At 41.1% G+C, this 272,564-nt stretch overlaps 11 protein-coding genes, 1 long non-coding RNA gene and 1 other non-coding gene across 23 annotated transcripts; 6 read left to right on the top strand and 7 right to left on the bottom strand.

Annotated features, from left to right (window-relative positions):
* Positions 1-44,354: 44,354 nt before the first annotated feature.
* tmem129 (transmembrane protein 129, E3 ubiquitin protein ligase) lies at positions 44,355-51,815 on the top strand. The gene is made up of 7 exons (XM_037780889.1): positions 44,355-44,787; positions 45,615-45,673; positions 48,643-48,900; positions 49,231-49,391; positions 49,497-49,656; positions 49,773-49,845; positions 51,035-51,815. Exons 1-7 carry the CDS (start codon positions 44,583-44,585, stop codon positions 51,217-51,219), a joined length of 1,101 nt encoding a protein of 366 aa, XP_037636817.1. The 5' UTR covers positions 44,355-44,582; the 3' UTR covers positions 51,220-51,815.
* Positions 51,816-56,682: 4,867 nt separating this feature from the next.
* On the bottom strand, positions 56,683-68,966 carry atoh8 (atonal bHLH transcription factor 8). The gene is made up of 4 exons (XM_037780653.1): positions 66,980-68,966; positions 64,565-64,714; positions 62,672-62,863; positions 56,683-57,087 (listed from the first exon to the last, which is right to left on the bottom strand). The coding sequence occupies exons 1-4, from the start codon at positions 67,610-67,612 to the stop codon at positions 57,082-57,084; spliced, it is 981 nt and encodes a 326-aa protein (XP_037636581.1). The 5' UTR covers positions 67,613-68,966; the 3' UTR covers positions 56,683-57,081.
* An 11,143-nt stretch (positions 68,967-80,109) lies between these two features.
* rnf103 (ring finger protein 103) lies at positions 80,110-93,431 on the bottom strand. Of its 3 annotated transcripts, none has more exons than XM_037780940.1 (7): positions 92,775-93,431; positions 88,586-88,734; positions 88,187-88,302; positions 84,883-85,305; positions 83,962-84,094; positions 82,880-82,966; positions 80,110-81,424 (listed from the first exon to the last, which is right to left on the bottom strand). In XM_037780940.1, the coding sequence occupies exons 2-7, from the start codon at positions 88,637-88,639 to the stop codon at positions 80,453-80,455; spliced, it is 1,785 nt and encodes a 594-aa protein (XP_037636868.1). In that variant the 5' UTR covers positions 88,640-88,734; positions 92,775-93,431; the 3' UTR covers positions 80,110-80,452. The 3 variants fall into 3 exon arrangements, with proteins under 3 accessions (XP_037636868.1, XP_037636867.1, XP_037636866.1); XM_037780939.1 differs by having other exon boundaries at positions 92,875-93,431; XM_037780938.1 differs by lacking the exon at positions 92,775-93,431 and adding an exon at positions 91,438-92,192.
* Positions 93,432-96,246: 2,815 nt separating this feature from the next.
* Positions 96,247-110,332, bottom strand: abhd18 (abhydrolase domain containing 18). Of its 3 annotated transcripts, none has more exons than XM_037780217.1 (14): positions 110,308-110,332; positions 107,661-107,769; positions 106,933-107,017; positions 106,740-106,840; positions 104,862-104,937; positions 104,297-104,381; positions 103,132-103,159; positions 102,670-102,808; positions 102,298-102,387; positions 101,066-101,167; positions 100,270-100,487; positions 100,021-100,157; positions 98,709-98,871; positions 96,247-96,896 (listed from the first exon to the last, which is right to left on the bottom strand). In XM_037780217.1, exons 2-14 carry the CDS (start codon positions 107,750-107,752, stop codon positions 96,839-96,841), a joined length of 1,374 nt encoding a protein of 457 aa, XP_037636145.1. In that variant the 5' UTR covers positions 107,753-107,769; positions 110,308-110,332; the 3' UTR covers positions 96,247-96,838. The 3 variants fall into 3 exon arrangements, with proteins under 3 accessions (XP_037636145.1, XP_037636143.1, XP_037636142.1); XM_037780215.1 differs by lacking the exon at positions 110,308-110,332 and adding an exon at positions 109,572-109,731; XM_037780214.1 differs by lacking the exon at positions 110,308-110,332 and adding an exon at positions 109,567-109,730.
* A 516-nt stretch (positions 110,333-110,848) lies between these two features.
* Positions 110,849-117,976, bottom strand: igbp1 (immunoglobulin (CD79A) binding protein 1). Its single transcript, XM_037780218.1, has 3 exons — positions 117,470-117,976; positions 113,838-114,170; positions 110,849-111,499 (listed from the first exon to the last, which is right to left on the bottom strand). Exons 1-3 carry the CDS (start codon positions 117,932-117,934, stop codon positions 111,227-111,229), a joined length of 1,071 nt encoding a protein of 356 aa, XP_037636146.1. The 5' UTR covers positions 117,935-117,976; the 3' UTR covers positions 110,849-111,226.
* Positions 117,977-121,155: 3,179 nt separating this feature from the next.
* On the bottom strand, positions 121,156-132,073 carry LOC119494452 (magnesium transporter protein 1-like). Its single transcript, XM_037780329.1, has 10 exons — positions 131,907-132,073; positions 129,894-130,063; positions 129,694-129,811; positions 128,048-128,188; positions 127,412-127,552; positions 126,288-126,377; positions 126,106-126,169; positions 125,670-125,744; positions 124,551-124,641; positions 121,156-124,450 (listed from the first exon to the last, which is right to left on the bottom strand). The coding sequence occupies exons 1-10, from the start codon at positions 131,985-131,987 to the stop codon at positions 124,435-124,437; spliced, it is 987 nt and encodes a 328-aa protein (XP_037636257.1). The 5' UTR covers positions 131,988-132,073; the 3' UTR covers positions 121,156-124,434.
* A 1,690-nt stretch (positions 132,074-133,763) lies between these two features.
* Positions 133,764-158,748, top strand: fbxo38 (F-box protein 38). 2 transcript variants are annotated; one of them, XM_037780667.1, is made up of 21 exons: positions 133,764-133,952; positions 137,058-137,278; positions 137,782-137,915; positions 138,395-138,558; positions 138,867-139,032; positions 139,160-139,435; positions 141,314-141,407; positions 141,766-141,896; positions 142,563-142,733; positions 142,934-143,076; positions 145,867-146,083; positions 147,453-147,656; positions 147,808-147,888; positions 149,149-149,886; positions 150,712-150,812; positions 151,163-151,265; positions 152,352-152,518; positions 154,021-154,166; positions 155,577-155,680; positions 156,881-156,994; positions 157,165-158,748. In XM_037780667.1, exons 2-21 carry the CDS (start codon positions 137,145-137,147, stop codon positions 157,341-157,343), a joined length of 3,567 nt encoding a protein of 1,188 aa, XP_037636595.1. In that variant the 5' UTR covers positions 133,764-133,952; positions 137,058-137,144; the 3' UTR covers positions 157,344-158,748. The 2 variants fall into 2 exon arrangements, with proteins under 2 accessions (XP_037636595.1, XP_037636594.1); XM_037780666.1 differs by having other exon boundaries at positions 133,765-133,952; positions 147,808-147,963.
* On the bottom strand, positions 135,905-136,011 carry LOC119494992. Its single transcript, XR_005208334.1, has one exon. It is a non-coding gene; the product is annotated as a U6 spliceosomal RNA (small nuclear RNA).
* A 9,440-nt stretch (positions 158,749-168,188) lies between the features above and the next one.
* On the top strand, positions 168,189-198,695 carry LOC119494281. Its single transcript, XR_005208163.1, has 4 exons — positions 168,189-168,445; positions 170,051-170,114; positions 177,265-178,191; positions 198,589-198,695. It is a non-coding gene; the product is annotated as an uncharacterized LOC119494281 (long non-coding RNA).
* On the bottom strand, positions 198,080-232,436 carry csnk1a1 (casein kinase 1, alpha 1). Of its 5 annotated transcripts, none has more exons than XM_037780034.1 (11): positions 232,348-232,434; positions 230,192-230,298; positions 221,779-221,905; positions 221,027-221,125; positions 215,116-215,199; positions 211,131-211,270; positions 210,290-210,368; positions 209,341-209,415; positions 209,149-209,255; positions 207,610-207,758; positions 198,080-198,937 (listed from the first exon to the last, which is right to left on the bottom strand). In XM_037780034.1, the coding sequence occupies exons 3-11, from the start codon at positions 221,866-221,868 to the stop codon at positions 198,930-198,932; spliced, it is 831 nt and encodes a 276-aa protein (XP_037635962.1). In that variant the 5' UTR covers positions 221,869-221,905; positions 230,192-230,298; positions 232,348-232,434; the 3' UTR covers positions 198,080-198,929. The 5 variants fall into 5 exon arrangements, with proteins under 5 accessions (XP_037635962.1, XP_037635964.1, XP_037635966.1 ...); XM_037780036.1 differs by lacking the exon at positions 232,348-232,434 and adding an exon at positions 230,550-231,329; XM_037780038.1 differs by lacking the exons at positions 215,116-215,199; positions 232,348-232,434 and adding an exon at positions 230,550-231,324.
* A 7,734-nt stretch (positions 232,437-240,170) lies between these two features.
* Positions 240,171-255,526, top strand: LOC119494278 (serine protease inhibitor Kazal-type 6-like). 2 transcript variants are annotated; one of them, XM_037780041.1, is made up of 5 exons: positions 240,171-240,336; positions 241,253-241,324; positions 252,321-252,370; positions 253,623-253,735; positions 255,381-255,526. In XM_037780041.1, exons 1-5 carry the CDS (start codon positions 240,288-240,290, stop codon positions 255,424-255,426), a joined length of 330 nt encoding a protein of 109 aa, XP_037635969.1. In that variant the 5' UTR covers positions 240,171-240,287; the 3' UTR covers positions 255,427-255,526. The 2 variants fall into 2 exon arrangements, with proteins under 2 accessions (XP_037635969.1, XP_037635970.1); XM_037780042.1 differs by lacking the exons at positions 252,321-252,370; positions 253,623-253,735; positions 255,381-255,526 and adding exons at positions 243,719-243,831; positions 244,174-244,343 and having other exon boundaries at positions 241,253-241,353.
* LOC119494280 (trypsin inhibitor ClTI-1-like) lies at positions 247,126-261,077 on the top strand. Its single transcript, XM_037780045.1, has 5 exons — positions 247,126-247,208; positions 257,183-257,320; positions 258,972-259,044; positions 260,023-260,132; positions 260,884-261,077. The coding sequence occupies exons 2-5, from the start codon at positions 257,262-257,264 to the stop codon at positions 260,927-260,929; spliced, it is 288 nt and encodes a 95-aa protein (XP_037635973.1). The 5' UTR covers positions 247,126-247,208; positions 257,183-257,261; the 3' UTR covers positions 260,930-261,077.
* Positions 256,379-268,821, top strand: LOC119494279 (trypsin inhibitor ClTI-1-like). Its single transcript, XM_037780044.1, has 6 exons — positions 256,379-256,816; positions 257,116-257,182; positions 263,922-264,057; positions 265,470-265,552; positions 267,733-267,845; positions 268,632-268,821. The coding sequence occupies exons 3-6, from the start codon at positions 264,009-264,011 to the stop codon at positions 268,687-268,689; spliced, it is 303 nt and encodes a 100-aa protein (XP_037635972.1). The 5' UTR covers positions 256,379-256,816; positions 257,116-257,182; positions 263,922-264,008; the 3' UTR covers positions 268,690-268,821.
* Positions 268,822-272,564: the final 3,743 nt, after the last annotated feature.

Below are 272,564 nucleotides of genomic sequence, written 5' to 3'. Positions count from 1 at the left end.
GACTCATAACCATTCGCCTTGCTCTCTTGCTAAACTTGAAATTTCCCTTCATGATTGATAAAATGTTCTCTTTCATCAATCTTGTGAGAAGAGTGCCAAGAAAGCTGTTTTTCATAGCTCACTGTCCTCCTCATTGTTCTCTCTTTTTTTGCTGTTCCCTCCACCTGTCAACGTATCAAGGTTAGAGAATGCAGTGCATCCTATGTCACGTTCTCCAACACAGAGCCAGCTGCTGGCATAAGCACTACATGCAAATGATAGAGGCAATGGGGTACTGTGGGGGCCACAAGATAAGGGGGGAAATAAATACCTCTATAAATAAATACATAAAACAACGTAGTGATAGGTACAGATTGCTGAGGCAAAGCTGTCCGCCGGTGGATTATGTTAAGTAGGCTGGTCGTTGAATGACGAAGTATCTAAACCTAAAATCCTAACACTGATCTGTGTAAATTTCCACTCAGTGTGGAATGTGTGGTCATGTCTAGGCCGTGGTGTTATTAACAGCACAGCTTGGGCTGCATGATGTATGAATGATAATTGCGAATATAACAATTCCAAATTTGAAATGGGTCATGTAAACAGCATATTCCATTTAGATATTCCAATTTAGGCTTTATTATGAATGGAGCATTTTCCGTTTAAGACGTGGGATATGTACCTGTTATTCGAGTTTTAGGAGCATTTTTTGCAGTGCTCAAAGTGGGCCTCTACTCACTGGTACACAGTACCGACACTTTCATTTAAACCCTCGGGGTACCGTGACTTTTCCTTGCGCACCGGCACCTCTCACAAGCTGCCCTTTTCTGCCCTCTCCATATCAGGTTCTCTGGGAGATTCATAATTGCGATTCAATTTGCTTGGATGCTGACCATCCTCCTGTTGGTGTTTACATTCTGCAACATTAGTTTATAGCCTGTGGGGTGTTCTGCAGGTAAAACATGACTTCTACGCAGACCCAACAGTTTAAACATGTTTGTTTTCCAGTCCTACGCATTGCCACTCGGGGACCATCACTCTGTATATCGACGCAATTCTTGGTTTTACATTTTGCATGAGAGCATGTACCGTGAATGCTGCATTATCCTCTCTCGTTATTTCCACATTGCTGTTCCATACCGTGATGAATGAATTCTGTATGGACGCTTTGGCTTCTATGTCCAAGCATTCAATCATCAGTTTATTTGCAAGCCAATCTCTGGCATTTATAAGGGTCAGGGAAGGTGAATTCATCCTTGCACAAAACTAATTTAGTGCCATATGTAAGCGATATCAATTGTTTTCAGGCACCATGGAGTTGTAAAGTGAAGAGTGCACACCAGTGTCAGCCAAAGGTGATGAGCTTGTCCAACCATGTCAATAACCTCAGATGGAGTTCCTATCATTAGCTTGGGAGCTGAGCTGAAATAGTCTGAGTCTTAAGGCCCTGACACACCTAGCCGACGGGCAGCCAGTGAGCGTCCGTCGGCCTAGTTTTTGCGGTGTGGTGTGTCCCGCATTGTCGGCTCTAGTCTGCCTGTGTCTGAGGTTTTTCAGCCGATTCAGGATGTTCAATCAGTGGCGCCGCCGTCGGTGAGTAAAAACACTCTGATTGGCTGTTCAGCTTAAACGAATCAGTGCACGAGAAGAGAAACGGATGTGAGGAAAGCAAGCCAACGAGTAAAGTCAAGCGGAAAAATACAGAAGGCTCTTCTCATTTTTCATCTTCATCTCATCATTCCAATAAACGGATATTTTCAAAGCGACATGGCCATCTAGAGTGAGGCTAAGTGGTGAGTGAGAGTGGTGTGAAAATGGTCGGCAAACGCCCCTTTATTTCATGTACGTATCATTACAACGGGCTGTATATCCACAGTCCTAGGTCTTCCGGTTTCCCTTTTGTGAATGACGAATATAGACTACCACCGCCTGCTGGTAGGGAGATTTATTTCATCTCACGCAGGCGGAGAACTTACGTGGTAGTTGGCCGTCGTAGTTGGCCGTCGGCTGCGGTGTGTTCCAGTGCAACTTTTTGGCCAAGACGAAGGCGACGTGAGGCGCCCCAACTGGTGGCCTTCATCGCCGCTAGTTCTTTGATTTCAGGTTGGTGTGTCTGGGCTTTTAGCCTGTGTGAGCTGCAATTGCTCCTTCTACAGAGGCTGCAGTGTGCTGCTGTGTGTCTGTGTGCCTAAAGACCTCCTCAAGCGCTGCAACATAAACCCTTCCCATCTAGAACATCTGGCACTCGATAGGTCAGCATGGCAGGTCAACTGTGCCAGAGCGGCCGAACAAATACATCACATCCGAGGACCGAAAGGCGCGCCCAACGACACCAGTGGGCAGCCGGCATTACCCCAACATCTGGGCTCCCTTGCCCCATCTGCGGGCGAGTGTGTGGCTCACGTATCGGCCTCCACAGCCACATGAAGTGGCACCAGGGCCAATGGCGCTGAACCCCCCCCAACCCCCTGGACCAACCGTCATCATCGGACACGATGTACAGCTAAGAAGTAGGCCCTTCACCTCTGGTCCAGGTCTACAGTGAAATTTGAGCCAGACGCTTCGTCGCCTCCGTCTGGAGCAGCTGACAGCAATTTAACTGTCTCATCATCTGCCCCTGAAAGCATATTTGGAGCAATGTATGATTAATTCAATGTGATGTAAGCTATATCATCTTTAAGGTACAGGGGGCCTATATTTAAATTTGGGGTGGCGTGCGGGGGGTACCATGAAGAACGGATTTTCCCAGAAAAGTCTGGTGTTTCTCATTAAAGCTCACGATGTCTGCTGCATTTAAAGGGTTAAATTAAATGCAATATTTTATAGTTTAATTTATTTTTTTGAAGAGGGTGGCACACTTTCAGATGATACTTTCCTTTAATGCATTGCTGTTGTTCTCTTTAGTCCAAACTTTAAAGACGACAATCTTGACCCAACAACAGTTCACCTTTGCGCTCACCTCCAGGGCTCACGAAACCTCTCGCTGTGAGAGAAAATTAGTTTACCTTCTATTAGCATATTACTCCAATTAGCACGTTACCCTTCGCCCCATTATCGCTGGAGTCTAATGAACAAAAGCTAATTAGAAATTAATCTGCTTTTTTTTTCTTTTCTTGTTTTTCTTTTTTTTTTAATACAAATGACCTTCGAACACTAACACAGGATAAGACGAGGTTCTGTTTAGGGAAAATTGACAATTAATTGTTTCAAAGTAAGAGAGCGTTATCACCCGAGCAAGGAGAAAATCCACAACAAAGCTAAATTTGTTATTAAAACATGAACATTATCAGGTTGAGAGGAACAAAATTGTTCGATCAGAATTTCACTATATTTTATGAGTGTATAAACCTTATAGGGCTTAGAAGTGAACTCCAGACTGATACATGTTTAAACGCATATATTCTAAATAGCTTTAATTAGCGTTAAAGTGCTATGAGACATTTCTTCCTCTCAGAAGACCCAATAAACTATAAAATGCAATTGAATTAATCTCAGTTTAGTCGAACAGTATGAAATCATCTTCCCCAAATAAGAGAATCAAGTGTTTGTGAACAAAACCATGAGTAGAGAACTCCTGCAGGTGCTCCACTGAACAGAAATAAGGACAGCAGATTTTATGGAGTCTGGTTTATGAAGCCGTTAGGTCTTGTTTATTTTATAGCTGACAGGAAGGAAATTGCTTTTCGTTGACCTGACCGTGTAATTAAATGCTAATTAGAAAATGGCACATAAAAAGCCTCTGTATGAAAAGGTGCTGACACACTTTGGAGGGATAATTATTGTTGGTGATGTAGTCAAGAAGAGTTTGGTGGAGACCAAAGACATGGAAGGCTGCCGCAGAAGTAAAGAGATAACTGTCTGTGTGTGCCACATAAGACATAACGAGACAACTTCAGCCTTTAAGTCTCAGAAGATGGAGATTCAAACGGCATTTGAATGCATTACAGCGCAACAAATGATATAGGCCACACAATCACAGAGAATCCAGCAGCAGACTTTCCTGATCAAATTTAGCAAATGAACTAAAGCTTGCAAAAACACCAGTATGACCCTTGAACATTATCTTTAAAGGCACCGTATGTAAGTTTTCACAAGTATAAATGTTCTTTTATTGGCAATATGTGAACAGGTTGTAACCTAACTTAAAAAATGAAACCTTACGCAACTTTCTGGGTTTCCTATTTCAGCCTGTAGACTGCTTTTAATGTGAAGAACCCAGGCTGGGTTTTTTTCGGGTAAATCCAACGGATGTGACGTAATGCACGCTCACGAGTGCCTTTACTCTCTTCAGCTACGCTTCACAGCTTACAGTGTACAACCATAGCTAACATTCATTTAGAAATGGTGTCCGCTAACGCCAACAAACGGCCAGCTCCCACCACAACTCAGACTCCAACACAAACTACACGGAAACGCAACAAAACCAAAGTTATATCGAGTGAAGCCCGTCTTGCAAAACAGGAATGTGACCGATGTCGAGGCGAAAACTTGCGTAAACATTGTAAACATTTTACAAGTTTTTGGTCTCAATCGCTAGTTTCAAGTCGTCTTCAATACAGCATGATGTTCATTTAGTAAATTATGGTCCCATTTAGAGTCAAATAGACCATAAAGCAGGGGATGCTTTAGGGCGTGGCTACCTTGTGATTGAAAGGTCGCTACCACGGCGCTGTCCGGTCTGGGAGTTTATCCCTTTCACAGTGTGTTTTCAGTTCATGGAAGTTAAGTGTAGCCTTTTTGGCTGCCTAAAAATGCCTTAAAAAGTACGCAGCTCCACCCTCTCATGTCACTCACACTGGCTGCAAAAACCAAGATGGCGACGGCCAAAACGTCGAACTCAAGACTTCAAAACGGTAGTCCACAAACCAATGGGTGACGCCACAGTGACTAGGTCCATTTCTTATATACGGTCTATATGTAAAGGAAGTGGGAGGTGTTTGAACCTACAACATCAAGAGTACAGTAGTACTGTACCATTGACCGCCACTTCAACCCCACCAGAAGAGGATGTTGCTCAGTAACCTCAGTAACCTCGCTCCCCCTGTAGCCATCTTTCTTCTTACCTGCCTGCCTATCTTTCTGTCTCTATTCATCTCTGAAATGTGTTGTCACTGTGTGCTCAGTCTCTTCTCCCCTTTCTCCAATCCAAAAATCAGTTTAAGTGCTCTCTAACCTCCCGCCCTTTTTGATCTTCCTCTGTCTGTCCCAAAAGACAAACTGACATCATTTCTACTTTTTTCCAGGCTTAGCCTACTTTTTCTCTGTCTCCCTCTCCTAAAAGTTAGTCCGTCATCGCTGCTGGATGGATAGGGCTTGTCACAGATTAGATTTACAAGCATGCCAAAGGATAGGAACATGCCTCTGTATCTATCTACCCCAATATCCATCCATCCATTCATGCATCTCCTCTGTCCCTTCTTCGCAAATAGCAGAGTTGTATTTCAAACCCAGGTCTCTCTACCTGTCTATCTAATCTAATCTGTATCTCCCTCAAGTCCCGTCCACGCATACATTCATCCATCCACGAGTGCTTTCTGTCATCTTTTCATTTTGTAGAAAATGTTTTATGTGGTTCCCCTGACCCAAAGCTATTCATCTACCAGACTCCTGTTCATACTTGCAGACAGTCGCGTTTTTCATCGCCCTCTCTCGGTTTCCTCCCGGGGTCACAAATGTCCCGTATTTCTCCCGATTAATGATAAATCTTAACACTTTTTTTCTTTTTCGTTATCTTAGCCTGTTTCTGGAACTGAGCAGTGTGTATAATCCCTACTGTTTCCAACCGGACAACAATAGAGCTACACCAACTGTTAACTTCATTGACTCAACGACTCACATGACTAGCGACTCACGGGAGTGACGATACTAATGAGTCACCTGACTAACGACAGACGTGACAAAAGAAATTGTTACTTTTAGTGTCACACGAGCCTCGAACAGTGGCCTCTTGGTTGAAAGTCCTGTGTTTGTTTACAGGTGATGCTAACAGTTAACATTAGGCTATATACAGAATAAACAGCTGGAGGTATGATGTGAACATGGTGTATACACTGTAGATACGATATGTACAATATAGATAGTAGTATAAGGGATGCATTCTATGTTTCCCTCATCATTGATGGCAACATATTGAAACTTAAACTTCATTGAAAGGAAATCACAGTAATAGACACAAAACTGGAGCACAGATTGTGTAGCTCATGACCTCCTTTAAACATCACCCAGCCTTACTTTTCTCTGTGTATATGTATCTTATCAGTCCATCCATTTTTATCTCTCATCCAACCATCTATTTAGCTATCTATACTTTTCCCTCCTGCTGGTCCTCCCCCAATCAATCCATCTATGTATCTCTCCATCCCTACATCTATTCATCCCCTCCCTCTGGCCGTCCATTTCTCTCCATCATCCCTCTGTCCTTTTAGAGAAAGCTGCATGTATTGCCCTCCCCTCTAGACAGAGATTACTCTCAAACTTTTGTAAAACATAGTGCTTGTAATCATCGTATGCTAACATGAATAATATGTAGGGTTTGTTAGAGCTTCTGCATGAGCTTGACAGACCCAACCTCCATCTTATTTCTCATCACCTTCCAGCCCTTCTGTCGATCCATCTACTCTACACTGCTCCATAAGTCCCATCTTATCCGTCACAGCAATCGGCAAATAAAATCACAAGTAATTGGCCACCCAATACTCATCATCATAATTAAAGTAATCAACAATATCGAGAAAAGATCCTTTTCACTCAGTTTTCACACAATCGATATTCACATCGCTAGAAGAGGTAAGAAAAATGTGAAAACACAGACCAACGTACCATTCAGAGAAGATTAGAGCTTTTGCATCTCGTCCTTTCTGTCCTTGGGTATAAAACAGCGGTCCAGAATGGCAAACCTTACGCTTCATCCACACTGGTGGCGCGGCGCGGCGCGTGACGGCTGCGTGATTCACGCGTTGGGTGTTCACACCAGCTGCATTTCAGCTGCTGCTGTCAGCCCTTTCTTTCTACATAGAGTTGGCCTTTCATAATGGCCATTTAATTTCATTATAAATATCATTCATATTTATTTTAGACAGAGAAAGGTTAAGAAACGTGTGGTAATTTGTAAATAATAGTAATAATCCACAATTAAAACCAATACTATATTCATTCATGGAGCTCTCCAAGTCACTGCATGTGCTATAACACTGTCCTGCAAATATTTCAGAATAAAAGCCTTGTGTTAACAAATGAAGGAATTCTGTTCACAGCAAAAGTGCTTGAGGGCTTTTATTTTGAAATGAAAGCAGGGAGTGTTGATTTAAAAATAAATCTTTTCTTTTTTTCACATCCTTAACATTTTCTATAGATAGACATAGAAACGGTAGTAATGTTGCTGGTATGATGTCAATATACAGTCAATAGATCACTTCCAGTGTCTGGTGCTGTTGTGAACCACACACGGCTCGCATCAAAAATAGGCGAGACCTAAAATTAGAAGAGGCGCAGCTGACACGCAGCCGAGCCACGTCTCATGCGTGCAGTATGGCTGCTCTAACCTGTTAACACGGACGTCGAAATAAAAAACAACAGGTAACGCAGCCGCCACGCTCTCCTGACGTTCCCAGTGTGGATGAGGCTTTAGCATGTTGTGCAGTTTCTAATGCCACTTTACAGAATCTGTGGTTACTGGAAAAGACAGGATTTGTGGATTCAAACACTCTTCACCTTCAACACCCAGTGGCTCTCTCTGTGCCATTAAAGGACATTTACGGCCACCAAAGTATCAAGTGGCCTGAGGCGTGTTTAATTCTGCTATACAGACTACCAGTTAATTTCTAGATCAGAGCTCTTTAACTACTTTACCCAAGCATGACATGATTGAAAGGGGTCTCGTTAGGAGAGGCCACAAAACCCAAAAGTTTGTGGTATGTTCTTATAAGCCCCTAGGTCTTAATCCTGACTGACATTTTGTTATACTTTCAAAGGCATCAGTGGAAATCGCTGCAGTTAGAAACCACTTTACTGGATCAGAGCTTTCAAAAGGCTATTTACTAGTATCTGCTATCTCTCTGCTTTCTCCTTCTGTTTTTCTTTTTTGCTTTCTTTAGTCTTTCCCCTCTTTTTAGTCCATCACTCCTCTCTGAATTAATTTATCTCATTTTGATCTGCTTTTGCTTCTCCCTAATTTTACTCACTTTTTTACTAATTCTTTCCTGGATTGGATCCATGTGTTTCACTCCAGTCTAATCCTCTGTTTCAAGATGATCTTTTCTTCTTTCTTCCGTCTGTCTGTCTTATCAGTCACTCTCTTCTCACCTTTCCAATGCTACCCAATGTTGGCACATGTCAAGGGTGTGACTGATCCTCATCTCTATAAACAGAAATCTGCATTTGAATGCACAATGTGTAGGCAACAGGACAAGATTTTGGTATCAGAAGTGTTCTCGGTTCCGTTTGCAGTCCGAGTAGTATTGACCAATCACGTTTGAGTGGATCATGTTTGAGTGGGCTTTGGTTGTATGCAGGTAAACAGTTTGTGTGTGTAGATAAAAAGAGGCAGAACGCATTGGCCGAAATGTAATCTCGGAACCCATTGACTATCGTCTGACGACAATTTAGCTTTTTATTATCTAAAAAATAAACAGTTAAAGTGAAACAATCCGGTTGTAGACGTCATCTCTCAACTCCATTCTTATGTATGAAGTTGCTAATCGGACTGTGAGGAAGTCTTGGCCCAGATATCTGTTATCCATTATCAGGATATCTAGCTGGCTACGCCCGGAACTCCAGAAATATTGTCCCCTGCCCCCAGCGGCTGAATAGTCATCAGACCGATAGCAGATTGGTTCCATAAGCACTTCATGACTGCTGCAATAGTAGTTTACTGAGCTGGTACATCTACCTTTTCCCAGTTTTTACTAGTACAAACATTTATTAAGAATGCAATACAGTTACAGAGGTTTGCATATTTGCATTTTCTTTCTTTATTTTTTTTTTTTAAAGGAAAACTCACTTCTTTTTTTAACCTCATTCCTAAAATAGTGGACATTCTGACTATGGGCAATTCTAACTTTCCACCTCCACATTAGAGATTTGGGAAAGCCTGTTAAAGATTTCTTCATAAAATTTAATTTCACAAAATAATTTCAAACACTTTTCCCCAAGCCCAACTGAAAGTAAATATAATTGGATATCTGTATCTATATCTGTATAATGACATCATACCAGCTACATTACTACAGTTTTGATGTCTAGATATCTGTAGAATATGTCACGGACATGAAAAAAAGTAAAGATTTATTTTGAAATCAACACTTACTGCCTTCATTTCAAAATAAAAGCCCTCAAGCGTTTTTTTTCTGTGGACAGAATTACGTCTTTTGTTAACACAAATTCTGAAATGTATTCTGAAATAGGTCAAGGACAGTGTCGTAGAACATGCAGTGACTCGCAGGGCTCCATGAATGAATAATGTACGGGGGTTTTAATGGTGGATTATTACTATTATTTACAAATTACCACACCTTTCTTAACCTTTCTCGGTCTAAAATAAATATAAATTACATTTATAATGAAATGAAATGGTCATTATGAAAGGCAAACTATATGGAAAGAAAGGGCTGACAGCAGCAGAAAAGCAGCTAGTGTGAACACCCGACGCGGTAATCACAGCAGCCGTCAGGCGCTACTCATGCAAGCGGTGTCGACACAGAGGCACATGATTTCTTTCAGATTACCTGTCTCATGCACTACTCTCAGGATATAGTGACCGTTTTATAAAAATAACTTTTAATAACTTTTTAATCATATTTGCTCCGTTTCTACCCACTGCAGCTTTGATGAAATGATTTAACGGACATTTGGTTTTCTTATTTGGACTCAGGATTTGAGTTCTGTTTCTCTTGATTTAATGGGCATTTTGTATGTAAAATTGTTTTGAGTATGAACCATACACTTTTGATTTGATTACTGCTATTTGGGTTAAATACAGCAAGATTTAATTTGACAAAAAATGAATTGATGGATTGTGTTTTGTTTATCTTGTGCATTTTGTAGCAGGCTATCCGGGCTAACTCTCTAAGTGGTTTCCAGTAACCTTTTTAAAGTGACGGTAGAATTTTGATTATTTTCCTTTCTGGTGCCTTACTACTCTTATTTTGAATGTCTAGGGATAAACCTATGCTACAAACTATGGTAGTTTCTATGGTAGAGCAGGATAAGGAATCAATAGTAAGAGTAAACATTCATGCATGATTTCATCTCTGATCTGATTAAATGTAAACATCTGATGTGAGATTAATATGTCCATATACAGCTTTGAAGATGTGAGATGAATAAGACTTTAAATATGGAATGCACACCAGAGAAATCAGATTGGGCCCACACATGCACACGTATACTAATATTTGAAAGTCATGCTGCAGAATGAAAAATATATGCCCATACAGTGCGCAGACCCGAAAGCATCAGAGAAGCTATCGCCCCGAAACTCACCTGTAATGAATTCATAAATGAAATCAGCATTGACTGGACACAGATGGTGGGGGAATAGCATCAAGTCTTAGTTTGAGAGGAAGTGATTGTGTATGTGTGTGCACGTATGCACGTCTAGTGTGGCCTTGAGAGGCAGAGATGAACATTGAACCGGCTTGTGTTTAATTGGATGTACCTCAGCTTGCCGTGCTGGCCGGATCCTCTCAGAAATGTATTAGCATTGGTAAGAATCAATACCCTGTGCTAGTTGAAATGCAGACTTTCTTTGCTCAGCAAGCATGCAGAAGCATCACTCAGAAGCACTTAAATGTTAGCTATGGTAGTCCAGACACCTACCCTGTAATGGTACTCCAGCGGGCACTAATTTATTCACTAATGATACCAGTGGAAAGCAAAATGTGACTGTTCACTCTAAATTTCCTGTTCACTGTGGTGACGATGCTGCAATAGTTCAAAAACACCAACAACGTCTACGACCTACAGTATGTCACACCCAGCGCAAATGTTGTAAACCCCACAAGGAGAACATACAGCACAGACTAATGTAACACATGTATTGTCATTGGGTATGAAAGCATGTTTCTATTGCAACGTGTTGCATATAAAGCTGTGATATCTCTACCAGCTGCCTTTCTAATCTCTGCTGGAAACTGGAATACAACATATAGTTATAGCTATATGTTGCAACATGACCTTTTACTCTACCACGTAAGATTCATCACAAGCAACCATTTGTTTCCGCATTGGCTTCACTTTTCAGACCCGGAGGTTGCCACCTGGTGTTTCTACGGTGAACCTGATAGCACCCAGCCGTGTAGCTGTGGGTGCCACCGAATCAGAATGCTAATTAAAATGTGCATTAAAGCATGTTAGCGGACCATCCCCCACTAAAAGTGTAGATTCAGCTGGAACATATTGGGAGAAAGTTGGCAACGCATAACGTTGACATTAACCACGAACAGCTGTTGAGAGACACTGAACCCTAAGTTGCTCCCTGGGCACTTCACAGCAGCCCACTGCTCCTAAAAATGCTAAGGATGGGTTAAATGCAGAGGTCAAATTTCATGTATGTACCTGTATGTATATGATGATTGTAATACATTTCATCCCTACAAAGCCACTTTGCAATAGGAAGCATCCTTGACTGTCTACACACAGCGAAGGAGACATCCCCAAACGGCTAATAAGTCTTTTAAAATGCTTCACAGGGCCTGACCAATGGAGCCAGCAGTGCCTTACTGGTCTGTTTTCTTAAACAGTTTGGTGTGCCCATAATTTAGATGTGTCAATTAATAATGATAATGTTTTGATGATGTTGAATTGGTACAGTGGGCTCAGAGTCGCTAGATGAGTGAGGTTTATTAATAAGAGGACTTGGCCATGCAGAATATATAAGAAAATAATCCCTCAATTTGTGTCAAACTATAAATCAGAACATATAATAAACTGTGAACAAGGAACTCCTTTTCACCTCAATCTGTACGAGCTGCAACTTTTTAGGAAACATAATAAAGATGACTAAAATTGATGGTTTCTGGTCAGACTCTGCTCTGCTCTGCTCTGCTCTGCTTAGGTTTCTTACTGCATACCAACCCCGCTGTCCTGATATATAAAATCCAGTGATATTGATTGAAGCATGAAAAGAGAATCTTCTACTGGAGGCACATTATTATACCTGCACTGACTTGTAAAAAGTCAGCATGATTCATTAAATGAACCGGTTGTAAGATTCCCAGTGACGTTTGAAACCACGCAAGTGTACACTCAGCCACATTTCAGACGTTCCATTTAAAAAGGTTTGACAAATGGAAAGGAGCAACCACGAGAAAAGTTGACCCGTTCACTTCTGAAACAGTAACGGCGCTGGGTAATTGGATGGACCACTGTCAGCGAGAAAGATCCTATGAGATATATCACTATAATGGAGTCAGTAGCCTGCAGCTGAACCTGCTGAGCTGTCCTGTGTAAATGCTGCATTCAAACCTGCACTTATTAAGCGATGTGTTGGCTTCATTCAAGCATGTTGCTCCAGGTAGCAGGCCCCTTTTCTCAACTCATTACTCTACGTTTTTCCTTTGTAGATTGCAATTGGAAATGTATAGCTTTTAATGCCTTTTAATGTACAGATACATTTTGAGAACACATAGTGTCTGCTAGTTAACAGCCACCTCATCATGCATGTTTTGAGCAGTTAATGTTGAACACCCTCTCATCTCATTTATACGGATGCAGAAACACCACGTTAGCATCCTTTTACAAGCCATCACTTGCTTGTAATTGCAGCATTTAAAATGTAAAACATAACTTTCAAAATGCAAAAACATCAACTCTTCCACTCTGGCACGGACTGTAGAAAATGTGTAGCATGATGTAAGTCCTCAGGCGATTCTTCCTTCAGTCTGGATTCCTTGCAGTGAAAGCCTGATTATCTTTGGTTCAGTGCATACAGTGCTGGACGCCCAGGAGGACGCAGCCTGAGGATATGTGGGGAAGGAGACTGATTTCTTGGAGGAATCGCTGCTGGCAACAAGAAGATCCCATCAAAAAACATCAGCATGAGGAGTATTGATAATACATCAAAGTTGTGCTTCTTCCTCTTAAAGATAAGTACATCTCTGCACACAGATTACTTAAATTCAGCTTCAGTGGGTTAGTATGTAGAGCAGTTACCCGACCCTAACACCAGAAACACACTTCATATGTTGATTTGGGATTTTAATAATCCTTTAATTTCTTCAAGAAGAATGAAGGACCCTCAAAGATGGTACCAATCATCATTCCAATCAATTCGTTCAGAAATTGAGTCCCATTGAAATCAGAAATCAATCCCACAGACTTCCTCCCCACATCCACAAACATTGTTGGATAAATTCTGATATATGTTGTTTTTAATTTTTTCTGCTTGTTGGAGAATTCCTCTCTATTCCTAGTGGTCAAAACAAACCCTGTCGGTTAATGAGGGTGTTTTTATATTAGGTACGATTGATCCGTACCGTGCCCACTCCTCTGCTGCTCAGCTTTCACATTTCTAAAGTTGTTTTGTACCCGTGTACACTCACGTCATCATCCACGTGTATTTGTTTATGTTGAGATCGGTTGTTCCAGTGAAAGAGCATCGTAAAAACACTTCATTCAGGTGGCAGCCTCCGGGTCTGAAAAGTGAAGCCAATGCGGAAACAAATGGTTGCTTGTGATGAATCTTACATGGTAGAGTAAAAGTCACGTTGCAACATATATAGCTATAGCTATACAGTGTGTTGGAACATGACTTTATAGGCCTACATTAGGTTTGTGTGTACGTGCACACCCCCTCCCCCGGGAAATCAGCACATGCAGAGCATCATAAAACACAGTTGCTTCAAACTAGACAGAAACAAAATTAAACTGTCGTCGTTAATCTTTCCAACAATAACAAACTCTGATTTGATCGAAATAAACTCTTATTTCACAGAGTTTGAAGTGAAAATACAGTTTGCCGACTCTACAAGCTGTCTCCCCCTCGCCCCACGACGAACCATGCCCGATACAGAGCGTTCACAATGATTGAACTAACTGGACTTTGGGGATAAGTGTACTCGGATCTGGGCCCTGGTCCCTGATTTAAAAGCACCCTGAGAATCACAACTGCTAGTGAGGGGATTCCACTGAAACCTTTGAGCGGATGATTATTATAACCAAATTTTTGTTGTTGTGCAGAATTTCTCATGCAGATTTATTACATGAATACAGCATAATGAAACGAACCACTTCGCTATTTACTGGCTGACAATTCTTCTGCCTTTTCCCTCACCAAGGGCGAGGCATTGCATGCATGCATGCAGAACGGAGCCCCTTTGCCGGAGTTCCTTGGTTGCTCCAGCGGCACAGAAGAAGACGTGTGCCGGTCTGCATGTGTGCCGCAGAGCCGGTCGATGATTGGCAAAGTTTCACTTTGGGGGCATTACGAGGCTTTATCAGTCCACTTGACGAGGGCGGCTTCGACCACAGGTGCTATCCCCGTGTACATTCATTTTTCATTCAGCGAAAATTACTTTCTTTTCCTTGTCATATCAATGTGCACGCAGCACAGGTATCCAGAAGGAAAGCAGGTGGTCGCAAGGCAAAGCATCAAGGGAGTAAAGTAAAAAACTAAACAAAAATTTAATTAACGTTAATCGAACGTAGTTTTAAAATGTTTTTCCATATGTTTTCATGTATGAAAAGACCCCAAATGAACACTGTAAGCGGACTACTTGATTACTATAAGCAAATTATTTAAACAGCATTTGTACAGGAATGATTCTGTCCCAAGTTTTTTTATCCATATAAGCGGCTGATCACTGTAACTATGATCACTATAAGCAGTTTCCACTGTAACAGGTTAAACAAATTTACACACTACACACTGATTTACCAAGAAAATGGCACTGCGCTAATGTGCGATTTCAGCTGAGACTTTTGCAGCCGTAATCTGATATTCTAATCATTGATAAAAGTCTAATTATGGGCTCCTCGCAGGCTCACCTGGTGGTGGAGCTGGTGCCCATGTGCCAGGGCTGGGTCCTTGCTGCAGCGGTCCGGAGTTCCAATCCAACCTGCTGCACGTTGTCCCCAGTCCTCCCCCTTTCATAACTGTCACTGTTGCTGTCAAATAAAGGCAAAAAGGCCAAAAAATAAATAAAACTCTTTTTTTGCTATTCAACCCAGACAAAAAAGTATGAGAAGAGTTGAGAGGCCACTCTCCCTAAAGAAACCTCTGCATACAGTCAAACACCAAATACTGTAGTCTTTGAAAACAAGAATGATCCTCTGTCTGGCCTGAAGTGCTCTTTGTGCAAATGTCCTTGAATGACTAAGCCATTCATGACTTACTTGACCCTTAACAATTGCCATATGCCACTTAATAAAAGAACACATCAAACAACCTAACCGATCGAGGCAGCGGTAGACCAGCAACTCTCGTATTTTGCGAGGTAAAATTATGCTTGTTTTTTTGTCTGGACCGCAGAGGGCCAGCCTTACAAACGCAGAAGTCTGTCACTGAGTGAGTGACTGAGTGAGTGGTCGCCGAGTGTTGGAGTTTCCTCATTGGCCGTCTTTCAAGGGGGCGTGTCAGTGGTTCAGGTGGTGTAACATTACATAGTGCTGTTGTTACATCGGAAAAACAAACGCGTGTCGCGTCATGTCTGAATTCATAACATCACCCGGCGGCGGGCTGCATTCACACACAGTGACGTGAGTTAATTGTTATAAACGGATCAAAATGATGCCGAAATAACAACATCATGTTGTTGATTTGTAAAAAGACCAAATTCATGCTTTGTCAAATCTGTCCGCAACACGACAAGCAAGCAACTTTTAAAATGCTTGTTTTCTGTATGGAGTTCGGATCAATCAGTGCCAGGCGATGCAGCTGCTCCTTCAACACAGAGCAGGGTTTGACAAGTGTTATATAAAGTATTATTATTATTACTACACTAGTTGCCTAGGTTACTTATCGCTACTGTCTTATGTAAAACGAAAAACTAAGCAGTAAATCAATGGCTTATACGATTTGTTAAAAGCAGGCTCAGGGTGGGAATAAACCTTGTGTGTGTAATGTGTCACTAGAAGCCTGTCTGTAAACTGCCCATACAGCAGTCCGTTGCCCACACCAGGATCCAGAGCAGCACGTCGGGCCGCCACATGTCTCCGTAGCTCCGCTGTGGGTCCAGCCTGGACAGCTGACGGCGAGCCCCGAGCCCTGTGCGGATCTCTCACCATCGGGGTCACTTTCAATCCAAGGAAAACACTGAATTACCCTTATGGTTTTTTTGCATGCTTCTCTGTTTCCCCCATTCTGATTATTTCATTCAAAGTGTCGTAGACAGCTTCGTAATGATCAAGCAGGGCATTTATTGCACTGGTTCTGGCTGTCCAGGGCGGTTTGAGGCCACTGATGGGTGTGGCAGGAGAGGCAGCGCTGATGGTGTTCAAGATGGCAAGTCGTTTTGGTGAGTTATTGATTATTTCATGTATGTCATGAACTAAACTGAAGGCACCACGTATAATGTCGCACTTTGAAGCAGCTTCTTGAAGTATTAGGTTTAAACTGTGATCGGTGCAATGTATTGAGAGTGCTTTAATACGTTTAGCCACTCCTGACATCTCCCCCTGTAGAACAGAAGCGCCATCGTAGGTTTGCCCTCTCATGTCACTGATGTCAAGGCTGCACCGAAGTAATACGTCTTTGATCGTACGGGTTATTGATTCAGCGTCAGTATTAAGACAGTCATACATTCCTATGAAGCCTTCGTGGACACCATAGTCTGTCGATACCCATCGTACAGGCAGAGACAACTGTTTCATCCACAGTAATTGCATAGTGTTTTGTGTTGTTTTTTATGTCAGTTAAGAGAGTGGTGAGAGACTCCCGATACATCTCTTGTATTAGTTCTGTCCAAACTAAATTGAGGAGTTTACGCAGACTACATTCCAGTGGTGAAATTTGCACAAATGTACACCTTTATACTTTCCCCATCACCCCACAATGACTGCCAAGATATCCTTCAGTAAGTTGCTGAACTGCCAACTCTCTTCTCCTCTTGTTGTCCTTTCTTATCTATCCCTTGGTTTTAGATTCCCCCCATTCTTTGTATCTCATCCTCTGCATCTTTGTCTCTCTCTCTCTCTTTCTAAGTGTTTAAATTGGATTTTCTTCTTTTTACCCCCTGTGTTATTTGCCCTGCATCTTTTTCCTTTCATCCCTCTGTTTAGCTCTTTGTCTTTCCACTGCTCTGTTTTACCCCCTCCCTCTGCCACTCACCCAATCCCTTTCGTCCTCCTCTCCTTTGCTCTCTATCCATTAACCTCTGACCGGTCCCATCTACCAACACCAGCTGGATCCTCTCTGATTTCTACAGCACTGAGTTGCACGGTTGTGTGTGTGTTGGCGTGTGTGTGTGTGTGTGTGCGCGCGTGCGTGCGTGCGTGCACGTGCACGTGCACGTGCGCGTGCGTGTTTCTAACCCCTACCTGTTGGGCAGTGATGCGTGTGCAGCCAGTAACAACAAGGGGACACAGCAGAGCTTTACTCCATTACATTCTATCACCACAAGTCTTCTCAGAGAGAGAAAGAGATGGGGGATAGAGAGAGCAAGTAAACACAAGAGAGCAGGAAAAACCTTTGTTCAGGTTTTGTAAGGTATGCCATTGCCCCCTGGAGAGTGAACACAAGATGCATGAAAATAATACCTTAAAAGCCGACAACTTAAGTAAAACAAGTTAGTCTGACTCAACTGAACAGTTGTCTTTGCTCAGTAGAATTTAGGAAACCGACAACAAAGCACAACAAAGAGTGATTAGTTCCCAGGATTCTTTTTTATTTTAACAAAATGCCATTACGCACGATCATTTCAGCAACTCAAACCAATTTAGCACAACATTTCAAATTTATATTCCTCACAAAGACAGAAAAGTGTTGCATCTATACCATGACTTAACTGGTGGTGCTGGTTGATTTCTTCTTGAAAGTAATAACCAATAAGGCTTACTGGCACTCTAGTATTTAGAGCCTTTCTCCATGGCAAAACAAAGACAAAAATGATCTCTTAATTATAAACAACCAATAATATAATAATATACCACTAATACTATTCAGTTACCCATGAAATCTGTTTTTTAGTTTACTGTTGACGGAGACAGATCCTCCTACTTTTCTACTTTCATGTTGACTGCCATCAAATCATTTCTATAACATCTGTAACATTTCAGGGTGATGTGTCCCACATGTCAAAACAAGAACAAATAGGAACAAAATAGCAACATTTTCAAAACTGTCATTTTGAAAAAATATTCTTTGCAAACATTTGTCTTATTCTCTGACTTGACATCTCAAAAGGACTCTGCTCTATTTACATAAGACTGCTGATGTCAATTACACTCGATCAAGCTTTTATTTACTAAACTTCACAAACTAAAGTAGTTTAGATTATTCAAGATGGGATTAAACCCTTAACAATATCCCACAAATTGGGACACTATGCAGGCTGAAATATGACAGGTGACCAAAATCCTCCATCTGTGACTGACTGTAACTGTCTAAGGAGTTTGCAGTGGGTAGTTGGAAATATTTGAGTTGAACAGTCAATAAAGTATCTATGCTTCAGGATCCTTTACGATTATCCGAATCTGCTCGCACCTACTGCAAAAGTGCATTTTTTAAAGCCCTGATGTTTTGGCCTTAGGTTACCTACACCCAGGTTGAGCATCACCGTCTGAATGAAGTCAAAGGTGTTTGTTGTTTTTTTGGGTTTTTTTGGATAATCCATATGAAGATCATATATTAGTCCAAATATAAGGCAAAAAGCCTAGGCATGGCTTTCAATGTCATCCATGACGATGTTGCCTTCCGGTATGATACCAATACTGGATGGTTCTATAGGTGCAGGGCATTTGGACCTGGCTGCTGGGTGTCTTCAGATATTACAGTCAATAATACCCCAACAGGAACCTGTGTGAACTCTGCGATGGCACCCGATTCCTATGGATATAAAGAAAAGTTAAAAACTGATGAGAAAATTCTGGCTTCACAGTGCAAAACCTTCAACATATGGAGGATGGAACCTGACAAAATCAAAGATAAATGAATAAATAAATGACTCAAAAAATAAATAAATGTGTCATTAAGACCAGTATGAGACCAAGTCCAAGATAATAGGAAAAACTGTTTCAAAACTGGACTCGAGGACTACAGCTCTGTTTGTTTCAGCCGAACAACCTGGGTTCAAATCCCATGTTGTTCTCACCCCAATGGTCGTGAGGAAAACACAGAATTTCAACCAGCTGTTAAAGCTTCAGTAGTCAGTATATTTTTGGCATCATTGGGCAAAAATTCGATAATAACCTTCAGCATATTGTAATTCAAGTGTTCTGAGAGAAAACTAGACTTCTGCACCTCCTCATGGATCTGTTTTCAGGCTTTAGAAAATCCAGCCCGCAACAGGAGACTTTGACCAATTACAGATCATTTCATTGAGAGAGCGTTCCTATTGGCTGTGCTCTGTTCATGTGACCGGAACTTGGCGTTCCTTCACCAGATTTCAAAATCGCGGCAGCATCACAAACTTTCTCATTTTACAGCTAAACCGAACACTACAAGATGATTCTGATAAAATTTGAAGAGAGAAATAGGCATTAACATTACAGAATATTGATTCATATTTGATCAGCGCTGCCTAGTTTGACCGTTTGATCGGAATTCGCGAGTGATTGACAGCCGGCTCTCATAGACAGCAGCTGGACGGCAGACCTCAGATCAGCTCTGATTGGTTGTTTTCCTCCAGTCTGTGCAATCTTGCAGATGCCGTTAGGAGCACCGGAGGACACAGAGGCACATGAATTTTTCCAGGTTACCTGTCTCATTTACTACTGTCAGGATATAGGGATAGTTTTATAGAAATAACTTTTTTAAATCATATTTGCTTCAGTCTCGCCTACTTTAGCTTTAAGGTGCTGCTGTCTCCGATCTCCCGGTACAATGTGGTTAAGTAAAAATCTCCCACATGGATCAATTCAGTGTCACATTATTGTCACACACACAAGACTGGACTGCTCACAGTGCTTATCTGCACAGTGTGGTCACAAAACCCATTACCGGCAGCAGGAGTAAAAAAGAAAACACTCTTCCATCGTGACAACTTAGCAAGACATTAAATGCATTTCAGGTCCGCTAGCGCACTCAAAGAGTGTTTGCTAATTTACATGGCAGAAAAACAAATCAGGTGAATGGTGGTTGGGATTGTACTTAAAGCTGGACTCTGTGTGGGTGCGTGTTTGCCGTGTCGTTCATCTGGCGCCACGGCAGTCTAGAGTTCAACGGAGAGAGAGGCGGAGGGGGGGAGTGCAAGGCAATCAAGAAGGAAAGATAGATAAATGGTTTACAGCTCTTACTCTGGTCATGGAGACACAGTGAGAGACGAAGAGGGGAATATGGAGACAGAGAGGGAAAGAGAGCGTGATTGAGACACAGCGAGGGGAAAGAAAGATAGAAATGGTAAATAGCTCTTGTTCCGTCTCCCCCCGGAGAGAAACAAGGAGGAAACAGTATATCAAGTTGCCCACGGTAATGGAGCTCCCATTTTCTGTCATTAATTCATGCCCCTTGTTTGTGACTCACCACTTGTCTTATTGGCCTATTTTAGCGGCTTTGGTCTTGGTTCCCCTGTAATAAAAGGCAGGAAATTACTTTTTTAAAATGCAGCAGGCAGATGACGGTTGCAGTTGAGAACACAGTCAAGACTTGTATCAAAAAAGAGTTTATGAGACGAACAGTTAAGTGAGTCATCTGCCAGTCATCTTTACTCTGAAGCAAGAAGTACGTTTCCAACTCTTCCGCAGCCCATTAAAACGTGCCTTTTAGCGAAAAAGGTGAGTTCATGTGCATTGTGGTTTACTTATGTTTCCTTTTTTTGTACCATCTGTTGTATACTGAGTCCTTTAGTTCCCTATATTTTCACAGTAGTTAGTTAAATTGTGACCATAATTGCTTGCATCTTATTTCACTGGTTTGTACACATTCACCCAGGAAGAAGGAAGCAGTCAGTAAAATTATCTGCAGCATTGGTTTGATTAAAAACCTTCAGACTCTTAGATGGCAGATGTTGGGTTGCAGATTTTTTCTCATTCTACAGGCTTCAATTTTGTAAAAAAAAAGTACAACATAAGGTCCTATTGACAAGTGCATTATCTTAACAACTTTTTGTATTTGAAGAAACCAAAGAGGCATGTTTTAGTTTTGCCTGATGAAGATCTAAGGACATAAATACTTGTAATAAAGTGAGTTCAAATGATCAAAAAGTACGTAGAATTATTTTATCCCTTCTTCTTCTTCTTCTTCTTCTTCATCATCTTAAAAGCACAAGACGTCTGTCACTCTCCTGTCTGTCTGAAGATACACTTCCATTTTATCAAAATGATCAATCCACACAGTGTTATAGAGACACACTCGAGTGACACGCATCACCTCTCATTTTTTTACGCTCCAAGTCTAATTTTTCTCTTGGGCACTTAGTGAAGTGTAATCTCCACAGACGGCTGTTTAAATCACACAAATCTCCTGCTGTTTTTACGTTGTGTATGTAAAGCAGCATTGGGTAGAAATGGGGCAAATATGATTAAAAAAAAAGGGTCACTATATCCTGACAGTAGTACATGTAATCTGAAAAATCATGTGCCTCTGTGTCCTCTGGTGCTCCTAACGGCATCTGCAGGATTTCACAGCCCGGAGGAAAACAATCAGTCAGAGCTGATCTGAAGTCTGCCGTCCAGCTGCCGTCTATGAGAGCCGGCTGTCAATCACTCGGTCAAACTCGGCAGCGCTGATCAAATGTGAATCAATATTCTGTTACTGTAATGACTATTTCTCGCCTCAGATGTTTTCAGAATCATCTTGTAGTGTACTGTTTAGCTGTAAAATGAGAAAGTTTGTGACCCAGCAGCCATGTTGAGATCAGCTGAGGAAATACTAAGCACCGCCCACCAGCCGGAGCAAGACCAATAGGAACGCTCTCTCTCTCTGAAATGACCTGTGATTGGCCAAAGTCTCCCGTCACGGGCTAGATTTTTTGAAAGTCTGAAAACAGAGCCATGAGGAGGAGCAGAAGTCTCTCAGAACACTTGAATTACAGTATGCTGAAAGGTTATTATGGAATTTTTGCCCAATGGTGCCAAAAATATACTGCCCACTGCCACTTTAAGTGTAATAAGTGGCTAAATGAAAACTCCCAAAAGTTATAACTATTCACCCTGAGGGGAACTTTGATCGCTGTACCAACTTATGACAGTTCATCCAATAGTTGTTATAAACCCTGAAGCCAAACGTATCTGAGCTAAAACATTTCAACCTGCTGGTGGTGCTGAAAAAGGGGATCACCGAAGTCAGAAGGGTAAACTGTTTGGTAACATGTACTGTATGTATCAAAGATTGTGGCAATTCATTCAATAGTTAAACTGATGGACCAACCGACTGAATGACTGACATTGCCATTCACAGAGCTATACATACTATTGATAATAATGATTGATCCATTTCTTTTCCATGTTCTGTATATTTCTGTTCTGCCTTTGTGTGCTTCAGGGAGAGTGTTTTGGTTCTTCCAGAGCATAGTGAAAGGGATGAGACTACTGCTCTGTGTATAATGCTGTTCAGGTTGCTTTCATTCAGCTGACCTTTGGCAATACACTCACAAACATGGCAGCCGCACAAGGACCTTGACATATAAGGGCCCTGTTACATGGAGCGAGCCGTTGTTTTGTAGGAAGAATAGAGGGCATGCTTGGTGGCCAATGGAGTATTTGCTATTTAGGATGCAGTTAAGGCATATGATGAATTAAATAAGTTTTATTTGGGCCCAATGAAATGATTTGACAGGCTTATTACAGTTCTGCGACAGCCACAGATACCGGATTTTTTAGTTTTTTTGTCATTTGATTTATTAATTGCTATTAATAAAAAGGTCCAATTCCAATCCGGCCCCTAAACCCTCTCTCTATCCACTTCCACTCCATTTGTGCGTTTGCGTGGAGAGTCCTCCATATTAAGTGCCACCCCAAACCAACTGCATCGATGCTGACTCAACCAGCTGCCCTCACTGACGACATGCAACGCCATTTTGTGTTCGTCATGGAACACGATCCAATGTAAGTTCCATGTGTCTACCAGTACAAACATTTTCTCTTAACTGCTCAAACTACAATAGACATTTAATGTATTCTACTTTATTGTCATACAGACGTTAACAAGTTAAAGTAAATAGATTGTATTTAGGACCATGTCTAGTCTAGAAAATGGTATGTTTATCTGATTGTAATTTGTTGTATATTTATACATATACATACAGCATATATATTATTTTTTACCCCTATTAGCAGTTTTAACTCTATAATTTATTATATCTTCAACTCTGCAATACCTCCCTAACAGTACAATAATTCAGCTGTGCAATAATCTGCTTTACTCTGGCATTAACACTGCATTTAATTATACTGTACATTTAAAGTAATATTCTTATTTATTTACACTATTCTTGCATTTTTATTTAAGCATGCATTTATATTATTTGCATAGATCCTACTTTAACAGCATTATGATTTGCACTGTTGTTATACATATTTCTTATTTATATTTTTTTGATTTCTCTATTTTTATGTATATATATTTCTATTCAAGAATGAGAGCAAAACGTAACTCAATTCCCCCCAGGGGATCAATAAAATATTTCTAATTCTATATATTTTATTTATAGTTCCCTTGCCGGAGAGAGGGAAGTTTGTCCCGAAGCTTGCTGCTGTATTTATACCCTCCACCTTAAAGAAGGGTGCTTCATTCAGCTGTGAGTGTGACTACAAACGGAGTTCACTCCACTACGGAGAGGGAGGGTGGAGGGACCGGATTGGAATTGGGCTTAAGTGTTTTTGAAGAAGTTTACCAAACCTAGCTTTAATGCTTCGTCCACACTGGGAACATCAGGAGCGCGTGGCGGCTGCGTGATTCATGCGTCGGGTGTTCACACCAGCTGTGTTTCTGCTGCTGCAGCTGCTGCTGTCAGCCCTTTCTTTCCACACAGAGTGTGCCTTTCATAATGGACAATATCATTTATATTTATTTTAGACAGAGAAAGGTTGAGAAACATATGGTAATTTGTAAATAGTAGTAATAATCCACAATTAAAACCCTGTACTATATTCATTCATGGAGCTCTGCAAGTCACTGCATGTTCTACAACACTGTCCGGCACATATTTCAGAATAAAAGCCTTCTGGAATGAATGAATGAAGGAATTCTGTCAACAGAAAAAAACGCTTGAGGGCTTTTATTTTGAAATGAAAGCAGAAAGTGTTGATTTAAAAACAAGTCTTTACTTTTTTCCTCTCCGTGACATATTCTACAGATGTCTCGACATTGAAACTGTAGTAATGTTGCTGATATGATGTCAATATACAGTCAATAAATCACCTTCACTGTCTGTTGGTGCTGTGAACCGCGCGTGGCTCGCGTCAAAGCGGCTCTGTGGCTGCTCTAACCAGTTAACACGGACGCCGAAATAAGAAACAACAGGCAACACAACCGCCACGCACTCCTGACGTTCCCAGTGTGGATGAGACTTAAGAGAAACATGATTTTTAAGGCACAACTTTTTAGCACCTGCTCTGTGCTTTTTGTCTTAATTTGATCTCAAAGAATTTCCACTGTGACAGGTGGTTTGTTCAAATTTCATATTAATAAGTAATCTGTTTGCACACTTTTCACCCATTCCACGCCTAACTGTGTTAGAGGGGGATTGCACAAGGTTTGTCCTCCTGAATGACTTTTTGTAGAAGTTCTGACAATGAAGATCTGTGATTAGTTCGTAATGTTTGTTTAATTCATTGCTGAATAATGTGGGTGTTATTGAGCTCTTTCCAGACTGCGACTGGGATTAAGAGCTTTGTAAATAAAGATTTAACTGATATTAACTGCGGTGCTGTTAATGGAGACAGCCATTTTTAAAGATATATAAGACTGTGAGTTAGAATAAACTGCCTGAGGAGCATTATGGAGGGAATAATGCTCTCAAGCAGTACAGTCATGCTGGGGCAGAAGCTAAACAATCTAAGTGTAAATGAATCACTATAATAAAAATAATTTAAAAGCTCTTAAGTCAGTAGAGTTCAAGACTTCTGCCAGCAACCAACAAGACAACATTGATAGGTCTGTCCTGCAACTCTTCCAGCCCTCGGAGCTGTGGTGGGTGAAGAGTTTTGAAAACAAACCTCTTCACCCACCACAGCTGGAGTGACTCCAGCAGGTTGCTCGGTACACAGCAGAGTGTGCTGCCTTCATGACTTCTAGCCTGCTGCCACTACATTTTCCAGGAGCCCCCAGAACCTGTGGTATTTCCCGGCTACAAGTGGCTCCTTGTACATCCTCAACAGGCTGGAGGACATCAAGGCTAGCATGACTTCAGCATACGACTCCATTTTAAAAATGGATTCCACTAAAAAGGCGAGAAAAACTGTCTCAATAGCTATATTGTCACCTATAATATAGTCAATCCTCAAAAAATATTCTGATTACTGGCTTTTGTATTTTCCGATCACCAAGAAGCTGACTGGACTTGCCAAGGGCACTGCGCAGTGGCTCACTTATGTCGGCAATGAAGTGGGTCAGGTGCTTATAAGCATCCTTACTGCCGGTGAGGGTCCAGCGTCGGATCTTACAGCTGCAGGCCTGGTGAACAGGTAATCATAATAATAATAATAATACATTTTATTTGTATAGCACTTTTTAAAAGATACAGACGCTCTGGTGCGGCATGGGATTTGGAGAAAATACTACCCCTAAAGAGCCTGGCGGTCCTAGTGTTTAAAGGTCCCATATCGTATTAATTTTCAGGTTCATACTTGTATTTTGGGTTTCTACTAGAACATGTTTACATGCTGTAATGTTCAAAAAACACATTGTTTTCCTCATACTGTCTGCCTGAATATACCTGTATTTACCCTCTTGTCTGAAACGATCCGTTTTAGTGCATTTCAACGGAATTGCAACGGAATTGCGTTGCTAGGCAACAACTTGGGTCCATGTGTACTTCCGGTCAGCTGATTCTATTCACATACACTGCAACAGGAAATAAACTTGGACACATTTAGAATGCTTATGTTTAAAACCTTGTAATGATCTATATACTGTATATATATTGTATATTTGTGACATCACAAACGGATAAAAAAACGTCTTGTTTCAAACGCACAATTTCTCTCTATATATTGAGCGTTTTGATAGTTTAACAGTATTTATATATCATTTAAACCTGCTTTATAATATAAAAGACATGAAAATCTCACATTTTACAATATGGGACCTTTAAGTAAAAAACATGAATGTCGCAGTATCCCTGCTGCACTCTCTCTCCCATGCTCACTCGTTGAGCCACGGAGGAGAGGGCAAGCTGTGAATGCTGTGTGTTTACAAACAGCAACTGTTACATATTATACCTTTAATAAACACGCACAACCATTACAACATGGCAAAATATATATTAAAAAATAGGAATAAATATAAACTAAGGAATTGGCTCCTACACTTGCATTTGCATCTTTTGGCATCCTTGTTTTGTTTTTTTTAAATATAGCTCCATGGTGGTATGACAGCAGGGTAATGTCTTTCACTCTTTTTCACAAAACAAATAAAGGCAGAAAGAGAGAGAGTCAGACAGGGATGATGAGTAGAAAGCAGATGTATCTGTGCAGCGTTCTCTCCAACCTCATAGGTCTGAGCAATAGGAGGGCAATAAAGGATTTGACCAGAAGTGGTCTCGGCTTTTATTGCACCCTGAAGTGGGCAACTTCTGCAAAGCATGACCTCTGCTGGGGGTACTTAAGACAGAGATATAACCCATTAGTGTACGGTGACTTCTGCTGGAGACTATTTACAGGTGAAATACAGCTCTCTTTGGTGAGATATATGGCGCTTATTCCTTGGGCCAACACCTCTGGGGACAAACGTCACCATCTGCTTTTAGTCACATGTGCAGACTGCTGACAAATCTCTGACGTGCAGTAAAGAAGCACTCTCTGCGCATACAGACGTAGGCAAAATCGTTGGTACCCTTCCGTTAAAGAAAGAAAAACCAACAATGGTCACTGAAATAACTTGAAACTGACAAAAGTAATAATAAATAAAAAATCACTGAAAATTAACTAATGAAAATCAGATATTGTTTTTGAATTATGGTTCAGCAGAATCATTTAAAAAAACAAACTAATGAAACTGGCCTGGACAAAAATGATGGTACCCGTAACTTAATATTTTGTTGCACAACCTTTTGAGGCAATCACTGCAATCAAGTGATTTCTGTAACTCTCAATGAGACTTCTGCACCTGTCGACAGGTATGTTGGCCCACTCCTCGTGAGCAAACTGCTCCAACTGTCTCAGGTTTGAAGGGTGCCTTCTCCAGACTGCATGTTTCAGCTCCTTCCACAGATGTTCAATAGGATTTAGATCAGGGCTCATAGAAGGCCACTTCAGAATAGTCCAATGTTTTGTTCTTAGCCATTCTTGGGTGTTTTTAGCTGTGTTTTGGGTCATTATCCTGTTTGAGGACCCATGACCTGCAACTGAGACCAAGCTTTCTGACACTGGGCAGCACATTTCGCTCCAGAATGCCTTGATAGTCTTGAGATTTCATTGCACCCTGCACAGATTCAAGACACCCTGTGCCAGATGCAACAAAGCAGCCCCATAACATAACCGAGCCTCCTCCATGTTTCACATTAGGTACAGTGTTCTTTTCTTTGGATGCTTCATTTTTGCGTCTGTGAACATAGAGCTGATGTGACTTGCCAAAAAGCTCCAGTTTTGTCTCATCTGTCCAAAGGACATTCTCCCAGAAGCTTTGTGGCTTGTCAATATGCATTTTGGAAAATTCCAGTCTCGCTTTTTTATGATTTGGTGTCCTCCTCGGTTGTCTTCCATTAAGTCCACTTTGGCTCAAACAGTGATGGATGGTGCGATCTGACACTGATGTACCTTGACCTTGGAGTTCACCTCTAATCTCTTTGGAAGTTGTTCTAGGCTCTTTGGTAACCATTCGTATTATCCGTCTCTTCAATATGTCATCAATTTTCCTCTTGCGGCCACGTCCAGGGAGGTTGGCTACAGTCCCATGGACCTTAAACTTCTGAATAATATGTGCAGCTGTAGTCACAGGAACATCAAGCTGCTTGGAGATGGTCGTATAGCCTTTACCTTTAACATGAAGGTCTATAATGTTCTTTCTGATCTCCTGAGACAACTCTCTCCTTAGCTTTCTGTGGTCCATGTTCAGTGTGGTACACACCATGATACCAAACAGCACAGTGACTACTTTTCACCCTTTAAATAGGCAGACTGACTGATTACAAGTTTGAAGATACCTGTGATGCTATTTACAGGACACACCTTAGTTTAACATGTCCCTATGGTCACATTATTTTACATCTTTTCTAGGGGTACCATCATTTTTTGTCCAGATCAGTTTCATTAGTTTGTTTTTTAAAATGATTCTGTTGAACCACAATTCAAAAACAATGTCTGATTTTCATTAGTTCATTTTCAGTAAATTTGTATTTATTATTACTTTTGTCAGTTTCAAGTTATTTCAGTGACCATTGTGGGTTTTTCTCTCTTTAACGGAAGGGTACCAACAACTTTGCCTACGTCTGTATGTACAATCTGTGTACAGAAGGTGTCCAAGAACTTATGGATTCTATATTAAAACAAACCAACATAAAATATTGATTTGATGCCTACCAGAGGACTATCAGGATTTATAATCTAGTATTTGTTCTATCCACTCAGGCTTCTCTTCTGTCTACGACAAGATATCTCATGAATCTCACACACACATACTGACACACACACACTCTCTTTCTCAGCTCATAATTGAATATGAAATAGTTGACCTTGCTTCAAATGGAAATTTGGAGAAGTAAAGTGCTGTGACAGATTCATATTGGCCAACAGCAAAGACTAGAGTCAGGAAGACCAAGGCTAAGTGTTTGAGACTGTGTGGCTCAAAGAGAGAGAAAAGAACTGTAAGTGAAGCTGTTTATTATGGAGTCAGATCAGTCTCTATATTAATGAAGGATTCACAAATGTATTTTGTGATTTAGATTTAGAATTTTAGATTTAGACTCTATAGTTGTATATAAATGTAAAAGAAATCCATATATACTGTATACATATATATAAATAAGGTTCACAAATATATTTGTGATGCACACACAAATATATCTTGTTTTAAATAAATGTAATTGAGATCCACAAATATATGTATTTAAAAAATATTTGCAATTTTCATCAAAAACATATTTGGATGTTGTTACATTTATATACAAACTGATGAACCTGCATTTACAAACTGCTGGTCATGTATGAACTTCCCTGCACTTGTGTGTGGGTTTTTTTTTTTAGACTCCCCTGACATATAGCCCAATCCACAATAGCCTTTATATCATTTACAAATTTGTATTTACATGTCTTTGACATGTTCCCGGGCTGCAATGATGAATCACAAACAGTGAGGAGATCAGAGTGCAAAGTCTAATTTCAGTCTACTCTTCTGCTAGATGTGACCACAAGTTTGATACAAGAGAGCCAGAGCCTGCCAGCCATTAAAAGCAAGAAGCAACTAAAACCTCAAAAAGGACTGGTGTTGTTGTAAATAGTGATTAAACAACCCATCAAATGCGTAAAATTAATATTATTTTAATTGAATTATTCTTAAAAACTAAAGTGATGTCACCTAACCTGGGGTCATATTTTTATGGCCTGTACACTTCATTGTTAAAGAGTAGACGGGGTCTTGGACTTCCTTGTAACTACCGCCCGCATGCGTAAACCAGCCAATCACAAGGAAGCCCGCCAAATTCGACCGTATGTATTGAAAATGTGTGTGAAACTGCAACACAGTGACCAGCCAGAGGTTGCGCTGTTCGGGATGCACTGAAAATCAGGTCAAGTGGTACATAAGGACTTTCAACGAAAAAGAGAAAACATGTTATTAAGACACTATCAACTGTGGTTACATGGCAAAGTCCGTGTATTACTCTTACTGTCGGTGCGTAGTCAGGTGAAATGTCCGTCTATACCACACACACCAACACTCTCACACACACACACACACACACACACGCTGTGCTCCCCATGCATCGACAGACGTCAAGTGGAACAGAGCCGAATCCTTACTATCTTTACACACACGCACACATATACACTTTATGGACATGCTAGGCAAAGCAACGTAGCAGTTTGGGAACACACGCACACACACACACACACACACACACACACCAAACAAAGCAGCACGCGGGGACAGAGGTAACCAAGCTGAGAGAGCAGCCAATTAGCCCGACCATCTGTTATGGACTCTAGTGCCAGCACGTGTGTGCGTGCGATAGAACAATGCAACAGTCAAATGTCCAGCTAAGCCTTCCTGCTAACAGGGTCATCGATGTTGAAAGACATAAAGGTTGAAAGAGAGGAGGTGAAAGGCAAAAGTGCTACGAGGAGAGAGGAGAAAAGTATGAATGGATGACAGAAGTCAAAGAAACTAGGGGGGGGGGGGACAGGAGGAAGCCTGACAGTTTTAACTTCACAAGCACATAATATGATGAGTGTCATTTTCGGACCTGCAATATCTGTCATTGAATTATGCAGATGACTAAATAGAGAGCCTGTGACAGTGTTTTGTGTATACTGTCTTTTGCAGCAGTAGCAGTTGGGGATAGACAGTTTATGTTTTCAAGGGTTCCTGCTGTGATTCTACTGCATGTTGTACCACAAGTGTGAACCAACCATATATGCTTCTTTCCTGTATGTTTATTCTTCATTAGAAAGTTAGCGGAAGCAATCATGGGGACAAGCAGGAAAGTTAATCAAGTAAATCATGTAGGTCATCCACATGTGTTACCATGTGTCCTATTCCAGTGGTGGAAGTATTCAGATATTTCACTTTAAAGGTCCCATATTATAAAAAAGTGAGATTTTCATGTTTTTGTTTATTATAAAGCAGGCTTAAGTCCTGTATAAATACTGTGAAAGTATCGAAACACTCGATCCTCAGGGAAATACACACAGCTCGTATTCAGAAACTCTGCATTTGAAACAAGTTGTCAGGATTTCTGCCCATTCGTGATGTCACAAATATACAATATTTAGACCCTTTACACAATTTTAACGTAAATATTCGAAATGTGTCCCAGTTTATTGCTGGTTGTAGTGTATATGAATGTCATCAGCTGACAGGAAGTACACATGGACCCAAACTGTTGCCTAGCAACACAATTCCGTTGCAATTTTGTCACAATTCCGTCAAAATAAGCTAAAACGGAGCATTTCAGACAGAGGGTGAATACACGCATATTCAGGCTGACAGTATGAGGAAAATAAAGTTTTTTTTTAACATTACAGCATGTAAACATGTTCTAATAGAAACACAAAATACAAGTATGAACCTGAAAATGAGCATGATATGGGACCTTTAAAGCTTAAAAGGTTTTTTTTACTTAAAGAGGAACTATGCCCATTTTCAAAATTCATACATGTTCTTCCTATGGTCTAAGACAGTGGTTCTCAAACTACGGTACACGTACCACTGGTGGTACGCATGATCTCTCTAGTGGTACGCGGAGGAATCTCTGACTATCGATTCCTCTGTATTGATGCTTTCCCACAGTTACGCATGCACAATGACGCATACGCACGCTGTATCATGTTTTAGTTTGTTTTGGACCGGAGCCACGGTGAGGAGAAAAAAAAAAACGTTCAACAGCATGGCGCTACTGCTACTGAGAGAAAAACAAAAATCTACTTTGACGAAAATTTTAATGTTGGGATTTGAATACATAAGGAACACCACTGGGAAGAAAAACAACGGACCCGCCCTTTAACTTTTTCTTTGTCGAAGAGTGCGTTGTCACTACTTCACTTGCCAGATAGGTGCTCAAGCAACAAACGACCAGATGTGAAAGAATAACTTTGGAACACTAGCGGGTGATTCTGCAGATATAAATCAAGCTTTATTTTTATGTCCTTGCTTTGATCAATCAACCTCAAGAGAAAGAGTTTTAGTACCATAAGCTCTCCTCTGGCTTCAGCCACTAGATCACATCTTAGAAGGGCATCAATTTCCGTGATAGATAGGTATTTCCATATAGCATTGATTCTGCATCATTATTCTTCTACCATAAATATTGACATGGAGGTCAATTTGGCTGTTGCCTGTAATCCATTCTTTTTGCTCCTCTCACAGTGAGCTGCTGCTTTCTCCTTATGTTCTTATATCTTATCAGACATCGGAATGAAAGGTTGAAAAAGTTTTCACATGATTATATTATTTTCTGCAAGTTTTCAAATAGATTTCTGTTACAATTGAGCCAAAAGCCTAAATTCAATGGTATCCCCTTTACTTAAGGCAATATTGGAAATGATTTGTTCTTGAGAAAGCTCGTCAGGTTCGAAACTGATTAAAACAAATTGTTGAAATTGCAAATGGACGCATCAATTAGAGTCAAATATATTTCAATTACAAAGTGCAAACCGTTCAATAGTAGTTTTTCCTTTTTCCTCCTGGCAAATACCAGCAGCGAACGATTTACAAAATAAGTAATTCAAATCTGGATTTTCTTGTTTAGAGATCAAATTACATTGTGAAATCCAATCTGAGCCTTGAACAATTTCACTGTTTGGCCGGGGTAAAACACATCCCTGTGGGACAACCAATTTGGCGCTGTGTAATGAGTCAAGTCCAACTGCTTATTTGTTTGAACGAGGCTTAATTTAAATGCACAATAACAATGCGCTTAAGAAGGGCATTGTGTGTGTGTGTGTTAAGGAGGGAGGTGGATCTGGGGAGCAACAGAAGCAGAAAGGGAAAGTTGTAATATTCAGGATTCAATGTGAGAGTGTGTTTAATTGGTGTCAGTGATGAATAAACAGAGCTGGATTAAGGTAGTAATGAATTTGGCTCTTGGAGGCAGGACAGCTGTGAATAAAACCTGTTACTGGGAAAGCAATTCAAGATTTATTGTGTTATTGCAAATGGACAAATGCAGAATCACATGTGCACACAGTTTAACAAAATCTGTCGGTATCTCTTTGTGTTTTTCATTAAATTTTGACATAAAAAGAGTATTGTGTTCATCCAAAGCCTGATGTATCGTATTCCTCTGTGCTGTAGAGCTCCATTGTTGTCCAAAAACTATTAAGACACTGTTCCACTGGGTGACATGTTTTTTCATGACCACACATTGTAGTAGTTATTTTTGACTCAGTCCCATTCACATGAATACTCACTAGTGCACCAAAATGTTTATTAATCATAGACTGTATATAAAGATGGACAACATGACAGCTCCCCAAAAGTGAAGCCAAAACATCTCGATCGCCCCCTGGTGGCTGGCTCCAGTATAGTTCATAAGTCCCGCCCCCTCTTTGTTAGCGGATGGGACATGGGCCAAATTAAAAAGTCAAAGTAACACGTCAAATACATTTTTCCCAAGGATGGTTTCTGTCATTTTAGGTAGTTCTTATCACGCTGATGTATGTTCAAGTGTTTATCTTTCTGATAAGTTTTGTTTTAAATATTTATTTGATACAATAAAAAAGGGGTGAGACGTCATGATTGACAGCTGCTCTAAGAGAAGCAGTCGCGGAGTCAGAGGCTCGGGGAATCGTAACTTTAAATGTTCATAACTGTCACAAGTCTGTGTAATAGAAACATGTGTCAGTTTGATCATTAATGTAGTTATAGAGATTATGGTTAGTTGTTGTGTCTTACTGGCCAAACAGCTAGCATGGTGCTAACGTAGCAGCTAGGTGGCTCACGCTAGCAAGCTGTGTCCATACCATGGATATATTAAGAGAACTGGATACAGCGTCGGAGGAGGGGCCCCGTTCATTCCTATGAAAGTTGCTCAGTGGCGCATGATGCCAAAATGGCTCAAACACGCGGAACACGCGCAGTAGCGTCCGCTCGGTCACATAACTCGGTCACGGGGTCACAGCCGTCACGCCGTCATCACGGCTTGCACTCCAGCCTCGCTCTGGGTCTCACTCACATGAACGGAGGAAGGGAAATAACACTGGATTCAGCAATTAGTGCATTTTACAACTTTTAAAACCTAATGATTTAAATAAGGGCTATTAGAGTGTTCGTACTGGGGAGTTGATTTACCCAATGTAAGTCTATGGGAAAAAAGTCTTTTTGGGCCCAATGCATCACCTGACGTGCCAATAGATCCCCCTAAATGCTACACACCGTTCCTTTAAGGAGAAACAACAAAAGATCTTTAACAAGCAACAACAATAAAGTTAGACTTTTATTATTGACGACGTGCTGAAAGTCTAGAGCAATAGCTATCTGGGAAGTGAAGTCCCATGGGAAGTGTATTGTCAAGGGTTGCTTGTTTTCAATGGCAAACAGGAGGGTGTCCCCAGGATTGTCTTCCACTGCTTTGCATCTTTTCCTGCTTTCCACAGTAATTCATAGTCTTTACTCTCACCACAGAAACAATATATTCTACAAGGGATAAAAAGTTTGGAATAAGCACTTGTCTCATTATTAAGTACCTGACAAAGATCTGCAACCCCAGCCACCCCAATCTGTCCAACTTCTGTCACCATTTCCGCTGAAATCTCAAGTGGATTGTAAACTCCCGGCAGTAGAACATTAAACCTGATGACATTGGTGACTCCAGAGTCTCTGGCGGCCCCAGTGCACTGTTTGACTCTGGGCTGTCCCAAAGGAAAGTTGGAAGAGACATTTGTTTGTTAATCCAAAAGGATGGTCCAAGATCGCTATGTGATACACGTCCACTGATAGTCCATCTAGAGCTTTGGCAACCAAAGAAAGCCCGTGTCAAAATTCTATCAGTGTCTTCAGAATCATCTTGTAGTGTACGGTTTGCTGTAAAATGAGAAATTTTGTGATGCGGCAGCCATTGTGAAATGACCAAAGCACAGCCAATAGGAACGCTCTCTCTCTCTGAAATGACCTGTGATTGGTCAAAGTCACGGGCTTAGATTTTTTAAAGCCTGAAAACAGAGCCATGAGGAGGTGCAGAAGTCTAGTTATCTCTCAGAACACTTGAATTACAATATGTTGAAAGGTTATTATGGAATTTTTGCCCAATGATCCCAAAAATATACTGCCTACTGACGGCGTGTCCAGGCTGCCCACATGAGCAGTGCGTGGCGGCTGCCTCGCTGAACTGCTGCGTGCGTGTCCCTCGCGTCGGTTGTGCACACCGGCAGTTTGTCTTCATAATGGGCATTTCATTTCATTATAAATGTCATTTAATGAAGGAATTCTGTCCACAGAAAAAGCACTTGAGGGCTTTTATTTTGAAATGTAAGCAGGAAGTGTTGATTTAAAAATAAATCTTTACTTTTTTATGTCTGTGACATATTCTACAGATACAGACATTTAAAGTGTAGTAATGTTGCTTATATGATGTCAATATACAGTCAAACGATCACTTTGTCTGTCGTTGCTGTGAACCGCGCATGGCTCTCGGTAAAAATAGACGAGACCTTGAATCTCTAGAAGAGACGCAGCTGACACAGCTGCGCTGCTCATGCCGGCATTGTGGCTGCTCCAACCTCTTAACATGGACGGCGAAAAAATAAAAAACAACAGGTTCCGCAGCTGCCACGCGCTGCTGACATTCTCTGTGTGGACGGGCCGTCACACTGTCTTCTGCTCCACTAGCTCTCTCTCTTGCTTCACCACTCACTTCCCATATACACACATACACTCTGGCTCTGCTATTCTCCAAAAGAGATCCACTCATACATACATAGGCACACTTTGGACTTTAAGGTTGGGGGTTCACAAAAATAAATCTAGAGGGAATGTAATGTGTACAACACAGAGAGGTCTAATGTATTGGGATGCGTGTAGCCTACATATTACACCCTCCTAACAGAATGTGACGCGAGCAAGCGTCAGTGACAAAATTAGTTTGATTGCATTGTTTTCTATTGGAAAGATCTAACTGGCCGCGAGCGACTAATTTATTCCTCATTCCAACGGATGAGGAACGGCTGATTGGTGAAGTTATCTGCTACGATACCTCCTCATTTCACTACGAACACCTAAATAAGGGGACAGCAGGCTGGAGGGAGATCACCTGAAAGTTTACTGAGGCTACTGTTGGCTGTATTGTATGTCATTTTCAGTAAATATCACAGTATAAAACCTGTGTTTTCTGTTTGAAAACACAAACGTCGGAAGGGAGCAAGAAGCCTACTACTCACCCATCTTTTAAGTGGTTACGTCTCCAGTCTGATCTTGACCGCACAGCTGATAGGTACGTGGTTTGTGTACATGGCGTAACAGAAGTATATATTTAATGGTGTGTGGAAAGAGAGTGTCAAATGTTATTAAGGTATAAGTAAATAAAAATACCACAAACCTATCTTCTTATCTTGTTTTGGTTTCTTATTCTGTCAATTTTAAGACACATTGATATTATTCATCAATAAATTATTAGTTCTACATTATTATTAAAAAATAAAGAGGCATTTCTGGGGGGTTCAGTGAGCCCCCTGAACCAACGAAAACTGCGCCTGTGTCTAGATAGGATCATTCCAAGCCCCCAGGAAGAGCGCTGGTTGTCGATCCCAACTTTCTTAGTGGCCAAACAGCGGTATTGCAACTTCTGTGTCCGTCACGTGATGCCATTTGGCCCAAAAACACTTTTTCTCATAGATTTACATTTGGAAAGCGACGTCTGTAAATCAGCGGATTATTTTTTTTTGAGGTGAATCAACTTCCCAGTAGGAACACCTAAATAGCCCTTATTTAAAAAATTAAGCTTTTAAAGTTGTAAAATACACTAATACCCGAATCCAGGGTTATTTCCCTTCCTCCATTCATGTGAATGAGACCCAGACCGAGGCTGGAACGCAAGACGTGACGACGGCGTGATGTTGGGACCCCGTGACCGAGTCATGTGACCAAGCGGACCTACTGTGCGTTTTCCATATGCCCAAGATCCGGGTACTTTTCCAGACGGAAGTCGAGCCGTTTAGGCTTCATGCTCCACTGAGCAACTTTCATAGGAATGAACGGGCCCCGCCTCCAACGCTGGATCCAGTTCTCTTAATACATCCATGGACCATTCGCGTTTTCACGTCGGCCCCCGCAGTTCTCCTACACGCTGCAACGGGAGGTTTCAATCTGCAAACCTCACAACCAGATGTCGCAAAATCCTACACACTGTTCCTTTAATGTGGAATGGAAAATTCACGTCACAGTTCAGTTATTAAAAGGTAAAGCGCTAAATAATGCAGTAAATGCATACATAAAAATCTAATTCAAATGATGTGTATTTCACTCTCCTTGTTTGATTTGTTTTCATCCGTTTCATTGTCCACAGACTGCAGAGAGAGAGACGTGTACACAAAAGGCACGGTTGTGAACTTCACACACAATAAACTGACACAAACTTGTTCAAGCTCAAAGCTCTTATTAGTCAAGAAAATAACACAAGACTCTCAGAAATGTACTTCACATGCAATTCGCATTTTGATTGAAATTAGCGACCTTTGACTTGCAATGTCTTGCAAATTAGTCTAACTGGAAAGCAAACTCTATGTGCAACCCGAGGCAGAACCTTATCTGTAGTGAAAGCCCTCGAAAACTACAGCGATCAATCAAACCAGTGAGAGACAGAGAGGGTGGGGGTAAGAAAGGAGGGGAGGTTTAGAGGGAAATATTATTCTAAGGAGTGTGCCAGAGAAAACAGAGGGACAGAAAGCAGAAGATGACTAATACTTACTGGAGCTGTGACATTCTGCAAAGTGCAACACCCACTCCTCCTCTACCATCTCCCCCACCGCCCTCATCCATCCATCCTTCCATGACACTTTCCTGTCTAAGCTTTGACATTCAAATACTCTATTCTCCGCCCTCCCTGTCATCCATCCATCCATCCATCCAAACCACCATTCCTCTCTGTCTTCCTTATTTGTGCCTTCTCTCCTTGCACAGCATTTCCTCATGTCCAGTGAGAAATCATCACCAAGCACCATATGTAGGCATGTGAGATAGGGTGGAGCAAAGTCCAGCTATCTGCTCCTCCATCCAGCCATCCCCTCCCATGAGAAAGCACTGTTTGCTCTTAGACCATATCCTATCGGTGCGTGCGTGTGCATGTGAACAAGGCCAAGGTGAGGTGATAGGGAAGAAGGTAATGAAGTCCCAAAAATGTCTGAAAGCTAGACTTAAGCATGGAGGGATGTAGGGAAAGAGAAAGAAGGGGGGGAGGATTCAGGACATGATGGACAACCTGAGAGATGAGGGGAGGGGTATTACATCTTGTTCAGTCTTGGTGCAGTGTGTTTTAGTATTTTAATCATAGAGCAACAGTGCCATCATGTGTCTTAACGTGGTTTAGGATGAAGGCTTTTTTTTTCAGGTGGGCAAAGGGATTGTTGTACTGAGCTGTACTTGTGCTGAGGTTGCATAAAATTCAAGGATTTATATACATGTATGCTTGTGCAGATTATGTATTCAAGACAAGCAAGGAAATGGGAGGTTTCCAAGGGACAGCACTGTTGCCCGAGTGTGATTTGAATGCATCACAAATTCATATATAACTCAACCAATCCAGGAAGTGACAGTTAAATAATGCTCAATGCCGAAGGCTGGATTAGCAACCAGGAAAAGAAGGCAACTGTGGCCCCAAAAGTCCCAGATCAGCTCAGGTGCCTATAAACAACTCAAAATAATTTTCATTAGTTAATCAAAGTAACGTTTAACATAAATCCAACATCAAAAGTGGTTTATTTTTGTTCATAAATTTATAATTTATCCCAAACGTAAACTAACGCGTTTCAGCTATAAGACGCTGATGACGGCTTATAGCTGAAACATGTTCGTTTACGTTTGATTGGCCAGAGTAAACCAAAAAAGACTCTTTATCTGTGAGTGTCGGTGATTTGTTTCAACAGGTTAGAGCTGCCACACTGCCCGCGTGAGTGGCACAGCTCGGCTGCGTCTCTTCTAGAGATTCCAAGTCTCCCCTATCTTTACGTGTGCCGTGCGTGATTCAGAGACACTGAAAATGTTCTTTTGACAGTATATTGACATCATACCAGCAACATTACTACACTTTTAGTGTCTATATCTGTAGAATATGTTACAGACAAAAAATATTTTACACTTCCTGTCTTCATTTCAAAGGAAAAGCCCCTTAGCATTTTTTTGGTGGAAAGAATCAATTAATTCGTTAACACAATGCTTTTATTCTGAAATATTCGCAGAAAAGGGTTGTAAAAAAAGCAGGTATTTGCAGGTCTTAAATAAGTTATAAGTTAAAAAGTAAGCTAAGAAAAAAAAACAAAGGTTAAAACATTAAAAACGTGTGATTCCGCTGTGTTGGTTTATAATGTGTGCTGCCATCTACTGGTCAGAGGCATGCCTGCAGTCAGGCACACTTCAATTAAAGCTGAAGTAGGCGAAATTGAAGCAAATATGATTAAAAAAGTTATTTTCATAAAACGGTCACTATATCCTGACAGTAGTACATAAAAAATCATGTGCCTCTGGTGTCCTCCGGTGCTCCTAACAGCATCTGCAAGATTTCACAGATCGGAGGAAAAAAAACAATCAGAGCTGATCTGGAGTCTGCTGTCCAGCTGCCGACGATGAGAGCCAGCTGTCAATCGCTCATAAACTCCAACCAAACGGTCAAACTAGGCAGCGCTGATCAAATATGAATCAATATTATGTTATGTTAATGCTTATTTCGCTCCTCAAATGTTTTCAGAATCATCTTGTAGTGCACGGTTTAGCTGTAAAATGAGAAAGTTTGTGACGCAGCAGCCATTGTGAAATCTGTTGAAGGAACGCCAAGTTCAATACTATTTAAAAAGTGTTATTATAGTTACATTATGGTGAAATTATAAATTATATAATTAAATTAACTGAAAAAATGAGATGAAGAATCAACCTCATACTTTTTTATGATGAATTAAGGCACGACAGTTTTAAATAAAAACAATGAGCCTTATATATATATATATGAAAAACTCTGAAATAATTAGTGATGGGTTTATAATTAATGATAGACCTTCTAATAATGACTAGCGACGTACCACTCATCTCAACATAAACAAAAACACAGTAGTACATCATATCTGTACAGAGACCGGACCAAACTCTGTGTATAAACCACAGACTGTCTACGGTAGAAACAACAACGTCGCTGCCGTATTTATGCTTAGATGATGTTATGTTGAGTGTTGATGGAGCAGCTGCATAGCCTGGCACTGATCCATCCAAACTCCATTCAGAAAACAAGCATTTTAAAAGTTGTTTTCTTGTCGTCTTGCAGACAGACCTGACAAAGCATGAATTCAGACTTTTTACAAATCAGCATCATTATGTTGTTATTTCAGCATCACTTTGATCCGTTTACTGCAATTAAATCACAGCACAGTCTGTATATTTTGTGTTCATACCGCAGTAGCGACGTGTGGCTGGCTAGATACAGTCAGTGCAATGGCACTGTATGTCAATATAACTCGACGCCGGGTGATGTCGTGACTCCCAGACACGACGGCGTTTGGTTTTCTGACATATCTGGGACTTACACAACATGTATAAAACAGTGGTTATTTCTTCCATGGTTGATGGAGGAAAGAAAAGTTGTTGGTATCTATGGAGACAAGCTCCTCCTCCTCTCCTGAGCGTCTAGAGCGAATGAACACAAATGAGACTCTCCGTAGACCTGAACCCGTATGAGACTCTGAACCCCTCTGAGACTCTGAAGTCCTGAACCCGTCCGAGAGTCTGTGGTCCCGAACCCGTCTGAGACTCTGAAGTCCTGAACCCGTCTGAGACTCTGAAGTCCTGAACCTGTCTGAGACTCAGAACCTGTCTGAGCCTCGGAAGCCGTCTGAGACTCTCCATAGACCTGAACCCGTCTGAGACTCTCCGTAGAGCTGAAGCCCTCTAAGACTCTGTAGTCCTGAACCCGTCTGAGACTCTGAACCTGTCTGAGACTCTCCATAGTCCTGAATCCGTCTGAGACTATGAACCCATCTGAGGAGACTGACAGAAACTCCAGCAGCAGCTGAACTCTTACACACAGAACAGCCAATCAGAGAGCAGGGAGACGTGATGTCAATCAGTGTCCAGGTAGGGGCCGGCTGCTGCTGCTACTCACATGAACTTTACTTTACAGACATGATGACATCTGGACACGGACCCAATCAATAATCAATACTGTATTTATAGAGGCTTTTCAAAATAAAGTTTATTGTTGGACAGTTAAATTTAAAACGTTTTTAGAATAGAGTTTTCAAACTAAAGTCTTTAAAATAAAAATGTTGCTGTCTAGCTAAGGAAAAATTCTGTTTCATTCTACAACATTTTAGATTTGACTGGATGACACTTTTTTAAATAAATGAAGACCACAACGATGTAGATAAAAAAACAATTTATCATTTACAAAGTCAAACAGATGTGAAATAAAATCACTTGTACTTTAAATCAGCGTTGGCGCCAGAGCTTTTTTAACCTCACAAAGGCTTTACTAAGAGTATAATTAACTAATTAACTGATGACATCATTCTGCATAATAAGTAGCCATGTGCTTCTGTTTGTCTGAGAAACAATGGAAGATTCAGTTTGAACAATGAACAGATGAGAAAGATAAATCTGCTTTAGAGTAGATTCACTTCATTCCAATTATTATTGTCAACGTTTGTTGAAATGATAGTTAACCTAATTTGTTAACTTGTTTCACATAATAATGATCTGAGGACAAATGATGGGATTTATTTCATTTTTATTAGTTTAGGATATTTCCTTGTTATTCATTTACTTTCTCTGTTTATCTCCAGCACATCAGAATGAATAGAGGGCATGACTGTCGGCCCTGTCCGTGGTGTTGAATCAAACTGTTATATGTATAGCTAAAAAAATAAAAGAATAAATAAAACTTGACTCATGATGCTTGTTATTGTGCGTTTTGTGCCTGGTAGCCTGGAATCTATCAACATTTCCATCAGTGTATTCAGTATTATATTTAGATCAGCCTACATCTAACAACTCGGGTGATGGGAGTTCGCACCAACTGAGGTGAAACTCTCATGACTTTATTCAGAAATTGGAATTTTTTTCTGCGATAGTAAATTGCTTGAAATGTTGTTTATTGTAAGGCCCCTGTTGATTCAGCATCAAGGAAAGGGCCGGCAGTCATGTCCTATTTATTTACAATTCAGACTAAGAATTGGGCGCTGCCAATTGAACAGCTCACTGAATGTTATTGGAAAACACCCTACTGGTCACTGTAGCGAGTGTCAGGTCATGGAGACAGTTGAACATGTACTTACTTCATGCAAAAAAATATGAGATAAATAGACGGAGTATGATAGCAGGTTTGCAGAGGTTGGCACCAGTGGAGAATATGGATGAGGATTTGCTTGGATGCGGGGACACGGTGGAGGGGAGAAAGGTGATTTTTAGGTTTCTGATCAACACTGGATTAGTTAAGAGACTGTAGTAGAGTAGGGGCAGTGGACGGGTAAAACCTGAAGGAGGCAGCAATGCAACACAAAGGATCCCAGCTGCCGTAAAACCCCAAAGAAGAAGAAGAAGAAGGGGACGTGTAGAAGAAGAAATTTATAAATGCTTGCAATACTGTTAGCAGTGCAGTGGATAGAGGAGGTCATGGAGAGCAATCATTTGCTCAGACTCAAGTTCATCACTAGTTAGTTTACAGTTCAGTCATTCAGACAGCAGACCAGACATCTGGATTGAAATACAACAAACATTATACAGAATTCAAATGATGGGGCTTACAGTAATAGTTTTATGGATACCAGCACACATAGGGGTCAACGGAAATTAAATGGTAGATAAGATTGCAAAGGAGGCTACAAAAAAAATGACATCGATTTGACGGTTAGCTTCAGCAAAACAGAAATGAAGAGCATTATTAAACAGAGACTGATGGAAAGGTGGCAGAAGCAATGGGAGGAAGAGAGTAAAGGACGGTGGTTTCACAGAGTTCAAAGGAAAGTTGGAGAAATGAGGTGTGTAGGAAGGAACAGGAGAGATGAGACAATCATATCAAGACTTAGATTTGGACACACTGGACTAAACAGACACTATTTAAAATAGGTAAACATGACACAGGTAAATGCAATTACTGTGGACAAGAGGAAACGGTGGAGCATGTCATGTTGCATTGTGAGAGGATAGCCCTCACACTATCTGGACCAACCAAATTATAGCTAAAGAAAAAGAAAATGACATTAGCTATTGGACATCTACCACAAAAACTCAACACAAACTTCAATGCTATTTGGCTCTAAACAGACAATACACATTGGCAGACTATCTGACCACCGTGACTGACAGGAAACAGAGAAAGACATTGACTATGTACAGACTCAGTGATCACAGCCTGGCCATAGAGACTGGTCAACACAGGCAGACCTGGCTGCCTATAGAAGACAGGCTGTGTCAGTTCTGTCCACAGAGACAGGTGGAGACAAAGCATCATTTCCTGCTACAATGTAGCACATATGAAGAAATTAGGAAAAAGTTCTTTACAAAACTTAAATGTAAACTTCCAGATTTCGATTCCCTCTCTGACCAAACTGAAATGCAACATCTTCTTGGAGAAAATAGTGTCATCGCCATAGAAGCTGCAGGATATGTCAGTGCATGTCACGGCCTGAGAGACAACCACAACAACACATAATAGATGTAACTCACACTCTGCCTTTTATTTACTCCTCTACTTCATGTTCTTATTTCTATTTTTTTATTTTTTTTATTTTATATATATACATTTGATATATGATATTGCAATATATTGTTGTTAATTGTTTTTTATTTGTTTGTTTGTTTTATTGACACAACAAACATAAATTATTTCTCTATTGTTTTCTACCATTTCCATGTTCTTTTTAAATATCTATATATTGTAATTCGCTTAATGAATTGAATATGTGAATATATGAATATGTGTATATATATATATATATGTTTTTGTTTTTATTTTGTTCTTTTTTATTATTACTACTATTATTGAATTGACGCTTTGGCAATATCGTTCACCTAACAGTCATGCCAATAAAGCATATTGAATTGAATTGAATTGAATTGATATGAGGAAGAAAGAAGGCATTTGAGTCAAGGCCTCAAAGAGATTAAAGTACACTTTGATTTAATAAATATTCTACAAAATAACTCACTAAATGAGTTTTATAGAACATTATTTCAGTATCTTAAACTAATTAATATGATTGGAAAAATATGAGGTTGTTTGTTTTCCTTTTCTTTTTCTTTTTCTTTTTCTTGTTGTTTTTTGAATCTAGTAAATATGATCCAGACTGATCCACCAGCTGGTGGCGGTGATGCGCCAACACAGTGTTTGCAAACCCGCCAATAAACCTCAGAGAAGAAGAAGAAGCTTGGGACGTGTAGAAGAAGAAGAAGAAGAAGAAGAGGGGGACGTGTAGACGTGTAGGAGAAGAGCTGTATGAGGAAGCAGAGCAGCTGAGACATCTGTCGGTCTCACCACGGTAGCAGACAGCAGCAGTAAACTAGATCAACTATGGAGAGTCCTGAGTTGTCCTTCACTCTGGCCTACATCGTCTTCTCTCTCTGCTTCGTCTTCACGCCCAACGAGTTCCGGTCTGCCGGTCTGACCGTCCAGAACCTGTTCTCCTCCTGGCTGGGCAGCGAGGAGGTGGGCTTCATCCAGTACCACATCAGGAGGACCAGCATCACCCTGCTGCTGCACTCCGCTCTGCCTCTAGGTACAAACCTCACAGCAGGACAGGGACAGAGAACCAGGACAACATTAGTCCCACATTACTGAGATTTAGACTGAAGAAGTTAGTTAGTGCACACAGTTCACCAGCAGCAGCAGCTGACTTTACTAACGTTATGTTGGATCATATTAATAAAGGCATTTGTTTGAAGGTGTAGTTTTAGTTAAGTCCCATTTTACATTTTGACAACAGTTATTAACACACTTTATTTAACACACATCCTACTAGATTGTGTTATCATGTCAAACATAATAAATACACACGATGAGCCGGACACTTGACACCTTCATGTGAAGGTGGACTTTAAATGCCACTGTGGTCTAACTATTTATGGAAGGTGAGGGACATTCACAGAGCTACACTTCCTACACTCTTCACCCTCCAATGTGCTGCACTACAGACAACAACAACAACAACAACAACAACCAGTGAATGTCCTCGCACAGTTTTGCTTTCATGTTTGTGTGTATGGTGCAGGATGGTGCAGGTACTGTAATAATAATAATAATACATATTATTGATATAGCGCTTTTCTAAAAACTCAAAGACACTTTACATAGATAAAAAGATTATAAAACAAGGACATCAGAAAAAATATATAAAACACACAATATTAATTACACATTAAAAGCAGTTCTAAAAAGGTGAGTTTTGATTGTGAGTGTTTGGGGAGTGAGTTCCAGAGGGAGGGGGCGGCTATGGAGAATGCTCTGTCAACACTGTAGGTGTTGTGGATGTGTCTGTTTCTGATGGGGTCATTTTGGAGCAGTTGTTCATATCATGTGTGTGTTTTGCTTCTGTGATCTCTCCAGGTTACTACATGGGGATGTGTATCGCTGCTCCAGAAAAAAACCTGGGATACATTCACGAGGTCAGCCTGTCTGTCCCTCTCTATCTATCTGTCCGTCTGTCTGTCTGTCTGTCTGCAGATTTGTCTGTGAACACGCTTGGTGTCAGTATATACACATGCATTACAAGTGGTTCATTTGTTTATTTATTTTTGCACAATTTAAGACTACACAACATAACAATAAATAAATAAATAATAGAGGTGCAGGAAGAGGCAAAAAAACACTGGGCTAATCGGAAGCCTCATAGAGACAAGATTAATATAAATAAATAAATAATATGACTACATAATGGTGATACCAAACAATTAGAACAAGATATATATAACAACAATAAATATATCAAAAAAGACAAGTGTGTGTGTGGTTAGGGTTTGTGAGGGGGATATTGATTCAAATATCTACAAAGACTAAATAATCAGAATCTTGTTTATTGCCAGGTGTAAGGTATACACTAGGAATTTAATTTGGTTTTGTTGGTGCGAATAAGCAGTAAAAATAACAATAGAATAGATAAAAAACGTTAGAGTAAAATAAGAATAAAAATATTGAAATTCTACCAATACACAATATACACTATAAACAGAAAATAAACATAATATAAACAGATAATAGCAAATATTGCCGGTGTGCAACTTCTGGGCAATGGTAACCAAACATAACACTGAGTGAGTGGAAATAAATAAATATAAATAAGATAAAAACAGATACATGGGCAGCAATTACAAAACATCAATTGAATGCCCCTTTAAGCAACTTTTGAAACATTTGATAGATGAATAGTTTATTGATAGATGTGAAAAGCTACTCCATAATTTGGTTCCCCTAAATCTTATCGAAAAATGACCTCTACTAGTGAGACATTTAGGAGGATGAAGATCTAGAGATTAACGGGTTGAGTAAGAATGGATCTGAGAATTTGTTTTAAAATAGGATTTGAACTGCTCAGGAATATTCCCTTCACCTTACCTTTTATTTATCTTATAAATAAAAACACATATTTGAGAAATGTTGATATCATAAATAGTAAGAATGTGGAGTTTCTGAAATAGAGGAGCAGAGGAGATGTGTGACTCTGATCGAGTTGCAATCCTCACAAAACGTTTTTAGAGGACTAAAATTTGAACCCCTGTTGAAATAACCAAGTTTAACTTAACATATTTTCACCAGATTTTGTGTTCAGTTGAGACTGAAATAAAAAAAAAAGCTCAGTAATGCACTGAGTGCAACGCCTCAGTGTCTTCTGCTAAGTAAATACCAGCAATACTGTATTTAAATAATCGTTAAGAAATATGTTTTATTTCTTGATATTGTTTATCGATATCGTTTATTGATATCGTTCGTCACACAGAGCCATCTGAGAAGCCGTCATTGTTTGAGAAAGGGCAGGCACTTTAAAAAAAGTACTTAGCAGGTGATTGGATGAACCATCTGTCAATCAAACTCTTGCCAAAGCCAGTCGGTAGAGAGGAGCGAAAATATCTTTCCCATCAAAAAAAGCCTTCAGTGCCGTACTGTGCTCTTCTTTCAATGAAGAAGTACTCTCCAGTTCTGATAGAACTGATGCTATTGCAGCAGCTACGCTAACCTCTTCCTTTATGGGCAGGTGTCTTTCCGTTATAAGGAGATGTTCAAATGTTTTACCTTCAAATGTAAGGGGAAACGTCATTAAAACACTTGTTTTATCTCATCTGGACTATTGCTCAGAGGTTTGGTCTAGTGCTGCCGTGTCACACATAAAGAAGTTGCAAATTGCCCAGAATAAGGCAGCGCGTTGTTTACTACTTTGTTCATACAGAACTAATGTCAATGAAGTGCATAACAGTCTATCGTGGTTAAAAGTAAAAGACAGATTTACTGCCTCGTTGCTTAATCTAATTAGTAATATATCGGTAATTAAATTGCCGCGGGTATTATATAAACAGTTATGCTTCAGTTCTGATGAACATGATTATAGTACCAGGCATGCCACTGAAGGTAGATTCACACTTCCTTAGGTGAAAACAAACATGTTGAAAAGTATACTGTAGTGTACAGAGCCATGGTGACATGGAACACTCTGCCTGGCAATAGCAAAAATTGATTTAAATTATTATCATTGAAAAAACATCTCCTAGCTGAACAGCTCTCTGTGTCGGCTGATAATTAGCTCACATCAAATCCTAAAAGGTTTAATGTTGGATAAATACAAAGTCCTGTTAATATTTATGGTAAAAGAAGTTGTTGCTTGTTCTGTTTTTGTATTCTGACATATAATATGCTATGGTCCAACCATTAATAAATCAGCTCTATACTCTGTGAATAGTATCAACTTGAACTAGTATATTTCGAGTTTTACTAGAATAGTATTAACTAAGGAACCTAGGTCATGTGTTGTGTGTCGGGTTGTGTCTTGAATATTGTTGTGTTTTGTTGCTGTCGCTTTTGTTGTTGTGGTCATTGTTGGTAAAGATTGTAATGTGATAATGTTGTTTAAGAGTTCACAGTGCTTTGATTGGACTCCAGGAAGAAAAGCTGGGCTTCAGCCGCAGCTAATGGAGATCCAAATAAAAGATAAAGATTAAGAAAAAGAAGCCGCCATTGTTGTTTAGTACGTACAGTCACCTCTCCGTGTCGTCTTACAGTGTGTTAACACACAACTAAGCCACACCTGTAGCTGCCAGTAGTTCCTCTTGGGACACTAATCGGTCCGTGCTCCGGCTCGCCGGACACAAACACATTACTTGAAGCCTGACAAGATGGATTTTCACGTGATCCTGTGAATCTTGTGTGATCTCGTGATATCGCAAGAATCCAGCTGCCATGAAGGGGAAATTCCTTTCTGCTAATACGTTGATTTGTCAAAGTTCTATCTCATTCCAATCCAAACAAAAAGTTCAGGGATTTTGTGATACAACTGCTTTGAAAGATTATTTTTTTCCATTTCTGCCTCAGTAATTAAATGTACAATCTTTGTCGGTCTAAGCTGTGTTGTCATGTTGTGTTTCACCAGGTGAGCGACGGCTGGAGAGCGTTTCTCCTCCTCTCCCTCTGCCTCCAGTTGACCAGCTGGACGTTCGTCATCTACTGGTCCCATCATCACTGGCACAAGCATCCGATCAGCCGATCCCTGCGGGCCCACGTACGGCCTCCTCACTCCGGCTGGGGCTCCGTGGCAACCAGCATCAACGATGAGTTCAGACGCATAGATAAGTTTGCCACAGGGGTGCCTGGAGCCAGAGTTATTGTTACTGACAGCTGGGTGTTAAAGGTGAGTAAAAAAAAAACTTTCACATGTGTTCACATTGTTGTTTTGGTGCAAATTTGAGGGCTCCAAACTACGGCCCGTGGGCCATGTGCTGGCTGACACCTTGATTTATATGGTCCGTGAGTTATTCTAGAATGAGACCTATATTTGGGCTGCTGGGTATATTGAAATGCAGTTCTTTCTGTGAAAGCTAGGTGTCATCATCACCATATGTGTAGATTGCCAGATGCTATCAAGGAAGCCAATCTATATTTATATATAGGTATTTAGGTATTTAAAATCAGCAACAACAACATTCATCCACATGCCTGACCGATCTTTGTCCTTCTCTAGGTGACCACCTATCACGTCTACATGGCCTTACAGAGTGAATGTGACGTGACGGTGACAGAGTCCAGACAGCACCAGCTGAGTCCAGACTCGGCCTCCCCCTCGCAGATCTTGACCCTGAGAGTGGACAGCGTCAACCCCGCCGTCAAAGCATTTAATATCGGGTACGAGTGTGTGTGTGTGTGTGTGTCAGTGTGGTCTTGAGCTGTCGGGACAAAACGGCACATGCCGTGTCCAAAAAAGCCATGTCACCTTTCCACTGTTTCCAGGCTCAACTCTACGGAGTACGCAGAGCTCAGGGAGAAGCTCCACGTTCCCATCAGAAACTCTGCCAATGTAGTGATCCACCAAACCATCAGTGAACTCTTCCTGGATACATTTAGAGCTCAGGTGGACCTCAATCAAGCATACACACTCCCCAGTGGACAGGTACACTATACTGTTTGTGTGTGTTTATGCAACTGCTGTGCTAAAATCCATGTCCATATGATCACAATAACAATGCAAAAATGATTCTGAAGAATATTCTCTCTCTATACACACAGGAGGTGGAACCCTGTATAGGCTGTATGCAGGTTCAAGCAAACACCAAACTGGTCAGACTCTGCCACGCAGAAGGTAAGCGTGTGCATGTTTGTGTGTTAGTTAATGTAGTCCTATCCAGGGTCTGAAATTAGCACCCGCCAAATGCGGGTAAATTGTTGGCATTGGCGGGTGAAATCACCAGGACACCCCGCCCCTTTGGCAGGCAGGGAAAACGCTAATGATGGGAATAGAGAACCGTAGTTGTCCGCTTTCTTGGCATCTCAGGCCTCCGTGACTATCAATTCCTCTTCAATGTTTTCCAGTTTACCAGTTACGTGTGCACAATGACGCATACGAACGGCTGTATCATGTTTCAGTTTGCTTGACCGGAGACACGGCGGAGAGAAAATAAAGCGCTCAAAAGCATGGCGCTACTAAACCTGAGGGGGTGCACCCTATTTCTCCCTGATAATGCGACACTGTGAACAACAAATCTGTGTTTAAATCAGCAGGAGGAGAGTTAGTAACGTTAGCTGTTAGCAGCAGGTGGGCAGCACAGTCCTGCTTGGTTAAATAGCGGAGCTACTAACATTAACGGAGGTGCCATTGAGTTATTATTATGAGGCGTTCAAAGTCTACTCAGGGAAAAGGACTATGGGGCGAAGGTAAATTACAACATTATCATGATGTGTTCGAATGTAATCTCGTAAAATGTCGTTTTTGGCGAGGAGCTTGAATAAATCCAGTTGTTTGAAGGAGATGTTTTCACATCAATATAAAATAAATATTAGAGAGAATTATGACTTGTTTAACGTCATAACAACTTTCCAAGATTTTTTTTAATCAAAGCAAATATTTAAATAATCCTAATCATTTGGATTGTGTGTTTTTATGCAAATAACCACTATAGATGACAATAACAAAGTACAGTACAGTACTGTGTACAGTAACCTCCCTCTACGGTGTAATTCCAACACTGCAATCTACCATGTATATGATATTTTTTGTGTAAAATATATCGAACATTGAATGACATCAGATCTAAAATGTTATTCCTTTATTTAGCGCAGATTTCAAAAGTGGCAGATCAAATTTCTGAGTGGCAGATAAAAAAAAAATACTTGCCTGCCACAATGGCAGGAAGTGAGAAAAGTTCATTTCAGACCCTGGTCCTATCTATTCCTTACCTTTTTATTTGTCTAGCATTGTTGTCCTTGTTCTTAGCTGTTATGTCTATCTCTGTGTGATTCTGACCCCATGACTGCCGCTGTGTGTTTTATAGGAGCCGACAACGAGCCAGAGTGCCAGCAGTGTTTCTGCAGACCCATGTGGTGTCTGTCCTGTCTGGGTCGATGGTTCGCCAGCCGCCAAGACCAGCAAAGACCCGAAACCTGGTTGTCCAGCAGAGTCCCCTGCCCCACCTGTAGAGCCAAGTTCTGTATACTGGACATCTGTGTGGTCCACTGACAAAAGACACGCATAACAGATCAAAACAGACTTTTCCCTCTCAAAATAATGTGGAGGTGTGTTTTTTAAGCGTTGTTCAGCAACAAACTTAATGACAGTATGTACCTGCTCATTCTGTACTTTCAATAAGGAGGGATCATTACTCTGTTCTGATAAAACATTTGTTTCGAACCCCAGCATAGTGTAAAATGGCACGATCAATGTGCCATTTAGTGAGATATGCTTGTTTGGTGTCAAATAAGAGGGATGAAATCAGTCTGCCTGATCTCTGTGCAGTCATTGAGGAGACATCCAGAATGTGTTTAGGTTGGCATGAAGACTGACTGCAAGGAGAAAATCCAAGCAAAAAGAAATGCCTATGACCACTGTACCTGGCCTGTATCACTTAACATCCACTTCAGAATGCTCTACAGAGCCAACGTATAACTGACTTGCTCCTACTTACATCAAAACCATCATCAGAGCAACTCTCAAGTGTTCACATGGTCATTCAGGAACAGCCCAGCAGACACAAGGATTTAATCTACATCTGCCTCGTTGTTTATTCTTTCAAAACCTTTACATGTTCTCAGTTATAAAGTTATTCTGTAAAAGCACAATTGATTTTTATTTAAAGAGCAACTTGCAGGTTGGAGACCCCGGTGAGTCAATGCATAGGAAAATGATGTAGAAACTACATTTTCGGGGGGGGAAAACATCTATATACACTATAGTGACATCTGGGGCCTGTACTACGGAGCAGGATTTGGGGTTAGCGAGGTAACTTCAGGGTTTTCATTCCTACGAAGGTGGTTCACTTCTTACCGGGGTAGATCGCCATGGTAACTGATGCTGAACCGCTTACCTGCTCGTGAGCAGGTTATGTTCCAGATAAGAGATCAGCTCGTATGAAAGCACCGCCTACTGACCAATCAGAGCTCGGTGCGGTGATTGTATGATAATATTACACACATATGAAGAAGTTTCAGTCATAATCCAGACTAAAAACAACACAGTTTAAACTGAAAAATGCAGGAAGGACAGCTGGCGGTATGCTTCGGGTGTTTACCGCTTTGAATCCGTTTCATACCACCGGACACGGGGACGCAGCTGAAAGAAGGCGGAAATAGTTATACACGCCAAATCGTTGCTAAAGGCCGTAATGAAGTGTAATCCATTCATCAAATACACTTCCAAAAGCTATTTATACATCACTGCACCATCTTGACATTTAAGTGTTCCGTTAAATTAATTTAGTCTGTTAATTTACACATTTACACATCAGGAGTTTTTTCTTTTGCCAGCTGTTCTTCCTGCATTTGGCAGCTTCAACTGTGTTAATTATAGTCTGGATTAAGTGTTTTACTTCTTCGTATTTGTCTAATATTATAGTTTGCTCTTCCTTTGTAAAATGTGCCGCTCTGCTGACAGTAGACTTGTCCATGTCTGTGATTGGTCAGATACTGCAGACACCTCCCATTTCATGTGAATACGCTCACAGCCAGATTGAGAAACCCTGGGTTGATTTACAGAGTTGATAACCACCATCGTAGGACCGCTTAGCGTGATCTCGTTTGTTAGGGTTACTGAAGCCAGATAACAAGAAGATCAAATCAAATCAATTTATTTTTGTATAGCGTCAAATCACAACAGAAGTAAGAGCGGCCAAGCTAGGTCAAGTTTACCAGTAAGAAATATGGATCCCAATGCTAGTTTTGACACTGAAGAGATTGTAAATGTATATTCATACAAATGTGCTGGACCACAGCCGTATAATCATGAGCCTGCTACATGTAGGTGTCCGAGAGACCAGGAACAGACAGACAAGGATTAGAAGAAATAATGCCCATCAGCGAGAAATGGAGTTGTGGTGTGAGGAGAACCAGTGAACAGCTGGGCAGCTGTTTCGGTGAGTGACCGGCATTAGCTAATGATAGCTAATGCTGTGTTAACATCACAGCATTGTACATTTTGCTATCACATATCAGGCTCTAGCAAAACTAGTATTTTGTAGTCTAGTACTGGCATAAGTATTGAGTATTCACCCATAACAGACACTAATGCACTAGAATCAGCTTGACTATCTCGTTGCCATGGCACCTGGCAGGTGGGGGGGATATATTAGACAGCAAGTGAACATTTTTATTTTTGAACTTTGTGTTGGAAGCAGAAAAAATGGCCGAGCGTAAGATGTGAGCGACTTTGACAAGGGCCAAATAGTGCCGGCTAGACGACTGGATCAGAGCATCTCCAGAACTGCAGCTCTTGTGGAATGTTCCCGGTCTGCAGTGGTCAGGACCTACCAAAAGTGGTCCAAGGAAGGAGAACCGGTGAACCGGCGACAGGGTCAGACCCGAGGCTCATTGATGCACGTGGGGAGTGAAGGCTGGCCCGTGTTGTCCGATCCAATAGAAGAGCTACTGGAGCTCAAACTGCTGAAAAAGTTCATGCTGGTTCTGATAGAAAGGTATCAGAACACACAGTGAGGAGCAGTTTGTTGCGTATGGGGCTGCGTAGCCGCAGACCGGTCAGGGTGCCCCTGCTGACCCGTGTCCACCGCCAACAGCGCCTACAATGGGAACGTGAGCATCAGAACTGGACCACGGAGCAATGGAAGAAGGTGGCCCGGTCTGATGGATCACGTTTTCTTTTACATCATGTGGATGGCAACGAGTTCGAGATGTCGAATCGGCCTCCAAATTCTCCAGATCTCGATCCAATGGAGCATCTGTGGGATGTGCTGGACAAACAAGTCCGATCCACAGAGGCCCCACCTCGCAACTTCCAGGACTTAAAGGATCTGCTACTGACAGCTTGGTGCCAGATACCACAGCAGACCTTCAGAGGTCTAGTGGAGTCCATGCCTCGATGGGTCAGGGCTGTTTTGGCGGTAGAAGGGACCTACTCAGTATTAGGCAGGTGGTCATAATGTTATGGCTGATCGGTGTATAGGCTACTGTATATGTATACTATAAGAAATGTCTTGATAAAATCATCAAAAGGCTTTGAAGAGGTGAATTGTATGTGTGGAGAATTTTCCTTTGTTTTCTATGAGCAAACAAACAATAATAAAGGTTTGACGAGGTTCCAGCTGTCTCAGTCAGCGTACTGACCTACTGTGTGTTTTCTTTTGGATGCTGTTTTGCAGATGAACTCTTTTTGGTTCAGGTAGCCCAATTTTATTACCGAATATTTGGCAGACATCTCCTCCCAGACAGCCACAGCGTCTACTCCTGTGTTGTGTCCAAGTGTTTTCAATGCCGAATTTTATTTTCGATGCCAAAATTCAATGTCACTGTCCCAGCTCTATAACTATCAGGCAGGGAGCTTCTAATGAAAGATGCCCTTCATGGGAAATCCAGTGGATCCAGTGTTTTTGGACTTTAACTTCAGATTATGGACTAAAAGTCAGGATATCTCACTTTCTGCTGCACATATGTTGAACATTCTTTTTAAATAATTTCTCTCACAAGTCCCCCCACCTTTATAGAGGTGCAATGTTAAATGTCCCATATTGTAAAAAGTGAGATTTTCCTGCATTTTATATCATAAAGCAGGTTTAAGTGATATATAAATACTGTAAAAGTATCAAAACACTCAATCCATAGAGAAATATACACAGCCCGTATTCAGAAACTGTGCGTTGGAAACAAGCTGATTTCTGTCCATTTGTGATGTCACAAATCTACAATATTTAGACCATTTCACAGTTTTAAACATAAACATACTAAATGTGTCCCAGTTTATTTCCTGTTGCAGTGTATGTGAATAACATCAGCCAACAGGAAGTAAACATGGACCCAAGCTGTTTCCTAGCAACGCAATTCCGTTGCCATTCCATTGAAATGGAATGTTTGGAGTGTTTCAGACAGAGCATGAATACAGGTATATTCAGACAGACAGAATGAGAAAAAATAATGTGTTTTTTTTAACATTAAATCATGTAAACATGTTTTAATAGAAACCCAAAATACAAACATGAACCTAAAATGAGCATGATATGTCCCCTTTAAATCACTGTAGTGGCCCTTTAATATTTGTGTTGATCGTAACAGCGTATTGTGGCCTTTACTATTAAAGCACATAGAGAGAAATACAATGTATAGTACGTATATTGTTTCACTGTATTGTTTGAGGAAAAATCACAGTGGAGGTAATATGTTTGCAAATATTTTTATTTGTATTGAAAAATCATAATTGGCATATTTTGAAATATAACAGACTTATAAACTATAAAACATCTACTATTAGAAACTGCTTAACAATTGAGCTGCTTGAACCGCAGTGAATATTCTAAATATAATATCTGCTGTTTGAGTTCAAATGTTTCATCCTTATTAAACTGTTTCAGAGCATTTTCACCTGCGACTAGACGGGCCTCATGCTCATGATGACGAAGTTAACCAGGAAATACATCGGGGAGAGCGGTAGGAAAGTAACACTTTTCAGATAAACGTCATTTTAAAAGATAACGTTACAGACAGAAACTCATTTTTGTTGTGATGGACAGCTCACATACACTATGTGTCCTATCAATACCAGGTGTTATCTTGTAAAATGTGTAACGACTTCAGTATAATGTGACTTTCGACCCCGTCAGTTGGGACGAAAGTAACATAACGGTATAAACTTTAATTATTTATATTTTTCTTGTTTTTATTAAACATGTCTGACAATGTCCTTGTTAATATGTGATTGCAAACATATTATGTCCTTTAATCTTAATAAAAAAAAATTATAAAAGTTAATTTTCAATTTCAATTTTTAATTTCATCGAACGTTTTACAACTGTTAAAGAAAATGTAACAGTGATTCAGATTCAGACAACTTCAGTAAGGGATAATGTACAGCGAGCCGGTCATTGTTGTGAAAGAATCCCCTCAGAAGGAGATTCTTAAGCAACAATAACCCATTAGTTGTACATTATCCCGCTTATTACACGACTTCTTACTTAAGAAATCAATATTTTGACACAAAAACGGTCCGCCAGAGTCCGACATCTGAACTGCGCCCATAGCAACAGTCTGTTATACATAGCAACGGTCTGTTATACAAAGCAACGGTCTGCTATACATAGCAACGGTCTGTTATACAGAAATTACAGACCGCAGAACGCCATGAATGATCAATCAGAATCGAGTATTCAACACAGCCGTGTAATAATTGATATTAACACATTTCATTCTGTTGTTAGACTCTACAGTAACGAAGGTGTGGACAAAAGAAACATCTGTTATTTTGTCCTGACAATGACCCCTGACAGTTAAACCTGACTTGCAGCTGTACTGAAGAACTCTGTCATGTCAAACTTCAGGATGTGTTTAAGTACTAAATTAATCTGTCAAATGATCATGACTATGACTCATGAAAAAATAAACACAAAAAGATGACCGCTTGAGTGATCCAAAAACACATGATTCTTCACATTCCTGGTGCGTGCTGTACGTAGTTTGGCCTATCAGACTTGTATGGGCTGCCGTGTTACTTTCGTACCGGCTCTCCCCTACTTAACAAGCCAGTAGTTTCTCCAATACATGTGTGTAGCTCATAGTTGAGTGGAGGTTATTGCTGATGGATTCCGCGGGCTGATCCTTTAAAGTCCCTACGTCACTTTGCATCTCTGTCTTTTTTCGTTGTTGTTGCTGTTGTTGTTGGTCGTGGGCCTTAAACTTTCACAATTCCACCTCAGGTAAGTATTGATGCTAGATACTAATGAGTGGTGAGAGCAACTCATGACAAAAAAAAAAAGTATAATTCATCTAGTTCACGCTTCCAATTATCCACTTCATCTTCATCTTTTCTCTGATCCTCATCTCGTCATTTGTCCTCCCAGTATACTGCATCCTCGTAGCTTCATCAGAGGTTCATGTGTCGGACCCAGCTTCACTCCTGAAACACAAAGAGGAACGAGTCCATCAAAACAATCTCAGCTGACAGTTGTGAGATTGGCTGCTTTGAACTCAGTTCCTACAGCTCCTGATTTGAACGTCTATATACTGTATACTGTATATATATATACAGTATATATATACGTATATATATATACTGTATATATATATATAACTTCATACAGCATCCACAATATTAAGGTCAAGGTCAAGGAAAACTTTATTACCCCCTAGGGCAGGGGTCAGCAACCTTTACTATCAAAAGAGCCATCTTAGGCAAAAATAAATACATAAATAAATCGGTCTGGAAATGCAAAACATTTGAGCATTGTGATGAAGGTAACACAGTTTATAGTCTAAGTATATAGCATATAAGTCTAATACAGTGAGGGCCAAAGTGCAAATGTACTGTATTAGGGCCACATTGAGGGAAAAAACATTTGAGATTTACAGAATATTACGACCTTTTTTTCTCGTTAAGTTATGACTTTATAACTTAACGAGAAAAAAAGGTCGTAATATTATGAGAATAAAGTCATAACTTTACAAGAAAAAAAGTTGTAATATTAAGAGAATAAAGTCATAACTTAAGGAGAAAAAAAAGTAATATTATGACTTTATTCCCGATATCTCCGATTTATTTTTTTTCCTCAATGTGGCCCTAATACTCCGTCGTACCATAGACCTACAACAATGATAAATTAAAATTAAAATGTAAACAAAAAACAGTCATTCATTTACATTTTGACCTTCTTCAAGGTCCTGCTTTGGAACAAAGGAGTCAAGTCATTCAGGGTGGTGCCTGCAATTTTGCTGCATACTTTGACTATGTCCTGCAACCTGTTCCTGTTTTTGGGGGTGAGCAACCCATACCAGCTGATAAAAGAGAAAGGTCGAGACAGATTTGATAAAACAAGAGTAAAACATTTTCATAAAAGGGTTGTCCACCTTAAAACTACAAAGTTTACGGTAAAAATACATCCGCTGATGAGCTTTTTTTGTCGTCAAGCTGCATCCACCTGAGTCTCCAAGGTTAGCCTGTCATCCAGTACCGTGCCAAGGTATTTGTACTGCTGCACCACCTCAACAGCCTGATCATTAATCCTTACAGGAGAGAAGACCGTAGGATTCTTCTTGAAATCTACTATCATCTCTTTTGTTTTGGACACATGTATATTTAAAAAGGACGTCCTACACCATCCATCCATCCATCTTCAACCGCTTATCTGGGATCGGGTCGCGGGGCAACAGCTCCAGCAGGGGACCCCACACTTCCCTTTCCCGGGCCACATTAACCAGCTCTGACTGGGGGACCCCGAGGCGTTCCCAGGCCAGTGTGGAGATATAATCTCTCCACCTAGTCCTGGGTCTTCCCCGTGGTCGCCTCCCAGCTGGTCGTGCCTGGAACACCTCCCAAGGGAGGCGCCCACGGGGCATCCGTACTAGATGCCCGAACCATCTCAACTGGCTCCTTTCGACGCAATGGAGCAGCGGCTCTACTCCGAGTCCCTCACGGATGACTGAGCTTCTCACCATATCTCTAAGGGAGACGCCAGCCACCCTTCTGAGGAAACCCATTTCGGCCGCTTGTACCCGCAATCTCGTTCTTTCGGTCATGACCCAACCCTCATGACTATAGGTGAGAGTAGGAACGAAGATTGACCGGTAGATCGAGAGCTTTGCCTTCCAGTTCAGCTCTCTTTTCGTCACAACGGTGCGGTAAAGCGAATGCAATACCGCCCCCGCTGCTCCGATTCTCCGACCAATCTCACGTTCCATAGTCCCCTCACTCGCGAACAAGACCCCGAGGTACTTGAACTCCTTCACTTGGGGTACGTCCTACACCAGTCAGTGAATTCTGACACTACAATCAGCCACGATCAGGGTCGTCATTACTGAGGAGAGACACGATCACCGAATCATCAGCGAACTTAAGGACATGTCGCCTCGAGTATTGAGTTTGGCTTCAATTTGTATATGAAACAAATAAAAGAGGTATATCAGTTGCAGTATACATATTTGCAGTGAAATCGAAATGATAAAAGCATATCTTCCAAAATTGACAGCGCATCCAAACGGCGAATCAAGCAGTACAACAGTAAGTTGAGGAGAACAGGTATGTGTATTAAACTGTGTAGGAAATGGCACATTATGTCAACCAGTAAAATTGTGTAAAGTAGTCTGCTTATGATTAATTGTCAAACGTACAGCGTGCATTCATGCGTACGCTGTTCTCAGTCCTTGCCGAGTGGTCCTGGCTAATGTCTGTCTATTTGGGGGGATGTCTGTTTTCCCTCAGTTACCTGGCCAAGACTACCATCTTTTCAATACAATGCTCATTGTCTTCCCACATTCTGCCACAACAGCTCAGCATGCATTTTATTTAGCTACTTAGTCTTATTTAACAGCAAAGTGCCAAGTAATTAATCCACTAATCTACTATTTTGGTTGTATGTGGTATGGTCAGCAGAGTAATTGGGTACCTACAAGTACCTCGGGGCTCCAGCTGGACGACAAACTGGACTGGACAATAAACACTGACTATATGAAGCAAATCTTTGCTGGGACGGTGGAGTGAGTGAAATATACAATTCAGTCTTCAGAAATGTCTAATCCTTCAGTAAATGTTGCCTATATTATCATATTAGATGGCACAATGTATAATATAAAGTCTAATATATGATAAATGGGTGCTGTAGATAGACAGAGGGAAAAAAGGTTCATGTTGATGAATAGATATTGTAAATCTGTATGTTGTGTTTATGTTTTTGCATACATTACAGCTCCATACATACAACATAGTTAACATTTTATAAAGCTAAAAATGCTGTGTGTACTATATTTACACTGTATCCCAAAAATATGCATCATTCTGTGACATTTTATGTTTTTGCACACATTGTTGATGTCACTATCATCACCTCTCTCTGTAATCCTCCAGAGGTGTAAGGTGTCAGATAACCCTGGTTCAACCCTGGTCATTGGTGTGAAAGGGGTTATATGAGAGGCTCTCCACTGTGTGCGTGTGTGTGTGTGTCTGTGGAGTAGTGTCACTACGTGGCTGCAGCCATGCTGTTTTAATCACAGTTAACATTACTGCTTGTAAGTCCTTAATATCTTGTTAAGCTGTGAATATATCACAGTAATTGGCCGGCCCAAGCAGACACATACAAGCTCATTTTGAGCAGAAAAGAAGCAGTTATTGTTGGAATGTATTAACATCACGTGCCAACAACAATCTATGAGACTACGTGTGCAGCTCAGGAAATAATAAAGTGTGAAGTTCCTCTTTAATTAAGTTTGTTTGTTGTCCATGTCAAGTTCCAGTTCTGATACTTGTGTATCAGACCTACAGTATGGTGGTGCAAAAATAAAAAATCACAATGGAGTAAAAACAAAAAAAATATTTTTTTCCTGCTAACTGTGCACACAGACTCAGTGGCTCTGAGGAAAATAAAAAAAGTATCCCCCCCTCCCCATGAAACACACACACACACATAGAGGCCCCCCCCCCCCCCCCCCCCCCCCCCCCTTCTCTCTCTCTTCTCTCTCTCTCTCTGTCTTTCCACCAGCTGCTGATGTCTGACAGGCTGATGATGACTGTGTTTTTTCCCCTCCTTGTTTCAAAGTATGTTGGAGCAGATGGCCTGGAGAGGCAGAGTGGGGGAATGTGTTGGAGAGACTGCTGGGGAATGTGCCAAGTGTGTGTGTGTGTGTGTGCACGCGTTTGTGTGGTTTCAGTTCGCGTGCCTTCTCGCTGCCCTCTGCCCTTCATGGCGCCAGCTCCACTTCCCCTCCACTCTAAACATCTGGTGTCTGGAACTTTGAGAACACATACATGCACGCACATAGCACATACACGCACACACACACACACACACACACACACACACACACACACACACACACACACACACACACGCAGGCATGCACACAGAGAGAAACAGCCAGGCAGCAAGCAGGGAAAAAGCCCTCCGCTAGTTAACATCTGAAAGAGCAACATGAGTGCATTAGTGTGAAGCTGGAGGAGAAAGCTGTATACTATGACTGTGTTTCATGAATGAAAACCTTTCCATCCAAGCATACTCAATTTGATATATATGTATTTATTTTATAGCCACAAGGGTATTGAATGTGTGTGAAATCACATTTACTCATCCCCTTTTTGTAGTAAAAAAAAATGATGTGGACGTGTTTTTTACAATTGTATTGTTAATAATTTTATACTATCAAAGAAAAAAGGTCTTCATGGGAAATTCAGAAAAACACAGCAGCCACACTGCCCGCGTGAAACGTGGACAGAAATCCTTCATTTGTCAACACGAGGCTTTTATTTTGAAATATGTGCCGGACAGTGTTGTAGAACATGCAGTGACTTGGAGAGCTCCATGAGTGAATATAGTACGGAGTTTTAATGGTGGATTATTACTATTATTTACAAATTACCACACGGTTAAAACGGTTAAAAGAAATGTTAATAATTAATTAAAAAGCTGAGCGGCTCGTCACTTTAAGGAGAAAAGCTGGTCCACCTTAACAGCCCACCTTAAGAGGCGGAGCGAGCCGGAGACTCCGGTGTCTGGCTCGCATGAGCGGAGTGGAGGAGTTGTAGTTTTGTAGCATTTATTCACCGACAAAATAAACTGTACACACACTGCTACACCTTCATTCACAGCTATAAGGCCACCAACAACCTCACACTCACGGTCTGCTAAGTTAACGTTCCCGGACAGTGAACTGCGGACTCAGTTGTCTGTTGTGCTCATACACTGCAGCTGGCGCACCGCTGCATGCGAGGCACAAATCTTGTCGGTTAACGGTTAATAATCGGTTAACGAGGGTCGGTTATCGGTTAAGAACATTTGATATAAAGCCATGGTCACACTACATGACTTTCAAAGTCATTGGATCACTGTAATGTTCACACTACACAACGTGATGTCTTAATCGGAAGCCTTGAAGTCATGTGGTATTCATATTACATGACTGACACACTACAAGATCTTTCACCGGGAGGAATCCCCAATGAGGTCTCCAGGTCTGATCTGGGGTCGTCGGGGAGCTCCAAAAACTGTTGTTGAGTGTAAAATCAGGGCTAAAGTGGTGTAGTGTGAACTTGGCATGAGAAGAAGAGTTTATCAGAAAAGCTAATGTGGGTGGTTGTTTAGAGTCTGTCTGGCTCAGTGTGACCATCTGCTCTGCCTGTGATAGAATGCTGACTGTTACTGCTTTATGCACGTACTTCTACTTGTACTGCACAAAGGAAGTGTCTGGCAGGTGATACAGCAAACAAAAGGATGGCAGAGTAAAAATGATTGGAACTAATTAATGAGTAAAAACAGTATTTGTGTTAAAAAAGAGAAAGTGCTCTCAGCAGAGTGGTCAGTATGACATGACTCTGTACTGATGGAACTGGTGCTGCCAATATTATACATTATATGGAATTTATCAAGACAACAGGCAAACTGTTGAGAATGTGTTAAGTTTATAATAACAACAAATTAAAACAGGACAGGGTCAGAAGATGGAGAAACGTCTTACTGAGCGTAGGGTGGAGGTATAATAGAGAATGAGTGCAGCCTCACCTTCCTCTTCTTGCTCCTACCCTCGGCCTGCAGGGTCCTGGTGCACTGCTCCACACACTGAGAGAAGCTCAAAGTGTTGTGGTCCGGACTGTAGTCCAGCTCAGCCAACTGAGCCAGAGACAGTATGTAGTTGCAGGCTATACGTAATATCGCCAGCTTGGATAGTTTCTGCCCGTAGGAGTAACACGGCACCTGGAGGGAGATGGGCATATAGTTATTTTGATATGTTTGACTGGCAACCTGTTTGATTGCAGCACTTTTGATTCAACCCTTTGGAACAACTGCAAGGCCTGAGCCGAAAGACCTCCTGTTAAGAGTTCTTATAGTCTCATATTGACTAAGTATGTCAGAGAGGTACTGTGGAGAGAGGCTGTTCAGGGCTTTATAGACAAGGAGCAACATTTTGTAATAAATTCTGAAACTAACCAGCTAATGCAGAGATCTGAGAACAGGTGTGATGTGATCAAATTTGTTCTTTCTTGTTAGGATTCTAGCAGTGGCATTTTAGTTTAGCTGTAGTGTGCCCACAGTCTTTTTAGATAGACCAGTGAGGAGGAAGTTCAATAGTCCAACCGACAAGAAATAAATGTCCATGTCTATAATGCATTATACACATACTTATGTGTTATATAATCTGCTTATAGCACTGTATAATTATAGTTACAAGCACTCATCTAAACATCCGTAATGCTTTAGTCCTGTAGCACTTGGTTCTATAAATAGGAACCAATCTTTTTCTAGTCAAGTGTTCCACCCAGTTTTTGATCACACACACACAGCTTGTTGCTGCAGTAGTTACACGTAGTTCTGGATGTTACTGATTTTGTGTTTAATATTGGAAACACGTTCCAGTTTAATGGACACTAAGAAGTCAACGGGAAAAATAAATTAACCGAATGTTCAACTGGGATTGTTTGTCTCGGATTCTAATTGGTCAGCCATGCATCAGACACGGTAATGAGTGTGTCGATTAGGCCAGTTATCAGTGGTGCAGCACCTCAGTGGATTAAAGTATTGGCTTAGCCTCTAAACTTGGCATGCTTTATGTGAGGAGGCTCTGGGTGTCTGGAGGTTAAGATAAAATGATGATGTTCCCGACTCCCATGGTAAACAGTCTGGACCAAGGGTTGAACACATTGTTGTGCCTCCTCCCTGGTGGTGTGATTATACGTGATTCTGTATGACGTGGAACATACTGTATAGTAAGTAATGCTACTTTAAGTTTTTGGCATGTCTGTGTCCATGCATACATGCGGTACCAAGATCTTCTCTGACATCAGATTTATGTTGTAATAAACACATATTCAAGTAAGGATAACTGAGGCTTGAGTTTGTTCCATTATTCATCAAAGTGCAGATTGACCAGAAGTGCAGGTTTCCCACATCACTCATATTGACGTTATCTCTTCCGATCTTCCTTTCCGCTCACAGCATCCAGGCAGGTGCACCGAGCACAGTGTGCATCATTACTGGGAGATTAGATCGATTTTGACTCGCTCGGTTTTATTTGCTGTTTTACAGTTGTCCCATAACTTGATTTCCACAGGGATGATGTTACTTACGAAAATCGCTTTCATTTACAAAAAAAAAAATACAAATCAAACAAATAAAGGTTCTTCATCACGCTGATTAAAAACACTGTTAATACAGTTCGGGTGTTTTGAAGTGGGGTTTGTGGTGTCAGTTTCTGTTAAACAAGACACAATGATATTTAATATGAAATTTTATTTCCTGTATTACATCGTCAGCATCTACGCATCAAGGCCACCGTCAACACATTTATTGTTACCAAAAGCCAAAAGCACCTTGTGTGTGATTCTGCGCAATGTTTATATGTACAGTATGCACGTGGGTTGTTTGTGTGTGTTTTTCAGTGTGGACTGTGAGTCTGACCTGCTTCCTCAGGGCCTCAAACGCAGCACTGATGGTGTGGACGCGGGTCCTCTCTCTGGCGTTGGCTAGAAGCCTCCTGGTCTGCTGGATGGCTTTGACCTCTGGGTGACGCCCAGGTCCGCCATCACTCATCCGTTTCCTGGGAGAATCCTGAGAGCAGAAGGACATTATTATTACTGAACTTGTCCTCTGAAACAGAGATTTTCACCCACAAGTCATACTCATAGAGTTTTTTCACTGCGGGTGGTTAATTGTGGCGAGCCATGCTGTGAACAGCAAGTGTTTTTCCACCGCACCACACAGCAAGGTCAAGTTCTTTACCTTGATGACGTGTGCTAGTCACAAACCACATTAACAGCCTGTCACCTGCAGCTCTTTTCAGCTCCCTGCAACCAAATAGCACCGAATATGTCCATATCTGGTTGATTATACCTGTTTTATTCAAGAATAGCAACACTAATGAAGCTCATCATTAAAAATCAGTGGATAGTTTTTAATGTGAACAGCAATGGTTCAGTGAGCTGTAAATAGCCAGTAAATAGTCAAATAAGACTAGATCATGAATTAGATGTCTTTCTAGTGACTGTAACAGTCACCTAGCTATACAGACAGGGAGGAGAATGCCACAGGTTGGCCATGGTTGCTACGCAGGAGGAGAGCAGCAGGGCATCAGGGCTATCCCCTGCTGGCTTGGCTTGGCACACCGCGGTTAAAGCAGACCGATCCAGGCCCATGGGAAAACCCTATCTTCAGATCTGGAAGGCAGCAGTTCATCATTTGAACCAAACCTTGATTAACACCTCACCATAATCAACCTTTGGACCATGTGGACTGGAGTACAGCAAATGATGAATAAACATTGATTCAAATTTATTTTTGATCAATATATTGTTTTGTTTTGACATTTTTGTTTGAAATGTGTTCCCCCACTGGACTGAGAATACGATTTTTGGACTCAGTAGAAGAGTTAAGCCAGATGTTTTGCAGTGAGTTCATAATGGAAACCAGAAAAAACAAGGCTGCTTGAAGCAGGATAAGGACTGTTCAATCACAATGTCAGATGATTCCAGTTCACTGGAGCCAGGATTCTAGACACGGGATTCTACACGAGTCTATAGGTTTTCAGTCATACTGATTGCTAGATGTTTTTAATAGGCCACCAGAATGAGAAAATCAGCATATGAAAGCCCATTTATTCTTGAGCCTGTACTGATGGTCACCATACATGAGGATGGGCAGGTCCCTACCACAGTAACTGACATGTTGAGCTTCAAAAGATATTCATCTGGTATCAATGAATGTCACAAAAGTATTGATTAGTAATCGCTGATGAGCAGTCCCACACAAAATCTGCACCCGCAGAATTACTACACCTCTGCAGATTTTAAACCAATAGAGATGCTCCTTTTTATCTTAAATTAATATTTAAAGGTAGGGCTGGTAGTGCTGTTCAAATACATGTTTTGTTATATTTGTTGAAATTCTCATAACATCCCAACAGCAATCAATAAATCAAATGCTCTGACAAAAAAAGAAGGAAAAAAATCCTGTATCTGTGGCTGTTGCAAGACTGTAGTCAGCACGTCCAAATGTTTCATTCGGGTCCACGTACCCGTCTACCTACCTAACTGCCTGCCTGTCTACAGTACCTGTGCACTCATTGTGCATAACTTGAGTCTTCTACAAGCTGCTAGCCTGACAGCTGTAAGCTGTAGTCATTCGTTTATGTTCATTATGATAATTTTGGGGGGAGGCCTGAACAGATGAACTGTCAGTGTTGCAGACTTGACAACTTTCTCTCTAGATTTAGGGACTTTTGGAACTTTTGGACATTCATTGGAAAAGAGTTGGCAACACTGGGCTTGGTTTTTCGGTTGTATCATTTTTTAAATTTCATGTACTCTTGCTAGTTTCTCAAGATCACCGACCCTACCTTTAAGAGAACAAGACCAGATTACAAGCACAAAAATATTCCACTAAATTCCACACCACTGAAAATTGTAGGAAACAAACTAATTCAACCCTGATAAGCACAACACATTAGGTAAATGATCTTGAAAAGAGGTACAATGCACCTAATCACAGCTGCACAGCAATAACAAACTTCTAACTAACGGTTATTTTCATTACTGATTAATCAATTGGTTATTTTTCAATTAATCAATGAATCCACTTAAGTCTATAAAATGTGAGAGAATAGTGAGCATAGTCCCAGAAGTGGAGAAACTAAAACAAGTCAAGGTCTAGAGACTTAACAAATTAAACCATTAATTGATTATCAAAATTGTTGCTGATTCATTTCTAATAAAAAATAAATGAATAATTTCAGCTTTAATTTCTATACATTGATATTTCTCCAAGGAAATATTTCTAAGAACAAAGTTTTATTTTTTTCATGACACTCCACACATTCACCTCTGGTGACTGGTCCTCAGGCTCCAGGAGCTCGTGACACTGGGGGGCTCTCTGGATGGAGAGCGCTGCGGTCTGACCCGACAGAGGGGGCTCCAGGGAGAAGGTCTGGTGGCTGGGCGAATGGCTGTGGCTGCTGTGGCTGGTCGATGTCGACAGAGGGAAAGAGGAGCGGTGGCCCAGTTTGAGTCTGTTGGACAGAGGCTGGGAGATGGCCGTGGGCCAGTGGGAGATTTCAGAGTTTGAGAACGGAGAGGTAGGTAACTGGGACAGTCTGGACGTGATGGAGGGCACGTTGATGCCGATTCTCATGTCTATGGCGCCGCTCTGAGCCGGGGCCACGTTGCCTTCTGGTAGTCCTGATAGAATCCCCGTAGTGCTGCTGGCCATCCCCTCCTGTGACATCATCAGTTGTCTATGCAGCGGAGCCAACCTGCTGACATCACATGCCTCTGTCTGGGTGTCATCTACCGAGTCCACGTTCGACATCCTCTCAGAATCAGGTTCGCTGAAAAGCCTTTTAGGCTCCCGAGACTTCCTCTTGAACTTCTTGTTAGTGCTGGGCACCGTGATAATTACCGGGTCTTTGTTGATGGGTGTATTCCAGGTGTCACTCAGTGAATGAGGGTTCTTCATTTTCGGACAATTAGTGTAACCAACAAGCTGGTGAAGTGAACTACAAATCTAATTTCAACTATGCAAAGTGCAAGTGAAGCTGAACTACGTGCATCGAATGCGAAGCCTTCAAAAAATTAAATGTTTCAAGTTTCACTCACTGTGTCATCTTTCAAATCTGTCACCTGCTGGTTTCTTTACTATCAAAAAGTCAAAGGGGACTTCTGTGTTTCAGACACAACTTTTGGTCCCAGTCTATGTGAAAGTTCCCAATTCATAATGTACACATACTTAATGAGTTTTGTTCAATAATACACACACAAAACTACCTTCCTGACGAACCTTCAGCTGCCAACAGTGTAACACAAGCTGTCCAACTGCACTGACAGAAGCTGCACAGCCGTGTGTGTTACTCTAACTTCACCAGCAGACTTTCTGTGGCTCCACTCTGTCTGCATAGCAGCATCCTGAATAATCCACATTAGTACACAAAGCTGTGTAACATCTGCTGTTCAAGCACAAGTCGTTCCCTCTGGATCCAGGGAGACTTTGCAGGGTAGTAGCTTTCCCCTCGTTCTGTGAAGGCTTCTTTTCTTGTGTGAGCCGTCCAGGCCTGTGTGCCTCAGAACTGGGGTTACAGTGGAGCTGTCTGAGCGTGGCTCCAGTCAGTCTGCATAGCAGCACTGTGAATAACCCACACTGATACACACACACAAACACACACACTGAGACACAGTGGAGCTTCAGCTGCTGGACAGAATAATGTGAACAGCACATGAATAAGGATGGCAACTCTTCATGAGCTCAAGATCACATAATCCAAATGACCACAAGCTGTTTTTACACAAGACTTATTGTCTTATTATGAAGAGTCTTATTGGATTAGTTACAGAATAGAACAAATAAAGACTTCTGGTGGGCTGTCATTGAGTGCCAACAGAGTTTAAAACACAGAATAAGTAGAGGATCCTTCTATTAGTGACTTTCTAAACTCCACCAGACTTTAAAAAAAAAAAAAGTGTCCCAGCAGCTGGTCAGGGTTCAAGGTGTCCAGGATGAGAATGTCCCCTACATGCTGCTCCAAGACAGATATACATCCCAATGAGTCCCTTCTGGTAGAAAGCTCCGGTAATCAAACTGCCACTTCAAGACCAGTGATCCGGATCCGCGGGACAGTAACTTACTGCTTCTCCAACATATTAATCAGAGTTCATTAGTCCGCTGGCTGTGTCTCCTGAGCTGACACCGGTAGGTCTGGTCCGGTAGGTATGGTCCGGTCCGGTCCGGTCCGGTCCTCTCGGTGTGTCGCGTGCAGCGCTCTGCGAGCCGTTAGAGGAGCAGATAGTGAAGTGGTTACAAAAAGCGAAGGGAGCTCGCGCTCGTCTGCTGGCGTCTGACTGGCTGGAGCTGTCTCGAGCACAAGCACACACACACACACGCACGCACACACACACACACACACACACACACACACACAAACACACACACACACACATACACACACACAGAGAGAGAGAAGAGAGAGAGAGAGAGAGAATTCTTTTCTTTTTACATTAGTTTATTTCTTTAGAGCAGCTCCATCAGACATGATTATGATTTCTACCCATTAAAGCACAGATTATTCACTATTAAAGATTAATAGATTAATTATTAGATTGTTAATTAATAGATGAATAGGTTGTTGACCTTTACTCAGTTACAGGACCAGGTCAGCAGTGCCACTTGCTGGTGTTGGGTTCGAACAGGAACTCCCAGGCTACTTTGAATTTGCCCAATTAAAGCGGAAGTAGGCGAGATTGGAGCAAATATGATTAAAAAAAGTTATTTTTATAAAAAACTGTCGCTATATCCTGACAGTAGTAAATGAAACAGGTAACCTGGAAAAAAATCATGTGCCTCCGTGTCCTCCGGTGCTCCTAACGGCATCTGCAAGATTTCACAGACCGGAGGAAAACAAGCAGTCAGAGCTGATCTGAGGTCTGCTGTCCATCTGCCGTCTATGAGAGCCGGCTGTCAATCACTCGCGAACTCTGACTAAACGGTCAAACTAGGCAGCGCTGATCAAATATGAATCAATATTCTGTTACGTTAATGCCTATTTCTCTCCTCAGATGTTTTCAGAATCATCTTGTAGTGAACGGTTTAGCTGTAAAATTAGAAAGTTTGTGACACCGCCACCATTGTGAAATCTGGTGAAGGATCGCCAAGTTCCGGTCACATGACCGGAGCACAGCCAATAGGAACGCTCTCTCAATGAAATTGAGGAGGAGCAGAAGTCTAGTTATCTCTCAGAACACTTGAATTACAATATGCTGAAAGGTTATTATGGAATTTTTGCCCAATGATGCCAAAAATATACTGCCTACTGCCACTTAAAAAATAAACTAGCCTATAGACTACTACACAATTAACCCCTTAGGGCTCATGGCCATATCATGAAGCTATGCCAAAGGTATCAAATTTATTATTTTCAAAAAGTACATTTGCTGGTTATCTCTTGCTGCATTCACTTGGACTCGGACATCGGAGTTTCGCTTTTGTGAATTTCCCACCAGCCACAACTTTTGATAAATATACACCGATCAGCCATAACATTAGGTCAGCGTGGGCACCCTGACCGGTCTGCGGCTACGCTGCCCCGTACGCAACAAACTGCGATGCACTGTGTGTTCTGACACCTTTCTATCGGAACCAGCATTAACTTTTTCAGCAATTTGAGCTACAGTAGCTCTTCTATTGGATCGGACAACACTTGTCAGCCGTCGCTTCCCACGCTGACCCTGTCGCCGGTTCACCGGTTTTCCTTCCTTGGACCACTTTTAGTAGGTCCTGACCACTGTAGACCGGGAACATCCCACAAGAGCTGCAGTTTTGGAGATGCTCTGATCCAGTCGTCTAACCAGCACTATTTGGCCCTTGTCAAAGTCACTCACATCCTTACGCTGGCCCATTTTTCCTGCTTCAAACACAAAGATCAAAGTTCAAAATGTTCACTTGCTGTCTAATATATCGCCGCCACTGCCAGGTGCCATTGTAACGAGATAGTCAATGTTATTCACTTCACCTGTTAGTGGTCTTAATGTTATTGCTGATCAGTGTATATTGAGATGGCAGCTTGCGGCGCTGTGTTAGTGTTTAAACTGCCAGAAAATGTTCAGCTCACTCCCTCTGGGCGCTCACATAAAGGGCCTCTCCATCTCAAAGTCCGGGGCTGAATTTCAGTCCCAGTCCGCCCCTGGATGTCGCACACCCAGTTTTTCTGATGCACACACCCACGGTGGGTTTTCTGGCTATGTCCTACCATGTGACACCATGTGGCAGGTCGGGGCATCTACTGACACCTGACATCTAAGCTGCAGCAGGGCGACTCCTGACACTCTGTGACACCCTGTGGCACTCCTATGACACCCTGTGGCAACCCTGTGACAGCCTGCGGCAGCTCGTGGCATCTACTGCTTTAAAAGGTGGATTTACAGACAATTTTAGCATGAGGATATAGGGGAAACTCACCCTAGAATTACTGTAATCTCACTGCTACAACAGTAATGTAAGGGGGGGACATCCAGTGTCTCGTTTACTGGAGACACTCACCTTACCTCTCCCTCTCATTGTCTCTCTGCTGGACTGATTATATACCTCACCATACTGATATATTCTTGTTATATATTATACTATACCATATGATACCATACTATATTTGATATTCTATTCAATTCTATGTTACATATTATATTATATTATATTGCTGTGCTATACTTACACCATATACTACCGCCATCAGTGTATGAATGTGTGTGTGATGTGACGACCCCTCCACTCCACTAGGTGTCCCGTGTCTTTTTGCTGGTTCTCCTTTGTTTTGCAGGAGAGAGGGTCGTCAGGCTGATGAGCCACACCTGGGCTTGGTGTGGTTGGGATAAAAGCGCTCTACCTTTCAACAGATGTCTCTCTTCCTTGGCTGGCACACCTGTTTTGGTTTTGTTTGCGGCAGATATTTTCACCCACCCACACATGCCTACATCACTGATTACCGACTGTCCACGTTTATTTTGTTATTTATTGTTAGTTTGTCAATTTTTTAAACTCGTCTGGTCTTCCCTTTTTGTTGCAACCTTTGAGCTGGGTTGTAACAGTGAATGGGTGAATGCTGACATGTAGGCTAAAGCGCTTTGAGTGGTCGGAAGACTAGAAAAGCTGCTATATAAATGCAAGTCCATTTACCATTTATTATGTCTCATATACCCATGATATATCATAATGTAACATTATGTTAATGTTAATTGACTCTTGCACTATATTCTATTACATTAATACAGACAAACACTGAGTATCATTACTTAAAGTTGCAGTGTCCCTCTAAAATCTATATAGAGTGTACCAGCTTTAAAAATTAAAATTGGCTTTATTTCACCAAATAAAAGAACTTGGTATGAATTCAGCAACCTAAACTTATGCCCACTCGTCCTGGCCCGATGAAAGCACACAAAAAGGTTTCATAATTGGCTCCTGTGCAGAATCTTCCAACACACCACACACACACACATCCATCTGATGACTCTGAAGACAAACCTAAAAAAGAAAATCTAAATTTGTTTTAATATCTGGATTTTCCCTTATTTTATTTATCTGGTTAATTGGGTGTTCGAAGAAGAGTTGATGTCCTAATGGATGTCAAATTGAATGGAACACTGGAATCAGCTTATAAAACATCCACCATGTGTTGTTGGTTTGGTTAACTCCCCAACATTGCTAAAACCTCCAAATCCACAAAAATAAAAATTACTGAGGACGTGACCCTCAATGGTCCTAATATGGTCCTCTCTCTAGGTTCCATGGTGGAGAGGAGATCGTGTTGCTCTTGCTCCATCTATTCGGCGTGGAGAGGTGGTCGTGTTGCTCTGACTATCTATCTGGCGTGGAGAGGAGGTTGTGTTGCTCTGGCTCTATCTATCTGGTGTGGAGAGGAGGTCATGTTGCTCTGGTTCTACCTGTCTGATGTGGAGAGGACGTTGTGTTGCTCTGGCTCTACCTATCTGGCGTGGAGAGGAGGTTGTTTTGCCCGGGCTCTATCTACCTGGCGTGGAGAGGAGGTTGTGTCGCCCTGGCTCTATCTGGTTGGCGTGGAGAGGTCGTGTTGCCCTGGCTCTATCTGGTTGGCGTGGAGAGGAGGTCGTGTTGCCCTGGCTCTATCTATCTGGCATGGAGAGGAGGTTGTGTCGCCCTGGCTCTATCTATCTGGCATGGAGAGGAGGTCGTGTCGTCCTGGCTCTATCTGGTTGGCGTGGAGAGGAGGTTGTGTCGCCCTGGCTCTATCTGGTTGGCGTGGAGAGGAGGTCGTGTCGCCCTGGCTCTGGCTGGTTGGCGTGGAGAGGAGGTTGTGTCGCCCTGGCTCTATCTGGTTGGCGTGGAGAGGAGGTCGTGTTGTTCTGGCTCTATCTGTTTGGCGACGCCGGGAAGCTGCTTGACATCCTCTTGGATCCACCTTCTCACACATGTTCACATTACATGTATTATTTTTTGTCATATGGATTGTCTATGTTGTATTTTCATTATGTTGTTACTCCGTAACCACTCAACATCTATTGCACGTCTGTCCATCCTGGAAGGGGATCCCTCCTCTGTTGCTCTTCCTGATGTTTCTTCCATTTTTTCCCTGTAAAAAGGTTTTTTTTTTGTCTAAGTTTTTCCTCATCCGATGAGAGGGTCATACTGTAAAGGACAGAGGGTGTTGTATCCTGTACAGATTGTAAAGCCTCCTGAGGCAAATTTGTGATTTGTGATTTTGGGCTGCACAAATAAAATTGACTTGACTTGACTTGGATGGCAGCTTCTCTTCTTAACAGACCCTTACCACCCACAATGACAACAAAACGACTCCCAACACAAAGCTCTGAAACACTTTTATTTTGATAAGTTACTGCTCTACATATCAGGTTTCTATTCTTGCCCTTCACACACACAGAAAGAAGACAGGAGTCAGCTGAAAGATTATGGTTAAGCACCCTTAAAAGTTGATAAAGTACAATTAGTTTTGGACATTTAAGTCAAGATTTTTGTTTTTAAACAATGTGGGCCTGGTAGTAGCCCCACAGCTGGGATTCTAGACATAATGAGATCATTATTCAAAGCATGTGAAGGTAAACTGTAACCTAAACCTCAGGCAATATGCTCCCTTAGCTTGGGTACTACCCAGTCCTATTCTAATATCAGCATCATAATCATCATCTAATATCATTTATATTTTACAGGTGCTGTAGGTGTAATGGGAAGTTTCTTCCCAAAACCTCCAATTCCAAATGTCAAAATATCTCCGTCATTATCTTTGATAAAATGAGACCACATGGTTAGTTAGGTTTAAAAGTCAGCAGCAGATAGAAGAGAGAGAGAGAGCTACCGACACACATTCAACAGCTTTGTTTATTTTCTTTAGATTCATTTAGGGTTCAAACTATTAATTGAGTCAAAAGTCAACTTCCTCGGGCCTGATAAGGACTGCACAACACGCTGCCCATGAGCAGGGCATCGGCAGAGGCCTGACTGCAGCTCAGCTCCCGGCAGTCAACATGGAGATCATGAACGAAAAATAAAAGCATGCACACTGAGCAAAGTCTCTTCTTCCACTCCAACCTTTTCGTTCCCCCCAGCTGCCCTGAAACTGGCGTTTTGTTGGGTAATAAAAGGAGTCGGTGTTAAGAAAGACCTTCTTCCATCTTCATACATGATACCCACCATGTTAAATTCCTATCAGGTTGTCTCTCTCACTAACACGTGTCCATTCTTGGTAAAGCCACCATGACATGCACTGTGTACCACGTCCTGTTACCTCACAGAGACGACATCATCAGACATGTAAAAGAAATACATCACTCCATTAGCGCTGATTAAAGAGAGTACAACTGTACTGTAGAGTTGAAAGCTGTGGAATCTTTAACATTCACTTAAAAAACTACTGCAGCATTGTTTACCGTCTGATTGCTGCAGAGTTTTAACCCAATGAGAGCAGAGTTTCAGGGTAAAATGACCCTTTACAAAAGAAGAAAAGTAAAGGGGAAATCGAACGTTGATTAAATAATACCACTGTGTTGTTAAAGGTGCATCTTCTTTTTTTTCTTTTGGTAAACTGTAAACACATCTGACATATCATCATCATCCTATGAAGTTGATATGGTGAATATGTTAGTAACAAGCCATGTGGACATTGTCATTGCAGGGTGAACGCAGGTGAAATAATGGTGCCTTCAAATGAAACTCGTGAACTCGTGTTTTACAACACGGGGAGTTGTGTACACGATGTGCGTGGCGTTCAAGAGGATAAGTCGTGAAGAACCGCTGCTAAGCAACGGCAATATTAACATTACTGTTGGCGTCTAGGAGCCACAGAGGCTAACGATTTAGCAAGCTAGCAAGCGGGTAACATAATGCAGGAAATGCAAAGGCATAATGACAAAGGAGAAAGATGAGGCCGTTGGGAATAACATTTTCCTCAGACCTATTATAAAAGAAAAACAATATACGGCCAAAATTACAATATACTAACTTATTATGCACCGAAAAAAATAACTTCCATAACTTCCGCCATTTCTGTCAACATGAAAAAAAAACACGTCACAAGTCGTGAACTCGGAAATTTCAGAAACTTTCCACTTCCGAGGTCGTGAATACGACATTAGGGGGGCGTTCATATGGGCCCAACTCGTAAACATGACCCCATTTGAAGGCACCATGAATAACATTAACTATGGCCCTGTTCCATGTAGGTGGGCCGGGGGCCTGGTGTCGTGCATGCTGGCTCACTGGAATGGCTGCAGCACACTAAATACAACGGAACCATAATTAATGTTATCAATTGCACCCGTGTTTATCCTGCTATGACACGTCAACATGGCTGCTGTGATAAGGGCCTATTGGAGTGGTGTTTCTGTCCACATTAGGGGTATCGCCGACTAAGAATCTGATTGGTCAGTTCTTGATCTTCGAATCATATATTTTTTTTTTTGCTCATTGACCCCCCCTTTGTTTAAGCTTTATGTATCGATAGAAAAATAATATTATTGGCCGAGATACTCGTTACTATCGTTAGCTGTTGTGTCACAATAATGAACATCGCTGTTTGTAGATGTAGTGTGTGTAGTTGCAGCGCTGTCCGTATAGTACTGACACGGAGTAGAGATAAATTTCCCAGTCTGCTTTCTTTTCGTGGTTGTAAATAGAACTTTTGGTCCTTATTCCATGTTCCCCCATTGTAGCAATCCATAGACTGAAGGGAAACGAAGCGGAGGGACAGTTAATGAGAGACAGAGAGAGAGAGGGAGAGACACAAGCCGCTAACAGATTTTATATGCGGCGCAATCAGCTGTTTCTACGCCCCTCCCCCAGCTGATTTTAGAGAATCGTTCATAAATTCAAAATATTTATGTGACGAGTCAACTGTGAGATTGGCAGTGGAATCAGGCTCCTTCGATCAAATAGTTGACTATTTGGAGTCACCCCTAGTCTGCATGAAGAAGTCCAATATTCACTCTCCTTTAATCTCTGGTTTGGTCTCCACCAACTCCTGAGAGAGAAATATCGGTCTCTTCAGCTGCTTGATTCTCCACCATGTTCACCAGCTAAGTTTCTAATCTCTATAAACAGATTCTGCATTCATATATACATACGAGATTTTGGTATCGGAAGCATTCTGGTTTCCGTTTGTAGTCCGAGTAGTATCGACCAATCCCGTTCGAGCAGGCATCGGTTGAACGCAGGTAAACAAATCCACGTGGAGAGCAAAAGAGGCAGAACACATCGGCCGAAATGCAATTTCGCAACCCAGCGGCTGTCGTCTGATGACGATTTAGCTTTCTATTGGTTTAAAATTAGCTTGTAAACTGGCTACTTGTGACACATCCCCGTCGTACACGTCGTCTCTCAACTCCGACTTCAGTCTCGCATCTCAAGTTGCTAATCGGACTGTAAACAATGAGCTACTGCAGTTATAAAACTCTGTTTGTCACTACGACCGACACCTTTCACATTACACAGAGTCATTTAACCCACTGGCAATATAAAGTATTGATTAGTGCAGCTTTAACTGTGGTTTAGTGATGTAGCTAACCTGACAGCTGCTGTATATATCTTGTGGCCCCTGGCTGTGATCTAAGTCACATGCGGAGGCCTCAGCCTGGTGGTAAAGGTCAATCATCTCTACTATGTATTATAATATAGTGTAACTTTTAAAGTCTGGTTAAAGGGACTGTATGTAACTTTTTACATGTATAAACATTTTTTAATGTCAATGTGTGAACAGGTTGTAACCTAACCTAAACAAGGAGACCTTGTGCAACTTTCTGGGTTTCCTCTATCAGCCTGTAGACGGATTTTAATGTGAAAAATGCTGGACGTTTTTTTTTTCCAGGATGTTTTTCCAACGGATGTGACGTCATGTGTGCTCGCGAGTGCTTTTATTTTCAGCTACGCTTACGGGGCTAACAGTGTGCAACCATAGCTAACGTTCAGTTAGAAATGGAGTTCGCTTACGCCACCAAATGACCAGCCCCCACCCCCCCACCCCCCACCACAACTCAGACTCCAACACAAACTTCACAGAAACACAAAAAAAAACTAAGTTAAATCTGGTGAAGCCCGTCTGGCAAAACAGGAATGTGACAGTGACCAACGTCGGCCGGTCCTTCCATTCATGGAGGAGCCTTCGTTTGGTAAGATAACATTACTGCCAAGCATGTGAAACATAAAGTGATATTGTGGTTTGAGCTGCTAATGTTGCCAACGTTAATGCCCACATGATGCCTGTCGATCACGTTCAGTGTGTGTCGCCTCACTAGTTTTAACTGATGCTTGTCTACGTAGTGCGAGCACAAGCGCGAGCAACGGGACGCTGACTGTCGTTGACATAACGGCCACAGGTGTCCCTGTTAACAAGCAATTTCTGATTCTTACATAGAGTCCCTTTAAAGAAAAAATTATATTTTCTGAGTTTGTCAAAAATATAACCACCCAGCCACATTTGAATGATTAAAACAAATCGTCAATTATGTCAAATTAGGTTACAAAATTGTGAAAAATAAGCAGTATCCTCTGCTGCTCTAGGCGTGCTGCGGGGTTGATTACATACTGTATGTACAGTCACAGTACATAAGACACTTCCAGTTCAATCATGCAGCTCATCTACACTTTTTCCAAATGTTATTGAACCAAATTGATTAATCTCTGATAGTGAAACGAGTCATTTGGTGGGGTTTTGACGCTCAAAACAATTCAACCACTGTTTTACAGCTGCAACAGCAGGGACGGAGGAAGCTACGGCGGAGCCTGTGATGTAAACACAAGTTAACCACCTTGTTTGTGATTGGCCAGCGAGCCCAGTCCCCGAACACGCACACATGACAGGCCCAGAGAGAGAGAGAGGGCCAGAGACAGAGATAGACAGACAGACGGGGCTGGTAAAAACCTTATGGATTTTTTGACGGCCCACTGGGATTTGTCCCAGTATGCCAGATGGCCGGTACACCACTGCTAGTAAACTGTAGGAGGCTGTGAGGAGAAGCACTGATACTATGTGCTCTAGTTTTTATAATAGTATCGGGGGGGGAGGGGTTACGCTAAGGATGCTCTCTAGTGCGTTCATCGAGACACGATTTCAAGCCGGCACAAAATATTCTGAACTCAAAAAATGGAGAAAAATGGTCAAACTCCACAATTCAGTACGACATAGTTCACAGTCTTATAACAGTATAACGTGTTTAGAGACAAATCTCTGATTTGACTTTACCCAGACTTTAAAATACATGAGTTGTGTGCCCGAAGCCTTCCTGATGAAATTTCTTTAACTCCTCAAACACATACATGTTGACACGGTTTAGTGTTCTGGTGAGTCCATGCAGACCTCAGCACGACAAAGACAGTAGAAAGGTGCATCAGACTTGCTGTTGTCTTATCTCGAGTTGGCAGAAGCTTCCACAACCTTTAGGGTTCTTTCACATTATGTTCAACTTTCCCGTTTCTCTTCGATAGATTAACCAAAGGCTAATGTGTTGAAGGCAAAATATGAGGCCGTCTGTACCGGGTTAGAATTAAAAAGGGCTGACTGTTACCAGTAGAGCAAATCAAGGAGCGCCGTGTTTTTGGGATTGAAAGAACCCCAGCAGGTGTTTTTAAGCACATTCTCTGTGGATAACCAAAATAAATTCTTAAGTCATGTCAAAATGAAGATTTAAGAGTTGTCGGTGGTGTTCAATATCTTCAGAAGCAGAAGGACTAGTGTGATATTTCACACTCCATTCATTCACTTGATTTGTATCGTGCTGAGCCGACTGATCACATCTAAAAAGGAAGTGGTCACTGCTAGAGCTGCAGTTGTTTCAATTAAATAGCAAACACATGACCAACATGCTGTCCTGTTAATGCTCTGTATGATGATGTAATGTATTCTGTCATACCTATCGTTGCTGTCGTGATTCAATGTTGTCTTGTTATGTGTTGGATGCTGTTATTTGACTCTGTTTTGGCTAGGTCGCACTTGTAAAAGAGGTTTTAATCTCAATGTGACTTCCTAGTTAAATAAAGGTTATATATATATTTATGTACATTGATCAGCCATAACATTATGACCACCTGCCTAATGTTGAGTAGGTCCCCCCTTTTGCCGTCAAAACAGCCCTGACCCGTCGAGGCATGGACTCCACTAGACCTCTGAAGGTCTGCTGTGGTATCTGGCACCAAGCCGTCAGTAGGAGATCCTTTAAGTCCTGGAAGTTGCAAAGTGGGGCCTCCGTGGATCGGACTTGTTTGTCCAGCACATCCCACAGATGCTCGATAAAAAAGTGGTCCAGTTCTGATGCTCACGTGTCCATTGTAGGCGCTTTTGTCGGTGGACACGTGTCAGCGCGGACACCCTGACCGGTCTGCGTAGCCCCCATACGCAACAAACTGCGATGCACTATGTGTTCTGACACCTTTCTATCGGAGCATTAACTTGCAGCAAGTTGAGCTCCAGTAGCTCTTCTATTGGATCGGACAACAGCAGTTCTGGAGATGCTCTGACCCAGTCGTCTAGCCATCACAATTTGTCCCTTATCAAAGTCACTCACATCCTTACGCTGGCCCATATTTTCTGCTTCCAACACAAAGTTCAAAATGTTCACTTGCTGCATAATATATCCCCCCCACTGCCAGGTGCCATTGTAACGAGATATTATTCACTTCACCTGTTAGTGGTCTGAATGTTATGGCTGATCAGTGTATATCTTTCCTGTGTTGACCAATGAGAGCCTTCAAAAGAGCCTCCAATTCTTAACAAAATTCTAATTACAATACAAACACATAGAGCATGGGGGTGTTTGCATTTGCAGTCAGTCATGATACAGAATGGAGTAGATAGTGTGCATACTGTATGTATATAATTGTGTTTGGTTGATAAGTAGCTTCTTGTTCAGCCTGAAATCACAAAACTATGTGGAAGAAATCTCCCTCTGATGGTTTGTGGGGTGAACGGACTGGTAAAGTGAAAAAAGCAAAAACAAAAATGTGTTTTTATTGCACTATGAAGTTTGCCGTGACTTCACCGACGGTTACTGTGTGTGAATCAATATCCTCTCTATACAGGAACCACGGCGACTGGCCTTTTATAGTGTCACCTGTCTGCCATTATATGGCCAGCATATTACCTTCAACAGTAATGGAAGCAAGCTGATTGATGGCTTCATGACAACAGCAGCCCTGATCACACCTACTGACAATGTTATCTCCGTTAAGTCCCAACTTCAACCCCGAGCGAGCTGTGATGATATCTGACACGGTTCTCGATGCCCGGCGGGCTCTGTGCCGACGAACGGTGAAGAGTAGAAGACGACGTATTCATCGTTATTCCTGCAGACTGTTTTCGGTGGAGCTGCTCGGTGCGGCTCTCTGCTGTTTCTTCTTATAGCTGGGCCAGCGACACACCGGGCAGCAGTGTCTGCCCGCCGCCAGCCACACCACGATGCAGTGCTGGTGGAAGGCGTGGCCGCAGGGCAGACCCATCAGCAGCTCCTCGCTCACAAAGTTCTCCAAACACACCACGCACTCCGAACACTGCAGCATGTCACGGGGCCACGCCGACCAATCGCAGCGTTGATGGTTAGAGACGCCTTTGGGCGCGAGGCGGCCGTCCTTAGGCGCCCCGTCAGCTGATGGCGAGGTTCCATTCCCGTGGCGACAGCAGGACTGACAGTAACCGCTGGGGTCCGTGTTGTTGAGCTGCGTTTCGCTGTCCTGATCGCACGACGACCTCTCGTGTCTTTTGCTGCCGCGTGGAGGAGAATCCGTCTGCTCCGTGCTCTCCGTGTCTGAATGTGAACCATCTGTCTCTTCATCCAGCTGTCCGCCAGACCCGTCCTCGTCCCCCATGTCCTCACCGACAGCTCTGAAGCTCCAGGTCGGCAGGGCTTTGATATAGTCCGTATCTATTAGCGGGCGAAGCCAGAGATCGGGGAAAGCCAAACGCTCCAGTATGAAGTTGGGGTCGTCCTCCCAGTCCGAGGCATCAGACGGGACCTGCTGCAACGACGCGATCGGGCGGAGCAGATAGGAAGTGTACCAGTCCCACAGACTGGCCAGCCACTCCAGGTTGGTGGTGCTGTCCTCTTGGCTCCTGACGCCGCAGCGGCGTTTCTTCTCAAAGTAGTCGACCAGCAGGCCGTGGGCCAGGTAGGTGGACAGGAAGAGAGCCGGGTGGGACGAGTAGAAGGTCCAGTCGGCTCTCACCAGGCCGGCCACCGTGGTGGTGTCGGCGTAACGGAGCAGCTTGAGACTGTAACCGTACAGATTGTCCAGATAGGACAGCTGGAGGAGAGCCTAGAAGGAGTGATCAATCAGTGATTAGTGATCAATTATTATCAATTCAACTCTCCACAGTAAGGTTAGTCTATGACTATATACACTCAGTGGACACTTTATTATGTCTCCATGCTGGTACTGGGTAGGAACCCCCTTTTTTTGTCCGAAGGTGAATTACATTTTGCTCCATGTTGACATGATAGCATTTATTAGATTCAGATGTAGTGACTGTGGAGGCCATTGGAGTTCACTGAGGTCATTGTCATGTTGGTGGAAGCAGCCTGATTGACCTGTATAACCTGGGCTGCGGTCGAATAGTCCTTTTTGCTTAGGAAGGTTCCTAACGGCGTGAAATGACCCGGAAGTATCTCATTAGCAGCCATGATAAGAGCCGTTCGAATTCACCAAATGCTAAGGAAAGGAGCTTCAATGCTTCCTTCATTATCTCCTTTAGCATAGGATACACTGGACCATCCTTTACCAAAGGAAACGAGAGAATGACATCCCACAATTCCTTTTGGCCGTAGCATTTAAAGCGACGCACCATTCGGCTGTTCATAATAACAAACTATATGCTTATCTTGCATTATATTTTCATACGCTCATATACTAATTGGGTTTCATGTTTAATATGAGTGGACGGCGACAACCATTTCGTTTCACTTTATTTTTAATTAATTATTTATTTTGAACATGTAACAAATACCTCAGTAAAAAAACAAAACAAGAATAACTAATAAAATTAACAATAAACAATCAATTAACAAATAATCCACATAAATAACTATTACATGTCCGAAAAGAAGTTGGAAGAAGTATATGGTCCTTCCCTTTCTCCATAACTTGAACAATTAACTCAATATTTATCATATATTCCTGTTTATTTCAATTCCAACCTCGGTAATGAAGTGATATTTTTCACCAGTTGTCCACGTTAGGTCAGTTAATCCTTTATTATATGTTGATGTAAAGTGTTCCAGCAGTTTCACCACGACAGACCCGCGTCACTAACATCCGTGGCCGTCGCGTCATAATTACTGGGCTTATAGTGAAAGTGCAGTTGGATTCTCTTAACACCACGGTTGTCTTTTCCTAACTCCTTCTGAATTCTCCTTCACATCTTTCCTTGACCTCATGACGTTTTCCATCGAGGTCAAGGAGAAGTGGTTAGGAAAAGACGTTAGGACGTCATTTTTTTTACCGCAGCCCTGTATATGCCCTGCTTTGTTTACATCCATGTTTTAAAAGAAGAAGACTTTCTTCTTCCCCTTCTCTGATTTTGCATTGCAGCATATCTTGGCTCATTACCACCACCTGTGGTATATCAGCAGTATAATATGAAACGCTTGGCAAGAAATGTGCATCGCATCACTCGTGTGCTTGTGCGCATGCACGTAGTTCCTTTGTTCAACACAGGAAGAATTTGTGGATGAAGTCAGTCGTGAGAAGCGTGTGCTATGGATGATTTCCTACCAGAACAGGAAGCCAGGACACCAGCAGGATGGAGTTGTAGGTTCCAAGTGTTCGGATCAGAACTACGAATCGTTTCACCGTTGCTCCCTGTCCATGAAAATGAATATATGTTAAAAAATAAACTGGACAATAAATACAGAACTAACCGTATCCCTCTCTTCTCTCTTTCCAGCACTATGTAGAATATATCTAATCAATGGTGAAATAAGTATGCAGATCCTTTCAATAAAATTAGCAGCACCACAGTGAAGAAGAACTGTTACAAAAAGTCCTGCATTCAAAATGTTACTGACTGTAAGTAAAAGTACAAAAATATTATCACCAAATTGTATTGAAAGAATCAAGTACTCATTCTGCAGAGTTTATTACTGAAAATACGTTGTTAATGCAGCATTTTAATGTTATATCTGGTCAAGGTTGAGCTAATTTTTAATACTTAATATACTTTTAGGAAGATACATTTTCAAAATTGCACCTTATTTTATAAGCTGATCATATGTTTTCTAGTAAAACAGTAATCTGCAAAGTTAAGGCTCCAGCCTGTTCCATGCACTGATCTAACTGATGACACTGTGCTGGGTGCTGAGCAGTAACAGTCACATGTGACATCTCTTAGTTAAACGTGTATAGTGGGCTGTATGTCACCATTGAACAGCACATGTGCTGTTTTCTACTTGCTGTTATGTTCTTCTGGTCTTTATAAATATGTATGTTAGGTATCTGATTATCTATGTCTTTTGGTAGGCAAGGTGGGAAAGGACGTGATTGGGTTCCCACAGACCAACAAGCCAACCATCTAGAAGGAGCTACACGCAGATTGTGCAGCCGCAGACCTTGATTTTTAAAAACCCGAGAGGCGGGCAGTGGAAACGCGTAGAGCATCTGTCTGTGTAACCCGCCGCAAGAAACATACAGCCGGCTTTACAGCTGTGAGATAAATGTAGCGGAGTTTAGAAGTATAAAGTCTCATTAAATGGAAATACCTAAGTAAAGTACAAGTACCTACAAAAGTTGTACTTGAGTAAATGTACTTTGTTCATTTTCACCACTGCGTCTAATGGAAAAAACAGGAAATGACCTACCTGTGTGATGAAGAGGTCCATCCAGGCCAGCAGGTTGATCAGGACCAGACTGAGGACAAACATATCGTTGACCTCCGGCTGGACCGAACGCAGGAACGTATCCATGGCAGCCAGGGACAGGAACTCCCCAGTACTAAAAAGACGAGAGGAGGAGAAGATGAGTGGAGAGGAGGAGAAAAGTGGAGTGGAGGAGAGAAAGAGAGGAGAGGAGTGAGGGAGAAGAGAAGGAGGGGAGGAAAGTAGAAGAGGACGAGTGGAGGTGAGGAGGTTGACAGGAGGAGAGGTGGAGAGGTGGAGAGGAGGAGGAGAGGATGAGAAAAGTGGAGTGGAGGAGAGGAGGAGAGAAGGAGTGGAAGTGAGTAAAAGAGGATGAATAGAGTTGAGGAGGTTGACAGGAGGAGAGGTGGCAAAGACGAGGAGGGAAGGAGGAGAGGTGGAGAGTTGGAGTGAAGGAGAGGAGGAGAAGATAAGTGGAGAGGAGGAGAGGATGAGAAAAGTGGAGTGGAGGAGAGGAGGAGAGAAGGAGAGGAGTGAGGGAGAAGAGGAGAGTAAAAGAGGACGAGGAGAGTTGAGGAGGTGGACAGGAGGAGAGGTGATGAAGAGGAGGAGGGAAGGAGGAGAGGTGGAGTGAAGGAGAGGAGGAGAAGATGAGTGGAGAGGAGGAGGAGTGGATGAGAAAAGTGGAGAGGAGGAGAAAAAGAGGAGAGGAGAGAAGGAGAAGAGGAGGAGTGGAGGAGAATTGAAGGACAGGAGGAGAGTAGAAGAAGAGAAAGGAGAAGTGGAGTGAAGGAGAGCAGAAGAGGAAGAGTGAAGGACAGAAGCGAGGGAGAGGTGGAGAAGAGGAGTGGAAAGAAGATACAGACATTTGTATTTGTTTGTATAAACAATAAGCCGTTATATTTTCCATTTTTCAATCATCACCTGTTGCCATAGCGATAAATCCCCTCAGGCATCTTGAGAATGTAGGCAGGGCTCTGTGTCACATCAATCTCTAATAGGCTGCTGTGGTTGTCCCAGTGACGGACATCGACGAAGATGAACTCGATCCTGCCAGTAAACTTGATGGACAGCGAGGAGAAGAAGGCAGGCGGCTGGGCCAGCGGGGCGAACAGGAACATCTTCACCGGGTGGGCGGGGTCGGGGCGCCACTCCTCTACGAGCTGTTCAGAATGACGCAGGGTTTTGATTCGATGAGCCACGTGTGAGGTCATCCAGCGGAAGATGTGTTCCGTTTCAATGCGACGGCCGTTGTATTCTTTTAGCATGACTTTGCCCTTCGATGCTGAAGTCTGAGGAACAGACATGATGAGAGTGGAGCGCTGCCAGCCACGCTTGATACACGACCTGGTGGACAGAACAGAGAAGTACCAAGTCAGGATTACAGATAGGAAGTGTTTTTAACTCTATCAGTCCCACAGGATCACAGTGTTCTGTCCAATGTTTACTGCACACACTGAAACTGATGACAATCACCATATCAATAGTCCTGGTCATCAGAAAATGAGCTCTCATTCTTGGTTGTAACTCCTCCTTGTCTGCTTTCATTGAGATTTAAGGAACATATGTGGGTTAGTTTTGTGCACTAATGCAATGAAAATGTACGGAGCCCCCCTAGACCCCTAGGAGAACATTTTTATTAAGTCGTGCCCTCAAGTTAGTAACTCGTTCCCTCGAGTTAGCGTCTACAAAGTACAACGCCGAAAAGAGAAAAATATTCAATAACTTCAGTATCATGCAGTGTAGTACCACCAAAATCACTTCACACATCAATGGTCTCTTCCTGATTATACTTATTAAACTAATTAAGACATTTTGATGGCACTACACTTTATAAAAGTCAAGTTATTGAATATTTTTCCCATTAAAGATTCACCAAAATTATGCATAAGCATATTTTTTTCAAACTGAGTGTTGTAGTACAATTACGAGGATATCATTGATGTGTGAAGTGATTTTGGTGGTACCACACTGTATAATAATGAAGTTATTGAATATTTTTATAGCATCTCTTTTCGGCGTTGTACTTTGTAGACGGTCCCTGACCGATCGTCTCACAGCCGGCTGCACATAAAGATCAATGTAATGTGTCCAGCTCACAGGACTAAAGGCTCGTTGTGATTAAAATGAGGCTGTAGCTCGTTGTCTACCTCACTACGGTTAGAAAGAGCCCTCGTTTGTGTTTTAACAACGTTTTGGTTATGAGTTATTGATCCAGGAAGTTTGAATCCGTCAATATCTTTCCAACTTTACCGAAGTACATCATCTAGGGGGGGCTCTGTACATCAGCAATGTGTGGACTGTCAGGAATGATTGGAAGAAGTGCTGTATGAAGTAAAAAAATACCTAATAGAAATAACTAACTCAAGGGAACGAGTTACTAACTTGAGGGAACGACTTAATCAAAATTTCTCTTAGGGGTTTAGGGGGACTCCGTAAAAATGGAAAAGTCATCACCCTGTTTAGTACAATATCATACTACCCAACCACAAACTACAGCACTCTCTCTGCTCAACATGTATTCACTACCCACATCAGAACCGGACCATCACATTCTTCTTTGTCTTCGTCTGGAGTCATTTAACATTTAACAAAAGACTAATATGAGCATACCTTAAATCGTGGTGTTTGTTGGTCATGATGCTTTTGTAGTAGGGATGCACCGATCCAACTTTTTCAGTCTCGATACTGATAGCGATACTTATAGCGATACCGATAGCGATAACCGATAGCGATACCGATACCTGGGCTTTGGGTATCGGTCCATACAGAGTACAGATCCAATACCAGTGTTTAATTAATCAGCTGTATGCCTCACTGTGTGGAAGTGACTGGGATCATTTTTTTTTAAGTGTAACGCAACATCAGGCTTGAATTAAACATTGCTTCCTAACTTTGTAAAACTAAATGTAATACATAAATACATAAATACATAGATACCATTATATAAATTTTGTGATTTGTTATTTGTTATTAAAGTAATATATCTTACACCAATAACTTGGCAAAAAAACTCTTCAAAATGAACAGGAATTACAATTCAGGTGTAGACTAGGGCTGTCAATCAATTAAAATATTTAATCCTGATTAATCGTAAAATACATATATTTTTTTATCTGTTCAAAATGTACCATATAGGGAGATTTTTCAAGCATTAATACTCTCAACAACATGTGAGTGGGCAAATATGCTGCTTTATGCAAATGTATTCCCGATTTTGATGTCACTTATTAAACAGCATTAAATAAGGCTTTTTTTTTGGTGAAACAGCGCCCCCGCTTGCGCATTAATAACAGTTAAGGCGGAGAGTGGTACTGCAGCACAGAAGACGACGATAGACTTCCAAACAAAAACCCACAAAATGATAAACTTAGATGAAGTTCTGTGAGAAGTTGATGAGAAAAGAGTTGCTAAAATCAGAAAGACACCACAGTAACTGTAGAAAGAGCTGTGTTGTGTTGAAGTGGTGTGAAGAGAGAGAAGAGTCACTCTCACTGGACTGATTTTTCCTCTCCGTCCATTTCACGTTACAGAGACACACCATAAAATAATACTTTAACACATGCTCTTTGGTGGATTATGTGTTTGCCGAATCAAGGCGATGCTTGGACAGACTCAGAAAAGATGGTGAATCTAATGTTATCGGTACATTTGATCAGTAATTCGAGCTGCGCTGTTATTTCCTTGTTTTTTTTAAGGGAGTTCTGCTGATAGAGACACCAGCTCAGAGCGGGACTGTGCAGCCGGTGAGAGATTCATGACCTGCTTTAATCTTCTTTTCAACTTCACTTGTTGACTCCTTCCTTCTGGTTATCGCTACAGTTTATTTTTTGACCGCTTGCTCTACCAGCAGAAAAGTTATAAATTTATATATAAGACTTATAATTAATACAAATCAAGTTGTATAAAATATCATTATGCTTTCAGGATTGATCGTAGTGTGAGTGAAATTGACTGTTTTCTACTTTAGTGGTCAGTAATGGCAAAAATAAATACACACTTCTCCTAAATTCTGCTGATTTGACATTTGAATTTTGCCTCTAGGTCAAATACCCCATTAGCTACATATTGACAAAACAGAAGCAACGATGTATAAAGAATGTCCAACAGAACAGGAAGAAATCTAATTCCCAGTCTAAACGCTTCTTACAAATGAGCATTATTTATCATGAGTCAGCGTGCCCTGATATGAATGAAAAGTGCCTTTGAAGAAGGCCGTGCTTCTTACCTGTAATCATTAGAGCAGTTGAAAGTTCCAGTTCTGATCCCAAACTGAGACACTTTCTGGACCATCTTCCCCCAGTTGGACTGACTGAGCAGAGCTTCCCGGTCCTGGGCAATGACCTGCAGGTACACACAGGACATGACCAGGTATCAAATCACAACTGCTTTTATTGCAATTTTCACTTGCTCATGCAATTTTAATGCAAAAAAAACACCTAAAACCATCGCAGCATGCATTGCAAATTGTCAAAATCAAGACAGCACAGAGTGAGATAGAATGGGTCATCTTGTGTTTGATTAGAGATAATGTGTTATTCCTGCTGTTTGCAGCAGAATCATTGTCATGTCCACTTAATCATGCAACCTTACTATATTGTTTAATAGTGTTATTGAGTGTTTTTACCTGAACCAGCCATATCCCATCTTTAGTGTCCTCCACTAATTCATAGAAGTGCATCTCTCCACTGAAGTATGTTGTGGTGGCGTCTCCTGCCTCCGTCTGCTCCTTCTCTTTCTTGATGGCCGAGTACAGCTCCCCCTGAGTCAACTCTCCTGTGGGGGAAGAAAAAGGTACTCAGCACTTACCTACCCAAACCAAACATTACATTTCCCACCAAAAATAATGCACACTTTTCTTCTTTGATTCCAATTATAACAAATACTGCAGGTATTTTGACCTCTATTTATACAATTTGTTCAACTTCTGATCTGATCTCATTGAAAAGTGCAGGTAAGTTGTCAATTTAGAAATAAAGTCGTTAAAAGATGGCGGTGACTTGAATTGACTTTGAATTGATTTTAGTATTTAAGAATAATATCCGTAGTATAAGCATCATTAAGTCCCCAAAGTACAGCAGGTAGAGGTGTAACCCAGCAACCGGGTCGCGGACCGGTACTTTGGGCCTGTACTACGAAGGATCTGCGCACCGAGCTCCGATTGGTCAGTAGGCGGTGCTTTTAAATGATTTGATCTCTTATCTGGAACATAACCTGCTCCGGAGCAGGTTAGCGGTTCAGCATCAGTTACCATGGCGATCTACCACGGTAAGAAGTGAACCACCTCCGTAGGACGGAAAACCCTGAAGGGTTAAACCTGAAGTTACCTCGCTGACCTCTCTGGTCACGCAGTGTTGGACAACAAGTCATTGATCCACCTCCATATTGGATGTTTGATCTTCTCTGTGCAGAACTATGTAGGCTATGTACACAGTTTGCCTTCACATTGATGAACTGAAGGGGGAAAGTTCCTCTGAGTTCACCTTAAATCCCGGTCTAACACCTTGATGTACCAGCAGGATTTATCACATCACAACTAGTTTGGAGCCAATCACAGCCCAATATGCAACATACATGAAAGTGTTGTGGAAATCTGAAGCACGTACAATGAGTATGGACTTTTCAGTGAAGAGACATCTTGTGACCACACACACATTTTGCACACTTGTCTTAAAACATGTCAGGAGGGATGTTTTAAAGTAGGCTCAGCATAGTCACAGACCAAAGAATCAATTCCATGTTTCCATCAAAGGGCCGTCGTCAGCACATTTTAGAGACCATCTAGAAACATAAATAAGCCATCAGACAAACAACACTGACCAATCCGTCATCAGCTACCTGGGTGTGGTTACACAACCTACTGAGATGAATACACAAACAATGCATGTGAATGTATGCTGATACACTGATAGCGATCCAAGTCCTTTAATATTAATTTATGGCATTATTATTTAGTATCAGGTGGAAATGTTCTCATACTTATGTTTATATCTTTCAAGTCTACGTCGAAATATTTGACTCTTCTCTCTTCTTATCCCACTAACGTACCTATCAGTTGTAAAACTGTAAAACCTGTAGGATAGGATGTCATCAGTCACGTGGTATTCTTCACTTACAAGCTCCAACACAATGTATTGGAAACAAACTTTGGTGTCATCCGCGTATCTCTACCGATACTAGATTTTTAAGGATAAATTTAATATTTTAGAGTTTGAAAATTGGTAAAATCAGCTCATATTATTTTTTTACATAAACATTTGGCCCGGCTAATGTATCACGAGCGTAAATAACGTCACCAGTGTTGATGATTCTGGCCCTTAAAGCTGCAGTTGGTAGAAATGGAGCAAATATGATTAAAAAAATATTTTTTTTAAATGAGATTATGTGTCTCTGTGTCCTCCGGTGCTCCTAACGGTATCTGCAGGATTTCACAGACCGGAGGAAAACAACCAATCACAGCTGATCTGAAGTCTGCCGTCTCTGAGAGCCGGCTGTCAGTCACTCGCAAACTCCGATGAAGCAGTCAAACAGCGCTAATCAAATATGAATCAATATTCTGTTGCTGTAATGCCTATTTCTCACGTAAAATGTTTTCAGAAACATCTTGTAGTGTACTGTTTATCTGTAAAATGAGAAAGTTTTGAAGAAACACCAAGCACCGCCCAACAGCCGGAGCACAGCCAATAGGAACGCTCTCTCTCTGAAATGACCTGCGATTGGCCAAAGTCTCTCGTCACAGGCTAGATTTTCTAAAGCCTGAAAACAGAGCCATGAGGAGGTGCGGAAGTCTAGTTTTCTCTCAGAACACTTGAATTACAATATGCTGAAAGGTTATTATGGAATGTTTGCCCAATGATGCCAAAAACATTCTGCCTACTGCCGCTTTAAATGGTATCAGACTGAATCCAAGTGTGGTATCGTCCAACCCTTAAAGGTCCCATATTATGCTCATTTTCAGGTTCATACTTGTATTTTGTGTTTCTACTAGAACATGTTTACATGTTGTAATGTTAAAAAAAAACGTTATTTTCCTCATACTGTCAGCCTGAATATGCCTGTATTTACCCCTCTGTCTGAAACGCTCCGTTTTAGTGCATTTTGACAGAATTGCAACAGAATTGTGTTGCTAGGCAACATCTTGGGTCCATGTGTACTTCCTGTCAGCTGATGTCATTCACATACACTGCAACCAGGAATAAACTGGGACACATTTAGAATGTTTACGTTTAGAATTCTGTATAGGGTCTAAATATTGTATATTTGTGACATCACAAATGGACAGAAATCCTGACAGCTTGTTTCAAATGCAGAGTTTCTGAATAGGGGCTGTGTATTTCCCTGTGGATTGAGTGTTTGGATACTTTCACAGTATTTATATAGGACTTAAACCTGCTTTATAATAAAAAAACATGAAAATCTCACTTTTTTATAATATGGGACCTTTAAAGATTAAATCACCCATCCTTCCCCCACCTGTACCTGACTTCTCCACCAGCTCGCTGACATCCTTCTTCTCAGCCAGGCCGGAGTAGCCCAGCCCTCGACACTCCAGGATGGTCTTCAGCTTCTTATAGCTGAGAGAAACCGGATCCACCAGCTGGGTGGCGAACATCCCGGTCTCATACCAGACCACCGCCTCAAAGATCCTCGCTAGCATGAACAACACTATGAAATACAGGAGCAGGAAGAAGAGCTTCAACCACATCTTGGAGCTGGAGGAGAGCGCTGCGCTGCTGGCACCACAGAAGGTCTCTGTCTCTGTCTGTCTGTGAGACACTGGACAGTCACCTCCTGACGGGACCCATCCACTACAGATGTTACAGATGTTAGCTCAGTATCAGATATCTACACCTCCATCGTTTGGTAGCTTGTTGTGGCTGGGGAGATGTTCCTCCTGACCGTTCACTTCCTTCAGCTGCAGTTTACATTAGTGAGTCCTGCTAACGGTGCCAGCCAGCCAGCTAGTTAGCTTAGCATCGCAGGTAGGCCTTAGTAACGACCACAACAAACAGCCTCGCTCAGACTCTGGTGTCAGCAGGACGCGCCGCAGTCTCCCTCTGACTGTCAGTAGTCACAGGAGGAGTATTAGTCCGGACAGTTGCTGTGTCTTCAGATATCACAACATTACAACATGACAGGAATGACGGAGAAGGATTTTATGCTCCGATCAGCTGGTGTACACAGAATAGGTGACGTCACATCCGGCTCCACCTCACACATGTAAACAAGCTACAAAATAAAAGCCTTAAAACGAGTTAAAGGTCCCATATTATAAAAAAGTGAGATTTTCATGTTTTTTTATTATAAAGCAGGCTTAAGTCTTATATAGATATTGTGAAAGTATCGAAACGCTCAATCCACAGGGAAATACACACAGCTCGTATTCATAAACTCTGCATTTAAAAACAAGCGGTCAACAATTCTGTCCAGTTGTGATGTCACAAATATACAATATTTAGACCCTTTACACAGATTTAAACGTAAACATTCTAAATGCGTCACAGTTTATTCCTGTTTGCAGTGTATGTGAATGACATCAGCTGACAGGAAGTACACATGGACCCAAGCTGTTGCCTAGCAACACAATTCTGTTGCAATTCCGTCAAAACGTGCTAAAACGGAGCGTTTCAGACAGAGGGTAAATACAGGCATATTCAAGCAGACAGTATGAGGAAAATACAGGGTTTTTTTTAACATTACAGCATGTAAACATGTTCCAGTAGAAACACAAAATACTAGTATGAACCTGAATATGATATACTCCTTAATACTCCTGGCCCCCTTGGCAGCATTGGGCGTTCACCATGGATTTCTACCTTACTCTCTTCTGTGCAGTGGTCTTTGCTTCCTGCCAGGAGTTCCCGATCTTATTTAGCTTGCCGAGTGTGGAGCGTCTCCAGTTGGTTTTTGGTTTACCTGGCTTCCTCTTTCATTGTGGGTTGTAGTCCAGAGCTTGTCTTGTTATGCATGTTTCTTGTTTTCTGAGTGTATGCCCGATCCATCTCCACTCTCTCCTTTTGATTTCTTTGTTGATTCGCTCCTGGTTTGTCTGTTTCCACATGAGCATGATATGGGACCTTTAAATGGTAGCCCTGCAACAAATAGGGTTACAAATATGGGTATAACACTACATCGCATACGTCTTAAACTCAGATTAAAAGGTGAGCACAGATAAACCTAACCCCCTTCAGTGGAAACATTACAGGCTTTTAGTGTTAAATTCAGCACATAAGTATCATAATGTATAGTGAAGCTCGAGTGTTGGATGTATTCAGAACGTTTACTGAAGTTGCAATTATAGCCTACAGTGTACAAATACTGTTGCAATCAGTATCAAAATATACTTAAAATACCAAAAGTAAAAGTACTCATTATGCAGAATGGTCCATTTCAGAATATTATATACTATATTACTGGACTATATCTATAATTATTGATGTATTAATGTGTTCATCACTTTAATGTTGTAGCTGGTAATGGTGGAATCATTTTAATTCCTTTATATACTGCTGGGTAGCTTAACCTATAATAATATGTTGGAATGTATTTATTGATTTATATTTTGTATTAATAATATTAGGCCCTAATATATATATATATATATATATATATATATATATATATATATATATATATATATATATACACACATACATTCATTCATTGTAAATATTTAGTTATTTCAATTTCATTGTTTATATTCTATTCTAATTTAAATATTTTAATATAATATCTGTTTATAAGTGTGTGTAGCATGGAGGGGGCTACAACTATATTTCATTCTGCAATTCCATATTGTATCAGTTTAACATAGCTTTACTAAAATCAAGGGAAGAAAAGAAAAGAGACAAAGAAGGAGAAGCCTGGAGAGTTTCAGTAAAGGAGACTTATCTTGATGGCCCAACAAAAGGCAAGGAGACGACCACAGTTGCTGGTCCAAGATTAACAAGATTCCATCCAGTCATCCACCTCCTCCAGCAGAGCCTTGTTGTCCAAGAAAGTTTATAGAATCCATCCAGTCCTTAGCTCACTTGCTGCTCAGTTTACTTTTTATATACTGTATGCCACTGTTTTCATTCAAGAGCAAAGATGTCAAGAAACTGAATTTAACTTCAAAGGATCTCCTCCTTTCACCACTCTCACTCCTCTCTCTTCTCCTCCATGCTGCTTTAGTTAGTTTCCCCTTCCCCCAGCTCACAGGTGTGTTTCATTTATCTTCTCACCTTCTTTTCCTGTCATGGTGAAAAAGGGCTATTCTCTACTCTTTCTCTCCTTTCCCCCGTCTGCTACAAGTGGTTTCGTAATTTTTTTTAATGCTTTTTTCATGCTGAATGATTTATCTCTAAGAAACTTATGAGCACATCTCTGGTAAACACAAGATTTAAAGTGAATGATTCTTTGTGGAGAAACTTAGTTTTACAGATCTGTTCATTAAACCCAAACAATCATTCGACAAAATCATGTTAGTCAACGAAGAATTTCTTTGGTCTAGGACAGCCCCTCTTACAGATCTGCAGTTTTGTCCATGATGCTAATTTCATGATCCACCACTTAAATTCCCTCATCCACCACCTTGCTGCGTAGCATCAGAACTTTGTGGGAGGGCAATTTAGATGAGGAAATATGGGATACAATTCTACGTTGGGTTCGCTGGTCATCCATTTGTGCTAGGCATGGTCTGACGCAGTTAAAAAATCCATTACCAAACTCATTTAACTAAGGTCATGCTTTCTAGGAGTTATGCTGACATTGACCTTTTACCTGCAACAGGTGTCGGCACCTGCTACCCATGCCCATATGTTTTGGTCTTGCCCTTCTTTACATAATTACTGGTCTGAATGTTTTAGCACCATATCCCAAACCATCAAATCCTCAGTTCAATCCACTGCTCTCACAGACATATTTGGAATCCCTCCCCCTGACTTTTTGTGACTCCCTTAGCCAGACACTTAATACTTGTTTGATGGAAATCTCCTGCTCCTCCTCTCATTCCACATTAGGGACATTTTTCACTTTGTCAAAAACGAAAAAAAGGTATCCTGTAAGGGGTTCATCTACCAAATTGAGTAAGACATGGGGCCCCCCTTTTTTTTTCTTACTTATGTTGGGGAATTGGTGTTCCCTATCCCAGATCGACAGGTATTCATATCGTGTATGTCATAAGTGTGTCGTACATTTGTGGTTTGACTTACTTACGTATCGGTTGTCTTGCCATTTGAGTGGTGACCTAGTTGTTGTGTATCTGTGTAAATGTAAAAATCCAACGTGACCTATCCAAAATCCAATCAACAAAATGGAGAAAAAAAACTACGCTAAATATTTTTTTTATCATTACAATGAATAAAAGGACTGTGTATAATGTCAAAAGCGTTGCTGCTTATTATCGCCAACTCTGCAGTTCCCCTCAGCTCTACAGAGATTTTAGCCTCTTTCAGCTAATTGTTTTGGATTTGTGACCAATAACGTGCTCTCTTCAACCTCGTCTCTAGCCACAGGACACAAGAGTTTTCAGTGAAAAAAGCTCTGATAAACTGATAAACTGTACACAACATATTCAGCAGCAAACAGCAGACACAGAGTAGCTGTGAAAAAAAGCTGAACATCTAGCAGTTAAAGAGCCAGACACTTTTCTAAGGAGTTGGAGGAAAGAGAGCTTAAAGTTTGGCTGATGTGTCATTTTATGTTTACAGGTCCTTCCACTGCTCCCTAGTGCCCCTAAAAAAATCAATTAATACTGCTTTAAAAATGACAGTTCCTAAGGGCGCTTACTTACTGGAATCTTCAAGATTTCTGTCCTGGCTGATTTGGCAACATCTGCAGTTACCGTGGTAACGGTAAGTGTGGTTTAATTAACACGGCAGCAAACACTGGTTGATCAGCTTCTTTGTCAGAAATACAACAGAAGAGCAAATGGTGTATCTGTTTACAGTGCAGCTAAACAAACAGTTGAAAAAAATGGGCATTTTTCCAGCATGCCACGGGCAACCGGGATCTGGTTTCATGCTGTTCTCCTTCCACACCCAGCAGGGAACAGTAAAGATGATTGCATTGCTGAGGAGTTGGAAGTTTGCAGCCTGTCACACTTTTAATGTGAAGTAGTGGCAGTAGGAGATGTTGGCTGATATCAATCCGATCAAATGACATGCTGTGCTAATGTTTCCTATAAGTCCATAATGTGTAGGTATCCCGTGTGATAACGGCACACTGCCACAAACAATGAAAACTATATAGAGATAATTACTGAATAAATTGAACTGTTATCGCAAGAAAAAACTGCAAACATAAATATTATCAAAAACAGGGTTTTAATTCATGAAAATCGGATATTTATTATAAATATAACAAATTCAATTTCTATTTGTATAACAATGAAATGTGTTAAAATTGTTTATTAGTTATTTCTCCCTCATGAAACTGTCTTTCTTCTTGTAATTGATGATTTACCATAGTAATCTATTATTCTGTAGTAGTTGATATTTGTTCTCGTATGATATCAGTGTAATATTACAGGCTGGTTCTGTGTGTCCTATCCAGAGTCTCTGGGTGAAATATTAATAACACAGTCACATCAGGATAAACACTTCCAGTGTGGTGGTGTGGACCAGTGAAAACAGGAGAAGATGCACTGACACAGGGTTGTAGTCCATTAACACTAGTTTACCAAAGTGAAACTAGAGTGTTAGTTTAAAAACCATATACAGGCAGGAACATCCCACAACATTATTGATTACTTTATCAGTTTTAGTTGCTTTCTAGAAGTAGGTCATGTGAAAAACTGGAAAGGGAACTTTCTGTTTTATGGACAAGGATTGTTTTCTCCAACGTCCAGCCACTGATCCTGGTTGTGTTACAGGGAGGAAAGGGCTTCAGCCTGCCGTGGCTAGTGTAGGTTGGGATACTTCAGGCAGAATCTGTTGAATGTGTCGTATATGGCCCGTCTGGAAATAAAACAGATTTGCGATCAATTCTAAAACAACGGCACAAAGATCATGTAGAAAAAGATTGTAGATTGTGAAACACAGTTTGGGATTTGACCACAAGTTTGAATTTGTTCTTCTCCATTCCCATTCATGTAAATGAAGGTAGCCTTCTTACATCTGTTCATACTGCCTAGCTGCTCTAAATACCAGAGATCCTGATTGAGAACTATTTAAGTGATAAGATTAAAATATTTATATGATCTAACGCAACTACATTGTTTCTCTAGAAATGACACGTTGCTCTGTTGGTCTTGCTTAACTACAAAAAAACACGGTCTACTTGTGATAGTAGAATGATGTCACAGGGTGGTGTGTGTACAGACATCAGAGGTCTGTACTACGAAGGGGGATTTGGCGTTAGCGAGGTAACTTCAGGGATAACCCTTTAGGGTTTTCCGTTCTACGAAGGTGGATAACTTCTTACCGGAGTAGATCGTCATGGTAACTGATGCTGAACAGCTAACCTGCTCCTGAGCAGCTTATGTTCCAGATAAGAGATCAAATAAAACCACCTCCTACTGACCAATCAGATGTTGGTCAATGTTTGGTGATTTCTTGTGATTGGTCAGATAATGCAAACACCGCCCTGTTCATGTGAACATGCTCACAGCCAGACTGAGAAACCCTGAGTTGATTTACCGAGTTGATAACCAGCGTCGTAGGACCGCTTAGCGGGATCTCGTTTGTTAGGGTTAGAGAAGCCAGATAACGAGAAGATACCCTGGGTATGTTGAACTCGTTTGGTAGTACAGACCCAATCTTGCAGAGAGCACATTAACCAGATTACAGCCAAAAGTTTAATTTTGGCCTTTTAGCAAGTAATCTAAGGTTAATTATCTACAGTTGATAAGACCAGCCGCCGGGGACGTTTGTCATTTAGTCTGCAAAAGCAGCTTTCAGTGCTGGCTTAGGGATGCACCGACATGGATACCAAATCGGATATCGGGCCGATGCTGACTCAAATAGCTGGATCGGGTATCGGTGACAATGGGGGCCGATCTATTCAATTAAATTTTTTGTTTATTTGCTATATATTTACTATATACAATTGGAAGTTTTTTTTTTACCAAGTTGCTGGTGTACGATTTATTATTTTATTACAGTTCAGTAATATTCAAATCAAGCCTGATGTTACTTTACACATAAAAGAATGATCCCAGTCACTTCCACACAGTGAGGCATGCAGCTTATTAATTAAACAATGGTATTGGACAGGTACTCGGTATCAACCGATACCAAAAGCCCAGGTATTGCTATCGGTATCAGGACTGGAAAAGTCGGAGCGGTGCATCCCTATGCCGGCTGAAAACAGGAGGCCAGCTGCCTGCGTGTTTTCATGTCTGAATGTGATAATCTACTCTAATAAATGCACACTTTCCTCCTGCTTCTGCAAAGTGATTGACTTTTTAAAAAAAACTTTTCATCAGGTCATGTCATTCCAAGTCAAAAGGCTAAAGTCCAAGTGCAGTCACGAGTCACTGATGTTGTAGTCAAAGTCGAGTTGAAAGATTTTGTGAGTCTAAAGTCTTCATATTCATGATAACTGATGTCATGTCATGTAACTCTATACTCTATCACACACGATTTGTTGCTACTGGGAAGAGAAAGGAGTAAATATCAGTACTTCAGTACTGGAAGTCATTCTACAAGGGAGCCAAATACAAAGTGTGTCAGTAGCTGAATACTCACAGACTGTTAAACTAGGTATACCTCTCACACCTCATACCTGACCACACATATCTTTGGATATCCTTTGATTCAGTAGTTTACCTGAAGACGTTCTGTTTGAACAGGTATGCGCTGATGTGTCCTCCGTTCAGATATCGGACTTCACATCCTGGCCAGATCTCTTGCAGACTGAGGACCCCCGTACGAGGGATGTAGGCATCCTCTTTGGCTTGGACCACAACAATGAGACTGGTGTCTACGGGGACTAGGACAGAGAGAAGGACACATCTCATTTATTTCTGTATACATGCTGTGACTGGGACATAACATACATAAAAACACAATATTGAGCACCGTTGTCAAATGTACAAATGTCAAATGTGCAGCCAGAGACCTGGGTGTAATATTCAACAGTGACCTTTCATTTGAAAAACAAGTTACAAAACTTGTTCAATCAAGTTTTTTTATCAACTGTGGACGGTCTTCTATACAATTCTAAAGGTATAGAAAATTGGATAATTGAAAGAACTCAACAGAGTAATAGATTATTTATCCCTCTCTCTCTCTCTCTCAGTCAATGCGACTGAAACAAGCTGATACTTAAACTAATGTGCATTAGTTTCTGTTATGGATAAGTATCAATACTTCTGCCATTATTATATGACCGATACTAGTTTTATTAGAGCCTGATATGCGATAACAAACTTAACAATGTTGTGATATGACCGGCATTAGCTAACAATATCTAATGCCGGTCACTGGTTCTCCTCACACAACAACTCAATTTCTTTCCGATATCGGTTATTTCTTCTAATTCTGGTCTGTTCCTGGTCTCTTGGACACTTAACAGGCTCATGATTATAAGGCTGTGGTCCGTCATATGCGTATGAATATACATTTACAACCTCATCAGTGTCAAAATTAGCATTGGGATCCATATGTTGCATTGCTGAGACTTGACCTAGCTTGGCCGCTCTCCCTTCTGTTGCATCATGTCCAGTTGTTGTTTTTTTATTTTATTAGAAAAATAAATAAAAATAAATAAATTCCTTATGTTAGTATAGTATATGTTAGTATAGTATATGTTACTATAGTATATATATATATATATATATATATATATATATATATAAATAAATGATTATAGATTGTATTTGGCAGCAGCCTGTGGCCGTGGCTGTGTTGTGCCCCGTCGCCGTTGAGTAAAAACACTGAACATCGACGTTGTCAGGCGGCAGCTACAGTAATCAATACATTTCTTAAGTAAATTTGTTTAGAGCTGTTTGAAGCTCGTTTTTTTTGATAAAGGACCTGTAACAGTATTTTGACATTTGCTTTCCTCCGTCCTATTTATGTTACGGTACTAATCAGAAACATGACCTGTAAATCCGTCTGTCTGCATCATAAAGCTTACCAGAGAAGTTGGCCATGTGTGTGCATTCGTCCATCACTCCCTTCATGAAGCTTATAGACTCTCTATGTAATGACGGACGATAGCATTTGGCTAAATCCATCTTCTTCCCAGGCAGTGTGTTGTTTGCATGAAGGCTTCTAAGAAAAGAAAAAACAAAAATCAGGTGAACAAACAAAAACAATAAAACTAAACTAAACTAACTACATAACACATTCACCAGCTTTATTCACAATAACTTAGATTGATTACCTTGGTAGAGTGTCCAAGCTCATCCCACTGCTGTTCACTGATGACAACAATTGGTCGACGCTAGCCCCGCCCCCTTCAGGGACTCCACCAATCAACAGGCCTCGCCCAGCCTCAGCTTCCCCTCCAGCTTTGGGGTTCTGATCTCCAGACAGGCCCAACAGATGCTCTAAAGAATCCATATTCTTGGCAAAGTCTGGACCCATCTTAAAGGAATCAGCCTGATAAATGTGGAAACACAGACCAAAAGACAGATACAAATGTACTTATTAATGCTCATGTGTGTATGTGTCTGGTAAAGGGGTGATTAGTTCTCCAGCATGTTGCTGCTCTGCTTCTTGGAGAAAGAGACAAATCTAACTGGAGAACAATTTGATACGAAATAATGAAAAATGTTCATAACATTTTAGCAGAGCTAAATCGAGCTTGAAGATGCCTAAGGTGATCTGATTATTTGACAAACAAGTGTCATTTCATATTGACATGAAACAAAGGCAAGTATGCTGATGTGAAGCTACAAAAAGCAAATGTTTACTTGATATGTAATTCTTCTCGTCATAAGCCATACATTTTCTGGTGATCAACCGTCATATCATTTCGGTGCATATCGTTTCCTGATTTATTCAAACTCATTAGCATTTTTAATATCCTTATCAAACCAAAACTGTTAACTTCTAGCCAACTGTACCGCTCTGTCTCTGATGAGAAATCTAAACACTCTATACTAATTCTAGATATTCTCAATCACTATAAGAGTACGAATAAGTGATCTTCAAAAAGAAGGTAAAGGAGAACATACCCCACAGTACTCCAACAGCTTGATGATTTCCTTATTATACACCGAGTTAATGGCATACTGCTTCTCCAGCTCTTTCCAGTTCACGGCTTTACTCAGCACTCCCTACACACACAGACACACACACACACAGACACACACAAACAGGGTCAAACTTACTGGGGGGCAATAAGTGATAGAAAGATCATCTACATAACAAATACGATTTTCTCGCTCAATAACTTCTCCACCTCTCGCACGTTGGATTTTATGTTTCTAATGGAAACCTGGCTTCATGCTGGTGAGTGCACCCTTTATTTCCTGAAATTCTTCCTCCTGGCTGTGATTTCCTCAGTTCCCTTCGGACCGCTGGCATGGGTAGAGAGCTGGCGTCTGTTTTTAAATCCACCTTTTCACTGTGGCCAGACTTTATTTGACACGTACTCTAGCTTTGAGCTGCAGCTATTTGAGACTAACTCTCCTTTTCCCACGCTGTGTGAGGTGGTGTACCGTCCACCCAAGTTCAATAAGGTTTTTATGCAGGACATTGCAGACTTTGTGGCTGTTAAATTATGATCGCTTTTTAAATTGTTGGTAATTTTACATGTATGCTGTGAAGCCAGACTTCTGGTCAAAGACTTTCTTAATCTTATTGACTCTCTTAATCTGACTCAGTCGGTGACTGGCCCGACACATCAGAAGAGTCACACACTGGACGGTCACTATATTCTGACAGTAGGTGCATGAGACAGGTAATCTGAAAAGAAAATCATGTTCCTCTGTGTCCTCCAGTGCTCCTAACGGCATCTGCAAGATTTCAAAGGCCGGAGGAAAACAACCAGTTAGAGCTGATCTGGAGTCTGCTGTCCAGCTGCCGTCTGTGAGAGCTGGCTGTCAATCACTCGCAAACTGTAGCTGGTCAAAATAGGCCGCGCTGATTGAATATGAATCAATATTCTGTTACTGCAATGCCTATTTCTCTCCTAAAATGTTTTCAGAATCATCTTGTAGTGTACTGTTTAGCTGTAAAATGAGAAAGTTTGTGACCCGTTAGCCATGTTGAGATCAGTTGAGATCTGGAAATACCAAGCACCGCCCACCAGTCAGAGCACAGCTGATAGGAACGCTCTCTCTCTCTGAAATGACCTGTGATTGGTCAAAGTCTCCCGTCACGGGCTGGATTTTTTAAAGCCTGAAAACAGAGTCATGAGGAGGTGCAGAAGTCTAGTTATCTCCTCAGGTAGAAAGAATGTTACCGTGGTGAAGACACTAGAGGCAGTGGACCAGGACAAACAGGGAATCAGAGGGATGGGCTTCGGCCAGTTGGTCACTGCCAGGGATGCCATCTGGACACACAGACACACAAGACTTCATGATATATATGATCTTTGGGTAGGATATGGTCATATATTGGACCCACTTGTATTTGTATGCAGGCTTGCGTGTAAAATATTTACTTTCAAATCTAAAGGAAGATGCTGGTGACTATGGGTCTCCAGGATGACATGCATGTTGACTACATATTTAGTGCAATACTAGTAGAATATACAAGTTTGATAAAAGGAAATCAAAGTGAAAAGCACTTTAATGAAGAACGTGACAGAACGTGTGCTGTTTGGGTGACTCACATATCCTCCCATGGAGATGCCCGTCATTCCTAGAGGCCAGTAACCTTCTCTCTCCAGCCAGTGCAGAAGCACTGTCGACTCCAGGATCAAAGCCCCTCCCATCACAAACAGGTCTGACACATTCTTTAGACTGGACCGCCTAAAATACTCACAAATAATGTCCTCGTTTACTTCATACTGAATTAATACCTCCAAACTGGACACTGCTCATGTTTCTTCGATTTTAGTCTAGATGTTCCAAAAAGAATCCAAATACAGTCAAATGTCAGCGTGATATCAACGTATGTAGCCATAAAATGCAAACTGAAGATCCTTTGTCTCATTATGCTTCTCATGTTTAAAACTGAAAGCTCGCTTTTATCTACTTTGGTCTGAAATTAAAAACCAATTGCCAAATTGGTGATCAATCAATCAATCAATCAATCAATCAAGTCATTATGGTGTGAATGGGAGTTAACTTACAGTTGGTCTTTGGGTTTACGATAGCCATGTAAAAGGTCAGTCAAGGAATAAAACAATGTTCACAGACAGCATACATCAGATAAAGATTACAAGAAGATAAAACATGTCTTTCATACACAGGTATTTACTAGGCAGGGAGGGACAAAAGGAAATGTTCCATCATGGGATCTGTACGGTTTGGGGACCTATTTTGTGACAGCGCAACAACCAGAGCAAGCAGTGCTCTGACCGTTTGGTATTTTTCTGATCCTGACATTGGCTTCGACTTCGTCTGTGCGGTATTTTGGCGCCCAGCGCAGAGTGCTCGGTGCAGAGTTAACGTCAGTCGGCATGTGCCCTCTTTTTGCCGGTGTCTCGTGTAGTTGTCCGACAGATGAAATTATCAATGGCCAGAGTGACCTTTGGGAAATATGCCAAATAAAACAGCTGAGCGTAATCCTCCAGAGATGCATTACGCACGTGCTTGCAGTAGGGCACAGCTGTGGAGGCGGTGTGTAACACGCGGATCCATCAGCCTCAAAACGCCGCCGTTTAGGGAGAGAGGGCCCACAAACTGAAACTGAAGTTGTCTACGTCTACACTCGCACACACACAGGGGGATAATGAGAGGATGCCAAAGAGGCGTGTGTGCACCGTGATCTCTCTGGTCACGTCGGTCACGCTAGTGACCAGAGGAGCGTTGAGAGCTCGCTGCAGGTTGAGCAATACAAACTGCCTGAGAGCCTTATACTTTAATATATTCCCATATATTTTGAATTGTCACCTGCCGCCTATGTTATGTGAACATTGTTCTAACGGCGACGCTGTATATAACTGAGGACGAGGAGAGCTGCTGCTGCGACCCTGTATGTGTGACAAGCAGAGCATACGTGTGTTGTGAACCTGCCTGTGTAGACGCATCTTACTATCTGAATAATGCGCCCTTTAAATAGCAGGAAAGTACTGCCGCAGACTTCAGACCAAGTTTTTGGTGGTCAATTTCAATCGCTTTCTGCTGCCTCAAGATAGCAGTGTGCCTGACCACACCTCATTTTAAGACCAACACACACAAGGGCGTTAAGCACAGCAGTGTAAAGAAGATATAGCTTATCAAGGATAAAACTATTTGAAATTAACAAAAAAATATAAAGAGGAAAGCAGATGTGAAAAGACAACAGAAGGATATAATACGGGTTCTCCAGGAGCAGTGAAGCCATTCCCGCCTCTTTAACCATGGGCCTGGCCATCAGGGTCCGTCGACGCCAGAAAAACTACGCACACACACAAGTCATTAATACTTATGAGTCAGAAAGTACAGAGAAAGTGGATCAAGTTAACATCACAATAATCTGTCCAGGGGTTCTACTGCTACAAGGTATTAAGCTCCAAATCATAATACCAGCTGAGGCGGCTCTAAAAGAGTTTCCCATAGCAAAGAAGGAAGACGATCACTTGGTGAACACATACGTACCCAAAACCAAGCTTGTTGTTAAACACTTTCTTGGTTCCTCAGTGTAGCTATAAAAAAGCTTTCAAAGTGATAGATATTACATTTTAATAATGAATTGATTATTCATATAAAAACACATGCTAATGAAGAAGAACATTAACAAGAGAAAACAAGGCCAATATCAGGACCTCAACAGCAACATCACTGGTCGTATCATATCCATCACCTTCTGCTTGGTGGTATATGTACACTTTAAAAGGTTCAGGTTATGCTGCTGAGGTTAAAAGGTTTAGAGCCTTACGTGGTCTCCAGTCCCCGCCAGGTGGATGCATACTGGTCTGTTCTTCTGCCACCTCTTAGGAACTATGAACTGGAACCTGAAACAACACGTGCACTATGTTGTGGTTGTGTGAAACTCAATAGGCAAAGCTAGATGATGCTGCAGTTAATCGTTTATGCTCTTATAGTTATTTTAACAGAAACAATGCACACAATGCATTTACTGCACTAGATCTGATGTGTTATTTTACAAGGTTCTGCCCGTTTATCTTGATTGACGGACAAACACAAAGGCAGCATTATGAAATAACATAGACATAACTATTTCACATACTTTGTGAAAATAAATAAACGTCCATTTGGAAATAAAAACAGCAGGAATTACAACAAATTATCTGCAATAAACTCTGTTATTGTGAAAAGAAGCAAGAGAAAAAAACATTTTATCATAAGGAGCTGTATTTCAAATATGTATTGAATTATTTAAACATTTCATGGTGCTTTATATCTGTTGTATGATTATTTATTTCATCATGTCTTATTTATTTATTTAATAATGAACCCTTGGATAGTCCATAGTGATCTACCAAGCTGCTGGTCTGTAATGCCACATTTCCTCCAATCTGCCCTGTGACCGTCCCTTCCTCCGCCCCCACACCACCGTCCACCCACTGGCGGAAAGTGTTAGAATATATACTGTAGATATAATAGATGTCACAACGTTACGTGAAGGTCCCTTAATGCCTGGGTGTTAAACTACCTAGCTGATGTGGAAATGAAAAGAGTTTGAACCATGGCTGAGGCCCGGAATACGTAACTGTTCAGGGCATGTATCTGTACTCATCAGTGTTATTGGTTGATATCAGTGCTTCACCAGTCAAAACTTATTAAAATAAATAATAACTGAATGATAACTTGTAATGCTGATATAATTAGTCAATAGGGCTGGGCAATATGACGATATATATAGTCAAAACAATATAAAATATATTGCTATATTGTTTCTATTGCGATTATAGGCTATATTTATTTATTTTTTTCCTCTATTTCACTTAAAACTGTTCATCTTCATTTTGCACTCAAGTAATTAAAATGAGAAAATCCTCGGTACTTTTCCCATGTCAAGTATTTAATTCACACAGGATTATATAAAGTACCATGTGGTTATTTCATATAGACTACTTATTTATTGAATTACCAGAAAACATGCTATGTTGCGATTTATATCGTTATCAACATATGAAATGACCTATATTGGGATAGAAGATTTTGGCCATATCGTCTAGCCCTAATAGTCAAATTACTAAATTAGATGACAAACAGGAAGTTAATCGGTTGTGACTTTAATTATGGGGGCACTGCTCTGTGTGTCAGAAGGCGATAAGTGTAGCCTTGATAGCGATCAACGCTTTCCGGTCCCACATGCTCAGTGCTAGCGACAAAGCTGCTATGAGACATACACAGCACGTCTCTGTTGCCCATTTCTGTGTCGTCCCTACCCACAATCATACAAATAAAAGAATCAATATATAGTAGCCTAATAACAAAAAGTGTGTGTGTGTGTGTGTGTGTGTGTTTTATAGGAAACAAGATTATTTTTCTAACTCTCATGTATTTTTGATTTTCTCTAATAAAAATTGCATTGGGTTAGTCACTCAGTTCATTATCTTGTGCTTTGTTCTCCTACTTATCTGAATTACGTTGCATTGACACAATCTAAGACGGTTTAGTTGTGCTGTCTTACAATCAATGTGTAGTAAATGTAAGTTAAAGTGCGTCACTGATGTGACCGGTTAGAACTCCAAGTGGCGACGAGGTCTTAAAATGTATTAATTTAACTTGGGGTTTCCTGCATATACCCTGCATTGGCTTTAGTACAGGACGACATCATGTTCTGTACCTGGCTTTGACGGCCTCTGGTGGCAGGATTCCAGGAACCAAGTGCTCCAGAGGAGAGATGAAGAACCCTTCGTGGATATGACAGTCAATGTGTTCCTCTGTCTGGACACAAAGACACAAACACACATATATATCGGAAAGAATACAAAAAAAAGTTATACTAGCGAGCAATGAAGAGAGAACAGATGGAGTACCTTGTTTATGTGAACTGGATAGTCCTTAGGCACCAGAGACCTGCACCTCTCTCTGTCTCCGATGAGCTTACGGAACTCAAAGATTCTGCAAAACACAGTCGAGGGAGAACATATGAGTATCAGTTCAACTTGTAATTGTTTACAATTTACAGAAACGTGACTTTTTTAAACATTGTATGTTGTTGGCTCAGCTTTTTATTTAATCTTTAATGTTTATTTTAACTGTTTAACCGATAGCGTTAATCGGTTAAAATTCTTCATGTCGGTTAATTATTAACATCCCTAATCCAACTTGAAGGAAGAAAATTGGTGCTTGAAATTGAAGTCCTAAACCTTCAGCAAGATGAATTGAAGTTGGAGATGCAGTTAATGAAATTGTAAATATGTTGTGAACTAATACCTTGAAGTTGATGTAATTGAGGCAAGTTTTAACATGATTTACTGAGACTGCAGTGCTATATTTCTTTTTGTCAAGTTATTTTCAATAGTTTCATCAGCTAGTGTTCTTTATTTTTGTGAAACAGTCTAACTTGCATTAGGCTAATCTATGCGCAAAATTTAGAATGGGCCAATACGACAGACCACTAAAATGTCTTTGTGAAACCGGCCCCTGGAGAGCCTACAGGAAGAGTTAGAAGAGGTTGCTCCATTGTATGTGATGACAAGCTTATCCACTATCCTGATATTTCTAGCTGTATTCTGCTGCGTTCTCATTTCTTTTTCTGTACCTCTTGAGGTCTTCAGGCTTCCCCCATCCTCCAATGAAGAGTTTGGTGAGGAGCAGCCTTCTGTAAAATACATCCAGTCGACTCACACCCATGGACCAGCACCTGGCATCTACACAGAGAGACAGAAAATACTTCATTATCTAGCATAATGTAGCATAAGAGCTGAAAGAAGTCAGACTCTTGTACGTCCTTGCGTGCCAAATGTACACTACCTGCCCAGCACACATATCTGAAGCAAACCAGTGGCAAACATTAAGTGTCTAGCAGCTAAAGAGGTACTTTTGTCAAGGTCGGTGGGCCCAACCAGAGCTAAAAAGAAAACAAATACTGGATTTATGAAGTGGCCAAAAACCCCAAACTGAGTTTGATAAGTTTAACTGTTGCATTGCTTGAATCTGTATATGTGTATTATGAATGATCTTTATAATATTAAAAGATTTCTGTATGCAGAAAAATTAAAATACACAATTTTCAGAATAGGCAAAAATAACACACCTGTAATGCATGCATAAAACTGCATGTGATTATCATAAAGTGGGCATGTATGTAAAGGGAAAAGTTGTGGGTACCCATAGAACCCATTTTCATTCACAGTGAGAGCTGAGAGGTCAAGAGACCCTCTTTAAAAATGGCCATACCAGTTTTTTCCTCACCAAAATTTAGCCTGAGTGTTATTTACCAATGTATAACGGTCGTCTAGCTTCATATGATACCAATATCTTCACTCTAGCTTTAAAACCGAGCCCACTACAGCCTGTTAAAGACAGTGATGTCTGTATATTGTATACATATATACAGTACACACACACACACACACACACACACACACATATATATATATATATATCTATATATATATATATTTAATACAGTCAACTCACAGCCATAAGCTCCCTATCTTAAGGTGCCAAGTGTTTTAATATTACATCATTATACTTATATTAAATTAAACACATAATGACATACTAAATACATTACAATAAGGTTAAAATTAAGGGAATCTGTATTACTACGCATATTGACATTGGAGGTGACTTGCCCTAATTTCTGTTTAAATAATGTTACAATGAGTTCACATTTCTACGGCTACAGCTCAGGGACATTTTCAGTAGGAATCCATTAGAACTGTTATTCCAATCCTTACTGACAGCACATGTGACTTTACCATTTCTCTGTTCAAAGTGGTAGGCTACAGTAGAATGTCAAACATTAAAGCATGTGACATGTTATGTATCGTGTGTAAATACTGATGCGCTTTGCTTTCTCATAATGGGAACCTTCATTCTTACTTATTGGTTGCCCAGCATAAGTACCGCAATGGCAAGAATAGAGGACTAAACGGAGATAGTGCTTGATGGTGCTTTAGCTCACACGGAAAAGAGAGAGGGGAGAGGGGAGGGAACAGAGCACATCATAATAATACCAACATTATTTGGACTATAGTCCCGTCAGGATGTGATTTTAGTTTTGTGGTTGCATTCAAATGCGATAAATACAACATAGTGAGTGATGCAGTGAGTTATGTAACGTTATAGCTGCTGAAGAGTAGCAGGCTGCTCTGACAGGTGATCTACAGTAACAGTTACGGTACATAGCAGACAACAATGTCAATGAGTCAATGATCAACTACAGTTATTCAAAATGACTGAGCATGACCTTTATAACCTTTATAACAGGAACTAACGTTATATCATGCCTCTCTGTTAAGGTGGTGTGTAGGAAAACTAATGACATTATAGCACACATCAACTCTGAGACAGACTAACGTTATCTGCCTGCTGTCTGAAGTTGAACTTAGCTCAGTGAGCTAACTTAACTTAGCCTGGATGGTTGCACACGACACAGAGACAGAGAGACAGACAGGGACAGAGAGAGACACAGAGACAGTAAGGTTACACTAAGTTACCTCACACTACACAGACGGTTGTTATCCTGGTGGATGTCTTCGCACTGCTAGCTAACAGCTACCGTCCTCAGAGGTTGAATGACAGCACTCACTGACCGCTAGTCAAGCTGCTGGTCTGCATGCTCTCACACGGTGCAACACTGTGGAGGGACTTCCGGTTAAAAAATGAATTTACGTGCGTCTCAGAACGTAACGGTCGTGTCTAGAAGGTAACCCGCAAAGTGCCAAATTTGGCAAAAATTTGCAGAAAATTATCGCGAGACTCGCTATACCGAAAGTTAACATCTCGCGAGAAACTCTTGCATGTTTAGTGTTACAGCTATTGTGTATAGATAGATAGATAGATAGATAGATAGATAGATAGATAGATAGATAGATAGATCGTTTTTATACTCTAATATAGAAACACAAAGATACTGTGATATAAACAAAATACTGTTCACATCCCTACAAACACAAAATTGGATGTGTAAAGTGTTTTACATACAGAATAAATAGAAAAATGTACTGTACACAGTAAACAAAATTAGGTTGCATCCTGTTTTCTGTGTCAGTCTGGGCACAGCACCTCATCAACATCACAGGCAATGTTCTCCCTGGTTAATACTGTAAATACTGTGTTGGTGGGAATAAATTGTAGTTTCTAATCTATATGAAACATACTTTCCCTTTACTGTACTACAGTAGGCTACTGTATTGATATGCAGTACTACAATACTGTAATAAGAGTAGATTTCTTGCCTTACCTACTGTGAACCTGCTCCAGATTGGTTGTAACACCTGCCCAGCCTCCCTCGACCAAGTTCAACCAGAGTGGTTAGAATCTCATCAGAGATTATGGCTTTCCTTGGTCTTGCTTCCTCCACGTCTGCCTCTCTGTTGCTATGCCTCTCTTTCCTAGGTCACATCCATTGCTCCAAAACACAAGAGCTCACCTGCTCACCTTGCCAATTGAACAATTGTGTAAACATGTGTTTGCCCATGTGAGGAGTCGGAGGGGATGGTTTTAGCATTTTGAATGGCTTTGAGTGTTCCATGTGAACACAGAAGATTCTATCCTTGAAGTGTTTTGAAAAAAGTGTGGTTTAGAATTGCACTGTTGACTCACAGCAAGAGGGTTACAGGTTAAAAACCCGGCATGGGGCCCTTCTGTGTGGAGTTTGCATGTTCTCCCCGTGTTTGAGTGGGTTTCCGTCTCTTCGAAACATGTAGGAGATGTGTGTTTTGATTTCAGCTAAACACACATATATTCTTACCAGATTCTATACACTGATTTTCTTGCTACATGGTTGTTCAGTCTCTTTATTTTTCCAATGACAGTGTTAGGGGAATACACATTACAAAGCAGAAACATTGGCATCATGGCTGGGCTCCATTTAATCCAGCCAAATCTGTAGATTTTTATTAAGACTCACTGAAAAACATGACACCACAGAGGACTGTTGAACCCAAACTTGTAAAATGACTAGCAGTAACATCTGTAAATGAACAGTAGTGTCAATGAACTCAACGGGTTTGTTTGGCAATGCTGTGGTGTGTTTCTTGGTTTGGTGATCTTCTCATACCAACAACCAATCTTAAGGATCAGAACTGTGAGGAACGTTCACTTCCTGGACTGATCAGAATAGAAATGAAGACAAGAGCATTGTGTTGGGATCAATCAGCCCATGTTGTGGCGGTTTCCATAACCTCTGCGATGAGTGTCTTTCCAGTCGTCCCAGTTTCTGGCTTTCAGCAGAGACTCCTCATCCTCGTTTTCAGCCTTTTTCTCTTTATCTTCTTCTTCCAGCTCCTTTGCATCAGTGTTCTCCTCCACAGGGACCCTCCTGGGTATCCCCTGGTCAGGCAGACCTCCGCGTTTCCTGTGCTGATCATACCAGTCGTCTACTGTCATGGTGGCTAGGCTGGGGTAACCGGCCCCGAACACTTTAGCCTGCAGATGAAACAAACACATTCTATCATACACTGTTGAACAGCATGTTAAGAAAACTACAACCAGTACTGCTGCTTGGTACCTGTTACCTTGATTGGTACCTGCCACGTTTGATAGGAATCTACTCGTATAATGAAGCCCTATCCACAGAGATCCTGCAGTGCTCTCTGCCCTTGATTTGTCAATTCATCTCCCTCACACGTTTACCACCTCACCTGCTTTACCATCCAGGTTTCTGTGATGCTGAGGGGTATTGATCACATCACCACGGTTTTTGACATTCTTTTAATGTGCAGTGAGTGATATGTTAGCTGCTCTTTGAGCACAATAGACTCTGCCGATTGTTAGTGAGTCCTCTTTTACATCAATGGCTGCGGAGATTTCAAGCTTTCTAAAGGCATGCTCAGTGGGTAGAGTGGTCGTCCGTTAACCGCAAGGTTGGTGGTTCGATCCCCAGTTCCTACTGTCTGCATGAGACACTAAACCCCAAGGTGCTCCCCGGGTGCTTCACAGCAGGCCACTGCTCCTAAGGATGGGTTAAATGCAGAGGTCAAATGTATTTATGTACCTGTATGTATATGACGAATCTAATAAAGTTCATGTTTAAGCCTGAATCTGTGTTTTGCCTCTGATCTACGCATCGTCTGCTCTGCTCTTGATTTAGAACCTGGATGTTGCTACCATCTTTGTTGGACAGGTAGCTAATTTGACCTAGTCAATCGAGACAATCAATGGGTTGGTTAGATTGATATAAATAGGGCTGCCGCGATTAGTCGGCCTAATCGATAACATTGGCACTGAAAATGCATCAACGTCAATATTTTAAATCAATGCATTTTATAAAATCATTTGTTCTTATAGCTGCTAAATACATTCATAAAGCCATAAAGTTGTCTGTGTGCTGCCTTAGAAAATCCATTGAATAAGTGTTTGAAAGGAAACTTTGTTGATTTTCAGCTGGCTTTGTGTCACTGCAGCCCGGCAGTAGCGTCCATGCAGCGGCACACGGCCTCCATCGATGCCGCAGCGCACAAAGAGTGTATGAAGTCAGTAGTAATGTTACAGCTGTGGACGTAGCAGTGCAGTGTGTGTACAGCTCAGACTGTCGGTGAATAAATGCTACAACTCCTCAAGACTCAATCCAAGTTCCCGTTGTCTTGCTTCCCACCTGCTGATTAAAGTGAAGGGGGTTAGCACCAAAGTAAGTAAGTGTACTATTTATTGTGGAGCATATTTTGATCCTTTATTACAATATCTTTATTTCAGATTTCAGGGGTAGCGTATTTCGTATTTTGTCTTGTGCTGCATTATACAATGACACAGCCTGCAGTTTGTCGAAATAAAATGAACTTAAATGAAATGGTCAACTTGATTTTTTTGGAGGAAAATGAATCGTTTAGATTAATTGACTAATCTCTAAAACAGTCAATGGATTAAGTGATAGAAAATGAGTCGCTCTAGATGTAAATGATGTTTATCAGTTGTTCTTTTTGACAATGAAGTCAAAACCCCTGGTCAAAACTTGGTCGTGCTGAGCGGAGATTGTTTCTGCCCATCATGTTAGCATGGACATGCACTTGACATTGGTTACATTAGCTGAACTGGCAGCTGCTTCCTTTACAGCAGAGTAGCCATAGCATCCAGTTACAGGCCTGTCGCAATTCTTACATGACTGTGATTAGAGGTATAATCCAAACTATCTTTTGGACGTTAATACCATGTGACACAAGTAATTGTTTAGATAATATGACCTCTATATTATATTTTTTAGGCCGATACTGATTTTGATATTTTTAAAAAAGTATTATATTATGTATTAGCCTATACATTTATTTTTTTACATAAAAGTATCTTGATGTGGATCCCTTAGATTTGTTTTCGTTTTTTCATGGCCAAGCTACATACTGATTTGGACATTTTATGGTTGAAAAATCTACTTCTACTTATTGCCCTATGGTGGACAAAATATGTAATGGTGAAAGAGGATTCTCTGCGCATCTTCCGGCAGTATGCAGCTGAATCAGGTGCCTCTCAGCTCGAGGACAGCCAAGGGACTGGAGCACACTAATGGAACGGTGACATTTTCCAAATGGCTTCAAACCAAATTTGGCATTTCTTTATGGTGAATTCTTGTTTAACTATCGGCCAACATACACTACGACACTGATGTATCAGCATTAAGCCGATATCAGTTGACTGGTTTATCGGTCTAGCCTTACTCTATATGCTACTTCTGCACTCCCCAGCAGCTCTTCTTGCTAGTTTTGTCAATGGATTTCTTCATGTGGCTGCGTCAGTAACAGCTGACCTCTACACTGTCTCCAACACACAGTCTCACCTGAACAGCGTCCTTGGTAAGAATGAAGGGTTTCATGGGAGGCCTGGCTGGATGAGCTGGCTGCTTGACAGCACCCTGCTTCAGACCGTCCATATTCTTGAGTATCTCCATCTCCTGGTCAATGCTATCTATTTCCTCCAGACACACAGTGACCCATCTCCGCACATTCAGAAGGTAAAAATCTCTGCTGACTTCATCGTCGGCCTGTCCGCTGTCCACAGCCTTCCTTACTTCTGACAGTCTGGCTTCCAGCTCCTTCCTCTGACGGTACCGCTCGATCTTGGCTTGTCTCTGTGTTGCCATGGCAACCAGGTCTGGCGGGCCGGGGACAGGCTGGAACAAGAAGCACACATCACGGTTCAAAGTATCACCTGATTCATTTTCAAACTATGCTCTAAGGTTACGTTCACATTACAAGCAAATGTGGGCCAAATCCCTTTTTTTTTGCTGTCTTGTGACACAGATCTGATTTTTTCAGAGTAGTGTGGACATAGAAATTAGATTTTTTTCCCAATCAGATCTGGGCCACTTTCATATGTGGTCCTAAATCCGATACATATCCGAACACTTGTAATGCGACCGCTGTGGGAACGGTCATATCAGAATTCATGTGTGTTTTTCCACGTTACATTTCACTGAGCAGGAGCAGATCACTCACCATTACAGTGTGTCGGACCGGTCCGTTGAAACTACAGAAGAAGAACCTCTCGTGCGTCAATCAGACACCGATAATGTTTGTTACCTGACAAAAAAGACCTTTTCTATATTACCGAGTTCTTCTGCTAAATTCGTCGTCATGTTTCCCTCAGTCGACTTTCAATTTAATAAATCAGCAGTTTCAAAAAATGTGTAATCTGCGTCATTAAGGCAGACGAGCTTTATCTGGGAAACTTCACGTTTATTCACTGTATATGGAACTAAAACTAATATTATGTTAAATCATGTTTGCCAAATGAGTTATTGTTTGTTAATGAGTCATAAGAAATCATAAATTATCTTTTAGAAGGAGTAGACGTTCACCGGTAAGCTCGGCTCCGTTAAATTTAACAATATGTCAACAGAGGTTTTCCTCCGACAGTAGGAAACGGTTGAAGACTTTATCTCTCTCGTCAGTCATTTAAAATGTAAATTAACTTATCAAACAGACTTTTCACAACTCACTCAGTTCTTCTGATGAATTTGTCATGTTTCACAGAGCAGAAGTTGGATTTAATGAAATCAAGCTATAAAAACTGCGTGGACGTGCTGACTGGCGCTGTTTCGGGATGTCAAACAGTAACGTTACACATCGTACTTTAGTTTATTTCACTTAGTTCACAGAAGAGCTGTTAAAGTTAAATATCAGCTGAAATTAAGTCTTTCTTTTAGGAGTCACACAAAGTCATACGTTATGGAGGCTAGGAGCAACACCTGTGTAACGTGGAGTCTGGCAGTCACTGGGCTCCAATAACTTCAGTGTGTGTTTGGGCCGGCGGACGGCAGTACCCCGTGTGTTGCATGTGAGGCATTTCAGGGCAGAGATCCATTCACACTGATGTCAGATATGGGTCACTTCAAACATGAATGTGAACAGTCTAGGCTAGGCCAGTCTAAAAATCGGAATTGAGCATTAAGCCCTGTAATGTGAACGTAGCCTAAGTGACACTTGCGTAGAATAGACTTCCGCTTATAAGGCTCCTTCTCTCTCTGAGTGTCCTCTACAGCCACTCACTTGTGCATAATGTGTGCTTACTTGATACTATTTCCAGCAGCCATTCTGTCATTCAGACAGCACCATGACTTTCTGCTCTTTCATAGTCAGCTGGTGTTTATGTGTAGAGCTACTGAATACTTCCTGTGTGTCCTTCACAATAAAGGTGTTTTCATTTGACGGCAGTGATAGGCCACAAAGGTGAATCAATAACTTGAAAAAAAGGATCTAATGACTGAATTTGACGTTTTCAGAACTTATTGGGAAGCATTAAAGCTGAAGTCGGTAACTTTGAGCAAATATGATAAAAAGTTATTTCAATACAACGGTCACTATATCCTGACAGTAGTGTATGAGACAGAAAATCTGTGAAAAAAAAATCATGTTCCTCTGTGTCCTCTTGTGCTCCTAATGGCATTTGCAAGATTTAACAGAGTCGAGGGAAAACAACCAATCAGAGCTGAAGAATCACATCAACACAGCAGATGTCAAACGCTGCTTGCGAACCTCGAGAAACCTTGCTCCGGCCGGTGCGCGGTGCTTGGTTTTGGCTCGACTTTTTCCAACAAGGCGGTCGGCTCACAAACTTTCTCATTTCACAGCTTAAAGTGGCAGTAGGCAGTATATTTTTGGCATCATTGGGCAAAAACTCCATAATAACCTTTCAGCATATTGTAATTCAAGTGTTCTGGGAGAAAACTAGACTTCTGCACCTCCTCATGGATCTGTTTTTAGGCTTTAGAACATCTAGCCCGTGACAGGAGACTTTGACCAATCACAGGTCATTTCCTATTGGCTGTGATCCGGTCATGTGACTGGTGCTTGGCGTTCCTTCAAGAGATTTCAACAAGGCTGCCGGGTCACAAACCTTCTCATTTTACAGCTAAACAGTACACTACAAGATGTTTCTGAAAACATTTGAGACAAGAAATAGGCATTAACGTAACAGAACATGGATTCATATTTGATCAGCGCTGCCTATTTTGACCGTTTGATCGGAGTTCGCGAGTGATTGACACCCGGCTCTCATAGACAGCAGACCTCAGATCAGCTCTTAATGCTTGTTTTCCTCCGGTCTGTGAAATCTTGCAGATGCCTTGAGGAGCACCGGAGGACACAGAGGAACATGATATTTTTCAGGTAACCTGTTTCATGTACTACTGTCACGATATAGTGACCGTTTTATAAAAATAGTTTCTTTTAATCATATTTGCTCCAATCTCGCCTACTTCAGCTTTAACTGTACACTAAAATAATAACCTAGTTTGAAGGTTGCTCAATGGCGCATGATGCCAAAATGGCTCGACTGCCGAGTTATAAAGTCCCCGGATCTTCCGCATCCATTGGGCCCATGGAACAGGCGCCGTAGCATCTGCTTGGTCACATGACTTGGTCACATGACTTGGTCACGGGGTCACAGCCGTCATGCTGTCGTCACGGCTCGCTAACTCCACCTCCCAGCCCTCGCTCCAGTCTCGGTCTGGGTCTCATTCACATGAACGGAGGAAGGGAAATAACTCTGGATTCGGCTATTAGTGCATTTTACAACTTTTAGGACCTAATGATTTAAAGATAAGACAAGATAAGATACTCCTTTATTAGTCCCACAGCGGGGAAATTTGCAATAAATAAGGATAATTAAATAAGGACTATTAGAGTGTTCGTACTGGGAAGTTGATTCACCTAAAAAAAAAAAAAATTCCTCTGAGTTACAGACGTCTCTTTCCCAATGTAAGTCTATGGGGAAAAAGTTTTTTTGGGCCCAACGGCATCACGTGACGGAGACGGAAGTTGAAGTACCGCCGTTTGACCACTACGAAAACTGGCATCAACGACGGGCGCTCTTCCTGGGGGGGGTTTTGGGGTGGACCCCCGTTACATTGACCCACCCACATTGTCATTGCTTTCTCCGCCCGTGGTGATCACATTAATATTCACTCACCGTGACTGTGGAGGCTCCATCCTCTGATGCTTCGTCATGCTGACTCGTGTTGTCATTGGTCTCACCGGGCAGTTCAAACTTATATACGTTATACTCTTTACATCTCTTCAAGAAGTCCATGAAGTAAGCCCGGGCTGTCTGGACTATCTCCAGTCGTTTGTCCCTGCTGGTCTGCTTCATGGTGAGAGCTCCTAGCAGGGCGGGCAGCAGCAGGTACCTCAGGTCCGCCGTGGAGACCTCCTCCAGCTCCTCGTTCCGGCTGAACAGGTCGAGCTGAGCCACCATCCGGGACGCCTCCTCCAGCTGACCGATAGCGCGTTTAACTCGCACCTGGATAGCGGTAGAGGCGAGCGGGTCGTTTGTAGTGTCTACCTCCTCAAATATCTTCCAGCCGCCGTCCAGCAGGTCGGATAGTTTAGACGGCTCTGCGGCTGAAGCGTCGTTGTTGTTCTCACTCTCCGCCATCTTCTCATATTTTCCGGGTTTCTTCTTCTTCTTCGTCTGTTTATTGGGCCGCAATGCCTCACGGGATTTTACCGCCCACCGCAGGTCAAACAGTAAAACAACACTTTCATTAGAAATCATCTTGAACATATTACTACTCCCATATGTGTAAATATAGGTGGTTATATTTAAATAGAAAAAACGATGTTTCTGTTACCTCATAAATATATAATTCTAAATAAAAGCAATGAGTTTCTATTTAAGATTGTACACAGGTATTACCCTGCTAAAGATGAGATTTGCAAGTTCTTTGTAACTGTTAACAATAGATGCACTTTTTGCAGTTGTGAAGGTGAATGTTTTTGTAGATTGTTTTCATGCAACTTCATTTTGGTTTAATCTACAGAAGAATCTCTCAAAACATTTGGAAAAACATATCATACAAAGATTGAGATATCACTCATCATCTACAATCCCAGTTTATTGGCAGATGAGATTAGACATAATTGATTTGATTATCCTAGCGAAATATTATATACATGAAATGATATGGCTTAAAAGAATACCCTCTTTTTTTTTTAAATATACTGATTTTAAAACATATTTGACTATGATTGATAACTTAAAACTCCAAAATTATAAATTGACTAAAACTATTTCATTTAGACATTTCAATCCATCCATCCATCTTCAACCGCTTATCCGGGATCGGGTCGCGGGGGCAACAGCTCCAGCATGGGACCCCAAACTTCCCTTTCCCGGGCCACATTAACCAGCTCTGACTGGGGGATCCCGAGGCGTTCCCAGGCCAGAGTAGAGATATAATCTCTCCACCTAGTCCTGGGTCTTCCCCGTGGTCTCCTCCCAGCTGGTCGTGCCTGGAACACCTCCCAAGGGAGGCGCCCAGGAGGCATCCGTGCTAGATGCCCGAACCACCTCAACTGGCTCCTTTCGACGCAAAGGAGCAAGGACTCTACTCCGAGTCCCTCACGGATGACTGAGCTTCTTACCCTATCTCTAAGGGAGACGCCAGCCACCCTCCTGAGGAAACCCATTTCGGCCGCTTGCACCCGCGACCTCGTTCTTTCGGTCATGACCCAACCCTCATGACTATAGGTGAGAGTAGGAACGAAGATTGAACGGTAGATCGAGAGCTTTGCCTTCCGGCTCAGCTCTCTTTTCGTCACAACGCTGCGGTAAAGCGAATGCAATACCGCCCCTGCTGCTCCGATTCTCCGACCAATCTCACGTTCCATCGTCCCCTCACTCGCGAACAAGACCCCGAGATACTTAAACTCCTTCACTTGGGGTAAGGACTCATTCCCTACCCGGAGTAGGCAATCCACCGGTTTCCTGCTAGACATTTCAAATTTATTCCAATTGTTTAGCAGACCCCGAATGCTTTTGTTTTGTTTTTTATTTTGTTTTGTTTTTATTCATCTTTCCTTTCCTTACAGTTTATTTGTTTTATAATTTATTTTTATATTATTTTTATACTGTAAAATATTTTGCAGAATTGTACAATTGTTACAAGTTAGGGTGAATAAGCCAAATGTGGGACATTTTTGTTGCATTTCAGACTTCTGGAATATATTGCAATATGAAGCCAATACATTAAATCCAAACCCAGTACCACTCTGAAATCCCCAGGATGTGTCCTAATCAAACCAAAAAAGAAAATGCAGATATCACACTCATAAAAGAAATGGTAGACATATCATTGTCTCAAACAAATCTCCTAAAGTGGGACAGTCATGTCCGGAATGTGGGACATAGAAAAGTCTGTTCAATGGCCATCTGTTATAAGGCTTAAATCACCAAACACCTAAAGCTAAATGTGCAATCCCATGTTCAGTCATTTTACCACTTACAATGTTATTGCTGTTGAAAAAAATCTAGGCTTATAGGTGTGGATGTTACATGAAAAATTTAACATCATCAAACAAACAATAAGACTATAATAGTTTTGAAGCATTTAGGTATATTAGAAAGACATTAAATAGCCTATATTATCATATCTGTTCTGCAAAGAAAGCACAATTAAATGCACAAGTTAAATTTCATGAAACTGCTGTGAATTGGAAAGTTCAAATGTTAAACCACTAAAATGTTTTCATTTCACTATACAGGGAACACATACAACAGTAACAGGCAGAGGGCCTGTTTGAAGCCAATACATCAAACCTTGGGGCAACACATTGAACCTGAACCTGATTATGGATAACTATTGAATAACCTATAATGCATAGGATTAAAAACAACAATCTGCAGAAATTAGAAGAAAAAAAAACCTAACTCAACTCAACTCAATTTTAACTGAGATGCAGCCACCCCCCAATTATGGAATATAATTTGCACTTCACCTTAAATATCTTAAATAATGCATTAGAAAAAACTAAAACCCTATAAATAACCATTGTCATTGTACAATTAATTCTGTCCCACATTAGGCAAATCATCTTGTCCCACTTTTCAAAACCATATTTCCTAAAGTGGGCCAATAGAATATTTGATTGAAATAACACATAGAGTATATTTACACCATATTATATGTTTTGATGAACAAACACATCATAAACATATCCTCTAAACTCTAAACATTACTTTTGTCTGAACACTGACCTGAAACATTGACCTTTAGGTGGTCTTCACACAGGATGCTTGTAGTCTAATGATCGCTACACCCTAATCTATGATTGGATATTTGAGAGGTCATGTGATTTTGACACCGCAGCTTGTCTTAACCAATAATTTTATTGACTTTTATTTGTTTGAGGAAGACCTACACCCACTGGAGCTTAGGTGTCCCACATTAGGACAACTCACCCAACATCCAGGTAGCCACATTTGTGTCTACAGATTCTCCGAATAATTTCGAAGACATTTGCTCACCAGTTTCCCATCACAGGTGGTGAAGCGCTGGTCGACTAGCATTTCATCAGCAGAATACTCACAACACAGCCACAGATACAGTACAGTAGGCCTGCAGCCGGCATTTTGCTATAGCCAGTGATAGTAGTCACAGTATAGACCGAAAGACTACATTGAAAGGAAGCCATCGGATCACTGGTGGTCTAGTAACTCGGCATTCAGGAGTCATTGTCAAATATAAACATCATAGATATTTGATGTTGTAGATGATAAATTACATTTTATATCTAGAAACAATCCACGCTTCCCTCGTGCATACTGGACGTTCTCTCCCAAAAATTGAAAGACAGAAGAAGTGATAAATACTGAGAGGCAGTTAAGGCACTTTAATATTAGAAATTATCGCCTCAGATCAAATATTCTCTCCTGGTACACCCCTTACAAAGCAACCACAAACATTTAAAGCACAACAGAAAACAAGTATACTTCTGATTAAGCATCCTAATGAATGGGTTTGCATATTTCTCAGGATGTAGACAAACTCCAAAATCTCACGTTGCTCTGGTGTTAAGGCCATTCTTACGTCTTTTTAAATCATTTTTTAACAACAGGAATGTTAACAGATCCAAGTTCTACTCCTATTCCATTTTAGCACAACGGTTCACTGCAGACCTTTTTATTACAGGTGGAAAGACAAAGGAATATTATACAAAACGCATGTGAAATATGACTTAGTGTCAAGTGACTTGATAAACCCAAACACAGCTTAGATTGAAAAAAAACAAACAAACAAGCTAAAATCACCACCCTGAGTGTTTGATGTAAAAAATGTGGGGAAAAATAAGTAATTTCATCACATCTGCATCCACCACATCACATCTGTTACACCCTACCTGAGCGGGAGTAGCGTTGAATAATTGAACTGGTTACAGTTCATGCTGCCTTAAGATTTATTTAAATCACTTGACAATTAATCACTTGATTATTCATTCATTCATGATTTAGTTCATAAGACATATCATCAGACACCCCAGTGGCTCAGCAGTGTAAGGCACATTGCGTATAGAGTAGCAGAGTGGGTGAAGCTGCAGGATTCTTTACCCAGCGTTGTCAACAGAGAAGGATTACTTATTATAATAATATGACAGCATTCACATGGCTATGTCACGAGCATTGGTTAGAGCTATTTCTACTTTGTTACTATAAAATCACTGTTTACATACCTTTTGGTTTGGTTAAATTGGTCTAAATACTACAATTCCCCTGAGCCTTAGTGGTGATTTCTACTTGAAAGATGCCAGACAGGAGCACAAATACCAACTGCAGAAATCTGATCATTTAATTGTTGTAAACGGGAACCGTCAAGGCCGGATTACCAACCAGAGCTGAGCAGCAACTGCCCAGATATTTGTAGACTGTTTAATGTGCTGCAGCTGAGCAAGTAGCCTGCAAACTGCATATTTCCCCTCAGTGAATGTTTGTTTGGTGGCTCGTTCAACCAGCTTAAGGTGCAGGACAAGAAGTGTGCTCATGTTGGTTAAGTTAGATTAGAGAAGGAGACTTTAGCAGGAAAGATAATGCGGTTGTTGTTCAAAGGTCTGTGGTCGCTCTTGTGTTGTGTAGCAGGCTGCATTTAGGACAGTATGGTTTGAAATGAGGCCATTTCATCGGCTGTATGGAAACAAGTTCTCCGTCTGTGTACACGGAGAACTAACAGTGTTCTTACAAATTAATATAAATATCAAATGTAAATTTCTCCTTTTTCATTTCTGAATATTTCTCAAAAGAGAACACAGGACAATAAGATTTGACTCCTTTGCTGGTACACAGGTTTGTGCCGTTATGTTTCATGTTTCCTGAAAAAAATATGGTAATCAAATTTCCACACTGCAAATGTTGGTTCACACTACATTGACAGTCAATGAGCAATGGGAGTTGATGAGGACTAATCAGCTCATTTTTGCTCCAGGACTCACTTAACAGTTAATCCAACCATGATTCAGAATATTTAACTCCTTAAATGAACTGAGAGCACTCCATAGGGCATCACCTCTAGCTTCAGCAGGTCATTACTGGTGGAGGCAGCTGATTTTTAAGCCTGGTGATCAGATGCTTCTTGAAAGTTCTCAAATTTGTGTGTACTCATCGACTCTAAAAGTTGCTTTGATTTGTGTAACTCCTTGCAAGTGGGAAATAGAACCGTGTCCTATTTGTTCCTTCCTCACCTGCGTCACGTTGCAGTGATGCAAATAGCCAATCACGGGCCAAGAAAGGAACGGATACCCAACTGTAAATACTTAGAAAGGGTCCTAGAAAGAAATATGTCATTTGGTACTAATGAATAGGAAAAAGGGACGCTGCTTGATTTGTGTATTTGATGACTCATTTTTGGCATAATTTATGGTGCCTTCAAATGGGGTCGTATTTTTGAGTTGGGCCCATATGAACGCCCCCTCATGTCGTATTCACGACCTCGGAATTGGAAAGTTTCTGAAATTTCTGAGTTCACGACTTGCGACGTGATTCTTCATGTCGACAGAAATGGCGGAAGTTATTTTCTTTTGGTGCATAATAAGTTAATATATTGTAATTTTAGCTGTACATTATTTTTCTTCGTAATTTTATAATATGTCTGAGGAAAATGTTGACATTCCCAACGGCCTCATCTTTCTCTGTCATCATACCTTTGCATTTACTGCATTATGTTATCCACTTGCTAGCTTGCAAAGCTGCTAGCCTCCGTGGCCTCTAGACGCCGACTGTAATGTTAATATTGCCGTTGCTTAGCAGCGGCGTTCTTCACGTACACGACTTCCCGTGTTGTAAACACAAGCTTACGAGTTTCATTTGAAGGCACCATTAGAGTCATTTATTCAGAGCACAGCTCAGCTGAACATGACTTTCCATTTGGTTGTATAATCAAAGGCAAGCAGACAATTCAACATATATGTAGAGTAACGGTTACAATAATAAATACATATTTATGGTATGTATTATATGTACACATATATTTAATTGGGTTTAAATTGATATCTGCAATCAGCTCCTAAACTCCACTTGACTCTATCTCTTCTACTTAAAAGGGAACTATTTAAATGTGTTGATTCTTTCCTGAAACCTTCAAGTGAACATATTGTTCTTTCCGTAAAACTTCCTAGGACATTGATAGGATATTACAAGACCCGTATAAGATGTTACCAAAACGATGTATTTCCAGAAAGCCTGGATGTCTGTGATATAACTGCTCCCACTTTGCTACTCCATAAATATATCCTGGTTCAAGTTCAGCCACAAACAAACAAACAAACAGAACAGAGTCCATGGCCTGTTTGAAAAATAAAGATACAGACTGAGATTTGTGTCCAGTAGGATCTGGACTGAAAAACTATTCCAGAAATCTAACCTAGAAAAGTACCTTTTGGCACGAGACAGTTTAGAATGCAGACTTGATTGATTGGCAAATGAATTGCTTGCCGAGTCTTTGTAAAAAGGCACAGTGTGTATTTGGCTCAACAGATTAGAAGACAAGTCATGGCTTAACAAACAGAAAATGTGGCATTGCCATGGACAGCACCGTGCTCGTTGACAGCACTTTGGGGGGAACTTCCTGTTCATACTTGCTGTGAAGCTGGAGGATGCCGGGTCAGCTCTTAACTCATCAGGAAGCTGCACCAGAGACAAAGAGGACTTTTAGCTCAACAGAAAACAAGGCGTTACCTCAGCCATTGGCAGCAGGTAAGACAAGATTGTGTCTCTCTGTCTCTACCTGTATGGGTATCCGTGGTACTTTGCTCTGAAAATGGACAGAAGCCAGCTGAAGAACAGCATCACCAGTCCGATACCTGCAACACACATAACTGGCACACACACACACACACACAGTCAGTTTTGCTATATAGTAAATTTGTATACTCGTGTTGGTGAATTGACATGTGTGCTTGTCCACTCATATTCAGTAAATCATTAGAACTACTTTTCATTTCAACATCAGTAATAAACTGTCAAAAGTAGGGGTGTGAGAAAATATCGCAGCAGGCACAACACTGAAACGAAGTGCGCAGATAGAGAGAGACCGCGGGATAAACAGCGTGTAGAGCCGGCATATTTCCACATCTAACTCTGTGAATTAAGGATTTACTTCGACCAGAGTTGATGATTGTTGGATTGGAGGAAAGACTAACCAAGACGGTTTTGGTGAGTGTGTCTTTTACCAAGACTTAACAAGGCAATTGAGCCCGTCTAATTTCAGTGTAAGAGAGAAACTTTAAAGATAGGGTGGACGATGTTGGAAAGCGAGAGGACCTCAACTCAACAACGCTACCTCATGACAAGTAACCGCGGCAGTGCTACTGCAGGGCTGACTTTTCTAATCCATTCTCCAGGAAACTTGTGGCGGCGACGCGCTTTGAATTCAGGCTGGTGCACGCCAAGGGTAGAGTACGAGCAGGGAGTCATCTGATTGGTTCTTTCCAAGCGGACCGCAAGGCAGTGATTGGTAGACGTTTTTACAGGATTACAGCAGCTACAGATGATGGCTCTTTATCTGGTCCTTTTTTCAGAGCTCATCAGTAATGGATCACTGTCGGGGTGTAAAGACCATTTCAACCAATATAACAAATAGTGTCTACTGGAGAACATCTTCAACCCTGCCTTTAAGTTAGAAGTATATTCTAACTTAAAGGAAATACAGAAAAATACAACCACACAGGTTGTATTTTTCTGTTTCGAATATTTCCCTTCATGACATTTTGACGGTGTCCTGTTGGAAAATGTTAACATATCGTCCTAACTCCTTCAGTAAACATTTGGACAACTTTTAAAAATGATCTAGAGTGTATACAAAAACAAGCCAAGGAAAATAGGAATAATCAGTGTGTGTACATACTCTTCCTCTTTCCAATGTCAATGTCGGAGGTAGCGGCTTCACACAGCAGCACTATTCCCATGGTAACGGCAGCATCTGACAGTAATGTCAAGGTTTAGACAACAAATGCATGTGATTCATGACTATTGTCTACTCAAACCACTACACTTTAACAACTACGAGCCACAGCTACTTTAAGTGCAGCCGTGTGGTGGTGTGGGTTGAAGTCGGTGGTCTGCAGCCCCCTGTCAAACAGATTGTGCTTTAACAATAACAACACAACAAAGCTAGAGGAGTGAGAAACATGCAAAGGGATCAAAGTGGACACTCTGGGTTAGTTTTGCTTGGGCTTTGTTTTGATCTGTACATTTTACAGGAGTTAACAGAGATACGAATCGTTGAGTATTGAGCGTGTGCTGACTGTAAAAGTGTGAGTATGCATGCAGCTGAAGGATACTGAAGAGGAGGACGATGTGTGTCTCAGCCACAAACTGGGCCTGACTGCTGCCGTGGATGTAACTCTGAAAACACACACACACACACACACACACACACACACAGTTTAATACTATTCTGATCGTTAGTTCACATATTAGATTGTGAAATGAGAATATATTAAATAGTGCGTTTCTGTCTTACAACTTGTCCGGTACTGGGGTTCTTGTGTGCATAAGGTGGTCCTCTGATGTGGTTCCACATCTGGCCTGAAGTCATGATCAGGACAAAGCACTGAAACACACAAAGAAAGACATTATAAACATCTGGATTTTTCATTAGAAACCGGGGTGAAAGACTTTACTATTTCCTTAACACAGAGATTTTTCCCATAACAGCAGTATTGCCTGAGATTATTAATATCACTACATTATCACATTCATTGTATTTCTCTTTGTCTTTCAACACTCTTTTCTCAGTTTACTCACAGGAGCACATTCCTTTATAATACAAAGCTGAATAAACAGACGAGAATCTCAAATAGCAGCTTGGGATTTTAGAATGAGACACTTCCATTTTTGGTCGTTACACAACGTTGTGTTCTGTTTGATATCTCACTATAAAGCCAGGAATCTCTGTCTGTCTGTCCCTCTGTGTGTGTTATTTGCATATCTTGTGTGTGTTATTTGCATATCTTGTGTGTGTTATTTGAATATCTTGTGTGTGTTATTTGCGTATCTCGAGAATCGCTCATTCGATCGAGGATCCAGCCTCTCCCTCTTGTGTGTATGTTGTCCTTGTCTCTTGCTCCCCTCTGTGCGATTAGTCAACTAGTTGATTAAACATGGCCAGGGCTGAACGTTAGTCTAACATAGTTTTAAAATGTATTTCTGTATATTTTCATGTATGAAAAGAAAGAAAATTAACACTGTAAGCGGACTACTTGATTACTATAAGCAAATTATTCAAACAGCATTTGTATAGGATTGATTCTGTCCCAAGCTTTTTGATCACTATAAGCGGTTGATCACTGTGTTATTGCTCTACCGTTTATACTAAAAACCTGAACCTGGAGTCGGATAGATCACTTTTTGAACATGATATGATGGCAGAGGAATTTTGATCAAAATGGTCACTGCTTTTGCAGAATTATCTAACACACTGAGACACTCAGCTCAGAGCAGTCTACTCCCCAATCTTAAAAGCTTGGTTGAGAATAACCACCATGTATTCATCTATGTACAGATGTATGGGTCCTGGTGGTAGGTGGATGTATGTGTGTGTGGTGGTAGGAGGTGGATGTACATGTGTGTGTTGGCCGTTGTTACCAGTGCAGAGAAGGCCCAGACGTTCTTGTTAAAGAGAAACTCCAAATTGTGTCTTCGCAGATATGCCAGTCCTCCAATCACAGCCAATAGGAAGCCCAGCAGGAGAGGCCCTGCGTAGTTGGGAGGACGAATGACACGGATCTGACAAAAAAAAAAGACAAACATACTATAGTCATCGGAGGCTTCCATCTTCCTGGTGTTTGCGTGCGATTGTGTTTATTGGTTTATTTCATCAGAGCAAACACAATGGTAAATGGCAAATGGAAGGACTTGAATTTATATATATATATATATATATATATATATATATATATATATATTTATTTATTTATTTATATATTTATTTATTTATATATATATATTTATTTATTTATATATTTATTTATATATTTATATACATATATAAATATAGCGCCTTTCTAGTCTTCAGACCACTCAAAGTGCTTTACACTACATGTCAGCATTCACTCATTCACACACATACACTGATGGCAACATGCCCATCAGGATCTTAGTACTGATTCCTATGGCACAGCCTTCAAGAGCAATTTGGGGTTAAGTATCTTGCTCAAGGACACTTCGACATGTGAGACCTTCCGATTGGCGATTGTTTTGGCGATAGTGTTTTGCAATTACCTGCACATCAGTCCTGTCTGCCACCCATCTAGCCAGCTGCTCAGCTGCAAAGCCTCTGACCTGCAGCTCGTAGGTATCAGACTTGCGAGGTTTCCCTTTGGATGGGAAGTGGAGGAAGGTCGGAGCAGAATTCATACTGAGCTGCAACACAAACACACAAATAACAAAACAAAACATTCAATATGTGTAGCAGAAATTACATTTTTTAATTCTTTGTTATTTTACACAGACATAGGTCCAAAATATACACACACAGGACCCATAGACAGAGAGAGAGGGATGTTGGAGTGACGGGGCTGCCCATGGTCAGGCGCCCCAGGAGCAGTTAGGTGTTCGGTGACTTGTAGGGATGTTAATAAAAAAAAAAAAAAAACGTTAACCGACATTAAGAGTTTTAACTGATTAATGCTATCGGTTAAACGGTTAAAAGAAATTTAAAAATAGCTAAAAAGCTGAGAAAAACTCAGGGAAGCGGCTTGTCACTTAAAGGAGAATAGCTGGTCCACCTTAACAGCCCACCTTAAGAGAGCCTGACCTGGAGTTGCAGAAACCGGAAGTTGGCTTGGAGGAGAGGTGTAGCATTTATTCTTCAACAAATAAACTGTACACACACTGCTACAGCTACGCCGCAGCTATAACGCCACCGACAACCCCACACTCACCGCCGCCACACACACACACGGTCTGTCACACACTTTTTAACGTTACACCGCGCCGACAGATTGTGTATGTGTAACAACGGCGAGCACGAAGCCACCAGCAACACTACAGCTGCAAACGTAGCACAAACACACACATGGTCTGTCGGGTCACTCTGCTGTAACGTTACACCGAGCAGACAGAGTAGCCAGGCAGACACACCGCTGACAACCTTGCAACTAAACTAAATAATGCGGTGGAGACTTGCTGGGATCGTCATGGCTGCTATAGTAACTCTCCTGACGGGTGAACGGGGGACTCGGTTGTCTGTTGTGCTCATACACTGCAGCTTGTGATAAATGATGGATTTAACCTCTCCAGCTACCAGCCCACACTCCGTATTTGGTCCGTGCCGGACTTGAACCGGCCACCCTCTGGTTCCCAAGCCACTGAGCTACTGCCGCCCCCCAAAGTACTTCATCAAAGCAAATTATCAAATTGGAATCCATGTGAATACCTCATTATTATCATCTCTCAGGTTTAGCTCAGTAACTACGTTTACATGCACAAAATAGTCAGTTTTTTGCCTGTATTCCGAAAAAGACAATATTCCTACTAAGCTGTTTACATGGCTAATTAAAATGAATATACCATTAATATTCCCGTTTACATGCAGCCCTGCATACTCTGATTAACCGAAAATGTCCCCATGACGTACGTCCTAGGGATACGCCCTTTAAATAACTTACATTTTCCCCAATTTCCGACTGCAGTCATGTTGCTCCCGTGATGTACCCTCGTTATCACTATAAGGCAAGTTTTGCAAAACAAAACTGTGTTCTTCAAGCTATTCTTTTTACGGCTATGCACGACGAAAAACAGGCAAGAGGCCGTGTGTCACAAACTGCAGGAAAAACCCCAAACTGAGACACTTCTTCTGTTTTTTGGCAGACTGTTCGCAAACAAAAGGCATAACTCAAGTCTTGGAGAACAAGAAGTTGTCTCACCATCTGAAAGACGTCTGATCCTTCGTCAAAGTCGACACATGCAAAGAAGACTTTGTTAGTGAAGGCAGAGGAATAGCGCCAAGAGTTAGCCAGCACCTGGAACTCCTCATCAGCTTGTCTGAAATGAAAAGATGGATTTAAGTTCAAAGATAAGAAATATAATAACAGCAGTGCCTCATCCTGTCGCTCCAGCTTCTTACTTGCAGACCCCACACTGTCTCTGTGGCTGCAGCGCCGTGAACATGATGACCACCGAGTAGTTCCTGGGAGGAGCCTTGACAAAACGACGAAACTTCTCTCCATTCATCCTGATCACTGAACGTTTGGAGGCCCAATCCATCATCTGAGTCACCTTCTCTGACATCAGAGTCTACAGGACACAGACACAAAGACAGCTGCTAGTGATAGATGCAAAAACAGGAGAACAGAAGAGAAAAGCTAGGAGCATACAGTATTTTGGATAAGGCTGCATAATACATCCAAAATAGAAACTATACAAATTGAGATGTTGTGTCAAATATATTCCCCCTCCTATTAAATTTAATTCTCACTGAGTTGATTCACAGGTAGCATTTGGAGACAAGCTGGTTTGCAAATATAAAAATATAAAATCACAACAAACAATCCATTCATACACATAAGAACACTTCAAATACATTTTTCCCAAAGATGGTTTCTGTCATTTCAGGCAGTTCTTATCACGCTGTTGTTTGTTCAAGTGTTAATTTTTCTGATAAGATTGGTTTAAATTAGTTATTTGATGATATAAAAAGGGGGTGGGACATCATGATTGGCAGCTGTGAGTCTCTCTCGCTTACATGCTGTGGCTGTGCTCGGCTCGCGATTGGTTCGGTTCACTACTGCGCAGACTTTGGCTCCAAACAACTTTAAAATCTCAAGATGGGAGTTCCTATATCCGGGATATTTTAGCTTCACTTCTGTACAGTGGGATGAAGAGGAGACGAGTCGTCCATCTTTATATACAGTCTATGGTGTAGGCTATGAAGTTCTCGAGCACGGCTGTCATTCTCTCTCCCTTCTGTCTTGTGATTTTAATTTTGTAATAGTAGGCTATTACAAAAATTGTCAGACTGATGGACACATACCCTTTTTCTACGCATCATTGCTACATCAGCTTGCTTTTAAAGAAAAAAAACAATGTGAGTAGATTTGAAGATGTGTCAAAAAGTCGTTTAAATGTGCATTTTGTAAAATTACACATTTGTACCTAGTTGTTCTCTTGGTTATGACTCACAGCTGATCATTTTCCTCAAAATACGATAACTTTAAGCCTCTGGTACGATAGTTTAACATTTCCCATCTGGCAACGCTGATATGAGTGTGTTATTTACTCTTATAGTGGTTAAATGACTTAGTTTGGGATTTTTGGAGATCGAGAGCACCTGTTAAAAATCCTGGAGAATTTTGGAATGGAAGTTGGTGACAATTACATAAAGAAGAAGAACTTTTGGGGCGTTAAAGTGGTATTTATGATGCAAACTGGCTTCATTTTCTCACCATTAAAGGCTGTGTTCTGACAAAATTTCAATCCCTGACAGATGCCCAGCCCCCTTCACTGTTATCCTCTAAAAAAGCCTTACAATGTAATGTAATATAAGTGTACTCTAACCTTTTAACAATCCACCTTACATCTACTCAACCTAAGCAACACATAGAGATGGTTTGATTTAAAAGCTGTTGTTATTTTAATGAGAAAAAGAAAAGCATCAAATGTCAGTGGATCTCTGGCTGGGACTATAAAGGAAGTAGGGTTTACTGAACACCTACAGGACCAGTAGCAGTCTTTACTTCTGGCACGGTTTCAGCCTTTTTACTGTGTTTAGTTATCTCACTTTAACTGAATGTGTTCTGAAAACAAGTCCAACTGAGTCCTCTCAGGCTTGTGGTTTAATTATAACCAGTCCAACACCAGGTTTACAACCACTGCTGTGGATTAACGTTAGTTATCAGTTTCTATGAATGAGGATCTAATTAATGTGATGTTAACTTGTTGTAAACTAGTTATTTACTCAGTGCCATACTAAAGCCACATGTTAACGTTAACGAGAGCTCATCTCTGGATGTTGTTGTTAGCTTCGCGTTAGCTAGCTAGCTGCTGAGATTGGCGATAGACAGCTATGGAAACATCGCAAAAAACAATGTACCGAAAGTATCTGAACTTTCTCCGCTTCATGTTACTGAAGGCACGTTACCTCTTTCTTCTTCTGTGCGTCAGTAGAGTCATGGTAGAAGATAGAGAGGAGAAACAGCGAGGTGAAAAGTTTTACAAACATCCTGCAACACTGACTGCTCACACCGCTCACACTGCTCACACCAGTGAGGTAGCTCACACCGCTCACACATCTCCTGTCAGTTTCCTATTTGTCAGCTCTCAGCCAATCACAGTCAACTATGAGTCCTTCTTCTTCTCGTCCAGAACAGAACGGGAACCCGCAAGCTGGGGAAACTCTCGCGAGACGGTCAGGTTGGGCATCGATCTCTAGTTAAGGTGAGACATTGATATAGAATAGTTAAGGTTAGACATTGATATAGAATAGTTAAGGTTAGACATTGATATAGAATAGTTAAGGTTAGACATTGATATAGAATAGTTAAGGTTAGACATTGATATAGAATAGTTAAGGTTAGACATGGATATCGAATCAGAATTGCTTGTTAACAGCGACACCTGTGGCCGTTAAGTCAACGAAAGTCAGCGTCGGGCTCGTGCTTGCTCGCTCTAAATAGACATGAAGGAGCATCGCTCAAAACAGTGAGGCGACACACGTCAGCTAAAACCACAATATCACTCTATATTTCAGCTGCTTGGCAGTAATGTTAGCTGACCAGACGAAGGTCTCTCCATGAATCAATGCTGATCCTAGTGTTGGCTTTTCCTGCTTCAGCAAAAGCGGGTTGGTGCCGGGGCTGAAGCAGGAAGAGAAACGTTATCGCCTCCCGACTGCGCCCACAGGGAGACACCGGCACCTGTTGTGAGCGCGCATGCACGTCTAGAGGTGGAGCGAGACAGCGAGAACGCGTGCTGTGTGAGTGAAGGCAGGCAGGCTAGAGATCGATGCCCAACCTGACCGTCTCGCGAGAGTTTCCCCAGCTTGCGGGTTCCCGTTCTGTTCTGGACGAGAAGAAGAAGGACTCATAGTTGACTGTGATTGGCTGAGAGCTGACAAATAGGAAACTGACAGGAGATGTGTGAGCGGTGTGAGCTACCTCACTGGTGTGAGCAGTGTGAGCGGTGTGAGCAGTCAGTGTTGCAGGATGTTTGTAAAACTTTTCACCTCGCTGTTTCTCCTCTCTATCTTCTACCATATAGAATATCTAGTGAATGCACAGGGGACGTTTGTGCAGAAATAAATGCTGCAGCTCCTCCAGACCAACAGAGGTTTTCCGTGTCTTGTGAAGTGACAGAGCTCTACAGAGATTTACGTAGTCTTCTTGTTACCGATCGGGTGCCGGTGTCTCCTCTGCTCTCTCCGGCTGCAGGCGGAGAGAGCAGGGAGACATGCTGCAGAGCCCCGCTGTCTCAGCCTGCACTTAGGCAGGAAAAGCCAACACTAGGATCAGATCTAAATCATGTTCATGGAGAGACCTTCGTCTGGTCAGCTAACATTACTGCCAAGCAGCTGAAATATAGAGTGATATTGTGGTTTTAGCTGACTTGTGTCGCCTCACTGTTTTGAGCGATGCTCGTTCAGGTATATTGAGAGCGAGCAAGCGCGAGCCCGACGCTGACTTTCGTTGATTTCACAGCCACAGGTGTCGCTGTTAAGAAGCATTTCTGAAAGTTACAAATAGTCCCTTTAAAGGAATATCTTATCTTATCTCATCTTATCTTATTAATAATAATAATAATAATAATAATAATAATAATAATAATAATAATAATAATAATTTCAGTTAGTTCTTATTTATTTTTTTATTTTTTTCCTGCCAATCTACTGCTCCACACTCCAGTCCAGTAGGTGGCGGTACTGCACCTTTAAGCTGGTTTGCCAACTGCCATTAAACACCAAAGAAGAAGAACAACAACAACAGTGTACTATTAGTTCCAGTAGGGGGCAGTGATGCGACGTAAAGGACGCCAACTGCCGGAAAACCCTAAAGAAGAAGAAGAAGAAGAAGAAGAAGAAGTGGTAGAGCGCAACTCTTTAGCTTCAATCTGCTGCTCTCTCAGAGGATCACAGGATCACAGGATGATGTCTGCAGAGCAACATCACAGCGGCTAACACCTCAACATGCCGGTAGGTGAGCAGCACCGCTGCAGGCCTCGGTAGAGCAGCTGTAGTCTGAGTCAGTGTGATGTTTACTTTACTGATTCTCTCTTTGCTTACAATGGTAGCTGCGGCTATGCTAACTAGTAAGCTAGCTTTGACAAAGACCAGGTTGAACTTTACAGCATGATACCGTTGAGCCGGTGTGACAGGTGCAGAGGAGGAGTAACGAGGCTTCTTCAGCTTTAATGTGACTCCTCATGTTGTGAGGAAACGTTTAACGGCTGTCTGGTTGTAACCAGGTGTGCTGTCGTTAGTCAGTTAGCTAACAAACAAACACACAGGAGTCATGCTGTTTGTTTTGCTGGTTCTGCTCAAAGCTTCTCAGCGGAGGTGACATGAGTTTACTACACACCTTGTTATTAGTGAGTTGTTTTCCTGTTAGATCTCCTCTACACACATTAGTCTTGAAAGGTAACTTGACTGACGAGGCACTAAACTTCCACTAAGTAGCTGGATAGTTGCTGCTCTTGTGTGTACTAAAACTCTGGGTAACATGTGGACGCCTGGTATCGTTAAAGGCATTTAGTTTCAGCCCTGATACTACCTCTTCAAGTCCTGCTTTGATTTGTATGAGGACATTAAAAAGAAATAAAAGAAAATGTCATCAGTAAGATACTCAGATATCCTAACACAAACGGTTGCACAAGAAATCTGCCTAAATATAAAGTAAATGGTGTCAGGTGACTGATGTTGCTAGACTAATGATAGAGACTGCCAAATTGTCATGCAGTTGATGACACACCTGCCCAGGCAGCTGACTGTGATCAGAAACCTGGATCATGTCATTATAATCATATTAAAGGGAGATGAATAACCAGGAAGACCCTATATATATACTGGAAAAACAAAGTTCGGAAACTTGTGTTTGGTGGATTATTTCTCTGTTGTTACAGTGCTAATGGTCATTGTATTTTACATCGTTGGAAAGCCTGTTTATTTACCTTCGCAATGATGTCCCACTTGTAAGGATCATGCATTTGTGGGATGAGCAGCACAGCTGATTATGTGGGGAGTGCCCAAGAAAAATTTGCCAAAATGCTCTGCCAATGGTAAACAGTGTATTCTCATAAGGCTACCAGGAAGCCTGCAATGACTGCCCTTCACCGTCAGGCCCGTTTGCGCTGGTGTCGACAACACAGACAATGGAACCTGAACATGTGGGGGAATGTCATGTTCAGTGATGAGTCCAGGTTGCAGAGCAGAACATTTTGGCAAATTTTTCTTGGGCGCTCCCCACATAATCAGCTGTGCTGCTCATCCCACAAATGCATGATCCTCACAAGTTGGACATCATTGCGAAGGTAAATAAACAGGCTTTCCAACAATGTAAAATACAATGACCATTAGCATTGTAACAACAGAGAAATAATTGACCAAACACAAGTTTCCGAACTTTGTTTTTCCAGTTTATATTGCATGAACATCCCATCCTGAATACCTTCACAGACAGAAGAAGCAGCTTTGAAACCCCGGATACTAGTATGCATGTAAACTACTCTCTGTGTGCTACTCATTTGTCTTAAATGTGTCCTTGTTTCCTTCACTTGCATCTTTTCCTCACGTCTTATTCCCCTCCCACTTAAAGATATGACCTAGGAAAAGATAGAGGAATTGAGAAAAACACGTTTTTAAGTGAAACGATACGTCCTTTCCTGTCAGGTGTCATCGCAAGCGATGTCAGTTTCTGATGGCAATTATTATATTCCTCATAGTACATACAGGTACATACATGACATTTGACCTCTGCATTTAACCCATCCTAAGTATCTTAGGAGCAGTGGGCTGCTGTAAAGCGCCCAGGGAGCAACTTGGGGGTTATAGTGTCTCACTCAAGGACACTTCGACATGCAGACTGTAGGAGCCGGGGATCGAACCAATTAAAGGATGACCCGCTCTACCCACTGAGCTACAGCCGCCTCAAAAATGTGGAAACGCTTCACAGATATGCGTGTCATCCTTTCGCGGGGGCCATGCTAATCTCTCTGATTCCAATCTGTCATACAGTATGTGCTGCCTGAGCAAGCACTCAGCCACCTTACCAGTTCCCACCTTAACTGACCTGTATGACAAGTATCCTCACATGCTGACCAGTCAAACCAGTTTGTTAATGTATTTCACTGCTCAGACACAGAGTGACCACCCACAAGACATTCCTACTGTCAAGGAGGTTTTTTAAAGGATCAGTGTGTAACATTTAGGGAGATCTATTGGCAGAAATGGAGTATAATATTAACTAGAATGGCACTCGGATAGCGCAGACCTCCCCCAAGGTGCCTGACTTTAAAAACAGATCACAGCTCAAAGCTGGCGGTACCGTGAGGTGGTCGGCTTGTTATTAACACGGTGTGTTTCCGTGTAACGTATCGGCGGATGCCTCTCTCATTCAGCAGCCTTGTTATGTCTGTACGACGTTACACTACGTTGTCTCTCATCCCGTCATCTACCGCTTTTTCCTTTCTCACCGCGAACGGACCATGTATGTATAAAGAGAACGGGACGGCCAGCAGCTTCCGCACCTCGATGTCTCGCCGCACATCTCCACACGTATCTCTCTGTTCTCAGAAGGAGGAAGGAGGCGTGGTCATGCGTCATCAACGCGTCATCAGTTACACTGCGCATGTGTTATATCCTGTGGTCTTAATGCTCAGGCTGATCGGAATCCTTAAAAAATGTCCTGAATCCGTATCATGATCTGGATTGCCACCAAAATCGAATGGATTGTTCATTGTGCTACACTCCACCCCTCCAAAATATTCAAATTCAAATCCGTCGCAAACTTTTGGAGTAATCCTGCTAACAGACGGGCAGACAGACAAACCAACACTAGTGAGGTAATAAAGGGGTGTGTCGGTCTGATGAAAGGTTTCTGTAAAGGATGGTCGCGTTTATCCATGCTCATGCCTCCTCGTGGCAGAAATAAGGATAATCTTTCATGATGGCAGACCTGATCAATTTCCAGTCACTCAAGGAGTGATGTGACATGAAATAAGGCAAATGAGAAGCATTCCCCTGTCTCTGTATCCTCTTCCCTCACTCCCTCTAACTTGTCTTCTACTGTGATGTTGTGTCCAGAACTAAGGTTCATGCTCGGGAAATAGAGCCTCCTGCAGGAGGGAGGAAGTGTGTGCGTGTATAAGCCTGGGCAGTGACGCACAAGTGATGGGTCCGAGGAGGAAGGCCTCTAAACTCCAGCCTATAGTGGGCAGCGCTGGAGGGGAACTGGTCCTGAGACCTAGTGAGCCCAAAGACTACATCAATGAGCTGTCCCATGAAGTCCTCTGTCACATATTCAGGTACACTGCCCTCCACCTACACGTTGTACTTGACAAGATATTCTACAGCTGGGTGGGGTTCTTACAGTATGTATGTGTTTTTACTGTCATGTATCTTGCATGGCCGTTACCATGAGTCAGCAATATGGGTGAGACTATGTACAAGTAAGGATACAGGTGATATCACAGTTGTAATTTTCGTTTTATTTAAATATAATCTGATAAACTGGAAAAATCAAGTCCCATTGATATAAAAATCCAATACTGCCTTAAAGCAGTCCTGCTCACTGATTTGCAACATGTCCACAGTGGTCTAATACACCTAGAGACATTACAGGGACAGCTACTGAAGCATAAACAGTATTATAGAATCTCTGACAGTTGACAAATGTGTATCATCTTGTGGTTTATATGTTTCGTCATATGATCCAACCTCTGCCGTAGTTGACTTTACAGAAATAAGAGTTACACCTTGACTGAGGTGCAAAAGGTACTGAAAGTTTGAACATTGTCTTGTTTTGTAGGTACCTTCCCATGAAGGACATCATGTGTATGGAGTGTCTGTCCAGAAAGCTTCGGGAAGCTGTAACGCTGTACCTGCGAGTGGTCAAGGTAGTGGATCTGTGTGCTGGTCGCTGGTGGGAGTACATGCCTTCAGGTAAGAGCTCACAGCACAACCACCGCATCCATAACAAGTTCAGTTCGACCCTTTTCAATTTTAGTTGGTGTTTTTATGTAAATTAACCGTCTTCTGCGCCCTCGGATGTTTGTTTCTTCCGGTCTTTGCGCCAGTCACATGAAAGAAACGTCATCAACACGCCCACTCGCTCGCTGTGAATTCTCCCTACAGTGACCGGCTCTGTTCACACATGGGCTCAATCTAGGGTTTGACGATATTGAAATGACCCTACTGACGAAATAACTTTAAGATACAAAAATATACAACATTATGGTCCAAAAAGAAAGCCGGAGAGTGACGTACAAAGATATAAATATCGGAAGCCCCGACGATTGAGGGTTGATTGCTCACATTGGTATACAATAATGAGCCTTAAGCTGGTTCCGCAGTTGATGATGCTGTTTTGACACATATTGGGAAAAGCGTCTGATCGAGGTTATCGTGTTTTTCTGGTTTAGGCTTTACAGACAGCAGCTTTCTACTCCTTTTGAAGAAGATGCCAGATCTGGAGCAGCTGTACGGCCTCCACCCTCGATACCTGGAGAGGAGACGAGTCCGAGGCTACGAGGCTTTCAGTATACCCGGAGTCTTGGAGGCACTACAAGCCTGCCCCAATCTGCTGGTCAGTATGTCGTGTGAAAATTATGTGTTTCTGTATTTTAATGCCAGTTTAGTCCTATATTTGAATGCACAATGAAGAGAGAGCGTATGCGGCCGCCTACAGAAAAAGTGCTGCACCCAGCGTCCGTGTGCACTCCGACTTTTCTGCGAGCGCTTCTACTTGAAAATGAACTAACGAACACTACAGCTGAGCACATCTACTCAGGAAAACTGCAAGATAGGGTTGAATGAAAGACGCTAGTATGTGGACCTTGACTTGTGATTATTTTATTTTTTTTGGTCAAATAACCTTATTTGACTTAATTTCAGGGTGTGGAGACGTCCCACCTGGAGCTGGTGGAAGCCATATGGAACTACATGCCCCAGGTTCATATACTGGGAAAGTTCCGCAACCGTAACGGGGCTTTTCCCATTCCTGCTGAGAACAAACTGACCATCCCCATAACTGCAAAGATCCAGACCCTACATCTAGTGGGTGAGTAGGATCACAACAAACTGACAGTCCCTACTACTACCTCCACATTACAACGGAAATACAACAGAGTGGTCATGGCCATACTGTACACCATCGACGTACTTCACATAGCGTTTGTTTGTTGCAGGTGTGAACGTCCCAGAGATCCCCTGTGTGTCCATGCTGCGCCACCTTTACCTGAAGTGGGTCCGTCTCACCAAACCACAGCCGTTCAAGGACTTCCTGTGTGTGAGCCTGAGAACTTTCGTCATGAGGAACTGTGCGGGGCCGACCAACTCCCTCAAATACGTTCCCCTGGTTACTGGTTTGGCATCGGCCCGCAACCTGGAGCAGCTGGAGTTGGTGAGGGTTCCCTTCCTGGGAGGGCTGATTCAACACGTGGTGGAGGACAGCTGGAGGTCAGGTGAGGAGAGCACCTGTTTATAAACAGCGATAAGTGTTGTAATGTGTATTTTATAGCAAAGTTCCATTAGTTTCATCTTTATCAGTTACGTGTCCTGTTTCCATGGAAGTGTAATCGGATTACTGCTGAAAGTGGGTGTGTATATTAACACACTGCATGTCGTCTTTTACATTGCTTTCATCTTTTCTATCTTTGTGGCACAGTATTAAAATAGTTCAGGTCCTACTTAAGTAATCGTGACTGATTTATGTGGGTTAGGATTTTTATACCCCCGGGACAAAGTAGTCGAGGGTATACAGTATAGCGTTGCGCGTGACCATCCGTCCGTCCCTCCGTTCGCATGTCACACTTTAGTTTCCGGAGAACTCGAAAACTATTTAACCTAGAAACTTCACGTTTGGTATGATGGTTGACAGTGTGGTCTAGTTGTGCCTTTTGGGGGTTAGAAGTCCAGGGTGCCCATCAGTTTAAGGCAGGGTTGACGATGTTCTCCAGTATTCACTATTTGTTATATTGGTTGAAATGGTCTTCACACCCCGACAGCGATCCATTACTGATGAGCTCTGAAAAAGGACCGCAAAAGAGCCATCATCTGTAGCTGCTGTAATCCTGTAAAACGTCTACCAATCACTGCCTCGAGGTCCGCTTGGAAAGAACCAATCAGATGCCTCCCTGCCTCTCTGCTCGTACTCTAACCTTGGCGTGCACCAGCCTGAAATCAGAGCGCCTCGTCGCCGCACGTTTACCGGAGAATGGAAGAGAAAACTCAGCCCTGCAGTAGCACTGCCGAGGTTACTTGTCATGAGGTAGCGTTGTTGAGTTGAGGCCCTCTCTCTGCTCTGTGTCTGTGAAGTAGTTACGATGCGGCGGTGCTCGTGCATGTGTGTGCGGGGCGTTGCCTTGGAAGGAGCCCCGAGGAGAGGGATGGAGGGGTTTAGACAGAGCTCCTTAGGCGATGCTACTTTCAAATGATGCTAGCTAATTACCCTATCTTTAATTCCATTAGTTCCTGTAGGGCAAACCCTTTGGCCCTACTTTAGTAGGGGTCAAGCAGGGAGCGGGGGTGTGTGAGCCATGCTCACTTCTGCCTTGGGTACCCTAGGACTGTGTAGAATGTATATGGCATATTGTGTGCCCCATTTCTAGCCTCACCATGCTTTCGTTTCGCTCACTTATTCATTTGTATTTGGTTGTGACCGATATGACAGAATCTTCTAAGGCCGTGATTACACTCGTCTTTTCAATGCGACTTTTGTGATCAGAATGCGCCAGATCAGAACTCAGCCGTGTCCGCGAATGTGTGTTCACACTTGACACACTCGACGTGACCTGCCTGAGTGGATAGCGATCGTCTACGTTCCTACATTATATGCTGTCCACACCTCACTGAGATCCAAACTCAATGCGCAGCCAGGCCACCTTGGCATGTGGTCTGGCTGATTGGATCCCAGTGCGAGGAAGATCCGGTCTCGGAGCGTACAGACTTGGCAATCAATGTGTCCTGGGGCGTGATCGGATTGAAACAACAAGCCACGGCGCTAGAGATGCACCAATTGCAATTTTCAGCGGCTGTCCGCCTGCGGATATATATATTTGACCAATGAAATCCTTTGATGGCCGTCATTCTGCATAATAAATAGCCATGTGCTTCTGTTTGTTACACTGAGATTGTGTATTTTCGGGGCCTTGGAACAATGGCTGTCGGACAAATGGGCTTTTTTTCTGTCCTACGGGACATTTTTCGTACTATTGGTGTTTTGGAATAATGGGCCGTCCCCTTCTCAACACTGACTGATGTAATGTAATAACTAAAAAGCCCACACCTTTGATTAAGTGTTAATACTTTGTGTCTGTTCTCTGTGATACGTGCATCTCTAGGAGGATTTCGGAACCTCCACACCATTGTGTTTGGAGCCTGCAAGAACGCTCTGGAAGTGGACTTGGGCTACCTCATCATCACCGCTGCTCGCAGGTGCTCAGCCATCAATCCCTTAATCTGACTGAGAACAACATGTAGCCGTGTTTTAAGCAAAATGCAAAAGGGTTTCATCTTGTGGGCAAATGTTGGAGACACTGTTCAGTCACAGAGTCAGAATAATTATCACAGCATTATCTTCTTGCTATCCATATAGTATAACATTTACTTAAAGGTACATTCTGAAGTTTTCTTGTAAACGAACAACATTCAAGTGATAGAAAACCAAACATCCACCCAGGTGTTGTTAAATTCATTTAACTGCAGAAGAGGTTGTCAGTTGCAGAATGTTGTTTTAACGGCTTAATAGGGACCAACATAAATACTTAACATGATGTCTGTGTGTTTTTAACAGGCTCCACGAGCTGCGTATCCAGCCCTCGCTGACTAAAGACGGAGTCTTCTCAGCTCTCAAAATGGCCGAACTAGAGTTTCCTCAGTTTGAGACGCTTCATCTGGGATACGTGGACGAGTTCCTGCTGCAATGTTAGTTCCTTCTCCTTCTCTCAAACATCACCACCGGGCTCAGAGAATCGGCACAAGGACAACACGCATTGCGCTTTCACTTCGCGCACCAGCAGATCTGTTTCGTCAGCAGAAAAACGCTCGCTGCTCCGATACGCTGAATCCCCCATTTAAATAGCAACGAGCCAATGTGCAGGCACACCTGGCTTTTAACAGGAATGGGAGACGACAATGATTGGTTTCATTCACGTTACGCCCAAAACACACTTATGATTAATTAAGAGACTAAATACAACTTTGCCCTTTGCGCCCAGATTATGTGGTGTGTAACTAGCAGAAGTTGGAGTTGGACACGCCCTAAATGCACTTGTGCCATTCACTTTAGATCGCTTAAATAGGGCCCTGTGTGTGAGTTATCATGGCAAAATATGATCCTGGATAAGGATGCGGCAATCCGATACTCGGTATCGGCCCGATACCAGCGAAAATGACTGGATCGGATATCGGAGGAAAAAAATGATATAACGTTAACGATTTTAACGTTTAAAAAAAAAAAAGAAAATTGCAACTTTTCTGAAACTTGAGTCCAATTTGTGGTAACTTGAATTTAATAAGTTGAGTTGAATTAGGTTTAGTTTATAGGTGTAAAAAAAATGCAACATCTTGTGTGTGTGTGTGTGAATGCAGGTAAGATGAGTCATTCAGAGCTGGTGAAGTACGGTCTCGCTGATGTCATCGAGAACCCGGGCATCATCACCGATATCGGCATAAAGGTGGTGAACGAGGTGTTCACTAATATTAAATACCTGCTCATCTACAACTGTCCTCACCTGCATAACCCTCACCACTGGATCACAGGTAAGACACACTCACCACTACTTGCCTACCTTATGTCACACATGGCCTGAATATGAATTCATATTAATATGTCAGTTCCTCTATAAAATAAAGAAAGGTTACTGGATACCAAGTAGAACCTTCATTTTGCCGCTGTGTTGTCATCTCAAGTGCTGTAGTGCTCTGTGTTGTTGTAATGTTCTCCCTGTTTCTGTCCTCAGATCAGTCCAGATGGAGTCGTCTTGTCGATCTCACTCTGGTTCGGTGTCACGCTATCAAACTGGAATCCTTCTCCCAGTTCATAGAGTTACTGCCCAGTCTGGAGTTTATCTGTCTGGACCAGATGTTTAGAGAACCACCCAAGGTATACAGACACTCACAACCATATGCACCTTTAACATTTATTAACATTTATCTCTTTATAGCATTTTCTGGAATATATATCTGTCTCAAACATCCACTCAAAATCCCATCTCTGCCCTCCACCCCTTAACTATATATGATTACTGTACTCAAGCATTGTTGATAATATCCATTGAACTTTTAAAATGCCATAGTGTCCTGGCTCTGCCAGCTGCTGATTTTAGCTACATTTCAATTATCTGGGCCCTTCCTAGGGGACAATGACAGGAAACAAATTGGAAAAGCCTTGGGAAGGCCAAATCGGTAGTGTCAAAAGTCAACCTCAACCTTAAACCTGCAGCAGGCAGAATATTTTTGGCATCATTGGGCAAACAACCTTTCACCATATTGTAATTCAATTGTTCTGAGAGAAAACTAGACTTCTGCTCCTCCTCATGGCTCTGTTTTCAGGCTTTAGAAAATCTAGCCCATGACGGGAGACTTTGACCAATCATAGGTCATTTCAGAGAGATAGAGCATTCCTATTGGCTGTGCTCCAGTCATGTGACCGGTACTGGGCGTTCCTTCAAGAGACTTCATAATGGCTGCCGCGTCATAAACGTTCTCATTTCACAGCTAAACAGTACACTACAAGACGATTCTGAGAATATTTGAGAAGAGAAATAGGCATTAATGTAACAGAATATTGATTCATATTTGATCAGAGCTGCCTAGTTTGAGCGTTTGGTCGGAGTTCGCGTGTGATTGACAGCTGCTCAGAGACGGCAGCTGGATGGCAGAATCCAGATCAGCTCTGACTGCTTGTTTTCCTCCGGTCTGTGAATTCTTGCAGATGCCGTTAGGAGCACCGGAGGACACAGAGGAACATGATTTTTTTTTTCAGATTATCTTTCTCATGCACTGCTGTGCTACTAGTACTCCACTAGGGTATAGTTTTATAAAAATAATGTTTTTAATCATATTTGCTCCTTTTCTACCCACTGGAGCTTTAAGTACAGGGTATCATTACATCATCTGTGGTGCTATTTACATAATTATTTATACATCGGCTTTGTTGAAGGGAAATGTTTCAAATCTTTTTTTAGTAAGATGCTAAAAAGTGTTAATGTCACATTTTTTTAAAGATCCCCCTCCAGATACTCTGCTTTGAATAAAAAAAAATGGTTGACATGTTTTTCCCCAAAAACATGTTCAGTAAACTACTAAAAAATGCTTAAAAGCACAACTACTTTCATTAAAAATGTCCAGAATCGTATGAATAAGCAAATATTTTTTACTTTCAAAAGTTATTAACCGCTAGACTCAAGATGTCCTTACTTCACTGGAAAGTTTCACACTTCCGAACCACACGTCTAAGTTTCGTATTGGACCACGATTGGCATTTAAATACTGCACATACCTCATTCTACACGGGGAAGCTCAAATGAACATCAGGCCTTTTAGGGTTGTGACATTTTACCTCATTACAATGTTTTTCCATATGCTGACCTGAGTGTAGACATTATGTTCATTCTGTCCAAACACACACACACACACACACACACACACACACACAGCGCGGGCCTGGCGCCGCAGAGCCCCATGGCTGGCTCGCCATCTGCAGAGGTAGTTTCGCCGTCTGATCTATTTTTTTCCGTGAGACGCGAGCCAGTCTGGCAAGAAAACACACTGATAATCTATAAAAAAACAATATAGGCCTAAAGGATATATTACATATGAAATAAATTAAATCCGACGACGATAAATGATAGAATAGTACGTATCGCATCTTTACCAACTCTTTTTGATTTTCCTGACCCGAGAAAAAAGAGAGTAGACACACGCACACTGGTCATAATGTTAGGTGAAAATTATTCTTTCTAAGCACAATTTGAATTGTTTTAAAATAGGTTAATATTTAATTTCCACATATCCTTCTATTAATGAATCTTTTCCTTTTTAATGAATGTGTAGGCCTACGTAGCTGATCTATAACTCGTCAGTGCATGTCTCCTTTGTGTGCGCAGCCAAGCTGGAGAGCAAACAGGTTTTTGACCACAGTGAAAATGTTGTTTTTGAAAGGCTAAATGCCAACAAATAGGGATTGAAGCAGAATATTTCATTAGATAAAAACATGTTGTGAAATTTGGAAATCAATACATCAATTTTGACTTTTGGATGTTACAACGCCTTGGAGTTATTTGGAAATGTTTGGATCACACAAGTCGGAAATAGACTTACGTTAGGAAAGAGACGTGGATAATTTCAAAATTGTTAAAGACTGAAAACAGAGCCACAGAGCCCCCAAACACCCTGACAGGAGCACCCTTACTCTTTAGGTCTGTACTCGTTTTCCGAGCCATTCCCCTGCCGAGAGGTCTGTTAAACATGTAGTCAAAACTATTTGGTCCTTTGGCAATGTTTTGAAACAACTGTCAGACTTGTCAAGTCTTGTTCCAGTCCATTTCATTGTCAACACTTTGGGTTTCACTGTACAGGCTAACCACCGCCTTTACAAAAAAAAAAGCATTCTTCTTGACTCATTGATGATTTGTTATCAGCAGTTGTAGTGCCCACCTAGTATCCACAGCACTACTGCACGAGTACTACAATACTACTTCACTGAGTCACCAGCCCACCATGACTGAGTGAATGTAATTAATAGCAGAAACACTGAATTTTATACACAACAGCAATAGAGGAAGAAATCCTGTTTTAATGTGAATCTTTGATGTGTGATGTGCTGATACCTGATCTGCTTCATAAAGTTAGTATATATCTGCCTATGCATATTTTTCATTATGTGTGACAGGGCTGTGCCAGGGTGGGCCTGAGTGCAGGAACTGGTATCGGCGTGTCCTCGGCGCTGGTCAGCAACCAGAACTCCAACAATGACAATGACAACAACAACAACCACCACCACCACAACAACAATGAGGCCAACCTGCCTCCTGCTCCTCCACCTGTCAACAACAACAACATCAACAACAACAACCAAAGACGGCAGCAGCAGCAGCAGCACAACAATGGCAAGTCCCACCTGTATTCTTAGTTCCACGCCAAATCAGGCGTTGTGGTGATTAGCACGGGGTTATGCGACGGTGTGGGAGTGTTACTCGATGCTCCGTTAACACCATGTGACTGCACGATGATTAACGTCTTACGTTTCTCCAAAAGTTGATTATGTTTTAACTTTTTGCCGCAGGCCACTGCGTTTTTTTTTTATCGGCATCCCCTGCTGTCCCCATCGCCACAGGTTCAACGCACTCGCATTCAAATGAATGGGAGGACTGCCGCAACTTGTTTTTGCTGCAACGCCCGATTTGATGTGAATGCAGCCTTAGCCCTCATCGACACAGGGAACGCGAGCAGCGCGTGGCGGCTGCGTTACCTGTTGTTTTTTATTTCGGCGTCCGTGTTAACAGGTTAGAGCAGCCACACTGCCTGTATGAGACGCGCGTATCACGTGCGGCTTGACTGCGTGTCAGCTGCATCTGTCCTAGAGATTCGAGGTCTCGCCTATTTTTGACGCGAGCCGCGCGGTTCACAGCAGCAACAACAGACAGTGAAAGTGATCTATTGACTGTATATTGACATCATATCAGCAACTTTACTACAGTTTCAATGTCTCTATCTGTAAAAAATGTTACGGAGATGAAAAAAAGTAAAGATTTAATTTTAAATCAACAATTCCTCCTCTCATTTCAAAATAAAATCCCTCCAGCGTTTATTTTGTGGACAGAATTCCTCACCAGGCTTTTATTCTGAAATATGCGCCAGACAGTGTTGTAGAACATGCAGTGACTTGGAGAGCTTCATGAATGAATAAAGTACGGGGTTTTAATTGTGGATTATTACTATTATTTACAAATTACCACACGTTTCTTAACCTTTCTATGTTTAAAATAAATATCAATCACATTTATAATGAAATGAAAAGGCCATTATGAAAGGTAAACTCTATGTAGAAAGAAAGGGCTGACAGCAGCAGCTGAAACGCAGCTGAAATGCAGCTGGTGTGAACACCCGACATCAGGCAGCCGCCACGTGACGCAGCCGCTCTGTGTGGAGTTTGCATGTTCTCCCCGTGTTAGTGTGGGTTTTCTCCGGGTTCTCCGGCTTCCTCCCACAGTCCAAAGACATGCAGGTTAGGTTCATTGTTGTCTCTAAATTACCCGTAGGTGTGAATGTGAGCGTGAGTGGTTGTCTGTCTCTATGTGTCAGCCCTGTTATAGTCTGGCGACCTGTTCAGGGTGTACCCCGCCTTCACCCAATAGATCACTGTTAGATCTGTCAACAGTTTTTGAGACATCCTGTTAACAGTCAAATAAAGAAGTGGGACCAGAAACACAAACTCCTCGGTGAAGGTTAGTAAGGAGTTTAGTTTTGTTTTCACAGCACCAGTGGAGGTAAATGGGATGGAGGACGAAGAGGAAGAGGAGGAGGAGGAGGAGGTGTTGTTGGAGGAGGAGAACATGGAGGCTGAGCCTCGAATAGAGCTGAAAGGAGCAGAAGGGGCGGTGAGAGTTGAAGAGGGTGACGTCGCTCCGGGGCCCAGTCGTCCAGCTGGAGCACCGCAACCTCCCGATGAGGAGCAAGCAGGTTTGGAACTGCTCTTTTTTTGATAATTAGCAGGTTAAGGTTAAGACAACGGTGTTCTTGTGCTCCTACACTCTTACTCCCCATTTCATAAATTAGAAAGCTTTTCTCTTTCATTTTTTAATATCTACTGATGTGTCCTTCCCTCTTCCAGGTCCCAGTGGTTTAGTCCAGCAGTGCAGACCAGCCGGCGCTACTGTTCCGAAGCCCCCGCTGGTCATCTCAGACTCTGACAGTGAGGAAGAGGAAGGCCTTGTTTCAAGGCTAATGCCAGCTTCCTGTTTGCAGCAGCAAGCTTCCTGTACAGAAGGTGTCAGCACAACGCAGAATAACACCTAGAAGTCACTCACAACAGTGTGTTTGCTGAGCTTACCATAACATGTTACATTGGGTTGTGGGTGTAGACCGGGGTCAGTAACACAGCAGCTACAGTAAGAGGCATGGGCGCCGGAAGTAGACAGGCCAAGGGGACACTGGCCACCTTACTTTAAAGCCATGTCCCACTTTCTTTTCATGGTCGTGAATCTCTGTATTGCTGCAAATAACCGCAACCTGAACTGAAGCCTTTATTTACCCTTCAATTTGATTTTTTTCGGCAATACGCATGTAACCGCGAGGTTGATGGCCAATAAAAAATAACTTAATAATATATTGATCCTTATTTTGCAACCGGCGGAGCAGAGTGTGTTGTGGATCTTTATCCAGTCATAATCAACCACTGTGTAGCCTAATTCAAATGAAATCAAAGTGACATCCGGCCTGCTGCAGTCTCATAATGAACCGAAAATATTTTCACACTTCTCAACTGGTGGGCTGGCCGTCACCGGGCGCATCCTCCAGTGTGCCGCGACCGAGGTCTGCTTGGAAAGGCCCGATCGTGACTTTTAGAGCACCCCTCGCCCGGACCTCGCCGCTGCTCGGGGCCGTTGCGTTCTCGCTGTGTAGTGCGCCCTCTCTCTCTCTCTCTCTCTCTCTCTCTGTGGGGAGGGACGGAATACCCGGGACGACCGCTAAACGAGGCGGACTGTCCTCAGTGCGAGGGGTCTGCGGCGATGTCGGCACCCCGTCTCGTTTACCATGCTTATGCTGTGTGACGTTTTGCCATCATAACCATACAACCTTTATGATTAAATTGTTTACCAGAGAACCAAGTTCTTCATAGATCTAGCCTCGTAATTCTGCTCTCAAAGTGCTCCAGATTGATGCATTTAACTTTAAAATGTTCCAAATTTTCTTTATTACATCATCCAAAGCTGGCCCCCCCACTTCAAAACTCATTCCGGCACCGCTGGTATGAGGGAGAATATGTGAGAGTAAAAAGTCCGACCTTTTATTGGTGTCAAACGGTGTATTCCGGTATGTGAGCACACACACATCTGCTGCTGAAAACAGAAGAAAATGGTCAAAAACACACCTACATGTAAAGACTTTGAAATGCAAATGAGCTTGGTTTACCCCACCAGTGTAACATAAATATGTGTGTGTGTGTTTCCAGGTAAAGGAAAGACTCCTCTGAGGCGGAGCAACAACGTGGCTGTATCGGTGGCGGTCTCGGTAGATCAGACCAAAGCTCAGGTGTCGGAGAGCAGCTGTGAGAAGAGCTGTCAGGTGACCAGCGAACAGATCAAGGCAGACATGAAAGCTGCTGCTGAGAACAACAGGAGGACTAGTGCTAAAGGAATCCCCACTGAGGCTGTGGAGACTACAGCGAGACCTGGGGCCGACGGCGGGACAATACGGGGTACCGCGAGTGCCGGGGCAACAGCAAGGACTGGAGTGAGACCGTTGGCTGGGTCTGTGGGCAGGGTTGGACCTGGAGCGGCCCCATCCAGGCAAGTGGGTGGATGTGGGAGGGTGGTGGTGGGGACAGCCCACAGAGCAACAACAACCACTGACAGAGCGACAGGGACCGGCAGGACTAATGACAGCACAGAAGGCCCCCCTGGAGCACAGACCGGGGACGGTTGCGCAAGGGAGACCGGAGTGAGGCAGAGTTCCGGTCCTGTCTGTGTGGACAGCTTGGAGCCCAGAGGTGCTGCTGTAAACCATGCTTCCAGGAGACCAACACTGCTGACCGGACAGGGAGAGAGACAACCTACCCCTGCTGGATCTGCCTCTGTTACCGGTTCAGGTTCTCAGCAGGGTCAGGCCGGAGACGAGGACTTTGTTCCCAGACGACCTTTGACCCGATCTTGCACTCGTACGTCCTCTGTATCCCTGATATCTGAGACAGGTAAGACGGAGCACAGAACACATTTACTGTGTCCCCACTAACCACTTGTATTTTTGTTTATGCCTAGTTCACGCTGCACCACTTTATCCCTGATTTTCCACCCACTGACAGTTTTTTGGGAGCTCCCCGACAAAAGCCCCAGATTAGTGGCAAATTGGGTGTTGGCCCTGCGCTCGAGGCTTTGTGTGAACTGTACAAAGATGTGAGCCGAGAGGCAGGTTTTGACAAAGAAGTAGTACGCTATTAACTTTGTTAAAAAATTGTTGGCAGTTAAATACGTAAGGGGATTCTTTCACAACAACGACCCGCTAGCTGTACATTATCCCGCTTATTACACGGCTACTTACCGGAGAAATCAATATTTTGACACAAAAACGGTCTGCTATACATAGCAACGATCTGCTATACATAGCAACGGTCTGCTATACATAGCAACGGTCTGCTATAGATAGTAACGGTCTGCTATACATAGCAACGGTCTGCTATAGATAGTAACGGTCTGCTATACATAGCAACGGTCTGCTATACATAGCAACGGTCTGCTATACATAGCTACGGTCTGCTATAGATAGCAACGGTCTGCTATACACAGCAACAGTCTGCTATACACAGCAACGGTCTGTTAAAAATAGCAACGGTCTGCTATACATAGCAACGGTCTGCTATACATAGCAACGGAAATTACAGACCGCAGAACGCCGTGATTGACCAATCAGAATTGAGTATTGAACACAGCCGTGTAATACCGTGAATATGAACACTCTCTGAGTGTTGCTTCCTTTTGTGTTGTATAAGGTGATATTTTTTTGGGTTTATGTTGTTAAGATCTTTCTAGAGCCAGGCCTCGTGTAGCAGTGAGGAGGAAACGAATGGCTGACAAATCAACCAGCACCTCAGACCCGGTCACTGAGGACGACCACGTACAGGTACACACACACACACACACACACACACACACACACACACACACACACACACACGCTGTACATAGTATATAATAAAATTCCCAGAGTAAACTTGTTCCAAGTGATTTTCACAGTAATATCTTCTTGAGGTTTTCCTCCCCTGGGGGGAGCCAGAGTGTTACAGGGAGGGCTCAGAGGGAGAGACTTGAGGTCAGGTCTTATGTTCAAAATGCTTTTAGTGGACAAAAGCAACATGATGTGAGCTCCACTGAGCCAGGAGGATGCACATGTCAGAGGAAGTTAATGGCTGTATATACTGTGTGTCCTTTTGTTAGTATAATTGACCCACTGAGATGCTTTTGCTGGTGCAGATTTTGTCTCTGAAGAGTAAGAACCTGGTGGGCATCACTCTGACCAACTGTGGAATCACTGACCTGGTCCTCAAAGACTGCCCCAAGATGATGTTCATTCACGGTAACACACATTTTTTTGTTTTTGCATTACTTTGACTAAAGATGTACTAATAATCTTCAACTAAAACCTCTTGGAGGAAATGGAGTGATGGTACTATTTTTACTTGATTATTATTTTTGTCCACAAATTTTAAAGGGACTGTTTGTAACTTTTTAAGCGTATAAATGTACCGGGTCGGGACACATGCGCGCCTTGTGTCCGCTGTCTCTGCTCCTCTGCCTGCTCGCCTTCACTCAGACACACAGCGCGCCTTTCTCGTGTACTCGCATACTCTCTCCACCTCTAGACGTGAACGTGCGTTCACTCCACACTGCAGAAGAGTTAGTTTAGCTCTGAGAATATCTAGTGAATGTACAGTGGACGTTTGTGCAGAAATAAATCCTCGCTGTTTTGCCGCCGTTAACAAGCAATTATGAAAGTTACAAATAGTCCCTTTAAATTTCTTTAAAAGGGTCAAAACATTTCTTTGGAATCTTATTTTCAAAAATCTGTGACAGATTTTCTGTTTGCTAGCTGCTCCATCTTTGATTGTACGGTGTCATTTTTGGGAAAACCCTATTAGAATCTCCAAATATCACCACAGTAAAAGAACATTCATATGGGGACCAACAATTTGAATGTAATGGAAACACTGACTGAGTGTAAATGTCATTTTAATGCAACTTCTTTGTTAGAGGGTGTTGTACAGTACAAGTTATTGAATAACCTTTCATAAGGAGACATAATGAAGTTGCAAATTTGGCTACAATTACACAATAGAAATGATACCACATCCCCCACATCATCTGCAGTGTAGAATATCAGGTATAAACCTGTTTTAATAGTCAGTATTGACAGTTCAGCTTAGCAGACAGATTTATAGTCCAGTAACCTGTGTTGATGTAAATGAGTCAAATATACATGTTCATTACTCTCCTTTAATACAGGGTTTTGTGTGAAAGCGGTATAGTCCTCTAAATAAATCCAGTTTATACAACTTTATGTTGAGTTTTTTTAAAAACAAACTCCCAGCCGTTACGCTGAGTCAGAGAGCGTTCAGTCACAAAGTGCTTGTCTCTCTTTTTTTGTCCTCCTCTCTCTCTGTAGCCACCAGATGTCGAGTGTTGAAGCAGCTGCGAGTAGAAAGCGCGCCCATAGTGAACAGGTTCGATTACGCTCAGTGTAAGAAGCTGGACATGGAGCAGGTCCTGGATCAGATACTGAGGATGCCTCCTGAGAGGAACCGCATCATATACATGCGCCCTATGCACCAGGTTGGTAATCTGTGATGTCATCTTTTGTGTCCTTACAAACGGAATCCTAACCATGGATGTATTAAGAGAGCTGGATATACCACTCACATATCACACTGTGAAATCAGCTTGCTGACAGTTTGTCTCAGCGGCCACTCGAGAAATCCCTCGCAGCCCAAAAAGCATTTCCCTCCAGAGACCTCCGTAATAAAATGAGACGTCTGTAAAACTGTTGACGGGACACCTCAAACTACAAACAAGCTCCGTTATTACTCTTTCTACTATGAATTCGTAAACCATGAAGGTTGTATATTAGTAAAGTCATTTTAAAATGTGTGAGGTCCTTCCCAATGTCACGTCTATGAGCAGAGCAGGAACAGGCGGAGCCAGCGAGGGGAAACTGTAATGAGCGGAAGCAAACCTGGAAGCTATGGCTTATGCGCAATTCTCATTCAAGTGATTGGGTGAGTTATGACCAAAAGAACTAGATCGCGGGTACAAGCGGCCGAAATGGGTTTTCTCAGGAGGGTGGCTGGCGTCTCCCTTAGAGATAGGGTGAAGAGCTCAATCATCCGTGAGGGACTCGCAGTAGAGCCGCTGCTCCTTTGCGTTTAAAGGAGCCAGCTGAGGTGGTTCGGGCATCTAGTAAGGATGCCCCCCACCCGGGCGCCTCCCTAGGGAGGTGTTCCAGGCACGACCAGCTGGGAGGAGGCCACGGGGAAGACCCAGGACTAGCTGGAGAGATTATATCTCCACACTGGCCTGGGAACGCCTCAAGATCCCCCAGTCAGAACTGGTTAATGTGGCCCTGGAAAGGGAAGTTTGGGGTCCCCTGCTGGAGCTGTTGCCCCCGTGACCCGTCCACAGATAAGCAGTTGAAGAAGAGATGAGATGATTGGGTGCCATCCAGTTCCTATAATACATCTATGATACTAATCTACATCGTACTACAGACATGTCAGTATCTACTGTTTAGGAAATACCGGTGAATCGGCGACAGGGTCAGACCCGAGGCTCATTGATGCACTTGGGAAGCGAAGGCTGGCCCGTGTTGTCCTATCCAATAGTAGAGCTACTGGAGCTCAAACTGCTGAAATAGTTAATGCTGAACACACAGTGCATCGCAGTTTGTTGCGTATGGGGCTGCGTAGCCGCAGACCGGTCAGGGTGGCCATGCTAACATAATGTTATGGCTGATCAATGTATGTACCCCAATACAGGCTTCACATTGTAATATTCACATTCAATTTGAAAAGTCTTCGAGCAAAGATAATTTAATAAGGCTTTTATTTTGAATTAATTATTAATATATTATTACTTTTTTCAACCAGTTAAGACAGTTTTAGCTTCTTTTAGTTGGTCTATCAGTTTTATACAGCAAATTAAGATAACACCTCCTACATACGGAGCAAAGGGAGGCAAACACTTCCCATAATGTTGAAATTGTTCTCTTTTCTCCCCTTGTTCTCTTTGGAACACTCTCTTCTACGATCTCTTCACTCCTCTCTCTCTCCTCTCTTCAGATCGACTCCGTAGCGTTGGAGCGTCAGCTCTTCCAGGGACCCTATCCCTATCACATCGCTATAGTGCACGAGTTCAGCAACCCTCCAAATATACGCAACAAGGTTCGCATTCGCAGCTGGATGGACACCATAGCCAACATCAGCCAGTGAGTAATATCTCTGATATAACAATCGATCACTTTCTGACCTCACCCCCGTTCCATTTGAACACATTTTTCCCGGCATGTTAACCTCTATGAGAAACTGTTAGAACACGGTTTGATGAACTAGAATGACCAACCATTCAGGAGACACGGGCCCTCGAAGTTGACCCATGTTGGAGGACCACCCCTCCTAAAGACTCCGATATCTTCTTCAAAACTAAGCATAACAGTGTGTTCTCTGATTATCGGAAAGCTAACGAACAAGGTTATATAATACTTTTGGACCAAAAAAAATGAATAGGCAAATTAGGTGATGTTTTGTCCTTAAACCTTAATTTGCCAAAAAAGTGAGATTTTTTTTTAATGAAACAAGAATTTCGAAATGTGTGCAAATTAGCACATATTTGACAGGATAATGCCTCATTTGCATATTTAAACATTTTAAGAAAACTTGTATTACCGAAAATAATTGTCTTAATGTAAGTAAACAAATGGGGACGTTTCATGGCTATATCTAGTAGTTCATTTCTTTTACCCTTTTTTACCTGGGGTGTCTCCCCTTAAAAGATGACTATAGAGCGCTGCAGGGATGAGGTATTTTTGTAGACCAACCCGGAAGTTGGTATCACCCTGGTTCCCTGGTTTCGAGAAAAAGCCAATGGGAGTGTTCCGTTGGATTTTGGATTATTGCAGAAAATAAGCTCTGTGGCAAACACATGTTTATGATGCTTACACATTTTGTTCAACAAGATAATCTTCTCAAATGAACACCACTTTTATGAATTTTGAAGTGTGAATACAATCACCAGAAGTTAAAAGGCTACCACTTGACCGCCTTTTTAAGACACATAAAGGCTTCAAAATTCACGAGTGGGATATTTTCTGACGTATTTTATATCGTAGAACACAACGTTAAAATCTCTTAAGTTTGTGTTAACCACTGACCTTGTTTCAGGCATCTAACTAAAAATCCATTGCACCATGGTCTCAATAAAGAAACATAACTTTGCAGTTTACTCTGGGCATGTAAGAAGCGCCATCTCATGGCGAATGAATGGCGCTTGAATGGGCGTGTTTACTGTGGAATGTAGACGCGCCTTTTCAGGCAACAGGAGATAATTGAATGTAATGATGTGTTTTAGCGTTGAGGTCGTAGTCAGTGATGGTGTTGTTGAATTACTGACTGTTATGTGGAGACATGAGATGTTGGATGTTTGATCTGTACATTATTAATGACAGTGGTGGCAAAAATGTGTTGTACTGATTTGAGTCCACAAATTGACCCAGTCCAATCTGAAATCTATAACTACCAATGCAAAGTTAAACATTTCACATTGTCAATGAGCAGGTATGAGGCCAAGTCTTAGTTTGAACATGATCATAAACTGATGTCTGTATGTTTTTGTCTCTCAGAGAGTTGATCAAGTACGAGTTCTTCCCAGAGGCCACCAGGACAGAAGAGGATGTGAAGCTGTATCCCAAGTACCCATGGGGCCGGGACATTTATACACTGGAGGGTAACAGTCACAACTACACTACAACAGATTTCAGAGTTTGCCACTGAAGGTAGACATGCACATACACATCAAGCAAACATTGTTCTGCTTTGTAGCCAGTAACACAAACATTTAGATCGTGTACGGTCAGGGTCTGAAATTAGCATCCGACACCCGCCAAATGTGGGTAAATTCTTGGTAGTGGCAGGTAAAATCGTCAGGCCATCCGCCACTTTGGCAGGGAAAACACTAGGAATGGGAATAGAGAACCGGTTCTCGTTGGTTCATAGCTGTCCGCTTCCTTGGCATCTCATGCTTCCGTGACTATCGATTCCTCTTATTGATGCTTTCCAACAGTTACACATGCACAATGACGCGTACACACGCTGTATCATGTTTCAGTTTGTTTTTACCGGAGACACGGCGGAGAGAAAAAAAGCGCTCAACAGCATGGCGCTACTAAACCTGAGGGGGTGCACCCTATTTCTCCCAGATAATGCTTCACTGTGAACAACAAATCTGTGTTGATATCAGCAGGAGGAGAGTTAGTAACGTTACCTGTTAGAAGCCAGCAGGCAGCACAGTCCTGATTGGATAAATAACGGAGCAACTAACGTTAACGGAGGTGCCATCGAGTTACAATTATGAGGCGTTCAAGCTCTGCTCAGTAAAAATTACTATTGGGAGAAGGTATATTACAATGTTATCATGATGCGTTTAATCTCGTAAAATTCAGTTTTTGTCGAGAAACTTGAATAAATCCAGTTGTTTGAAGGAGATGTTTTCACAGCAATATAAAATAGAAATTAGAGAGAAAATTATGACCTGTTTAACGTCCTAATTCTATTCAATTTATTTTTATATAACGTCAAATGATAACAGAAGTTATCTCAAGAGGATTTTTATATAGAGCAGAAACTCCCTGTTGCTGGGTAGAAACCTCGAGCAGAACCGGGCTCTGGGTGGGCGGCCATCTGCCGCGACCACTTGGGTTTGTTGCATTTATCGATGATATAGAGAAACGGTGTGTGTGCACCTAAAAATCTTCTAGATGCATCACATGAAAGAAAATGAGGATGAGGTCAAATTCATGGTTTCAGTCCAAACAAAACAGATTGAATGGGATGACTAAACTGACAGTTTGGAGACACATGTCATCAAACCTTTTAAAGTCCTTTAAGTCCTTTAAAGTTAACCGTCTTCTATGATGTCATTGTTCAGGAGTGGTGGATGGCGCTCCCTACAGCATGATAACAGACTTCCCCTGGCTGAGGACTCTGAGAGCAGCCGATCCCAACAGCTACGCCCGCTACGACTTTGAGGACGACGAAAGCAGTGAGTGCAGTCAATACATCCACCTGTCCTATCGGTACACACTCCCTAAATGTACAAAAAGTCTTGGTATTTTACCAGTCATTACAATTGTCCCTGTAACAGACAAAGACAGAACCTGATCATACAAGCACTTGAAATGTTGTCCTCTTCTGTTTGTGTCGTGTGATAAGCCACCATCTACGCGCCCAGGCGTAAAGGCCAGCTGTCAGCCGACATCTGCATGGAGACCATCGGGGAGGAGATCTCGGAGCGCCGACAGAGCAAAAGAGGAGTGTTTCAGAGAGTGGTGGTCCTTTTCCTCCATCACTGTGATACACCGGGAGAACCTGTGGACGATGACTACATCTAGACACCAACAAAGACCATCACATCAGGAGGGATCGCAGTGGACGACAGGCCCGCGGCACTGCCTGAGCTTTTATTTGAAAGAGAGATGGAGAGAAGCATAAGTCTGTTTGGATGAGGTTCACTACAAATATCTGACACTGATTTGCTTATTAATTGAGCAAAGTCTTGTATGAGTGCCCTGGAACCGTAAATTCTCAAATAAAAGCAAAGTAAAAGATCATTGAGATGGTGGAAATTACAGATCAAGTGGTAAATTCAGCAAAAGTGCATTTTCATTTAGTGAATGAAGACATTTTGCTTTCAATATGAGGTAGTTAGGAATAAAGAGCCGTCTCTAATCTAGTCAAATAAAGGCCGTCGTCAGCATAACCCGGTTGTCTGCACAGCTGCTCGTCTCGTCTATATGCAGAGAAGGGTTATGCTGTCGGTCCTACCTTTCACCCGTCCACTGCCACAGTCTGCCTACCTCTGTACCACACATAACCAATCACAGACAGAAATGGCCTTAGACAGAAATGTCAAAGAAAATATGCTTTTTTTAATTCAGTTTTAAGTTTTCTTCTCTTTTTTTTTCCTTCAACACACAGAAGAGTCGGCGGCTCTGGACGGTGGACGGTACGCGTCTCGGCTTTGCGTTTATCTCGGCGAGCACTAAATGGAAGAGAGATAAAGAGATGTTCAGTCCGCATGGAGTTTAAAAAAAATGGAACAGTTGATTAACTTCAGTCCTCTTTGCACGTTAGCCCTGTTGGATAAAGACCGAGAGCCCCACTGCCAGGGAAACTGCTGGATCAGATGAACCACATTGTGCGGCTCACATTCTCACTCAACCGGCCCGACCTGGACACAAATCACAAACACTTCCATGCAAATACAACGTGTCATAACGTGGCTTTGTCCTGTTGAGATGTCGTTGTTAGAGCGGCTGCAAAACTCTACATCGCCTTTGTTGCAGTCGATCAGTTCTGATAATATAGATAGTTCATCCCTTGTGAGACATTTCCCAAAATCTAAGAATGAACACATCTGAACCCACGTTTAGCTGCTCTCTATTGTCATTATCATCATCATCATCATAAATTGTCCGGTCCGTATGTGTTAAAGAGAAATATACAACTGTGAGTTCATTTGCACAAACGGATGTATTGAATGTGCACGCTTAACATAAACAGGGTGACCACAGGAAACCAGAGTTGTGTTAAAGCGCTGTGTTGAATTTCAGCCGTCACAGGCGGGATGTTTCATAGTACAAGTACAGTGTGTGTGTATGATGTTGCCTACTGAACATATCTTCCTGGTTTGCTGGTCAAGCAGATAATGTGTGACTCTTGTGTTTTGTTATGTTTGATCCATGGCAAGTTAAAAAAAAAAAAGTTTGAATTCTGAGAATAAATGCAGAATTCTGACTTTGTTGATATTTGGAGCTTATTTCCTCAGACTTCTGACTTTGTTCTCAGAGTTGTTCTTATTCCCATCTCCCCAGGGCAGGGGTCAGCAACCTGCAGCTCCGGAGCCACATGCGGCTCTTTAGCTCCTCTCCAGTAGCTCCCTGTGGATTTATAAAAATGGAAATTAATAACTTTTTTTGTTTCAATTTTCATTTTTATTTATCATTGTTATAGGTCTATGGTACGACGGAGTATTAGGGCCACATTGAAGGAAAAAATGAATCTGAGATTTCAAGAATAAAGTCATATTACCAGAATAAAGTCAGACGTTTACGGGAAAAAAGTCGTAGTATTATGAGAATAAAGTCATATTATAAAGTAGTAATTTTACGTGTTTATCTTTTTTCACGTAAAGTTATTACTTTATTCTCATAATATTACGACTTTTTTCTCGCTAAGTTAGGACGTTATTCTCGTAATATTATGACTCAAATGTTTTGCGGCTCCAGACCAATTTTTTCTTTTTTCCTAAAATATCTCTTTAGATAGTAACGGTTGCTGACCCCTGCCCTAGGGGGATTGTAAAAGAAGGATGGGTCGGTGTTGTCATACATACATACATGCATTCATACAGTATGTATCTCTGAGATACAGCTGATGACTGACAGAAACTTGTCAAAGTGGAGAAATCGGAACAACACGGTAAACACCAAATCTATTCTGTAATACACAAAGTTGGAAACTGACAAAACACAAATGTTTAAATGTGGTTGGAGTGTGCTTCTCAGAGTCTCAGAGACTTCTCTACTGTATGTCTGTGTGGAATCAGACTGCCAGGTTGAAAGTGTATATATGATGAACGATGGAGAAACTCCTGGTTCTAAAGTATTTTTGGGTCTGCCCTTAAACTCTCCTCTTTTTTTTTTTTTTTTTTTTTTTTTTTTTTTCATTTTCAGAATTTATTTTCATTGCTAAGGAACCCCAAAAGGTTCTTTTCCCTCTACCTTCTGGAAGGAATCCGATTGGTTGGCTTCTAAAAGGTTTCATTGGTCATGTGTGTATATGGGCAGCTCTACAACAGTGGACAGAACTGATTGTCTAGGTTCAGGGTGTACCTTCATTATGAACCAACGGTTGAATGTTCACTCTCAAAAGGAGCTGAAAATTCTTTTTGCAGGTTTTGAATGGACTGGATATGATGCGAGTCCAGCCTTTCTGTTTGTGTATTGACAAACTGTACAGATGTCATGGATGCCGATATGCTTCCGTGATGTTTATATGTTTATAATGAAAGAACAAGACTATTTCACATATTGAAAAATAAAATGACAGAAAATAACTTTTGTTGTGTGACAATTTGATGACATCTGATTCAGCATTGAGCCCCCAGAAAGGCTTGGTCCAGCCCAAATACCTGCTGGACTTGTTCTCTTGACAACAGAGGAGCTCAAAAGTACCAAGAAATCACCAGCGACTCACCTCTAATGGCTTCTTAGCTGTGCTCAGTGCCAGCACACAAAAGAAAAATCCACCTTAGTCCATCATATCCCCAAAAGCATTTCAAGCAGGAAGAGAATTCTCATTCTCATTTCATCAGCTATTAGCAGCTCACATTCTTGTCAACCACTGATCGACCACCTTAGCGCCAAGGATATGTACACCACATTACCTGTTGGTCTCTATAGTCTCATTGATTATGAACCCCTCGATTTATAATCATCATTATAAACAGAGGGGAACTCTGACTGGCTGCTATTTAGCTGCTGATGTCAAATAAGAAAAAAGACAATTGAAGATGTATCTGCACAAAAAGCAGAACATTTATTGTGCAATTTGAACAATGCAGTGATAACAAGGCAAAAGAGAGCATGACTCACGATATACCCCCGTTCACCGCTTGACCACTACTAAAGTAGGCCCAAAGGGTTTACCCTTTAGGAACTAATGGAATTGGTCTATTGAGCACAATGTAGCTTGTTATTAGCTCACCTTCCTCAAGTCCAGGTTGCCCCAAATGTTTTAAATTGTGGCACCCTGGACTTCTAACCCCCAAAAAGGCACAACTACACCACACTGTCAACCGTCATACCAAATGTGAAGTTCCTAAGTTAAATAGTTTCCGAGTTCTGCTCCGGAAACTAAAATGTGACTCGCGAACGGACAGGACGGACGAAGCTGGGCTCAGCACCAACATCTTCATATCAAATGAAACATCTGCATCCTTGTTCACTTGTGATGTTTTTCCTGATTGAAATGTTATCAAGTGTTTGAACTTGCTTTGAGCCTAACGTCTGTTCACGCTGAATGGAGCTGACAGAAAGCAGATACAAGCAGCCGTAGATCTACCTGGACACACTTTTCTAATTCTGGCTCCCCTAATCTCTGCTCTTCCTGCTTTGACAAGTTGAAGTGGAGTAGAGCAAGATGCACTCGCAGTCTCTGTGTCACACGCACGCACGCACACACACACATACACTTTCGTTGAATCCACCTCCTCTGCTGCCGTCAGTCAGTGTAAACAGAGTGAAACTGCCCACAGCCTCCTGCTGTTCCAGTGGACTTCCTGTGACACTAAACAGCTTCTGTTAGGTCCTCACACTGTTTCTCCACAGCACCGACTCTCATCTGATGTTGAGAATGTGTTTAATATTAGTTATAGAATCATTTATATAAGAGCCAATGTGATGGAAAGAAGGAAAGGGGCACAGTTAGAGGTCAGAGGTCATTACAGAACACCATGCAGCATGTTGCACCTCCATTTCATGTCTGCCTTGTCTGTTTGGCTGAACTATTTCTTACCCACAGCTACATTATGTTCCAAAATTATATTTTTCTGCACAAACCGGGAACATCGATGTGCTTGAACATGGTTCCTAAATACGACTGCTTTTCAGACCAGTTTTAAAAGATATCTATTTTCTTGATTACACGAGGACAGAGGATCCATAGAGGCCTTCTTTTTGTTCTGAAATTAAAGGTCTGAACATCTTAAATTTGCAATAAATTATGACACATAATCTCAGTTTTCTTGTTCCCTCCATTATTTGAGATGGTGTTAATCTGCTATTTACCGAAGAAACACCTCTTCCATTAAAATGGATTACCATGTGGTCAACTGCACATAACCAACAGCTGCTGACACAGACATCTAAGTTGATTTTGGGGCCAGATACTGGTAAGGTTGAGCCTTGGCTTTTCGCACTTTGTAATTACAACCAAACTTAAATGAGTTTTAGTTATCTGAGTGATCCTGCAAAATGTGATGACCATAACTCACTGACCATTTTAAGCCAGGGTTGGTAATGTTGAGAAATTAGTAAAAGTAGACTAGAATTTAAAAAGTATCCATCCGAAAAACCCGGCCCGGTGTTGCCAACTCTTTTCCAATGAAAGTAGCAGCACTAGCTCCAAAAGTCCCTAAACCTAGTGAGAAAGTCACTAAGTCGGCAACACTGACAGTCCGTCCCTTCAAAGCCGCCCCCCCCAAAATTATAATGAAGAACGTAAACAACGAACATATTTATTAATAATAAAGAATGACTGGTTATAAGAAGTATTCAAGCTTTTATAGAGCAATCTAGATGTTGGTCAGCTCGATTTTTGATATTTCTGTAGCTAGTTTTGGCCAGAGCCATTTTTAATAAGGGATCCGGAACAGGTCCGGACCGAATGAGCCACTTCATGAACGGGTCCAAATCGGATCTGGGCCGGATGAGCTCATTTGTGAGCGGATACGGGCAGTGTCCGGGCCGGATCTGGTCTGGATCCGTGATCCGTATCTGTTACGGATCCGTCCCGCCGTGCAAGTGGACTCCTATCCGGACCCGTTTTGCGAATTCGTACCGGATCCTAACATCCCTCCGGAGCGGATCCGGTGCGGAGTCAATTTGCTATCTGGGATGGCTTTTGTTAATCGGCCTCACAGCTGTCAAGCTAGCAGCTTGTGAAGACTCCGGTGATGCGTAATGAGTGCACGGGCAGAGTGCGAGCTGGTAGACAGGTAGGCAGTCCGTCTGATTTTTTTTTTTTTTTTTTTTTTGTCAGAGCGTTTGATTTATTGATTGCTGTCAGGATATAAAGAGGATTTCAACAAATATATTTAAAAAATGTTTTTGAAGAACATTACCAACCCTAGCTTTACATGTTCAAGGTTCAAGGTTCTTTATTTGTCATACTTCAATTCTAGCAAAGCAATCATTGTCAATGATAATCTTTGGTCTCGGGTTCCTTCAACAATGCTCATAAAATATGTATATATATATATATATATAAAAGGTACACAAGTAAAAGCAAAATGATAATCTAAGGCATACAATAGTGCAGTTAAAATATAGGGTTTAAACATAAGTAAATGTGAAATAATAATGTAAATGTAAATTTGTAATTTTGTTGAAGACAGTATTTCAGTTGGGAAAACTGAAGGTAAACAGGATGTAGTATGTACAGTATATGCATGATGAGAAGTAATATACTGTATGTACACAGAGGTGTAGACAGGAATGTAGGATGTATAGAGAACTGATATACACACAGAGGTGTCATAGTTTTTATGTAAAGTACATAAAGGTAAATAAGGTAAAGTGACAAGTGATGAGCTCATGTCCATCACAATTTGCATTTTGATGCAGATGTGGATCCAGATGTGGACGTCTTAATATTTTCTATTGCTGTGCAGCCTTGGTGGTGGAGATATTGATATTGGGGCATAGCCTTGTGCTAGAAGAAAGTGAGATAACTTAAGGAGCAATCAAACCAACTCCAGGGATGTTTTGGTCCAGCGAAGGATGGGCAGATCTGAGAACCAATCATGGCCCCAAATTCTAAATCTACCTATCTATAACTGAGTGTGTGTGTGTGTGTGTGTGTGTGTGTGTGTGTGTGTGTGTGTGTGTGTGCGCGTGTGTGTGCGTGTGTGTGCATGTGTGTGTCATTGCTGGAGGTTGCTGGAAGCAGGACAGTCCCCATTTAACAGATTGTTTTTTTTCTCCTTAAAAATAATGCCGCAAATGTTGTTTTCCCCGTACCTCACACATTTTCAAAGGTGTTAGTCTTTTACTTTGCATGTAGCAGATCAGTAGATGTTTAGTGGGCAGGATGGCTCTCCATATGAGGGAAAAGACTGCAAACACACTCTCTAAAATAAGATTTATTTCTTATGTGGGCTCATTGTACATTTAGTAAAGGGTAGTGTGTGTGTGTGTGTGTGTGTGTGTGTGTGTGCGTGCGTGCATGCGTGCGTGCGTGCGTGCGTGCGTGCGTGTGTGTGTGTCCATGCGTGGTTGCCATCGCTAATAACCCAGTGTCTTGTCGGCTGCTGTAAACAGTGAACCATCTCCAAACATTACCTTATTAAGACACAAGAGACAGAACAGACAGAGAGGAGAGTTCATACCTGCCCCCCCTTCTCTCTCTCTCTCTCTCTCTCACACACACACACACACACACACACACACACATCTTAGTTACACATTGACTTTAACATTATATTAATAAAACGAACAGTCAGAAATGTTTGACTGGTCACTTTGATACGAGTGTCCTGAGATAGTCGATAGTAGCAGCACATAAAGGCAAAACAGACTTATAATGAATTATATCAAATGTGAATATGATCGTTAACGCTTACAAAGTAGATGAGTGATAATGGAAACATGATAAAAAAAAAAATCAGTAAATATGCATGCATGCAATAGATTAAACATCTTAGAAAGATAATAATATTAATAATAAAATGAATACATTAAATCATAAAATAGATAGCACTGCATATGGAATGTAGCAATATTCCATTAAATAAGATAGTGGGAGATAAGTGACAGCAGGATCAGAGACAATGGTTTTCAAAGTGAGCAAGGACACAGTAGGTACCTGATGTTTTATATCAGAGGCATGTTCCAGTGTATGCACTGTGTGCATCTTACTGTAGGAACAGAGAGAAGATATAGGTTAATGGGTTGTAGAATGACTATTACATAAATAAAGAGGTAGAATGCCATGGACTCAGGCTGTCTGAAGGGCAGGGGCGAAGAAAATAAAAGGGGCACTAGAAGCGCACTAGCATTTTCTAGCATCTAGGGCAGCTTATATAGCACTGCATCATGTTTTCTCCATTTTAAGTTTCCCTAGAGGGCACTGCATCATGTTTCAAATTGTTAGCAAGCTGATTACAGTAACACATATATAATAAAAGTCCTCAAAGTGAGTTTGGATTAAAGCACCTCAAGTCTAGTTTTACTACTGTAGGTCACTAGTGGTTAACCAGTTCGCCTCCTGTTCACTTCCATTTTATGCGAGCGAAGGGGCGGAAAAAACACTTGCTTCCAGTGGTGAAGCAAATTTGCATCTTCGCATTTGGGTGGAGTTCAACTTTTGGTGAACTTTCAGAAAAAAATATAGAGAAATTAGAAATATCACCTATGCGTTGAAATATCGCCTCGACAGGCGATGGTTACTCGCCTGCATTTGCGCATGTGTGACCGTTAACAGAACAATATGTAACGCTGACGGCCAGCGTTTAAAACGGGTTCTGCAGGCCAAAACTCAAAATATTGGAGAGGGTCATATCCCCCCTCCCCTTTCTCCCCAGATTCGAAGCTCATGCAGGTTGCCAGGTTGAGGACGCTGAACTGGCACGAATGCAAGACGAGCGAACAAAACTTGAACACATTCACTGATTCGGTCACAAAATTGTTTAAACTCTTCAAAAACGGGTATATGGCTTCTATTAGATAAGATAGATAAATAGCCATTAGCTAGGGGTTGGCATGAGTAACGTTACTCGAGTACTCAATGTGGATGTCCGTAATCATTCAACGTAACGTTATGTATACAGTATAGCTTTTGTGTTGTTGACACCAGCGCAAACGGGCCTGACGGTGAAGGGCAGTCATTGCAGGCTTCCTGGTAGCCTTATGAGAATACACTGTTTACCATTGACGGAGCATTTTGGCAAATTTTTCTTGGGCGCTACCCACATAATCAGCTGTGCTGCTCATCCCACAAATGCATGATCCTTACAAGTTGGACATCATTGTGAAGGTAAATAAACAGGCTTTCCAACGATGTAAAATACAATGACCATTAGCATTGTAACAACAGAGAAATAATCCACCAAACACAAGTTTCCGAACTTTCTTTTTCCAGTATATATATATATATATATATATATATGACACTATTTTCTCCAAGTAGAAGTTGAATTTTAGTCTGGTCAGAGAGTATCAAAATGTTGGAGATTACATTTCATTTTTGTAAAGAACTTTGTTCTAATGTCTTTATAGGTGCTACAGTGTCACAGGAAATGTTGCTCTGTCTCCACCTCTCCCTACCACGGCTCCTCCAGTCCACATGTCAAAGTGTCCTTGAACAAGATACTGAACCCCAAATGTCTCCTGAAGGCTGAGCCATCTGTGTGTAAATGAGTATTTAGATTAGATCCTGATGGACAGCTTGGCACCTTGCATGGCAGCCTCTGCCATCAGTGTATGAATGTGTGTGTGAAGGGGTGAATGCTGACATGTAGTGCAAAAAGCTTTGAGTGGTCGGAGGACTAGAAAAGCGCTATATAAATGCAAGTCCATTTACCATCTCTCTGTGGACAGAGCTGGCACAGCCTGTCTTCTCTGTGGCCAGGCTGCGGTCACTGAGTCTATACAGGCGGTCAGATAGTCTGCCACTGTGTACTGTCTGTTTAGAGCAACTGAAGTTTGTTTTGAGTTTTTGTGGTAGATGTCCAATAGTTAATGTCATTTTTCTTTTTCTTTTGCACTTTCTTTAAAGCTGCAGTGGGTAGGAATGGAGCAAATTTGATTAAAAAAAACAGTCATTATATCCTGACAGTAGTGCATGAGACAGGTATCTGAAAAGAATCATAAGCCTCCGTGTCCTCGGTGTCCTCCGGTGTCCTCCAGTGCTCCTAATGGCATCTGCAGGATTTCACAGACCGGAGGAAAACAAGCAGTCAGAGCTGATCTGGAGTCTGCCATCCAGCTGCCGTCTATGTTGCTGTAATGCCTATTTCTCTCCTCTAATGTTTTCTGAATCATCTTGTAGTGTACTGTTTAGCTGTAAAATGAGAAAGTTTTATGACCCGGCAGCCACGTTGAGATCTGCTGAGGAAATACCAAGCACCGCCCACCAGCCGGAGCACAGCCAATAGGAACGCTCTCTCTCTCTGAAATGACCTTTGATTGGCCAAAGTCTCCCGTCACGGGTTAGATTTTTTTAAAGCCTGAAAACAGAGCCATGAGGAGGTGCAGAAGTCTAGTTTTCTCACAGAACATTTGAATTACAATATGCTGAAAGGTTATTATGGAATTTGTTCCCAATGATGCCAAAAATATACTGCCTACTGCAGCCTTAAAGCATTCTAATAACAGGCATATTTGACCCGTTGGTGGTTTTTAGGTATTGAGCTGGTTGGGCCAGATTATTTGAGGACTGTTAGAGGAGGTGAGCCTCAGGACCAGTTGGCCGAAGGGGCTCCTCTCTCTGTTCTCCTCTTGGCAATGGAGGGCTTTGTAATGGTAGGAGTTGGGCTCACTTGTTTTTAGGTGGTTGTAGAGTTTGATTGCTCTTTTTTGTATCCCAATTAAAAGAGGAAATTGGCCCAAGTTCAGCTCAGCATCCATTGTCGGGGGTGTTCCTGTGGACTTTGAGAATGCTTGTACATATCTCAGTGTGTCGGGTTTTGATCTGGTGTTTGTTCCATTCTCCAAAGTCTTGATTTACGAGAGGACACTCTCTCTCCCTCTCTCTGTCTGTTGGTCTCTCTCCCTCTGTCTCCTGTCTGTCTATCTGTCTGTCTGTTTGTCTGTCTGTCTGTCTATCTGTCCCTCTCTCTCTCTGTCTCTCTCTTTCAGCAGAGTAATACGTTCCACATGGTATTTCAGTTTGCTGTCCAGTCCCAGTCAGCTGCCTGATGCAGAAAAAGCCCAAATTTAGAAGAAATATGAAAATTGTCAAACGCTTTTTTCATTCACTGAGGAAAATACCCCCCCCCCCCGCACACACACACACACACACTCCTCCTTTTTCCATTTCTCTGTTCACTCTTTCTTCCCTTCTTCTCTTTTTTCTCTCTCATTTCTTCCCTCCTCTCTTTCTCTGCTCCCTCCTCCCCTTCCCGATTCACACCCCCTTTGATTCTCAGCATCTGTCTCCTTTTACTTCTCCTCCTCCATCCCCAACTTCCCCTCCTCCCCCCTTTCTTTCCCATTTTCTTTCCCTTTCTCAATCCCCTCTCCTCTCCGTTTATCCCTCCGTCCCTCTTGTCCCTCCATCTTTTCCCAGACAGACTCTACAGGTCACTAGTTGAGGGCTTCTTGGTTCCTCTGACATCAGCCAATCAGTCATGTTTAGAGGGGGCATTCCCTGGTGTAAGGCCCGCCCCCCCAGTGACCATACAAGGTAACAATGGAATGCATGGCTTGGCAGTCCATCTGCTTCATAAGAGAGAGACACACACACAGAGAGCAGAGGGTGTCCCACACTGATGAGCAATCCTATTTCAGTCTCACTGTGAAACTACTGAAGCTTTAAGAAGGATGCCGGTGTACAAACCTGCTCCTCAACTCATCACTATGCAGCCTTACTGCAGATAGACTTTTAATTTGAACCTGCCAGTGGAGATGACAAGCCTTCAAGAAACCTCATCAGTCCAGCAGCGGCCCGCCAGATGCTGCAGATGACAGCTCCCAGCAGTACGGCCAAAAAGGTATGATCACAGAGAATACTGTTTTAGTGCTCTACTATAATGTATCATGTACATTACATCATTGACAATCTTTTTTTCAAAACATGCCATGTTTTTATTTCATTTTAAATGTGTGAAACTTCCTTAACATACTGTAGGTCATCCATCACAATGAACATTCATGCTTGTATGTTGTCAAAGTAGAAGGTTTATCGAATGTATTAGAAAAGGTCAGCACAGCGTTACAACAATGCCAACATCATATGTTTCACAGCAATGATGTCTACTGCAGGCGCAGTCTGTCATGAGCTCACTGTGAGACACATCCACTGATTAGAGGCTAGATTAGAGGTTTGGACCTCAAATTCTCACAATGTGACCTCTAGCTACAACTCCGAGCCAATTGCAATACAACATGAAGTTATGCCAAGATGCGCTGGCCAATGTCAACATTGCAAGCAACCCATAGACATCCACATGTTAATACCACATCTGTGTGTAGATATACGCTACGCGCCACTTTGGAAAAGCTTGGTTTTTTTTCTGTATTCCCAAATGGATGAAGTGAGTTAATGACCTGTCTCAGTTTTTTTACAGTTAGTAACAGGAGTCAGTAGACATTCATCGCACAATCTGACATGCCTCAAGACTGACATTTGACCAAGACTGCACCCACGTTTTTATTAAACCCATCTCACACAGTGTGTAGGGGGCCTTGAGAGGAAGTTGTTTTTAGACCATTGAGTGCTAAACAAAAGTAATGTGGAGGGTTAGAGAAATGCATTCAACAATCTAAAACACTATTGTATACGTCCATGAATGCTCAGTGTGGGCATGCAATGTACATGTGACTTAAAGAGTAAAGTGTGGTTTGCAGAGGCCCACTCACTGCTCTGCTGTTACAGTGCTTACTGAGAATGTAACAGGACTGTAACTGAACCAGCCTGGAATGGACTTACATTACTGACTTTAACACACATATAGACCCACATACACACTATCATTCATAGTGAGAGGTTATTTAGAGTAGTGGTTCCCAGTCTGGGGGTGGTTGGGACTCAACAAAAGTTGGGGGTTGCAAGATAAAACGAACAGGGTCATGAGGTGATTAACAGGAGGGGGAAGTAGAAACAAATATTTTCTGTTTTACAAAATGCCTCTATTTTTTCATAATTTGTTATAAACATGTTTTTTTTTGGTGTGAATAAACAAAATTTTGGACTAATCTGAGAAGGAAAAATCACTCTCTGGTTGACCTGAGTAGACACATGCAACCTGTGACAAGGGGTCCCAGTAGTAGTAGAAAGTAGACTTTGGTTTAAGGTGTCACAGGTCAAAAAGGTTGGCCAGCTCACTTGGAGGGAGGTGGGGGGGATTGTGTAAAAAACAATCTCTGCTTGCAATGAGGGGAGGACAGCGAGGGGTGCGGTGCTGTCCTTAAATGGAAAAAAACAGAATCCTCCTACAGTATGGCCGACATCAATCTCACACAGCGTCTCATGTCACACGGTAAACCAGCATCAATATCTGGGACAACATGTACAATAAGCAGTACTGATAGTCATATACACACACATGCATGCTATATACAGTATGTGTACTCATAACTCATGTCTGTTCCCTCAGGACACTGCTGCGTGTCTTCAAATAAGGCAGAAGGACATCAGGAGGTGTGGAAGAAACATACCAGGTAGGAGCGCCACACACACACACACACACACACACACATGTCTTGTTATACTTGTGAGGACCCACATTGACATAATATAGTATATAGCATAATAATATAGTATATCCTTAACGATTACAACTAAATGCCTTTTTCCTGATTTATAGTCCCTTATAAAAAAGAAGTATACTTCAAGTTCATATTATAAAGTAAACTGAAGTATAGTTCAAGTATATTCCCAAGTATACTTTTATGTAATAAGTATACTAATATCAATGTACTAGTAGTATACCTGTAAGTGTACTACATCAATACTTCTTGGGACTTATTTGGCCCACTTTTTAGTTTATAAAAGTATACTTTTAAGTGTACTTTAAATGTAAGAGTAGTAAACTTTGAGTACACAACTAGTTTACATCCAAGTTACATTTTGTACGGCAACTATAATATGAACTATACTACAAGTGAACTGTTAGTTATATACTTTAGATTAGTAAGTACACTTTAAAGTATACTCTCAGTGAACTACTAGTTTAATAGTTTTTACTGCAAGTGTAAGTTTTCTTTAATGGAACTTATAGTACTTAGCCAAATATACTTTTCTGTATACTTTTCAGTATAAGCCCAGTACACTTGGACTTTTTATGTATACTTCTTGGTATAAGCCGAGCATTCTTAAGTATAATTTTCTTAAGTATATCTCTCATAAGTACATAAAAAATAAACTGAAAGCATACTCTCTTTTTAAGTTTAAAAGAAGTATACTAATAGCACACTTGAATAAACTTCTTTATTGTAAGGGGGTGTCTGGCTCTAAAACACTGGTACATACTTTCAATAGCGACTGTGTCTCTGTTAGTAGTTCGTGGTACGACGTGGCTGTTGCTTGGAACCTAAATTCCTCTGACTATGATTCATTAAAGTTGGTTCTTGGCTGCTCTCTGGAGAGTCTGACAGGGTTTGAGGAGGGTCATGGTAATGTACCAATAATGTCATATTGAGGTCCCTGTTCCCAGATCCAGCTAATAAAGTATGTGTAGTGAAGCCCCATGTCCTGCTGAGGACTGGGATGGACATGAGAAAGTGTGTGGAGGGAGGAGAGGAGGAAATGATGTATTTATTTACTGAGTAGTCAAGATTCTTGGGGGCACTGGGTTACGAGGACTTTCACATAACCCCTACATACATACACACACACACACACACACACGCACACACGCACACACACACACACACACACACACACACCAGTACCCCCTCTGGGACCAAGAGACCATGATTCCCAGGGTCAATTTCACATGGGAGAAGGAGGGGGAGGGCAGAAGAGGAGGAGGAGGAGGAGGAGGAGAGGCATATGGAAGGTTAGAGACGTAGGGGGAGAGAGAATGTTTTTAGCATTTGTCATTTGTCCGTTTACACACCCATCGTATCGATCCACACCTACACGTGCACTTTTTAAAGCTTCTTCTTCACAGACATCTCATGCTGTTTATATGTTGTGAATTTGAATCTGTAATGACTGATCAAGGCCCAGTGTCACTATAGGCACAACTGACGTGTTGGATTTACAATGCACACACTTCAACTATCTCCAATAATTCAACTTAAATCTCAAATCAATCAATTGCTTCATCATTTGCAGTTCAACTGACATTTCACCGCTGTCGATCTTCTCCTGTTGGTTAAATTCTAACACAGAAAATGACAATTTGACTGCCTACAGGGCTTATCTACATTTTAAATGCTTTGAGCAATAACGCTTTTACTGACCCCTCAGCTCCTTTCACTGCTTATTTACTTCGGCTGTCCCCGTTTCAGTGGTTCAACTTAAATCGAAACCCCGATGCAATATTTCACATGCAACATTTGGGAACATTGTAAGACATTTAAACCTGTTCATAGTGTTTGTTCCTGCAGTGTGCAGCTGCAATTCCCTTCAAATGTAGTCTTTTCTTGTCATTTTCTTTTAATTAAAGTTCTATAGAAACAAGTGTTTTTTGTAGTTAGGTAATCCACGACAGTGAACATGATGGTCTGTCAGCTAATGTAAGAGTCCAGTTCTTCTTTTTGCTGCTGACAGTACCTCTGACACTGATGATGTCTTCCATTTCCTCCGGACTGGATTTCTACACTCAAAAGACAACAGTGACTTGATGAGATCAGTGTAGAATTAAGCTGTGTTAACATGACATCCAAAAGTGATTCTGTAGAGAAAGTTTTAATAAATGTATATACAGTATGTATTGTCTTGCACTTCACTATATGTTTGAGGTTTGAACAGCAGCCTATAGTGACAGCAGGTCCAACACCTTGTACTGTAGGTACTCACAGAGTTGTGAGCAGTAATTGTAAACCAAAGAGTTCCAGAGATTTTTCCTTATTCTCTTAATCATCCTGTAACTCCTCACATTTTTCTTACTAGGGGTCAAACCACCAGGTTGGGAACCATTGCCCTATGCCATTTACAACACTCACATAAGGTTCCTTTTTGCACTCCCGGTCTCCTGGGTTCCTCCCAGGAAGCCTCCCCAAGTTCCTAACAGCACCCGCTAGAGCCCTCATTACAGCCCGCACACAGCTGAGATCCTGCTCTCCTAAAATTCACGTTCCCATACAATGAAACTGCATTGTCAATTACGTTTCGAGGGAAGCATATTTTCTCCCAGATCACGTTTGCTTTTGACAAATCCAAAATATGTTGCTTAGACCGCGTAGGTAGGGGGTCGCACTCCCGGGTCGAGGTGGATGGACGAGTCAAACAAACACAGGACTTTCACCCAAGTGACCAAAAGTTCACTTAGGCTATTTTCATATTACGTTTAATGTTCAATGTTACATATGTAAGTTAATTTACATAACAAACACAGTTATATTTAGCCAAACCATGATGTTTTTACTAAACATAACTAAGTAGTTTTGTTGCGTTTCGTTTTAACTCACAATGTTAACCACGTGTCTAACACTGTTTAAAACTGCGACCGTAATCTGGGAGAAAATACGTTTCCCTCTAAACGTAATTGAGAAAGCAGTTCAGTTGTACGGGAACGTCATTTTTTAGGAGACGGGGTTGGTCTGATCAGGCTCCAGTGTTTGAGAGTTCAACATTGCCATTTTTGGTAATTGCTTTTAAGACCCGCTCTTATGTGTCGTATACTCGGTCTGTTTCTGCTGAGACGTCCTCTGACGGTGTTTAGCTCCTCAATCAGTGGAGTAGTAAAGCTGACACTATGAGGTTTTCCCTGACGCTTTTCATTTATAAAAAAATTGATTTCACATTACACTGGCATCATTCTGCTGCGTGCATGTGCATGTGCGTGTGTGTGTGTGTGTGTGTGTGTGTGTGTGTGTGTGTGTGTGTGACACAGACAGACAGAGTAGATGGAGAGAGGGCTTCCTGTGTGTGATTTACAGAGCCAAGGGGAAAGAGAAAGAAGACCATATTAGGCAATGTTTGGCTCAACAGGAGAGATTGGCTTTTGACTGTTATCACAGCCTGTCTAAACACACACACACACACACACACACTCAGGGCTGGTAGCCTGTAGTTAGACTGTGACTGTCTGCACTGTGACTCATCACAGAGAGTTCATATTCGGATTCAAATGAGCATTATTTGGGACATGAAATTGAAAGCGTTGAAACATCTGGGGTTTTTAGTTGATGCATTTTCTTTAAAAGGGAGTTATTATAGAGTGATAGAGTCATTATTTCCCTCCTGTGCTATCTGTAAACAATTTTGTAGTGAAATCATCATTTAGCTAATAGAGTAGTAAACTCAAAGACAACTGAGGCCGAGCCAGAAAAACACCACATTGCAGGACTTTACTGTTTAACCACACGAAGGATCAGCAGCAGAATTCAATTCAGTTGTCACCCTTTAAGTATCCATACTCACTTGAATTCTATTTTGATTGGCTTAGAAGAAAAAATTGACTAAGATAATGTATATACTAAAATAAAGGAGACTTAAATTAAATCTAATTCTAGGAATAGGAACACCACATCAACAACATCAACCCTCTCCTGTTTCCCCGTCCGTACACCCTCTCTCACAGCAGAGAATGGAAATTAAAAATGTGTCATATTTCTGTTGTATGTTCTGTGATAGCATTGTATTTTTTTCATTACTTCCACTGAAGAAGCTAAATTTGACCAAGCAGCTGCTGGATAGGTCTGACCTCTTACAGCAGCTCACCAGCTGCTCTGACATGATACATCCTAGAACAGGGCTTCGAGGCAGGGCCCCTCACAGCTCCGGAGCACCTGAATGAACCCGGCTTGTTTTTCTCTTGTTTCCAGCAGAAACAGATTTTATGTGAACATTTCCCCCCGTTGAGAAATCCAGAAGCACGAGAGCAAGTAGGTCTACTGGCTCATCTCGACCAGGTGTAGAGAGCACGGACTGATGTCTCTGAATAGCTCTGATATGGTCCGGCTGTACAACCCCAGTAGTGTAGATTAGTGTTTGCAGAAGGAGATGGATGGTGCAATGTTGTGATCCAGTGTTTTAGATCAATTAAAGGTGTGTTAAAGGAGCCTCATAATTTAATAATAATAATCTCAGAATTTCATATCTCACCTGGATTTAAACAAAAATAGCCAGAACTTGCCACCAGATCTCCATCTGGAGTCTGCCCTCTATACTTCAGGAGAGATTACAGCTCCTTACTCAAAACATGTCATGTTAAGTAAATAGGAGCAAATAACAGAGCTCCCTCTCCAATGATGATTTAAAAGAATATTTAGACATTTTGGGAGATACGTTGTTTTGCTTGCTTGAGTGAGATGAGAGAATCTATCTGGCAGCATCATGTGTTATAGCCAGAAACGCTGCACAGAGGTGCCGGACAGCTCGATAAACAACGTAACTCGACGAGATACAACACCAGTTAGTGACTCCATATACTTAACACACAGATATGAAATATCAATATCTTCTTATCTCACTCCCACAGAGAGACTAAGCATATTCTCCAAAATGTTGAACTATTCCTTTAAGATTATAGATCTATATTTAGATTATAGGTGCTGGTTAAATCTTTCTCCCATTTTTTATTCAGTCTTGAACATGATGGCATATTGTCTCCAACAACGTGACCCTTAAGATAAAGGTAAACTCTCTGTAACAGTACTGACCGAGGAGATATGGGCTCAACTTCTTCACAATCATATCTTCACGTATTCCACGACTTATTAGAATGTCATTATTGAATCCAAGCCGGACCAAAGCCATGCAAACCAAACACCACTGACTCACAGTATCACAAACCCTCATAAGAACAAGAAGCTAACACAAGATCACACACTGAACCATTACCCACCACAAAATGTATTAAATATATGTATTATGAATTAAGGCTGGTGAAGATGATAAGATAAGATAAGATAAGATATTCCTTTATTAGTCCCACAGTGGGGAAATTTGCAGTGTACAGCAGCAAAGGGGATAGTGCAGAAACAAGAAGCATCAGTAAAAACAAAAATCAAGATACAACACGGTAAAAAAAGCAAAACAAACGTGATGATGATGATGATGATGATGATGATGATGATGATGATGATGATTGTAATGAAGAAGAAATGAGGGTGATGCCTGTGGTCTGAGACTCTGGAACAGGATGCAGGCCTGAAGCTTGAAGTCACACACTGTCAGTCAGGCTGGGAGAGGGCAGATATGCTTGTTGGTTTGGTTCAGTGAGGGCAACACTTCCTGAGGAGAGACCTCGAGACATGACCTACTGTGGGACTGTGGCCTCCTCTCTCTATGTGTGTGTGTGTGTGTGTGTGTGTGTGTGTGAGAGAGAGAGAGACATAGAGAGAGAGAAAGTGTTAAGTGTGAGAGAGAGAAAGAGAGAGAGAGCAGGTCTTTCTTCTTAATATGGACTTGTTGGGCCCAGAGCCCAAGGCCTCCTCTCCCTCTGCTGCCTTTTAAGTGAGTCTCTCCCCACTGTGACTAGAAAAGGGAATGAATGTAGCCAGCTGGAAGAAGGAGGAGGAGGTCTGGTGGGGGGGGGGGGGGGGGGGAGGGCGATTATCAGTGGGAGCGATCACACACTGGAAGAGGGAATGTTTATCCAAAGCAGCAATCCCATTTTCCATGATCCCCAAAAATAAAAGGCTGGCTCAGGCCTTATACGGTCAGACTGGGAGTTTCCAGACGAGGCCAGTCACAGCATTCCTTGAAAACACCCGGCTGCTCTATCTCTCCTTCTGTCTCTCTCTCTTTTTCTCTCTCTCTCTTTCTCTCCCTCTGTCTTTATATGTCTCTCTCTCTCTTTCTCTCCCTCTGTCTTTATCTCTCTCTCTCTCTCTCTATCCCTCTCTCTCTTTCTCTCCCTCTGTCTTTATATGTCTCTCTCTCTCTCTTTCTCTCCCTCTGTCTTTATATGTCTCTCTCTCTCCCTCTGTCTTTATATGTCTCTCTCTGTCTTTCTCTCCCTCTGTCTTTATCTCTCTCTCTCTCTCTATCCCTCTCTCTCTCTTTCTCTCCCTCTGTCTTTATATGTCTCTCTCTCTTTCTCTCCCTCTGTCTTTATGTCTCTCTCTCTCTCTTTCTCTCCCTCTGTCTTTATATGTCTCTCTCTCTCTCTCTCTCTCTTTCTCTCCCTCTGTCTTTATATGTCTCTCTCTCTCTCTTTCTCTCCCTCTCTCTGGCTCTCTCCCTCTGTCTTTATATGTCTCTCTCTCTCTCTCTCTTTCTCTCCCTCTGTCTTTATATGTCTCTCTCTCTCTCTCTTTCTCTCCCTCTCTCTGGCTCTCTCCCTCTGTCTTTATATGTCCCTCTCCCTCTCTTTCTCTCCCTCTCTAAGGCTCTCTCCTTCTGTCTTTATATGTCTCGCTCTCTCTTTCTCTCCCTCTGTCTTTATATGTCTCTCTCTCTCTCTCTTTCTCTCCCTCTCTCTGGCTCTCTCCCTCTGTCTTTATATGTCCCTCTCCCTCTCTTTCTCTCCCTCTCTAAGGCTCTCTCCTTCTGTCTTTATATGTCTCGCTCTCTCTTTCTCTCCCTCTGTCTTTCTCTCTGTCTCTCTCTATATGTCTCTCCTTGATGTCTTCCATTATATCCTGTAGATGATAACTGTCTGAATGATCAGTGATGGTGCTCAGGGGACATTATGAGAACATTGTAAGCATACAGTTTATTTAAACATGTGTATATTGTGTCTTCTATCAGATGTTGCTGTAGAGATGATGGAGATCAGAGATGGAGATCCAACACTCTGCACTCGGGGTAAGAGACAACAACATAAAGACTCTACAGAGTGTCGTCTGTGAAGCACTTAAGCTGCTGTTGGTTTACAACATGTGCACGTTTGATATAAATCCACAGAAGTTCACATACTTATCTTTCAACAACATCTCATCTACTGAGATCACAGGAAGCTGTTTCCACCTCTTACGCTGTTTTCCAGAGTCTGACCATAATTCTGGGCAGATATATAGTTACAGATAAAACAATATAGGAAATACAGAGGCTCCAAATGAACCGACAAAACCGTATTCCATCATCTGGTATTTTTATGGTGTCTAATACTCAAACCATTCAGTGTGAAACTGTATGGGAGCACCGAAATTCACACGTTTTTTTTCAACAATTTGTTCAGGGTTTTGGTTTTTAAAAGTCTGGCTGACTTTAGGCAACGATACAGTCTGGGTGTTAAGTTAGAGACACCTTCACGGTCAAAGGAAACCAACACAAACTGATCCCGAGCCTCCTGTACTCCCATCCACCACACTTATACCCTCTACCTAACCACGCTCTAAGAACAGCATACTTCTACTTGCTTTGGCCCTGAATGTCACTTGACCAACCGGTGGGTCAGTTAAGCTGTCTGACCAAAGTAACCCTGTCATTTTCCCTGATCTCGTGTAAGTGGCAATCTAGTCAAAGACTATAGGTGTCAGATAAATATAGAAGATTCCACTCTAAATTATAGTGAAGGAAGAGCAGATAGTCTCCAAACATGGAATAATCAGATAACACAGTATAGATGCTCCCTGTTGGTTTCCTCCTCAACTGAAAGGAAGCAGCAGAGAGCCGATGGTTAGAATAGATGATCTGTTTATCAGTGTGTGTGTGTGTGTGTGTGTGTGTGTGTGTGTGTGTGTGTGTGTGTAGGTTGTCAGATGTCTACGGTTGCAATGTCTCACTTTCAACAAAGTGTGTGTTGTATTTCAGATGTCGGAGACGAGCACATAGAGCGGTGATGTGAGTATCACACACATACACACACACACACACACACACACACACACACACACGCAGACACACACACACACGTAATCATGTTTAAAGCTTTATTTGTGAGCATGTGTGTGTGGAATGTCAGAGGGAGCAGCAGCATGACAGGAAGTTGGTAATATTTAGGTCTACTGGGGGTCAAAATCATTTCCTGTTTACCCCTCCCTAACAAAAATGTTTGTGCAATGTACTCCCTTTCTCTCTCTCTCTCTCTCTCTCTCTCTCTCTCTCTCTCTCTCCTTCACATCCTCTTGTCTCACACTGCTTTCATTTATATTTCCAACATGTTAGTGGAAAGAAAACTGTGTCTAAAGCTGTAAATGAAGACATTGTGGTCTTTTCTATCATCTGCTTTATTCAGCGTTCATGAACTTGTTTTCACATTTCCTCCTCTGTTCTTTAGAATAAATCCTCATCATGTCCTTCATGATGCTCAGAGAAATGTGTTTATTCTGATGTCATCATGTTTCATCATCACAAGGCAATCGCTTGAATAACTCTGATTCCTCCTACGAAAAAGTAGTTCACTTCAAGTTTATTTTTTTATGAAGTATTACTTAAGTAAAGTTCAAATATATTTCCCTGAAGTATACTTGATGTAGTGAGTATACTAATATCAATGTACTAGTAGTATACTCTTTTTTTTCAAATTATTAGCCAATGAAGGAAAAGAAAAGTGATAATACTAATTAAAGCTGCAAGCAGCGATGAACGGGCCCTCGCCCCTACTTGCGCGTCGGGGATGCTGGCGGGACACCGACCGACGCGGCCGGGCACCGTGAAACCGAAACTCTGACGAGCGCCATGACGCCTGCCGCAAGGCTCTACGACAAGCGGTTCACGAGTTATGAAGGGGGGCGTGGCTAATGTGTAGGGGCGGGGATAACAACACCAACTTAACAGGCACTCTCTGCTGAGTGATACAACACCTCCCACAAGACTCTACGACAAACGGATCATGAGTTATGAAAGGGGGTGGGGCTAATGTGTAGGGGGCGGGGATAACCTTCACCAATGAAACAGGCACTCTCTGCTGAGTGATATGACACCTCCCACAAGACTCTACGACAAACGGTTCATGAGTTGTGTAGGGGGCGTGGCTATGACTATATTTTTGCATTTACATATAATCAGGACTGGACCCTTATCATACCTGAGAAATTTGGGGCAGATCGAACTATGTACAGTTGAGTTAGGGTTAACCCACTCTCTGCTGAGTGATATGACACATCCCACAAGACTCTACTATAAACGGTTCATGAGATATGAAAGGGGGCGGGGCTAACGTCTTGGGGCGGGGCTATGAGTATATTTTTTCATATACATGTCATCAGTACTGGACCACCATCATACCTGAGAGATTTGGGGCAGATCGGACTATGTACAGTTGAGTTACAATAACTGCCTGTTTCATGGCGAATGGCTCAAAATGGCCGCCACGCCACGGTCAGGTCGTTAAGTGAACACTCACCATTTTAATAACTTTCCATCCTCAAGGTCTTAAGATGGTCCTGACCAAATTTCAAGTCGATCTGATCAAATCTGTAGGAGGAGTTCGTTAAAGTACGCGGCCTACAAAACCCCCCAGAAATGGGCGAAAAATGGGCAAAATCGCACATAAAATTCAATATGGCTGACTTCCTGTTGAGTTTTGGGCATACCTCCGAGAGGCTTTTTTGTTTCTCTCCACATCTTACATCTGTCTACCAAATTTTGTACTTGTAGGTGAAACCGGAGCGCGGATATCAATTTTTCCATTTCATGGCGAATGGCTCAAAATGGCCACCACGCCACGGTCAGGTCGTTAAGTGAAAACTCACGATTTTAATAACTTTTCATCCTCAAGGTCTTAAGATGGTCCTGACCAAATTTCAAATCGATCTTATCAAATCTGTAGGAGGAGTTCGTTAAAGTACGCGGCCTATAAAACGCTAAAAGTGACATGAAATCCAATATGTCCGACTTCTGGGTGGGCGGAGCTAATGAAACCCAATGAGGAATGTGTTTCAAATGATGAGTGGGATATGCATACCAAATTTCATGAATATCGGATCAACTTTAGATTTCGACGCGTTAGGGAGCGCTATAGAGCCCGCTGGCGACGCCCGTTCCCAATCACTACAGAACATTGCAATTTTCGCCACTCCCGACGCATGTTCCAATTTTGGTGAGTTTTGGGGATTGCTAAGGTTGTCAAAAACGCGTTCTTGCAGCAGAAAAATAATAATCTGCAGAAAAACAATAGGTTCCTTGCACTTCGTGCCAGGACACCGTTGGGTCCTGGCACTTTCGTGCTCGGGCCCTAATGATAATCATCATCCTATTCAAACCATATTACTTAAAAAATAAAATAAAAAACAAAACGAAAAAAGTTGGGGGGAATAAGTTGCCCACCTTAACGACATGTAAATGAATAAACAGACAACGACAGTACTAGTAGTGTACTTGTAAGTGTACTAATTCAACACGTCTTGTGACTAAATTGGCCCACTTTTTAGTTTAGAAAAGTATACTTTTAAGTGTACTTTAAGTGTAGGAACAGTAAATTTACTATAAGTAAATAGGTATAATGTAATTATATACTTGTAGCCCACTTTTTAGTTTTTGAAAGTACACTTTAAAGTACTCTGTTTAATAGTTTTCTTTTATCCTGCAACTATACGTGTATATACTTGTAGCCCACTTTTTAGTTTCCACTTTGTATACTTAATCTTATAGTACTTAGCCAATGATTTATGTATTACATAAAGAGACGTGCTCCTTTCATCTGTGTGATATATACGGGGGAGGGGGGGGAGGGATCTTGATTTGTGCCAAACAGATTCAAAGAGATGAACTGTTGTGCTGAGCTGCATGTTGGTAACGAGAACTGCAAGAACAGTTTTTGAAAAAGTGACCTCAGTGTAGAGAAATGTGTGTTACCAATTGTAAAAAGAACAAACGGTAACCTGTTTTCTAAACTTGACTGACTTCTTCTGTGCTTGCTACGTCCCTGTTTTTCTCCAGTGTACGTCCTGGTCCATCCCTGTGGCCCATGGTGCAGTGCTGCATCTCTGGTCAGTTGGTAGTCTGAGATGAAGCACTGTAGCTCGGGACGGAGGACAGAAATAGCAGAGCGAGCGTATCCGCAGCCAACAGGGAACAGCATCCAGCAGCAGGTCTCTCTGGGGCTCTGGTCTGCTTCAGACAGGGACAATGATATCAGAGACACCTCGTGGATTACTGTCAACCAGGATTATAGATGAGACTGGACCATCCCAAAACATTAGCTCAGTTTTAATTCATGGGGAAGTTGTTTCTGTTTCAGTAACATCCGTTCGTTTAGAGTTGTAGAATTCATCAACAATGAAAATGTCTTGATATTGTTTCAAATATTTTGTTATAGAATTTTTAAACAATTTTATAAATTACTTAAAAAATGACTATCAAATCCAACAATAAAAATGTCAGATAAATGAGGTTGAACCAAATGTAATAAACTGTATGACTTCCGTATGTCAGTTTCCATGAAGTAGGTGTTTAGACACAACACCATCAGGAGTAGGAAAGAACAATACACATGTATGGGAAGTGTGGAAACCACAGCTTGACTTCTGAATGTGAGGAATGGGATCCGTGGTGTTGATGTGATGATGATGGATGGATGACATCAGAAAAAGGAAGAGCTCACTGACCTCGGATTATTCTTCTCCTCTCTCCTGGGGTCCAGTTTTCCCAGGAATCCCTTGACCTATCAGAAAGGGGGATTCCTGGAAATACTGTTCTTGGGGGCGGGGCTTATCAGCAATTCCGTGTATGGTACCATCCTTTTGTGCGGTGTGTGTAATAATGTCAAAGGTTTGTATTGAGTTAGCTTTGACTGTATTTACTGTAGGATAGGGTTATTATTGTTTCAATCCAGTTCAAGGTCACATGTTCCTGATCATGAGATCCTTCCTCAGTCGTGAGGAGCTGCATGGTGAATACTCTGATTAAATAAACATTCAAAACAAAGAAATAGTTGTATATATTGTCATTTACTGTATATGAATACTGCATCTTGGGATTAGAGCAGAAAACATGATTAACAAGAAGTACTCAGAAGAATCCATTACAGTAATCGTGTCATGCGTTTAAAATCCTACTTAAAGCTTCAGTCGGCAACAAGTTTTTGGCATCATTGGGCAAAAATAACCTTTTAGCATATTGTAATTCAAGTGTTCTGAGAGATAACAAGACTTCTGCACCTCCTCATGGTTCTGTTTTCAGGCTTTAAAAAATCTAGCCTGTGACGGGAGACTTTGGCCAATCACAGGTCATTTCAGAGAGAGAGAGCGTTCCTATTGGCTGTTCATTCAACGGAGGCAGTTGTCAATCACTCGCGAACTCCGACAAAACGGTCAAACTAGGCAGTGCTGATCAAATATGAATCAATATTCTGTTACTGTAAAGCATATTTCTCATGTAAAATATATTCAGGTTTGCTCTGGCTGGTGGGCGGTGCTCGGTATTTCCTCAACTGATCTCAACATGGCTGCCGGGTCACAAACTTTCTCATTTTACAGCTAAACAGTACACTATAAGATGATTCTGAAAACATCTGAGGAGAGAAATAGTTTGATTGGAGTTTGCGAGTGATTGACAGCTGCTCAGAGACGGCAAGGCTCCAGCTCAGCTCTGATTGGTTGTTTTCCTCCAGTCTGTGAAATCTTGCAGATGCCGTTAGGAGCACCGGAAGACACAGAGGAACATGATTTTTTTCAGGTTACCTGTCTCATGCAGTACTGTCAGTATATATTGGCCATTTTATAAAAATAACTTTTTTTAATCATATTTGCTCCTACTGCTGCTTTAAGTACAAGAACAGAAGTATTCTAAATGTCTTTTGTGACTGATATGTGATTCTATGTGACATTATTAGATAGTTGATTCTGGTGCATCAATGTTAGAGCAGCATGTTTCCGTTGTAGCTGGAGCTAGTCTAACTACTTTAAGTACTGTTGGGTAGTTTAGTCCGCTGGTTCCTGACCTGGGGGTCGGGCCCCTCCAAAGGGTCACCAGATAAATCTGAGCGGTCGACAGATGATTAAAAGGGAAGGAAAGGACAAAACATTTTTTTTTCTCTAATCTTTGTTTTTTTGTGAAATAATAGATCATTTTTTTTAATCTAAATGAAACCATGTGAGAAGTTTAGAGTGGAAATCTCTCTTTGGAGGAACTGCTAACAACTCAACTGTGGAATGAAAATAAACAATACAATGTAGCGAATGCATACAGCAACACAACCGAACTTTATTATTACATGTGAATCCAACATCAGGCTACAACAAAACTACAAGTGAGCATTTCAAAGTTACAAGAAACATTTTGCAGCGACGGTGTGGAAAAAAGAACAGGAAACAGATTACATAATAATAAAAAAATAATCATAATGAAGTATATGAGTAAGACACAGTTGGATGAAATACACAAACTTTCTCATTTTACAGCTAAACAGTTGGGTGTTTTCCTCCGGTCTGTGAAATCTTGCAGATGCTATTAGGAGCACTGGAGGACACAGAGGAACATGATTCTTTTCAGATCATGTGTCTCATGTACTACTGTTTTTTAAAAATAACTTTGTTATAATCATAATTGCTCCATTTCTACCCACTGCTGCTTTAACAAAGACAACGGTTCTAGAGTCTGTGGAGACAAAAGACACACGGACAGTGTCTACAGAGAGCTGGAGACAGTGTGAGTCTGCAGAAACATCTGAATCAAGCCGCCTGGAGGACAGAGGCAAGACACCCAACCTGACTAACAGTGGAGGAGAAGGTATGGTAGTATTTGGTTAGTGTGCACCATCTTCCACTAAACCCATTGTATATTCGCTACACTGTTACACACAGTTTAATGCCTTCTTATTTTGAGTCAACAGAGTAAAACATATTGTTTTTTCATCACAGTTAATTGATTAATTAGCCTATTGCTAAAATATTCAAACACTCTCATCCAGGCTGGGGTTATTATCTCCCTCTCATACATGACCTGTGAACCTTGAGCGTGTAGGTCTTCCTCAAGCAAATAAAAGTCAATACAATAATTGGTCAACACAAGCTGTGGTGTCATGTGATCAAAATCACATGACATATCAAATGTCCGATCATAGATTAGGTTGTAGCGATCATTAAACAGGAAGCGCCCTGTGTGACGACTATACAAAGGTCAATGACAATAGTGTTAGGACAAACTTAATGTTAAAGGTACTGTTTGTAACTTCTTACACGTATGAATCATTGTGGGTCGCTGTCCCATGTCCATTGTCCCACTTCAGGAAATATGGTTTCGAAAAGTGGGACAGGATGAGTATCGGATTGGGCAATAACAATGGTTATTTATAGGGTTTTAGTCTTCTAATGCATTATTTAAGATACTTAAGGTGAAGTGTAAATTATATTCCATAATCGGGGGGGTGGCTGCAACGTTTTTGGTTTGACTGGGACACATCCTGGGGATTTCAGAGTGGTACTGGGTGTGGATTTGATGTATTGGCTTCATATCGCAATATATTCCAGAAGTCTGAAATGCAAAAAAATGTCCCACATGAGGCTAATTCACCCTATAGTATAGTATGCATGGTAAATCTGTGTAGGGGTTCCTCCTCCTGCCAACATAAGATCACAGAACTATGATGTGTGGCCACAAGGTGGAGCAGTTGTAATGTGTAGCTGAACAAGAACAAGAACTTCCTCCTCCTCCTCCTCCTCCTCAAGGAACTCAACTTCTGACATGAAGAATGAGTTCAGTTTAGTTTTAATATCAGTTATTAACCTGATGGCGCTCATGCGCTATGCTTTCATGTCGTGAGCTGACTTGTTTTCTAACAAGCAGTACACTGACACAGAGCTCCTCTCATACTGCTGTCTGATGTACAAGTATGAGACTACAGGTCCCTCCTGTTCTGGTCTGGTGAATCACCTCTCTGTGAATTTGGTTGACACATGTATGCTCAGGGTGACTGGATTTACAGAAACTAATGTGTCAGTCAGATGACTGTTGGATTTGATGCTGAAATCAGCTAAAACGTTGTTTTTCAGAACTAGGAAGAGTTATGAGTGTGTTGCTTTCTCCTCACTTAAAAATATCTATTACATACTTGAAGAAAAGGAGACAGGAAAACACGAGCAGTCAGAGATCCAGCATTTAGTGTGCAAGCTGCACACTAAAGGAGAAATGCACCGATGGAATGGTGGAGCCATTTATACTGTATGAGACGGAACAGAAACAAGATGAGGCAGGCTGATGGTTCAGCAGAGCTCCACCCACATACAGCTAGAACCACTCCCTTTACAGCACAAGGTTCAATATCTGTCCAGGGTGTAGCCCGTCTTCGCCCAATGGTAGCTGGGATCGGCTTTTTTAAATCTTCTATGCTCCATTTCTACCTCCTACTGCTTTAAGCTTTTATTGTTTTCACTCACCAGATTGGTACATGGCAGGAAGTGGATCTTTACATCATTTCAGGGACATAGGAGAGACATTACTATGAAATATTGTGTAGAATATAAAATAGATTAACAACTAAAGGAGCATACACACTACCGTTCAAAAGTTAGTAATCTCCTGCCACAAAAGCTTGACTGTGTTCAGTCAGATGTCTACTTTATATGTTTGAAAGGTCTTTCATGCTTTTATGTTGTAGGATGTCCTCTTTTTAGTTTGAAGGGTTTGTTTTGTAACTGGAGAACAAAATGCTGCACAATGGTTGAATCAGACTGACAACGGAAAGATTTAAATAGGAACAGGTTCATGTTTCAGCGTCAAGTGCACAATAATGCAGCCTAGACCAAGCTGGGATTAACAGGGGTTAAGTCTAAAGTTAGCACTACTGGAATATCAGCTGAACATACTATTGACTGACAAACCACAGTTTAAACCTCTTCAATCGAACCACTGAGTAGACTGCAGAAGGCCCACAGAAAACCGAACTAACTCAATATTTAGAGTCCAGTTGCTCCATAGTTGTTCAATAATCAACATCCCAGTTCCAACAGTGTTCTCCCTTGTCATGCAACACCGTGGGGACATCGACTAAATGGAAGTTTGAATCATTTCATTCTTCTCTTTTTGGGGATAAAATTATTTCACATGTTAATAATACATTTGGTGTCTGAATTATGCTGTTTTTTTAAATCTCTGTTAAAATAGTTATTATTGAAAGAAAGAATAAGAACTTCGATATAACAGCTGATTCCAAACTTTTCAACGGCATTGTACAAAAGTGAGATGCCCTCAGTAGCTCTATCGATTTATATATAGGTCCAATAAAGGTCCCATGAGGAGATCTCATCTGTAATCTACTGAGCATGGACTCATGGGATGCAGCTTTATTCTGTGGAGTCTTGATAATATCTACGTACGTAATGTAATATCTTGTAAACTTCCACTTTGCTTGATTTATATATTAACCGTATTCTGCCAAGAATTTAAAGGGGACACATCATGCTCACTTTCAGGTTCATGTTTGTATTTTGTGTTTCTACTTGAACATGTTTACATGCTTTAATGTTCAAAAAACACATTCTTTTTCTCATACTGTCTGTCTGAATATACCTGTATTCACGCTCTGTCTGAAACACTCCGTTTTAGCGCATTTCAACGGAATTGCGTTGCAAGGCAACAGCTCGGGTCCATGTTGACATCCTGTCAGCTGATGTAATTCACATACACTGCAACAGAAAATAAACCGGGACACATTTAGTATGTTTACGTTTAAAACTGTGAAACAGTCTAAATATTGTAGATTTGTGACATCACAAATGGACAGAAATCCTGACGGCTTGTTTCAAACACACAGTTTCTGAATATGGGCTGTGTGTATTTCTCCATGGATTGAGTGTTTTGATACTTTCACAGTATTTATATAGCACTTAAACCTCCTTTATAACATAAAAGACATGAAAATCTCACTTTTTACAATATGGGACCTTAAACACAGAAATTATGGCAGAAATGGCTCTTATTATGATGTCAGGTACTGTCTCACTTTTGGCTAATTCTACATAAAGGATGTATAATTATAGTCAAAGAATGATTTAGTGTTTTTGTGCTGACTATCACTGAGTTAACATTAAGTGTTGAGGCTTTTATTCTCTGGGACTTCCCCTGAATCTCCTGTACTGGTTGGACTGTTCCTTATCTGTACATCGGCCAAATGAATTACATGTAAATTTAGTCTAGCCTACGTGTGTGGCAGTTTGTAGGATCCAACAGAAACTGGGCCTTAGTTTTGTTCCTGAGGTAACTACATAAAGCTGGTTAGACAACTTTACACATGAAGCTCGCGCATTGGAGGAGGTGTCTACAGGTAGGCACATGTCCTACAGTACACACGTCACACACACACACCTGAGGCTGATAGTCTGTTGAAACTCAGTGTGTCAGAAAGGAGTGGCCAAGCAACAAACACACACACACACACACACACACACACACACATCCACTAATCTATCCTTCCCCATACAAGCGTATTTAAACAAACAGAACAACACTAGGTGTGGTTCTCCTGCACTTTCTCTGACTCACTACACTGCTATGGACACAGACTGACACACACTATAATCAGACATAAAGATTATCAGATATCAGGGTTTTTTTCCATTTGTGACTCATTGATAGATCCATTCTATTAAATCTAGTCATTAATGACAGTATTATCTCCTGTGATGTCGCCAGCTATTGCCTTATAAACACTCCATATCCATCAAGGTGCAACAAGAAGTAGATTTTGAAATACTGCATTGTATTTATCCTGTAATTTGTTTTATTGTGAAATATGTGGATGTTGTAGATCAGGGGTCTCCAACCTTTTCCCTCTGAGAGCTAATTTGACAAAATGAAAGTGGCCGAGAGCTACACATAGCGCCACCAAGTTGTAAATCGCCAATAGCAGACATAATTTCTGTCTTACTTTTACGGTCCTTTAATACCGTTTCAGCCACCGCAGTCATTGCCTCTATTAGAATTCTTCCATAGGCGAAGGGATTTTCGTGTTTCGTTAGGATGTGCCCCACTAAACGAAGGCTTTTTGCTTTATTGGCCTTCTTCGTCGTGTTTTAAGCGTTGTTTTTGGCTCCTTTACCTTCTTTGTTCGTAGACTTCTACCAGCCGGAAAGTCCCATGAAAAGTTGCCGTGGACTTTGGCGCTCGATGTTACGTCTTTTACTGACTGACACGCTCACACCGCAAATGTGACACATACATGTGTCTTCCACATTCCTGGATAACAAAATTCTGTTACCAATTTCTCATGAAAATAGTATATTTTTTGCCTTTTATTGGCCTGGCTATTTCCTGCGGTCATTGTCAAATCTAGTGTGCACTTGCTAGACTGCTAACATCACTGTATGTTATGGCGTTACAAACCTTACAAAAGACAGCAGCCTTCCTATCTTAATTGAAAGCCGGTCTCAGAAGGGCGCGGGATGTCTGTGAATTTGATTGGGTAGTAATTTAAACAGTTTTACAAAGTGACTTTGTGTTATCAAATTTATGTACATAGTCTTTGAACCATTAGCGAGCCACTCAGAAAGAGCTACCGGTAGCTTGCGATCTACTTGTTGGAGACCCTTGTTGTAGATCAACAGAAAGTTGAAGAATTATTCCACCTTTTTTTCCTTTTTTCTTTCCTCTAATGCAGTCAAACTTTTTGACGAGAGTGTGCTAATTATATTCTTTAAACAGAGTTGGGAAACGGGCAGGAAACATCACTGGAAACCCCTCACACCCTGGACATAACCTAGTTCAGCTTCTCCCCTCTGGGAGGCGCTACAGAGCTCTGTACGCCAAAGCCAAGTTTACGATATCGTAACCCTAGTTCTATAAGCACAGGCGGAGCCCTCATAGTATCCCACACCCTCTTCAGCGAGCGGCGCAGGAGCGGAAGGGCCTCCTCAGTAAAGGGCTCTGCCTGTGCTTATAGAACCAGGGTTACAATATCGTAACCTTTGATCTAACTCACACAGTCTCCGTCCTCTACTGGACTCTATGGGTACAGCGGGTGGAGCGCAATGGGTGTACGCCCTGCCGCACCACCACCATCAACCTAACCACACTGATCCAGACAACGCTAAATTCACACCAGATCAGCATCGAAGTGCGGCATGCAGCAAGCTGCCATGCAGTGTCTATGAAAAACTGCACTGGCTGCTCCCGAGCTCAACGAGCTGCAGCCGTTTGATTCTGCGGTGAAGTGCGGCCAAACAAAAGTTGGGAAAAGTTGAATTTTTAGTGGCTGCTGTTACATGTTGACTTATGTTACAAAATAATTTATTCTGGCCTGAGACACATGAACATGCCTCCCGGCCGCAGAAAAATATAATCATTAATAGCACACTTTGCCGCTGCCTGGTGTGAATTCGGCGAGAGGATTAGACCCTGTAGCACACCCACCTACTTCTTTATAACCTCGGCTGCAGTGGAGATTTAAGGGGCCCTAGCCAACTCAGATAGTACACGACTGATCTAGGTAAGGCCTTGGCCTAACCATGAAGAGGTCAAAAACAAACAGTAGACACCTTGCACACCACATTCCTCGGGTCATCAAGGAGCATGTGAACATGGAGGGGTATCATGCCCAGACACACCACCCTGCACACCAGTCCTGTTTCGGTCCAGCGAGCACAGACCCTGAAAAGGAGCCCGACATGCCCAAGAGGTAAAACCATATCAACAGGCAAGGCATCGACCATGACGCCGCTATACATATGTCCTCGACACTCACCCTACTGAACAATGCCACCGCCACGCTGCATGTAGAGTGAGCACGGACCACTGTGGGAGGGTCTCTTCCTGCCTGCCTGGTAGATACACTCATAAAGCCATCCTGCCAGGCTTTTCTTAGAAAGGGCTTTACCGGCCACACCATCACCGAAGCACACAAACAACTGTTCCGTTCGATGAGGGGGGCCGTGCGTTCAACGTAACATGCCAACACACAAACAGGGCATAGCAGATGCAACTTTGCCTCCCTGTCGGTTGACGAACAGATCCACTTCCTCCGCTCCCGCGACCCAGGAATATGGAGAGCCTTCAGAAACCAGGTGCTCTAAGGCCCACAAGCACTGGTTCTCTGCTGTTTCCAACAGGGCAGCGGAACCAAACTCCACCCTGCCCGTTGATGTAAGCCACCATGGTTGTCGGTCCTCACCAGCATGTGCTTTCCCCATATCAGGGGCCTGAAGAACACTGCCTGGAGCTCGAGGAGGTTGATATGTCGGTCCTCTGCCGGAGGCCACACTCCACCATCGCTCTCCCTAGGAAAGCCCCCACCCACCCCATCAGCGACGAGTCCGTGAACAGCGCGATGTAGGAGGTCATCGTCTAAGCGGTGTTCCCTGTAACAGGTGTTGTGGGGACCCTCAGTAGCAGCCGCCTGCATGAGGGTCAATGGCGTCACTGTCGGTCCCCGCTGCAGTTTGCAAACCGCCCACAGCAGGGCCGTGTCCACACATAAACTGAAAGGTGGGGGGGGGGCTATCCCCTGGAAGGCGAAACACAAGAATGTCCTGTGGCCGAGTCCGGTCTCAGCGTCCTGTTCTAACATTCTGTTAACGCGTAGTTGCGTCGCCGCTCCCCGTAAAGCTGTTAGAGGATGAGCGACCAGCAGGATACCAGCAGCTGGAAAGCTGTGGTATCCTGTCTCAGTCCTCACAGCCGTCAAAACCTCCATAAATGGGAGGCTGGCCTTACTGGGGCCGACATGGAAAAGGGCAACGAGGTCCTTGAATGCACGTTGAATTAAGCTCTTTTCTCCCGTGTGGGGGGGTAGATGAAAGACGAACTGACACAGGGGTACTCCCTCCCCCCCCCCACCCGGGTTAAGCTGAACTGATCTGTATATCCCCTTGAGATAATTCAGTTAGACACCACATCGTGATAAAACCGCCACGACAGCCGAAACGAGGGGTAGCGAGTGAAACAAACTGAGCTGACTCTGAGGTCCTTGAACGCCTCACAGACAGCTCATTTGTAACATAATTCAAAGCTGCTACACCGGGTGAGGTGTGCTTTCTCAGCCCCTTTCTCTGTCCTCTTATGTCAGCACGACCGTGCCGGGCGCCCACTAACCCTCCTTCACCAGAGGTGGGGCGAGATGTGTTTTAAAGAATGTCGAGGAATGTGCTCTTGAAAAATGTTATTTGTTTAATCAACATTATACATTTTCAACAACATTGAACAGCATCAGCTTATTAATAACAGGAGGAAAAAAGGGGCAGAACACACTCTTTTTTTCTCACAGTAGTTTTAGACAGCTTGTCTGTTACATCATTCAAAGCCGCTACACCGGGTTGAGATGTGCCTTCTCAGCCACACACCTGCTATATCGTTCATGAATGGACACAGCCTCATGCCACCGGCTATGTCCGCTTATGTCACTTATGTAAATATGCTGCCAGTTATTCATTAAACCCAAGAAACACATCCTGATGCTTTCATTGGAAGACACGGGGTGTAATGGTTTGGTATTTATGCTCTGTTTCAGATATCTACTGACACAGCAGGAGCTTGCATGGTGCTTTCTTTTCCTCATTAGACCCTGCAGACCCTCAGCACCAACCTGTGGACATCAGCCATACTGACAAACACAGACAGTGTGTCGGGGTGAGCGGAGTCAGCTGAAGGCTGCTGCTGCTGTGAGGAACGCCTCCTCCTCCACACCGGTCAAAGTCCAGACCAGCTGTCTGCTGTGTCAGCTGAATAGACCGACACGGGGTGCAGTCAGTCTGAGGACAGTTCTTTGTCTGAATGTGTCCTCCAAAACCTTTGCAGCAACCTTTCAGATGTTGCATTTGGAAATCCATACAATGCAAACCCAGTCAGACACCCAGAGCAAAGGACCAACATCAGACTGGCTGGTCCAAGTTTTGATAGGAATATATTTTCCTACTTCATAACACATTTCCATTTTTAGTTTTCATGTTTTGAGGGGCTGCATTGTTTACATCAGCCTGCAGACTTCTTTACCTCTGCACTGGTATATATTGCTGTTTAACATCGCCACCTCTCAATATGCATTATCATGTTTTGTCAGCACAAATGTGTGTGTGTTTGTGCTCTTGGCACAAGCGTGTCTGCAATGTCATCGTTTAACCAAAAGAGCAGTAAAAGACCACTACTGGTGCAGTAGAGCAATGTCATGATGAGCAGATTTGTATCCTTTGGTTTGGTCTAATAACTATTTGGTCTAACGAAGCCACATCTATGTAGTTAAAGCTGAAGTAGGCGAGATTGGAGCAAATATGATTAAAAAAAAGTTATTTTTGTGAAACAGTCACTATATCCTTGCAATAGTGCATGAGACAGGTAATCTGATAAAAAAAAAGCATGTGCCTCTGTGTCCTCCAGTGCTCCTAACGGCATCTGCAAAATTTCATACACCGGAGGAAAACAAGCAGTCAGAGCTGATCTTGAGTCTGCCGTCCAGCTTCCGTCAATGAGAACGACGAGTCGATCACTCGCAAACTCCGATCAAACGGTCATACTAGGCAGCGCTGATCAAATATGAATCAATATTCTGTTACTGTAATGCCTATTTCTCTCCTCAAATGTTTTCAGAAACATCTTGTAGTGTACTGTTTAGCTGTAAAATGAGAAAGTCTGTGACCCGGCAGCCATATTGAGATCTGTCGAGGAAATACCAAGCAACGCCCACCAGCCGGAGCACAGCCAATAGGAACGCTCTCTCTCTCTGAAATGACCTGTGATTGGTCAGAGTCTCCCTTCACAGGTTAGATTTTTTTTTAAAGCCTGAAAACAGAGCCATGAGGAGGAGCAGAAGACTGAACACTTGAATTACAATATGCGGAAAGGTTATTATGGAATTTTTGCCCAATTATGCCAAAAACATTCTGCCTACTGAAGCTTTAAGGTTGGGCATTAGTACTGAGTCCACATCTTTGTTCATTTAGTGATGGGGTTAGTCCCATTTATTTTCCTATAAACAGGTACAGGTTTCACTTGAAACTGCCATTTGCTCTCATTGAGAGTGAAGGTGGATCATTCAATCCTTTTTCATGTTCATACAAAATGATGTGCGAAGCTACCAGTGGGCAAACCTCCGTCTATGTCAGCAGATACAACCAGAGACAGTAGATCTCACTGTACTGTCTTGGTGTTACTTTATACCTGCATATGTGTCAAGTCTCAGTGAAATGTCTCTCTTTCTCTCTCTCTCTCATGACTCAGCGACTTTGCTGACCGTGACATAAAAAGGCAGCGGTGTGACATCTGCTGTGGCCCAAAAGAGATACGGTCGACCTCGCCCGGGTTCAGTCAACGCTGATGCAACTTACTGTTACTGAGCACCATTTTCAAAACACACCTGACTGCTTTCTCAGTTGTCCCGTCGGAGGAGTGGTTTCACAGGTTCTACTGGTCTCTACAGGTTCTCACCGTTTCCATTAGAGCGGCAGTCGGCTATAACCTGAGGCTCCAGCCGTTTGACAGGATCTAGTTTAAGTTCACAGCACACACAAACTATCCACACAGCCGTTGCCTTTAAAGGGGACATATCACGAAAAACTTCAGTGCTTGTGTGCATACATTTGTCTATCTGGAGTGACTGCCAACCTACAAACTGTGAAATAAGACAACACAGTTTTTTGTGGGCTGTATAGATCAGAAAACATGTGATTCAACAAGCCATTCAGATTTGGATCCCCTTCCTATGTCACATGCAGGCTCATTAGAATAAACCGCCCACGGCTTGAGAACTACCTTTGCCCCCTTTAAGCCTCCAAAAGAGACAGATGCTAAAACAGCGTTTCAGACAGAGGGTAAATACAGGTATGATAAATGAGCATGATAGGTCCCCTTTAACAGCCGATTAGACTTTTATCAGGCCATTAAAGGACTGGTGTGTAGGATTTAGTGACATCTAGCAGTGAGGTTGCAGATTGCAACCAACAACGTGTTTGAGAACTAATGTGGCATACAGGTTACATAAAAACGTTAAAGGCTCTCTCTAGAGCCAGTCTTTGGTTTGTCCATTCTGGGCTACTGTAGAACCACAACATGGCGGACTGCGTGAAGAGGACCCGCTCCCTATGTAGATATGAAGGGCTCATTCTAAGCTAACAAAAACACAATTCTTAGTTTCAGGTGAGTATACACTAAAGAAACATAGTTATGAATATTATATTCCATTTCTGCCAATAGATTCCCCCAACATATCACACACTGGACCTTTAAATAGGCGTCATCAGTGGTTATATGCCCCATAGATGTGGGCATGTAATGGAAGTGCAATACTAACTTGGTGGAGTATTTTGGGTGATCCATTCACAGAAATATAATATTCATAACAATGTTATCATTAGTGTATAATTACCTGAAACTAGGAATCGTGTTTTTTTTAGCTTAGAATGAGCCTTTCATATCTACATAGGGAGCGGGTCCTCTTCACGGAGTCCACCATGTGGGACCGCCATTTTCTTTTTTTTTTTTTAAAGATTATTTTTCTGTTTTTTTGCCTGTATATTTGATAGTCTTGAAGGAGGGGAGAGAGAGGGGACGACATGCAGCAAATGGCCACGGGTCAGATTTGAACCCTGGCCGCTGCGGTAAGGACTCAGCCTTGGTACACGGGGTGCCCGCTCAACCACGTGAGCTACCGGGGCGCTCCGCTCCACCATTAGCTCAGAACGGACAAACCAAACTCTGGCTCTAGTGAGAGCCTTTCACGTTTTGACGTTACCTGAAGGCCAGCGTAGTTCTCCAGCACGCTTGTGAAACTGCGGTAACGTGAGCCACAGAGTGCTAAACCATAGTACCGCCAGCCGCCGTCTGACTTCCATTACTCCTAAAGTAGTATTATTATGGTAAGGACGGCCTCTGAGCGAGGCGAAGGATTTCAATTCAATTCAATTCAATTTATTTTTGTATAGCGCCAAATCACAACAGAAGTTATCTCAAGACGCTTTATATATAGAGCAGGTCTTAGACCGTACACCATAGTTTCAGTTGTAGAATGGTATTTCATTCCCTGAAATGAGAAACACTGATGAAAAAGATTTAATTGGCGCCGGTTCTGAAGTAGGTTTTATTGTGGCAGCAGTAATAGCAATTAGTAGCATTGTTGTGACATTTTATTCTAACATGTTGACAGGAAATAAACAAGAGGGAAGGAGGAGGTAAAGACATGAGGGGACAGGAGGCCAGCTGGGATTGTCTGAGGTCTAAAGACAGAGAGTGGAGGACAGGACAGAAACCTGGTCAAGCCCAAGTGGACAAAACATTTAGACTGGAGTACTTTGGAGCTTCATCCGGGGCTCCAAACGGAATCACAGGTGTTTGTGAAATTCACCTGGTGTGGGAACATTTCATTAAATGAACACCTTTTTTTAAACACACAAAGTGAGAACACTCCTGTCTTTCACCATCTGAGGATTATACAGAGACAAAAGGCTGTTAAATGACAGCATTGATTGTTTCAAGCAAATCACAAAAACATGTTTGCATTCAAGTGAGAGCTCCCTCGAGCAGTCGCAGGAAATATGACTGTCGTCTGTTGGGGGGGAAAAAAGGAGGAAGTAGTGTGACGTTATTAAAGAGTCATAAAGTCCACAGAGGGGGAAGGTCGGGGTGGATGGACGGGGGGGTCAATACGCAGGAGATCGTTGTTTGTTCCTCGTCTCCTACCGACAGTCAACACTGATTATGTTCAACCGCGGCCGTGACCCTCGTTCTACAGGGACAAACAACATACTTTATCGTTCAATTTGGAGGACTCATTGAACCCTGCACTGTGACTGGCTTAATCCATCCAGAGCATTGTGGAAACACTGAATACACCACTGTATGTACAGCATGTGTTGAACACATCTTTCTCAAAACATTGCCGACCCCAGTCTTCTTGAGTGCCACTTTTTCTGCACCAAAATTTAGCCTAAGTTTGGAGCATTATTTAACCTCCTTTGCGACGAGCTAGTATGACATGGTTTTCTAGTTTCATATGATACCAGTATCTACCTTTAGCTAGCTCTAGCTTCAAAACTGAGCCTGCTGCTACCACTTCAAAATCACAAGTTGTGTTAATATGTTAAAGATATTAGTGACGTTAAAACAAATTATTAACATTAACAGTTATCGCGGTGACTTCTGACAGCCCTAATAAAAAGGTGATTCGTGTAGTCTCAAGGCCGGGTTTATCTGTCTATCTTAAGTGTGCTGCATAATATTGCACCATCACAACACACAAAGGGAGCGTATCATTTCATAACACACACTGTCACACTGTGTCACACAAGATGCTCCCCGTCATGGAGCAACAGAATGAGTCAAAGAGCCAGAAGATGACATAAAAGACTCATTTTCAACATATCCCATGTGTCAGTCCGTCCATCGACGCTTTGATTTCCCTTCGTCTGGAGCAAACAGCCCTAAGCCCAAGATGCAAAGGACTTGTGACGCAGCACTGTGTGTGGTGTGTTGCTTACCTTGATGAGGTTTCAGGTCACAGAACTTTGCCTGCACCTCTTCATCTGACCACCTCACTGTAGCTGCTGGCACTTTTACTATACCTCCCAAACCCTCCCCACCCCTCCCTCTCTAAATGCTGAGACAGTGTCTTAACACGTGGTTTAGTCTCGTGCTCCAGCACACTTTGAATCTTCAAATAACAACACAGCATAAAGAAAAGAGGAAGCGCCGAGGGCTGTCTGAATTCATTCCATGTGCCGTGCAGCAGCAGAGTAGTTTCCATTGTTTTGATGTTTATCGTCATTCAGGCAGAATATTTGACCCACTTTGAGTAGTACACATTTAACTAGAATGCTTTAGATAGTCTCTACTAATTTGTGGGTTTATGTACTCTGACTGGATAATGATCAGTACTGCGTCCAGGCCACACTGCCTGCGTGAGCAGAGCGCTACTGCTCCCTTTCTTGAACTACTGTGTCTCGCACACGTGGCGTACACGCTGGCAGCGTTTCTGCTGCTGCTGCAGCCCTTTCTACATTGAGTTTGCCTCTCATAATGGCCGTTTTATTTCATTTCATTATAAATGTCATTTATATTTGTTTTAGAAAGAAAAAGGTTAAGAAGCCGGTGCTCATTTGTAAATAATAATAATCCACAAATAAAAGCCGGTACACTTAATTTATGGAGCCGTGCAAGTCACTGCATCTTCCACAACAATGTCCTGCACATATTTCAGAATAAAAGCCTAGTGTTAACAAATGAAGGGATTCTGTCCACAGAAAAAAAAAAACACTAAAGGGCTTTTATTTTGAAACAGAAAGTATTGAGTAAAAAATAAATATTTACTTTTTTCTTGTCTGTGATATTCTACAGATATGGGTATTGAAACTGTAGGAATGTTACTGGTATGATGTCAATATACTTATCATTGTTTTTGGTGCGAACCGCAGCCGAGCCGCTCTGCTCCTGCGGGCAGCTTGGCTGCTCTAACCTGCCAACATGGGCGCCGAAATAAGAAGCAAAAGCTTCCGTGATGCACAGCTCACACAAGCAGCGTGGCCCGGGCGTTACAGCTTTTACTCTCAGCCGGTCAGAGCGCAACGGTGGTAGATCAATGAGGATGAAACATCAGCAGTTGAAGAGGAGGAACATCACTGTACTTCTGAGTTTAAACAGCATATTATAGAAACACTTGGTATAAGAAAAGAGCAATAAGCTGGGCCTGTTCAGACAAATCATACACGTACACATGACTGGTGCTGGTGAGACAGTTTACAGGTGGTTGATAATGACTTGTGCTTGGAGGTCTGAGTTATGTAATGTTTTTATTGGTATTTTTGGAGAAGACCATTTTACAACAGATTTAATAATAATTCAGAGCTCTAAAGAGAGAGGGAGAGAGCCAGAGTATCATTCTACCATTGACTGTTGCCATCAGCTGCTTATATTGTCAACAGGCAAACTCCTAATCACCATAGGAAAAAAAAAAAGAAAAAAAAAAAGAAAACAAGAAAGAAAATCCAACATTTTTGATTTTTTTAGTAAATAACATCCAGGGTTGCATCATTCAATTATTTCAGAAACGAAAAAGGGAGAACAGTTTTCAGGTTTACATGTTTTTAACATTTTCTTGGTAAAAGGAGGGAGTGAAATAATCGAGGAGTGAAGAAGGGGGGAAAAGATGCTTTGAGATGTTTCCACTGGGAGAGAAAAAAAAAAAAGAGGGTCAGCTGACTATCTTCTTAACTTCAGTTTCCAAAGAAACCTTACAAAAAGTCAACACTGAAAGGAGGACAGAGACAGGGGGTGGATGAGGGGTGTGTGTGTGTGTGTGTGTGTGTGTGTGTGTGTGTGTGTGTGTGTGTGTATGTGTGTGTGTCTGGGGTGGGGGCAGGGGGCTACAGCCTCCACATCCAAAAAAACCTGCTTTTTCATTCTTCTTTTCTTTCGGAGTGCAGAGTTTTATTATATATACATATGAATATATAGATGACACAGCTGACAAAGGCGTGTGTAAATCTATACATTTCCATTACATAGATAGTTATTATGGAAGGAGAGACACAGACTTTCTGTTTGTCGCTTGTCCAGGAAGAGAGACTTGTTGGTCCTGGTTGCCAACGCTTCTGCAGCTCTGCTCTGAGGGCAGAGTCCACTCAGAAACCTACAGACACACAGACAGAAACACAGGCAGCGTCATTACCACGGCGTTCGGCAGTGTCAGAGATACAGACAGAGGCAGACGCTGGCTCAACAGCCACACCAGCAGGATAGTGTCTGAAAGCAGGTAGTCAGCAGTGAGGAAGGAAGAGTTATACAGTACGGGAACAGGAATAGTCTCCTTAAAAAAAAGGTGCAAGCTTTGAGAAAATCAGGACACAAGAAATGGAAAATGCATCAAAGGATAAAGCCAGATGTATGAAAGAATAGTTCCTGTTTTCCACAGTGCAATGATGTCTGCGAAGACTATATGGGCATCTATATCTTTACATGGGAAACCCTGCAACGCTTGGTTCTTAAACTGCAAGACTCACTTGAAAGGATACATGACTGCTACCTGACAGAACACGGACTAAAACCGGGGAATTGTGTGAGCATTTTACACAAACTGTGCAGTGTAAGGGTGAATGCACACTGAATGCATGATGGCAGATGAACCATGAAGACGAGGTTTTGACCCGTGTTACTACAGTAGTGTTTTATGAACAGTTAGGGCTGTGTACTGGCGAGAATCTGGCAATACGTTATGTATCGTGATACAGGGGTTACGATTCAATATATTGCGTTACTGTAAGTGAGGAGATACATTGACATTTTTTTATCTAATTTTAGGAAAACTGTCACAGTATGAAGAACACACCGCCACATACATAAAATCTCAGTAAAAAAAAAGTTTACTTTTTTTATCCAATCAGATCAGTGGGATCTGCATTTGCATTTATCACAGTAGCTGTAACATCCAACATCGGCACTACTCTGAGAGAACACATACACTGAGAGGGATCATCTCTTTGCAAATGAAATAAAGTATTGACCGAGTTAAGCTTAGCATGTAAACTATTAATAAAAAATTGATACAGTATCACAAAATATAATATCACGATATTAGATTTTTTACGATATTTTCTGACACCCCTTTGAACAATCAGCTCGTCTTCTCCCACAGGAAGGTGTTGTCCCAAGTTCTTTAGCTTAGAGGAAATTAGATTTCAAATTCTATGTTTTTGGATGTTTCCAGTAAGTTTAGTGGGTCACAATCATCCAATGAAGCTGGTTCATCTCAGTGATAAATTAAACACTATGGACATCCTGAATTGAGAACAACCGATCAGGTAGTTCAACATGTAGTGTTTGGTTTGTGAATAAAGAAAAAGACAAAGCCACGCGAGGCAAGTGGTTAGATGACTGCATATCTCTTAGGGCTGGGACGATTCACCTATCTCCCGATTACTACTTACTATGATACGATACTTGGGTGCTGATTCCATATGTATTGCGATTTGTTAACTTTTTTAGTCATTGTCAGGAATTACTTATTACATTTTTTCCAGAAACCCCAAAATTAAAAGAATAAAGACATTTCCCTCACAAATTAGTGGTGTTTTCTTTTTAATTTATAAGGGACATGTAATGTTTGATACTTCTGGTTCATATAATCCAATTAATCTTATTTTCATATATGTATTTTGTATATACTGTCACATTTGTTAACACCTTATTTTGAAAACCAAACGTAGTCACGTGTATACTTCCTCTAACTTCTCCAAGTCCGTCTCTAGCTCTCCCGTCAGCTCTGTTCTCTTTATACATCCATGGTCAGCTCCATCGGGGCCGTTTGAATGCATTTAACATAAATGTCAGTATCTGGGTGCTCTACAGTTGAAGCGTCGGCCCATTTGACCACGGAGATGAGAGTGACGACAGGCTTGACCGCATATTACCGCGATACGATAACGTTTCCTGTCCGTGACAGAGTTAGCATGCAGCTTTAGCCGTGATGTCTAGCTCTGCTTTTCCTGCAATGTGTGAAACCCAAAGTGTTTCTATACTTTACTGAATGTGTAGTGTTTACCACTTTGGATTTAACATGTGAGGGTGCAGGTCGTATACACGAGGACACTCTGCCGTTTTTTACTTTTTTGTTTCAGCTCGCGGCGGCCGGCTGGTTTGTTTTGGTTGACGGATACGGAACGGATATGACGTCGGGTTACTCAGACTACAACAATAAAAACGGTAACTTCCTGCTACCTCCACAAAGACGCAACTGAAGCAAATATATCGATTCTGGCATTAAAATAATCTATTTAAAAATCGTTACGATTTATTTTAAAAGAAATAAATGCAAACAAAGTTAACTATCAAAGAAATCACAAACTCAAGTATAGGGGACATCAGATTACTGCATACCATTTCATTGTTTTAATTGATACATTTTTAATAAAACAATTAAGTTCCATGTTCTATCATCTATTGCTCCATTACTTTTCTTGATGTTTTCAATTTTTGCTGTGGTATTGGTATCGCGATATTTAGGTAGGGTTTCGTATCAAAGTCGTAATTTTTATATTACGACAAACACTATAAGTAAGTGAAGTATAGTGTTGTTGCCTTACACACGGAACACAGTGAGGTGTTTATGTATTTGCATGTTTTAAACTCCCTGCACACCAGAGCAACAGCACCATACATTCCTGTTTGGCTTTCTGGTTCTATTTCTGTTAACAGCTTTAAAGGAACAATGCTGAGGTTATAAAAAGCTACTGGTTACAATATTAGTAAAATGCCAAGTGTGATGTTAGCCCACAGTTACACCTCTATGAAAGCCTAGAACTATGGTTGAAACCTGCCTGTATGGTTGAACACTGCCTGTTCAAGGTGGGAATGTTACGCCGTTATTCTGCCTCGCTGTTTTGTATGAAAGGCACGGAGACGGAATGGGGGGTAGCGGAGGCAGTAACAGACCCGAGCCGATGTCTGTGTGAAAGGGACTGCCAGCACCGTGGGACTACACGCACACTAGACGCCGACGCGCTATCTGAAAATCACACAGCAGGGCAACATTATGCCGTTGTTTTGTTTAGTGTGAAAAAGCAAAGCCGATCCAACGGTGGATGTTCTTAACGGCAGTACTGTGGAATCTCTGTGTGAAAGGGGCTATTATGTCACTTTAACACACACCTTGTGTATTCACATATGAACCATAGACTGTATATAAAGATGGACGACATGACAGCGCCACAAAAATGAAGCCAAAACATCTTGATTGCAAAAAATCAAAGTACACGTGAAATACATTTTTCCTAAAGATGATGTGTGTGTGATGGGGGTGTAACATCGTGATTGACAGTCTGTGTAATAGAACATGAGTCACTTTGATCATAAATGTAGTTATAGAGATATTAAGGTTAGCCAAAAAAAAGCTACCTTGATGCTAACGTAGCAGCTAGGTGGCTCACGCTAACGATCAGTGGCTTAGCTCGGCTCGTGATTGGCTCGGGCGGGTGTGTGGGCGAGACCTCGATACCACGGCTCCAGACCCCGATCACTACTGCACAGACTCTGGCTCCAAATGATGTAGGGCTGCACAATTCATCAATTTTATCAAAATCGCAATATGTCTTACTACAATTTTCAAATCGCAGGAAGCAAAATATTTGTTAAAATTAGCGTTTAAATTTAAATACTCGTGCTGTCTTGGTGCTGCAGATTCTTGGCCTACACATCATGTTCTACAGACTTAAGAAACCATCTTTTAAATAAAATTGTCATTCTCTCTAATATCGCAAATGCAACATCAGTCAAAATAATCGCAATTAGATATTTTTTTTATAATCGTGCAGCCCTAAAATTACGTCAAAAGCGCAACATGCCAGCGCCCATATCTGAGATATTTTGGCTTCACTTTTATACAGTGGGAGGAAGTGGAGACACATTGTCCATCTATACGTCCATGGTATGAATGGGTGTTCAAGCAGCGTTCAGCTGTGTACTCCATTTTGGTTTATTCCACGTCATCGCGTGTTTTTTTAAAAAGTGTTCAGCACTGTCTGTGTACATTAAGACTATGTTTAAAACGCTTGTATATCGGCTTTTGGTATCAAAACTATTCATTGAACCTTGTTTTAACCTCACTGAGATAGGCAACACAGGCATTACAGATATTTTGGATTTTGTTCATGTCAATAAAAAAAAAAATAAAAAAGACATTTTGCTTTTTTTAAATAATAATCCGTTGAAAAGAATTTTAATTGGTAGGACAACTGCCACACATCCACCACTAGTGCAGTGTTGGAACAGAGTATGGGTAAAGCTGCAACGGTGTCTGCTGTACGACCTCACGACTGAATCATGCTCGAGACCTGTGAAGACCGTCAAATAACAGCTTCAATCTTACTGAACAATAGTGTCACTCTTCATCTTGCCAGTGTTGTATCACCCAAGTGTAGATTACAGGCATGCAAACACATCAGCATTTTGTCTACTGGTAACTTTGGTAAACTATTAAAACGGAACAAAACCCTTCTGTATTACACTGTACGAACACTCAACAAACCGAACAGGTCACTCACAATAGGTTATAAACCTGAAGAGCATATATAATGCTGTATGTAAAATACTAAATAAATAGAATAATAAAAAACTAAACATGTGCATTAGGAGGAGTGTTTCAATTAGTTCCACATTGGCTATATGCCAAAGTAAATGCCAATTACTTCTGTAATTGTTTTATCCTGTTCTGCTTTTGCATCTAAAGGCTTCTTGAAAGCAGCGGGGATAAGGAGTTAACTTTCCATTCACATCTCCTACAATGGTGGAGCGACGGTGACACACCGTCCTCATACACAACTCTCTCTACATTGCTGTTGTAGGTGGCTGGGAACCTGCAGGCCGGTCTTCCAGCTCCATTTCATTTGCGCTCAACGTAGTGCGACTGACTCGCACGCAGAACCTCTTGTTGTGCTAACCTCATAACTTGTTTGGCTAGCGGCGTATGGCTACAAGTTTCCAAGCAGAGCTTGCACTTGTGAATGTTGGTTCCGCATTACGTGCGTCAAACGTTTTTGCGTTACTGATAAAAAATTGACGGATTACGATGGAATAATTCAATTTGGATGGAAATCCGTCTGTATATGTAGCACTTGCACCAATTAACACCGCCCTTTTCTAATAGGTGGATGGTGATAAGTAAATGTTTTGGGTTGGGTGGAGGGAGAAACTGGACATGTTGGAACAGCTTCTAATGAGCCATTGGCCTCAGGAGAAGTTTCCTTGTCAGGCAAGGCATGGCTCCTGCCATGATGCTCCCTGTGAACAGCAAAACTAGTCTAGTAGAGATGGTAAGATTGTTCAACAAGGCAAGAGCAGGCAGGACCAACAGGATAGAAGTGTTAAACAACAAACTCTGAAATCTACTTTTCATTGCGTTTGTTTAGTTTCTGGACCACTGTCATATTTTCTTTGGAAATGTTTTTAAGCTTATATTGTGTTGAAGCTAACCAATTACTTTCTGTAGGTGCAAAGTGAAAGACTTTCAGCAAAGAAGTGATTGTGGCTTTAACTGTGACAGATGATGCAGGAAGTATGCAGTTATATTCATTAAGGGTGGTTCAGAGTAGTTACATTTGATTTCAATAGAGGTTATAAGTGGGTCATATTTTAACATCTACTTTTATGTGACAGATCTATTTAATAAGTTGAACTATGGAAGTGAAGAGTTGCCGTGTTTACTGCAGTTTAGGTGGACTTAAGATCTTCAAATCAGTTATTCTGTGCCACTCAATCAGTGCCTGCTCAACTGGAAATGCATGGAAGAGAAAATTAATGAGAAAAATATATGACTTAACAAATTCCCCCTTTTAAAAAATATCTTAAGTGAAAGCGATTAGGAAGTCTTGGCATTATATCAGGTTCTCAGCGTTCCATGTTTTTAACCAGGAAAACAGGCTGCATGTCAGACACTCCTGACTGTGACCGTCAACAGGATCTGTTGAAGCCTGAACTGAACAGCAAGTGGAAGAACTACCCGAGTAGGAAAGTGAAGTGCAATGCAAACTCATGACATGACCAATCTTCAAAGCTCAATCCTGTATCAATTATAAAACAAACAGACAAATAATGGTGGCCCTGAGATGCAAAACAGAGTAACACTGGATGAAACACAATAACAAAACCTGAAGCACAACAATAGAACCGGAAACACAACACTCGACAAAACATTTTAGAAAATACATGATGTTAGAAAGCAACAAAAACTGAAAGCAATATTTCACAAAATGGAAAAGGTAGGTAGTCCCTGTAGTTCTTGAATAGGGATGCACCGATATCGGGCCGATACCGACTCGAATAGCGGGATCAGGTATCGGTGACAATGGAACAATCTATTCAGTTTAATTTGATGTTTATGTACATTATATAATGGAGTTGATTAAATAGTTCCTGTTTAAATTTTGACCAATTTGTTGCTGCATTATAAAGGTTTACACTTCTATTATAATTTCTGTTAATTTTGAAAATTTCTTTTAGCAAGTTGCTGGTGTATGATTTATTAATTTAATAAAACATTATTACAGTAATTTATTTCTATGTATTTATTTGTTACATTTTCTTTTACAAAGTTAGGAAGCAATGTTTAAGTCTAGCCTGACGTTGCCTTACACATAAAAGAATGATCCCAGTCACTTCCACACAGTGAGGCATTCAGCTTATTAATTATACACTGGTATCAGATCAGTACGGTCCGATACCCAAAGCCCAGGTATCACTATCGGTATCAGAACTGAAAAATTTGGATCGGTGCATCCCTACTATTCAACAGAACAAAAGTTAATTCAGAGTTTAATCAAGACTGGTACGTAATACTATATGGAAGTGAGCTCCAATAGATACGCTGGCTAGCCATAGATGTATCGTGGGATTCTATTGTGCCAATCGTCTTTGTCTTTATAGAGTTGTGAAGTGGGAGAAGCTATTTTGGGCACATCTGGTTCCAGAAGTAAAAGTCCTATTCATTTTGTCCCCAAAGACAAGATTCAATTTTTTCACATTAAACTTGTTTAAATTACACTTGAGTTCAACCAAAGCACACTTGGTGATTGTTGGAAAGAGTAACGACGACGGTATAGGTCGAGTTTATTTTGTTTCTGTCAGGTTTCAATGAAGTGTTTTACGATGCTCCGCTACGTACGGCTGATCTCAACATAAACAAAAATACACGTGGATGGTGGCGCAAGCTGAACGGAGAGGGGGGGCAGAGGTCTGCGCTCTCAGAGTGCCATTCTAGTTAACATTATATCACCAGTAGTGGAGTACAGCCCCTTTGCAGAGACATTAGTGCTGGGGAAAGCCATCGTTGGCCACAGTTGGTTGGTAGTTTTGTGAGCTGCAGTAAGAGTTGGACGGCAGGTCTCTCTTGCCGAACTCCAAACTCGGTAAAAGAGAAATTTGAATTCACTAAGTTGTATGGTTGTATTTCTCCGTTTAGATGTAAGAATATTTCCTTTGACATTTTGTGAGTTTATTTTGTATATTCATCGTAGCGAACTCGGCGCTTGCGTGCAATGCATCCAGGTACATGTGGGCAGTTGGCACGGCTCAGCGAGCAGGAGAACTCCGTTTTCTCGGTCAATATAGCAAGCACTTTACACACTGAATTTATTTCTCCAGTGGACTAACATTTACCATCAACACCGATTTTATAAAAAGGTGGTAAATTTTCACTGTAAGTAAATACTCGAGAGAGCTTTTCGACATCATCTTAAGAAGAGCCATTGCGCTGCCCATGTGACATCTTCTCTGCATGTATTGCAGACTGACTTCCCTTTGTTGGTTGAGTGTTAATACTCCCATACTGCACTTTTAGACCTCATCAAAATCACAATGCCCTAAAAAGACATTCCCGTTTGTGGACAGGCTTGTAAAAATACGTTTCATTCGGAAAACCATGTGCTTGGTTAGTTAATGTTACACAGCCTCTTAAAAAAAACTCCCTTCACTTCAAGTTGCCTGGTATTTAGCAGTCAGAATTCTTGCTTGAATTCTTTCTGAACCAGACTGTGAAGTCGTTTACAGCTTTTTACCACTCTGGAAGTGTTTTCCATCTTTTGGTTTCCCACGTGAATGCACTACGGCAGACCACACTTCATGTTTGTCACCCGGGAGGGCGACCGTGGAAACTTTCACAGTGACATCACAGGTATACCCTTTACTCCAGTCCTGAGAGACCAATATTCCTCAGGTTGTTGTCCCCAATGAGCCACACCTTGACTCCATCTGCTTGACACCGGGTGTGGATCATTAATGTCACAGGTCAAGTAGCACGGAAAAACAGGTGTTAAGTAAGGAAGGGAAACATAATGAAGAGATTTTCATCATCATCCAGTTTGGAGAGGGAATGTTAATAAGAGACAGACTGCAGAAGAGTCAGAGGTGTGTAATCAGAGCGAGACGGTCAGCATTAAAACAGTGTCGCAACGGGGAGAGCCTGTCGTCCAGCCCCAAAAGAGGAACAGAACAGCATGGCAGCAAAGTTAGTAGTCAAATTCCCCAAGGACGTCTTTGCTTCTGCAAGACAGACCAATTGTATCAAATTCTTGTATTTGGGATTTTCTGTTCTTTTAGGGTGCCTCCTGAAACTTGAAATGCTGTTTGGCTTCATCATTCCAACAGGAATAATAAGCTTTATTTGCTTTTGATTTCCAATTTGGTGATTTATTCTTTTTAAAAAAGGGTGTGGGTTAAGGGAATAAAACAATATCTAATAGTCCTAAATACAAAACTGAATGAATATATGAGCAATTGGTGTCTGTAAAAAACGTCGCTTGGCTGTTTGCTACTAACCTTTCATGTTAGGCTTGGGTTTGTCAGTTTGCTTGCCTGTGGGGGTTTGTGCCTGCTGGCCCTGGCCCCCGGAGGAGGCCCCCTGCTGGGCTGCTTTCTGTTTCAGCATGGTCCAGTCAAATGTGTAGTCATACTGATGGTTCAGAGTCCTAAAATACACAGAAAAAAAGTTATCAGCCCAGTATTCCTAACAATCAACAGTTTGAAACGGTTTATAGAAGGACAGCAGCGTAGAAAAGAAGGAATGAAGTAAGGAAAACTATGGCAGAGTGGAGGGCAAAGTCAGACAGGAAAGAAGAGGGAAGGAAGACAGAAAGAATAGTAGGAAGAACAGCAGCATATTCCTATACGGTGATGGCATAGAAATCAGTCTGCACTGATGCACACATGTAGCTTGCTTTGTTCATGTATTTATACTACAGATATAACAATAGACAATGGAGAAACAAAAGAAGTCTAATTCAATAATATTGTTAGGATTTTATCAATACTCTTATCGGTTCTTTTTCATTACTAAATAATTGCTTTTTAATATATTATTTAAAAAAAAAAAAAAGAATAAATTCAGAACAGGAGTATAATTTATTTATATTTAAAATATAATGAAGTGTTTCTAGAGCAGCCACAGTAATGTTTACAACAGCAAAGTCACTATTTAAATGCAACACCTCACTGGAAATTAATCTAGAGTGTCAATAAAATAAATAATATTCCTGAGTCAAATTGATAAACAGTGAAGAACACAGACATCAGTCATTCCTCCTGTCCTCTGTCCTCCTCCCTCTGCTGATGTGATTCACTACCTGCAGGTACCGCTGGTAGAGAGGGGGGGGGGGGCTGCTTTGTCTCACCCAGCCGATCATTTTACAAGAATTTGCCAGATTTTAAGATACGTGGCAAACTAAGATAACAGACTACATACAGACAGCTTTTGTTTTAGCTCGGTTGTAACAATTCGCTATCAGCCGAGCTAGCGCGCTGTGCTTGTGTAAAAGTGCCGGTGGATGAGAGACTGTGGACAGAGCAGATTGAAATGTCACTTTTCTACGTGTTTACATCATGTTTATGCTTGTTGAACAGGAATACTGATTAAGTATTGGTTTGTTACTCGCAAAGGTTTTTACTGCACTTACAGTAACGAGCGTAGTTGTCTACTCGAGTAATCTTTGAGTTCACTTCATCTGGTTCACTTCGCTGTCTCCACCGCTGCCATTCTGCTTTGCTATTCGCTGACTTCGCTGTGTGTGTGTGTTTGTATGTATGTGGAGGAGCACAGCCCCGACACAGAGAGCAGAAGAGACGCTGCAGCGTGATAAAAAATTACACCAAAACTGCTAACGCCGGAGATAATCAATACTAATTTAGCACCGGTGCTTGTATAATACCGGGTTTGTAGCACAAGTGATGGACTGGAGCAGCGTATAATAAACCAAACTTGTCTTTACTCTTGGGTTTATTTTGTCATAAATAACAGAAGACAGACCTGAATCAGTGCTGGTATCAAGAAAGGACCAGAGCAAAAATTGTATGTGTGTTTACCTGAAAAGGATGCGGAACAGTTGGCGCAGGTACATGTAGTCTGGAGCCTCCTCAAAGCGTAAGCCACGGCAGTAGTTCAGATACATAGCAAACTCCGCTGGGAAACCCTGGAAACATGAATTCATACAATTGAGTTGTGTGAATGTGGAGTGAGATAACTTTAACCACTGTCCGTGCTTAACGTTTTCTTACCTTACAGAGGACCTCAACAGGGGTGGACATCTTCTTCTCCGAGATCTTCTCATACTTTTGCTTCTTTGTCGCAGCCTGACAAACACAGAAATACATGAACAACGCTACGAGCAACATACTGCCACTCAAATGGCTTTTTATAGCCTCTGTGACACGGACAAAATATTCATTTTGCAACATAAATGCAGTATCTGAGTTACTATTTTTGCAGCATAACAATCATGGTGGCACCACAGCCCTCTGGCTGCGGTTGTAGTAGCTTAGTAACACTAGTGCTTGGTGGCAGAAATGTGTACGCTGTGTATTAAGGATGCAAAACTTAACTGTAAAACAAAATAAACGGTTCAATGATTGTACAGACCGAACCGTGGCCTTGTCGAACTGTTGCAACACTATTTTATACAGGCCTGTTAATTAGTTAATGAGTTGCCAGAGACACAGAAGGGACAATTATCTGAACATAGGAGTACTTGACCATTGAGTAGCCTGCATTATTTCATGTATAAACTCAGTGTTTTGGCTTCATATAATCAATCAATCTATCTATACTTTGGAGTTGAAACGTATTAGAAATGGTTATGTTTTTCTTCTTGTTGAACTGTTGCACCACTACTGCGTATGTGCACATAAAATATTATCAGTACCACACATTGTGGCTCACCCCTAGCATAACTCTCCTCCGCACTTGTGACCTGGACATGTCAAGTAACAAAAGGCTTTAAAAATATTATGTCACCTCAACTCTAAAAAAGGCATCATTAGTAGTATAAATCACATACTGTAAAAACAGACACCTAAAACAGGGTTGATGATGTGTATTTAAGTTTTCAATAAAATGAACAAAAATAAAAGAAACTTTAAAAAAGCAACACAAAAAAGAAAAAACACAGCTGGAGTATAGAGGTAGATAAGGAATCATTCACTGCCAAAGTCAATTATATTTTCATACCTTTAATCCCTGCCACGGCAGACTGGTTCTGTTGAAGTACATCAGCACGTAGCCTAGTGACTCCATGTCATCACGGCGACTGCAGACAACAATGATGTTAGTTGTTGAGTACAAAAGCAAGGCATCACTGCATATAAGTATGTATGTATGTGTATATAAATATTAGGGGTGTGAATCTTTCGGGATCTCACAATTCGATTTCAAATCCTGGGGTCACGATTCGATTCAAAAATCGATTCTCAGTGCAAAACTATTCCCAATTCAAAATTGATTCTATATCCAGTACATAGGGGTGCTAATTTGTTGTGCTGTGCACTATTACAGACAGCGTGGCAAATTATGGCATGAAAACGGAGTAAAGATTATGGAGTTTTTATTCTTTTACACGGTGACGTCACGTCTATTTGCACCTCAACCTCCAGTGTTTGCACCTCCAACAACAATGGCGGAGACTGGAGCTCACAGCTGATAGGTACGACGTTTGTTTACTGTCCTGTCCCATTAGAACACAGTGTCACTCTCTCTGCAGCAGAGTTCTCTACCATCATTACGGGTGTTGTTGAATTATTCCATGTTCAGCTCGACCTAATGTTACATTTTATTTTCAGTTAATCAAAGTGACGTTGCGTGTCTCCGGTCATGTGGTGCATTCAGTGCGCGCAAGGCAGACAGCCGCGGTAGTGAAAGTTGTGAATCAATTCAGAAACATCTTTCAATTTTCTAGAGAGCTGATAGATAGATAGATAATAGATGATTGATAGCTTTTTATCTTTAAAAAAAAGGAAAATTATTTTCTCTGAATATTGTCTTTGAGAATCAAATATTAAACGTGTGCACAGACCTCTGTTCAATGCCCAGATGTGCATTGATGGAGGCATAGCGCGCTGTGCCAGTCAGGTTCTTGTCTTCTCTGTAGGGGATGTGCTGTCGTGTTCGGTTGTCTCGGTACTTCTTCGCCAAACCAAAGTCAATAAGGAACAACTAACAGAGAGGGAGAGAGCACATGGTGGTTATCCGTCAGTGACACCCCACAGAGCAAAAGATCATCCAAAAGTTATCAGAAATGAAGATGCACAAAATTACATATTTTCTTCCATTTTAAAAACACAGAAAAATTAGCTGAGTCCTGCTGTAAAACATGAATGTCCAAAACATGATCGCATTAATTGAGGAGATCCTTGTGAGAAAATTAACATGCACAGGTGGAAAGGGTCACATCAACAACTACTACCTAAAAAATAAAGTCGCTTCTCATACCTTCAATGTGGTAACAGAAATCTTACACCATAGTAAAACTAGCCAACTTCCAGATGTTATCTCAGACAGGTTTTGAGTTCCCCTTGTACAATATGATTGCATTGTTGTTTTCTTTTAATCATTAAAAGAACCTTTAGATGTTGTATTAAAAAAAAGAAAGAAAGGTATACAAATTAAGATTAATAAAATGATTCCATTACAACACATTGTTGTCATTAGGCTGCGAGAGCACGCTCTCTTTAATGGCTAAAAACAGTTTAGTGCAGAGGCTACGAACGATGGGTATTATCATATGATTTCTACATAAGATAGATATGATCCATTGTATTATTGACTTGAGGTTGCTCAGTTTCACACTTGACTCATCAAGCTGCCCAGTTTCAATCTCCTACAATGTATTGTGTGGCTTACTTTACAGCTGTTTTCCTAAACTATGCTGTTCTACAGTCGGCCCTTTTGTTGGACCGTGTGACGATTCTGCCACTTATTTACACTGTAATTTTGAGAGGCTGTGTTATGAGGGTTAACAGTGTTGCAGAGTCATCTGTAATTTTTAATGGCTCGTACACAGTAAACATCCAAGGTATACTCCGTGATCATGCACAAGTTGAACACTTCAGAACGAGCAGACTAAAAAGACACACTAAACCCATCCCAACCTCACCACGTGTGTGTGTGTGTGCTAACTGCTAATCTAAATATCCAGACAACCAGGCTGCTAATGTGGGCTTCACAGGCAAAAAAAAGGCAATCATATGGATTCTGGGACCAGTAGCAAGTATCTGTTTCATCATTACATGAGCTCAACAGGGCATAAAATGACAGGTTGAGGGCTCTGTGTTTCTATTGTCCTGTGTCAGTTTATCCATCTGCATACATCCTCAATAGTTAAGACAAGCCCTTTTTGTTACATAACCCGTAGACAGTCACTGTTTGCCAGAGCCGTCACTGTGAAAAGCAATGTGTTACTGGTGTAAATAAAGTCCAGAGAACACTCCTCTGCAGTGCAAGACTGGGAGTTCAATCTCATTTTAAGATTAACGTCACTCACTACCTTCCAGGTTTTATGCTGTTCAGACTGTTGCTATTAAAAAAAACAGTAGTTATTGGTCAATTTAAGGTCTATAAGATCTCTACAATTGGTACATTTAGTGATTGTATTCATCATCCTCAACCAGAATTCAACCCATGTGAAGGCCAGATCTCACCAAAGTGGTTTATTTTATTAACATCTGTCATACAGGTGTCCTAATAACATAAACAAGTGTGTGCTATGTTGTTTGTGAATGTAAGTAGAGCAGATGATCATGTCTTAAGTTAAAGAACAGGATAAATATTGATGTGACTTCCTACACTGAAGCACAAAGCAGAAAAACAACAACTGGTTTTCAGCCCTAACAGGTACTATCAAAGGGAAAACAACCAGAAGTGAATTGGAAGTTGAAAAATCCCCTTCTCCTCAAACACTACGCATTATTATAGAGAAACCCTATTGAGAAAGTGTTTCAAACACACTGACGCTACCACAACATGGAAACTAGGACAATAGCATACTGCCACCTTGCACAATATATGGAAAACCCTTGTGCATGCACACTAAAAACATGCTACGACCAAATGTGACCATACCGGAAAATCTGGAATAGCAGCTTACACATACTGAGTCTTGACATTCTGGTAAATTCAGACAAACTACAGGTGTGACTAGACTGCATTTCTGAAATTTTAGGAGCACCTCCTCCCCAGTACACCTGAAGTACATCACCATACTTGCCAGTCAATTACCTTTTACAACTTGCTAGCTGCTTCAGGGAAAAGTTTACCTATCTGCTTTTAAATGTACAGTTGAGGTTAGTTTCAAGCCCTGATTGGAGTTAGGCTTCCTAGTTTGTGTAATTTAGGCTTTCTCTGATGGATTTACAGTGCTGCCAATGGGTACTTTTGCTTGCACAATTTCACCGACTCACCGTGTAAAACACCAATAAAATTTAAATGAAACCAAGTTTAAAAAACAGAAAAATCCAGGTTATACTTTACAGATTGAAACAAATACAATTTAATCTAAAAAGAAGAAGAAAAGAACTAATCAACATGTTTGGACAGCAGAAGCAGCCAATATGAAAGGCTAATTTCTGGTAAAGCATGTGATATTTACATTGGCCTAAAAATAGTCTTCGGAACCTCCGGGAAGAAAATAATGTTGTTAGGTTTGTCGCACAACTAACTTAAGTTATCAAAAATGATGCTTACTGCTAACCAACTGTCTGCTGAAAGCCCTGTGGGGCTAACGCTAAATGAATGAAAGTCACATGCCCTTATGACACCCCCATGGGAAATTAGACAGCATATCATGTTAAGCTGAGCTGGTCAAAGACATTTCATTCTTGAAAAAAAACAAAAATGAAATGTCACTCTTCACGTAAATGTTTTCACATGAAGCAGATGAACAGTTGTAATGGTGCCGGTTCCTTGGTTTAGGTGGGTCTGCGGTGGATTAAAACAAAGTAGGCAATTTTCTTAACAAGGGAAGGTGAGTTTTTACTCAGACTTTGATGAAGCAGATTCACAGTAGCTAAGCTTCTCTTTGTATCTTAGTGAGAAACAGGACACTTTCACCTTCTTAAAAATAATCTATATTTGAAGACTGCTGCACAAGCTGGGCACACATTTTACATAAAACACCTTTATAAATCGAAGATCATTTTATTTTATGTTCCAGCAAAAGTTTTCCACCACCTCTTTTTAGATGTTCCCATTGTTTCTGTCTGCTTTCTAATTTATATCCCAACACTAGATATTAGAAAGTGAGCCATACGCCATTAAGACACCCATGACAGGCTCACTTTGCATTTTAAAGAGTTGTTTTAGTGTTGCTGTTTATTTGCAAACATTTTAGTGTTGATTTTTTCTGTTCCAATATGCAGCTCAGCTGGGATTTCATGAAATGAGTCATGGAAATAAATATAAAATATATACATTTTACATACAATATAAAATTATTATGTGGTACTGTATAATATTATTACTCATCTATAAGCTTTTGTATTTATTAGTACGATTGCTAATGAAAACCTCAGATCTGTGAGCCTGCTAAGTCTTAGTCAGCTAGCCTGCTATCTAATAATATAACGATCTGGTTAAATTGAGTTCAATACTGCCTTAGCTCTGAGATCGGGTTTTGGTTTGATATCAATTACTTTAGAGTGAATAATCGTCTTCCACTTTGATAATTGCTTTCACTGCGGCCAGGAAAAACATCACATTAAAAGAGACAGAAACTGGCTTTTAATGGAGGCAAGAAGCCATTTGAGTCACAAGTAGAGGGACTGGGACGCTTTATTACAACAAATAGGGACAATAGCTGCTCCAACGGAAAATGCTGAAGTAAAGTTTGCTTTCCTCTCCCACTGTAATGAAGTGCACACTGTGTGGGGGAGTACATACATTGGGTATTATGAATGCAAGAAGGGTGCTGGTGGTCTGATTCACTTTAAACCAGTGTAGTTAGGTATGATTGCAAAGCGACAACTGCTGTTGTGAGGCAGCTGGTGTTGTGGTAAAGGTCACACCTGGTTTAATCCTGAGAAAGATGGGTCCTGAGAAGAGCTAACAGCCAAGCTTCTTTTCCTCTTCCCCACTGACGAGTCTAAACACTAGGGCAGACAGTAGAGGGGCAGGGGTCAAAATCACACAGCCTCTATCCACCTTCAGTCACAGTTTTCATGAGTACAACAGGCACTTCTGGTTGCACCCACATGGTTTTTCTCCCTTTGATACAACTAACAGTGTCCTATACAGCTAGGATAGGCCCATCCAAGGCTGGACCTAAACAGGCAAAAAAATCCACTTTAAATCTTTGTGGTACAGATATGATCATTCTGGCTATCAGTCTAGAAGAAACCACATGACTGTGATTGTCTTCTGTCAGGACAACCATGGTAAGATCAACCCTGTACAACAAGCCAGAAGTGTCTCTGGAAACGTGAATATCATGTCTGACAGTGACAATAAAGGCCAGTGCAGACAGGCAACACCATGGCTCAGAGAAGACCTGGGGGGGAGAGGGGATTTTGGCAGCAGATGGTAAAGAGTCCATGGTTTTCTATCCTCTATCTTCCATAGCAAAACAAATGGTGCATATAACATATCTGCTAACAAAGAAAGCTTTAAGAGGCCCCTGGAGAGTGACGTTTATATTAACTTAACCGAGTTGTTCACAGGCCACCACTAACATAGGGAGAGTTCCTGCCTCTTGTTTACATTAAAAAAAAACTTCAATCATAAGCAGATAAACAGACATGAGGGGTTAAATCTGTACTAGAGTCGAGTTAGTATTGGAGAAAAATGGGTAATGAGCCAGCTGTAAATTGTGTAAATGACTATGTTACCATCTGTATCATATTAAGGTGTCTTCTGATGAACTGTACACTTAACCAACTCAAACTGTTCTCACTTATCAGTCACTATGATAGACGAAAGCTCCATGCATTCGGTTAGGTGTGATATTGTGCTGGTTTATTGCTGAGCTAGTTGGCATTTTAGAAACCAACAAATCAACAATGTACGCACAGACTCTGTACTAGAGCACAAATTACTACAACAAGTACTTGTGTAGTTACACCGGCTAAACCATAGGCTATGGAACAATGGTGCCCAAACAGCAGGGTTGGGCTGTTGGAAACATTTTCAAACCAGTTTGATATTGAGCCAAACACCGGACCGGTATACCGAATTTTGCCACTAGGTGTAGGACTCGACTCACCAGCCGTTTCACCAAATCTTGGAGGAGTGGCTTGTCACTAAAATAAGAATAGCTGGCCCACTTTAAGTGAGTCTGGGGCGAAGTTGTTGCTAACTTCAGGGTTAACCCCTTCACTTTAATCAGCAGGTGGCAAGCAAGAAACAGGAACTTGGCCTGGGTCTTGAGGAGTTGTAGCATTTGCTCACCGACAAACAGCCTAAACTGTACGCTTATTGCACTGCTACGTTCACAGCTATAACGATACTACTAACTTCATACTCATCATCATCTCTCTCAACCACACACTTGCTAACTTTACGGGCTGCCGGTCTTGCAATATACTGGCTGGCGGAAACCCGTCTTGTCAACCCAAAAAACACATCAACTTTCTAGTAAACAAACAACGTGCGCCCATCGTCTCTTTCCCTTCCCACATTTACTGAAATGTCATCTCCTTTATATTTCCGGCCTCGGATCTGCAATAAATTTTGCACGGCCTGTCAGACACTAGAGGTTAGTCTGTTTATAAGCAAACATAATATGTTACTCAATGTGCCGTTGGCACTGATTGCTGATCTTGGCTACTTTTTAATTTGCCAGAACATGTCATAATGACAAATGCCTGTTCAGCCGGTTTGCATAAAATCAAACCGGTGTTAGCTCATACACCAAGCCAGACCAGCAAAACAGGAAATCAACCCAACTCCAAACAGCAGCATTCCCGGCTTCGGGACAAAGTGTCTCTACAAAGACAAGCTTGTGCTATGCATTAGTTCTTGAGCCCCATCAAATCTGCAACATGAACTGGTGTATTGAGACCTGTTTTACAAAGCAAACATGTGAGACCCAAACCGTACTCAGCCCTAGACTAACCTGAGCCAGAGGTATACACGATATAGTCAGAAATGTTATGGCAAAAGCAGGAGCAGAGGGAGCACATGAGACAACTAAAAACACACAACAGTGTGACCGCTACAAATCAAGGGTTTCAATTGTAACACATGTGCAAGTGCCTGATGAATACAAAATGCTAAACCATTATACAGCTGAGAGGCAACACTGGGCAGCAAGATACTGAACAGCACCATTTGGCCCTAAGCACATCAATATCAGCACTGGCACTTATCAGGTGCTGGTGCTAATTGTGCTTGTAAAGATATTACTGCACAATTTTTCACAATACTTATTACAGTTTGTTACTTGTACAGACACTGGACGGAACTATGTGTATAAATTAATGTGTATAAACCAGACAGTCTATGGTAAAAGCAACAACGTCGCTGCTGTATTTATGCCTAGATGGTGTCATGTTGAGTGCTGATGGAGCAGCTACAATGTTAGCATAGCCTGGCACTGATCGATCCGAACTCCAGTCAGAAAACAAGCATTTTAAAAGTGGTTTGCTTGCCGTCTTTCTGACAGACCTGACAAAGCGAGAACTGAGACTTCTTACAAATCTACATAATGATGCAGATTTGTAATAAGTCTCAGTTCTTGCTTTATTTCGGCATCATTTTGATCCGTTTATTGCAATTAAATCTAGGCCTGCACGATATAAGGAAAATTTGCGATGTGCAATATCATCGTTCAATATTGAGATGATGGTAATAATTGCGATACATAAAAAAATATTGAAGTGTGCATATTAGCTATACTTATGTCAGCCTGGTTGTCTTTAAATTCAGAACTCTATAATATCTCACTGGAAACAACCTAAAATGTTAATAAAATATATCATATTCCCCACATCAAAATACTGAGTGAAGTTTAAAAAGAATGAAATCAGACATCAGTCATCATTAGTCATTAGGTAGGTGACCTCCCTCTGCTGATGTGAACATCTGCAGGTACCGCTGGAAGAGAGAGGAGGGGCTGCTTTTTAAGATACATGGTAAACTAAGCTAAATGGTTACACATACATACAGACCGCATTTTTTTAGTTTGTGTAGCTGAGGATTATGTTACGTCTGTACTTTATAATAATAATACGAAGGCTCCATAGTCTGCACTAAGACAGCCTTCAACCTTGTCAACAACAGGGCATCACCGCTTCAACACTTCCGTTTCTCCCATCACAATAAACTCCCTGGACACATACACTTGAACACTGCTTACTAGAGGGAACTAAAGTCATTTAAGAGCCCTCACTAGGAGGCAGCTCAACAAAAACACTTGTTTGCAACAATTCGCTATTAGCTGAGCTAGCGCGCTGTGCAGGGGGATGTTATGAACCCTGACACGACGACGGTTGGTTTTCCGTCATATCTAGGACTTCCACAACATGTACAAAGCAGCAACAGTGGTCATTCCTTCCAAGGATGATGGCGGAAATGACAGAAAGAAAAGTTGTTGGCATCTATGGAGACAAGCCCTTTATCCTCTCCGGCATGTCTAGCACGAGTGATGCGCATGAACACAAATGATCCCAGCAGTCCAACTCACGGGAGTAAAGCGATGCGAAAATTCACTTGGTGTGAACGCAACATAGGACCATTATGACTTCTGTTTGAACCTCCAATAGCACACAGATATGGTTTAAAATGGATTAATATTTCTGCATCATGATCATACAGCGTATGTAAAAGTATATGAAAAAAATAACATTTAAAAAGAAGAAATTTAATAAATTCTGCCACACAACTGTATAGCTACCCACCCAGTTTTGGAATGGAATAATCCTCAAAGCAATTGAGTTAAAACAATTCCATCATATTTGAAATAATCCATATTAGCCTGAACCCTAACTGTCAACAAATGAACATTTGTCTGCAAACAAACAGAGCTAGTGTCAGGGATGAAAGGCTGGCTGTCAAATAAACAGGAAACATCAGTGGAGGTTGGGCTGTGGTTGCACACATGCTGTTCAGATAGTTGGTAAAATATAAATCCCATGCTTTAACTTAACCTGACGTTGCCTGTCTGCAAGGGCTCAAAATAATGGGCACAGAATATTCTATTTATATTCCAGGCAACTTGATAACACACACCTCTGACCAGACGCAAACAAATTACATTACAAGAACATAAAATCGCTTAAATATTTGTTTTGTGTGGGTAGCTAGAAAAAAACAGCATCATTGTCCAGAAAGCAGAATCAATTCTTGAGTAAGAATCCAGTAAACCCAGTATAATGAGGAGGGAATTACATCATTTGAAGTTGTTTATTATTATTATTATTATATATTATTATTATTATTATATATATATATATATATATATATATATATATATATATATATATATATATATATATATATATAACTAGGGTCTTAATTTGATCATATTGGTCATCATCATCATCATCCCCATCATTGGGGAATTAGATTATTTTGTTCAAGACATTTGATGTTTGTTTTGGCATGTTAGTGTGGATGGTAAACTTTTGGAAAACAATTTGAAAGTTCTTACATTTATCATGATTAGTGTGGCCAGGCTTAAAGGGTCAGTTCACCCAAATTACACAAAAATATTTTCCCAGGTGAAGTCGTATCACTCAAATACTATTTTAAATGTTCTTTTCACACCAAAAATAAGTGCAAAATGAACGATAATTGGCGCTAGGGAACTGTTGTCAATCTTCGAAAGCCTTATTTGAATTTCCAAAATTAAAAAAAAAACACCATTTGGGTCTGTCACGGGTATTTTATATTATAATATTATATATAAAGTCACAGTATTTGAACAAAGTTTATAAATTTGCTGTGCTATGAGACAAGAGGGGTGACCTTCCTTCACTACAGGCATCTTGACCATTAGACAGCTGTATGTTACAGTAGACTAAGACTAACACTTTATTTACATCATTTCTCCTCAGCCTTCCAATATTCTATGAAAACATGCAGTTAAAACATATATAGTATCCAACTGTTCCATGTATTGTGAGTTACCTTGTGATTCCCAGTCCAGAAACTGAGCTGTGCATCACTTTATTGCCTGTATTAACTGTGTAGCCTACATTTTGACATGAGATGTAATCTCTGCATCTTACACTATTTAATGATGAAGGAGCTGTTGCCATTTAGATATTGGGTCATCTTAATATACTGAGAACAATTATGGAATTGAATATCGTTACCATAGTATTATAAGTTTCTATCTAGTTGTCAAATGAGTTATTCACATGAAACATTTTATGTAGGTTCATTTTTAGTTTAATCTATTATTGGCATTATAATTTGAAAAAGGTTCCATCTCCAAACTCATTCTCTTGGATCTATAAAGGCATATGCATATCTGTACTTCAAGATTTACATGCAGGCGTGCACACAATGTGACTTTAAAGATTATAAAACTGATATGGCAATGAAACTATGGAAACCTTAAACTTTTAAGAAATACATGACTAATGATACAGACACTGATGATGTCGATTTTAGTTTTAGATAAATATATACTTGAGTGGCACATGATAAATGAGTATTACTTTGTACTATTTTTTTAACTGGGGAAACTTGACTTCAAACTCTGCCGTCGAGACTGCGTAGTGAATACAGCACTTACATTTTTCAGAGCTCCTCCTGTTCTTCGGAATCAGCAGCAGCGGTCGTAGCCATTAAAAGGTTCTTTTAGAGGTAATAGGAGAGTCCGCCCCTTACTAAAGCTACAGTTGTAGATCAGTTAGGGACCAGTGCTGTGAAGTTAACATGGCTACTATGACATCCAGCTGTCTGCCAAACAGCTCTATAGAGAGCTTCAATAAGCCATACTTACAGTACATATAGGACCTGGAAAGGTCTTACCTTGTTACAGTGACGGCCGATGCCCATGAGAAAGTTGTCTGGTTTGATATCTCTGTGGATGAAGTTCTTTGTATGTACATACTCAATTCTGCTGATCATCTGAAGGTGAAAAAAAGAAGGCCACGGTTAAATATTTCAAACTTAGTTACCATCCTTCCCATTTTCCACATTCTGAAATGGGTTTACATTTTAATGAAAGTGGGTCCATCGATTCAACTTGTAAACAAACAGCTTTTCCTCTCCAGGGATGTAGGAGGGACATCAAATAGATGCGTTCACACTGACATTCACAAATATGGGCCATTTAAAGTCACCAATAGACCAATTTCATAAAGGAACTTTTGGCCTGTTATAGCAGGAAAACACATTATTAACATAACAACATTAATTGAAGTATTCCAGTAAGCCAAGCCAATGAAGCAGCCTGCACAACATCATCGGCTACGCAGTCCTTGTTAATGTTATTAATTACCTGTGCTTTCCTGCTATGACATGTCAAAATGTCTGCTGTGAAAAAGCCTATTCCCCAAACCTGGATGTCTTTGGACTGTGGGAGGAAACTGGAGTACCCACAGGAAACCAAGGCCGAGATCATGCTTACTCCTTACTCACAGAGCTAGTAGGTTGGAACCAGAACCTTTTTGCTGAGAGGCGGCGGCGCCAACCTACTACTTGTATTTAACCATGACTCTCAGGCATGTTCACTGCTTCAGGAGATTACATAGAGGTGGATGTGTATAAGTGTTAGCTACCTGGTCTGCCAGCATAAGAACAGTCTTCATGGTGAAGCGACGAGAGCAGAAGTTGAAGAGGTCTTCCAGACTGGGTCCAAGCAAGTCCATGACTAGGACATTATAGTCCTTCTCTTGGCCATACCACCTGGGGACACAAAAGGGATGTTATGAGGTTGGGTCTGTGGTCAGTCTGAATCAATCACAGCACATCGTCTGTGCCAACTTCATAGGTTGAACACAGATCTAACACTCTGCTTTCTTATGAAAAGGGAAATGTAAAGGTCGTTTTATCGATACACGGATAAATACACAACTTTATGGTTGTTTAATTCTGATGAGAATTGGTGACGGCCCCAATTTTCTTTTTCAAAAGTTAAAATCAGCATTTTTGTCATCCAAGTTATACAAGTGTCAAGTTCAGATACCTGGCTATTTCTACAATCGGCTGTGTAACGGGCAGGGCTGGTGGATAATTCAATATGATCATTTATTGTCTTTCAATGGAATCATAGAGATATCATGACACACATTTACGTCGTCTGAATTGATAACAAGCACATATACCAGGGCTAGGGATGCACCGATACCACTTTTTTTCAGACCGAGTACAAGTACAAGTATTTACATTTGGTACGATACGAGTACTTCTCTGTGCCAATAGAGCCTCGTTAACAGCCAGCTGGAGGTGTCTGAGCTACACATGGCAGGCTGGGGAGTCCCGCATATGAGGCGTTAAATCAATCTACTGTCTTAATCTGCTTACTCTGTATTTGTGTGCATACATGTAAACAGTCAGAGTATAGCTGGAAATATTTAATCATTTTTTTTCCTCTATAATTTCACTTCAGTTCAGTTTTAGTTCATTTTGCACTAAAGTTCTTAAATAAATGAAAAATATTTACTACTTATTTATTGAATTACCAGAAAATGAGCTATGTCGTGGACCTATGTCCGCATAGAATATGTTGGCCACATTGCCCAGCCTGACTAAAAGGGAATAAATAAGGTGACAAAACCGTCCCGAGCACCTGTTTTAGTAAAAATTACGTCAGACTTTGCCGTTTAGTCTGACATGCTATGGTCTGCACTAAGGTCCCTTGATAAGATCATGTAAACTCCAACCTATTGTGGAACTATGGAGGTTAAACTTAAATATTTTTTTAGGCCAGGGTGTGGGGCTGTACTGTATTGTATCAAATGTCAAAAAAACATGAGCAGAATTACCAGCCATTTCTAAAATGACTGTACAGTAAGCAGCATGGGTAGCAGTGCATCATCAACACCACCTCTCTTGGAATGTGTGGACTTGTATTTTAAGGGGCTCTACTAAAAGCCTCTCAAAACATTTCATAACATGTGAGGTCAGGGCAGTGGGTCACTAAGTTCCCAGGCAGTTTTTTTTCTGAGGCACCGGCACAATACATGATGTTTTTCATATCACTGGTATTCTAGGTACAGAAGATGAGATCCTTCAGATCAGCATGTTTTCGAAGAGTGAGGACGGATGTCGTCCGGACCAGCTGCCGTTGTAAGATGCCATAACTGAAGGCCAACCTGGTCAACGGTGATATTAACAAGGGGACATGAGTGATTGAGCTTCTCTGCAACAGAGACCAGAGAGACGGAGCATGCTCAGTGAAAAAGTCATGCTCACTGAATATGCCAAAAAAAACTTGTTATCCTCAATCAGGAGTAATAGTGCCCCTCAATATCTCCCTCTCTGGTTATACCACAGGCCAGTGCTGAGCTTCAGACTGAAAGTATTGAAAATAGAGTATCATGATGTTATGATTTGTGATAATGCATCGATTCTCAAAAACACCTGATTTTTAATTAATAGTTCACATGCAAAGATTAACTCGGCCAATACTTTATTTCAAGTAGTGCTATGATGTTGGTTACAGGTACTGTGATAAATCCAAACGCAGATCCCACTGTTCTGATTGCATAAAAAAGTAAACTTTCTTTTGCTCAGATGTAATGCATATTGTGGCGACACTGATTTGCTTGCAATAGGCCTCCTATGGTCACACGGACTGTATTTTATGCTCACGGTTGTGATTAGACTGCCCAAAAGGCAGTAGCGCTGTTCTTAATGTTAAAATAAAACAAGTCACTTATCCTGCAGTCTCTGCTGGGACCGATAAATAGTTTTAAAGATGGCGGGATCTATGAGAGTGTGCAGTAATTCAAATCTCTTAATACAAAAAGGAAAAAACAACAATGATTAATAACATTATTAATTTCTATTGATTCTATCCATATCCGATATGCTGACATACTTCCTTTATCTTTTGAAAAGGAGCTATGTACACACGCACACACACCACTCCCCATCACTGGAGCAGCAGCCCCTCCTCCTCACACTCACTATGCTGTTTCACAGACTTTAAGTTAGCTGGCTGGTAGCTGCTGCAGAGCCTTAGCTCTGTTTGGAAATATCTCAGCTTTGAGGTTGGCAAACTAAAAGGATATCTGCAAGCCTCAAAGCATATAGTACAGAGCAGTACCAACAAAAGGTGCAAACACAACAAATTTCATCACTACAACAACAAACACAATGATAAACTAAAACGTTATGCTATATGTGTGTTAAGCATCCCCCAGTGCCTTAAGCCTAAGCTAATGTAACACATTCAAAGGCCTTGATATTTCAACAGCAACACATGCGGGTGTATTTAAAGAGAATTACAATATTCTGTTGACTCAAATAGCTATGTTGTTAGTTTATAAGCAGTAAAAAGAAAATATTAAACAGTATCTTCCCTTTAAAAACCTGTTTGCTTGCATGCATGCCATTGTTGGCCATTACAGTATTTTATAATACACAATTGAATTTGTTGTAAGCAGTCATAATGAAAACAGGGTGTATTTTTTTTTTAACTCAGGTTGAGAATAGCTATTACCCTTTATTTGGCCATTATATTATTATTTTTTACCATTACCATAAGGCCTCAAGGCTATCAAGCCTGAGAAATGTCTCAACCCATTCAAGGAGGCACTGTAACACGGGACAACCAAGTGCATGGGGTCAACGTATGTCATATTCCAGTTTTCAAATTAGCAAAAGACATATTGAGAAAATAGTTCAATTAATCGGATTAGGAGTAGTGTTATAAGTAGGCAAAGTACACAACATTAATCACCATGTGCTCCGATTAAATTACTTGTACTTTGCTTGTTATAAATGGTGCATGACCCTTGATTATGCTATTGCCAAGCAGAGACAAAAGCTGAAACGCTAAGCCTTTCCTTACTCGAAACATGGTACATATCTTAGATCTAAAACATTCTGGTGATGAGTGGACAATGGGAAGCTAAGCCATACTCACACACTTCACAAACACTGTTTAAAAAAGGTGCATTACACCATCTAACAACAAGGTTTTTCAACATCATAAAATATTAATTCACCATTGGATCCATTTCTTTAACCTGTATAAAATGGATTTTCCTGTTCTTCCCATTCTACCGACGTTGCACGAATACAGCATGAGGGTGGGGACTACACTAGTGTGGGCATGTTACTTCAGGTACAGGTGAGGAAAATCAAATACAATCCAGAAGGTCTAGTTTGAGCATAAGCTCTGTGAGTTTTAAGGTTTATCTGACACCAAAACAGAGTTCAAGTGTGTTTAAAATACCATGAGACTAGGTGCCAAAGCAGAGCCAGGGCAAAAGCTGTGATTCTAGAAAGACTGAGGTTATATGTTTGAGTTCCCTTTTTCCAGAAAATACCCCTGACGCCAAGAAGTCTTTTTAAATTGCTTGCATTTTGACACATTTTATTAACTGTTAACTGGGGCCGCTGTGGCTCAGGGGTTAGAGCGGGTCGTCCACTAATCGGAAGATCAGAGGTTTGATCCTACTCCAATCCGCATGTCGAAGTGTCCTTGGGCAACTGATACAGATTCCATCGGTGTGTGTGTGAATAGGCCTGTCACAATAATTATATTATATATTGACTTATCGTATGATATATGGACATGACCTCAATCTTTTTTGCTAACCTCAATATCTCCCGCTGTGTTTACATAACAATTTCACCAACATTTTAGCCAACATGATGCCAAAATAAACAGCAGGGTTTTTCCAACCATCATAAGACATAGCACATTTTTGTTAACAGAGCCCAAGTGTCCATTTTATATATTTATTTGGTTTTAATTATTTGGAATATTTGATTTTTTTTTACATTCCGATGTCTGAATATCTTTACGAATTAAAAGTGAATTGCTCTTTTAAAGGGTGTCTACTACTTGCATTATTATGCTATTTATATTATACTTATATATCAGTGGCATAAAATGGTCTTAAAATAACAATATCATTGTTTTATTGCAATTATTTCTGGGACAATATATTGTCCAACAAATGTAGTTATTGTGACAGGCAATCTGTGTTGAGTGAGCATTAGATTTAGATCCTGATGAGCAGTTTAGCATCTTGTATGGCAGCCTCTGCCATCAGTGTATGAATGTGTTTGAATGGGGTAAATGTTAGCATGTGGTGTGAAGCTCTTTGAGTCGTCGGAAGACTAGAAAGACGCTGATGCAAGTCCATTTACCATTTAACTTGTACATTTTGTTTCCCCAACACAGTCGAAACAATGCTGTTTCAAAGCCCTCTCCACACTGCCAGGACTAAAATTCTAGTGGAGAAATACTGAATCATTAATTTCCTTACTTGTCTAAGCGTAGTAGAGTTTATACACAGAATTAAAAAAAAAAAACTATAATCAGACCATAAAATGTCCACCAGTATTAGATTTTCATTGTAGAATGTAACTCCCCCCAGTTTCCTAAAACTCCTAAAACAGGAAATACACCAAGGCGGTCTTATATGTCATCCATGGTAGCTAACTGAAATGAATGAGGAGGTCATGTTTGCTTGATACAGCTATTGTCAATAACAACAAGGCCTGAAGCCACATCCAGAGCCTCAACAAAATGCAGGCATATGTGGCAAGTACATTAATTCATATTATCCAGCAAAGCCTCGTTTTGGCCAGTCAAAAACATGCACATAACAGATAGAACAGCGTGTCCTTTGCAGTGCTAATGAATGGCTAGTGGTATGATGTTTCAGTGGCATATGCTCATTTGTGTTTGCTGCTGTTGCCTACTGTATGCCACAGTTGTTGTACTGGCATATACAGTACACCACTTATAAGCGCCATTGTGATTCTTGCTGGCATATGCCAGTGCTGACTCAAATTCAAATATTTTTTTACATCCCAAAAGGTCAACTCCGCAAAAATGTTAATATTTTTCACAAAAAAACAGGACTACAATCTATAGTTTAATATTTTGTTAAGTAGTGACAGGAAAAACAAAATGTATTTGTTTAAAAGAAGCCTCCTTTGTTTTATTATTGACCAATTATGGGTTAATCACAATAATGTTTTTTTACAACAAAAAAACAAACATTAGATAGGGAGTTGTTTCTGTCAGTGTGAAAAAACAGAGCAAGAATGAGGAAAAGACTGAAACTATGATAGGCGGCAACTGTCTGATAGGTAAGCCGGGTTGTAGTAAAGAGTGGAGGAGGGGCAGCAGGACCAGCAGGTTGGACAGGCTCTAACAAGACTTTGCTGCAACATTAACTCAGCATTACCAGTGCAAAGATCCAATGAACAGTCCCTGCTACAATACAGTAAAGGAGGAAAAGCTTTGTTTCAAAGCCTTCAGAAGTTATTGTTATTAAAACCTCTGATTCATGATACTGATCCTAGCTTTACAACCTATTATTACAACTCACTTCCTTAGTGGCGTCACTGTCATTGTGTCTTTTCAGCCATGTGCCAGCTGTACTTTATACTGTATAAGGGCGTGCATGTGAACGCTGTTAGGCAGATTTAGAACAGGGAAAAGAAAATCAACACCACTCAAATGTCAAATTTTCTGTCCGGCACATCCAATACTTTGTCTTAGAAAGTAGTTATGCTTAATGAAAAGGTGACTTTCAAACAACAAGATAACAATCCATGAACTAATGTCTATATTAAGATTAAATAGGTTGCAATAAATTCAAATCATTTGTCAGGTCAGTCCAAGCACAGACATTACCCCTACTTCAAGTCACAGCAGCCCCTTTCACCACAGCCTGATCAAGGCAGGAATGTTTCGCTGTTCTTCCGGAGTGAAGAACACTATCGACCGTAGCCATAACTGTTTAAAAAGCTTTTATATATTTAGGAAGAACATGCATGTTGAGTTTGGTGCATTTTTCATAATCAGCTGCTGATCAGTGACTTGAATGACAATCATGAAACAATTCAAATGGGCATCCTTCATTTTCACTTTGACATTTTTTCTTGGTAATCAACGCAACAAAATGTAATTTAATGATTGTTAACACTGACAAGTCCACAGCAGTGAAACACGGTATGTTTTATATTGAGAATGTGGGGATTAAACACAAAAGGCACAATAGTATATCAATTCACAGGTTTTTCCTTTGGACAACTACAGTTTATCACAGGTACCTCCATCATCTTATAGCCTCTACTTAAGAGCCGGATAAAAGTAGTCGGGCCAAAGCAGCTTTTAGCGTCAGCTAAAAGGTGAGGAAAATAACCGGCTGGTGCCTCAAGCACACCAGCTGTAACTCACAGCAGGTAGGTTCCCTCAATTCCCCCAAACTACATTCAGATGAGTTTGAAAAGTAGAATACAGACAATTCGAACTGTCCCTCGGTGACTCAGGAGACAAGCATTTCTTAGTAGTAAATCAGGCCATGGCATGCAACACTACTTGAACCATATGCCATCATGACCAAGATCCTCATTCCAACCATGATACAGCAGTCAATTAGACAGCATTACTCAGATCTGTATCATTTCAGGAAACTCTAGACAAACACTAACCGTAAAAGCCTGTTAAGTTTAAGTTTTAATTGTGTGCAGTAAGTACACAGGGAAGAATGCAAAGCCCATGGTAATGTTTCCATATTTCAAACAAATTATGACCAAGATAGCAGATAGATGAGGGTCGGCATGACTTTTAGAAAGTAACAACGGTAATGGATAATATGATTTCCTCATCAACACGAGAACAGCAACAGGAACCATTAGGACCCATTTCACTTCTTCTATTTGACTGATTCTTCAGAATCAGTCAAATAAATATGTCAGGTGATCACTCACACACAAACTGAACCATGATAATACTGAATAAAGCTGAGTACACCTGCTCTGTTGTTTGAATTATAACATGCATCTCCTGTCACCTTAACACAAAAATTGAAAAGTAACAAGGGAATGATAGTGATTTTTCACTGCAACTGGTTGACCAAATAAACAGATAAAGAACACCACAGTTAAGGAATACTATACAAAAAGTCTCTACCGCTTTGGTCTACAAATGTCAAAACAATTCAGAGGTAAGCAGACAGTCACTTTAAGGCTTTAACGTATCTCAATCAAACAAACATTAGTATACCAAACAATCCTGCTGCCATAGTCATACAATAAACAACAATTTATTGTATTTTTTAAATAGTGGACAAATGCTTTCTCATCACACGTGAAACCTTAGTATACTATTTATGTAATACTGTGGATAGAACCACATTAATATGTTCATTGTACTTCCACTTTTCTACACATAGTGGCCCATATCACTGTCACCATCAACAGCGGCACATACACAACCTTCTTTTATCCATTATGAGAACAAATAAATGCCACAGGCTCCAAAGGTTGTCAGCCACTGCTCTGCAGTTAACAGCTCAATTTCACCTGCCCATCCATGATATTACCAACACAAAGAGGTAGGCTGTGATTAGTGCACAGTGTGTCTCCTCTATCTGTAGTGTACAGTGAGGAGCTGTGGAGGACAGCTTGTCTCTCTGCTGCTTGCTGTGTTGGGCTACACACCACTCCTAACAGTTAACTTCAACACAACAAAACACGTCGTGTGACCCCTTACAGGGTGACACACAGCCGTCTAACGTTCAGGCTGAAGACACACTTGTACATCGGGTCTTTGGGTTGTTGTTTTCTCGCTTCTGTGCTCCGCCGCCATTTTCTAACAGGGTAAGTGGAAGACATGTTGGGAGCTAACACAACAAAAGAGGAGCGGCCATTTCCAACCACAGAGTTGGATTTCTTCAGCCCATAACCGCTGTTAATCCACAATAAAAGTGCACAGATCGGACTGAACAAGACTGATTATGAAGCGACTTGTACAGTGAAAAGCCGATGGGGGTTCTAAAGCGCTCGTGGGAGATCTATCCTGTTCCTACAATAGACTCCAGCAGAGTAACGTAAGAGCAGATTAGCAGGCCTAATGCCAACCTGGCTGCTTCTTTAGCTGTCTTTCATCCAACGCAGACTTCACCACACCAAACATACAAGCGATATAACAAAGTGTCACTTTCTTGTGGGTGAACAAAGTCCCATAAAGTCAGGTGTTGAGTAACACTTTACCTGATGTGAGGGATCCCGACACCACCTTGTAGGATTTTGTACAGCTTGCTTTCATATAACAGCTGTGGATGTCTGGCTTTCTGTGATTCCAACTTTACAGCTACCTCCTGAAAATGACACACAAAAGATAACATATATAAATGTATTATAACTCAGTTATTACTGACAGATATCTCGGTGCACGTCGTGAAATGAGTAATGACTAGTAGCTCCGGCTCAATTACCTCACAGCTTGATAACTGGATCGGTTAACTTACAAAGATATGTGACTCAAACACTTCAGTGCTCGGTATTAAGATGTGCTACCACATATCCAACAGGAACACAGACTATCGTAGACGTGGATGCAGTACATTACCTCTCCATTTGTGATGTTGATGGCCAGGTATATGTCACCGAAGGATCCTGATCCAATCTTTCTGACCAGCTTGTATTTTCCACCGACTATGAACTCGGCTTTGGAGCCGCCGCTGCTCGCCATAATATCCACCAAATGTGACCGCCTGATTCACTGTAGGGAACTGTGTGCGGCCGTCTATAGCCGGGTAGTCAGCAGAACATACAGAGTCCTGTATGTCCAGTTGAGGCCGAGCAGGGACGAATTATGTCGACAATTAACGTAACAAGCAAGTTGGATAGTCCTGACGTTGTTCGCTTTATTCACAGGCTACCGGACACAAATAAAACCTCCTCCCGAGAAACACGGACTGCCGTGTCAGTACCGAGGGATATACATCCAACACTAAACCTGACACAGCTCACGGCCTTCCTCAACCAGCCGCCTGCTAGTTCTGAGCAGCAGCTAGTGAGCTCTAGCGTTGGCTAGCGTTAGCTTGATGCTAATAGCGTTAGCTTGAGGCTAATGCTACCAAGCTAACGCCGTCGCACGGACCGCCGCGGGTAAACGTCCGGACCTCCTCCGCGCTGAGTAGCAGAAACACAGCCCGTTAACTACACTCCCCCGGTGCTGGTAGTGCTGCTTTTTGGTCAATCTTTTCCAGTCCTTTTTAAGGGCGTTTTCGGCAAACGTCGCTACCGTCTGTAGAAAGCGCTACCCACTCACTCCGCCATCTTGTCTTCTGTACTCTCTCTCTCTGTCTCTGAGTCTCTCTCTCTCTCGCTCTACTCTCGCTCTACTCTCGCTCTATGTCTCTCTCTCTCTCTCTCTCTCTGTGTCTCTCTCTCGCTCTACTCTCTCTACTCTCTCAGCTGCTTCCTTTACCCTCGAGCAGCTCTTTAGCTCTCCAGTGGCTCCCTGGGGATTTTATTTAAAAAATTAGTGGAAATGAATAACTGTTTTTTTTATTTACATTTTTATTTTTATTTATCATTGTTGTAAAAAAAAAGTTATATTATTATGAGTATAAAGTCATAATATTATAAAGTCGTAATTTTACGTGTTATTTTCTTTTTTTTCTCGTAAAGTTATGACTTTATTCTCATCAACTTCTGACTTTTATCTTGTAATATTACACCTTTTTTATCGTAAAGTTATGACTTTATTCTCGTCAATTTCTGACTTTTATCTCGTAATATTACGACTTATTTTCTCGTAAAGTTATGACTTTATTCTCGTAATATTACAACTTTTTTAACGTAAAGTTATGACTTTTTTCTCGTAATATTACAACTTTTTTATCATAAAGTTATGACTTTATTCTCGTCAATTTCTGACTTTTATCTCGTAATATTACGACTTATTTTCAAGTAAGGTTATGACTTTATTCTTGTAATATTACGACTTTTTTTCTCGTAAAGTTATGACTTTATTCTCGTAATATTACGACTTTTTTTCTCGTGAAGTTATGACTTTATTCTCGTAATATTACGACTTATTTTCAAGTAAGGTTATGACTTTATTCTTGTAATATTACGACTTTTTTCACATAAACTTATGACTTTATTCTCGTAATATTACGACTTTTTTTCACAGAAGGTTAGGACTTTATTTTCATAATATTATATTTTTTCTCATAATATTATGACTATATCCTCGAAATCTCTGATTTTTTCCCCCTCAATATGGCCCTAATACTCCGTAGTACATTTTGCTCTTTGGCCCTCACTGCATTCGACTTATATACTATATACTTAGACTATAAACTGTATTTATAACAAGAACACAGACTATCGTAGACGTGGATGCAGTACATTACCTCTCCATTTGTGATGTTGATGGCCAGGTATATGTCACTGAAGGATCCTGATCCAATCTTTCTGACCAGCTTGTATTTTCCACCGACTATGAACTCGGCTTTGGAGCCGCTGCTGTGATTTTAATTCATCACAATGCTCAAATGTTTCGCGGCTCCAGACAGTTTTTTTTTTTTTAATTTACCTAGAATGGCTCTTTTGATAGTAAAGGTTGCCAGCCCCTGGCCTAGTGTATATGAAGGCTGCAAAGTGATACATAATTGTGACTGGAAAAGGAAAGGTGTTCTCTATGATGCCAGCAATGCAAGTCAACTGAAAAGTTAAAAAAGTGATTTGTTATGCAGACATTTTTTGGCTAATAGAATGTTAATCTATGCTAAAGCATCCATTGCATGTATTTTGTCTTGTGCTCTTGTGCCTCTGTGCATCTTTTTGCCTCATATTTTATTTAATTTTAAATATAAACGAAGCACCCGTCAATGTTGTTGGAGACCTTGGAGTTATATGTAGGCCTACAAGGCAAGTTTTTCTCAAGTTCGACCCCGGACTCCATGAATGCACCCACAGGTGGTATTTACGACTGACGTTCAAAATAGGCTGCGTCATGTCACAGACAGAGTTTCAGCAGAAGCAGTCCATTTTCACCCCTTTTCATCCAGATGTTGTGCTGGATTTTCTTAAACTTTTATTGTTTTATGCTCTTCTCTTTCACTTTATCTCAACTAGTGAACTAAGAGTGAACCCTCCAAAATATATATATAGCTCAACATCCACTGGTTTGTTTTATTAACACAATGACAGCAAACAACATCAAGGCCATTTTACACATGTTATTTCTTGCATCTCACATGAAAATCACTATTTACACTCTTTCGCTTTTGCTTCTACGCAACACCTCTATTAGCCAGATAAGAAATGTGATCTCATTCATCTTGGGTTCCCACCACTGCAAACTGGAAAGGCCTAAAGTATGGAAGAGTAGGATAATCTGACTAGCAGTGGGTAACCATTTTGGAATAATGTGTGAACAATTCCAAGTCGTTCTTTCTGTTCAACATTCTGCCGATGTTGCTGAATGCAGCAGGGTGGGGACCACATTGGTGTGTGCATGTTTCTTCAGGTAGGCCTACAGGGCCCCGTTTCAGAAAGCAAGTTTAACAAACAAAGCATGAACTCTGAGCTGACTAACCCTGAGGTGGGGAAATTCAGAGTGTTCCGTTCCAGAACAGCTGATCAGAGTCAGTTCAATCAACTCTCAGTAGGTTGAACCTGAACATAAAAAAGGCGTCATCAGTAGAGCTCTGATACTATGATTCACCAAGGCAACAGGTAAATAATGAGCCTCCATTTTAATCCAGTGGACGTAGAAATATTAATGCATGTATAGGATATGTGGACCGTGCACCTCATGAATATCTTTATTTTTCATCATAGATTGTATAGAAGAAGTGGACGTATAGTCACCGTGACGTCATCCATTGGTTTGTGGACTGCCTCAAAAAATACAGGCATATGTGGCAAGTAAATTAATTCAGATTATCCAGCAAGGCCTCGTGTTGAGCAGTCAAAAACATGCAAGTGCACATAACAGATAGAACAGCGTGTCCTTTGTAGTGCTAACTAATAGCTAGTGGTATGATGTTTCAGTGCCATATGCTGATTTGTGTGTGCTGCTGTTGCCACAGTTGTTGTACTGTACAGTATAACACTTATAAGCGGCATAGCTGTGATTCTTATACTGGCATATGCCGGTGCTGACTCTAATTCCCCAAAAATCTGTGAAATCAAATTTTATTTTTATATTTTTCACAAAAACACACAACTAGAATCTATAGTAACATTTGGTGAAGTAGCGACAGGAAGAACAACATGTCTCAATTTGTTTAAAAGAAGACTCCTTTGTTTTATTATTGATCAATTGGGGTGTAATCACCATAACGTTTTTTCCAACAAATATTAGAAAGGGAGTTGTTTCAGTAAAATGTAACATAAGGAACAGACACATTTTCCAGCTGAAACAGCGCAATAGATTGCACTGTTGTTATTTTTGTTGCATTTGTTTTAAATAGTTTGTCTCATTTTTGTGAAGTATATTTGACCTAATGAAATCACTTAAATTAGCAATAACTGCCTTTTGTTCAATGAGGCTTCTCTGTACGCCAGTAAGATGTCAATGATCTTCACCCAACAGATTTTTTTTCCACTGTAAAACTTAGACTTCCCTGTGTAGTGACTGTGAAGTCTATCCAGTGTCAAACCCTCTGTATTGCACTGCACTTCTCTCCACCCGTTGCCTTCTTCAGTTGTTTAACAAGAAGGTTTTACCCAGTCCACTGGCACCACCTACTGTTCATCCATACTAAATGTAATGGGAAGGAAAAACAAACTACAGTGATTCAGTATTGCACATTTAATTCAATTCAATTCAATTCAATACAACGTTATAACCCCGCAAGGACAATTGTAATCACACAGGTCAACAAATACACAATATATATTATAAATATTTGACTCAAGTAAAAGTACTGTTGTTTGTGTAAAATGTATTTATATAAAAATGAAAAGTAGGTTAGTTAAAATGTACATTTTTCAAATTATGAATATTAACAATATTTTGTATAGTATAAATATTATCTATTTATTTAGTATAATCATTTTTAATCCGGTTTTAGAGCTCATTATTATAGCACAGAGACAGCCCTTGTGAAGGGAACGATTTACTTTTAACAGCTGACAAAGGTGACTTCTCGGTTCTAGTGCTTTTAGATGTGAGCGCTGCTTTCAACACAATTCAATGACTGTTCTACTGCAGCGTCTGGAAACCTGGGTTGATCTTAAAGGTCCCATATCATGCTCATTTTCAGGTTCAGGTTTGTATTTTGGGTTTCTACTAGAACATGTTTACATGCTTTAATGTTCAAAAAAACTCATTATTTTTCTCATACTGTCTGTCTGCATATACCTGTATTCATGCTCTGTCTGAAACACTCCGTTTTAGCGCATTTCAACGGAATTGCATTGCTAGGAAACAGCTTGGGTCCATGTTTACATCCTGTCAGCTGATGTCATTCAAATACACTGCAACAGGAAATAAACTGGGACACATTTAGTATGTTTACGTTTAAAACTGTGAAATGGTCTAAATATTGTAGATTTGTGACATCACAAATGGACAGAAATCCTAACGGCTTGTTTCAAACACAATACATGAAAATCTCACTTTTTACAATATGGGACCTTTAAGAGAACTGCTCTGCATCTGTTATCCTAATACCTCTCCAGTAGATCCTTCTCTGTTGCTAGCCTGTTCCTCTGCAGCTCATTTTAATTTGGGTGTTCCTCAAGGGTCCATTCTTGGCCCACTGCTGTTTCAGCCAGATAATTCAGAACCATGGTATCTACCACCACTGTTATGTGCATGGCACACAGTTACAGTGGAGGAAATAAGTATTTGATCCCTTGCCGATTTTGTAAGTTTGCCCACTTACAAAGAAAAGAACAGTCTATAATTTTAATGGTATGTTTATTTTAACAGTGAGAGACAGAATATAAAAAAAAAAAATCCAGAAAATCGCATCATATAAAAGTTATAAATTGATTTGTATTTTATTGTGGGAAATAAGTATTTGATCCCCTAGCAACCAGCAAGAATTCTGGCCCCCACAGACCGGTTAGATTAGTCCTCTCGCTTTAAGAAAGTACTCCGAATCTCAATTCGTGACCTGTATAAAAGACAACTGTCTCAACTCATTACATGTATAAAAGACACCTGTCCACAATCAGATTCCAACCTCTCCACCATGGGCAAGACCAAAGGGCTGTCTAAGGACGTCAGGGACAAGATTGTAGACCTGCACAAGACTGGAATGGGCTACAAGACCATCAGCAAACAGCTTGGTGAGAAGGAGACAACTGTTGGTGCCATTATTCGGAAATGGAAGAAACACAAAATGACCATCAATCGCCCTCGGTCTGGGGCTCCACGCAAGATCTCGTTTCGTGGGGTATCGATGATCATGAGAAAGGTGAGGGATCAGCCCAGAAATACACGGGAGGAACTTCTTAATGATCGCAAGACAGCTGGGACCACAATCACCAAGAAAACCATTAGTAACACACTACGCCGTAATGGATTAAAACCCTGCAGCGTCCCCCTGCTCAAGAAGGAACATGTACAGGCCCGTCTGTTTGCCAATGAACACCTGAATGATTCAGAGAAGGCTTGTGAGAAGGTGATGTGGTCAGATGAGACCAAAATCGAGCTCTTTGGCATCAACTCGACTCGCCGTGTTTGGAGGAAGAGAAATGCTGACTATTACCCCAAGAACACCATCCCCACCGTCAAGCATGGAGGTGGAAACATTATGTTTTGGGGGTGATTCTCTGCTACGGGGACAGGACGACTTCACCGAAACGAAGGGAGGATGGACGAGGCCATGTACCGTGAAATGTTGGGCGACAACCTCCTTCCCTCAGCCAGGACACTGAAAATGGGACGTGGATGGGTCTTCCAGCACGACAATGACCCAAAACATACGGCCAAGGCAATAAAGGAGTGGCTCAAGAAGAAACACATTAAGGTCATGGAGTGGCCTAGCCAGTCTCCAGACCTTAATTCCATAGAAAATCTGTGGAGGGAGCTGAAGCTTCGAGTTGCAAATCGACAGCCTCGAAACCTTAAGGATTTGGAGATGATCTGCAAAGAGGAGTGGACCAAAATCCCTCCTGAGATGTGCGCAAACCTGGTGACCAACTACAAGAAACGTCTGACCTCTGTGCTTGCCAACAACGTTTCTCCACCAAGTACTGAGTCATGTTTTGCTAGGGGATCAAATACTTATTTCCCACAATCAAATGCAAATCAATTTATAACTTTTATATGATGTGATTTTCTGGATTTTTTTTTAATATTCTGTCTCTCACTGTTAAAATAAACCTACCATTAAAATAATAGACCGTTCTTTTCTTTGTAAGTGGGCAAACTTATAAAATCGGCAAGGGATCAAATACTTATTTCCAACCCAGTAACTCCAGCAGTCTAGAGAGTCTCTTTACCTGCCTCAGTGATATTATTCTCTTATTTCTTTCTATTATATTTTACAAAACAGAAAAAGTGGACAGAAATACTCAAAGTGAATGGCTAAAAGGCTCACACTCAGATTAGTTATTGCAGACTGCAATGTGTTGCCTCTCAAAACCTTCCAAAAAGCATCCCAAAAGGATACACCATTGCTGGAGTTCAGATCGAAATTTAGTGATATATTCCCGCCATAAGGTGACATCGCTCGTGTTACGACCCAGCTCGCTAGGGTAAAAGGAAGCAACATAAAACCAGATTTTGTTGGTAAATTAAGTTATTTTATTTACAAGGAGTTTGATTTTCTGTTAACAACAAAAGGTGGTGAGGCAGACAAAATAGAAAAGGGGCTTGCGGGTGCTGTTAGAAATTAAGGAAATAAATAGAACAAAATGAGGACTCCTAAAAATGGGAGCTATGCAACTAATCTCACTACAAAGAAACAGAATGGAAAATAAAAACCTCACTAATTAACTTTACTTAGTAGAACCAAAAACATACAATCAAAACAGCCCCCCTGCACACTAGTGACACAGACAAAAAACTTCTAAGTGTATCAAATCAGTTTCTAACCTATACTAACCTGTAGTGATGTGTCGGTCGCGAACGAGCCGGCTCTTTTATGGAAGTTTTTATTGGACTTTATTAGTTGTAACCCACAGAAGATATTCCACAAATGTGTACCATGATCTGCAAATATGTCACTATCCACAAATATGTATTTTTGTATTTGTGTTGTGTAAAGTCACATCCACAAAAATACAGGGCGATTTACAAATACGCATTACTTACTCTGTAAATACGTATTTTAAGGTTTACATGTAAAGTGATATCTACACATTTGTGCATCTATTTCGCATTTGCAGATCGCTTCCTGTGCATTTGTGGGCCATGTGACATTTGTAACTTTCCTCCTGTTTGTTTACAGAATTTTGTGCGATTGGTACCGCAGCAGATCTGTAGATAATAGTTGTAATCCACAGAAGACAATTCACAAATATGTAACATGATCTGCAAATATTTCACTATCCATAAAAAAGTATTTTTGTATTTGTGTTGTGTAAAGTCAAATCAACAAAAATACAGGGCGATTTGCAAATACACATAACTTACTAAATACTATTTTAAGGTTTACATGTAAAGTGATATATACGCATTTGTGCATCTATTTCTACAGGTGGAATGATATTTGCGCATTTGCAGATCGCTTCCTGTGCATTTGTGGGTCATGTGACATTTGCAACTTCCCTCCTGATGTTTACAGAATTTTGTCCAATTGGTACCGCACAGATCTGTAGAAACAATCTGTAAGTAAGAGGTGCATTTACTAGCTCCACCAGGAGGGGGCGACATTCCTTCACATGAGCTGATAGAACTACAGTCTAACGCTGCTGGCAGAAAGCTGTAGAGGAAGAGCCTAAGACAACCAACAGCCTGGCTTCTGGAGGTGAAGGACGACATGAAATATCTTTATTTAACGCGAGCCAGCGTCAGTGACTAAATCAGTTTGATTGCATTTAATTTTGGCGAGGAAAAACTGGCTTGGCCATTTGTTTGTTTTTTGAAAATTCTTTTTATTCCTTTTTTTCAAACATAGCATAACAAACATAACAAAACATAACACCGGTGCCATATTACAAAACATTATATCTTACATTTAACATTTAATATACACACAGAAACAGGTCCAGCCTTCCTCCCAGCCCGAGAGTTAGAGTTACAGAACAAGTTAGGTTACAGAAATAAAAAAATAAAAAATAATTTAATAATTAGTTAAAATTAAAGGTAATAATTACTACAATGAATTCATGGTAGTAAGATAAAAACCTTAAACAAATAAATAAATTAATAAATTACTTAATTGTAAAACAAAAACAAAAAACACAGCACATAGAAAATAATATTTGGTATTTAAATAAATGCATGGCCATTTTCAAAGGGGTCCCTTGACGTCTGACCTCAAGATATGTGAATGAAAATAGGTCCTATGGGTACCCACGAGTCTCCCCTTTATAGACATGCCACTTTATTATAATCACATGCAGTCCGTTACAAAGGTAATATATAGTATATTATAATATCCTATGGTAAAGTATAGCTTAGTTAGTTTAGTTTAGTATAATATAATATCCTGAAATAAAAATATATCTCAGTACTGTAATGGAAAATTACATTGTATGTAATGATGTCTCTTTATGCAACAGTGGAAAGTTACTCTCTGTGTGCTCTTCGTCTCATGTAGTGGGAAAGTACTGAGTGTTGACTTTTACTGGGACACTGTCTGAGTAAACAACTCCTTATCCATGCAAAACAACTCCTTTTCTCACAGTCCCTGTTGTAGATTTCTATATAGTCACATTGTAATAATCTCCTGCAGTGCACTCTTCTGCAGACTTTGTGTGACTCTGTATAACCAGTGCCTCTTCTTGCAAGAATAAAATACAACAAAGACATTTCATCTCTTCGAGATCCTTATTTCAACGTTCATTAGGACTCATCTCGGAATATTAATTGAATTTTCATTACAGTACATACATTGAAACACATTTCTGTAAAATATGCATAACTAAAACGGTATAAAAAGACTTTATATGATCCTAATTTTATAATTCAGTCATTTACGGGGTGTTCAGGTACAGTAGCTCATCTGGTAGAACCGGGGAAACTACTGTTTGTTCATCTTATGACTAACTATTTCCGACGTCAAAGATGAACTTTCACGCCCACCTGTACATTGTTCTCATTCATTTCCACATGTGTGTGACTGTACAGACAGCTCGACAAGTTCTGTATTAAAGGAAAACACAAGGTGTGAAACACACACACCTGCTGCCCACAGATACTCGAACACACACTGGTCGAGTCATGAAGCTGACTGTGCTGCTCTGTTCTGCTCTGCTGCTCTCCTTCTGTGGTGAGTTCATTAACAGCATAACGTACTGATCTTATCACGTCCTTTAGTCTCTGATTCTGATCCTAACTCTTTTTTCACTCCTTCACTCACCTCTTTTCTTTTCAATGTACTTAATTTGTGACTACTAAATGGCTGCTTACTAGTTTGTTGACCTGCCTTATTCTGCCTATGTTTGTAAAGCGCTTTGGTCAGATCATGTTATTTTAAATGTGCTATAGGAATACATTTGATTTGATTTGATTTGATTTGATTTGATTTGACTTTAAACAAGAAACAGCTGAAAGTGTAGGAATTAGGAATTCCACTCGTTCCTGGTGTTGTTTCAGAAATACACAAAACAAAGCAGAACACTGTATTATTGTCCAGAAAAATTAAAAAAAAGTGAAAAAAGTATTGAAGAAAGATAAAGAAGATAAGATTTTAGGACTCATTAAGAGACAAAATAACTTGCTGAGATGGAGTTTTTTGTCAGTGTATTGGTCAGAGACTGTAATGTGAAATAACATTACAATTGGTAATTACAGCGTAATAAAGGGTTTACCTGGTTAACTTCTTTATATGTAAAAATGCCTACCAATCACAGGTCATTTCAGAGAGAGAGCGTTCCTATTGGCTGTGCTCCGGCTGATGGGCGATGCTTGGTATTTCCTCAACTGATCTCAACATGGGTCATCATTTTACAGCTAAACAGTAAACTACAAGATGTTTCTGAAAACATTTGAGGCGAGAAATAGGCATTACAGTAACAGAATATTGATTCATATTTGATCAGCGCTAATTAGTTTTACAGTTTGATCGGAGTTCGCGAGTGATTGACTCGTGGCTCTCATAGGGTTAATGTGTTATATAAATAAGTAGTATAGTATAGTATATACAGTAAGTATAGAAGTTAATGTGTGTGTGTGTGTGTGTGTAGGCCTGTCCCTACAGAAGAATAAATGTGGAGACCATGACGACTGTCCTGAACCCAAGAAGCCCGCACTGGAGGACATCTTGCTGCCAGATGAGCTAACTTATGTGATTTGATTCTGCATTTTTATTTTGACTACTGGTTTACAGAAAAAAAGATCAAAGGGTTGATTTTGTGAGTTTACCACTGCTGTCACTGCTGCACAATGTTACAGTGCTGTGTCTTCAGTTTAGCAGGGTATTTACTGAGGACATGACCAACACTGTTGTATTGGACCGCGTTACTTTTAGATAGGTGTACCTAATAGACTGGAAACTCATGTATGTAAAATGCCCCCGAGTCTCTATAGCCAAAGAGATCTTGATCTCAATTAGAATTTGTGAATAAATAAACCAACTAACTATTACGAGTCAGCTCGACTCCTGCAATACTTTATTTATGTCTCGCTCCAAAATGTCTAAAAATCAGTCACAGATCATATTGAGTGCTACTACTCCCATATGAGGGGTGGAAGTAACAAAAACTAGAATGGCACTCAGAGAGCGCAGACCTCCACCAAGGTGCCAGACTTTAAAAGCAGATCACAGCTCACAGCTGGCGGTACCATGAGTTGGTCAGCTTGTTATTAACACGGTGTGTTTCCGTGTAACGTATCGGCGGATGCCTCTCTCATTCAGCAGCCTTGTTATGTCTGTATAACGTTACACTACGTTGTCTCGCATCCCGTCATCTACTGCTTCTTTCTTTATCACCGCGGACGGCCAGCGGCTCCCGCACACACATCCACACACGTATCTCTGCTCTCAGAAGGAGGAAGAAGGCGGGGTCATGCGTCATCAACAAGTCATCAGTTACACTGCGCATGTGTTATACCCTGTGGTCTTAATGCTCAGGCTGATCGGAATCCTTAAAGGGACTATTTGTAACTTTCAGAAATGCTTGTTAACAGCGACACCTGTGGCCATTAAGTCAACGAAAGTCAGCGTCGGGCTCGCGCTTGCTCACTCTAAATATACCTGAACGAGCATCGCTCAAAACAGTGAGGCGACACACGTCAGCTAAAACCACAATATCACTCTATATTTCAGCTGCTTGGCAGCAATGTTAGCTGACCAGACGAAGGTCTCTCCATGAATTAATACTGGCTTTTCCTGCCTCAGCTTCCGGAGACACCGGAGGCTGAGGCAGGAAAAGCGGGTCGGTGCCGGGGCTGAGCAGGAAGAGAAACGTTATCGCGTCCCAACTGCGCCCGCTAGGAGACACCGGAGTTTTGGTCGGAGACAGTAACGTTTCTCGCTTCAGAGCCCCGTCACTTCACTAGACACGGGAAACCTCTGTTGGTCTGGAGGAGCTGCAGCATTTCTTTCTGCACAAACGTCCACTGTACATTCACTAGATATTCTCAGAGCTAAACTAACTCTTCTGCAGTGTGGAGTGAGCGCGCGTTCACGTCTGAAGGTGAAGCGAGACAGCAAGAACGCGCGGGCGTGTGTGAGTGAAGGCAAGCAGGCAGGCAGAGGAGGAGAGGCTCCGGCCACACGCGAGCGCTCATATGCGAGCGTCCATGTGTCCTGACCCGGTACATTTATACGCTTAAAAAGTTACAAACAGTCCCTTTAAAAAAATTCCTGAATCAAGATCATCATCTGGACCGCCACCAAAATCGAATGTATTATACATTGTGATACACTCCACCCCTCCAAAAATTTCATTCAAATCTATTGCAAACTTTTGGAGTAATCCTGCTAACAGAAGGACAGACTGACCGACAGAAAAACAAACGCCGGTGAAAACATAACCCCTTTCCTAGGCTAAAGGTATTGGAGGTAATTAATTGATACAAATTGAGGTGATGAAGATACATGTGAATTGAAAAATGGAGTGATAAATTATCAAGTGATTTGATTAATTTAGAGCCGATTTGACTAAAACAGTCGTGATCTGATGAAAACAGGGCCACGTTTCATCATTTTCACCATCTTACATTCCATCATTCACAACACTAAATTAACATTTATCATTTAAGAAAAGTGGCCAAAATGTCAATCAAAAACCACGGCCACTGACTACAGAGCAAGCGAATGCCTACAAAGTCGAGAGTGTTTGATAGGGCGGAAGTAACAAAAATGTATCCCTCTATTTTTCAATTCACATTCATTTTCATCACTTCCCTTTTCTTCAGTTACTTTTTGTTACTTCCACCCTTGAGGCCACTTTCCTTAAATGAACATTGGTAATTTAGTGTTGTGAATGATGAATGATGGATGCAAGATGGTGAAAATGATTAAACGTGGCTCTGTTTTCATCAGATCACGACTGTTTTAGTCAAACACTGATGAATGCTCAAGTCCAAGAAGTGCAGTTTTAATCAGAACATGAAACATTAACAATGATTCAAATCTAACTGTAAAGTTTACCTAAATGCCTGAGTGTCTGATCAATAATCATGTGACTACCTGTGTTTATGTCCAGTCTAGCTGTGAGGACAGTGAAGGGATACACTATTGCAACTTCCAGTATGATCCACTGTGTGGCAGTGATGGAGGGACCTACCGCAACAGATGTGAACTCTGCATGAGCAACAGGCATGTAACATTAACCTATCTGTATACACAGCTTTTATTTTGAAAGTAGAAGGAAGGGTCACACACATGGATGGCAGCTGGACGGCAGACTCCACAAACAGAATATTTAATTCATGACATCCCTGTTTACTTACTGTAGAAGTTGTTTCAGGAAACACTACGACACTGATTGCAGTGCTAAAGAGCTGCCGGTCACCTGTTGTTACCTCGTGTACGCCTGTTTCTGCTTCTTGTTGAGGCTTTTTGTATTATTGCCACAATAATACCAACATACGTATACACAAATGCACACACACATAATCTACACCACAATGCTGTAATTATTCTGTTTTTTTCCAACAGATTCAAGATAAATAAAGTGAAAGTGATATACAGAGGGGAGTGCCATCCTGTGTCCTGAGACCTGAGACACACCCCTCTGGCTGACCTGAGACACACCCCTCTGGCTTTGTAATAGGCTCATCATATCAATTCCCTGCATCTTGCCTTCTCAATAAAGTTACATACTGCAACATGTCTCCTGTGTATCTGTATTCAGCTCATGAAACATGATATTAGTTCTGGTAAATATAAGACAAAGTTAATTTAAGGCCTGGCTATATACACCCGTTTAGAGCGATCAGTAAATAAGGTATTGGGGGACTTCAGCAAGTTAGTATTGCACTCCTATAAAATTGGGGGGGAAACAAATTTTTAAAAGTAAAGCAAAGCAGCATTTTGAGTTCTATATTTCACACATTTTATGGCCAGTGGCCCATATCTTATGCTAGAGAGACACCTTATTTAAGCACTTGTTGAATGTTTTGGACATACAGCCATTATTGTAGAATCCAAGCCGATCCCAGCTGACATTGTGTGAAGGTGGGGTTCACCCTGGACAGGTTTTCAGACTATCACAGGGCTGACACATAGAGACAGACAACCATTCACACACATTCACACCTACGGGCATCAACAATGAACCTAACCTGCATGTCTTTGGACTGTGGGAGGAAACCTGAGCACCCGGAGAAAACTCACGCTAACACGGGGAGAACATGCAAACTCCACACAGAAGGGGCCCAAGTCGGATAATATTATTTTCCACTTTCACTGAGTAACTTTTTAACCGACATCAGTACTGATCATAACTACCAAATATTCATTCATTTTCAGAATTTTAACCCTTTAAATGCCAGTTTGTTTACACAATGCCACTGTTGTTGTTTTTTTGGAGAACAAACACACTCACACAAAACTTTTTTATGCATATTAAATATCTCACTTTCCACCAACTTACCTATAATTAGGGCTTTAAGCTCCCTTTTAAGAAACTTTTTGGGATATGAGATACTGAAGTAATTTGCGATTTGAATGAGGTCATCTTTACCACGGTAATTTATTTGCTCAAAAGAGGGATGAGCCACGAAATCGTCCAAATTAAACAACGCCATGTCCAATTGTGTACCAAATTAACTCCGCTGCCTACACACACTCAAACCTCCAAGCTTTCAATAACTTTTTGGCTCCGGAAATCTTTTAAAATTCAGCCGGACGAGCCCCCATTTATGTTACGACCCAGCTCGCTAGGGTAAAAGGAAGCAACATAAAACCAGATTTTGTTGGTAAATTAAGTTATTTTATTTACAAGGAGTTTGATTTTCTGTTAACAACAAAAGGTGGTGAGGCAGACAAAATAGAAAAGGGGCTTGCGGGTGCTGTTAGAAATTAAGGCAATAAATAGAACAAAATGAGGACTCCTAAAAATGGGAGCTATGCAACTAATCTCACTACAAAGAAACAGAATGGAAAATAAAAACCTCACTAATTAACTTTACTTAGTAGAACCAAAAAGATACAATCAAAACACAAACAGCCCCCCTGCACACTAGTGACAGACAAAAAACTTCTAAGTGTATCAAATCAGTTTCTAACCTATACTAACCTGTAGTGATGTGTCGGTCGCGAACGAGCCGGCTCTTTTATGGAAGTTTTTATTGGACTTTATTAGTTGTAACCCACAGAAGATATTCCACAAATGTGTACCATGATCTGCAAATATGTCACTATGCACAAACATTTTTGTATTTGTGTTGTGTAAAGTCACATCCACAAAAATAAAGGGAGATTTACAAATACGCATTACTTACTCTGTAAATATGTATTTTAAGGTTTACATGTAAAGTGATATCTACACATTTGTGCATCTATTTCGCATTTGCAGATCGCTTCCTGTGCATTTGTGGGCCATGTCACATTTGCAACTTTCCTCCTGATGTTTACGTAATTTTGTCCAATTCTTACCGCACAGATCTGTAGAAACAATCTGAACATGTTAAATTACAGAAATAAAAAAATAAAAAATATTTAAAAAATAATTTAAATAATTAGTTTAAATTAAAGGTAATAATTACTACTATGCTATAATTCATGGTAGTAAGATAAAAACCTTAAACAAATAAATACATTTATAAATTACTTAATTGTAAAAAAAAAAAAAAAACAGCACAAAATAATATTTGGTATTTAAATTAATGCATGGCCATTTTCAAAGGGGTCCCTTGACCTCTGACCTCAAGATATGTGAATGAAAATGGGTCCTATGGGTACCCACGAGTCTCCCCTTTATAGACATGCCACTTTATTATAATCACATGCAGTCAGTTACAAAGGTAATATATAGTATATTATATTAGCCTATGATAAAGTATAGCTTAGTTAGTTTAATTTAGTATAATATAATATCCTGAAATAAACATAAATCTCAGAACATACATTGAAACACATTTCTGTAAAATATGCATAACTAAAACGGCATAACAAGGCTTTATATGATCGTAACTTTATAATTCAGTCATTTACGGGGTGTTCAGGTACAGTAGCTGTAATGGAAATTCAATTGATATTCCGAGATGAGTCCTAATGAACGTTGAAATAAGGGTCTCGAAGAGATGAAATGTCTTTGTTGTATTTTATTCTTGCAAGAAGAGGCACTGGTTATACAGAGTCACACAAAGTCTACAGAAGAGTGCACTGCAGGAGATTATTACAATGTGACTATATAGAAATCTACAACAGGGACTGTGAGAAAAGGAGTTGTTTTGCATGGATAAGGAGTTGTTTACTCAGACAGTGTCCCAGTAAAAGTCAACACTCAGTACTTTCCCACTACATGAGACGAAGAGCACACAGAGAGTAACTTTCCACTGTTGCATAAAGAGACATCATTACATACAATGTAATTTCCCATTACATAGCTCATCTGGTGAAACCGGGTAAACTACTGTTTGTTCATCTTATGACTAACTATTTCCAACGTCAAAGATGAACTTTCAAGCCCACCTGTACATTGCTCCATTCATTTCCACATGTGTGTGACTGTACAGACAGCTCGACAAGTTCTGTATTAAAGGAAAACACAAGGTGTGAAACACACACCTGCTGCCCACAGAGACTCAAACACACACTGGTCGAGTCATGAAGCTGACTGTGCTGCTCTGTTCTGCTCTGCTGCTCTCCTTCTGTGGTGAGTTCATTAACAGCATAAAGTACTGATCTTATCACGTCCTTTAGTCTCCGATTCTGATTCTAACACTTTTTTCATACTTAATTTGTGACTACTAAATGGCTGCTTACTAGTTTGTTGACCTGACTTATTCTGCCTATGTTTGTAAAGCACTTTGGTCAGTAAATAAGGTATTGGGGGACTTCAGCAAGTTAGTATTGCACTCCTATAAAATTGGGGGGGAAACAAATTATTAAAAGCAAAGCAAAGCAGCATTTTGAGTTCTATATTTCACACATTTTATGGCCAGTGGCCCATATCTTATGCTAGAGAGACACCTTATTTAAGCACTTGTTGAATGTTTTGGACATACAGCCATTATTGTAGAATCCAAGCCGATCCCAGCTGACATTGTGTGAAGGTGGGGTTCACCCTGGACAGGTCTTCAGACTATCACAGGGCTGACACATAGAGACAGACAACCATTCACACACATTCACACCTACGGGCATCAACAATGAACCTAACCTGCATGTCTTTGGACTGTGGGAGGAAACCTGAGCACCCGGAGAAAACTCACGCTAACACGGGGAGAACATGCAAACTCCACACAGAAGGGGCCCAAGTCGGATAATATTATTTTCCACTTTCACTGAGTAACTTTTTAACCGACATCAGTACTGATCATAACTACCAAATATTCATTCATTTTCAGAATTTTAACCCTTTAAATGCCAGTTTGTTTACACAATGCCACTGTTGTTGTTTTTTTGGAGAACAAACACACTCACACAAAACTTTTTTATGCATATTAAATATCTCACTTTCCACCAACTTACCTATAATTAGGGCTTTAAGCTCCCTTTTAAGAAACTTTTTGGGATATGAGATACTGAAGTAATTTGCGATTTGAATGAGGTCATCTTTACCACGGTAATTTATTTGCTCAAAAGAGGGATGAGCCACGAAATCGTCCAAATCAAACAACGCCATGTCCAATTGTGTACCAAATTAACTCCGCTGCCTACACACACTCAAACCTCCAAGCTTTCAATAACTTTTTGGCTCCGGAAATCTTTTAAAATTCAGCCGGACGAGCCCCCATTTATGTTACGACCCAGCTCGCTAGGGTAAAAGGAAGCAACATAAAACCAGATTTTGTTGGTAAATTAAGTTATTTTATTTACAAGGAGTTTGATTTTCTGTTAACAACAAAAGGTGGTGAGGCAGACAAAATAGAAAAGGGGCTTGCGGGTGCTGTTAGAAATTAAGGCAATAAATAGAACAAAATGAGGACTCCTAAAAATGGGAGCTATGCAACTAATCTCACTACAAAGAAACAGAATGGAAAATTAAAACCTCACTAATTAACTTTACTTAGTAGAACCAAAAAGATACAATCAAAACACAAACAGCCCCCCTGCACACTAGTGACAGACAAAAAACTTCTAAGTGTATCAAATCAGTTTCTAACCTATACTAACCTGTAGTGATGTGTCGGTCGCGAACGAGACGGCTCTTTTATGGAAGTTTTTATTGGACTTTATTAGTTGTAACCCACAGAAGATATTCCACAAATGTGTACCATGATCTGCAAATATGTCACTATGCACAAACATTTTTGTATTTGTGTTGTGTAAAGTCACATCCACAAAAATAAAGGGAGATTTACAAATACGCATTACTTACTCTGTAAATATGTATTTTAAGGTTTACATGTAAAGTGATATCTACACATTTGTGCATCTATTTCGCATTTGCAGATCGCTTCCTGTGCATTTGTGGGCCATGTCACATTTGCAACTTTCCTCCTGATGTTTACGTAATTTTGTCCAATTCTTACCGCACAGATCTGTAGAAACAATCTGAACATGTTAAATTACAGAAATAAAAAAATAAAAAATATTTAAAAAATAATTTAAATAATTAGTTTAAATTAAAGGTAATAATTACTACTATGCTATAATTCATGGTAGTAAGATAAAAACCTTAAACAAATAAATACATTTATAAATTACTTAATTGTAAAAAAAAAAAAAAAACAGCACAAAATAATATTTGGTATTTAAATTAATGCATGGCCATTTTCAAAGGGGTCCCTTGACCTCTGACCTCAAGATATGTGAATGAAAATGGGTCCTATGGGTACCCACGAGTCTCCCCTTTATAGACATGCCACTTTATTATAATCACATGCAGTCAGTTACAAAGGTAATATATAGTATATTATATTAGCCTATGATAAAGTATAGCTTAGTTAGTTTAATTTAGTATAATATAATATCCTGAAATAAACATAAATCTCAGAACATACATTGAAACACATTTCTGTAAAATATGCATAACTAAAACGGCATAACAAGGCTTTATATGATCGTAACTTTATAATTCAGTCATTTACAGGGTGTTCAGGTACAGTAGCTGTAATGGAAATTCAATTGATATTCCGAGATGAGTCCTAATGAACGTTGAAATAAGGATCTCGAAGAGATGAAATGTCTTTGTTGTATTTTATTCTTGCAAGAAGAGGCACTGGTTATACAGAGTCACACAAAGTCTACAGAAGAGTGCACTGCAGGAGATTATTACAATGTGACTATATAGAAATCTACAACAGGGACTGTGAGAAAAGGAGTTGTTTTGCATGGATAAGGAGTTGTTTACTCAGACAGTGTCCCAGTAAAAGTCAACACTCAGTACTTTCCCACTACATGAGACGAAGAGCACACAGAGAGTAACTTTCCACTGTTGCATAAAGAGACATCATTACATACAATGTAATTTCCCATTACATAGCTCATCTGGTGAAACCGGGTAAACTACTGTTTGTTCATCTTATGACTAACTATTTCCAACGTCAAAGATGAACTTTCAAGCCCACCTGTACATTGCTCCATTCATTTCCACATGTGTGTGACTGTACAGACAGCTCGACAAGTTCTGTATTAAAGGAAAACACAAGGTGTGAAACACACACCTGCTGCCCACAGAGACTCAAACACACACTGGTCGAGTCATGAAGCTGACTGTGCTGCTCTGTTCTGCTCTGCTGCTCTCCTTCTGTGGTGAGTTCATTAACAGCATAAAGTACTGATCTTATCACGTCCTTTAGTCTCCGATTCTGATTCTAACACTTTTTTCATACTTAATTTGTGACTACTAAATGGCTGCTTACTAGTTTGTTGACCTGACTTATTCTGCCTATGTTTGTAAAGCACTTTGGTCAGCTCATGTTGATTTAAATGTGATATAGAAATAAATTTGATTTGATTTGACTTTAAACAAGAAACAGCTGAAAGTGTAGGAATTAGGAATTCCACTCGTTCTTAGTGTAGTTTCAGAAATACACAAAACAAAGCAGAACACTGTATTATTGTCCAGAAAAATTACAAAAATTAAAAAGTGAATAAGTATTGAAAAAAGATAAAAAGATAAGATTTTAGGACTCATTAAGAGACAAAATAACTTGCTGAGATGGAGTTTTTTGTCAGTGTATTGGTCTGAGACTGTAATGTGAAATAACATTACAATTGGTAATCACAGGGTAATTTAGGGGAATAGTTTAAAACAAGGGATTCAAAATGCAAAGTTCACTTTGCAAATAAAAAAAAACATTTAAAAAAATAAGCTGGTAAATACATATAAAACTGAGGTATGATTATTATTTTGTACTAAACTTGGAATTTTGTTTTTGTTTCTGTAAACCTAGTAGTGAAAAGGTTAAGGCCTATTGGGTAGGTATATTAAGCTTAAACTTCAGCCTACACCTTTTTGGACAGTATTTTTTGTTTTCCCTTTAGATACAATTGTCAAAAAGGAGCAAAATAAATTTGTACTAATACTATTACTACTCCAAACGTAAAAAAAAGAAAGAAAAAGGTGTTAATGTGTGTTAGTTTAGTGTTTATTTATTTTAAAATACCATAATGCTTTGTAAAATAATGAAAATAATTATTAACAATTACAATAGTACTATTGTAATTGTTCATGTGCATATTGGGAATAAGTGACGTCTTTTTGTCCAGTGCTCACTTCTTCAAAGGGCTCTTTGAGGGTTCAGACTTGGTTTTAAAGCTTCAGTAGGCAACAAGGTTTTGGCATCATCGGGTAAAAAATCCATAATAACCTTTCAACATATTGTAATTCAAGTGTTCTGAGAGAAAACTAGACTACTGCTCCTCCTCATGGCTCTGTTTTCAGGCTTTAGAAAATCTAGCCCATGACGGGAGACTCTGACCAATCACAGGTCATTTCAGAGAGAGAGCGTTCCTATTGGCTGTGCTCCGGCTGGTGGGCGGTGCTTGGTATTTCCTCAACTGATCTCAACATGGCTGCCGGGTCACAAACTTTCTCAATTTACAGCTAAACAGTACACTACAAGATGATTCTGAAAACATTTGAGGAGAGAAATAGGCATTACAGTAACAGAATATTGATTCATATTTGATCAGCACTGCCTAGTTTGACCATTTGGTCGGAGTTTGCGAGTGATTGACAGCCGGCTCTCATAGACGGCAGCTGGACGGCAGACTCCAGATCAGCTCTTACTGCCTGTTTTCCTCTGGTCTATGAAATCTTCCAGATGCCATTAGAAGCACCAGAGGAACATGATTTTTTTCAGATTACCTGTCCCATGCACTACTCTCAGCATATAGTGACCGTTTATAAAAATAACTTTTTTTAATCATATTTGCTCCATTTCTACCTGCTGCTGTTTTAAGGAGCAGGTTAGAATTGGGTTCAGGTTAAGTTTAGGGAAAGGGTTGGGGTACGACATTTAGTTGTGATGGTTATGGTCAGGGCTAGGTAATGTGTTATGTCAGTAGGGGTTCGTACAAAGTATAGAAGTTAATTTGTGTGTGTGTGTGTGTGTGTGTGTGTGTGTGTGTGTGTGTGTGTGTGTGTGTGTGTGCGTGTGTGTGTGTGTGCGTGTATGTAGACCTGTCCCTAGAGAGGGAGATATGTGAAGAAGGAGACGACTGTGCTGAAGGCATGAAGCCCCCACGATCGCTGGAGGACATCAGGCTCCCAGATGATGATGACCTCTATAATGTGGTATGATTCTGCATTTTTATTTTGACTACTGGTTTACAGAAAAAAAGATCAAAGGGTTGATTTTGTGAGTTTACCACTGCTGTCACTGCTGCACAATGTTACAGTGCTGTGTCTTCAGTTTAGCAGGGTATTTACTGAGGCCATGACCAACACTGTTGTATTGGACTGCATTACTTTTAGCTAGGTGTACCTAATAGACTGGAAACTGATGTATGTAATATGCCCCCAAGTCTCTATAGCCAAAGAGATCTTGATCTCAATTAGAATTTGTGAATAAATAAACCAACTAACTATTACGAGTCAGCTCGACTCCTGCAATACTTTATTTATGGCCCGCTCCAAAATGTCGAAATTGTGTCGAAATTGTGTCGAAATTGTGTTAATGGCACTCGGTGAGTGCCATTAACACAATTTCGTTTTTATGTGGAGCATAAAAATGACAAATAAAGGAATCTTGAGCACAGACCTCCGCCAAGGTGCGTGACTTTAAAAACAGATCACAGCTCACAGCTGGCGGTACCATGAGTTGGTCGGCTTGTTATTAACACGGTGTGTTTCTGTGTAACGTATCGGCGGATGCCTCTCTCATTCAGCAGCCTTGTTATGTCTGTATAACGTTACACTACGTTGTCTCGCATCCCGTCATCTACCGCTTCTTTCTTTCTCACCGCGGACGGCCAGCACCTCCCGCACACACATCCACACACGTATCTCTGCTCTCAGAAGGAGGAAGAAGGCGGGGTCATGCGTCATCAAAATGTCATCAGTTACACTGCGCATGTGTTATACCCTGTGGTCTAAATGCTCAGGCTGATCGGAATCCTTAAAGAAATTCCTGAATCTGGATCATGATACGGTTCGCCACCAAAATCGAATGGATTGTTCATTGTGCTACACCCCACCCCTCCAAAAAGTTTCATTTAAATCCATACCGGACTTTTGGAGTAATCTTGTGTGAAAAGGCTCTTTTAAAGACTCCACAGATAATCTGCCACTCACAATACACAAAACACGGAGACAACAGTGAAGCTGCTTTCTGTAGTTTTCGACCTAAACTGTAGAATTTCTTGCCTCTGAATCTGAGGACAGCAACATCAAATGCCTGTTAAACACTGATGAATGCACAAGTCCAAGAAGTGCAGCTTTAATCAGAATATGAAACATTAACAATGATTCAAATCTAACTGTAAAGCTTACCTAAATGCCTGAGTGTCTGATCAATAATCATGTGACTACCTGTGTTTATGTCCAGCCTCACTGTAAGGACCGTGATGGGATACATTTTTGCACCAGGGCGTATGAACCAGTATGTGGCAGTGATGGAGTGACCTACTTCAGCAGATGTGATCTCTGCCGGAGCAACAGGCATGTAACATTAACCTATCTGTACACACACACACACACACACACACACACACACAGATGCATATATGGGGGTATTATTGTAGCAATATTAATTGCAAATGTGTGTGGAGAGCTGTGAAAGGCGCTTGCCAACCATTTTTCTTTGTTTATTTGCTGTTGTTGACTAACAGACTGCAACTGGATATGCCCACATCAGGGTGTCAGGGTCATGTCTGCACAAGGAAAAACGTTAGCTCATGAATATGTCGCTCCTCTGTAAGGAGCAACTGACGACCATATGACTATTTAGGACAACATGTGATTTACGTACTTCATGTCTATATGCCTTATCGTTTAGCTAACCATTTCAATTATGGATCTGCACCATACTGTCGCCTAGTTTATTCATACTGGTATGTTGGATTTGCACCACGCCCATACTATTATTATTATTATTATTTGTTTAAACCATTATTTTTTTTTGTCTCACATGGAGTTAGATCAGATCAAAGTAATCCCAACCACCCCACATCAGGCTCAGCAGATTTTCTGCCAGAAGTGACAATGAGCCATATTCATAAATAATTTTTTTTATATAATGGCTCTAACAATTTTCTCTGTTAAAATTATTCATAAAACTGGAAACAGAAGAAATTAGAAAACCCTACATCTGGTTCAGAAAATGGTTCCATCTAGTGGTTAGAAAAAGCACCACTGTCCCAGTTTTTATTTTGAAAGTAGAAGGAAGGGTCACACACATGGATGGCAGCTGGACAGCAGACTCCAGATCAGCTCTGACTGCTTGTTTTCCTCAACAATTAAACAAGTAATTCAAGCTTTGGTTTTTATCTCATCTGGATTATTGCTCAGCAGTTTGGTCCATTACTTCATTTGGTAATTTAAGAAAATTGCAACTGGTCCAGAATAAAGCGGCACGTGTAGCTCTGTCTTGTGGGTGGAGAACACATGTAATTAAAATGCATAAATGTCTCTCTTGGTTTGAAGTTAAAAATAGATTGCTGTACTCATTGATGGTTTTCATTAAGAATGTCATAACAACAAAGACTCCATTTATTTTTTACAAAAAAGTATCCTTTAGTACAGATACACACAATTATTCCACAAGGCATGCTGCTGCAGGTTGTTTTATTTTACCAAGATCCAAAACCAAATCAGGTCAAAGTACAGCAATATACAGAGCAATGCAAGAATGGAATTCACTCATAAATCACATTACACAAGAAAATACTGTATATGGTTTAAAAAAAACACTGAAAGAGCATTACTTATCAAGAAACTTTAGTAATTAATGGGTATTCTTGTATTCTTGGGTGTGTAGGGTTATTATGGGCATTCCATGTTAATTAATGATATTTATCTATTAGATCATGATAGATTCAGTCGGAGCCTTTCTATTTTCTTTATGTTTGTGTTATTTAAACTGTGTCAGTTGTTATTGTTTTATTTACAGTTGACGTGTATTACGATGTGTTATGTTAGTGTATGATGAATAGTGTGAATGTGTATTTTTGTATTGTCACCATGTAAACTATGTGGATCCCAGGAAGAATAGCTGCTGCTATGCGAAAGCTAATGGGGATCTTAATAAATAAACAAACAAACAAACAAACTAACAAACTGTAATTATTCTGTTTTTTTCCTACAGATTCAAGTTGAGGAGAGTGGAAGTGATACACAGCGGGGAGTGCTAACCTGTGCCCTGAGACCTGAGACACACACCTCTGGCTGTGTCATAGGCACATCATATCAATTCCCTGCATGTTGCCTTCTCAATAAAGTTACATACTGCAACATGTCTCCTGTGTATCTGTATTCAGCTCATGAAACATGATATTCATTCTGGTAAATATAACACAAAGTTAATTTACACCCTGGCTATATACACCAGTTTAGAGCGATCAGTAAATAAGGTATTGGGGGACTTCAGCAAGTCAATATTGCACTCCTATAAAATTGGGGGGGAAACAAATTATTAAAAGCAAGTTGAGTTACAGAAAACAAAATAATAATAAAATGAAAAATAAAAAGTATTTAAAAAATAATTTAAATAATTAGTTAAAATTAAAGGTAATAAGTACTACATGAATATAATTCATGGTAGTAAGATAGAAACCTTAAAAAATTCATAAATTCATAAATTACTTAATTGTAAAAAAAAAAACAGCACATAGAAAAAAATTATTAGCAATTAAATAAATGCATGGCCATTTTCAAAGGGGTCCCTTGACCTCTGACCTCAAGATATGTCAACGAAAAGGGGTTCCATTGGTACCCATGAGTCTCCCCTTTACAGACATGCCACTTTATTATAATCCCATGCAGTCAGTTACCACGGTAATATATAGTATATTATAATAGCCTATGGTAAAGTATAGCTTAGTTAGTTTAGTTTAGTATAATATAATATCCTGAAATAAACATATATCTCAGAACATACATTGAAACACATTTCTGTAAAATATGCATAACTAAAACGGTATAACAAGGCTTTATATGATCGTAATTTTATAATTGATGTGAGAGCTGTTGTTTAGGACCCAGAAGCAGACACAGACACAGCTGGGTGTTGGTTGAAAGTCAGGTGGATTTATTGTAATAAAGGTGGTGAGGGCGCTGGAGAAGGCAGGGGACAGGCAGGCTGATGAACAGGGTGGAATGACTGGAGGAATGAGCTGAGGCGGTGTGTGAGGATGGCTCGATGGGAGGCTGGCACTGGAATCCAAGAGCACAGGAGAACACAATGTTAACACGAGAAGCACAAGGAAAAAGCACAAGAATTACTCTGGTATCTATGGTACAGAGCGGCCGAGAGTATAAAAACCGGTGGGCAGAACAATCTGGCGAGGTCTGGCAGGAAAACTGGTGTTCTTGAACTGTGGGTTGATTAGGTTGATTGTTGACAGGTGCAGAGTGCAGAGTGGAGAGTGAGACCAGGTGCCTGATGAGGAAGCCGCGCCCCTGCCACAACCACACACACACAGACAGACAGGGGAGGGGGAGACACAGGGGAAACAGAACACGGGAAAACCCCTGGAGTCACGGCCAGAGCCATGACAATTCAGTCATTTTCGGGGTGTTCAGGTACAGTAGCTCATCTGGTAGAACCGGGGAAACTACTGTTTGTTAATCCTGAGCTATTTCCAACGTCAAAGATGAACTTTCACGCCCACCTGTACATTGTTCTCATTCTTTTCCGCATGTGTGTGACTGTCACATGTTGATTGATGGCTATGTACTCATACTAAAACTGTGACCGTAGTTCTCTCTCTAACAGTCTCGACATCAGTTTGGCCTCTATATTCTTGCCCGCAGCTATTGCTGGATATTTGTTTTTCCTGACTGTTATTCCGTTGATCCAGTGGTGTTATCTTGTGGCTTAGATGATCTGGTGAGTAGCCTATCACCTGACCTTTACAATGCAGCCAATCAGAGGACAGCTACAGCCAGGTTGTGTATTAAAGGAAAACACAAGGTGTGAAACACACACCTGCTGCCCACAGAGACTCGAACACACACTGGTCGAGTCATGAAGCTGACTGTGCTGCTCTGTTCTGCTCTGCTGCTCTCCTTCTGTGGTGAGTTCATTAACAGCATAACGTACTGATCTTATCACGTCCTTTAGTCTCTGATTCTGATCCTAACACTTTTTTCACTCCTTCACCAACTCTTTTCTTTTCAATGTACTTAATTTGTGACTACTATATGGCTGCTTACTAGTTTGTTAACCTGACTTATTCTACCTATATATGTTTGTAAAGCACTTTGGTCAGATCATGTTGTTTTAAATGTGCTATAGGAATAATTTGATTTGATTTGATTTGATTTGATTTGACTTTAAACGAGAAACAGTTGAAAGTGTAAGAATTAGGAATTCCACTCGTTACTGGTGTAGTTTCAGAAATACACAAAACAAAGCAGAAAACTGTATTATTGTCCAGAAAAATTAAAAAAAAATTAAAAAAGTATTGAAGAAAGATTAAGAAGATAAGATTTTAGGACTCATTAAGAGACAAAATAACTTGCTGAGATGGAGTTTTTTGTCAGTGTATTGGTCAGAGACTGTAATGTGAAATAACATTACAATTCCTTTCCATGCTACAGAAGAGAGCTATAAGAATTGTAAATCAATTGGATTATTACGAACCAACCAATGCACGTATTTATTAACTCGCATGCTTTAAAATGTTGTGTTCTAGTTGATGTAAAAACTGCACAGATAATGTAGAAAGCATCATTTGCTTCCCAACTGTATTAAGAGGTTGTTTGAAATTAGAGAGAGCCAGTAAGAATTTAGGGGAATAGTTTAAAACAAGGGCTTCAAAATGTAAAGTTCACTTTGCAAATAAAAAAAAACATTTAAAAAAATAAGCTGGTAATTACATATAAAAAAGGTATGATTATTATTTTGTACTAAACTTGGAATTTTGTTTTTGTTTCTGTAAACCTGGTAGTGAAAGGGTTAAGGCCTATTGGGTAGGTATATTAAGCTTAAACTTCAGCCTACACCTTTTTGGACAGTATTTTTTGTTTTCCATTTAGATAAAACTGTCAAAAAGGAGCAAAATATTTTTTTCTTATACTATTACTATTCCAAACGTTAAAAAAAGTGTGTTAGTGTAGTGTTTATTTATTTTAAAATACCATTATGATTTGTAAAATAACGAAAATAATCATTAACTATTACAAAAGTATTATTGTAATTTGTTTCCTCTGTTATACACCTGTTAAATTGAAGAAAACGCAATAAGCAATTGTTTTGCAGCACTCAAATGTGTGTGAGGAAGTTCAGAGGAATGTGACCATTCCTCCTGAGTGAGGTAGAGAGAGAGAGAGAGAGAGGGTGTGTACAGTCTGTGCAAGTGCATATTGGGAATAACAGCATTTTTTCAGTAGGCAACAAGGTTTTGGCATCATCGGGCAAAAATTCCATAATAACCTTTCAGCATATTGTAATTCAAGTGTTCTGAGAGAAAACTAGACTTCTGCTCCTCCTCATGGCTCTGTTTTCAGGCTTTAGAAAATCTAGCCCGTGACAGGAGAGAGCATTCCTATTGGCTTGGTATTTCCTCAAGAGATCTCAACATGGCTGCCGGGTCACAAACGTTCTCATATTACAGCTAAACAGTACACTACAAGATGATTCTGAAAACATTTGAGGAGAGAAATAGGCATTACAGTAACAGTAACAGAATATGTGTGTGTGTGTGTGTGTGTGTGTGTGTGTGTGTGTGTGTGCAGAGGGGGAGATGTGTGGAGAACACGACGACTGTCCTGAACACATGGAGCCCACAAAGGACGAATCGCTGGGGGTGATCTGATTCTACATTTATATTTTGACTATCTTTAGGATTCTTGTACTCGTCTCTAAGGACCTTTTCACACCTGAAAGTCCGAACCATGGGTTAGGTTTTTGTTACATTGTGTGCATTTGATTCGGTTAGTTTTGGTTTCACGCTGCATAGCTTCACACCAGGGCTATTTTTACAGTACCTGCGGTGGTGTGCCGGGCATTAACATGATGTAGATCCATTATATCCAGCTGGGCCTGATGCCTGGCAAGCCTCATGTGTAATTCCAGAGATAAAGACACCTGTCTGCTCTCGCTACGCACACACTAGGCTACATACTGAGATCTACCTCAAAGGAGCTACGCTACTCTTATAACATGATGCCAGCCTGACAGAACTTCCTGTAATTGGTCCGACAGTCCGAACCATTCAAAAAACATTTTCACACTAGAGACAAACTGGACCATGGGTCAAACTGATGTGGATCAAGACCACCTCTTTTCTTCTGACCAATTTCAGTAAGAAGACTCTGGTTTTCGGAAACGCTACCGCTTTTGTCGTCAGGGTCTGCCAAAATCGACACAAAATTAAAGATTAAAGATATAGAGATCGACTGTTTGGTCCGGGGGAGGATTCACACCTGTAATTTTTAGTTCGGATCGATCTGAAAAGTCGGAGAGTCCGGACCAAACAAGATAGGTGTGAAAGGGCTCTTTTAAAGACTCCACAGATAATCTGCCACTCACAATACACAAAACACGGAGACAACAGTGAAGCTGCTTTCTGTAGTTCTCCACCTAAACTGTAGCATTTCTTGCCTCTGAATCTGAGGACAGCAACATCAAATGCCTGTTAAACACTGATGAATGCACAAGTCCAAGAAGTGCAGCTTTAATCAGAATATGAAACATTAACAATGATTCAAATCTAACTGTAAAGCTTACCTAAATGCCTGAGTGTCTGATCAATAATCATGTGACTACCTGTGTTTATGTCCAGCCTGGCTGTGAGGAGTTTACAGGGCCACTTTGCACCAAGGAGTATGATCCAGTATGTGGCAGTGATGGAAAGACCTACTCCACCAAATGTGTTCTCTGCCAGAAAAACAGGCATGTAACATTAACCTATCTGTACACACACACACACACACAGAGATGCATATATGGGGGTATTATTGTAGCAATATTAATTGCATGTGGAGAGATGTGAAAGTTGCTTGCTAACCATTTTTCTTTCTTTATTACCTCGGCCAAGGCCAAGGCGTTGGTTTGTTTGTTGGTTTGTTTGTTTGTCTGTTAGCAGGATTACTCCAAAAGTCTGCAATGTATTTCAATGAAACGTTTTGGAGGGGTGGGGTGTGGCACAATGAACAATCCATTCGATTTTGTTGGCGATCCGGCTCATGATCAAGATTCAGGAATTATTTTAAGGATTCCGATCAGCCTGAGAATTAAGATCACAGAGTATAACACATGCGCAGTGTAACTGATGACGCGTTGATGAAGCGTTAGCTCATGAATATGTCCCTCCTCTGTAAGGAGCAACTAACAACCTTATGACTATTTAGGACAACATGTGATTTACGTATTTCATGTCTATATGCTTTATCGTTAAGCCAACCATTTCAATTATAGATCTGCACCATACTGTCGCCTAGTTTATTCATACTGGTATGTTGGATTTGCACCACGACAGTCACCTACCCGTAAAATGGAAAGTCATGAAAACGTGTACGCGTGTTTCTGCTCTTTGTTGAGACTTTTTGTATTATTGCTATAATAATACCCACATACGCATACACAAATGCACACACACATTATCCACACCACAATGCTGTAATTATTCTGTTTGTTCCTACAGAGAAAAGATGACAGAAGTGAAAGTGATAAGCAGAGGGGAGTGCTAACCTGTGTCCTGAGACCTGAGACACACACCTCTGGCTGACCTGAGACACACACCTCTGGCTGACCTGAGACACACACCTCTGGCTGTGTAATAGGCACATCATATCAATTCCCTGCATCTTGCCTTCTCAATAAAGTTACATACTGCAACATGTCTCCTGTGTATCTGTATTCAGCTCATGAAACATGATATTAATTCTGGTAAATATAAGACAAAGTTAATTTACACCCTGGCTATATACACCCGTTTAGACCGATCAGTAAATAAGGTATTGGGGGACTTCAGCAAATCAGTGGTAGTTGGCCATTGGCTGTACTCTTTGCAGGGTGTTTAAATGCAACTGTTTGACATGATATAGAAATTTAATATTTTTTAAAAGTCGAAGACTGCACATTGTTCAACTTTCATTTTGGATATATTTTTCAACCTCCTGATGACGGAAATGTCGAAATGTTTGCGGGGCTGATGAACACTTAACACCAATCATCAGGTACAATTCCTGTGCAGTAACCCTGTAACTCTAAGCATTCACTGTACCTGTAAATTAGGTATTTTACAGTTTAAATACAACCTTTTTTTAATATGTACATATCAAGTCAATTTTGTCAAGTCAATTTTATTTGTATAGTCAAAAATCACAAATCACAAATTTGCCTCAGGGGGCTTTACAATCATGTACAGGATACAACACCCTCTGTCCTTTACAGTGCGACCCTCTCATCGGATGAGGAAAAACTTAACCAAAAAAAACTTTTAACGGGGAAAGAAAATGGAAGAAACCTCAGGAAGAGCAACAGAGGAGGGATCCCCTTCCAGGATGGACAGACGTGCAATAGATGTCGTGGGTACAGAGTAACTGCAAAATGAAAATATAACATAGACAATCCATGACAAAAAATAATACATATAATGTGAACATATGTGAGAAGGTGGATCCAGGAGGATGTCAAGCAGCTTCCCGGCGTCGCCAAACAGATAGAGCCTGAGCAACACAACCTCCTCTCCACGCAAGAAAAGTAGAGCCTGAGCAACACAACCTCCTCTCCACGCCAACCAGATAGAGCCAGAGCAACACAACCTCCTCTCCACGCCAACCAGATAGAGCCAGAGCAACACAACCTCCTCTCCACGCCAACCAGATAGAGCCAGAGCAACACAACCTCCCCTCCACGCCAAACAGGTAGAGCCAGAGCAACACGACCTCCTCTCCACGCCAACCAGATAGAGCCAGAGCAACACAACCTCCCCTCCACGCCAAACAGGTAGAGCCAGAGCAACACGACCTCCTCTCCACGCCAACCAGATAGAGCCAGAGCAACACGACCTCCTCTCCACGCCAACCAGATAGAGCCAGAGCAACATAACCTCCTCTCCACCATGGAACCTAGAGAGAGGAGCAGATTTTTGTTTTTAATTCACAGTTGCTTAGTAATGTAAACGTATGTTACCCATGCCAATAAGCCCCCTTGGACTGAAGTAAGTTGTTAGAAAGGCTAAATCTCCTGGAGGACAGAAGTCCAGGTCTGTCATGTGGAATGAGGCACCACCAGCCGGAGAGGCAGAGAGACGTCACAGAACGGCTGATGGTCCAGCACAGAGAAGCCTGAGTAAAAGGAGAGAGAGAGAGAGAGAGAGAGAGAGGCACACAGCTGTGCTAGTGGGACATAAACAACAGAGGGTTATTGAGAGGCAGTGGCTTTAAATTAATAATGTTCTCGTCAGCAGGACTACTAGGTTGAAATTATACATTGAGACTAAGACCTATGGAAGTTTTTATTGGACTTTATTAGTTGTAATCCACAGAAGACATTCCACAAATGTGTACTTGATTTCCAAATATTTCACTATCCACAAACATGTATTTTTGTTTTTGTGTTGTGTAAAGTCACATCCACAAAAATAAAGGGTGATTTGCAAATATACTTAACTTACCCTGTAAATACGTATTTTAAGGTTTACATGTAAAGTGATATATACACATTTGTGCATCTATTTCTACAGGTGGAATGATATTTACGAATTTGCAGATCGCTTCCTGTGCATTTATGGGCCACGTGACATTTGCAACTTCCCTCCTGTTTGTTTACAGAATTTTGTCCAATTGGTACCGCACAGATCTGTAGAAACAATCTGTAAGTAAGAGGTGCATTTACTAGCTCCACCAGGAGGGGGCGACATTACCTCACATGAGCTGATAGAACTACAGTCTAACGCTGCTGGCAGAAAGCTATAGAAGAAGAGTCTAAGACAACCAACAGTCTGGCTTCTGGAGGTGAATGAATCTCCTCATTTCACTACAAACACCTAAATAAGGTGACAGCTGGCTGGAGGGAGATCACCTGAAAGTTTACTGAAAGTTAGGCCAAAAGATGGTACTCCAGTACTCCAGTACTCCAGTACTCCATCCTCTTCAGACTTTTGGCATTCTTGACTTAATTCTCTCAACTTTTCGTGTAAACACGGTCCTTTCGTCTCATGCCATTATTGGGACTGGCCGGGCGTTTATCTGGGCTAATTGGGATCATTAAATGGAACAGGCCTTCAATTTACGAGGACAATGTGATTCATAGTTATAAGAATAAAGGTACAGTACATCATTTGTATGTACATCTATATTGTAAATACTGTATTCAGTACTCTGCAAAGGTGTGACCTTTAGTTAAAATAGTTTGTCAAACTACTGTTTATTTATCTTGAACTATTTCCAACGTCAAAGATGAACTTTCACTCCCACCTGTACATTGTTCTCACTCATTTCCACATGTGTGTGACTGTCACATGTTGATTGATGACTATGTACTCATACTAAAACTTTGACTGTAGTTCTCTCTCTAACAGTCTCGACATCAGTCTGGCCTCTATATTCTTGCTTTCAGCTATTGCTGGATATTTGTTTTTCCTGGCTCTTATTCCGTTGATCCAGTGGTGTTATCTTGTGGCTTAGATGATCTGGTGAGTAGCCTATCACCTGATCAGAGGACAGCTACAGCCAGTTCGACAGGTTGTGTATTAAAGGAAAACACAAGGTGTGGAACACACACCTGCTGCCCACAGAGACTCGAACACACACTGGTCGAGTCATGAAGCTGACTGTGCTGCTCTGTTCTGCTCTGCTGCTCTCCTTCTGTGGTGAGTTCATTAACAGCATACAGTACTGATCTTATCACGTCCTTTAGTCTCTGATTCTGATCCTAACTCTTTTTTCATTCTTTCACACACCTCTTTTCTTTGGCTTTGAATGTACTTAATTTGTGACTACTATATGGCTGTTTACTAGTTTGTTGACCTGCCTTATTCTGCCTATATATGTTTCTAAAGCGCTTTGGTCAGCTCATGTTGATTTAAATGTGCTATAGGAATAAATTTGATTTGACTTGATTTGACTTTAAACAAGAAACAACTGAAAGTGTAGGAATTAGGAATTCCACTCATTCCTGGTGTAGTTTCAGAAATACACAAAACAAAGTAGAAAACTGTATTATTGTCCAGAAAAACCACAAAAAGTGAAAAAAGTATTGAAAAAAAGATTAAGAAGATAAGATTTTAGGACTCATTAAGAGACAAAATAACTTGCTGAGATGGAGTTTTTTGTCAGTGTATTGGTCAGAGACTGTAATATGAAATAACATTATTATTGGTAATCACAGTGTAATAAAGGGTTAACCTGCTTCACTTCTTTATATGTAAAAATGCCTAAAAATAATGATACTGTGCATCTTCATGATCTCAAACTGGTCCGTCAAATCAAACTGATGTTTGATGATTATTTTATTATTATTATTATTATTATTAAAAGAAATAAAAGTAAAAATGAATGTGTTTTGGACCCGTGGCGTGACAGATAACTGTGGTGGCTCATGTTTTCTCAGTTGTGGTTTTCTGAAGACGTAAACGATGTGGTTTAGATGTCGTCTTCCAATGGCTGATTTGAACTGGTTTAAGCATCCATGCTGATTTACCAATCAAATACAGACTAAAGTGACAAGAAAAGTCTATGCCAGATTCCCATTGTGTTTTCTTAAACCACAGAACTGTTTGTACCTTTATTCTTATAACTATGAATCACATTGTCCTCGTAAATTGAAGGCGTGTGCCATTTAATGATCCCAATTAGCCCAGAAAAATGCCCGCCAGTCCCAGTAATGGCATGAGAAGGAAGGGCCGTGTTTACACGAAAAGTTGAGAGAATTAAAGGTACTGTTTGTAACTTCTTACACGTATAAATCATTGCGGGTTGGTGTCCCACATGTGTGCTCGCGTGTGGCTACGCTGTTCCAACACAAACTACACGGAAGCACCAAAACCGCAAAGTTATATCTAGTGAAGCCTGTCTTGCAAAAACAAAAAGAGTGTTAACTCTTCCTGCTTCAGCCTCCCGACCGTGGTCAGAAGACACAGGGGAGACCTTAGCTTTGGTCTCCAGGGCCGGAGTCGATGCTGTACTCCTGTTCGCATAAGTATAGAAGTTAATATGTGTGTGTGTGTGTGTGTGTGTGTGTGTGTGTGTGTGTGTGTGTGTGTGTGTGTTTGTGTGTGTGTAGGCCTGTCCCAAGAGTGGAGGATATGTGGAAAACCTGGCAACCGGAATATGCCCATGAAGCCCCCAGAGGAGGAAAGGCTGGGGGTGATCTGATTCTGCATTTTTATTTTGACTACTGATCCATGAGCCTGACCCCCAAAATTTGGACGTCGTGCCACTTTGGAGGGACCAAGTCTCATTGTGATTTTTTTAAAGGTCTATGTCCCTAGTGTTGGAAAATGCATGATAGCGTTGCAGCAATGGTAGCTTTCTATGTGCTATCACTCCTTTTTTCATCCCTCCATCATTAAAATGTTCCCGTCTTTTTTCGCCATTTTACACCTAGATCCAGTATAAAAGAGGGTAACCAACACACAATGTCATGAAGTTATGTATCATTGTAAAGCTTAGACTATAATCAATCCATCGGTCACATTGTCATGACACTGAGGTCAAGAGGATTTGACCTTTGACCTCTAATGCTGCAATGGGGCATATTCTGAATGCCACTGCAAATGCCCTTATAACTAACTTCATGTATATCTGATGTGCCCATGGATGGTTCCAGCATGGCAATGGTGAAAAAAGATGGGAACATTTTAATGATGGAGGGATGAAAAAAGAAGTGATAGCACATAGAAAGCTAACATTGCAGCAATGGAATCATGCATTTTCCAACTCCAAGGACATAGACCTATGACACTTAGTCCCTCCAAAGTGGAACGACCAACACCCTGGCTCATGGGCTATACACAATAACAATTTGTGAATAAATAAACCAATTAACTATTACGAGGCAGCTCGACTCCTGCGATGCTCTGTTTATGGCTCGCTCCAAAATGTCTAAAAATCAGTCACAGATCATATTGAATACTACTACTCCCATATGAGGGGTGGAAGTAACACAAATTAAATAATACAAATTGAGGTGATGAAGATGCATGTGAATTGAAAAATAGAGTGAGTAAGCTTTACAGTTAGATTTGAATCATTGTTAATATTTCATATTCTGATTAAAACTGCACTTCTTGGACTTGTGCATTCATCAGTGTTTAACAGGCCTTTGATGTTGCTGTCCTCAGATTCAGAGGTAAGAAATTCTACAGTTTAGGTGGAGAACTACAGAAAGCAGCTTCACTGTTGTCTCCGTGTTTTGTGTATTGTGAGTGGCAGATTATCTGTGGAGTCTTTAAAAGAGCCCTTTCACACATATCTTGTTTGGTCCGGACTCTCAGACGTTTCAGAATGATCCGAACTAAAAATCACATGTGTGAATCCTTCCCCGGACCAAACAGCCGATCTCTATATCTTTAATCTTTAATTTTGTGTCGATTATGGCAGACCCTGACGACAAAAGCGGTAGCGTTTTCCGAGCACCAGAATCTTCTTACTGAAATTGGTCAGACGAAAAGAGGTGGTCTTGATCTGCATCAATTTGACCCATGGTCCACTTTGTCTCTAGTGTGAAAACGTTTTGTGAATGGTTCGGACGTTTGGACCAATTACAGGAAGTTCTGCATCATGTTATAAGAGTAGCATAGCTCCTTTGAGGTATATCTCAGTAAGTAGCCTAGTGTGTGCGTAGCGAGAGCAGACAGGTGTCTTTATCTCTGGCATTACACATGAGGCTTCCCAGGCATCAGGCCCAGCTGGATATAATGGATCTACATCATGTTAATGGCATGTGCATCATTCCAATGAAGAGGACAGAGTGTAGGCTACTGCCCAGCACACCACCGCAGGTACTGTAAAAATAGGCCTGGTGTGAAGCTATGCAGCGTGAAACCAAAACTAACCGAATCAAATGAACACAATGTAAGAAAAACCTAACCCGTGGTTCGGACTTTCAGGTGTGAAAAGGTTCTTAGAGACGGGTACAAGAATCCTAAAGATAATCCTAAAACTAACTGGAAGCCAGTGCAGAGACTTTAGAGGAGGGGTTAAAAGAGTTCTTTTCTTTGTTCCAGTTCAAACTCTGTGAGTGTGAGGGGTCGAAGTAACAGAAACAAATTGATAAAAATGGAGGCGATAAAGAGATGGATATGAATTGGAAGATGGAGTGATAAATTATCAAGTGATTTGATTAATTTAAAGCCGATTTGACTAAAACAGTTGTGATCTGATGAAAACAGAGCCACGTTTCATCATTTTCACCATCTTGCATCCATCATTCATCATTCACAACACTAAATTATCATTTATCATTTAAGACTGTAACTGTAAAGCTTACCTAAATGCCTGAGTGTCTAATCAATAATCATGTGACCACCTGTGTTTATGTCCAGCCTGGCTGTAAGAAGTTTGAAGGGAGACCATTTTGCACCAGGGAGTTTAAACCAGTATGTGGCAGTGATGGAAAGACCTACCCCACCAAATGTGTTCTCTGCCGGGGCAACAGGCATGTAACATTAACCTATCTGTACACACACAAACACACACACACACACACATACACACACACACAGAGATGCATATATGGGGGTATTATTGTAGCAATATTAATTGCAAATGTGTGTGGAGAGCTGTGAAAGTCGCTTGCCAACCATTTTTCTTTGTTTATTTGCTGTTGCTGACTAACAGGCTGCAACTGGATACGCCCACGTCAGGGTGTCAGGGTCATGTCTGCACAGGGAAAACGTTAGCTCATGAATATGTCGCTCCTCTGTAAGGAGCAACTGACGACCTTATGACTATTTAGGACAACATGTGATTTACGTACTTCATGTCTATATACCTTATCGTTTAGCTAACAATTTCAATTATGGTTCTGCACCATACTGTCACCTAGTTTATTCATACTGGTATGTTGGATTTGCACCACGCCCATACTATTATTATGCATGTAGCCAAATACGTAACCCGTGATGGAAGACTTTGACCAATCACAGGTCATTTCAGAGAGAGAGAGCGTTCCTATTGGCTGAGCTCTGGCCGGTGGGCGGTGCTTGGTATTTCCTCAACTGATCTCAACATGGCAGCCATGTTGAGATCAGTTGAGGAAATACCAAGGTCACAAACTTTCTCATTTTACAGCTAAACAGTACACTACAAGATGATTCTGAAATAGGCATTACAATAGGCTTTTTGTATTATTGCTACAATAATACCCACATACGCATACACAAATGCAAACAAACATAATCCACACCACAATGCTGTAATTATTCTTTTTTTTTTCGTACAGAGACAAGAGGAGGAAAGTGAGGGTGAAACACAGCGGGAGGTGCAAACCTGTGTCCTGAGACCTGAGACACACACCTCTGGCTGACCTGAGACACACCTCTGGCTGACCTGAGACACACCTCTGGCTGTGTAATAGACACATCATATCAATTTCCTGCATCTTGCATTCTCAATAAAGTTACATACTGCAACATGTCTCCTGTGTATCTGTATTCAGCTCATGAAACATGATATTCATTCTGGTAAATATAACACAAAATTCATTTACACCCTGGCTATATACACCCGTTTAGACCGATCAGTAAATAAGGTATTGGGGGACTTCAGCAAGTTAGTATTGCACTCCTATAAAATTGGGGGGAAAACTAATTATTAAAAGCAAAGCAAAGCAGCATTTTGAATTCTATAATTCACACATTTTATGGCCAGTGGCCCATATCTTATGCTAGAGAGTCACCTTATTTAAGCACTTGTTGAATGTTTTGGACATACAGCCATTATTGTAGAATCCAAGCCGATCCCAGCTGACATTGGGTTCACCCTGGACAGGTTTTCAGACTATCACAGGGCTGACACATAGAGACAGACAACCATTCACACTCACATTCACACCTACGGGACATTTAGAGTCAACAATGAACCTAACCTGCATGTCTTTGGACTGTGGGAGGAAACCTGAGCACCCGGAGAAAACCCACGCTAACACGGGGAGAACATGCAAACTCCACACAGAAGGGCCCCGAGCCGGATAATATTATTTTCCACTTTCACTGAGTAACTTTTTAACCAACATCAGTACTGATCATAACTACCGAATATTCATTCATTTTCAGAATTTTAACCCTTTAAAAGCAAACGGAAAAACAGATTTTGTTGGTAAATTAAGTTATTTTATTTACAAGGAGTTTGATTTTCTGTTAACAACAAGAGGTGGTGAGGCAGACAAAATAGAAAAGGGTCTTGCGGGTGCTGTAAGAAATTAAGGAAATCAATAGAACAAAATGGGACCAATCCCTCCTCGGAGACCACACCTCCTAATTTGCATACGCAGACACACACTCTACCTGGGCAGGTTAGGCAAAATAAATGGATTACCCGTAACGGGGATTTTGATATTTTTCTCACAGTCTGAGATATGTCAATGATTAGCAACAACATGAATTTTGATGCATTACGTCAAACACTGCAGTTCCATAATACAGCAGCAATGCCTGTAGGGGAAACCAGGAAAATAGCCCGACCTGTCCCATAGGGCGAACATGACAAAATGGCTAAATCTGGTGTATATGTATATACTGTATATATATTTATAATAGGATGGACGATTTTATGCTGTAATGGCCTTGGAATCAAAATGTGTGGTTTTAATGGGTTTCAATGTGGACATTTTGTCCTTCTGAGTGTTGGAATAGACAGTACACATTTTTATGTGTAGCATTGCCATATTAACCGCTGTAGCAGGCTGACTTTTTTAATACACTAAACCGACTTGCGGCAGGTCTGCTAATGACTAAACGAGCAGTGGAGTAGTAACGTTACAAAGCATAGAGAGCCAGAGTAAATGAGTCAGATTTAATAACTTTTAACACACTCACATTGGAGGAAGGTACATCACTATCGCCAGATGAATGACAACTGTGTTCCTTTTCTGTAACCAGTGTGGCATGGAGTCATTGTGGAATTATCAAGTTAGCAAGCAACAAACACCGGACTTTCCCCCCCGGAGGCCGCTGTTCGTGTTTTGTGTGAAACGTAATTTCACCGGACTTTCCCTTTACTTACTTTTCCTTCACTTACATACTTTCAAAATGTATGCCATGTGCATTAAAGCTGAAGTAGGTGAGATTGGAACAAATATGATTAAAAAAAGTTATTTTTATAAAACGGTTGCTATATCCTGACAGTAGTACATGAAACAGGTAACCTGAAAAAATCATGTTCCTCTGTGTCCTCTGTGTCCTCTGGTGCTCCTAACGGCATCTGCAAGATTTCACAGACAGGAGGAAAACAAGCAGTCAGAGCTGATCTGGAGTCTGCTGTCTATGAGAGCCAGATGTCAATCACTCGCGAACTCCGACTAAACGGTTAAACTAGGCAGCGCTGATCAAATATGAATCAATATTCTGTTACTGTAATGCCTATTTCTCGCCTCAAATGTTTTCATAATCATCTTGTAGTGTACTGTTTAGCTGTAAAATGAGAAAGTTTGTGACCCGGCAGCCATGTTGAGATCTCTTGAAGGAACGCCAAGCACCGCTCACATGATCGGAGCACAGCCAATAGGAATGCTCTCTCAATGAAATGACCTGTGATTGGTCAAAGTCTCCCGTCACGGGCTAGATGTTCTAAAGCCTGAAAACAGAGCCATGAGGAGGAGCAGAAGTCTAGTTTTCTCTCAGAACACTTGAAGTACAATATGCTGAAAGGTTATTATGGAATTTTTGTCCAATGATGCCAAAAATATACTGACTACTGCCACTTTAACACAGCTAAAATTATCAAAAAATAAAAAATAAAAAATGTCGACGGAAATGTCGAAATGTTTGCTGGGCTGATGAACACTTATGTTGAAACAACCTATGAACCACCTACCTCGTGTACATAAAACAACCTGTTACTTAAAGGTATAATACCTTACAATTTGTTATGAAAAGGCAGAGCGGGCATATGGTACTGTCTGTAAACTATACATTTGAAAAAGTAAAAAATAAAAACAGTTTTGTTTTCATTTTTGTTGGTTATGTTTACATTCTAAATTTTCAGTCAGGTTGGAAGGTCTCACGACGTGATCACACACAAACAGGCTGCGCAACAGCACAAGAAAATGGCAATGCAAAAGTGAATTTCATATTTCTTTATGAAACCATCAGAAAAACGGTAAACCTAGCTGATCAGAATCATTAACTGACACACAATCTCTCCTTCTCTTTCTCTCTCACACACATACACAGACACTCCTGATTTATTGAGGTCCTGTTCTGAAGAGGAACCTTGAGTTAAATCTAGTTTTTAAGATCTTAATGACGGATAATGTGCTATACACCTAAATACATAACTGGGGAATTATATTACCACACCTCACACCTGGGGCCATTTAATTTTCCATTTAAGTAATACACAATTCAAAGAGAGTGGGAAGAACATGATTTATTATTTTTTTTGTGGGGGGGGAGAAAAACAAAGATAAAAACAAATAAATATAATGAATAATTTTGTAACAAATCGTTATAGAAGGCCAAAAGAAAAGAAAAGAAAGAGAAAAGAAACAATATGTGTGTTTCTGACATAGGCTAGTCTAAAAGACTATTAGACAAATATCTATTTTTTTAACGGAGGTATAATAAGTGTTCACATCCATAAGAAAAAATCTCAATATTGAATTGAAGTTTGGAACTGTTCACAGAGCAGAGCAATACAATATTAACATTCAACATCCTCAAAGTAAGTTATATATTGACAATGACAAGTATTTTTCCCCCCTAAATTTCTCAGTATGCAGACAACTAATAAATTAATATTCATAAACTCAATTTCTAAAGCTACATTCTTTGCTTACAGTAATACTACTTGGAAAGTACTTCGTTACAGGGGTATCCTACCATCTGTGCTTAATATAGTTAAACAGACTGGCTTCAAGGGCTCTTATACCTGCCATATGAATGGTGAGTGGCTAACTCATGGGTCTGCAACCTGCGGCTCCGGAGCCACATGCGTCTCTTTAGCTCCTCTCTAGTGGCTCTCTGTGGATTTCTAAAAATTGAAATGAATAACTGTTTTTTTGTTTACATTTTCATTTTTATTTATCATTGTTGTAGGTCTATGGTACGCCGGTACGACAGAGTATTAGGGCCACATTGAGGAAAAAAAATTAATCTGAGATTTAGAGAATAAAGTCATAATATTATGAGAACAAAGTCATAGATTTACGAGAAAA

Source organism: Sebastes umbrosus, chromosome 9 (assembly GCF_015220745.1).
Source record: "Sebastes umbrosus isolate fSebUmb1 chromosome 9, fSebUmb1.pri, whole genome shotgun sequence".
Classification (NCBI taxonomy): domain Eukaryota; kingdom Metazoa; phylum Chordata; class Actinopteri; order Perciformes; family Sebastidae; genus Sebastes; species Sebastes umbrosus.
Note: the sequence above shows the minus strand (reverse complement) of the source record. Positions and strands in the feature narration are given on the sequence as shown.

Coding starts and splice junctions, on each gene's coding strand:
- igbp1 (XM_037780218.1), bottom strand. CDS start 117,934: ATGGCGGAGAGTGAGAACAACAACGACGCTTCAGCCGCAGAGCCGTCT. Junction 114,171..117,469: donor ATGGAGCCTCCACAGTCACG/GTGAGTGAATAT, acceptor TTCTTGTTCCAG/CCTGTCCCCGGCCCGCCAGA. Junction 111,500..113,837: donor TTACCAAGGACGCTGTTCAG/GTGAGACTGTGT, acceptor TTTCATCTGCAG/GCTAAAGTGTTCGGGGCCGG.
- LOC119494280 (XM_037780045.1), top strand. CDS start 257,262: ATGAAGCTGACTGTGCTGCTCTGTTCTGCTCTGCTGCTCTCCTTCTGT. Junction 259,045..260,022: donor CAAAGGACGAATCGCTGGGG/GTGATCTGATTC, acceptor GTTTATGTCCAG/CCTGGCTGTGAGGAGTTTAC. Junction 260,133..260,883: donor GTTCTCTGCCAGAAAAACAG/GCATGTAACATT, acceptor TTGTTCCTACAG/AGAAAAGATGACAGAAGTGA.
- atoh8 (XM_037780653.1), bottom strand. CDS start 67,612: ATGAAGAACCCTCATTCACTGAGTGACACCTGGAATACACCCATCAAC. Junction 64,715..66,979: donor CTGAGGACCAGTCACCAGAG/GTGAATGTGTGG, acceptor TTCTGCTCTCAG/GATTCTCCCAGGAAACGGAT. Junction 62,864..64,564: donor TTGAGGCCCTGAGGAAGCAG/GTCAGACTCACA, acceptor ATCTCCCTCCAG/GTGCCGTGTTACTCCTACGG.
- LOC119494452 (XM_037780329.1), bottom strand. CDS start 131,987: ATGTTTGTAAAACTTTTCACCTCGCTGTTTCTCCTCTCTATCTTCTAC. Junction 125,745..126,105: donor ACACATCGTCCTCCTCTTCA/GTATCCTTCAGC, acceptor CATTACTGTCAG/ATGCTGCCGTTACCATGGGA. Junction 124,642..125,669: donor TGACATTGGAAAGAGGAAGA/GTATGTACACAC, acceptor TGTGTGTGCCAG/TTATGTGTGTTGCAGGTATC.
- csnk1a1 (XM_037780036.1), bottom strand. CDS start 230,672: ATGGCGAGCAGCGGCGGCTCCAAAGCCGAGTTCATAGTCGGTGGAAAA. Junction 210,369..211,130: donor CATCTGGGCATTGAACAGAG/GTCTGTGCACAC, acceptor TGTTGTCTGCAG/TCGCCGTGATGACATGGAGT. Junction 207,759..209,148: donor CTGTTCCGCATCCTTTTCAG/GTAAACACACAT, acceptor TGTGTATTTTAG/GACTCTGAACCATCAGTATG.
- rnf103 (XM_037780938.1), bottom strand. CDS start 91,663: ATGTGGTTGAAGCTCTTCTTCCTGCTCCTGTATTTCATAGTGTTGTTC. Junction 88,735..91,437: donor CGAGCTGGTGGAGAAGTCAG/GTACAGGTGGGG, acceptor CTTCCCCCACAG/GAGAGTTGACTCAGGGGGAG. Junction 88,303..88,585: donor ATGGGATATGGCTGGTTCAG/GTAAAAACACTC, acceptor GTGTACCTGCAG/GTCATTGCCCAGGACCGGGA.
- abhd18 (XM_037780217.1), bottom strand. CDS start 107,752: ATGGGTGTGAGTCGACTGGATGTATTTTACAGAAGGCTGCTCCTCACC. Junction 103,160..104,296: donor GCTCCTGGAGAACCCGTATT/ATATCCTTCTGT, acceptor CTGACCTTTTAC/ATGGCTATCGTAAACCCAAA. Junction 102,809..103,131: donor CGTAAACCCAAAGACCAACT/GTAAGTTAACTC, acceptor TGAGTATTTTAG/GCGGTCCAGTCTAAAGAATG.
- LOC119494278 (XM_037780041.1), top strand. CDS start 240,288: ATGAAGCTGACTGTGCTGCTCTGTTCTGCTCTGCTGCTCTCCTTCTGT. Junction 240,337..241,252: donor TCTGCTGCTCTCCTTCTGTG/GTGAGTTCATTA, acceptor GTGTGTGTGTAG/GCCTGTCCCTACAGAAGAAT. Junction 253,736..255,380: donor GATCTCTGCCGGAGCAACAG/GCATGTAACATT, acceptor TTTTTCCTACAG/ATTCAAGTTGAGGAGAGTGG.
- LOC119494279 (XM_037780044.1), top strand. CDS start 264,009: ATGAAGCTGACTGTGCTGCTCTGTTCTGCTCTGCTGCTCTCCTTCTGT. Junction 265,553..267,732: donor CAGAGGAGGAAAGGCTGGGG/GTGATCTGATTC, acceptor GTTTATGTCCAG/CCTGGCTGTAAGAAGTTTGA. Junction 267,846..268,631: donor GTTCTCTGCCGGGGCAACAG/GCATGTAACATT, acceptor TTTTTCGTACAG/AGACAAGAGGAGGAAAGTGA.
- fbxo38 (XM_037780666.1), top strand. CDS start 137,145: ATGGGTCCGAGGAGGAAGGCCTCTAAACTCCAGCCTATAGTGGGCAGC. Junction 149,887..150,711: donor ATCCCTGATATCTGAGACAG/GTAAGACGGAGC, acceptor TATGTTGTTAAG/ATCTTTCTAGAGCCAGGCCT. Junction 155,681..156,880: donor GGACATTTATACACTGGAGG/GTAACAGTCACA, acceptor GTCATTGTTCAG/GAGTGGTGGATGGCGCTCCC.
- tmem129 (XM_037780889.1), top strand. CDS start 44,583: ATGGAGAGTCCTGAGTTGTCCTTCACTCTGGCCTACATCGTCTTCTCT. Junction 44,788..45,614: donor GCACTCCGCTCTGCCTCTAG/GTACAAACCTCA, acceptor TGATCTCTCCAG/GTTACTACATGGGGATGTGT. Junction 49,392..49,496: donor GTCAAAGCATTTAATATCGG/GTACGAGTGTGT, acceptor CACTGTTTCCAG/GCTCAACTCTACGGAGTACG.